This window comes from Podarcis cretensis (genome assembly GCF_951804945.1).
Source record: "Podarcis cretensis genome assembly, chromosome: 12".
NCBI lineage: Eukaryota > Metazoa > Chordata > Lepidosauria > Squamata > Lacertidae > Podarcis > Podarcis cretensis.
This window is the reverse complement of record NC_137181.1, coordinates 35198315-35458504: the sequence shown is the minus strand read 5'-3', so window position 1 is coordinate 35458504 and position 260190 is coordinate 35198315. Positions and strand designations below refer to the sequence as shown.

At 41.3% G+C, this 260190-nt stretch overlaps 3 protein-coding genes and 1 long non-coding RNA gene across 13 annotated transcripts; 1 reads left to right on the top strand and 3 right to left on the bottom strand.

Moving 5' to 3' along the window:
• Window positions 1-19944: 19944 nt before the first annotated feature.
• On the top strand, window positions 19945-78609 carry CDCA7L (cell division cycle associated 7 like). Of its 6 annotated transcripts, XM_079947932.1 has the most exons (12): window positions 19945-20319; window positions 27863-27970; window positions 56087-56553; window positions 65076-65213; window positions 68503-68622; window positions 69900-70283; window positions 71419-71493; window positions 72505-72690; window positions 73460-73591; window positions 76136-76285; window positions 76490-76626; window positions 77902-78609. In XM_079947932.1, exons 4-12 carry the CDS (start codon window positions 65076-65078, stop codon window positions 77930-77932), a joined length of 1353 nt encoding a protein of 450 aa, XP_079804058.1. In that variant the 5' UTR covers window positions 19945-20319; window positions 27863-27970; window positions 56087-56553; the 3' UTR covers window positions 77933-78609. The 6 variants fall into 6 exon arrangements, with proteins under 6 accessions (XP_079804058.1, XP_079804060.1, XP_079804059.1 ...); XM_079947934.1 differs by lacking the exon at window positions 56087-56553 and having other exon boundaries at window positions 27923-27970; XM_079947933.1 differs by lacking the exon at window positions 56087-56553.
• On the bottom strand, window positions 76628-77037 carry LOC307199865. Its single transcript, XR_013832250.1, has 2 exons — window positions 76889-77037; window positions 76628-76839 (listed from the first exon to the last, which is right to left on the bottom strand). It is a non-coding gene; the product is annotated as an uncharacterized lncRNA (long non-coding RNA).
• A 142-nt stretch (window positions 78610-78751) lies between the features above and the next one.
• DNAH11 (dynein axonemal heavy chain 11) lies at window positions 78752-231187 on the bottom strand. Of its 5 annotated transcripts, none has more exons than XM_079947877.1 (82): window positions 230871-231187; window positions 227605-227745; window positions 225013-225209; window positions 224018-224207; window positions 221953-222052; window positions 219903-220114; window positions 217597-217830; window positions 215836-216003; window positions 212006-212122; window positions 209905-210042; window positions 209683-209807; window positions 208549-208744; window positions 207540-207644; window positions 206805-207200; window positions 205883-206215; window positions 205494-205748; window positions 205216-205385; window positions 204497-204719; window positions 202639-202755; window positions 202440-202526; window positions 201446-201604; window positions 199126-199209; window positions 197413-197571; window positions 196274-196396; window positions 194681-194803; window positions 194018-194242; window positions 189298-189389; window positions 187107-187233; window positions 186819-186968; window positions 185191-185424; window positions 183964-184095; window positions 180976-181136; window positions 178919-179075; window positions 177260-177405; window positions 175552-175668; window positions 173950-174088; window positions 171902-171994; window positions 171055-171249; window positions 169248-169325; window positions 168150-168282; window positions 167084-167211; window positions 165687-165835; window positions 164712-164862; window positions 163821-163952; window positions 162408-162581; window positions 160971-161175; window positions 158611-158776; window positions 158190-158292; window positions 155167-155406; window positions 153891-154052; window positions 152408-152601; window positions 151325-151487; window positions 150234-150357; window positions 148599-148741; window positions 146848-147009; window positions 139706-139939; window positions 137452-137598; window positions 133910-134023; window positions 132649-132792; window positions 132064-132246; window positions 130599-130700; window positions 125977-126111; window positions 122083-122256; window positions 121631-121866; window positions 120643-120765; window positions 109230-109434; window positions 107836-108000; window positions 106806-106946; window positions 105134-105304; window positions 102092-102214; window positions 100723-100916; window positions 99322-99470; window positions 97888-98015; window positions 95583-95810; window positions 94393-94584; window positions 86305-86424; window positions 83217-83459; window positions 81667-81849; window positions 81475-81590; window positions 80941-81053; window positions 80061-80201; window positions 78752-79361 (listed from the first exon to the last, which is right to left on the bottom strand). In XM_079947877.1, the coding sequence occupies exons 1-82, from the start codon at window positions 231102-231104 to the stop codon at window positions 79114-79116; spliced, it is 13413 nt and encodes a 4470-aa protein (XP_079804003.1). In that variant the 5' UTR covers window positions 231105-231187; the 3' UTR covers window positions 78752-79113. The 5 variants fall into 5 exon arrangements, with proteins under 5 accessions (XP_079804003.1, XP_079804004.1, XP_079804005.1 ...); XM_079947878.1 differs by having other exon boundaries at window positions 227605-227703; XM_079947879.1 differs by lacking the exon at window positions 227605-227745.
• A 3661-nt stretch (window positions 231188-234848) lies between these two features.
• Window positions 234849-256220, bottom strand: SP4 (Sp4 transcription factor). Its single transcript, XM_079947908.1, has 6 exons — window positions 255678-256220; window positions 254977-255071; window positions 253146-254679; window positions 240804-241035; window positions 240135-240334; window positions 234849-238666 (listed from the first exon to the last, which is right to left on the bottom strand). The coding sequence occupies exons 1-6, from the start codon at window positions 255682-255684 to the stop codon at window positions 238419-238421; spliced, it is 2316 nt and encodes a 771-aa protein (XP_079804034.1). The 5' UTR covers window positions 255685-256220; the 3' UTR covers window positions 234849-238418.
• Window positions 256221-260190: the final 3970 nt, after the last annotated feature.

Here is a 260190-nt window from a genome sequence, read left to right as displayed (position 1 = left end):
CTTGTATGCTATTTTCACTAATAAATACTTTTTATTCAGATTTTTTTTTAAGTTTTAGGGAACCACACCACAAAATTCAGGGAGGTGCATATTTTGACAGAGATGGGTTCGTGTTGGTACTAGAGAAGGTCGTGTTTGTGCAGGGGAGCCCATGCTTCCTCTCTAATAATACTCAGAGAAGTCTAAGTTCCGATATACACTGTCATGAACTGGCAGGACACTGAAGAAGGGGAAGGGGATCCCAGTGAGCGATGTAAGCACAACTGGTGCACACCAGGGCAAGCTGAAGATGGGGAAGGGGAGATTGGGGACTTAGGAAGTACTCAAGGGACATCAGAGGACATCAAAGGGGCAGCTCACAGGAGACAGGGGAAGTGGACACATCACAAGAACCAGAAGGGTCCTCGTCTCCAGGAACAGTGGGAGATGTACTTTAAGAGACTAAGGCAGGCAAGAGAACACAGCCAGCTTACTAGTTGCTCAGGTGAAGATCGTAGGACTTGTTAGTTGTGGGAGGAGTTTTGTGAACACTCAGCTTGATGAAGCTCAGGGCAGGTGAGGATCACATGCTTTGTTAAGATGAGAGACACAGCTACTCAGCTGGAGCAAGCTCAGGTGCATCAAGTAAGATTGGGAGGAACAAAAGAGAAGGAAGGCAGAGACTTTGTGCCTCCCCAACCTTCATTGTTGATGGGCTATGGCTTGGCTGTTTCGGAAATGCCACTGGACAGTGCTTTCAGGGCTCACCCTAGGAGTCCAACCCTGGGTCTTCTTCAGAGACGGTAACCTGGCCTTACAGTTTCACTTTGAACCTTTCTCATTGCATTGGACCTGAACCTGTATTTGATCATTGAACTTTTTGACCCTCTGCTGTTGCCCTTGGGATTGTGTTCACTTTCGGGTCTTACCTCAGAGTACACTGGGGTTCGGGGCTTACACATATACACATAGTACAATAAGTCTGCAAGTTATGCACATTAAACTTGTGCGTATACAGCTTTACACACATGGCAAAAATACAAATAAAAGCAGGTGGGGAGGGGGTGGGGTTTGGGGGGGGGAATGATTTTGGCAATCCCACCCACCATTTAACCCAATGTGTTTTGACTATACATGATTTGGGCTGTGGGTGCAATCCCTGGAACATAACTCCCATGTAAGTTGTGGTTTACTGTAGTTTCCTTCCCTTTTGTTATAACCCTATCAATATAACTTGGGAAATTCTGAATTGAGATGCCTAAGATGAGCTGCTAGGCTTAATCAGTGGTGACCAGCCTAAACTAGTAGTCAAGAAGATCTTCCTGCTGCCCAAACACATGGAAGCTAAAACAAAAGTTTGCCACAAAAGGGATTTCCTCATTAACTAGTATGTTCTTTCCAGGATGCAGACATCCCAGTGATGCTTGCAAAACTGCAGGCATCACTGACATCTAGTGTCTTGAAGGCAGGATACCTGCTGACTGTTTAATCTGTGATTTTGTGATTTCTTAGGATGGGCTGATTCTGTGCCAAACTTGCTTTAATTTGTGCATTAGATTTGTTGGCTCTAAGAGAATGTTTACTGAGCTTTTCTGTTGAACCTTTTTCTAGTTGCTTTTGCTTTCTGTTTTATGACGAGAGTGCACATCGATGCTGTGTAGATGCTAAAAGGAAGAGTACTATGGCATTCTGATATGTCGCTCACAGCAGCAAGTCAGAGTAGTTCAGACTGTAACGGTAGGAGTTCTACCCATACCATTAGCCCAAAGGTCTACCATGCCTACTGGGCAACCTAACACTCAGCTAATAATCAAAATAAGGTTTCGGTGTGTGTTAATGTGAGAACCTGAATTATACCAACTGGCCAGTTAATTACCATTTGATGTTACTGCCTTTTTAGCTATCCTATGAAAGCTCAAGACTCAATTGGTACAGAATTTGGAGTGTAGAAGAATAGGCTTCACAGAAAACAGTAATAAAGATGAATGCAAGAGGTGGCACTATATATGTGGGGGGGGCATTATGATGAATGTTACCAGGCATTTGGGGGCAGCAAGGAAGATGAGGCAGTCCATACTGAGTTTCATGACAATTATTGGATTTTGACCTCTGTGAGCCAGATTCCTCAGCTGCATGGCCAATTTGGGTGGGAAGAGCTGCTACCCCTTCAATTTTCTCCTTTCACACCCACAAGGCAAGATGAACCATATGGTACAATTCTGTGTTGACTTCAAGCAGCAGTGTAAAACAAGATATATTGGGGGAGGAGGGCAGCAAACTGAAGATAATGCTATAGATGTGGTGTATTTGGGCATCAATTGATGTTTCTCCTTTTTGCATGGCACGGCTTTGCCTCTGCATTTTGAGACAATGGCTCTGTTTTCCATGCAGTACAAAGATCGGCTTGCCTGGCATTGCTTATACTCTTTCAAAAGAGCTGGCTTGGCTGGGCTTCCTTTAATCTCCTCAGGATTACAATTGCCTCCTTTTAATGGCTATTATTGCTTTCCCTACCCTGTGTCATAGCTCTGGGTGGTGGGAATTGTACTTTCAATACATACCCTGACAGGATTTAGCTATTTCCTGTTTTATACTTTCCTCTCATTATTGTATTTATAAAACATGGCTCACTTGGAAGACCTGAATTTTATTTGTTTCTTTGTGTATTTATTAATACAGCAACACACTGGGTCTAATTAGAAAATTGTTATCTACAAGATTGAAGGATTTATTAAACACCAGTGCATATTTCCATATCTGTAAATTTATATGGATATCGTTTTGAAATATATAAGATTTCAGGGGTCAAATATGTACCTTGGCTTTGGTTTCTTTGAAATGAAGGTGACTAGAGACTAAGGGCATTTCTGCAATACAATCTTTAAATTACATGTATATACAAGCTGAGCATAAAACTAGTTCACAGCATCAACAATCCTACAGATCCAGCTTACCCTTTAGGTTTCTAGGGGGCTACCAATGCTATAGCTTTAGTTTCTTACAGAGAGCAAGTCAGGCCTATGTGTCTCTTTCAGATCTGGTTTCAAGACTGCCAATATTTTGTTTCACATGCGGTTTGATGACATCACCTCCAGCTAAGACAGAAGGGGAAGGAAAACATGTCCCTTTCCAGAAATATCTCTAGGTGTTTCTGTGGCCAAACATCATGTATACTTGGCCATAGGGCAGTCAGTTATACATTGCCAAACATGGGGACTGTATCAGACACACACACACACGGCAAAAGAGGACAACAGTTTGAATGATATTTGCATATAATGATCTATATGTGTAGGTGAAATTCTAGAGATAATTACTGGTTTAAAGATAAGAAAGAGTAGGAGTAGAAGCCTTGATGTTGCTCAGCAGATCAGAGGACTAAGCAGGGACACAATTCACCACTCTAATGAGATGCATCTTTCTTTCGAAACCAAAAGAAGCTCTCAGATTGAGGACATCAGGGCTGTTCTCTGACAGCCCTTCAAAATAGAAGGCTTTGCTTTTGGAAACATACTTCTTGGACACTTCTCTAGTCACGCAAAGATCTGTTCTCTCAGCAAGAGGGACTGGGCTATATTTAACTACCTCTTTTTACAGCCTTAATAAAAAGTTTTGGTGAGATGCCCCTAAACACCCCAAGACTAAGTATAGGAGCCAACTTCTAGGGGTCGAGGTCCCTTGGCCCCCCAATAAAATATTTGAGGCCCCACCCTAAGGTTGATAGGTCAAATAGTGTATGTGTGCCATGTCATGTGATAGATTATGTGGGACGGGGTTGACCTAGGTCCTCCAATATTTTATTCAAGTTTTTTTTTAAAAAAAAATAATTTTTATTAACCGGCCAATCAAATCAAATTAAATCACATCACATAAATTCCGAATTACAAAGCCGAATTTTAAGTTTTGTTGGGGGGACCCATATTTCAAGATCCGAAGGGGGATTCTGATCATCTTCTTGCTACTGCGTTAATGTCCAAATCAGTCCAAATCAATCCAAACAGAGTTCATAATTCTATCCAGTCTTATCTTGCTGTTTCCACATCACATCTTGTTCATATATTTTCTCTTTTTTCTTTATGATCTCTTCTGATAGTCTCCTTAAGCCGATGAACACCAATAATAATCCTGTGTGAATTTTTCTGTTCTTCCAATCCTCAAATCGAGAGGATCATAGATAACATCGCTCTTTCCATCATAGATAACATCGCTCTTTCCATCATTAATCTCGCAAAACTGTCGCTCTTAAGTCCCACTGAGGAGTTTCACCCACAATATAAAAACAGCTCTATTTCTCTATTTCTCCTCTCAGACTTAAGTCCTCCGACAGAACTTCCCGATATGGCGACGGCATTTTTAACTGCGTCATTCCAAAGCTCTTATACATTCCATGCTCTTCTTAAATCATGCGTTGATTCGAAAGTTTATCTCCACACAGCCTTAAATCCACAGCTTAAGTCCTTAAAACGACATTTCTGACTTGTGAGGGGAGGGGATTCTTGTTTAATCACATGAGGAAAGAAAGGAAACTTTCCCCCCCCTCCCTCATCAGTCATTTGCCATACCGAGTCTTGGCGTATCTTCTCATGATTTCTCTTGTTCCTCTGACTCGTCTTATTTTATCAGAGATCTCTTCTGTTAGCAGTCTTTACTCCCCCTTCTTCCTTGAGATATGTGCATTCCTTCATCCAAATTGTTTCTTTTGAAGTTCTTGCAGCTAGTGGCACGGATCAGGGACGGCGTCCAGGAGCACCAGAATCCCACAGGAGGGCTTTGTGCCTAGTGCCCCCATCCCCACAAATTCGGGGGTGGTATAGGAGACAGCAGGCAAGGCAGTCCCCCCCACCATCCTGGGGGGGTAGGGAGGCTAATTACTCCCATCATAGCCTCCAAATTACCTCATGTGGGTCGGAGAGATGTTATTGTCAGCCATCTTCCGATGCGCCCCCTAGTGGCCCCCCCAATATTTTATTCAAGTTGGTACCCCTGCAGCTAAACATGCTCAGCAGGCACATAATTCTGGCTTACTATTGAGAGGAAGCCAGAAGGAGGCAAATGGAACCAGGCAGCTGCAAGAGAGGAAGAAACACATATTTGCAAAAACGACAAGAGAGAATAATCTCATTGTCTGGATAGATCAGCAGCAGCATTATTTATTAGATTTGTATACTTCCATTCATCCAAATGTCACAGGGTGGTTCGCAACATTAAAATACAAAAGGAGAATACATAATAAAACCAAAGCACAGCAATAACCAGCACCACCCAACATGTTTATAAGGCCATAGAATGTTAATCAACCAAAGGCCTAGTTATAGTGAAACATTTTTGCCTGGCGCCTAAAGAGATGTAATGAAGGTGCCAGGCAAGTTCCAGTTGCTGGGAAGCACAAGTAGGGACAGTGCTGTTGCATGAAGGCCCTGCATGTGGGATTCTCACAGGCATGTCACTGGTCACTGTGAGAACAGGATGCTGGACTTGATGGGCCCTTGCCTAACCCAGCAGGGCTCTCCTTACACATTCTTAGGATTTAATCAGGATGCTGGGGAGACCCTACATTCGTAGGGTGGAATATCTAGCTTTCTTTTCATAGGGTACCACATGAATTTGTACCAGCAAGCTTCTGTTTACAGAACCAGTAAACAACAGTTGTGCAGACAGAGAGCTTTCTGCTGGCGTGTTAAATGACACAAAAGGCATTTTGTCAGTATATTTGTTAACCTACAATATGAAAAATGATGGCATAGCTGTCAAGTGTCCCTTATTTGAAGGGACAGTCCCTTATTCCAGCGCCATGTCCCGCTGATGTCCCTTAAATGTCCCTTAAATGATGTCCCTTAAATTTCAAAGGAAGGAGCTCCTCTCCCTCCCTCCCTGCCGGCCAGGGAGGAGGGAGGCTCCAACTGTGTTGCTTGGCTGTGTTGCTCACCCAATAAGAAGTCTAAGAACGACTGGGGGGGTGGAGCTTGCATGCCTTGTGTGCGGCTAGTTAATGCAAGCTGAGGGGTTTTTTGAATGCTGGACGCCATTTTGTTGCATGTGCTGCTGCAAACTTTGCAGTGCAAAGCCAGGCCGGGGAGCCATCTTAAGTTGAGGCTGCTTAGGCCTTGTGGTGCATGTGATTCAGATTCTATTCAGTTGAACCTCTGGTTACAAAGTTGGTTGGACAGTGTTCTCGAAGCTACCAGCATGAGTTTGACCAGACTGCAGGAGGACAGGAAGACTGGAGTGCCTGGAACAGGTGAGGCTGCAGGTCCCTTATTTTAGCTGCTGGTCCCTTATTTTCAAGGCTGCTGGTCCCTTATTTCCAAATCTGTAAGTTGACAGCTATGAATGATGGCAATCCTTAAATCTGCTTATGACTGTCAGATGTAAGGAACTGTAGTCCCCCGCACTCAAATTACAAAGAGCTATACCTAATATGGGACGTGGGTGGCGCTGTGGGTTAAACCACAGAACCTAGGACTTGCAGATCAGTAGGTCGGTGGTTCGAATCCCTGCGACGGGGTGAGCTCCCGTTGCTCGGTCCCTGCTCCTGCCAACCTAGCAGTTCAAAAGCACGTCAAAGTCCAAGTAGATAAATAGGTACCTCTCCAGCGGGAAGGTAAACGGCGTTTCCATGTGCTGCTCTGGTTCGCCAGAAACAGCTTAGTCATGCTGGCCACATGACCCGGAAGCTGTACACTGGCTCCCTCGGCCAATAAAGCGAGATGAGCACCGCAACCCCAGAGTCGGCCACGAGTGGACCTAATGGTCAGGGGTCCCTTTACCTTTACCCTTTATACCTTATATAGGCTATATTAAACTGCAAAACCCATCTAAGCATCACAGCAAAAAAAGAGAAATGGGCTACAGTGCTGTACGGTCAAGGCCACACTGCTATGGAAAAGGGACTGTGAATGATCCTCTTACAAGGAAAAGTAGATGCAATAACCATGTGTTTGATTTGTTTCCATTTTGTGTTGCAAAGCACAAAGAGGATATTCCAGCTGGTACATTAATATTTACATATCTGCAATAGGAATCCTTGAGCACCATCTAGTGGCTTTTATATCTATCGCTGTTCTATAATAACAATGATTAGATTCAGTGGATGAAAATAGATTTTAATTACTTGAGTGGTTAATGTATTTTAGGCTGTCACCAGATTGAAGAAATCTTAGTCAATTATGTGAGTTTTAATTTCGATCAATTAAATTGAAGGGATATTGCATATGCAAAAAGTTCTGAAGGAAATAAAAGCCTATTTCTTTGTTTTTTAAATGATCTGCACTGAAGAGGCTCCATCCTTCTCTTGTACAGGATGGAATTCTGCATTTTGATAAGTACTTGCATGAAAAAAGGATTTAAAAAAATTAAAAATATGCTGCTAAATTAATTAGCGGAAGATAGGACAGTGGAGGCGGAGAAGAGATGAAAAACCCAACAACAAAGGGAGGAAAAGAGGCTTATCTTAGTGAGCCCCAACATAAGAGCCACCCTGGCATCGCTGTTTCTAGCTAAATGCATCAGCAATATGATAGTGAGAACCTGTGTTTAATTCAAATGCATATTCATTATTAAGATGGGCTATAAATTAAAGCAGCTACATTTAACCACATCCAAACAAATGCTTAACCTGACGGTTGGAGATTTCTAGTTATGCTTTGTATTACTGGTGCAGATTTAATTATTATATTAATAATAAATACATTCAGTTAGTCAATCAGATTTCTATTGTTTGTTGTTGTTGTTTAGTTGTTTAGTCGTGTCTGACTCTTCGTGACCCCATGACCAGAGCACGCCAGGCACTCCTGTCTTCCACTGCCTCCTGCACTTTGGTCAAACTCATGTTCGTAGCTTTGAGAAAAACTGTCCAACCATCTCGTCCTCTGTCGTCCCCTTCTCCTCAATCTTTCCCAACATCAGGGTCTTTTCCAGGGAGTCTTCTCTATTGTTTGAGCCGCTGGTAATTATAACATTCATCACAAAAAAGCAGACAGACAATCCAATCAAAACAGAAATTAAATCGTATCAGTTTCCCAAGCAGATTATCAAGACGTAAGATTATAAAGTTCCCCAAATCATTTTGATTAAAGAAAATCTGCTTGGCAGGGACCACTGTTTTGGATCCAGAAAGTAGTCTATAACTTTTTCATTGCTAACACATATAAGACTATGCTGTGGGTTATAAACTTGTCTTGATCACTTGGCAGCCTTCTAATTTGGAAATCATTTGATAGACCTTATAAGGAATTCTGGACAGGATGAAGAAATCTGTTCCAAGGTGAAATTGTCTTCAGTCTGCTCTGATCCACATATACAATGGCAGTCATGAGCTGGCCTATTAAAGAATTTACCAATCAGGTATTCTTAATCTGAAATCAGATGAGAAACCGGGAGGAAAGTTAATTATTGCAGACTAATAACCTTTTTATGGTAGGGTTTAATTTTAATGTACCAAACTGAGGACTTGGAATTATTCATCTATATTCAGCAGAGAAAGCCGGGCAGAATGTTGTAGTAGCTTGATGTTGACTTAATCAGGTTCCCCTGTACAGTGGTACCTCAGCTTACATACGCTTCAGGTTACACACTCCGCTAACCCAGAAATAGTGCTTCAGGTTAAGAACTTTGCTTCAGGATAACAACAGAAATCGGGCTTCAGCGGCGCGGCGGCAGCAGGAGGCCCCATTAGCTAAAGTGGTGCTTCAGGTTAAGAATAGTTTCAGATTAAGAACAGACCTCCGGAACGAATTAAGTACTTAACCCGAGGTACCACTGTAATGCCATCACAGGATACAAGCATTCAGAAAAGCTCTAGCAACTAACCGTTCAAATATGTGTCAGAGGAGTATAAAAGCACCTGAACATTCTTGCATACACAATTTAAGATGTGTGTGTATAAAAAGAAACATGAAAAGCAGCCTTCTGGAAAATGCTACTTCTGAAACTCTTTATTCTTCCTCTGAAAAAAATGCCTGAGCATGCATAGACTATTGCCGGAAATACCATCTGTTTAGCAACTTAGTTATATCTCTGTCCTCATTGGCTTCCTTGACATTCCACTCAGCACTTCTTTGTCTTCTGGATGACTTAATCTGGTGCCGAAGGGTGAGTTTATAATGACAATGTGTAGGATTTTTACTTGTTGTGAGCACGCCAGCTGTGCTGGTGTAATATATTGATGGCAAGCGCCAAACATTTTGCAGCCTTGTGGAGAGAGGGAGTTGTTATAATGCAACTCATGTACCCAACAATCTTAGCAGGTGTCACTATGGTAGGGGAAGTGTGGCTTCGTTAGATTGCGGTCAATAGCTACAGCTGCAAGATAATGGAGAGGCAAAGCTGAAAAGAGCCACACAAAAAATGCCATGGAACTAAAATCTTATTTTTTTAAAACAGTAAATATTTAAAGTTATGATGAGGCCTTCCTCGTGGTCCTGCAATTATCCAGTGGCTGATATTTTTGCATCCGTCATAAAGGTGTACAGGTGACATACTTCGATGTATGAATAATTCCATGAGCAAGGGATGCAGGTGGCACTGTGGTCTAAACCACTGAGCTTCTGGGGCTTGCCAATCAGAAGGTTGAAAGTTGGAATCCGTGCAACAGGGTGAGCTCCCATGGCTCTGACCCAGCTTCTGCCAACCCAGCAGTTTGAGAGCATACCAGTGCGAGTAGATAAATAGGTACCGCTGTGGCGGGAAGGTAAACAGCGTTTCCGTGCACTCTGGCTTCCGTCACGGTGCTCTGTTGCACCAGAAGTGGTTTAGGCATGTTGGCCACATGACCCAGAAAGCTGTCTGTGGACAAATGTAGCTCCCTTGGCCTGAATCGAGATAAGTGCCGCAACCCCATAGTCGCCTTTAACTGGACTAGGCATCCAGGGGTCATTTATATTACCTTTACCTAATTCTCTGAGCAAAAAAATTTCAGAGAAATTCAGAACTCTGTTATTCTCAAGATTTTAGTTTTATTCTGTGCACTCTGCAGTTGGCACATGGATGGAATTGTAGTCTTGTGAAGCTGGTCTTGATGGCAATAGGCCACAGGGCAGTGGGACCAGGGATGTTATTAGGGGGTGGCCAAGGGGGACTGAACTCTGGGTCTTTTGCACTGGGCTCCTGCCCTTTCCTGCTTTGTTACAGTGGTACCTCGGGTTACAAACACCTCGGGTTACAAACACTTCAGGTTACAGACTCCGCTAACCTGGAAGTAGTACATTGGGTTAAGAACTTTACCTCAGGTGAGAACAAAAATAGCACACCAGCGGTACGGTGGTAGCAGGAGGCCCCATTAGCTAAAGTGGTACCTCAGGTTAAGAACGGTTTCAGGTTAAGAACGGACCTCCGGAACGAATTAAGTACGTAACCAGAGGTACCACCATATTTTATTAACTTTGCTTACAAGGTGGCACAGGCCACTGCAAAGCACTGGTGCTGGTGAGACCCAAGCTATTGCCTAGAGGCAAATGTATGGCACAAGCCAGTGCCCCAAGCCATTTAAAGAAGAGACAACTGCTTAGGTGGGCATGGTCCAGAAAGGTGGCTCATACAGTTCTTTAAATAAAAAAGAGAGTGAATATTTATTACAAGTAATTAGCAGTTTTATAGGTAGGAATTACACCATACTTGTAAAGCACCCAGTTTCCCCCAAAGAATCTTGGGAACTGTAGTTGCCCTCCACAGAGCTACAATTCCCAGCACCCTTAACTATATGAGCTGCTGACATCAGCATGGGCAGCTGACCAGTCAGCAATCACGTACTTGGGTGGCGCTGACTGAGGTGCCTCCTGCCTCAACCACCACTTCCCAATAGTTTATGATAAGCACGGGAATCTTCCTCCACACAACTGCTTTTCAGTAGCAGCCAAAAGTTACTATTAGTAACTTCACATGCTGCCTCTCTCTCAAGCAAACAAAAAAGGCAGACTGCTGGCGGCAACATATCCTGCCAGCATTGAGTAAGTATCCCTTGCTTCCAGCATGGCCCAGCTTCTACTACCATGTCCCATAACTGGAGGCATTTCTGAAAATGGACACACACACACACACACACACACACACAGAAAGAGAGCTTATATGCAGGAATTATGAACCTCTGCAGGGCTGGCTCCTCAGCCACCTACCGAATTTTGCTGAAGCAGTAGTATCTCTGGTGGCAGCCAAAATAATAAAACAGACCTGCATGCAAGTCACATGTAGCAATCGTACTAGGGAAATTTGGGGTAGCGATGGCTACAACTACATCTTGTTTGAAGGCCTCTGTGAAGTTGGGGGGGGGGGAGAGAGAATCTACAGTGTCTGTAGCTTCCACCTTCTACCCCGATAAACTCTATACAGTGGTACCTCGGGTTAAGTACTTAATTCATTCTGGACGTCCGTACTTAACCTGAAACTGTTCTTAACCTGAAGCACCACTTTAGCTAATGGGGCCTCCTGCTGCCGCCGCGCCGCCGGAGCACTATTTCTGGGTTAGCGGGGTCTGTAAACTGAAGCGTATGTAACCTGAAGCATATGTAACCCAAGGTACCACTGTAATACGCATTTCCGGAGCATTTGACCACTCGACTGTCCTTCATTTGCTCTTCCTTGCAGTTGTTTCTCCCTCACTGACAAGTTGCTCGGTTTGGCTATTTCCAGCAGCCTGCTCCCTGTCCGCTCCAGTGAGAACACTCTGGTATTTTCAACAGGGCTCATGGCTCATTTCTTGCATTCTTCCCCTCACTGACAAGTTGCTCAGCTCTCTCAGCCGAACTGAACTGAACTTGTATCCAGCTTTGAGATATGTTGGTGTGTGTGCATGTGTAGGGGAACTAATCATTCGCATACAACTGGGGGTGCTTCTTAAAAGCGGGGTGGTGAATGCTTCCCTCTGTGAGGGAACATTCCCAGATCCGCTGAAAGAGGCGGTCATTAAACCGCTTCTTAAAAAACCATCTTTAGACCCGGCCAGTATGGCCAACTATCGCCCAGTCTCAAATCTTCCTTTCTTGGGCAAGGTGATTGAGCGCGTGGTTGCTGAACAACTCCAGGCACGCCTGGAGGATGCGGACCATTTGGATCCCTTCCAATCGGGATTCAGGCCTCATCATGGGACTGAAACTGCCTTGGTCGCGCTGGTTGATGACCTCCGGCGAGCTAGGGACAAAGGTGAGAGTTGTTTCCTAGTTCTGCTGGATCTCTCAGCGGCCTTTGATACAATCGACCATAACATCCTTCTGGACCGTCTAGAGGGGCTGGGAGCTGGGGGCACTGTTATACAGTGGTTTCGCTCCTTCCTCCTGGGCCGTGTTCAGAAAGTGGTGGTGGGGGATGAGTGTTCAGACCCCTGGGCCCTCACTTGTGGGGTGCCTCAAGGTTCCGTCCTCTCCCCCATGCTTTTTAACATCTATATGAAGCCGCTGGGAGAGATCATCAGGGGGTTTGGACTGGGTGTTCATCAATATGCAGATGATACCCAGCTCTACCTCTCTTTCAAATCAGAACCAGTGAAGGCGGTGAAGGTCCTGTGTGAGTGCCTGGAGGCGGTTGGAGGATGGATGGCGGCTGATGGATTGAGGTTGAATCCTGACAAGACAGAAGTACTGTTTTGGGGGGACAGGGGGCGGGCTGGTGTGGAGGACTCCCTGGTCCTGAATGGGGTAACTGTGCCCCTGAAGGACCAGGTGCGCAGCCTGGGAGTCATTTTGGACTCACAGCTGTCCATGGAGGCGCAGGTCAATTCTGTATCCAGGGCAGCTGTCTACCAACTCCACCTGGTACGCAGGCTGAGACCCTACCTGCCTGCGGACTGTCTCGCCAGAGTGGTGCATGCTCTGGTTATCTCCCGCTTGGACTACTGCAATGCGCTCTACGTGGGGCTACCTTTGAAGGTGACTCGGAAACTACAACTAATCCAGAATGCGGCAGCTAGACTGGTGACTGGGGGCGGCCGCCGAGACCACATAACACCGGTCTTGAAAGACCTACATTGGCTCCCAGTACGTTTCCGAGCACAATTCAAAGTGCTGGTGTTGACCTTTAAAGCCCTAAACGGCCTCGGCCCAGTATACCTGAAGGAGCGTCTCCACCTCCATCGTTCTGCCCGGACGCTGAGGTCCAGTGCCGAGGGCCTTCTGGCGGTTCCCTCATTGCGAGAAGCAAAGCTACAGGGAACCAGGCAGAGGGCCTTCTCGGTCGTGGCGCCTGCCCTGTGGAACGCCCTCCCATCAGATGTCAAAGCAATAAATAACTACCTGACATTCAGAAGACATCTTAAGGCAGCCCTGTTCAGGGAAGTTTTTAATCTGTGATATTTTAGTGTATTTTTGGTTTTTATGGAAGCCGCCCAGAGTGGCTGGGGAGACCCAGCCAGATGGGCGGGGTACAAATAATAAATTATTATTATTATTATTATTAAAACCAGGTTAACTAATACATTTTAATTAATCTTTAAATATTTATGTAGGGTTGCCATATTTCAAAAAGTAAAATTGCTGACACTTGCAAAGAAAAACACCTAAATTGTTGAGCTTTTGGGGGGGAAATTCCCCCACAAAATAGTGATTTTAAGCTTTTGGAACTGTTTCCACTGCTTTTTGTGGGTTTTCTCTGACATTTTGCAAATTTGGCAAAATTCTCTCCTGGCGCCATTTTTACACCCAAAAACCAGGACATGTCTGGATTTTTCCTGACGTATGGCAAGCCTGTCTTTATGTGAATGAATCATTTAAAAACGGGCACTAAAAGGTACAGGTGGTGACCATTTTGCACAGGGCTTCTGTTCCCAAGCCCCTGTGCTTATTGCTGGAGCACATATAAGCACGCCCCACCCCATTCCACCCCCATACTGCCGCTTTCTGGGCCCAAAAGTACCTGCATGTTGGCGTTCGTGCATCAATTGGATGTGCCTAAAATGATTACCCCCTATATGGGCAGTAATACAGATTTGCTCAAAGGAAAAAAAAAGTGTGATTTGAGTGTAACAGTAGCATTTCTAGACTAGACTATATATATATTAGTTTAAAGATGTTTCCCAATATTGAGTTACAATCCACATTAACTACATTCACAAGTGTTGCTTTGGAAAACAAACGTGAGTATTACAGCCAGTAATCTTGGCATCTGAAAGCATCCTCAAGAATTGATTTGCAACAATGACTTGAGATATTGGGGCCTCACCATTTCAGAGATCTTCTCTTTCCTGATCCCTGAACTTATCAGTACAGTGTGCTTTGCTGGTTTGGCTGACCATCACATCCAATATTGTAGTGTGGAGTAGGAAGAAATGCTTACTGATCCTCCTCACAGCAGCTCTTTCTTCTGCAAGTCACAGCCCACCCTCAGAAACTCCTGCTGATCTGCTCGCTTGGCCAGATGCTCTTGCCAAACACCCACCTGGCCCAGCTGTGTCTTTCAACAGCACTTGTCGACTGCCAAGGCAGCTTTTAATCTTTCACTTTTCAATGAGTGCTAAAGTAGTAGTTTTTAATTATTCTTTCTTATTCTAGCTACTTAAAACAGCAGTAAAAGGAAGCAAAGTTATTTGTACAGCTCAGCTGACAAGAGATTGCTGGCTTGATTCTGAAGTGTGTGGCAGCACTATTATGTTGTCAACTGGGTGGACCAGCAAAAACCACCCTCAAGGCATCTAGATTCCAGTAGCTGTGGCTTCTAGGGAGCTGTTTTCATTTTTCTAGGTTGCCACTCCTCTAGGGTTTGAGTATTCGTTGAGGGAGGGAAAAATCTCAGAACCATCAAATCTTTTGATTTAGTAATCGTAAAAGTAGAAAATGTGGAGCCAGAATGTAGCCTTTCATTTTGCCACTTTTTATGCCCTACAAATTGCATTCCTTTCATAATGGATGCCTGCCACTTTGCTGTTATTTAAAAAGTAAATAGCCTTTCTGCAGGAAATATAAATAGGAACTAACTTGACTGTAAAACATACCTCCAGTTGGCGCAGAAAGCATGAAAGAATCTATTGAGCGGAAAAGAAAGCTTCAGCTCAACTATATTGAACCCTCCAGAATGTAAGAGTAGCCGCTTTTGATATTGCAACCCTGGAAAGCTAGAAGTTCTGCCACAATTATGGCATATGCTGTCCCTCATTTTTGGTCACTTGTAAATCCCTGTCCCCGATTTTGTCCCTATTTTGTAGAAGTTGTGTTAAATTTTTGTTAGTATGAGTTGCTAACATTGTCATTCATCAGGGTGTATTGGCTCCCTTCACAGAGCCTTTGGAAGTTTAGCCTGCAATTCCATGCATGCAAAAATCTCATTGAACTTGGTGGGAGTTACTTCTGAGAAAACCTGTATAGGATTGTGCTGCTATATTTTTGAATGAATGCATGTTGCATTTGTGCATATTTTGGTTGGCTCATGCACATGAACACCAAGACATAGAGATTTTTCATTTTTGAAGTTTTTTTTTTTTGGGGGGGGGGAGCTTACCACACTTTCCTTCCTTTCCTTTCCTGCTGCCTCCTCTCCTTCAGGTGCTTTCACCCAGCTGAAGGATCCAGGAACCTGGCCTACTTCTATGAACTTTATTCTACTTTAAGATGAAGATTCGGAGCACAAGCCCCAGAATCCTTGGTGGAAAACTACACTTTGCAGGGCCTTCTCCTACATTTTGATGTGCCTAGCTGGAGTGTATTTTATAATCTAGGTCTTTCAAAGCAAATGTTGCTTACAGATTGTGATTTATTTTGAAGGAAACAAACCATGAACCCAGAAGTAACACTAAAGCAAACCAAGACTCAGCTCCCAGCAGCTCAAGAGGAGGGAGAGGGGAAGGAGCAAAGCACATGCAATTTTAGTCCCATGCCTAAAGATGGCACGAACCCATATACAGTGGTGCCCCGCAAGACGAACGCCTCGCAAGATGGAAAACCCACTAGACGAAAGGGTTTTCCGTTTTGGAGGCGCTTCGCAAAACGAATTTCCCTATGGGCTTGCTTCTCAAGACGAAAATGTCTTGCGAGTTCCTGCGGGGTTTTTCCCTCCCCCCCCCCTTTTCCTAAGCCCTAAGCCGCTTATCAGCTGATCCACTGATAAGCCGCTTATCAGCTGATCCGCTAAAAGCCGCTAAACCGCTAATAGCGCTAATCCGCTAAGCTGTCAATGGGCTTGCTTCGCAAGACGAAAAAACCGCTATATGAAGAGCCTCACGGAACAGATTAATTTCGTCTTGTGAGGCACCACTGTATTGTTAGAGAAAAGCAAATACTTTTCCTTCTTTTGAGTTTGCATTTGATGCACTTGTTACTTTAAACCACATGAGGGCACTCTTTGTCTAGTGATCTAGCCACCTTCTGTTTGTAGCTTCTCTGCCTAAATTAACTTCATCCATAAATGCTGAGCCATTTTGTTTTATTGCTCTTTCTCAACTTGAGACAAACAAAATGTCTGATTTTTTCCACTCTCTCTCTCTCTCATCTCTACTCATCCTACAAATAGTTCATGCATGAATAAGGCCTTTGAACTCCAGAAATTGTAAGTGATTTTCTCACAAGTGCCACCACCCACCCAGCTGCTCCCAGTAAGCTCTTCAGTGCCTCCTGAAATCTGACACTGGCTCTGTCTGACTCTAGCATGAGCTACAAATGTAGTAAAAAAGAGAGCAAGCTGCTGCTACTTTAGTCTACAGGGTAAAGATAATATCTGTGAAAATTCCTTTATGTAAAAACAAAAGCAAAAAACAATAACAAAAAAACAGAACACAGTTCCTTAAAGTAGAAAACAAGCACAGCAGGGAGCAAGTCTGGACTAGAACCTTCTTCCTGATGTACTACTAATTCTTTTTTAGCTTACACGGAGGAATGTTTTAAAAAATGTGATCTCCCATCTGTAGTCTGAAGCAGTACCATCCGCTCTGCTACCTCAGGATTCCATTTTCCCTACATGTAGACAAGCTTTCTAAAAAGAGCCCCTTGCACATACAACTGTAAGGTTTTCTGCATGTTTGGAACCCTTGCTTGTTTGGGCATTTTAGTCACACGGAGCGAGCTCTATGTGCCCTGTGTGCAATTATACACATAGGTTCTCTTTTCAGACCTTATTAAAATGTGTGGAGAAGTTTATGTGCAACACCATTCTCCCCATGCATTCATGTAGCATCTAAAAGGGGGGGGGGGTCTATTTCTCTGTAAAATAGAGGCAGCAGTTTTAAGAAAGGGTGTTAGCAGGGACTAAGCTTGGTCTATAGCAGAAAATATCCTTGCACATTCTGATTTTATTCTAAGTAGTTACTGACTACCCCACTTCCTTGATATTTGCCATTTATTCTTGAAAAGTGCAAGTGTTTTTAGATGTATGAGAAGGGTTATTGTGATCAGAGTTATTCATAACAGTAGCTATGAATTTATCATTTGTATGCATTCTGTATGCCAACTCAAAACGTTGTTGCTGTCAGTCCCTTTCGCCACACACACATGCACACACACTTTAGTATATTAGCAAATATTGCCTCAAACAGGTGCACACTAATTATTTATCTATGTATAGCAGCCCTCCATTTCCCCTCCCCCAGATACACAGCCCAGGCGAACTCGCATCTCCTTTTCATCCTGATAAAGAAAGGGTGTTCTATTCATAGGAAAATAGTTGGGTCGGGCTCTCTGGGGCTTTTTGTTTGTGCTCCACAGGGTGCCTAATAGCGCTGCAGGGGTAGGAATCCAGTCACGCAAGCAACCTACAGTATACACTGCCAACCAAAAAAAGTGTTAATTAAAGGGTGTCAAATTCAAGGAGAGCCAGAAGTGGCTTGGGGAAGGGGTGAGGGGGCACATTTTCCATAGAGAGGAGCATATAGAAGAGGTGTCTTCAGACAATCTCTCCCCCCCCCCTTTCTTTCTTTCATTTTTGTGAATTGTTCCATAACTGGATACCAGGCAGCTTTGCAGTTATGGCAGACATTCAGCTAGTCCTCTTTATTGTTTAAAATCAATAAATATAATTAAACTTACACAGTACACTCCCCACTGTTGTTGACAGTAGTTGTTTTATCTGAATAAAGAATGCTTTCCAGGATTTTGTAGGAAGTGCTGCATATTTATGCAAAAGTTGTCTATTAAATCTCTTGCATAGCATTTGGTACACAAAAGCTTTAGTTTCCACTTTGTATTTCAAAGCACTGTGCAATTTGCTATAAAAGGTATGAAAGCAAATAAAAGTGTCTGAATGTTCACGCCACATAAATCAGACTTGTACATAAACTGTTGTGAGTGAAGGTTCCCCCTTGAAAACAAGTTAAACTCTACACATTTATTATTTCTTGTACTAAAATTGCTGGGGTTAATTTACTTCTCGGTGGAAATGGTAAAATAATAATACAATCATTCATAAGTCAACATTATATTGCCTGCATATAAAATGTTTAATATATATTGTCATGGACAGAAACTGAGGGCTTACAATAACATACTGTAGTTAATTAAACTGCTGGGACAGCATTAATGTGAAAATTGTCACACTCTGAAGTCAGTTACTGTTTTGTCCCACACCTGATCCCCCCCCCCCCCCGTGTAATATAATGCATACATTCGCCTCTGTTTCCTGTCTTTTGACAGTAGATTGGTAAAAGTATTTGGGAATGAAATCAGTATAGACTAACTCCTTAAATTTAAGCTGAATGGCGTGATATTTCAATCATACATTCATCCTTTTAGTCCGAGGTAACAAGATGCTATGACTTACTTAAGTCTCTGCATATGCAAATGAGATTGCTCACCTCATCTGCTAAAAGCGTGTCTCTATTTCATCACAGATGGTTCATGAATGAAAATAATTGAGAAGATGGCATTATTCTATGTTACTCTTCAAGTTAGTAGTACACATGAAAAGGTAGCAGCCCCTCAAAGGTTAGGTACCACCTAAGTGGTACATAGGGTTGATAAGCAGCCATAATAAATGGACACAACTTTTTACTTCTAGGCCAGTTGCCTTTTTGTGTGAAGGAAGCCAGAGACAAAAGTGTGCAGAACAACTGAGGCAGCTCTTATTTGTGCAGCAGGTTAAATTCCTGCTATGCAAAAGTCAGAGGTTTGCACCCGTGCACACCTCCACAGGCCGTAGCTATGGGGTGGCAAGGTGAGCTATTGGGTCCGTCCCCCAGTCGCAAAATTGGCTAAAAATATGTCCATAAATATAAATATTGATTGTTGTCTCATAAGAAATGGTTTTAAATAGAGGGTGAATTGAATGGATGGAAGGAAGGGGGTTGGAGGAGAGGAAGAAAGAAGAGCTAATTTGTCTGTGGTTAGGGGGCGCAATCTGGACGGTTCTGCCAGGGGCGCAAGATCACCTAGCTATGGTTCTGCCTCCATACAGGCAAGCAAGAAGTATTATGAAAGTTCAAGGACATATTCCAGCCCAGCAAAAGCACTCTAAGAGGATCAGGGGTGCCAACTTGAATAAAATATTGGGGGCCCCTGCCCTGCATAATCGATCATATGACGTGGTGTATGCACACCATTTGAATGGCAATGCCCATCAACTTTGGGGGCTCCCGACGCCTGCAAATATTTTATTCATGACCACAAAGGGACCTCAGCACCTTTGTGAACTGAGGAGAATCCTAATGACTGTATAAAGAGGCCTGGAATGAATGGACATGCCTGACTTAAGCCCATTCATTTCAGTGGGTCTCCTCTGAGTTGGACACAACCCTCAGTTATGAGGGAAATGGATTCTCTACACCTGTTGAGATGAATCTTCTGCTTGTTGTATGCTTCAGAGTTGAACTCTTTGTGACAAACTATGGGTGGCTTTAAAAATATATATTTGAGGGATAGAATTATTATATAGTTGTTTATCTATATGCTGCAGGGCTGTGTATTTTTGTATAACTGTTATTTGAGTGATTACAAACTGGCAAATGGTTTGAGGTAATTTAGAATCTTTTGTTTGATAGGCAAGGAATTGGCGGGAACTTCCTTTGGGAATGTTGAGGAGAAACAGGTGATGGCAGTTAGAAGTGACAGGAGAGCACTGACGAATGTTATGAGGGAGGGCAGTGTGGGGAGAGATTGATGGCTGGGCATTTAGAAGGAAATGGTTATTATATTTAAACAAAAGGATGTCACAACTCAAGTGCATATAGAAAGGACTATCATGTCAGTGCAACAAGCCCTGCTGCACTAAATAGTTTGAGATAAAGGGAAAAGATGTACTGGTACTTGAATTAGCTGCTGGAATCCCAAAACCTCAACAGATTTTTGGATGTTTTCTATTCTTATTTGTTTTTCTTATCCGATTTTTAAAAAAGAAATAAGTTTGAATATCACAGCCCAAAATCACCTGACATCTAAACAATAATAAAGAAGATGTGAGGCAGATCTCCCTGTGGAAAAAGTTCTCTTCATGGATTTATCTACAGTAGGTAGTTGTTAAACTTAACAGATCAATAGTTTCAAAAGATGTAAAGAAGAAGAAGTGCTTAATACCACATATAAGAATAATAGGGAATAGGTAAAATAAGGGTTTAAGAAGCTCTGTATTTGGGAAGGTTAAAAGACCTGGTGCACAATCAGTTACCAGATGTCAAGCAGCAGAAATACGCCCCCCCTCCAAGTAACAGTAGGGTAACATCTTTACTTAAATACTGCCATTTTTGGTGTATGTTTTTCCTAGTGGACCAACATACATGTTTAGTGCTCTGCAAAATATGAAAAATAACCAGTTGCCATCTATAAAAATTAAGTGTGGAAATCTGCAAAATATCTACAAAATGAACAACAGTATGATGCCAAGATTGTGTTTGGTTCAAAATAATGATGTGGCTGTTTAAAGGAGCCATAGAAGAAATCTGCCAAGTACTGAACATTGTACCCCATTGATGTACTGTATATAGCAACAGAAAACCCAGATATACTTGCACCAAACACAGACAAGCAATAGTGTATTTACAGAACTAATGAATTGGTTCCACTGCAAAGTGCCCCTAAATAAATTCTCATTTGAACTCATTTTGGGCTAACTTCTGATTAGGTATGTTCTGTAAGACACCTATCACTATATCAAAAGAGAAAGAGGAAAATCTGTTAGAGTAATATTTCATTTCATGGGAGATGTGATGATAATTAGAACTTTAGTATTTGATGAGTGGGTGCATGGAGGAAAGCAGTTCTGAAAACAGGCGAAAACTGAACCTAGGGGAAGCTGCTGCAATTTTGAGCCAAGTTCTAGTAAGGTTTGTTTGCTCCACATTTCTGTGACATCATTTTATTGTTTGCAGCAGCAAATGTTATAATAAATCTCTAGCAAAGAATTGTCAGTACCTCACCAAACTACAACTGCCTGATCCTCTGGGGGAAGACTTGAAGTGATATAATAAAACCAGTATATATTGGTAGTGTATACACATCATTTAATAATGTAGATACATCCACATCATTTGTGGAAATATCTGGAATCTTGGATCTAAACCAGTTCTCAGATCTTAATGGCTGGGCTTGATAGACTCATAAGACTGGAACGGACTGCAGGATTGTAGTCTAACCTGCCCCCGCAAAAGCTGCATCAGGGCACAGATTATGATTTTCTCACACTGCAACAAGCATCCCTGACCAAAAAAGGTTACCAAGTCCACATTATAACCAATGAACACAGACAGCTCTCTCCATACAATAATGTCATGTAAAGCAGTGTTCACATCATAACTTTTGTTCATTTATTGTTTCAAATTTGTTGCTCTTAGAAGTACTTGACCCTGAAGTCATTAAATGGTTTTCTATACTGTAACACATTGAATTTGGCCTGGTAGCTCACAACCAGTGCACTGCCCTGGGAATAGAGGTGATGTGATCTCATTTTGCCTGATCATTCTCAGGAAGGCACTGGATAAAAATTCACCACCTGGAATAGAGTAGTGTAGGTAAAACCAGATCAAAAAATGGGATACCTGAAAGTGTGAAGGTGAACATTTGGACATTTCAGTCCCAAATATAGGACATTCTGTGCCAACTGGTCCCTGTAACATTATTCTAATTTCAGTTATGATTGGTAAATTTTGTGCAAATCAGTCTGATGTTGACAAACATAACTAACAAATATATTGCCACTTTAAAAATCTTCATAAGAAAATATTAAATGCTTCCAAACCATATGAAATACTGTAGAATTATGGCCAGCTTTTAGATTTTTCCATGCGCTTATTTCTCCTGCTTTTTAAAAATGGTGTCACGCTTTGCATATAGTAAATATTTTTGGTTTTAGATTATATTAAACATGCATCTTTGAAAATTTGGTTGAAACAAGTGTTCCCTTTTCTCCTTGCTCATTCCATGATAAGTGCTTTATGTTTGGGGTTTGCTAATGCAACAGTCATTTCTGAGAGCTATCCAAACAGAAACCACATCAATAAGATACTAAACCCTTAATTACAGTAATGTATGTACTGAGGATTCCTCCTCCTTCTCCCCTGCATCCCTATTTTGCTTCCACCCCAAACCTTTCTTCATTCCCTTGGGCACAGACTCCTAACTGCAGCATCTCAAACCCATCACAGCGCGTGCACTTAAAACGGCTGCAGGAAATTTGTTTTACAAGGCTGGTTTTAACTGAACTACCTGCTGTGCACCACATTGCTACTGTTTGGGAAATGAATGATGGGAAAAGCAAGTCTGTGATTTCATTTGTTCAGACCGATTAGTCACACGTTGCATACGGTATCATTTGCTTGTCACTTAATGACTGACCAGCCTGCCTGAATCATTAGTGCTGTAGCGCAATGAAAGGAAGACATAAGCATAATGAGGAACTGAAGGAAAGTGGAGTGCTGTTTTACCTAAAAGAAATGGTGCGCAGAAATCCAGCACAGCTGCAGGTGTTCCAATGACAATGTGGGAAGCAGTTAGCTTCCAATTTAGCAGAAAATTAAGAGCGAAAAAACTGTTATTTGTGAGAGAAGATACTCATGGCAAGCAATCATCCATGCTCTATATCCACAAGATGAGCATTCAGCTGTCTTTGTCGTGACTTAAAACAATTGGTATCTTGGGCAGCATTCAACACCAGATTGGTGCTTATTATCTGCAGTTTATTCTTTCTTGGGATATTTTGTTTTTCTCTCCCCCCCACAACCATTTTATGGTTAATTTGCTTGCATGAATGTAAAACCATTTAAACTGAAAAATCTGGATTGTGGTTTATCATTGTGCTCTGAGCTGTGTGATGCAACATAATTGCCAATTTTCAGATTCATAATTCATTTTGATTCATGCAGCTTCATGCAAACCACACTTTTCAAACTACTAACAAGCTAGATTAGAGCCTGCAGATTCCTTTGGTCAAATAACACACGTTACAGAGCTGCGCTTTGTAAAGGCAAATTATAAATGTTGTTGACAAGACAAGTAACTTCACTTCCCAATCAAAACATCTTGGTTCTGGGAATCTAGGGAATAGATTCTGTATGTATAGTCTTAACAAACACACATAGTCAAGATGATTTGGGGGTATGAGTTCAGTTCCCAACAAATTTTCCTGTGTAATAATGGGCATGTTGCATTTGAAGGACATAGGAATTGCATCCATGACTGAAGTGTCATAAAGATGTGAAGTTTTAGGTCAGTTTCAAAAACTACTGCTGTTGTAGGCATCTGTTATAGAGATTTAACCCAGTTGTAGCTTGTGCACATTCTCTGAAGTGCATAAAAGGGCTCAAAAGGAACCACAAAATAGATTATCCGGGAGAGGAAAGATGTTCATGCTTTTGTAACTGATTTCAACTTCTGAAAATGGTCTTCCAAATAAAATAAGCTTCTTAAGATAGGACTATAGCAATGATTTTAGAGGGTCTTAAAGGGAGGGTTAAAGAAATGGATCTTTCATGTTCAGAGGCTAAACCTGGGGAAGGCATCTGACCAGTGTGGATCTATGAAGTCTCCTTTGCTTAACTCTGCCTAAAGAATTGTGATATTGGTGGCAGAAAGTAGGCGAATGGAGAATGCTTGAATTGGTATAAAACGGTTTTGTGACTTGTGAGACAGATGGCAAGTGATGCCTGTGCTGAGGGAGAGCAATATAACAGACTTAGTTACAGAATGGGTTGTACACATACAAAGAAACATAGGAGCCAACTCCTAGGGGTTGTGGGGGCTTCGGCCCCCACAATAAAACATTTGCAGGGGCCAGGCCCCCACAAAGTTGATGGGCAATGCCATTCAAATGGTGTGTGTGCACTGTGTTATGTGATCGATTATGCGAGGCGGGGCTTACCTGGGCCACCGCAATATTTCATTCAAGTTGGCAACCCTGCAAAGAAAACATTCCCCATGGGCACATTTTTGAATTTTGTGTTATATGCTCTGAAATATTCCATTAACTGTTCCCATTTTAACCTGGTCCTCCTTTCTGTACAGTTGTGAATCCTGCAACCTACTTTCCTAGCATTTTTTAGAACTCTCTTCTGTCCTTAGTAGGGCTGCCATAGGTCTGGAATTTCCTGGACATTACTGGGATTTCAAAGGCGGACTGACGTCCGGGGGGGGGGGGGGGGAGAGGCATTTCCGAAAGGTGGTGTGTTTTGTCCTGGATCTTAGGCAAGTCAATCAAAAAATTGCATTTGTAAAAACAACTTTTGGGGTGTCCTGATTTTTTACTTTTTGAAATTCGGCAACCCTAGTACTTAATATTGCGCATTAGTTTCAGGTTTCCAAAGCACACTTATTGTTTTCTCTGCTCTTTATGAATTCATTTTCTCCCATTGGCTATCTTAGAGCTTTGTGCTTTCCTACTTCTTTATATATATTTTCTGGGACTTCATATACCTCTGCAAATCTTTGAAAAACCTCCAGGTAGATTCGCTAGATGTCTTCAGTCCTCCAAATCCAAATCCAGAGTACAATTTCTGCCTCAATTACATTAATGACTGAATAAACGGCTCAACCTCAGAATTGTCTCCGATCAATGTCCCCAATTTCTCAGAGTCAGTGAAGTCTCCCTCTAGTGGCCATTAACCTGTGGACATTTTTTTTCTAAATGCTGTGCTCTTCTCTGCTTTCCGTTTGGGCTGGAGAGAAAAAATGCTGGATCAGCAATGTTTCATTTCCCCTGGGAGCACCCTCTAGTGGTGATGTGCAGCCATGGTTGAGAAATAAACTTTTTCATTTGTTTCCACCACCGTGATCAATTTTCTTTTAAAACATATTTTAAATGAAGTTTCACTTGAACATTTATTGTTTCTTTATGAATAACATTTGTATGCTGCCCCGTAACAGTGACTTACAGTAAATATAAAAAAAATCATATGAAAATTCATTAAAACACTGCAGAAATATGGGATATAAAAATAAACTGTAGTAAATCTGAAGGCTGGGAGTAAAGCTACAAGAAAACATGAAGAAACAATTGGTTCCAAATAACAAAAATACATTTGTTGGCAAAATCTATAAAGTATCTTGGAATTTGTAAAAAACTGACAATCATGAATAATTATTCAAGAATATGGAACAGAGTTTAGGTTTTGGAGTTCTTTCCCGTTTTCCTAGATAGGAAGGACTGTTGTTGTTTAGTCGTTTAGTTGTGTCCGACTCTTCGTGATCCCATGGAAGGATATTGGAAGTAAAAAATAACATTTATCCCCAAATCTTGTTTCTGTATATAAATATCCCATGACAGGAATGGAGGCTGGTCTTTTGGGTGAAAGGGACACTGCCCCAGCAACTTCAATCTGCCATCAACATCTGTCAGATTCTCCATCTTAGTCTCAGTGCTACACTTTATAGCAGCAGAGAGAAAGATGGGAGCAAAACTCAAGAATTCATTTGGACAGGAAAACCACCTACACATTATTGCTGATTAAGTGGCTAGTTTTACTGCACTGGAAGGACTGGACAAGGCTCCTCTGATAGCTTGTTGGTTGGAGGACCTTTCATCTCTTGCAGCATATGAAAAAATCTATGTTTGCCTGCAAGTGCAAAGAGCATAACTTTTTTGAGATCTGAGACCCCTATTTTGAACTATTTGCGTGGTATACATGCCATATGGGCTCTGCCAAAGCCCTACATCCCCCTTGCCTATCCAACCCACCCTTCACCTTTTCCTTCTTTTTAATACTTGGTTTTGACCACATGTGCCTGATTTTCAAAATGGTATTGTGAATTGACATCCTTTGCTGATATGTTTTCTTTTTCCTTCTTTGTACTGTTATGGAAAAACTTAAAAACCAATAAACTTTGCATTTTAGAAAAATAATACATGAATATTTCACTATACCATTCATGAAGTAACTGGTAAAGGACTTTTGCATTCCACCAACAATATCTGATAAATGATCTTGACCAATCATTGCTTTGCAAAATAATGATAATTACAACATCCTGAACTTGTATAATATCAGCAGTTTTGTTTATTTAGTTCTTCACAGGACATCCATCATGTCTGTCTTTTTTTTTTTCCTTTACATTTTACAGTTTTCTTTTGCTCCCTGTCTGTTCTCACCAGCTGGTCAGAGAAAATATTCAGCTACACCCTATTTCCTTTTGCTTAATAGACACACTGTTCTGTTCTGCCAATTTTGTGTATAATAATTTCTTTTCCCCTGTATTCATTTCCAATACACTGGTCAGCTTTCAGCATCTACTTCATTAACCATAGACTATCAGCAGTTTATGAAGGATATTTTATTAGGTTGGAGCGGGCGGGGGGGGGGGGATCCTGTTCCCTCAATCCATTTTTGTATGGTATTCCTAGATTTGTGTGTTTGGTTTTACTCTCGTAGTTTCAACATTTGTGCTACTTGGTTCTGGGTTTTTATTTAGTCTTTTTAAAATGCATATATGCACTCCAATCTGCCAATTAGAGAGGCATTAGGGCAAAGAAGATGATTACTGCTGCTTGCCTTCTATAACAATTTTAAATGTTAACTATATTTAGAATGAAAGAATTATATGAGAACCAAACACACATTCCAAAGAAGACACATGAGCATCATCAAACTGCATCCCTTCCAGTATGTGTATTTGGGGCAGGGATGGCACGTGTGTGTGTGTGTGTGTGTGTGTGTGTGTGTGTGTGTGTGGAAACAGGAGCAGCAAAGTAGATTTAGATGTGAGAGTTGTGTCCCGCATGTTAAGATCTCTGAAAGAAAACAGTATACGTTAATGATGGGAGTCTAGCAATTGGGGTGTAACAAATTGTGGGGCAAGCTCCTTGTTTGAGAGTGCCTGTACCTGGGAGGGAAAGTGCTGCAAGGATGGCTATTTCAATAGCTTGGAACAGTTTGGTGTGTTCCAATAGATGAGTAAGGCTGTTTCTTTGTTATGTCTGTTTGCCCACAACACATACTGAGTCACAGATACAGCCACAAAGTTTTCAAAATTGTAAAGTTCCTGAATAGAATTGACATGGGCTTGAATGACTTTTTCTTCAGTGTAGTAAATCTGAGAAAAATGTAAGCAGGTTGGGTTTCATCACTGAAACAAGTCCTCACTGATGTAATAAACAAATGCAGGTAGGAAATGTAGCTGGATCACTGGTAGAGCTCTTGTGCAGATTGGTTGTGATGAGTGGCATGGTTTTTCTCTTGTATAGTTTGTCTAAGTGCTATAAGTTCCACATCAACTTCATCTGCAATTGCACTTCTTTATTATTTTGCTAAAAGTTTCCTCACTAGTTTTCCTGTGTTGTTTCATTATCCCCAGTAACTCTTGTATAGGTGATTTCATTTTCATTACATCTAACTTCACAGACTGCAGAGCTTGGGTGTCTGGCTCTAGCAGTGAATAATACAGTATTTGTTTATTATAACAAGACAAACAATAAAAGTTGTTGTCCATGTTGCTTGATCCTGCTGATTGCTTGCATTGGGAGACAATGCTTACGTGATTTTCTGCAAACACACAGATATTTTTGTATATATATTTTTTTAGTCCACTATATTTCACATAGTACAGCTTCTGTTCATTTTCCTCTATAGCATTTGCATGTGGCTTTTTCAGTCACTGTTCAACTGACACCTTTTTCCTGCTCGTGACAGAAAGGAAGTTAGAAGCCTCTTCATGAGAACCACTATGCCATCCAATATGTGAGTACTTCTTGAAACTCAATTGAAGTCTTTGTACCTAGTACAAACTTTGTAATGAATGTGTCCTGCACCTCTCATACTACTGGCTGGGAAAATAAAATGCAATAATGACAATCAAAGGCGCCATAGCACTTAGTGTCTCTTTCCCAAGTAAAGGATTTTTGCAACCCATTTCCCAAGAGCCTTGATGGACACCTTTGGTTTCTTTTCCTGGCTACTACCACCCCCATCTGTCCTTCAAAAAGCAGGGCTGTATAACCACAAGGTTATATAGCCCAAAACCGAGATGGAGGGAAGTCAATCATTGTTATGTCATGAATTGATGTTGGTTTGTTTTGCATTTGTCTTTTCTTGCTGTATGTGCTGTTTTGTGTTTTCTTTTTTCTCTTTTTTTTTTTTGACCGTTTGTATGTTTTTGGTTTATTTACTTTTTATGGTTTTGTTTTAAAAAGAACTCAATAAAAATATTTTTTTTTTTAAAAAAAGAAAAAAGCAGGGCTGTGTCCAGCAGCACTCCCAAGCTCCTCACCAGATCATAAAAAGGCACCAGAACTCCTTTGTTTATAATTGTGTTTTTAGGCCTTCCAAATCTTGTAACATTTGCAGAAGCGGCAGCATTCGATCAGAACAAGTAGCATTCATCTAAGCTGTCTACTGGCCTGGGATGGCTTTCTTGCAGAAAAGTGCAGAGAATCCAAGCCTGGCAGCCACAGTCAATAGGAGTGGTTTCAGAGGTCATTCTAAACCTCTTGTTGACTAGCTGGATATGTGTGTATCGATGCACATGAAAATAAATAAATGCATTTAGAATTAGAGGGGGCTTGTGCTCCCTTGCCCCTCCAGTCCACCACAAACACCACTGGTTACAAGAGTACATGGATCTCTTTGACAACAAGGCCACTGGGAAGGCAACCTCTCTGTTGTGTATGTGGCGCCAATCCAGCTGGGTGCATACATAGGCCTGTCAGATAAGCAGCAGTCGTACTGGTCAACTGTGGGGCAGTAAAGAAACCAGAGGGGATAAAATCCAGGCCTTGCTCCACCTCCCAGATAAAAACAGAAGTACATTTTATCACAGTCTAGTGATGCAAGCGTTAAATGACTAAAATGTGGCAAATATAAAGGAAGCTGCTTATGCATCATGTTAATTTCTGGTTTTCAATGAAACTTCAGAATGTATTGACTTGTAAAATTTTGATGTGACAGTGAAACAAATTGAACCCACCTGCTGGGGGCAACAACCTACTGAGCTGAATGAATGAAAGCCGATCCTTTGTTCTTAATCTCTGAATTCTTTACTTTCTCTCCCCCCCTTGACCTCCCCCCTGCCCCCCCTGCAAACCGTTTGTGATCCATTTGAATTCAAAATCAAAATAACATAAAAGAAAATATACATACACATGGTTTTAACCAGCAGCACATCTATTTAGGATCTCAAGAGTGATGACATCCTTTCCCTCTCCTAGGGCCAAATTCTTCTCTCACTTGGACTGGCAAGGTTGTTTTGGTGTAAAAATGAGGGAAATTTATTGTCCCTGCTGTGGCAAAGAAAAATAAAATGGTCTCAATGAAAGAATGCTAGTGGTGAGTTAGGGGTATCCCCACAGAGTAAATTGTTTGTCAAAATCACACGATTCATTGTATTTGTCTCCAAGTTAGATCCCCCTACTGTGGGTTTATATTCTAGTGAGTCATCCTGGTGGGAGAGTGAACCTCAAAGGAAATGGTTGACTAAGTGGTTATTATATATTTTTAACTGTTCTTCATTAGGCAAAAGTGTGTTGATTTAATCTCCTTATCAACAGCCTCCTTTTATAGCTCCCAACATCCTAAACAGAAAAAAAATTGTCATGAAAGACCCAGTGCTATTGGGGGACAGTGCTCACCAGTAAGGAGCACTTTCACCTCTCTGTTTTTGTGCTACTCATGGCACTTTTATCAACATGTGAGTATTGGCACCTCGGGTTTTTTTTGTAAAAAAAAAAAAAAAAAAGCACTGGAAATACCCAATATTCTCCATGTATTTTTAAAGCCATCGAAGCTAGACTGGTCTGTACTAGATTTGAGCATGGTTTTATTTTGAGACTATTTGGTCAGCTGCTTGAGACACGGGTATAGCGGGAGGGCACTGGGGGGGTGTAGCCCTGGGCGCATGATTTTGAGGCGGGCGTGAACCAGGTGCCCCCCCACAGGCATCTGCATCCTGTCCTGTTTGCCACCGGCAGTCTCTGGGCCTGGCCGCGCTGCTGCATCCCCAGTCCCCTTGTTGAAAGGCTGCCCAGCCAATGTCAGAGGGTTTTGCCCACCAAGGCCGGCGTCGTCTGGCTAGGCTTCTCCCTGCGCAGGTGGGCAGACGGTGCAGCGTGGCCCTACTTTGCTGTGGTAGTGAGGGCTGGGCTGACACAGTGGGCTCTGTGAAACTTCTGCGCCCGGCCCCTGCCCAGCGTGTGTCCCCCCGCAGCGGCAGCAACAAGGGCTGGCTGGTGCTGTGGGTTCTGTTTGCCCTCCACAGCCCACCCACCCCTGCCCGGAGCACACGCCCTGGGCTCTGGCAAACGATGCAACACCACTGTTTTGAGAGCCACTCATAGCTATAAAGTGGGATATAAGTATTCTAAACAAACAATGGTTTGCCTAGTACTAGATATTAAGCCATTAAAGCTCATGGCCCATCCTTTGGCAATGAATTCCATATATTAATCACAATTTGGATGAATAAGTACTTCCTTCTGCCTGTCCCAAATTTCCTACCAAATGTCTTGTTTCATAGGCTGTCCCTTGCTTTTACCATACCCACTCTGTTAACAGAAGAATCCGAAGTTAAATCTATGGAAAACTGTGGAAACTTGAACACTGTGGCACTTTTCCAAAAGGGAAGTCTACTTACGTTCTCGGTGCCCCTGCTACTGAGAGGGTCTTAAAAATGTGAGGATTGAAGTGTCTAGGTGCACCTGTAGAGACACCATCCCTTTATGTCAGACATAACTAGCACTGGAAGCCTGCGCTGTACCAGAAATGTCATTGAATACACTTAAAGGAGAAACCAAAATTGCAGCTGAGTGCAGCTACAATGGATGATTATAATACAGAGCAAACTATTTCTAGCAACAAAGGCCCTGAGCATATTAACTCATTCAGTGAGTTGTATTGTGTATAATTCTTGCTTACACTTGCTGTCATGCGCCGTAGTTAAAATTTACACTCTTTTATTGGACATGAGAAGATATTTTTATTTATACCCTCTTTTGTTAGCCATTTGGCTTCATAATAATTAATCAAGCCACCAAAGCATTATCATAGTGGGGAGTGAGGAGGACTTATTTGCATTATTAAGATATTCTAACAGGGTATCTCAGTGCGTTAACAGCTCAGCTACAATATGGGCCTCTTGTTTTATGACAAGTTACAATTTTCTTGTAATGTTAGCTGAAGTTCATCTCAATAATTATGCTAAATTAAGGAGTCCTGCATATATAGAAATAAACATTAAAATGCATTAAATTGAAGTGAAGAATGTAATTTAATCCCTGTACAACTAAACGAAAGTCAGCACTAAGAGTGCCAGTGAGTCCTTGTTTCACCCTGTTAGGCCTTGATAAGACACACAACCCTCACTTTCTTAGGTGTCCTTTACACACACACACACACACACAGCAATATTGGGTACTGCTTCATCATGGTGAGAACCCTCCATGCAGTAATATATATGTGAATAACATAACCCCATGACATACCCTTCAGCTGCCCTGAATTTGCTGGCACCACCACAGAAACAATTAAGCCACCACAGCTTCTTCCTTTGCCATAGCTGCAATTTTACCCAAGGTCCTTTTAAGAGTAGTTTGGCTCCCATCTTCTGCCCCTGCCCATGGGTACGTTGTGAGGAGGAGAAGACCCGGTGTGGGGGAGCAAACCCTGGTGGTGGAAGGCATGTGTGAGCAAAGGTGGTTTTTGGAGCCTGCAGCACCTGGCAGACAGGAGAAGGGAGAGAGCGCTTTCAAAATAGGAGCCTACCCTGCTGAGATGCTGGAACTGCCTTTGCTCTCTCCCCTTCCCTCATCTCCTCTCCCCTTCATATTCAACCCCCATCCACAATTCCTCCCCATTCTGCTTTTTGCACCACAATGACACATGTTAGCCCTGTCCTTTGCTACACAGCTCCATTTACCCACCATTCAGCACATGCATTGCCCCCTAAGTAAACAGAGCCTAGAAATGTGTGACCAGGCAAGAGAAAGAGGGCAATGGAGAGGAAGGCATATGGGGGCAAGGGAGAAGTCAGGCAGAGGTTTTCCCTGCATATTTTAGTCTTCTCCTTCTTGGAGAACCAATAAGAAATACTACCCCTGGCCCGCAAAAATAAAATAAAATCCCCACCACTCTTAAGCCATCCTTTCTTTCAGCCTGCCCCCTTTAAACACAATTCCTCCCATTTATCATTTCATTCATCCATCCATCATTTTGTAGGTCATTAAAAGGTGGGGGGGGCACCATTTACAATTAACTTTCTTTGGATAAATACCTTCCCATCATGATAACTGTGCCCACTTCTCCCCCACACCTTTTTCCAGCCTATATTTCCTCTTTCTCCTAACCCTGTCACCAATTCTGATTCTCTTTCTTCTTTTCTCCTTTTCCAAAAATGTCCTTATCCTCCGCCCCCCCCCATTTTCAATCTTTTTCTCTTCCTTCCCCTCTCACTTCTTTCTCTTTCCCCTCCCTTTCTCCCCCCTTTCCTTCCTTCCTTCTTCCCTTCCTTTCCCCAGTCCTCCTTCCTTTTCTTCCTTTCTTCTTCATTTTCCCTTCCTTTCATCTTCACTTTCTTTTTCTCTCTCTGACCCCTTTTCCCTTTTCATTCTTCTCTTCCCCTTTTTCTTCTTCTTTCTTTTTCTCTCTCCTTTCCTGATTCTTCCAAATTACAGCAACTATTTCTTGTTAAATTACATTTCATAGGCAGGGCAAAATATATCACTGTATAAAGAGCTAATTGGGAGATCTTATACCTTTCCCATGTTAGATCTCACCTCACACATATACGTCATATACAAATGTGGGAGAAGCTTCCTGAGGTAAAAAAACCCTTCCTGAGGTTGAAGGGTGTTTACAGTACATGTCTTCAGAAATCAACATCCTGTTAGGATGATATTACTTGCATGCATGCGTCCCATTGTGGTCCATGGAACAAGGAATCTGACTGTGCTTGAGTGTCCCCCACACTGCTGCACAAGTGTGTGATAGAAACCTTATATATCTGCATCTTTTGTTTGCTGTGGAAGATGCATGGCAGATACCTGGGCCTGAACTGACCTTTTTGGGAAGGAGGTTTCCAGAATGTAGGCAAATATTGGTCCCATGAGATGAAGTTCAAGGCTTTATTCACAAATTAAAAATTAACAAATCACTGGGACTGAGTAGAATCCCCCAAAGAGTTCTTAAAGAATTCATTGGGGGAATTGTTGCTATCCTAACAAAAATATGCAACTTTTCTTTAAAATCAGCTTCCATACCAGAGGACTGGAAAGTGGCCAATGTACTATTTTTTAAGCAATTGAGGTGGGTGGGTAAGCTCACTGTCTGTTGTGGTGAAAAACATAGTTCAAGATAAAAATATCAAGCATATAGAAGAACCAGTCTTGCTGGAGAAGAATTAGCATAGTTTCTACAAAGGGGAGTCCTGTCTCAACAAACAATTTTTGCACCAGGAATTTTGGGATACACACAAAAAATGGCATAAAACTCTTGTTCTCTTGGCTATTTTTCTATAGCTGGAGTTGGAACAGTTTCGGGATATTTTCAAGGTACTACTAGACCATAAGCCTTAAAATGTTTGAGGTCCTAGATGTCTCAGTCTGTGGAAGGACCCTACAGATGCAGGATTCTTCCTCAGAGCAAGGCATGTAAGAGCTTGTAGGCTTGCCTGTGTTACTGACCTTTTGCCATGACAAAAGTTCAAGGACAGGAGTGGAGGAGGTTGTGTGGGGGGCATCTTATTAGACTTGGGATGGCACTCTTCCCCTTTATTGTTCAGTCACGCAGTTCTGTTGTAAAGCATTGAGATGATCACTTCTAGGCTTTTGTATAGTTTGATCTCTAATGGAGTTTGCTCAGTGAGCGCGGGTAATCCACTGACGTTTCTTAAACCTGGAATGGAGATGTGTGAGAGAAAGAACAGCTTTACAGTTAGTTTGTCAATGTGTTTGTCTCTGGTCAGAGAAACTAGCAAGTCAGCTGGCAAGAAGCAGCAGTAGCCCCTTTGAGGGTTCTGTTGCTTATAGGAAACTGATGCTGGTTTAGGATGATGTCCCTTCCTTAGGATTCATGAAAGGGTGGCGCATTCTGTGGACTGTAGCAGTACTTTCCAAGTACCTGCAGAGCAGGTTGCCATGGAATCATCAACGTCCAATCTTTTGTCCAAAACATGGATGATGCCAGCACTTTTATTTGGCATTCTATTTAGTAGGCATCTGGTCTTAGTATTGCTAAGTGCTCAAATTCACCAAGCCAGACATGTGTCCCCACAACATTCATTTAAGCCAGAAGTACAGAGGGGAGAAAAGAGGGTTTAATAGCAAAAAAATTACTGTTTCACAAAATGGAAATCTTCTGTTCGGATGCTTTAATGTATGAACAGCAGATATGTGATTAAATATTCTAAAATTAGCCAGATTGTGTTTTCTACATCACTACCTTCTACATATTTCTGTCCCCAAACCATAATTTATAACCACAGTGTCAGAAATCATAATTCAGAAGTAGCTTTATCCAGTTCATTTGATCAGTGTTTTTAAGAGGGGCTTCCTCAATTAAGTAGTCACTCTGCTGCAAATTGTCCTGAATTACACCTTTGGATAGTTAGGTCTAGGCAGAAAGTGGTCATATTCATTTTGCTTTTAAACCAGTTCTGTTACTGCTTTAAGACATCTTTTGTCCATTTGCTTACTTTCAATATTTCCATCCTGCTCTCAGTACAAACAGCATAATCAAAAATTAAAATAATATAGCCAACTTAATACATTTGTAAATTAAACTAAATCTGCATTACAAATACAATGTTGATAAAAAATGCAAGGGCATTTTTTAAAAGGGAAGCCTAATGGAAAATGTGTGCCTTAGCTACTTGTCAAAGGGCAAGTGGTAGTGGAGTCTGGCAAACATCCTTTGGCAGAATGTTCCATTGCCTTGGTTCCACTGCAGAAAATAAACTGGATCTTGTGAATGGATTCAGCACTACCAACTAACCCGTTTCATTTATCCAAAGTTGCTTACCTTCTCAGATTGAAGTAGCCCATGAGCATCAAGTACAGACAGATGAGTTTAATAATAGCTATGCTCAAGGCTCCACAAGACTTTCAAATAAACAAAATTAATGCAACCATTTTGAGTGCATTTTGATCTGACCAGTAGTTAGCTTTTTCAGTGATTTTGGCATACTGACTGGCTTTTGCAAATGCTCCAAACTGAACTCACAATATCCAAGAAAGTCTTTTCAAAATGATTTAAGTCAAGTATGCGGAGTCATAGTTAGTGCTGTACAAATATACCTCAATCCATTTGGATATTCATTTGCAATTTCATCTAGTAATTTATGTTCTGCTGCAGTTGGTTTATTTTGCCCAAATCTTCGTTCTGTTTCTTAATTCACTGATGTGGAAATATACTTCTTTTTTATGTAACACATAATAGACACACATATATTAGCTATCAACAGATATCTGCAAATCAATTAACTCCCTTGCGTGTTTCTTTCAAAGTTGATGAAAGTGAATGACTCATCACAAAGCCATCCATGGCTGCAAACCATACTATATCTACTCAGAAGTAAGTTCCACTGAATTCAGTTTGTCATGCTACCAGCCAAGGGGCTAGGACTGCAGCTACTTTCACTACTTGATTTCACAATTCATTATAGAATTGTCATCCTATCCCATTTACCCCAGTCAGGAATTGGGGAAGGATGGTCTGATTATAACTCAAGATTAAAAAAACACCCTTTAGGTGGTCAAAATGCGGAGTCAAATCCAGGTGGTTCTCCCCACATTGACAAAGAAGAGCACTTTAAGAGGACTTTAAATAACTTTTTGAAAAGAAAAATGAGAGATGTAGTCCATTAGTTTTTTAAATTCACAATAAGATGCAGATTAAGGTTAAATTCTAATCAACACCTCTGGGAGTAAGCACCACTGAATTCAGTGGGATTTACTTCTGTGGATATTGATGTGGTTAGGCTTGCAGTCTTAGTGCACATAAGCTGCCTTTGACAGCAAAAAACTTCAGAAAATATAGATGGGAAGAGGCATCCATAAATGAATATATAAATAACATATATTGCAAAGCAATTTATATGGCAAAGCAATCTATGTATGTATACAATAATGTACGGTATGTAGGTTAAAAACAACAGTGTATGTTGTAGAGCAGGCTTCCTCAACCTCGGCCCTCCAGATGTTTTGAGACTACAATTCCCATCATCCCTGACCCACTGGTCCTGCTAGCTAGGGATCATGGGAATTGTAGGCTAAAAACATCTGGAGGGCCGAGGTTGAGGATGCCTGTTGTAGAGAACCAAAGGAAATCATTTTCACAGCAAGATACCATGCTGCAATGGGACTGTTTGAAGGAGGCAGTGGTAAAACCACTCCTTAAGAAACCTTCCCTGGATTTGGAAAACTAACTATCTACTGGCCAGTTGCTAATCTCCCTTTCATGAGCAAGGTTCTGAAACGATCAGATCCAGACACTTTTGGAAGAAACTGATTTTCTGGATCCATTTCAATCAGGGTTTTGGCCCAGTTTTGGCACAGAAACTGCTTTGGTCGCCCTGTATGATGACCTAAGCTGGTGCAACAAGTAAGCTTGTCCGCTAGACAGAGTGGTTCTGTTCACGTGGGAAGCCAGTCATCTTGTAGTGAACAGCATTGCAATGAAGCCAGTCTTATTGTACTCTGCAAACACAACAAACTGAAAGAAAGTCAGGGCAAGGTAACACTGGCTGTGCTATTTTTATTGCTACAATCTGTTCCCTAAGTCGATGCATCATATTATGCCAACATGTTAGAAGTGACCAATACACTGTACTTGGTCATCTTAAATCCCCCTATTTTTCATATCTGGTTAATTCCAATTACTTGGCGTAGGTATGGGGAAATAAGTGACCCTCAAATGTTAGTGGACTCCATCCCCCATCAGCCCAGCCAGCATGGTCAATGGCCAGAAATAATGGAACTAGTAATGCAATAGCTAGAAGGCTCCTGGGGTTTGACATCCCTGGTTTAACATAATGTCCTTTAAGGGTCGCACTGATTTAAGAGCAATTTCATATATCACTTGAACATCATACAATTGCTGATTAGGCAATTAAAAGCAAAACTGACATTAAATAGTTAAACATTAAAAGGAAAAATTCTAAATCATCTGATGAAAAGAATCCAGCTTTATTCATAGTAATGACTCACATTTATTCCAATCAGTTTTGATTCTAATAGTAAACAATTAGTACCACCTACGCTAAATAAAATTTCTAATCGACAGGTAGTAATGACAAAACACATTCTGCAGCCAAAAACTATTTTGGATTAGCCTATGGGGAATTTTTTTTAGAAAGAAAATCCAGAAAGGAAACTTCAGCAGGCCAGCTGGCTAATGCTTGGGATAATAACCCTGCATTTCTTTGAAGAAATAATAAGAGAGAATGATCAACAGCAATAAAACAAAGCTTCCCATGATACGATGTACTATGGATAAATTCATGTGCATTTATAACAGTCATTTCTAGCAAGCAAATGCCAGCAGCATTCAATAGCATATAAATACACATTTTTCAACGACTGTTGTTTCATTCCATTACCTTTCTATTTGTTTCAGTGGAGTTGTTACTTACTAACACCACTTGAAGTAGAATCGGAATTGCGTAAGTTCAGTACAGTCATTTCCCTACCCAAATGTTAAAAAAGCAAAAACTTTTTTTTCTCTTGCTGCACCCCACAGAACCATTTCTCGCTGTTAATCCTTTTTATGCATTTCCAAAGGTTTAAGCATTTCTATGTTAATCTACAACAGATGAGAAGGGAGAACAGCTTCCGTTTGTTTTGGTCTTTGAGGATCACTTCTGATAATTGGCAAACCCAAATATCATGTAAGCATTACTATGGAAGTTCCTGGTAGGAGTTACTATTTAGCCTGGTGGAGAGTTGTGGGGGCCTCAAAATCTTGTGCACCATTTTGTGACATTTTGGTGGGTGTAATAAAGCTGTGCCACTTCCAAAATTACTGCTACTATTTCTATATATTTTGGAATCAGGGTACCTGAAGGATTGCATCCTCGAGTATGAATCTTTATCAGAGCATTATGGTAATTAACACTTCTGTGTGCCCCAAAATTAGTTAACTAAGTCAAGAGGTGTTGAATGCCTACTGATTTTAAATGGCTTTAGTGAATTCTACTTGGTTCTTATGGCTGTTCTATCTTCCAATCCTAAGTTGTTTTGTTGCAGATTTTTCATAATGATGGTCTTTGTGTTTTCATTGGATTAAGATGTTTTAATATTTGTATTGCATTTGTATTTTAACCTCTGGCTTGCAGATTGGATGTGGCTTATATTCTAATACCATTTGACCCACAGTGTTCGTTGGTCTGGGTTGATGTAGACCTGTTTCTCTCTCTCTCTCTCTCTCTGTGTGTGTGTGTGTGTGTGTGTGCGCGCGCACGTGCATACATGCATATGTGAGTGGGTGAATGAAAGAGAGAAAAGTAGGCAAAGTATTTGCAGAGTCATAAAGAAAGGACTGGAGCTTGCACATGGCCTCCAGAAGAGAGTGGTTTGCTATGCCTCGACTCTTGTACATAGGGACAAACGACTTGAAACACTTGGTGCTATATATATTGAATAAATTTGCTGATTTTTCCCTACTTACCAAAACCTACAAAAGTGGCATGGGAATCAATATGGTTTACATAAAAGATGCAGAGTGTAAATTTAAGTTTTTTGAGATGACTTAAGTTTTTTGAGATGACTTCTAGCAAATTCCGGTATGTAGGGGAAAGTCTGAGATTGATATATGTGAAAGGTTGCTTTCTATATGTGGTTCTGCCATCTATCAGTAATTGCCAGGCAAAAGATAACCCACATTTTGTAATTATCTAGTCTCTGTTAGCTGGGAGGAAGGCAATTGAAATGAAACTATATTTAAGTTGACTTCACTGTGTGTAGGATTTTCATCTTGTCGCACACTGCACACTACTAATTTCTGCTCTGTATTTCAAATGGCTGTATATCAAGAAATGAAATATGTAAATAATACTTGGAAGGGAACAAAGCAAATAAGAGAAGTCAAACTTACTTTGTTCCTTAAAAGAAAAAGAGCTTTTAAAATAGAATTTCCTTGTCTTTCTGCCTGTGAATTCACAGGGTAACATTGAAGGTAGACTTTGTTGCCCAGCAGATGGCAATGTTGCTACACAAAAACCATCACAGATTTATAACTGAGAAATTGTACCAAAACTTTACAAGTGTGTGCACTGTAAAAAAGAGAGAGAGAAAGCATGTTTGTTAGCTTAAAAAACAACTCGCTCCTTGATCTCTTGGATTGCACTGCAAATGCTATTGGCCTAGCATTTCTCAAACGATGCATAAAGAAGTAAATATTCATGAAAATAACCAATAAGAATAAGTTTTACCTGCTCTTGCAAGACACCTGGCTATCCAGGATCACTTTCCTTCAAAGAACAATATCTCAACTATATTTGATGAGAGGCCTGACTCTTTTCCTTAGCACCGCTTTGGAGAATTTTATTCTTATTAATTTTACTTGCTGTTCAGATAAGGTTGCTAAGAGCAAAGGAGCTGCTGTATATTTAGTCAGAGCATTAATCCATCTAGCTCAGTGTTTGGAGATAGGCAAGGACTCACCAGAGTATCAGCCTGGAGCCTTCCCAGTCCTACCTTGGACATGCTAGGGCACTGAACCAGGGAACTTTTGCATGGAAGACACATGTTCTAGAAATGAGCCCTTGTCCTTCCCTAAAATAAAAGCCCCCCTTCCATTTTATCTTCTGACCTTGCTCCTCTCTGTCTGACACATGAAGAAACGAGAGGGAAGTCTCCTGTTTTATCTCCGTGCCAGAAAACGTTACCTCAGGCTGCTGTACAGGACCCAGTAAAACTGGTGACTGGCCACCTCACCAAAACAGCCAAAAGGGAATGTGCCAAATACTATATGTGTGCTTTCTTCTGATTGAGAAAGACTGATGTGATTTTAACATGCATGCATGCTAGAGAATATGTTTAAATGTCCTTTCAAAGTTTTAAAAAAGTCTCTTATATGAAATAATTAGTTGTAATAATATTATTATTATTTTATTATTATTTTTTTATTTTAAATAGTCTGGAAACTAAAACACACAAAAAGGAAAAGCAGTAACTTTAGTTGGAAATAAAAACCAAAGCTTAACATCTTAGATTGGTGATGAGAATATTTAACCTAATATCTTTTAGTCTTTCAGACTTTTGATCTCCCACCAGCATTCTGAAATGGTACAGTTTCAGGATGTCTACTATAACATGTCCTAAAATGGTCTGATAGTGTGTTTCGAGAGAGGAGGAGGAGTATAGCATTTTTTCTCACTGCCTCTTAAAAAATAGACTAGTTGAACCCAGGGCATTGCTAGGAACATTAAGGATTCTCTGGGCACTAGGACATGCCATATGGATGTACATGAAACTTGTACATACTAATTTATAAGTACATATTGTTGGGATTCAGAACTTACTGGGTTAAGTTGTTCTGAGTGTGCCTCCCATTCTTCTGACGTTTGGAAGGAGGGAGGAGCTCTACTTGTTGTTCTCTCTGTGTCTCTGAGGGAGACGGACGCCATGAATGCTAGCAGTCCAGGAGAAGCTGAGAAATGCTGAGCTGTAAATATTTGTTGCAATAAAGAACTGATGAACACACAGTGCTTGGTGTGTTTGGATCTGAAGCAGACTGCAACAGTTTTGATCCGCTGTGTTTTTACTCTGCAAGGTGAAACCGGAGAAGAAGAAGGTCTGCGCAGCGGAAGCGTGCCGGACCGCATTATACTGGGGCTAATTGGGGCCATAAAGTAATTAGCCAGCCAGTGCCAATTAAGATCTTATCACAGATCGTTCACAGGTTATGGGAGACCTAATTACCGCTAATAAAACTGTTGCTGAGAGTCTGCCGGTGAGCTTTGAACTCGGCTTGAACAGCTGGAAGACGCTAGACGAAGCGGAGGTCTGCGTTCTGTGTTTTGCCTGATGCTGAGAGGCAGAGAGCTGGGAAAGCAGCTGAAAAATCGGGTGCCGGAGGGCTGACTGGTGATACGTGAGTACAGCTGGGGCCCCGGGGAAGAGGAGAGAATGGCAGACAGCCAGGTCCTTGAGGACGTTCCGCTTGAAAAGCTCACTTTAAGAAGTTGGGCAACCTGGTCCAGAAGAGTAAGGGGTTGGTTTCTGGTTACTGGGCTTTGGGATGTAAGCCAGAAAGAGCCACTTCCCCTGACAGACACTGCAGGCTTTGAGGCTGCGTTGCCTGAAGATAGCCAGCAGAGAATGCAAAGAGAGCTTGCTATGCTAAAGACATGTGTACATGCATCACTTTTGCCCAGTTTGGAGGGCGTAAAGTCAGCAAGGGCTGCCTGGGAGGTGCTGAGAAGTTTGTGTGAAACTTCAGCAGGAGGCCAGGGCCCTGGGCAAGTCATGAAGAGCCCGGAGATGGCTGTAGCCCCAGTCCCTGAGGTGCAAGTCGGGGGGGCTGAGAATTCCAAAGGCAAGTTTCAAAAGTTTTCCACTGTGAGTGCTGAAGTGAAACGCAGTTTCAGCGAGGGCAGGGCTGGCACAGAGTGCTCTTCCGGAAGAAGGGGGGCCAGGCCAGCTGAAAGGAGCCCTGGGCAGTATTTTTCCACTGGTGATCGTCAGCCAAAGGCTGGAAAGCGGCGGAGAGCTAGACGCTTCAAGGTCGGCCACCTGGACAAAGTGAAGATAAGGCCTAAAGAGTCGCGTGGGAACGCAGAGGCCAGGCCGGTCTCCAAGGCAACGGAGGAGGCTACTTCTACGGAAGCTGCCAAGGTCCTGAGCAAGGGGGAGTTGGTTGCCAAGACAACCAGACAGAACTGCTGCAGAAGCCCAAAGAGAGGGGGCAGCGGGACGTTTGTTGCCAGTATGGCTTTGTTTGAGGACAGCTCTGAGAGGGGCACTGACTTTCGCTTTGTCCTCGACTCAGCAGCTAACTGCAACCTGATTCAAGAGACCCCTGCAGTCGAGATGTGGAATTGCAAGGCAATTCCGGCTGGGAAAACTGTTCAGTTTGCAAGTGGGGAAAAGAAAAATGTGAATAACATTGCAAATGTATTGTTTTCTGTTTTGCAGGAGCAGATGGAAGTTTGCATTGTGCCAGGAGTGCAACACTGTATTTTATCTGTGCCTTATTTGTTGAAGAAGGGGTTTAAGGTTTGCTTTGAACACGATTTTTGTACAATCTCCAAAGGAGGGAAGCAACTGGTCAGAGTTGCAAAGGGGCAGAATGATCTCTTCATTCTTAAAACGTCTCTGGAGGGTGAGGGGAAGGTTGAGAAAAGCCCTGCGTGCTACAGTTCCCACTCATGTTTCATGTTCTTGTGCGTGGCATAAGAAGACAGCTCATGCTTGTCTTGAAGAACTACAGGTGCTACCTGAGGTTTCCAAAGGCTGTAGAATTGAGGAATGTGCAAGAGTCCTAGATTGTCAGGCTTGCAGACAGGCAAAGGTAAGAGGGTGCAGTTACCCCAGGGTGGAGAGGGTAACCACAAAACCTTTTGATCTTGTGCACATAGATCTGTTGGGTCCCATGAAGGAACCAAGTTTGGGAGGGGCCAGGTTTCTGCTGACGCTGCAGGATGATTTTTCGCAGAACACCTGGACACATGGTCTCAAATCCAAGGAAGATGCAGCACAGCTGATTAGACGTTGGATTGAGGAGGTGGAACTAAGGTTCTCCACCAAAGTCAGGGAAATTGCTAGTGACAGAGGTTCACAGTTTACTGGGTCTGCTTTGCAGAAGTTCTTTCACAAGAAAGGGATAAGTCACACAGTGACTTCTCCTCAACAGAGGGGGGTGGCAGAGCTCAGAAGTGAGGCTCTGGTTAAGGCTGCACAGGTGATGCTGTCAGATTCTGGGTTACCTCCAAAGTTTTGGATGGAGGCAGTTAAATATGTGAGCTTCACCTGGAATCAGTCCTACAATTCAGTGGTAGGAGACACACCGTTTTTCATGCTTCACGGGAGGAAGCCTCAGGTACACTTCCTCCGTGCGTTCGGATCAACGGCCTTGCTGCCGGTGCCTGAAGCTTTGCGAGGGCCAGGTGAACCCAAGTTCCAGAAAATGATCTTCTGTGGGTATGAGCCAACGGCTCGTGCATGGAGGTTTGCGTACCCGTCAGGTGATCAGAGTAAGCTGCTGATCAGTAAACACGCTGAGTTCTGTAAGCAGGAGGAAAAGTCAAAGACTCCTGCCAGACGCGATATTCTTTCAGAATGTCTTTCTGATTCAGAGCAGGAAGGTTCTGATGAGGAGGAAGGAGAGCCAGGGGCTGAGTCTGCTGATGACGATCAGCTCACTGACCAAAGTCAGGAGCAGGATGGGGCATCTCCACAAGTTGTAAAAAGAGAGCCCAAGAGTGAGCCTAGTTCTCCTGTGAGGGTAATTCCAAGGGTTCGAAGACGTGTTAAGTCAGAGGGGGAATCCCGGGATGCAGAGGACACACCTGCTGACCACAGTGAGTCAGAGGAAGTGCCTGAGTTTGTGCCCAGGCGGTCCAGTCGCACAACGAAGGGGATTCCACCTGAGAGGTATCAGGCCACAGGTGCGTGGGTAAGTTTCGCACAGTGCGAATCTGAGAGTTGTGAGGATGTTCCACAGATGCCTGACAGGAACGCCAGGAGAGGGCGCAAGGCATTGGGGAAGAGATTGATCTCACAGAGGTATGCAAAGGTACATCCACAAATCACCTCAGGAATGGAGGCAAGAGGGGGTGTTGGGATTCAGAACTTACTGGGTTAAGTTGTTCTGAGTGTGCCTCCCATTCTTCTGACGTTTGGAAGGAGGGAGGAGCTCTACTTGTTGTTCTCTCTGTGTCTCTGAGGGAGACGGACGCCATGAATGCTAGCAGTCCAGGAGAAGCTGAGAAATGCTGAGCTGTAAATATTTGTTGCAATAAAGAACTGATGAACACACAGTGCTTGGTGTGTTTGGATCTGAAGCAGACTGCAACAGTTTTGATCCGCTGTGTTTTTACTCTGCAAGGTGAAACCGGAGAAGAAGAAGGTCTGCGCAGCTCGGCTGGGAAGCGTGCCGGACCGCATTATACTGGGGCTAATTGGGGCCATAAAGTAATTAGCCAGCCAGTGCCAATTAAGATCTTATCACAGATCGTTCACACATATGCCTCTGGGCAAATTACCGTAAAATGGCGGGTGACTCGTGTCTCACCAGCATTGCACTTTGCAGTCTACCCGTGTGTCTTGTAAGTACAGTTTTTTAAAAAATGAAAGAAAAGGGAGGGCTGGCACAAAAGACCCAGAGCTTAGACTCCATGATCCTTCTCCTACAATGCCCTTCACTGAACCACCGTCATTGGTGTTCTGCAGTGACCTGTACTGAAAGTTGGAGAGAAAAGGAAGTGTGGTGATTTCATTTCAGATTAGGCCAGACCCAAATACAGTGGGATGACACCCCCCCCCCCACTTTGAGCACTGCCAGTGGCAGAGTGCACGCCTGCTAAGGTGCAGAAATGCCATACTGCTGTGTTCCTATCACTTAAAATACTTAATTTTAGATAGTTAAGCAAACGTTACAAACCTGCATTTCAGTAACACACTTGGCATGTAAGGTTTATGATCCTTATCTTGTTCAGTGCAGCCTGTGAGTCAAGTCATTTATATTTCTATGCCACCAGCAAGGGAATTCATGCTTAAGAGACTTAACAAGCTGAGTGCTGTTCAGTAAGCTCATTGCTCATCACTGATTTGAACCCAGGTCAGAAACCAACATTCTTAACCCTGTGCCTCATTAGGTAGCCAGCTGAGGCTGTCTCCTTAATGCATCAATTGTTTTCCCTTCCAATCCCACCCCCCCACCCCCGTTGTTTCTTAGGTTCTCCCCAATCAGCCAGCAGCACTATAGACTTGGGCACCACTTTGTGGCCTTTTAGGATGCTTCCAGTCTGTCTCTATTTTCTGGTAGGATCAGTTGCATACCAGCAAATTCAAGTTGCACAATTCAAGTTGACTTTGCACCCCTGCACAGCAAACATGCTTCCCCCAATATTAGACTTCCTGTAATAAGGTAAAGGTCAGGAAAATGCACTAGGAAGTGTGGCATAACATTTACTTGATGCAAGGCTCGTCTAATTTTCCTCAAACTGATCAGAATGAATCCTCAATAAATAGCTAGCATCGTCTAATTTCCTTGCAAGCAAACTGGGGTGAACAGTGAAATTCAGTGAACAGATTATTTGGGGTAAGTGACCTTTAAAGTGTAGCTAAAAGGTAGTAGTTGTGTTTTGGTTCATATATTGTTTTAGAAAGTGCAACTTTGATGGATTCAGGATTCTGTGATCTTTTCAGTGTCTATTAATGACCTTCCTTTTATCAGTTGGTTAGACCGTTAGAGTGTGCTGCTGATAACACTAAGGTTGCAGGTTTGATCCCCATATGGGACAGCTGCATATTCCTGCATTGCAAGGCGTTGAACTAGATGATCCTCAGGGTCCCTTCCAACCCTGATTCTGTGATCTAAATGTGTACTGAATTGAATTTCTTCTGCATCCTTAAATATGATTCGCATTATTAGGTGATAACATACACTGATAATGGTAAAAGGCTCTGTACAAGAAGCAGGCAGTGTTTTTCTGCAGGGAGTTAAACAAAGATGCAAATTAGGTCACATCTATGCTTTGCCCATCTCTGAACACCAGTTTTCAACAAGGATAGTTTCAGTATGAGATGGCTAGCTGCTGTACAGCTAACCTTTCAAGAAGATTGTGGTTCTAGGGGGGGGGAAAGAAGAAGAATGTAGTTGTAGTTTGATTTTGGAAAAGGAGCTTATCTAATCCTAAAACAAGAGGAGAGCACTCAAAGACAACAGCTTTTCGAAATGTCTCGTGAACTGAATTTTAGGGTTGAGGATTCAGATAATTTCCTGGCATTGGTTTTTTAACCATTATGTTATTCCTGGGACAGCGTGGCAAGTTTCCATAGCTGTTCTATACCAGTGCTTCTTTCTGGGAAAGTGAGATAAGCCTATTCCTGCCCAGTAAACAATAACCAAACCAGAATTTTCTGCAAAAACTTTATAAATGTAGTTGTTTTCAAGAAAGAATATTAATTACAAACCTAGTAACAAAGGCTGACAAATATTTATTTGGCTTTGGGAAAATATATCTGCCCCAATTGATTTTTGGTTGATTTATTCTCATAAATAGCCCTAGTAACGTTTGCAGTCCATTCTGTGTGCTCTCCACAGATATATTCCCTCTCCAGGGAGCTTTGCTGTAAAATTGCTACCTCATAAAATAGGAACTAAATTTTCTATGAGGTTTCTTATTGTTAGCAATGGCACCCAAATGTACGTTTGATTTCAGCAATGGTGCAAGTTCCTCTTCCACCTTTATTTGGGCCTTTTATTTTGAGTATTAATCTGTAGACAGACTACTGAGTAATATATTGTTTAGTAATAAGAGACCTTTCCTCCCCAGTACGACCTTTTCCTTCATTTTTCCTAACTTAGTTCATACTCACATATTTCACAATTTCAGTGTGCATAGAGAACAGGGAGACACAATTGGTGGATCTTACTGCAACTGGTAGGATTCAAGCAATTGCCTACTCGCAAATGACATATTGTATGAAGTGGGCCTAAGGTATAATCATTGCTTTATGATTTTTTTTTAAAAAATGTTTCTACAGTCAGTATATCTGTTTTTGGCGCTGTTTTGTTCCTCATTTGTTTCTGTTTGTTCCAAATTCTACAAGATTTCATTTGTTCCAAATTCTATAGAAATCTGAGAAAAGCTGTTGTTTTGGCTGCTGTTTAGTTTTGCTAGGAGAGGAAAAAACTGAGAATAAAGGCAAGCTTTGTTCCTTGTAAAATTAAATGACACCCAAACGAGTGTAAAAACAGGGGGAAAAAGAATATACAAGAGATGAGAAACGTTTGAATCTAGTGGGTGGAGAAAGAATCTCGGCAACGAGAGGACAGCTGCAAATTTAAATAATCAAAATAGAGTGAGAAAGATGCTGTGAAAATATAAATATCTACTGCTTAAACTGCCTGCATTTTTAGATGTTCATTCTCAGTTTACATAATTAAGGGGGATAATATTGACAATTTGCAGAAGAGGATAAGCACTCCAAGGCATTAGAAGAGGAGTTAATCATATCCTAAATTTAGAAGATATAACCCTCCCCCCGGAATCTATTTCTTTTGAGGTGCTCCAACTGAAAGAAGAAAATGCAATAGCTTTTCAGGGTCTTCTGATTGATTAATTTCCTTATCTGTGCATTAAATTGTAATAAAAAGACCCAATGATAGTACTTTAGCACTATGGCGTATTCAAAGAACCGGTAAGCGGGTTATGCGGCTTACACGAGGCATCTAGAACAACAAAGAGCCTTGCAGCACCTTAAAGACTAACAAATTTATTATGGCATCAAGTGTCATGGCTTTGAGTTCTCTTTTCAGCTGAAAGTCCATGAAAGCTTATGCTATAATAAATATCTTGATCTTTTAAGATACCTCAGGGTTCTTTTGTTGCTTTTGCTGCCATAGACTAACATGGAATACCTCCTGGAAAATCTGGGTATCTAGGACTCAGGAAACCCTAGATCTGAAGTGGGAAACCTTTGACCCTCCAGGTTTGCTGCTCCCATCAGCTACTGCCAGCATGGATAATTGCCAGGAATGATGGGAGTTCTGCTGTGACAATATCTGGCAGATCCTCACTGTTCCCCATCACCATTAAAGGACAAATAGATTTATTGTGACATAAACTTTCATGGATCAAGGCTTTCTTTTCAGGTGCCTAAAGCGTTCTGTTCAGCTAGCACATATATTTCTATATACATATACATACATGGTTATAAACTGCCCAGTTAAGAAATAACAGTAGCCGCGTTGACTTTATAGTAGGATTCAAACATGCATTTATGTATGTGTTGAACAAAAGAACAAAAATAGCCTTTTCAAATTTCTTCCCTGCATTCTGTAACATAAAATGGCACCCTAATATACAACGGACTGGATCCAGACTAAATTAATTGCACTTAACTCCCATGGAAACCAATGTGAAAAGTTGGTCATGATTAAGTCCCATTGAAATCAATTTGTTTCATAATATTGATGTTCTGCTTCATTGAAAAAACAAACAAACCCACAAAGCAGTGGTCAATAATATTAGACATTAAGGCCTGAAATTATTATTTTTTTAAAAAATCCAAGCACAGCCAGAATAAAAACAAAGCTAAAACATTCAAGGTTTTTTTAAGATGCAGTTGGACACAAAATGTAGAGTTGGAAACTGAAAGTTGAAAAAATACAAGCTTTGGGTGCATGTTTATTAAACACTTAAATGACAGGCAATGACAGGCACTGTATTCAAATTATATAAGACTACAGTGTGCCCACTTTTCATACTTAAAAGAGACTGCCGAAACCCTATCAAATGTTCTCTTCTTTGGACAGAACCTGATTTTCTTCATCTGCAGGCTTACATAGCAAATACCCTTAAAGTACTCCTTTTTTATCAATGCCTGCTATTTACCAAACTAAGTAAGATTCATAAGTGAATAGCATTGATAGTAGACAAGAAATACCAACTCTTCGGAAGAAACCACCACTGATAGAGTATAAGCCAGAAGGAAAGCATGCTTTATGTATGACATTTTTCTCCTTTTTTTAGTGCGTAAGGTGGCTGATGGGGAATCTGCTTTAAAGAACCCTGTAAAGATTTCCATGCAAGGCCTAGCAGAGAAGAACAGCCCTAATCTGCCAATAGCCCACACCTCAGTGATAAGAGTACATAATTTGTATGCAGAAGGTCCTAAGGGCAGTCCATGGCATCTCCAGGAAAAGTTAACTTGGGCAGCAGGAATGAGAAAGAATTTGTGTGAGACTCTGGGATGCTGCTGCTGTTGTGAGTAGAAGGTGCTTGCCCAGATGGATGAAGTGTAGATTCTCACACACTGGCCAGCTTCCATTTTGACTTGAAATGTTCATTTTGGGCTTCTCAGAAGCATGTAAAGGCAAGAAGCCGATGGAGGGAGCCCTGGCTCACATTGGCACCCACCTGAGAGATGCCGGAACTGTGCTCCGGCTGAAAAAAAGGTATTGAGGCTAAGCTAGTGACCGAACCTCTGCAAACCAACAGCAAGATCATGGCAGTTCAAGTGTTGCTGAAAGATGATTCTTTAATCTCTGTTAATTGGAAATAGACCCACTTAAAAACTCAGCACATTTTTAGGTATTGTTGCTGGCTAGTTTAGGAAATAGTAAGTTGCTCCAAGATGCAGTCATCAGAAACCAATCCCAGCGCATATGTACTTAGGAAGGGTTGCCACATCTACCAGATCACAAAGCATTCTGTTATGCTTTGTGGCTACCTGGTGATGGAACATCAGCACCAGAGATCAGTTTGGCAGCCCAAATACAGATAGTTTGGCTGTACAGTGGTACCTCGGGTTACATACGCTTCAGGTTACAGACTCTGCTAATGCAGAAATAGTACCTCGGGTTAAGAACTTTGCTTCAGGATGAGAACAGAAATCGTGCTCCGGCGACGCGGCAGCAGCAGGAGGCCCCATTAGCTAAAGTGGTGCTTCAGGTTAAGAACAATTTCAGGTTAAGAACGGACCTCCAGAACAAATTAAGTACTTAACACGAGGTACCACTGTATAAGGTATGTAGGCTTTGACTTGGATCCATAACACATCACATTTATGGGAATGGGATACTCCTGCTACTGGAAAGTAAGGGCAATTTTCACTGATCCCCTTTCCTCCACCCTCCTGTGCTCTGCAGAACTACTCGAGAGTTAATGGATCCTTCAAAGTAATATGTAAGGTGGTGTGAGGACTGAGTGGGTGGGAATTGGTGAAAATCACCTCCTCACATCCACCAGAGGAAGCCTCTAGATCGAAGGAGTCCTTTCATTTACAGAAGGACAAGCCTAGATCAAAGTCTAGATTTAACCCTGCACTGAACCACCAACAGCAAGTTAATATATTGCATATAAGCAAAGAAAAAATAAGAATGAATCCTCCTTTATTGTTTGAATGGAACTTCTGCAATTCTTCTGTAGTGAAATCCATAAGCTGCTCATGACCACAAATAAGTTCTGTGAATGTTGTTAGCTAAAAAGGAAATCTAAAAAGCACAAGAAGCTCACAAGCTTTCTTGCCTGTATCATGTGGAGTAACATTTTCTTGTGTTTTCTATAAGATTCAGGCTCTTATGCAAATGGCTGACATTAAAACTGTGGATATAAAAAATGTGGGTTTTTTTTTAAAAAAGTAGTACAAATATTGAAAGGCTGAGGAAATAAGAGAGTCGTCGATTAAAACACCTAGACTCTGTGCCTGGACAAGTGTGACCATAAGTAACTTTTAAGGTTTTTTTTTTTTTTGTATGGAGCTATATCTTATGAGATGGTGATTATCCTGCATTGCCAAACAGGTCTCAGCCGTTCTTTTTTACTTACGGAAGGATTTACAGAGCAGGAAAAAGAGGATTACAATTCCTCTCAGCAGCAAGTAATCCTTTTAAGTTAGGTATGTCAGTATTCATTGAGAAGTGTGGGAAAGTGCAGGCTACTTAAAATGCTTGACAGGTCTAGGAGAAATGATGTGGTAGGAACTTGGGATCAGAAATCTTCAGAGTGCTTATTACAATGGACCCCACGACCCCCAAATTAGAAACTGTTAGAAGCACGAATGAAAAATGGAGCTTATGAAATTGATTTTAGTTTACTGCTTATATTTTGAGAATCAACAAACAAAACATCAAGATACAGTATTTATTCAATTAAAACATACTTGCCCCCTTTTGCAAGGTCATTTAACAGATGATGCCCTTATTGTATAATTATATTTTATGCCACTATAAGACTACAATGAAGGGGACTTGTATAAGTGGACAGATGTGGTACGTTTTCATAGCAGCTAATAATGTCTTCATGTACACATTTATTCTGCTCAGAAAGCAGCAGTTCAAAAGTGCTTCAGCCCAATTATAGGGTGTATCATAAGTCTCAAGCAGAATTATGGTTATGAATTTCACTGCATGGTTTATATTCAAAGGGCTGGGCAATCATCAGAAATACTCTCATAAGATGATGAGAAAAGTCAAAGGCTAGTCCAGACCCAATAGTTATAAAATACACCAAATGTGATATATCGGGTTGCAGCTGAAGAGCACCTAGGATCTAGCTATAACATCAAGTCTGAAGACACTGATGAGAGTCTATAGAAAAGGTAATAACACAAAGACGATCAGAGCTTAGAGCAGAAGACTTTGAAGTAAAGGTGAAAAGAGGTTTTTGAAAAGTGGCAGAAATTCAGTAATGCATGGGAAATCCACAGTGGTAAAGTGAGAGGTATTTGAGATACAGTTGGGGAGGTTACAGCCAAATTAATTCCAGTAAAATGAAGAAGTGGACTCCATTGTTAAGTTAAAAGCAGAAAGAACAGCCTAATCGCCAAACATTTTAAAATGAAATACTGGTGAAAAGAATGACTGTATATAAAAAGGATAACTGTATAAAAGTGTAAAGTTTTTAAAAAAAGAGGGAAGAAAGCAGCAAGCTGGATAAAATAGCCCTGGATATTATACAGTTCCAAAGAATATTTGACAGTTCTGAAGGTAGCTGCACATTTGTATTATAATGCAGTGCAATTTTAATTCAATGAAATGTACAGGACATTCTACTGCAGTCATTTCAGATCAGTCCTTCATGGTTTGCATGAACTCCTGGACAGCTTTCCTAAATGGAAATGCTTCATAATGTTGAATGCCAGGACAGGCAAAAACAGAAACCATAAAAAGCATCTTGAGAACACAGAAGTCTCCACTTTCACAAGAAACTTTGGTAGTGTTAATTTCCCCCACTTTATTTCCCCCGTTTCAATAAAGCTCCTCATTCACATCCATAAGTGGCAACTGTATCTTTCTCTGTTGTGGAGATGCAATGCAAACTAACATTTAAATAGGCTGTGATTTGATGTACAGTACTGTGATGAAGCAGTAACATAAGGTATTCTTGTAAGCCAGAGTTTATCTTTTCTGAAGCTGAAACTTTGGGTCCCTCCAGACTGGTGTTTTATTAGAACATCTGCAAGATGTTACTGACCACATTATGGTTGTCTGGAAGGGCTATAGCACAAGAAAATAGTGGGGTGGGGAATAAACCCAAACATTTGTGGTCTGAAATGTTCCAGAGAAGGGAGTTATGGTATATGCACCGATCAGAAATGAAGCGATGTGAGCATCCCAAAACTTTTTCAAGTACAGTACGAACAGTACTGAAAGTGAGATAATATATGACTGCCCTGATAGCATCGTGAGCACAAGTCATCATGGATTTGCAATAAAAAGGAGGTCTGGAGCTGGTCTTTGTTCTAAAGCTAGCACTCAACCCTGTAATATCCAAAAGAAGAGAGTACATTTGAACTTGTGCAGACACCATTTTCCTTGTCCCTGATTAACCACTACCAGTATCTGCACATTTGGAATTTAGGCTAAGAAGGTTAGCATAGAAGCTGGTTTGGTAGCAGCAATGATAGCCCAAGGTGATTAAAGCTATAGGGTGTATATGTTTGAGGGTCTGTATGTTTGACTGGTTAGTTTGTGTCAATCTCTTGAGCTTGGGTGTTTGGCGCTTTTTTGTTGGAAGGGCGGTTGCTGTTAGGTTTTTTGTATATATTTTTTAGATTTTGTTGTTATTTATGTGGAAATTGTTAAGTTTGGTTGCATATTTTTTAATGTTTTATTTCTTGTTTATGGCTACTTTTGTTATGTTGTATTAAGTATTTTTTTCATGTTGTAAGGTAACTTGAGCATGGTTTGAAATGTGGAAAATGAGAGTACCCCTAAACATTTTTTTAAGAAAAAAGCACTGATTCTAACTGAAAAATGAGAACGGTGGGCTGGATAACCTGTGCCGACCATTCCTATACAGTGGTATCTTGGGTTACAAACTCCTTGGGTTACAAACACTTCAGGTTACAGACTCCTGGAAGTAGTACCTCGGGTTAAGAACTTTGCCCCAGGATGAGAACAGAAATTGTGTGGCAGTGGTGCAGTGGCAACGGGAGGCCCCATTAGCTAAAGTGTTACCTCAGGTTAAGAATGGTTTCAGGTTAAGAACAGATCTCTGGAACAAATTAAGTTCGTAAACAGAAGTACCACTGTATATACTAATGACACTGGGACAGGAGATATGCAGCTGTTCTGCTACTTCCCTTATGTTCAGCCTGTGAGGAAGAGAAAACTCAAAATTCAGAAAATCCCTATATGGTATCAAAACCATAGACACATCTCCAGCATCCCAAGAAACACTGCCAGAACCTAACATGTGGGGACTACACTGGCAAAGGTGTCCACATACAAAGGGAGCCAATAGTGTCAAAGGCAGGGGCACATGTCCCAAGCTCATCCCTTGCATCATCAGTGCTGGTGCCTAATATCTGTACAGTCAGGGATTCAGTTCACCTTACGCTCCTCACATCTGTTTTGGTGCACAACAACCAAAGGGAGGAAGAAGGGGCCACACAAGACAACTCGCACATTGCTATCTGCAAAAGAGGCCTTCAGAGAGTACACTCGGTCCCCTGGGACACAGGGAGAAAAGTAGTCAAAGGTAGCAGCCATGACATGCAAACAAGGGCAGCCACAGATGCACAGGGAATCAATTACCAGCTAAAATTAGACAGACACCCAGAGTCATCATGTTTAGTTGCTTGCTGAAGACGTATTTGACTGAGATGTGACCCAGTCACTTATGAAATATTACTTTTACATCTGTAGGAATGGTTTTATTTTTAGAATGCTTATTTTATCCTATTTTAATTCTGTTGTAAGCAGCTTTGATAGCTTCGGGCTGAGAAGTGGTTTATAAATAAAGAAGTAATAAACATGGATCGTGAACTCCCCAGCAGATCACTGTGTATGGTTGGGAAGCAAGAGATGGAAGGAGTGAATATGGCCCTATTTACTTTTGAGCATCTAGCCAGAAACAGTCATGTCAGAGGCAAAAGAGAGGGGGCTCCCAGGAATCAAATCTACACTAGAAACAGAGTACCATAGTTTCCTAAACACTCAGCTACAGCAGTGGGCAGGAATCAGATCCATCATGGAACGTGTCTTCTTCCCCAAGGGCCTTCCCCAAGGCCCACATATAGACATGATGCAAAAGGAAAATGGGATGGTGAGAGAAGAGAAAGCAAACTTTAGCTTTAAAGTTGCAGAATTGTTTTTATAGGTTCTGGCAAAGACAGAGACAGGAAAATGTGGAAGAAGCTGCACTTGTCTTGGCACAGAGACATGCCAGGTTGAACAGACCCCCATCGCTGCTTGAATGAAAGTACAGCTGAAATGAAAGTTGAGCTGAAGGCATAGGAAAGCAACAGAGGAAAGTATATACCAAAGAGAATTGGTATACAGTGGTACCTCAGGTTAAGAACTTAATTTGTTCTGGAGGTCTGTTCTGAACCTGAAACTGTTCTTAACTTGAAGCACCACTTTAGCTAATGGGGCCTCCTGCTGCTGCTGCTGCACTATTTCTGTTCTCATCCTGAAGCAAAGTTCTTAACCCGAGGTAATATTTCTGGGTTAGCGGAGTCTGTAACCTGAAGCACATGTAACCTGAAGCATATGTAACCCGAGGTACCACTGTATTGGTATATTGTTTCACACTGCTCTTTATAGGGAAAGTGCCAGAGAATGAGCTGTCATAATTAGATGTTGGTGTGTATGTTCTCATGGAAGGACACAATTTTGTAAAGTTTAGGTGGGCATTCTATCTTGCTGAGCAGTGTGAAGAGTGTTTTTCAGCTGAAGAGGTTATTAAATCTCAATATTCATTCACTAGGTGAAAGCAGAAATGTATTTGGTTCAGTTTGACCCTTTGGCATTTTCTGTGTAAGGTTGATTGTAATGTGATAACTAAATGAGACCAGGGAATAGTTGGATACTAGAATAAAAGTTCTGCACAGAACAGCATCCTGCATTTTAAGCATGAAACACAAACTCAACCCTACATTTATTTTCAAAAGGACCAGAAAGACTGTAATATAGCCTTTGAATAATGAAATAGTGAGAAGTTGGTGTGATTTTTAAAAATACCCATTTCAGATTAAAAGCTCACTTTGATCACTGTACCTGTTTTGAAGGGGTCTAAAAGAAATCTAAATACATAGCATATGTAATTGACTTGAAGGCCGAGATCTCAGCAAAACTAGAAATGTACAGTTACAAGTTCGAAGATCAGAAATCTGCTTGACTTTCTGATCTTTCTTCAAAGGGGGCCAGCGGATGTGAAATAAATCTAAGTTATGTAGTTTAAGAGATTTGAATAAAACTTTGGTATCCATACATAGGACAAAATTGTAAATATTGTAAGCAGTATCTCAGTGTCACATCCATGCCCGTTCTCAAGAAAGCAATGTCTATTAAATACTTTGCTTTACTCTTATTTTTGTATTCAATATGAACACCCTGCTTGAGAGTACATTTACAGACAAATGTGTTTTTGTAATCACTCACTAATTCATAGGAAGTAGTTTCCCAATGACTTTAACAAATGATTTGGGATAGCCTAAGGCTAATCTAGAATTTAGACTGTTTAAACTCCAGAGGACCAGATCCAGGCTGCATTTGCAGCTTTGAGTCATTATGTAGAGAATTAAAGATTGGTACATCTGTTTTCCGCTCACGTTGAGGATGGGTGAATTGTCCTTGCTCGTTGCAATCCCTCCTTGAGATTCAATTCTGGCCTTTTCCCTATGCAATCGAGTGAAAGTTTTTGATTCCTTTTACAACTTCGTGTATATAAGATCTAACTATGGTTCCCAACAGGTCGTCTGCATCGCTCACAGCTGCGTAATAGCCCGGTTAATCCAAGATGCACATACTTCCCGTTGAGTCCTACATCTTTAAGCAGGAGAAAAGTTTCACCTGGCGAATGACCGCCTGCAACTGCAGCTAGTAATGTTTGGAGCCAGGCCTAGGGGAAAAGGCGGCGACTCTCAGTTTGAACGACTTCCACGCCCCCAAAAGGCGGGGAAAGATGTACTGTATTCCGGTAGGCGCCAATATTGGACTCGGTTCACCCCCCGTGAAGATTTGTAGGGTACTGGAACAACTGCCCCTGTATCTAGACGCACGCGACTCTTTTCTGCAGGGCAAGTTTCGAAAGAACGCGCGCAGCTCGGCCCATTCGCATCTCCCGCCACCGGACTGTTCCATTCCGATCTCGGGGAGAGTCCTTGGTGCCCAGTGCGCACGGAGACCCCAACCACAAGCTCCTCTGCCCAGCAGACCTGGTAAGGAGCTGTTAAAACAGCGCCGAGGGCATAACTTCTTCCAGAGCGTAAGACGGAAAAGAAAGGGAGAGGGGAAGACGGCAAAAAGCCCTACTCGTCTCCCCCTTGAACGACCAAGGGTCGTACAGTCCCGCTCCCGACGTCTGCAGGCGGCTTGTTCGAGCTCTAGCAGCTTCTCGCAAGGGGCGCGTGAGTGAGCGCGGGCTTGTGGGCGCGGGCGCGCGGAGGGCTTGTGGGCGCGCGAGCAGGATGGCCCCGGAGACCCCGAGGAGCAAGGTGAGGCGGAAGCGCCCCGCGGGCGTTCGCAGAGCTTCGGGTTTTCGCGGCGCGCGCTGGGCGCAGGGAGTTTGGCGCCAGTTTCTCAGACTCTCTCGCGCGCTCCTCGCTGGCGAGCAAGAATATATGGGGTTGCCCAGGGGGTGTGGTGGTCTCCTTTTGAGCCCCGTCTCGCTAAACATGGCCCCGACGCCTTGCTTGCAGCGCCAGGCCTTGCAGTCATGGACGTCTCCCGATGGAAGTGCCTGGCTTTTCTCCACAGAGCAGCCACGTGCGTCCTGCGGGACGGACTTTTCTGCAAATGTGGAAATTGGGCGGGGGGCGCGAAGAGAGATAATCTGCTCAACTCGACTACTGCCTTTGGATTCATTGCTTAGCTGCAGCTTTTCTCCTCCTTTTGCGTTATCTCTTGCTGTTTAACCCGGCAGGGTTTGGGGACAGTCGAGTGAAATACCTCGCTGCCTTTGTTTGCATCCTTCCCTAGTTTGTGTGCTTCTCTGTAGTTGCCCGGATTCGAGGAGTCCGGGAAATGAGGTAGTCGCTGATGAGAATGGCCTGCCGCGAAAGTTGCCCCTCGCCCCTACAGGGTTGCCTGGTCACTTCTTTGTACAGTAAGGATAGTCATGGAAGTGAAGGAATCTGAAAAAGGAGCGAAAGAAGGGGGCAAAAAAACTCTTGCATTGTCGCAAACTCAGATGTAAGCTGACTCATAAAACTTTACAGTTAATAAAAGAAACCTTACAAAGTTTTTCTTAAATGTTAAAGCGAGTGTTACTCCCGAAAAGTATTTCTCATCTTTACAAAGATACTATTTCTGTTTTTAAGTAAATACAAAAGCTCCCTAGATTTATTTAAAACGTCAAAGCTTTTTAAAATAGTGTTTCTTTCTAAAAAAAGAAAAGAAAAAAACCACACAGGTGGCAAGCACTATCCCAGAGGAGCCAGTCCACCTACTCAGGAGGAAACTCCTCTAATAGTATCTGCGGTGACACATGCACACCACATGTGTGACGGGAGGTGTTCATGGTGAGTTCTGGGACCTTTCCCCCTGAAAAATAGCACTGAAACAAAAATTTATTTAATTTGTTGATGGCCCTATATCCAAGTAGACATGCATGGTTTTGGATTGCAAGCTCTTAGAGAAGTGTTTTGACAAGTGGGGAACCTGTGGCCTTCCAGAGACTTGCCAGATTACAACTTCTTGGCTTTCAGTGGTGTTGGAAGGTTAAAAACAGACCGCAGCTCCCATCAGCTCTGACAGTTAGCCATGTTTTCTGGGACTGATAGAAGTTGGGAGTCCTACAACCTATGGTTTTTCCTCTTCCTTCCTGTCCCTTTTTCCGTGTGTGTGTGTGTGTGTGTGTGTGTGTGTGTGTGTGTGTGTTTTAGATTGTAAGCCTATGAGTAGGAACTCTCTTGTTTTCATTGTGTGTAAGCTGCCTTGGGAGCCTTTCACTGACTGAACAGCAGGGCACAAATACTCTAAATAAACAATAAACAGCATTTGGAGTACTAGAGCATCCCCACCCCTAGTGGAGAGCATTCACTTTTAATATAGTGGATAGATAAAATTTATCTGCACTGATTGCCATACTGTAATGTGTTCATGAACTACCCTGCAATCCAAGTCTACCTTCAGTGACTTGGTTTTCAAGAAGTATTTGGTATAAATTACTCTGGAATTTTAAATGCAGAAGATCCTACTGTTAAGCATTGGTCAGTCCTTCTACTGCCATTGCTTTAGATTTTATTTGCCGCTGCCCCCCTCTTAGTTTGCTATATACTAGTAGGGTTTGTTTGTGCCTAGTGTGCTAATTTATACCAATGGAAACATTATTTCCATTATTATTGGTTATAACAATGTTTTATGTTTGACCTACTTTGATTTTTTTTTTAAATGATATTTATTAAATTTTCCAATAAAGACATAAAAAAACAACAACAACAATAAAAACAGACACAAGCAAAGACAACAAGTATAACTTTCAAACCTTATTTTCTCAACCTAGTTTCACCGACTTCCTCATACCTCACCGTTCTGTATTCTAATTTCATTATCCCATCAGCAAATCCATACCCTTATTTCCCAAATATTTTTTTACCACTTCCATTCTTTTTCATACTCGTCGTCTCTGAAAACCATGTATTTTAGATCCATGTCAATCTAACATTCATTAATCTTATAATATTTATTAAGATAGTCCTTAAATTTCTTCCAATCTTCTTCCACTGTCTCTTTCTCCTGGTCTCGGATTCTGCCTGTCATTTCTGTGAGTCCCATGTAATCTGTCATTTTCATCTGCCATTCTTCCAGAGTGGGTAGATCTGATGTCTTCCAATACTTTGCAATAAGGATCCTTGCTGCTGTTGTGGCATACAAAAATAAAGTTCTGTCCTTCTTTAACACCACATGGCTGACCATACCCAGGAGAAAGGCCTCTGGTTTCTTCAGGAAAGTCTACTTAAACATCTTTTTCATTTCATTATATATCATTTCCCAGAAAGCCTTAATCCTTGGGCACGTCCACCAGAGGTGGAAGAATGAGCCTTCACTTTCTTTACACTTCCAACATTTATTCTCTGACAAGTGGTAGATTTTTGCAAGCTTGACTGGGGTCATGTACCACCTATAAATCATTTTCATAATATTTTCTTTCAGGGCGTTACACGCCGTGAATTTCATACCGGTGGTCCACAACCTTTCCCAGTCAGCAAACATAATGTTATGACCAATATCTTGCGCCCACTTGATCATAGCTGATTTGACTATTTCATCCTGTGTATTCCATTTCAGCAGCAAGTTATACATTTTTGATAAATTCTTAGTATTGGGTTCTAACAGTTCTGTTTCCAATTTGGATTTCTCCATCTGGAAGCCAGTTTTCTTATCCATCTTATATACCTCTAGAATTTGATAATAGTGAAACCAATCTCGCACTTTATCCTTTAGTTTCTCAAAACTCTGCAGTTTTAAATTACTACCCTCCTGTTCTAGAATTTCCCAATATTTCGGCCATATACAATCCATATTAAGTTTTTTCACAGCTTTTGCCTCCATTGATGAGAGCCACCTTGGAGTTTTATTCTCCAGTAGGTCCTGACCTACTTTGAAAGCATTGCCCTCAGTAAATGGTAGACTGAAACTCGGGAGATCTGCAAGAGCTGCTACCAGTTAATGTAACAGGTACCTGTGCTGGTGGATCAGTGGTCTGAGTCAGCATAATGCTGCATCCTATGCTCTGAGCTGGTTTAATGATACATCAGGGTCTTCTCGTCTTTTTGGTTCATAGCATCCCCGTTTCCCCATTTGACCTGTGAAGCCCTAAGTTAGGGATGGTGAAACTGTGACACTCAAGAGATTTGCTGGTCTGCAGCTCACATCATCCCTGACTATTGGCCATTGTGGCTACTCCCATGTGAACCTCCTTGCAGTTCAAAGTCAGCTGTGAAGCTTCAGGTGAAGGCCAGAATGTCCTTCATGAAAAACACAGCCTTCTCATGAAAGTCCCAGAGCTGTGGAAAGGCCTTCCATGAGCTCCTGTTGCATATTCAACAAGCTTGGTTTGGTTGCTGCTGCTTTTTGTTGATTGCTTTGTCCTTGTTGACTTTGGTTTTTTTATATGAATTGGTTTTTATCTTTGTCTTATTATACTGTATAGGGCTTTAGAGATCTCTTCTGGCCATGAAGTTCTGTATAATTTTGGCATGTAAGTTAAGAGCTTGCTAGTAACTGACTGGTGGAGCTATTCTGAGCAGTCTCAAGGTTGATATTGTAGGGAAAGGCCCCTTGGGTCATTTAGTGACTTGCTTTGTCCAACTAGCTGCACATTTTGAGGATAAAGTCACTTTACTCTGGAGTCACCTTCACTTAGCAGTTGTTGCAGTTCCAACGGAAGTATCCAGTGCCACAGTCTGATGTGTTGTGGGATGTGTTTCAGTATATGAAACCTTGTGATGTAGACAAGGTGCTTGTGGTAACACACCCAACCACATGCCCTCTTGATTTACTAAATCTCACAGATTTAATCAGTAGGTCTAAAGGTAAAGGTAAAGGTACCCCTGCCCGTACGGGCCAGTCTTGACAGACTCTGGGGTTGTGCGCCCATCTCACTTAAGAGGCCAGGGGCCAGCGCTGTCCGGAGACACTTCCGGGTCACGTGGCCAGCGTGACATCGCAGCTCTGGCGAGCCAGAGCCGCACACGGAAACGCCGTTTACCTTCCCGCTGGTAAGCGGTCCCTATTTATCTACTTGCACCCGGAGGTCTTTCGAACTGCTAGGTTGGCAGGCGCTGGGACCGAGCAGCGGGAGCGCACCCCGCCGCAGGGATTCGAACCGCCGACCTTTCGATCGGCAAGTCCTAGGCGCTGAGGCTTTAACCCACAGTGCCACCTGCGTCCCAATAAGTAGGTCTAGGGAGTGATTAATTAGGTCTAGAGTTTTTAATGGTTCATTATGTTCTTGGATGATACAGATTATCTAGTTCCACTCTAATTTGGGTTCAGACTTCACTATGAGACTGAGCTGGTCTTGGTTACCCTGATACCCTCTACTGGGAGCAGGACAAGGGAATTTCAACTTTGCTCCTGCATATTTACCTTTTTTGCAGTGTTAGAAACAGATATGAAAGCTAGGAGCTAAATGGCACCATAAACCTAGGTTATGGACGCAACAACGGAATGTCTAGGCACACTTTTTATAGTAAGAATACAAAGCTGAAAATGAATGAATTACAGCTTAAATATTATGTTCATTTTCCCCATGGTCTAGTCCTTCCCCTGCCCACCGCCCTAATATTCTTAAGAGGGTCTCTTCTCCAGTCTTAAGAGAGTAGCTGGAAGTGGGGAGGCAGAAAAAGGTCCTCTGCTTTCCATCCACTCTGCAGTTTTAATCTGAAATCTTGGGCGCAGTACCGCTTCCAGAGCTCAAAGCTGCTCCTGAAATTCCTGGGAGTTTTAAACACTGCTTTCTTATACTGACCATGGTATTCTTCTGGACCAACTCCATGCACTGAGAATTGGGGCAACTGTGTTACAATGGTTCTGGTCCCAGCTACCAAGTCCAGAAAGTAGCATGAGAAGAGTGCTTTTCACTATCCTGGGAGTTATTCAGTAGGACACTATTTTATCCCCAGTGATATTTAATGAGAAGCTTGACTTCCCCTGAAAGATTTGCAATCTGTTGGAAGCAGTTGTTTGGATGTTTGAGGCAAGGTTCAATCAGCCTAATCTGCTTTAAACAATCCCTAGTTTTCTCTTGACTAGCTGGGGAAGGGTGTGTGTTTTGGTGCTGTGCATTGGAGATGCTTTGAGCACCTCTGGGCGTCCCCTAGCTGCCAGAAGGAACCACAGGTTCAATCCACCCTAGCTATGAATGCAAGTAGCTTGTGGGTCTCAGCCTACCAGTTGTAGGCCTGTGGTGTAGACAAACTGCTAATTTCACAAAATTCTCACCATGTCAGTAGATCCACCCACTTCAAAACATTCACTTTCCTTCAAGGTTGATGTTTCTTTTTTAACAGAGGTAGAAGCTTTTAAAACGAATCAGTTAGTTATTGTGTCAAGGCTGCATAGTGGTTACATGCAAAATTACTTATAAACATTTTAAAGTAAAAAGTTGTGAGTTCTTGGTGGCAAGAAACCAGCTTCTTTGATGCACTGCCACAGTTATTCTGTGGAAAACTCATTGATTGACAAGGTCTATCTTGTATCAATCTTGTATGTTATACAGCTCTCATTTAAATTAAGGCATTGGCGCTCCTGAATGATTTTAATAAGACCATTGAAAATCAATATGAAGGGAAGAGGACTTGGAATGCAAAAGGCTCTTTTGAAGCCTCTGCAGTGTTACTTTATTCAGAGTCCCTCCATACCAATACACAGAGATCAAAAAAGGGACTTTACTCGAAAAGGCCCCCCCCCCTTCGTTAATAATCTGTAATTACACCCCCGTAATGACTCCTCTGGTACAGATGCACAAGAAGAAATTAGTTAGGCATACGATAATCGCAGCAGCGGCTAGCTCAGCTGTACAATAGTTCAGGAACTAATGCACTTGCTCCTGGAAGCCAGTTATTCATAGCAACTGGACTCCACAGCTCCTCATATGCATTTTGCAATACGGCACTAAAATGTTCAGTATTATAGTGCTTCATTTTTAACTCCTCTTTCCCAGTCGCACTGAGAACTTCGTTGACTTGTTTTGGGAAAAGCTGTTACTGGTCCCAGCTTCATTCCCTGACATCTCCAGGTAGGGATGGCAAAGACTCATTGTCTGAAATCCGACCTAAAGTGTGGCCATGGAGTGGGAGGAGGTGGCACTGATGAAGGCCAAGCAGGCCTGGGGCAGAGCCCATGCAGCACCACTGCAGGAACTGCACATCAAGGATGCAGTCCTGCTGGCTGTAGGGGTCTGTTTCACCAGTGTCTTTCCTACAGGGAATGTGTTGGTGAAGCAGCACCCAGCAGGACTGGACTTTCCTCCTCTCTGTAGTGCAGTTAAGAGGACAGGAAAAGGAGGTGCACTGCTTCCTTTCCCTGCTCCCCTCCTGATTTAATAGGTCTTTAAAAACTAATTAAAAGTCCCACCCCCCAAAAAATATCAGGGCTTTAAACAGGTCAGGTGCTTCCATGGTTCAGGTCAGGTGCAGTGCCCAGCCCCCAAACTTACAAATTACACTTCTTGTTGTTGTTTAGTCATTTAGTCGTGTCCGACTCTTCGTGACCCCATAGACCAGAGCACGTCAGGCACTCCTGTCTTCCACTGCCTCCCGCAGTTTGGTCAAACTCATGCTGGTAGTTTCGAAGACACTGTCCAACCATCTCGTCCTCTGTCGTCCCCTTCTCCTTGTGCCCTCCATCTTTTCTTTCCCAGCATCAGGGTCTTTTCCAGGGAGTCTTCTCTTCTCATGAGGTGGCCAAAGTATTGAAGTCTCAGCTTCACGATCTGTCCTTCCAGTGAGCACTCAGGGCTGATTTCCTTACGAATGGAGAGGTTTGATCTTCTTGCAGTCCATGGGACTCTCAAGAGTCTCCTCCAGCACCATAATTCAAAAGCATCAATTCTTCGGCGATCAGCCTTCTTTATGGTCCAGCTCTCACTTCCATACATCACTACTGGGAAAACCATGGCTTTAACTATACGGACCTTTGTTGGCAAGGTGATGTCTCGATTTTTTAAGATGCTGTCTAGGTTTGTCATCGCTTTTCTCCCAAGAAGCAGGCGTCTCTTAATTTCGTGGCTGCTGTCACCATCTGCAGTGATCATGGAGCCCAAGAAAGTAAAATCTCTCACTGCCTCCATTTCTTCCCCTTCTATTTGCCAGGAGGTGATGGGACCAGTGGCCATGATCTTCGTTTTTTTGATGTTGAGCTTCAGACCATATTTTGCACTCTCCTCTTTCACCCTCATTAAAAGGTTAATTCCTCCTCACTTTCTGCCATCAAGGTTGTATCATCTGCATATCTGAGGTTGTTGATATTTCTTCCGGCAATTTTAATTCCGGCTAGGGATTCATCCAGCCCAGCCTTTCGCATGATGAATTCTGCATATAAGTTAAATATGCAGGGAGACAAAATACAGCCTTGTCGTACTCCTTTCCCAATTTTGAACCAATCAGTTGTTCCATATCCAGTTCTAACTGTAGCTTCTTGTCCCACATAGAGATTTCTCAGGAGACAGATGAGGTGATCAGGCACTCCCATTTCTTTAAGAACTTGCCATAGTTTGCTGTGGTCGACACAGTCAAAGGCTTTTGCATAATCAATGAAGCAGAAGTAGATGTCTTTCTGGAACTCTCTAGCTTTCTCCATAATCCAGCGCATGTTTGCAATTTGGTCTCTGGTTCCTCTGCCTTTTCTAAATCCAGCTTGCACTTCTGGGAGTTCTCGGTCCACATACTGTTTGAGCCTGCCTTATAGAATTTTAAGCATAACCTTGCTAGTGTGTGAAATGAGTGCAATTGTGCGGTAGTTGGAGCATTCTTTAGCACTGCCCTTCTTTGGGATTGGGATGTGACAAGGGTGGGTGAGCACCTGGTCCTTACTCCTGAGCAAGTGTGAAGTGATTTGCAACCTAAATCAGCCTTCCTAGCATCCTCTGTGTTTTGACCTGTGTAGTTTCATGTGTACTATGTATGTTTAATTGAACTGAGTGGTGAGTTAATAACATGCCATTCTTGTGAAAGATGCTACTAATAACTACTATAGCTAACTTTATCTTCCATTTCTCTTTACGAACTGAAAACAGATGCTCAAATTGGCTGATATATTTAATACCCCGAGTGATGATGAAGATTTTCTTGGGTTTGGAGCAGATGTTCCCATGGAAACACTGTCACTGGAAGACAGCTGTGAGAGTTTTGATTCACTAGAGTCAAGAAAAAAGGTAGGGAAATCTTGTAAATCTCCTATAAATCTGAAACATTATATTTAACCATGGTGAAAACTAAAATAGATTATCCTTCTTCTGAAATTGCTTTCTAAAAATGCTTTTGGAATGTAGTGCTTTTTACTTTTTGCATAGACTATCTATTGAAGATTAAACACCCTTAAGTGCATTCTTTAGCACTCTCCTGTTGAAATAAATGAGGCAGAAAAGCACTGCTGTTTGTTGCAGAGGTAGGACTTAAATTCAAGTGTCCTAAATCTAAATCTCTTTAATACATTGACTTCACTGTGTTTCAGATAGTAAGGACTTGATTATGTCTCCCATGTTAAACTTGCTTGATTCTGATTACAGCAAGGCTTAGGACATGACTATAGCCTAAATGTATGCATACCACTGCCCTTTGGCTGTTTATGATTAATTTTCAACTTGGTGAAGATAATCCACCCAGATATTTGCTTGAATGTGATTTAGTAATAGTTGCTGCTTTGATCTCTGAGGTCAGTTTAACAAATTGCAGTAGGAATGATAAAAGCAAAGAATGCCTTGACTAACCTTAGGTTTAATGTGTAGATTTATTAAGAGGTAGTCTTTGGCCACCTCATGAGAAGAGAAGACTCCATGGAAAAGACCCTGATGTTGGGAAAGATTGAGGGCACAAGGAGAAGGGGATGGCAGAGGACGAGATGGTTGGACAGTGTTCTTGAAGCTACCAACATGAGTTTGACCAAACTGCGGGAGGCAGTGGAAGACAGGAGTGCCTGGTGTGCTCTGGTCCATGGGGTCATGAAAAGTCGGACACGACTAAACAACAACAATAATTTGGTAGATCAGTGAGCTGCTGTAGATGTAATATATCTTGATTTCAGCAAGATTGTCGTCTAGGTCCCCCACAATATTCTCATTGAAAAGCTGGTAAAATGTGTACTTTACAGTGTTGCTGATAGGTGGAATTGTAGCCTATGTCAAAAGAGTGCTCATCAATGGATCCTCTTATTTCTAAGAGAAGTGAGAAGTAGGATACTGCAGGGTTCTTCAACATTTTTGATATAAATGACTTGGATCAAGGAATAAATACAAAGCTAATGACACTTGCAGATGACACCATACTGGAGGACTCTGCTTCACTAGAAATATTTCTGCAGCTGCAGATTTTCTGCATTGACACGGGGTTGAACTGAATTATCTGTGAGGTCCCTTCCAGGAGATATGTACATCCTGCTCCAAGAACTATGTCAACATTCCTGTTTCAATCTGTCTCAACTATAAATACAATTTCTCATTTGAAGTAACTTTCCTTTTGTGTGTACGCTCCCCCCCACTCTGAAGCAGCTGCACCGCAGCTATCAGCAGAAGAAGTAATTTTACAAAGAGAACCCCTCCAATTATCATAGGAGATGATTTTCGAGTTTAAAGGAACAGTATATAAATGATTCTTTCTCTTGTGTTCCCCTCAAAGTTTTTCTCTTAATCTATTGTAACTGTTTTTCACTTACATTATCTCAATATAAAGAAGTGTATAATTAAATACAGGGAAGTGAGGGCAGCATTGTAAAAGGGAATAAAGATACTTAGTAAAGTGCAGTTGTATGAAAGGTCATTTAGTCTTGCATGGCAGGAGGAAGCGGCAAAGAAAAACAAGGGAACTGCTCTCATAATGCACAGTTGTGACTCTACAAAGATTGATGTTTTCTGCATAGGCATGTGAATCCCCCATTCCCTGCCCTACACTAGCCTTAGAATGAAAGCCTTAGAAAGGTAGAAAGATTGACAGGTGCTTTGAAATATTTTCTTTTACAAACCTCTCCACTTGATTTCATAAAGTTCATTGTGACTCTTCTATGTGCATAATAAAACAAAAGTGAAAACAACTTGCAAGAAGAAAAAACACCTCTATAACTTTTTGATGGGGACGCAGGTGGCGCTGTGGGTTAAAGCCTCAGCGCCTAGGGCTTGCCGATCGAAAGGTCGGCGGTTCGAATCCCTGCGGCGGGGTGCGCTCCCGCTGCTCGGTCCCAGCGCCTGCCAACCTAGCAGTTCGAAAGCACCTCCGGGTGCAAGTAGATAAATAGGGACCGCTTACCAGCGGGAAGCTAAACGGCGTTTCCGTGTGCGACTCTGGCTCGCCAGAGCAGCGATGTCACGCTGGCCACGTGACCCGGAAGTGTCTCCGGACAGCGCTGGCCCCTGGCCTCTTAAGTGAGATGGGCGCACAACCCCAGAGTCTGTCACGACTGGCCCGTATGGGCAGGGGTACCTTTACCTTTTAACTTTTTGATACTAGAGCAATCATGGGAAGTTATTTACTTACACTGCGTCAGTATGGGATGGTGGGGACAGGGAGGGAGGGACAGATCCACACCATACATTTAAAACACTTCCAACAAACATATAAAGCACATGACTTCCCCCAAAGAAACCTGGGATCTGTAGTTTCCACCCTTACAAAGCTGGTTCTTAGCACCCTTAACAAACTACAGTTCTCAGGATTCTTCAGGGGGAGTCACGAGCTTTAAGATGTGCTGCATATGTTTTAAATGTTGTGTGGATCTGGCCAGAGAGAGACAGACATTCAGACTGTGTTAACATATTGGCTTGACTCCTAAGGTACCTTAAGAAAGGAAGGAAACTTCCTCGTCCTTTCCTGCCGTTCTGAGAAAGCTCTGGATGGGCACAATGTGGGATGGTACATGAGGGGCTGAAGGGGTAGGCGCAATTGCCCCAAGTAAGTCTTGGGTCCCTTTCTTCCCCCTTTCTCCTTTCTCCCACACCTTCCCCACATGCCAGTTTGATAACCTTATGCTGCATTAACCGTTTTCATATCTCAGCTGATTTAAATTTTTTTATTAAGAAATTAATGGAAGGTAAGCCTGTTGCCCCCCCCCACACACACATGGGGGTGGCAATGTTCAGGAAGGCATCTTTATAATGGCTACAGAGCTGGGGAAGGGATGGGAAGTTTTTCTTCCTTCAGCTTTCTAAAGTTATCTTAGTATTCAAGCCAATGAGTAGACATTTTAAAGACACATCAGTGGAAGGAGAAAGTTGCATTTTCCAAAGGGAGGGGAGCAGGAAGGAGATGCTCACCTGAATTATCTTGGTTGCTTTATCCAGGGTTGCATTTACCCTCCCATCTCCTTCAGCTGGGTTTTGTTCTTTCCCGGTTCCCATCATCTATGCAGTAAACTGTTAAGCAGTCTACTCTGATTTTGATAGAGAGGATCTTTTGGCTGTTTTCCTTTTTGCTTCATTGTTCAGTGAACAATGTGTTTTGTGTTTGGTGTTGCAGGACATTCATTGTCAGCCCAAGTACCTGACTGAGAAACTGAGAGAGATTTTCAGAGAAGACACCGAGTCAGAAAATGAAGTGTTTGAAGGATTTGAAGTAAATGGAGAGGATGATATGGAGGTACAGGCCACATTTTTCATAATATTTATCTTCATATACCTTGGTCTCTCCTGTGGATTTGCCTCTTGTTTTAATAAATATTGTGGTTTAGGACTGTGACTTGCACTGAGGTTCAGGACTGAGAAGGCTGCAAAAAATTGATTGAAACTTACAGCCTACTAAACAAGATTTTCTCATACCCCTTCTCACATTGAGCTTTGCAGTGTGGGTACTGCTGCAATTTATCTCCTTTCTATACCATAAAGGTAACATCAGAACTGGTAACTAATGCTGCAGCTCCTTCCAATGTCACTGTTGGCCTACTGTCCAGAGGAGATTTCTCCCAAGTAGCACGGTCTGGGTCTTCTGACATTCCTTTTATCATGTGAAACTGATAATGTTTTATCACATTCCTTTTATCATGTGAAACTGAGTTGTTATTGTGCAGTGAAGGGACAGTAAGATTTAAATCCCAGCTTGAACTCTCCCAGAGCTTCCTGACAGTAAGAGCTGTTCGACAGTGGAATTTGCTGCCAAGGAGTGTGGTGGAGTCTCCTTCTTTGGAGGTCTTTAAGCAGAGGCTTGACAACCATATGTCAGGAGTGCTCTGATGGTGTTTCCTGCTTGGCAGGGGGTTGGACTCGATGGCCCTTGTGGTCTCTTCCAACTCTATGATTCTATGATCTTAGGCATACAACTTCTACTTGCTACCTGATCCTATATATACCATATAGTCTGCCTCTGAGCTGTGATCCTCAACCTGGAATTATTTATTGCAAAACAGTGTTGCGCATATCTACTCAGAAGTAATGTCCTTTGCGTTCAGTGAGACTTACTTCCAGGCAAATGTGTATAGGATTACAGCCTAAATTAATTGCAAGCTTAGTTCTGCACACCCAACTAATTTCTGTACATTAAGAGTTATGCATTATTTGTTGGAGGACTTTAGATAAAGTATGGTGCCTGTGAAGTCAGTAGTGTTTCTGCAATTAATTCATTGGCTATTCTAGAGCCTCATTTTTGGTCTATAATTGAGCATCGTCGTGATTTATAACATTCTTGGCCTTGTTTTGTTGCAGCACATACAAGGAGTGATGTGTCCCTATGCTCAAGGCTGTCTTGATTTACATGAAATTAGTCCATTTAAATTAAAAGTCAGATTACTTTTAAAAACATGCATTTTCAGTAAGGCCTGTGTAGAAATAATGAAAATGGTGTTTTTCATTCCTTAGTGGAAATGGAAATCATTGCATGATAGATGCAATTTTATTATAGGTTGTTTCATGCATTGTTTTTAGGCAGTGGAATCAGATCCAGAAAATGATCCATTATCCTTGATGGCGGCAGAACCAGAAGAAGAAGTGGAAGTGGAAGAAGGCAGAGCAAATCCTTCCTCCAGGAGAAGTAGCTTTGGCCTTCGTGTGGCATTGCAGTTTCCTACCAAGAAATCTGCTGAGAAGAGGGCACCTAAAAGACGTTCTTCTAAGTTCTGCTTGATGGACAGTAAACACCCTTGCTCTCTTACACAAATAAAAAATAATAAAACTTGGAAAGTGGCAGATCAGGAAGCATCTTCAGGGTCGGAGGAAGATTCTAAAGAGGAAGATTCTAAAGAGGCATCAAATGAAAGCTCTAGTGCACTGCTTAAAAGAGCCATGAATATAAAAGAAAATAAAGCCATGGTAAGAACTGGGATGCAGGTGACATTGTCGTACACAAACTGTAAAAATATATTTCAACAGTCTTAGTTTGCACTAATAACGAAGAAGACGGAAGGAAATTGCAGGCTGCTACGGACATGACAATTCTTGACCCAAAGTATATGTATGTTTAAAAATTTAATTTGCCTTACCTTACTATATCAGTGCGCAACACAAAACGCATAGCCTGTTATAGTCAAACTGAAAAAGCTTTCTGGAACAAAAATGTGGACAGGCTGCTCACAATATAAGCACCAACACTATGAATGCCTAGCCCTATGCATGCTCAGGTCAGGCCTCTCTAAAAGAAGGCACCAAGTACCTTGAATTGAATCTGAAAGCTACTGTTGATAGCAGCATTTGGTCATGCCACTGAACCAGGGATAGGGAACTGGCACGCCTTCAAAATTTGATGAATAAAGGGTCACAGATTTCCCATCCCTCTGCTAAAGCATGGCTGAGCATTATGAGAATGAGCCTTAAGTTTCTGGGCTCTCCAACTCTTTGCAGGTACTAACATCAGAAGATCAGAATTTTCTATTTGTTTTAGATTAAGCACAGTTTGCAATGTCAGCCAAATTCTAAACTCTGGCTACTCTAAGCCAGAGGTTAGTGAAAACAAGCTGGCTTCATAAACTATGATTTGAAGTTGCTTGTTTCTGCTAACCACAGTTACTCCGTGTTTGGATGTCAGCAAACTAAGTTAATCTAAAACAGAAGAAGAACTTTTGAATGCTTTCTTACAGTGCAGGTGGGGTGCATATTCTGTGGCATACAGCTTTATTCAAAGGAAGCACCACATTACAGTATCTTCTTCTTTCAAGTTAATGACAAAACCCAACCACACTGGATTAATATGTGGAGTCATTGCAATTTTGAAAATGTGCACTTTAATTTTGGTATTTTGAAAACACAGTTTGAAACTGAACAGCTATAAACAGATTTACTTTCTTAAGATGTAGCATTACAGGACTTATAATTTCACATCAAAGAAACCATAATAATTTACACAAAGAAATGGAAAAGCAAGGGGAAAAAATGAAAATCGCAAAGGACAATGCATATATTAAATATTTATCTATACAAAAGAAATTCAGTGTCATTTTTCTCATTTCAGCTTGCTCAGTTATTAGCGGAACTGAATTCTATACCTGACTTATTTCCAGTTAAAACCCCTACCTCAACTCCTTCGGTAAGTATCAGTAAATACTTTTCGGAAACCTGCAATGCACTGCTAAGATTGGCTGTGTGGCTTTCTTTCTGTATTTTCCAATAGGTCCCCCCCCCCCAGTAATACAGTGCTGTTTAAGAACTGCTTCTTAGGAGACATTCTGGACTTAGATTTTCAGGCCAACATTAAAAACAAATATCATGTCTGTCATGAAGTGTGTGCATACAGAAATACCAGCTTTTCCCTGCCTTGCGTATACATATGACTAGGAAATTACTGGGCTCTCACTAGTGTATTTTGTGACTTTTCCCTTCCAGTTACTATACAATTGCATTCTTTCATAACCAGCTTTACATTATATGCATTTATTCTGTTTAGGAGATTCAGAAAAAATAAATGTGTTTTTAAAAAACCTGCAATTTAACTGAAGGGTACGAAGAGCAACTTCGTACAGTTTTGTGCACCTCCGTTTTACACTACAAGAATTGCTACTGTAGCATTAACAGCCATAAGAAAAGGGCAAAGTTAGACATAATGATGAACATTGTGAACGGAACTCCATCTCAGACTTTTATAAAAAGCAACCATGGAGCAGTGGGATTAGCCCTCCCCCTCCTACGACATTATCCTGTTGAATATATCCACTTGGGGGGGGGGGAAACATGCAAATGCTGTTAGGCATTAAATGTGTTTCCAGTTGGGGCAAATAGCAGCTTTGAAAAAGGAGAGCATGGCTGAAATGTTCAGTGGAGAAAGGGGTTAATCCCTCCCCCCAGGATCCCAGATCAGGATGGAGGAGTGCAACTGCTATTTGTAGAAGTGTAAAATTTTAGTTTGGCCCAAATAAGTTCATTTTATATGTGGAGATTGGCACTGTGGTATAAACAAGAGCCTCAAAAGGGTGAATTTGGAAAGGTTAAAGAAGTTGCATCTATTCATTGACACAAACAGGTAAAGGCACTACTGCAGCTACATTCTACAAAATTAAAAAAGACCTATGGTGACTCATTAAAACGCTCTGTTTTTTTCTAGAAACAGAAGAAAACGCCAAGGAGAATGTTTTCAGAAGGCCAGATAGAGCGTCGAACAAACCCAACCAGAAATGCTCGCCCCCCAGAGAAATTTGCCTTGGAAAACTTCACTGCTTCTGCAGTCAGATTTGCAGAGCAGCTTAACAGTTTCAGACAACAAAAGCTCTTAAAGAAAAGACTAAACGGGGTACATACCGGACTAGTTCAATTTTTAGTTGGTGTTGCTCACCTAACCCCAGAGTATTTTTGGTAACAAGGACTGGAACACTAAGGGCAAAGTGATCTGAAAACAAGCCAATATTTTATTGCAGCCAAATAGAATAGGCTGTGGTGTGTGCTTGGTAGCAATTTGTGTTTGGTGCCTAGGAAAGTATCTCTGGTTTGTAAATGGGTCTCAAAAGGTTGGTGATTGGATTAGTTCTTTTGGGGGGGGATTAGTTCATTTGTTTTTATTATAAGCTATAGAAAATAATGGATGCTGTAAATGAAAAACCATTATACATTATAGTAGATCAAATAGAATATTTTTATTCCTCTATGTAGTATGTATTGTATTTTAAAGAAATGCAATATGAATCCTAAAATACTGTTCATGAGGGGAGGGGGATATTCTACATTTTCGTAGCACAGTTTGGAATGGAATATCTATATCTATATGTAATGTGCACAGGATAGGAAAGAAATGAGACTCCTTTCTAGAGTGATAAGGTTAGGAAGTGAGCACAAAGAGTATAGGGAGGTTGTTTTTGTTTTTATTTCAGTTGCGTTCTAAGCAGACAATTTGAGGAGGAGAGGAACTAGAAGCACACTGAGTTGCAGGGGAAACACCTGCATGAATAATGAGAGGGATTGCGCGTGCTCTCTCTCTCTCTGTGTGTGTATGGTTTTTATTGTTCTTAAAATAGTGGAGCATAAAGTCATTGGTTTAGAGACGTTGATGTGGGTTTCTTTCATAGAACAACTTGGGGACACCTAAAAGACGAAGATCATCAAAATACTGTTCAAACCGAACAGTTGAAGATATTACAGACGAAGATTTAGAAAACATTGCAATAACAGTTAAAGATAAAATCTACGATAAAGTCCTGGTAGGTGCATCTCTTCTTCCAGGGTTTGATGAAACTAATTTTTTGAGCACATGTAATGCTTGAGATTAAGCTATTTTGACTTCTTTAGTTTCTTTACATGGCGTTAAAATTTATGTAGTAATTAAATTGCCACAGCACTGTTTGCATTGATTTAGATGTGTCCTTTCCTGCTGACTGCATGTAGAAGACACTTAGTAAACAGTGGGACACTAAACCCACTTTTAGGAGGGTCATGTAGCACCAGACCAATGGCACCAGGCATCTCCTGAGCCTCTACCCTCATTTATTTTTTGCTGTCAGAAAAAGAAATTCTTAGCCTCCAAGCTTTGGGTGGAGGCTGTCATGTGGAAGGATGTTCTAGGAAGTGTTGAATGATTATGAGAGAGCTTATTGCATAAATGGCTGGAGCTGCAAGATATCTTCCCTCCCATTAGTCCCCTAAATGTTAGCTGCACTCTCATCATGTTTTTGTGTGTGGACACTATGACAAAGTGCGGCAGAACAGACAGGGCAGGACATGCATCTGGTATCCTTCAATGGACTTGCCAACCTGGTCAGGGTATTAATAGAAAAACAATTGTCTTTCTATTAGCCTTTTTAAAATTTTTATTTTTAATTTCAAGTAACAGAACATGCCCATACAGGGAAACAAATTAGTTGTTTTACAGAAAAGAAAGAAAAATAGTAGCTGATCCAAACATCAAAGGAATTGTGTTTATGTAGTATGTTGTAGAGGGATGTTTTCAAAGAAGGCAGTTTGTGTGGGTTTTGAGACATTCTGCTTTATCAAAAATAATCATTAAGTACAAGATGTAAGCTACCACCTATTCCTGCTTTACCTTGTTTAAATGAATGCAGTAATGTAAAAGTTTCATCCAGAAATTGTTCTTGTCAGGTATTGCAAACATAAATAGAGCATAATGTTCAACAGGAATAATCAAACAGACCTTTGAGGAAGATAAATCTTACATTAGGGTCTTTTAACTGAAAATCAAGTTTGATAGAAACCCAGATTGCTGACCTCCCTGCATTTTGGAAGCACCTTGTGAGGTGTACCATTCCAACTCCGTTTCGGAGAAAGGATTTTGTATCAATGTTTTTGTTGTTGTGTGTCTTGTTAAAAAATAAGGTCGGGGTTATCTTGCTCTAAAGTAGACCATACCCTTTTAACTGGCGTACCCAGGCCATTTACATTACATTACTGCAATTAAGTATGGCACTGTCAGAGGTGTAGCAAGGTCAGGTGGTATCCAGTGCAGATTTTTTTTGTCACCCCCCCCACACATTAGGGGGCTTAGGGTAGGCTTGGGAGTCGTGGGTGCGTGGCACGCTGAATGTCACCCCCCTCAGCGATGACACATGGGGCGGCCTGCACCCCCCTTCCTACGCCTCTGAGCACTGTAAGGTTAATTTAAAATTATGCAGCCTGTACCAGACAATATATCTATTATGCATCATAGTAATTTCAGTGTTATCATATTCCATCAGCACAAAATAAATACAGTGGTACCGCCGGTTGCAAACTGGATCCGTTCCAGAGGTCTGGCTGTATCCCGAAGTTTTCACAACTGGAGAGACCACTTCTGTGCATGCCGTGAAAACACTTCGGGGTTTGCCGCTTTTGCAACCCGAGGTTTACGTTACCTGAGGTTCCACTGTATGCTTTGAATTCCCAAAAGGGAATAACTTCAACATTCAAACTCCTTCTCAACAGAATAATTCCTGCATATGTTGGCTGAGAGTATAAATAGTCTGTCTTTTCCTTCAAGAGCCAAAGGCTCATGAGCTAGGGAGGATGTAAACATTAACCACCTCCCCATAGAAGCAGAAAATGTTTTACATTATGTCGCTAACAAAATAAGAGAATAATAGCTCAGTTCTTGTCTGTTTTGGTTATAGAGCTCACAGCTCTTGGTAAGACTTGGTTGGTAATTTCAGTGGGACCGCAGACAGAGAAGTCATCTTTGTGCTGGTGGTTTATTCCCTTTTTCCCATTTGTTGACTGTCCTTTTCTGAATTCTGTCTCATCCCCTTCTTTCAGTTGTTTGATTGCAGTCCCAGTTGATTCAATACTTTTGTAGCTTCTGGTTGTGTGGAGACAGCTTTAGTTACTCCTTCATAAGCTTTTAGGAGTTTGAATGGGTAACTCCGTAAGTACTTTATGCCTGTTTCACAGAGTGCTGTGGTGTAAATTTTAAGTTCACATCTGCATTGCAGCATTCCCGAGCAGAGATGTCTACCACTGAATTTTCTATTATTTTTTTGCAGTGTTCTGAGCTTTTGATATAAGTCAGACTTTAAATTATGAAGGAGCTAAAGCGAACTATGATGTTTCTTGGGGACTTAGCATTTTTTTGTTTGGGGTGGAGTGCTCCTCTGTATTCTCTTGATGTGGGGGCAGGGGGTGGGGATCCTAGTTGCACTAGCAGTAATATTGTGAAATTCTATGGAAGCATCATCTGAATTGGTTCAAGAAGTCTACCGTGTTTTATTTCCAAACACTGTTCCTTTATATAATTCTCTTTTTTACTGTGCTCATGCTAGGGAAGCACGTGCCATCAGTGTCGACAGAAGACTATCGATACTAAGACAGTTTGTCGTAACGAAGGCTGTGGGGGTGTGAGGGGACAGTTCTGCGGACCATGCCTACGTAATCGCTATGGAGAAGATGTGAAAGCAGCACTTCTAGACCCAGTAGGTATCTAAACTGTTCAGGTTGAGGGGTATCAATGTATTGTCAAGCTACTTAAATTATGGGAGCTCTCGTAGATGCATTGCTAGCATACGAGTCTTAAAAAACATGATATCCTTGTGTCTCTACCTCCCTTCCTGTTTCTGTGCTAAGCCAGAGCACCTATATTTGTTGACTAAAATAATTAATACCCCTTTCTCTCTAAGGACTGGTTCTGCCCTCCGTGCCGTGGGATCTGTAACTGCAGCTACTGTCGCAAACGTGATGGTCGTTGTGCCACAGGAATGCTCATTCACTTGGCAAAGTTTTACGGTTATGATAATGTAAAAGAATATCTTGAAAGGTAGGAAGCTATTGGAATTTTATATCAGTGGTATGCATCCAGATTTTGTTTGGATTTACACAGGTGATAAAGCTGTAAGAAACTGAAACACAGAAGTACACGAGGAACCACTGAACTTTGGTATTTTGGGAATATGGCAGGTAACAAAGAACTTCCCAGTCAGTAACTGAACTATATGTGTTTCATAGTCTGTTCATTACATCTCAAACAGAACTTATCTACCCCACATGATGAGATGTGATCGCTTGATATGTAGAGACACTCTCATCTCAAAGCATGAGTTCTGCTTTGGAAGCACACATAAGCATGAGTTGCTTGTGGATTTTCCATAAATTCTGACATTAGCCTACTTATCTGAATGTCTATTTGTGTTTGTACCTAATACTAGATAACTCATCTTGAGTAGAGGTACCTTATAGCCGTCCAACTTGGCCTGTGGTTTGTTCAAGTCCCCCATTTTCCTGATTTAGTATTAGAAAATCAAGAAATGGCTATAACCTTTTTTCCCTTTGACAGAAATGAGTGAAAATTTCAGACAAAGTAGCTCTTCCATTATGGAGAAAGCCTGCCCAATTAGAGACAAATAAGTCTAGGGGCTTTTGCGCTGAGCACCTTAAAAATGGTGTGTGTGCTTTTTAAAGGCACTGAGTATATAACTTGTTGTTTTGGGGGAGAATTGGATGAAATCTGCAGACAAGTTGCCCTTCTGAGGGAATGAATCCTTCCAAATTTTAGAAAGATGGCTGAAGTGCTTTTCCTGCAAGGGCAGCCTTTACATTTTTGGAGTGGAGAAAGGAACCCTGCGAGGCACAGGAGAAAGCTGTCACCTCCTCCCTTGCCTGCCTGTGCTGAGAGAGCCCCATGAATGCTCTGTTCATGCAGCTGCCGCCTTGGGACGGGGTGGGCAGGCAGCCTCTTCCTCCTGGGAGAAAGGGGGAGCCTTCCCAGCCGCCCCAATGTAGTTGAGGCACAGGTGGGTGGCTTCATTAAACTGCTCCACTGAGGGGCATGCATGTCAGCAGAGCAGTTTCACAAAGCCCCCGCTAGCTGAAAGTGGGGGGACTTGATCAGCTGAGAAGCAGACTATTGAAGGAAGGCTGCTTCTCAGCTCATCAAGTCCGAGTGGGGGCTTTGTTAAACAGCTCCACTGAGCTGCATGCCTTTCAGTGGTATGGTGGCAGAGTGACTCGGGAGCGGTGGCTGCTTAATCTGCGATATATCACCATCACACTCTGTCCCTCATACAACAGTCCCATTCTGCTTTTTCTTTTCCAGCTTGCAAAAGCAACTTGCTGAAGATGATTGAAAATACCGGATTGCAAACCTTCTCAACTTTTCTTTTCTTTTTGTACTTAATCAGAGTTTTACTACAATGATGTTTATAAAATACAGGACAGAAGTCATTACTTTTAAAAATAGATATTGTACATATGACAAAGATTTCTCAGGAAAATACCTGCTAAAGGAATCTGTGTTGTGCATTATTTGTCACAGTATGCTGCAAAAAACTTTGGAGACTAAAACAGCTTCCATTCATTTCTATGGAGGTTTTTTTGCTGCTTAGAAATAGACTCCAGCTGCCAATGGTTTAATATTCTACATAGCTGCAAAACATGCAAATAGCTGCAGTCCATTACTTTAAAAAAGGGATGAAGCACCTGTATTCCTTCAGTTGTTGGACTACAACTGCCATTATCGCCATTATCGCTGACAATTGAGTCAGGAGTCCAGCAACACAGTAGGGCCACAAGTATTTTAGAAACAGTGCTAGAACAACATATTATTTGCCAGAGGGAGAATATTAAAGTTCCTAGCATCCTACTGTTATTTCAACTGCAGCAAATCTCTTTGGCATATTAGTTAAACTAAACCTACCCCAAAATATTAAACATTAATTCCCATATAAGTAGGTGCTACTTCAAAAGCTTTTAAACTGCTGGGGGCCACCGCTCCAAGTTAGCCTGCACCCATACGCCCTGGCCAGGATATGCATATCCTTCTACACAGTCACATGCATGCAGGTTGTGAGAACTGCAAAAGGATCAACCATGGTGCAGACAGGCAGTACATTGGCTGTTGCAGCAAACTGAATGTGGCAATAAGATGACTACTTTATACACTGGAGTATTTAACCTAAGGTTTATTTTAATATATTTTTATATTGATGTTAAAATGATCAGGACAGCACATTTCTTGAGACACACATCCTTCAAAGATTATTATTATTTTTTTTTTTTGGTACCTCTGTCTACAAATGATGTTTCAGGTGTAAGTTGCACACACCGTTAAATTACTCACCTGCTTTTGAGCTGTCACGTTCTGCATATTAGAGAGCTTTGATATCAAGCAGTGTGTCATTATCCCTAGGGCTGCGTGTGAGAACGCCAAGCAATAACAGAGCAATATACATGATATTTCAACGTGAACAGAGCTCTCCTGCTCGGGCTCTTACACCGTAGCAAAGGCTGGGCTAGAATTTTGTGCCTGCTACACTGCCAGAAGCAAGGCTACTCCGGCAAGCACCCACTTAGCTGGCTTTTCTTTGCTTTTGAGGTTAAAAGTCCAGACATATGTAGGCCCTCTAATTTTCGTTTTATAAACTGGGCATTTATAAATGTTTTTCGTTTCTTGCCTGTCTGCTGGGATGGCTCTTACAAAGATGACTGGCATCGCTGGAGTCAATTCCTTTAGTCGGGCTTCAGCTATGACTCCAGCTTGAATGTCCCATCTAGCTCCTGTAACCAGAGAAACACAGTTTTTTACTTAAATTTTAAAAAGAGTAGTTTAAGAGAATACCATTGAATGTATCTCTGGGGGTTATATCACTAGTGTAGTAAACACAGATGCTAGGCATGTGCTGACTCACAGATTTTTGGAATACTGTAGAGAATATTGGGTGTTTATATCTTCAATAAGGACCTATAGAGTTGCGTGGAAGGTATCTCAGCTAATAAAAAATGCTGCATAATAGTAGTGAATTTAACAATAAAACAGTAGTATGTAATTTTGTTCTGTAGGGGTAGCCAGTGTGGTGCCTCCAGATGTTAGTGGACTACAGTTTCTATCATTCATGACCATTCTGGGTCATTAGTCGTCAGAGGGCACAATAGTGGCTACCTCTGGTATAAGACATCTGGTATTCTGTTGAGACAGTGGGTCAAGCTATTGTGTGGCTTTTTCAGAGAAGATTGCTACCACCTCATTTCATGTAAGCTTTCAAAATTGGAACAGCAGAAAAGAATATAAACTTGATTTCTCACTCTTTTGTACCATTTGGGCTGCACAGCACCCTTGAAGGAAAAAGACAAGCGTTTAGACCTCCAACAGCTTCTGGACTGCAACACTGGTACTTGTCTGACACATTTCATGAGTGGGTGCCTAAATCTACATTTCATTTTTGAGTCAATAATGTTTACTGACTCTAGTAAACTTACCTTCCATAAAAAGGCCAAATATATATGCCCCTTCCCTTGGTGGATGACCATAGTCCTCTCTACTTTTTTTGGTAACATCCGTAGTCAGACACATCTTATCCAGAGACCAGTTGTTCTTCCGTGCCATGCTTTGCATAATGGCTTTCAAGGGGGGGAAAAGGGTTAGGTGGATGTATCATTTTATGGCTAAAAACTATGACTGTGGGTGGTGTGGGGTAATCTTAAACATAGCAAAGAACATATAATTAACCTAACTCTGCTGCAAGAATAAATCTACATTTTCTTAAAAATTTGGGCCTATTGTTTTTTGTGTGTGTGTGTGTCACAGATTTTTGCAGAAGCCCACTGAAATAAAATGATCCTAGACGCACAGTCATTTTGCAGTCTAGTTACATGCTTTCTACAGAAGTGAACTGCTAAACTTTTCTCGATTGTGGAAATAGTATCGTAATTAATAGAACCTAATTTAATATAATTTTAGTGCATTTTTAAAATAATATCTTAAATTATCCTTCCATCCTGGCTCTCATCCAAGTACTGATAAGGCCCCATGCCTGCTTATTATATTCAGCTGCGTTACAGCTTTTGATACTTCTAGATCGTGCTATCTCAAGTATTACTTAAAGCATTGCTGATTCAGTATGTCGCTCAATTGTCAGTGCCTTGACTTACAGCATTTTAGCCCTGATGAGAAAGTTTTACAATGAAGTGCTCTCATTTGTTCCATCTGTAATACACTAGCACTTCATATTCATATTTCTTAAGAGCTAGTTACATTGGAAATTCCACAAAGGTAACCCTCAGTAAGCCATTATATAAAAATTGTAGCCCTACTGCGCAATCTAATTTACTTGACCTTTATAAGTCAATAGGTACATACCAGTCAAAAAAGACTGAGGGTTAAAAAAGCCAGAAAGCCACACCACTGCAGGAAGTACTAGATCTTGTGTCCAGATATCAAGTTCTCGGCATCGCATGAGAAGGTCGTTAAACCTGAAGGAAAAGCAGTAAAGTGATCAAGGCGTCATGAGAAGTGATAATTTAAAAAATAAAATTGTGACTTGCTAGCCTATAATCTATAGCCTTTTGTTGGTGGTTTATTATTCTCTTAAGGGACCGTGCTTTCTTGGCAGACATGAAACTAATGAATGGGGCAACTGTGCCCTCCTTTTGTATCTTTACCCAAGATGTAAGAATGCAGTCTTTCAATAATAATTGGAGGTACACACGTCCCCTGCCTTTAGATGTATCCTGGAAAAAGAGGCCTCCCCCCTCTTAAATCCTGAAACATTCATGATTAACATCAAAATGACACTGCTATGCAGTTATTGGTCAAACATGCTCAGTGTTTAATAGAGCTGGAATCCTTGTTATGTGTAAGACAGGTAAAGTGAATGACTATGATTGAACATACCATTGGGCAAGGCTGTAAGTAGATGGATAAGCCAGTTTGGTCCATGCATCTGGCACCAGGTCATAAAACAGTGATGACTGCACAGCTTCCATGGTAACAGAAAACGTCAGCTCGCCCTAGACATTTGGAGGGAGAAAAATTAAATCCCAAGTTCTTTTAAATACATTTTCATAATAAATATATTTCTCTTACTTTGAGACCGAGGTCTAGTTGTTTAAGTGACTTCCGTATCTCTTGAATGAGAATGTTCATCCTCTCACATTCTTGAAAACAAACAAGAATGTAAGGGCTCCGTATAGTAGACTTTTGCATTATTTCAACCATGTTAAACTCCTCTGGCAACTTCTCCAGAATTTCATCCAGGACATTCTTCACCTTGAAACATAAATACGAAGCAAAATCATCATCAGTTGCCTGGCCACATGAAAGTCCCTCCAGTATGTGCCCTGCAAGCCACTTGGTGTGTATGTTTAATATTTTGCTGCTGCTAATGCCCTGACCCAGCTACCTCTGAATCTTTGCTACATTGGCAGACTTCTTGCACAACACCAGATATAAGCAACTCTGTAGAACAGGTTGTTGATGCTACATGGCTAGAGGCCGAAGTTAAAGGCTATTTATTTGCAAAATTTATATATAACAAAAAAAATTAAAATGGTTTACATAAACCAACATAAATCTTATCTGCTTTAAAACAAATATATGCATTAACGTGCCTGGGTAGGCTTGCCTAAACTAGTAAGCTTTTAGCAGGCACCAAAAACAGCACACCAAAGGTGGCCTGATATTACGAGGGACTTTCAAAAGAGTAAAGGCGGTTGCACTGAGAGATTGATTCGTGGCAAGTACAGAATGAACATTATGTGGCATGCTAAAAGTGCCAGTTCAGCATTTAGAAGGAGAACAAGCTAAAAAAGAGAAACTTGGATTAGAGTGTCCCAATTTCAAATTAAATTGTCTTCAATTTAATTTATAATTCACTCATCACTCATGTCCTCTAATTCTGCAGTGTGGTATTGATAGATGCCACACTAAAGAAGCAGGCCTCTCTACTAGCCAAAATGGAGTCTGCAAATGTACAAGCCCCTTCAATTATGCTAAGTAGGTATTTTTCCTTACTAAAAGCTGTGTTTCTTAGTAGCTTTCTGTTTAGCTATGCATTATTCTGCACTACTGTAGAATCATAACCAGGGCCTTTGAAGGCTTATACACATTATCCTCCCCTCCCATTCCACACAACTGGGTGTTGATGGGCAGCACCCTTTTCACACCCTTTTCACCCTGTTATGCTGTTATGACAGCATAACAGAAGATGAAAAATTACTGTACAAGGGTGGTAATCATCCTGGGGTCTTTGTGAACTGGGACTAAGAACACATGGATTGTTCACTTGCATTTCCTTCACTTGGAGGGGCAAGGCCACACCACCAACATAGGACTAGCACTTCTCACAGGAGAAGCACTCCAACTGAAAAAAAATGTGATCTAAAAACTAATGGCCAATGTACTGTCAGTGCTGAGTTTTCCTGTGTTGAAACCTGTTTTGTTTTTTAATTAAGTCTGGCTGGAACCTGGGGAAGGAGGGAATCGCAGAGATTGTTGTACATTCTTTATGACCATAATGGCAAAACGTTTCTGCCCAAAGGTAAGAGTCATTCAAGCTTCCTCCTACATAGCAAGCCATGTATTGAGGTCGAAATAAGCTTATGGAACTAAGATTTTGCAGTGCACCATAATCTCACCTTTTCTTCTACTGACTGTCCTGATACCTCTCCAGCAAGTAGATTTCTGGGTTGCATTTCCAAGAGTGTTTTGAAAAGGTTTTCTGACAGAACTGTCAAGAAATCTATCTCAGCATTCGGGTGAAGACCATACAGTACAGGGTTTTCGAGTGGAAGCATTTCATCTATATACTTGTGGTATCCTGAGTAATCCAAATTGGGAGGAGCAAGGAAACCTGGAGCCAATGCAAAGTCGCCTTCAAGCTGTAGTTGATGGGAGGGAGGGGAAATAAATGATGTTGAGTATTCATTTTGCATATTTCAGACAATCTGGTCTTTAAAAACTCAAGATGTCTTTAAGCAGAGTCAATTCATGGGACACACCTTTGATGACAGCAGCAGACTAAGAAACAGATTAAACACAGGGCTGGATTCAACTCAATAGTTGTGCTAGTGGGAGTTACTGCAATGAACAATGGAGCTTTCCCTTGTCCTCCCCATGTGCCCCCCACAATTGGCTCTGAGGGATTGTGAAAATCCCCAGAACAGCAGGGGCGGTGGCAGAGAAGAGGGGAAGAGATATGCTTGTTCTGATGGAATGACATTACTTAGCATGATTCTGAATTCCACCCCTAATTTCCCCACCCCCTTCTCCACGCCACAGGAATTTCTGGTCCAAGTTTTTCAGTGCTTATGCAAAACTACCACCTATGCAAAAGAGGAAAGAATAAGAAAACTTGGGGTAATTTTTAGATTGGCTCAGGGGAAAAACCTAGGGGGGGGGGGAGACCAACTCAGATAGCCCAAAGATGACTCGATATCCATGGGATGTTTATGTGGGGGGAGATGAATAGATTGGCTTGAAATAAGTGCGTGCATGAAGGCAGGTATGCCCAGCGGGGCCTGTCACAGCCACAGGTAGGCCCAGCCACGGGAACGTCCGGTGGGCAAGCTGCAGCCTGCACCCCTCTGCACCTTCTTTTTGGGGCCCCTCAGCCCCTCTCAGATGGTGCCCCTGACCAGGCTCTAATTCTGTTGGCACAGAGGATCCCAAGTTTGCTGAGGGCGAGATTGGGCTCAAGCTGTTGAAAACAAACGTTCTAAGCAAAACCTAGAAGTCTACAAACCCTATTCTGCCATAGATGCATGGCAACTCCACCTGTTATGGCTGTGAAAAAATGTGTATATTTGATGTGTTATACGTGAATTTTTTACACAGCTATGTACGGTAGATGCTTTCAGGAAACCTGGCTGTCAGGTTTCTCAAAGACATCCTCACGTTACGTGCTTGCTGACGAGAAACCCCAATATTTCCCCACTGTAATCAAAATGCACCTGTCTGCATGGCCTTGTGCATGTACCGCTTCCGCAGTCTTATCCCTAACAGGAGTGTAGTAATTACCAATCTGCAGCAGAACTGTAGGGTGCGGGCATATAAAGGGAAAAACAAAAAAGTCAACCCAACATTTCTGGGTTGTTTTTTTTTTTTTGGGGGGGGTTGTTTTTTAAAAAAACTTACAGTAGGAATTCCTTCAGTTTTGAACCTGCATTTTTTAAATATTTTGAAAGAAGAATGTTTTCTTTATCGTCAATTCACACTTTGTGTAAACATTTTATATCTGCTATAATTAGGGCTATTTTATTACTGAAGGGTACAATCCTATGGATCCTGAGAAGGCACCCATCCTCACTTTGGACATGGGCAGCTTAGGATAAGGCAGTTCAATCACTTCCACCACCCAGCGGCTTTGGGTTTAAATATTTAAGGCTGCAATCCTGCCTTTCTATCTAGCCATCAATCAGCAGTGTTTTATTTGGTTAAATATATGCCTAGTCCCATTTAAGTGCTTCACAAAATGCATGATCTATTGACTACCTTAATGATTAAATGCAACTTTAACCTGTTAACAAATGCAAATAAATACAGACACATGCCAGATCCCAGTTAGGCATAAAACTAAGACAAATGTGGTATATCCATTGGCCATTGCTTACGTTTACCTTGCCTGTCAACGAAGGAATTTTTGTTTCTTTTGGTGTGCTTTGCAGGAGACCATTGTCCAATTGAACCGAAATGAATTATCTTGTTTCTGAATATGTAAGTAGACCTGCACCTAGGGTTAGTTAACTAAGAGCACCTAATTCCCACCATTTCTTTCAGGTTCTGTACCTGTATTTGACACATATTTGAATGAAAGTTCAGGCTTTTGAAGGTTAATGGACTGCCTGGCCTAGAAATAGTAATTCTTATCCATGGGCTAGATGCAGAGGAGGTACCAGCGGAATAAGCTTCCCACATGCCCCCTTGACCTTAACTGTCATTTAGAGAAATCAGCTTCCATGGAGGTCAGAAGTACAGTAGTGTTTATCCTTCCCATCTCCATGGTAACTCACTCCTGGGTCTTCCAATTGTGCTAAACTGAATGTGGCTTTGTGACACATGAAAACCTAGTCATTACAGAGTGAATAGATGCAAGCAAACTCACTTCACTTCAAACCACTGCACACACTTCCAACTGCAGAATCAATGGGGGGAAATGGAATGTCCTTAGGGCTATCTGTGTTGCATAGCAGAAATGATCTTTTGATGCTCTACTTGCCATCCCCTACTGCCTCTAGATAAATGGTTAACTTTTGGAAAAGACAGAACAGCTAGGTTGCTATTCCATCTGGGCATTCTTAAACCCCAGTGAAACTGATTGCGTTATGTAGAAATGATTCTGGCCTAGATTACACTTTTGTGCCGCAACCCTGAGTACACTTACCTAGAAATAAATTCCATCAAAACCATCTGTATTTACTTCTAAGCACACTTAAGATTGTGATGTGCCTTTTAAGACCAGGATGTATTGCTAGCCAATGTCGCTAATGCAAGTGGAAGAGAATCTTCGTTGGAAGGGACCTCAAATGGTCTGACAAGCTGCCAGTGCGGGAAATCTACTGCTACAGAATCCCTGGAAGGTGTCTCTGCTTAAAAAATCTCTTTAACAAAAGTGCCCACACCTCCTGAGGCAGTCTGTTCCATTGTTGAACTGGTCATGCTGTAAGGAAGTTCTTCCTAACATTTAGTCTACAAACTTTTCCTCGTCTCCTCCAATCTATACATTACCAGAGAAGGGTTCATAAATTCTTCCAAATACGTGCGGCAGAGTCTGCGGTCCCAGTCATCAGTGATGTGTCCACCGTACATAATTTCACCAAAGAGATAACGCAAATCTTCCCAGGGAACCTATGGAATACAATGGAATGTGTAATTAAAGAACCAGTTACCTTTCTAAGGAGGACACAGCAAAGTCACTTGGCATAGCTCTGGCATAATAAAACATGGATTTCATCAGCACAAAGTGCATCGTATTATCCCAAGAGTGGTGTGTGTGTGTGTGTGTGTGTGTGTGTGTGTGGTTACAAGCACGTAATCATAATGGGACCACTGACACATTCTGCTGCCGTTGGTTGGTGTGTGTGCATAAATGAAATAAACACAGGTAGAACAAAAACAAAAATGGTAAAGAGTGGAGCCCAGTGGCTGCAAAACTCAATAAAAATTAAAACTTTTCAAGGCACCTGATTCTATCCTCTTTGCTTTCAGTTAAGAAAATTGCTTCCTTTTCCAGTGCTAATTAAGGCAGCAAAGCTACAATGATTGTGTCGCATCAACTACTGCTGCAGGGAATTATAACTTGCTCATCATAAAAGTGCACAGAATTGTCACTGGCTGTACCTTTTTTTCATTTTGCAGCCACTGCTTAGAGTTTTGCTCTCCACTCTTTCCATGTGTAACACAATTCAGCTAAGAAAGTGGACTCTAATCCGCAGAAGCTTATACAGCAATAAATTCTGTCAAGTCTTTAAGGTGCTACAAGATTTCGTTGTTTTCCTGTTTCAGAAGCTGTGTGGCAGCAGCGGATTCCTTTGAGAAGAGTGACCATGCTTGAGTAGTATGCTAAACCATGGTATAGCAATATGTGCACAAACAGGAGAGAACTGTGAGCTTGTGCTCTCCTTCCTCCCTCACAGCCAGGAGGCAGATTTTGGGAGATTTTTAATTATTTCCCTTCAAGTCAGCTCGTCTGTTGCATTGTCAGCACCAGGGATTGCAGTTTATTCTCAACTCTGGTTTAGTTCAACAAGCGACCTTCTATTGGCTTGTTTTGAAATTGATCAGTTAGTGATCAACCAAGATTCCTGGTATGGACAACAAAACAAGTCCAATTTAAGGGAGCGTAGCTTGGGTGGCTGGAGATTCTGAAGTTCTCCTTGAGGGAGGAGGCATGGCAGGGGAGAAGCTAGATTGTTTGCTACATGTCTTTCTTGCTAAACCATGTCCATGCACACCTCAACTTGCTAAACAGAACGGATAATCCCTCACGATTAGCCATTTTGCCTGGATTGATGGAAGCAGAGATCCAAAACTACTGGAAGGCACACAATTGGGGAAGGTGGGTGGTGTGGGTGATGTGTGGGCATGGCCACTTTGTGAGATGTGAAAGCACAACTCAGTAAAACTAAAATATTTTATTATGTGACCCTTCATGTAATGAACATCCTCTCAGGGGAAAATAGAGTGACAAACGTCTTACTTTGATTCGAGATGGAGGGTCAGATTTCAGCAAGAACAGAAGAAATATTCCTTCTGTCACCAGATACTCACTTGAGAGTTCTTTGTAGGGCTCATAATGCAAGTCCACTAGCTTGCGATTAAAGACAAGGATGTGTGTTACTCAAAAAGTCAATGCTACGTTTTAAAAAAGAGCAAGTTTCCTCCCTAGCCTTGGTTTACAAAATAGTTACAGTTTATGATGAAGCCTTTCTGGACAGGGACCTTTACATACTCTGGGGCAGTATTTTGCCTTCCAAGAGTTCAAGGAAAAACTTAATTTTAGGTCTTACGGTTTACATTATGTGGCAAAGCAGAGTAAGGAAATTCCGTATTTTTGCCCTATAGGACGCACTTTTCCCCCTCCAAAAATGAAGGGGAAATGTGTGTGCGTCCTATGGGGCGAATGCAGGCTCCCTGGCTTCAGCGATAGCAACGCGAAGCATCCGAAGCCTGCGCTCCAGAGGCTTCGCGTTGCTTTCGCTGAAGCCAGGAGAGTCTGGTCTTTGAGGCTGGCGGTGGGGGAAAGCAGCGCTTCCCCCTATTGCCAGCCCCAGAGGATCGGGGGGCAGTGGGAAGGCGCGCGACGCCTTCCCGCTACTCTCCGACCTGGTTTTGAGGCTGGCGGTGGGGGAAAGCAGCACTTCCCCCCACCGCCAGCCCCACAAGCTGGGTCGAAAAGCCCGCGCGCTCTTTAAAGGCTGTGCGGCTCCTGCGGGCTTTTCTATGAGGTGGGGGAATTCCCCCACCTCATAGAAAAGCCCGCAGGAGCCGCGCAGGCTTTAAAGAGCGCGCCGCTCTTGGGGGCTTTTCCCCAAGGAGGGAAAAGGGACAGACTGGCTGAGTCCGTCTCTTCTCCCTCCTGTGGGCTTTTGCGGGAGATGGGGGAATTCCCCCACCTCCCGCAAAAGCATGCAGAAGCCGTGCGCTCTTTAAAGGCTACTGCTGCCTTTTCTACGAGGTGGGCGAATTCCCCCACCTCGTAGAAAAGCCTGCAGGATGCCGCGCACCCTTTAAAGAGTGCGCCGCTCTGAAACCAGAGGCCTTCCTTTTGGGCATTGTTGGCCAGAGGGTGTTAAAGAAGGACCAAACATTATTTATGTATGCAACAGCAGCAGCAAGGATACTTGTCGCCAAACATTGGAAAGCTCAAGATTTGCCCACGTTGGAAGAATGGCAGATGCAACTGATGGACTACATGGAGTTAGCAGAAATGACCGGCAGAATCCGAGACCTGGGAGAAGAAGCGGTGGAAGAGGATTGGAAGAAATTTAAGGACTATCTTCAAAAACATTGTAAATTATATGAGTGTTAAGAAGGATGAGAGATTTGAAAACAACAGGGCACCATAAAGTTAGCTGAAAAGATTATGAGAATGAGTGAATTTCATGAGAAAGATAAATTTTGAATGAATATCATGTTAAAACTAGGTATTTAGGATTTTGATAAAAATACTCAAAGTTAGGGATAAAATATTGGAATTGTGTACAATAAGAATGAAAATAAGGTGATAAGTTGCTGGCTAAAGTTTTATTAACTTGGAATGTAGGAGCGAAAGACGTGAGGAAGTCCAAAAGGAAAAAATGAAGAAAAGATGGTTATTACAAGATGTAAAATTTTATGTTTGTTTTATTCTTTGTCTGTTCTCTGTTTATTCTGTCTTTTTTTCTTTATTGTATTAACAAAACTCTTAATAAAAAATCTATAAAAAAATAAATAAATAAAGAGTGCGCCACTCTTGGGGGCTTTTCCCCGAGGAGGGACAAGGGACTGACTGGCCGTTTCTGTCCCTTCTCCCTCCTGGTCGAAAAGCCCGCAGGAGTCGCGCGTGGCTCCTGTAGGCTTATGTGGGAGGTGGGGGAATTCCGCCACCTCCCGCAAAAGCAGGGAGAAGGTCTTGGAGTAGCGCACAGGCTGCGTGCAGCCTGTCCACTGCTCCCAGAGCTGCGGGGGGGGGGGATCATATTTTTTCCCTTGATTTCCCCCCCTGAAAACTAGGTGCGCCCTATGGGCCGGTGCGCCCTATAGAGCGAAAAATACGGTAGCTTCAGCTACTGCAGAGTGCTTGATGCAAATTTGTCTCAATAAATGAGTATCAAAATTCATTAACAGACAGTATTAGACTATCAAAAGAAATTAATTCAAAATATATAATTCTGTTTGGACATAAAATACAAAATGCACATTAAATTTCAAGTTACAGGTAGGTAGCCATGTTGGTCTGCCGTAGTCGAAACAAATAAAAAAAAATCCTTCTAGTAGCACCTTAGATACCAACTAATATCTGAAAAAGTGCACACACAAAAGCTTATACCAATAACAAACTTAGTTGGTCTCTAAGGTGCTACTGGAAGGAATTTTTTTGTTATTAAATTTGAAGACTAACATGAGAATTTGTTTTTCTTATTATGCTTTGTAAAATAAATTTCAGAAGTTAACATGGATGCTTTCCAGCTATTTAATAATTGTGATTCAGTAAAACTGATTCATTTTTGTTTTGCCTATGTTCTCAGTGGTATTATTTATAACCTATGCAGGCCCTGACAAATTGTGGGTGGTATGACTACTCTCAGAGGCATATGAGTTTTCTGTTAGACAATACTATATTTCAATATGTTATTAGAAATCTTGGAGGGGAAGGATGAAAAAGGCCCCAAACAGTGACAAAAATGTCAAAGCATCACTGCTCAATGCTTAAAAAATTACATTTCTAAAATAATTAAATTCATATTCTGTGTTGAGATAATTTCAAAACTGTTTGAATTCTGGATTTTAAAAGTTCCTCAGTGAACAAACAAAAATCAGTTTCTATAGAAGTCTCTTTAACAAATTACTTCAAAACCTTTATCTCAAGCTATATGTTTTTAAGGGACGCGGGTGGCACTGTGGGTTAAACCACAGAGCCTAGGACTTGCTGATCAAAAGGTCGGCGGTTCGAATCCCCGCGCCGGGGTGAGCTCCCGTCGTTCGGTCCCAGCTCCTGCCCACCTAGCAGTTCGAAAGCACCCCTAAGTGCAAGTAGATAAATAGGGACCGCTTTCTAGCGGGAAAGTAAACGGCGTTTCCGTGTGCAGCCCTGGTGCTGGCTCGCCAGATGCAGCTTCGTCACGCTGGCCACGTGACCCGGAAGTGTCTTCGGACAGTGCCGGCTCCCGGCCTCTTGGGCGAGATGAGTGCGCAACCCTAGAGTCGGTCACGACTGGCCCAGACGGGCAGGGGTACCTTTACCTTTACCTTTTATATGTTTTTAAAGGTGAAATGCATCAGGAATTTGTGTGTTTTGTTTAAAACAATATATTAATGTGCTATTGGAGGGCTGATACATTTAGCCTACATTATCAAAATAAGCTTGCCTCTATTTATCAAGGACACATTATTCAAGAACAAACAATTATTCATTGCTGCTATGTCGCATATTGAAGTGAACTCAGGTTAGCAAAGTAATTCGCAGGGGCTAATAGTAGCCACTTCAATTTTATTTTAAACATTAAAATGTATTGCTGATGCTCTCTATCATTTTAAATGGCTGGAGACTTGAAGGTCATGAACAGTTGGCCACTCATCCTATTTCTTCTTTTGTCCTTCAAGCTTTTCCATAACACTTTATGCCATTTTACACTAGATCTTGCACACTAAATCCTACTATACCATTACCACCTAATCCAGACAATCTACCCCCCCCCCAAATAATCCCTCCTCATGCAGTTGCTTGCTTTAGTTGGAAAGACTCTGGTGCTGGAGTTTATTCTGGACCAGCGGAAGACTACTGGATTAGGTAGATTGCTTTAGTACAGAGCAAAGTTCTCCAGCTTTTCAGAAATCAATAATAAAAGACTGAAGAAGTGCAGTCAGCCATCCCGTCTCATGGCCTTTGTAAAAGTGGGCAGCAAATGCTCCAAGGGGGCAAAACTACACAGAAGGAAATGTGTAAAGTGAAATTGATCATGTAATTAGAGAAACAAGTTTAATAGAGAAGATTTGTACCAGCCACATTAGGGCTGCACAAACTTATGCATTAGAAGTAGGATGCACTATATTTAGGAGGCTCCAGTAGCATGTTTTGTAACCCTACTCTGCAATACAGTAACTGCCTAAAATGCATATATTAAAAAAAAGTAAAAGGCAGTAAAGTGGCACATGAGAAGTACAATGCAGTAAAGGAGAAAAGTACTAAGGGGAAGTGGTTTGGAACAGACACAAGGTCAATCGTAATGAGAAATGAAACCTAGTCTAGTATATATTGCTTAAACAACATTGCAAACTAAGGCAGTAGTCCTATAGCAACTTACCTGGGAATAAGTCCCAGTGAATTTCTGCATAGATAGGACTGTGCTTGTAAAACCAGTTTTGCAGTCATTAACTGTAATGTTGGTGGGCTCATTCCAATGATTTGGAAGCAAAATACAACCACAGACAGACAAACTGAAGTTTTCCAAATATAGGAGGGATCTAAGGAAGCCAGATGCAAAAAAAAAAAGGGGGAGGGAGCGGGGCTTCTGCACCTTTAATAGTTATGGAGAAGAGGGAAGTGCATGTTGCTTGTCAAGACAAGGTACACCTGCTGAAACTCCCTCTTCTATAGAGTTATTAAAGGAACAGGAGCCCTGTTTACATGTGGCTACCCTAGAGGGATGAGTGCTCACTGGAAGGACAGATCCTGAAGCTGGGGCTCCAATACTTTGGCCACCTCATGAGAAGAGAAGACTCCCTGGAAAAGACCCTGATGTTGGGAAAGATGGAGGGCACAAGGAGAAGGGGACGACAGAGGATGAGATGGTTGGACAGTGTTCTCGAAGCTACCAGCATGAGTTTGACCAAACTGCAGGAGGCAGTGGAAGACAGGAGTGCCTGGCGTGCTCTGGTCCATGGGGTCACGAAGAATCGGACACGGCTAAATGACTAAACAACAACAACCCTAGAGGGAACCCAGAGATACAAAGCAGTAGACGGCATGGGGAGATGCTGCTGCTCACTTGACCTCCGGTCAGTTGCCTTGCTGCTACTTACTAGCAGACAGAGAAGGGGGGTGAAGCAGCAGGGAGGTCAGTGCAGTGCAAAGGTGCTGATGGAGACAATCTGACATGCCTCTTGGTGAACGTGCACTGCATCAACTTTCTTGTCCTCTGCCTTCTAGTAAGCAGCAGCTACATGACTAATCAGAGGTCAAGTAAACAGCAATGCCCCATCTCATTGTCAGTTACTGAGTATATGTCTTACTAAGTAAGAATATGTAAGGGGAAGGGGAAAAGGTAAATGAGGACTGTAAAAATAATGGATAATTTTTATAGTCCTCATTTACCTTTTCCCCTTCCCCTTCCCCTTCCCCTATGCTTTGTGTTCTCTTCCCATGCTGGACTTGTGGAAGGGCTTTGGGTGGATCATTTTGTTTAGCTATCCTTCAGAGGGCAGGCCAGGCCCAAATATAGCTGCTGGCTCAGTAAGTTCAGAGGATTTGAGACTAAAGGTAGAACAGTTTGGATGAGTGAGACCCCTGACCAGGCCTGGCTGCCTTGGTCAGAGTGAGAGAGAGCCTTCATGACCACAACAGCTTAGGAACCAATTATGGATATTCTCCCGCTTGCCTCCTGGTTCATAGGGAAGGTCCGAAAAATTGCAATGGTTTGCATCAAGTCCCATGTGCATCACTATAGAATAAAACACTTATTGAAATGGTGACACCGAATATCATTTTCACGAAATAACCGATTCACAGTAGATACCCAGTTTTTTTAATTATCTAATCTGGAAAAGCTAGAAATTGCAGTGTTCCGAATCATACTGCAATTGCAAGTAAGCAAGTTACACAAAACTAATTCCCAGGCTAGAGTGAGAATACTGGATAGCTTAATTACTAACCGAATTGCATGTGCCTAAGTGGAAGTACCAACCTACTAAGTCTTTGCTAGACTTAGAAAGTACTAACCTACCTTTGCTACATATGTGAATAATTGGTTTAATGAATGGTAACACCTGAATGGTTTTGCATCTTCCAATTGGCAACCAATCTCAAAACAGAGTAAATCATTCATCTAGCTTTAAACTTGAACTCAAGGGGAACATTCCCGAGAAAGTCACAACAAGGTGGCCTCCTTAATACATAATAACGACACATGAAGGAAATACACCATTATTTATATATGTGACGTGCTGTAAATTGCTTCCATCATCAGAATTAATTGTAGTGATTATTAATGCAATGTTATGAACTGTCAGGACTGCTGTATGTAATTACAGTTGTGCAAAATGCTTCATTACCTGCCTAATGAATTTGGCATATATGCACATGTAAAGCACTGTTTTCGTTAACATAATGAAGGGTATATTTATTTATTTATTTATTTATTTATTTACTCACTAACTCACTTACTTACTTAAGTAAACCCACCAAGTGTGCAACTGGTTCCACCCATGTTATGAAATTTAAGCATCCCCTGTGGAAAACCTTTGATCTGCCCAATTTGTATACCCAACAGCAGATACACATTTCAACTATTTCACTAAAGAAATATATTTCAACTTCCCTTGTTCACTTCCAAAACTAAGGAACAAAAAATATCACCACCATCTTGGCCAGAAGACACTTGGTCTCCAAGTTGTTACCTTAGAGTTTGCTTCCAGGTAGTTGTAGAGGACATTGACACAAATGGTGAGATCTCCTACGTTAAAAGGGTATCTTCGATTCCATCCTTGAGGTCCAAACTTGAGTCTCCCAGCAACACAGGTGTGAAAGTAGCAGAGGGAAAAGAACATACTTTTGAACTCTTGTTCTCGGGTACACAATTCAAGTGTATCCTGTTAAAACAAAGGAGTATGGAAAAACAACAGTATTTCTATCACATCACCACAAGCTTTAGAGACGACAACTGTAGTTTTCTTACTAGAATTAATAACACCTAAACAGCAACAATAAGAATCTATTAATATTTTCATCTTAGCAAAAGGTAAAACTGAAAGTGAGTAAGTTTACAGGACCAGCAAAAAAGGACTACACCTCCTAAGAAGGGCACTCCATTCTTGCTGCCATCCCTCTTACTGCCTGTTCCTCCTCACAGCTCCTTGTCCCCATTCCTCCTCCTATCAACCCTCATTATTTTTTTTCTGATTTATGGTTTGTGGCAACAGCACTGGTCACTTCTCTGTTGCCACTTCCTCCCTGCCTTGTCACAAGAAAAAGCAAACGGGGTCCTTTCCCAGAGCAAGGCATTTGTGACAAGATGGCCGACAAGGACACCTGCAACGCCACAGACAGAAATCTTGTTTAAAATTCAAACGTGTTTCTTACACTTCTACAACCAAGCAGTATATAAATTATGTCAAATAAATAACTTTCTAAACCCTACAGCCCAATGTGGTAGGCAGTGCAAGTGCTCCCCCCTCACTCAGAATGCCTCATTCTGAAGAAGAAATAAAGCACTGCGGGACGCGGGTGGCGCTGTGGTAAAACCTCAGTACCTAGGACTTGCTGATCGTATGGTCGGCGGTTCGAATCCCCGCGGCGGGGTGAGCTCCCATTGTTCGGTCCCAGCTCCTGCCCACCTAGCAGTTTGAAAGCACCCTTAAGTGCAAGTAGATAAATAGGTACCGCTTTATAGCGGGAAGGTAATGGCGTTTCCGTGCGCTGCGCTGGCTCGCCAGAGCAGCTTCGTCACGCTGGCCACGTGACCCGGAAGTGTCTCCGGACAGCGCTGGCTCCCGGCCTCTTAAGCGAGATGAGCACGCAACCCGAGTCGGTCACGACTGGCCCGTACGGGCAGGGGTACCTTTACCTTTACCAGTGAACATTTTCTCACCTGGTCAAAATTATAGAGAGCAGCATGAAGATTTGCCAGCATACCAGTAGGGGGCTCGTTAATAATTTTAATACTGTTCTCTAATATTCCTTGAGGTATGACGTGTTCTTCAGGACTTGGAGCTGGTTCTGCACTTATAAAGACACGGTAGTCGGGGTGACTTTCTTTGCTGTGTTCCTCCAGTAGCTTCTCTAATGTCCCCAGCCATTTGACTACGAGGTGTATGTTCTGTTTGAGAGCATGCAACACTTCAATTATAAGAGCAAGTTTATTATTTTAAATGTAGCTTTAATTATCTCAGTTGCATAACAAGAACAAAACAGCCAATACTCCAAATATGATTTACCGTATTTTTCACCTTATAGGATGCACTTTTCCCCCTCCAAAAATGAAGGGGAAATGTGTGTGCGTCCTATGGGGCAAATGCAGGCTTTCGCTGAAGCCTGAAGAGCGAGAGGGGTCAGTGCGCACTGACCCCTCTCCCTCTCCAGGCTTCAGGAAGCTATCCGCAAGCCTTGGGAGCCCGTGGGAGTTCCCCCCGGGCTCCTCCGGCTTGCACAGAGCTGCCTGCACCCCGAAGCCCGGGTGCGCTGAGCAGTCGCGCCCGGGCTTTGGGTAGCTGTGCGCAAGCCGCGGGAGGGCTCCCCCGGCTTGCGCAGAGCTGCCTCTTATCCCAAAGCCCCAGCGCGCTGAGCAGTCGCGCCAGGGCTTCGGGTAGATCTGCGCAAGGTGCGGGAGCCCGGCACTGGGCTCCCGCGGCTTGCAGAGAGTTGCCTGCACGCTGAAGCCTGCGCGCGCTGAGCTCAGCGCGCCCAGGCTTGGCGCAGCTCTCCGCAAGGCGCGGGAGCCTGGCACTGGGCTCCTGCGGCTTGCGGAGAGTTGCCTGTTCTGGGGGCTGGGGTCCCACCCTAGCCCCGTGCCTGGGGGGGAAATAAATGTTCCCCCTTTATTTCCCCCCCAAAAAACTAGGTGCGCCTTATGGGACGGTGCGTCCTATAGGGCGAAAAATACGGTAATTCTAAGTTTCAAGTGCAGAGAGGAGTAAAAGATAGAGACTTTATTTAAATATGTTACATTAGGAAGGACTTCATTATTTCTAGGTGCTATTAGGCCTTGATTTGCTAAGCACTAGCATATATAAATCATGTCAACTATAACCACCCATGCACTTAAGCCTGCTAACTCTCTCCAGAGCTCAGATAATGTTCAGTAGGATTTAAGAATGCTGGGACGATTAACAAAAGTGACAAATCAGAAGCTGAAAAAAGTACTAATGTCTGACTGCTAAGTATCATGGTCCCAAAGTCTAGCAATGACCTGGACATAGAGGCACAGAGCTTCTCCATAGCTGGATATTTTTCTTTCGACATCTTCCCCAAAATTGTGTGGACATGTGTGAATCTTATGCACACATGCTTGCATGGAAGAAAATGCATGCCACCTACCTTTAGTAGGGGTAGGGGACAAATACAATTCTGTTTATATTTAAAGGTTAACTTACAAAATTCACATTTTTCACAACAATATGTGAACCAAAACGTAGCCATCATTTGAACTTTGCAGTTATCTGAACTTTGCAATGCAATTCTTGAGCCAAACAATATGTACAAAAATGCATATACAATGGTAAAGCATGCATATAAATGCATACATTAATGAAAATAATATTAAAAGTGCATTACATCGGGGAAAATTGCTTCACATAAATGTGTATATGAGACAGAGTGGCACATAAAAAATGCGTATAGAAGGCTTAATTTGCAGAAAAATGCTGTTTTGCAAAGTCAGATGTAGAAATGTATAGGACTGAAATTAAGATTGGATAAAAGAGGAATAATGAAATTGACATGTTCACCAAGCCTTATTTTTTTGTTAACTTTCCTCTTGCAAGTTTATTTGTCACTGCATAATGGATACTGAGGGACAGAGGAAAATTCTTCATCTTGCAAAACTAACCTCACAGATATTTTTGATGAAAGATGATCTCCCATTCCTGTGGCGGCCATTTTGGAAGAGCCAAAATAAACAAGCAGTAATAAAGCAGTTGGTGCCATTTGTGTGCTTAACTTCAGAAAGTTAAGTAACAAATCCCACAAACCATTCTACAAAACTCTTTGGTCCGCTATCATGATCGGTGAAAAGAAATAATGCTAGGTGAAGTTGTCTTCTCTCAGAATTCCTCAGAAGGTTGTTTCTTGTTGATGATTTTTTGTTACAGGCAGACATTTCACAGGTTAAGTATGTGCAGAGTAAGCCCCACGACAGAACACATAAGGAACGTCAAATCATGCCATTTCACACTTACTTGCAGAATAACCCAGTGCCCATGCCTGGCAGCTTTCTTTAATGCCTCCTCCGCAACAACCTCTTGCCCTTGCCCCAAAGAAATATTATGAAATTTCCCAGAATCAATTGTGAAGTCAAGTTTTTTGCCTGCAAGTGGAGCAACGGAGGTGGGGAGGCGAGCAAAAGTGGAAAGGAGGAAGGGAATGGAGGGAAAGGGGAGGGGGGAAAGATAATGCCCCATTAATTTCACCAATCACTGGGACAATACACATTAGTTCGTCACTCAACACAATTTCAACAAGCAAAATTGCGAGCTCTCAACAGCAGCCTTATGGCTGGTATTAGGGGAAAAACCCTGCAGAAATCTGCTCCCTTGGTTTTAAGATAACGAACCTTTTGACATTTTGATAGATGCTAGGTATTGTTACAGAGCTTTATAAACTCTTACAGGGGGTGCAAGCCATTTCCCTTATAAAAAAAGGCAGCAACATGTGGTAGCTATCACATCAGTTTTTTAACTGATTGGTTCAGTGGGTAAATGTGCAAGCCTCTCACCTTGTGAGGCCTGAGTTTAAATTGAGCACAGTCAGGTCACAGCTGTATTAACCTGGTATTCTCAGCAGAGTCAGTGGGGAATAGTAATCCTAAGTACAAAGCGACAGTTTCTTACACAATTGAATATAGTTTGTATAATGACCATTATTTAGTCACAGGGGGCACAAGATTACATGAGCATGGAGAAAATTGCCCTCTGGCCCTCATCTACTCAAAAGGTAAGAAACAGCACAAAAGAGCCTGCATTATGCCAAGCAGAGGAATGTTCAATCTAAAAATTTCTTCACGCTGCAGCGTTAATAGCCTCACACTTTTATCCACCCTTCCAGAGTGAATGGAGGGCTAGGGCAAGAGAGGGGGAAATCTTTAAAACTTAACTCTTGTTGAGGAAAACAATTCCAAATTTAAATCTGCTTTATTCCTTGATAATGACTATTTGTGGGCTTTTTTGTGTTAGCTTAACATGCATTAATTAAAGACCGACTCCCGCTCTGTCTAACTCAAAGCACAAACCCCTGTTGTTACCAATCATAAACTATGCATTAAGAAAAGCTCTGCGGACTTTGCAAATCAGCAACATTAACAACTATTGGAGAAAGTTCCTGTTACCCACAGCCATGTCAGAATTCCTACCAGAATGCCTCTGAATGTAGCATGTCAAAATGAGGGCCCTTTCCATCATCAAACATGCATTCTCTTTTCCAACACTCCCTAATAACACACTTTGCTAGGGCTCAGTGAGGTTTGTCCATGTAGCATTAAACCATGGTTCATAGCATTCCACATGAACATGACAAATTCTGTTCGCATTTTGTGTTTTGCAAGATTTGGAATGTTGCCAATTCACTTGCCCATGTTTTAAAAACCAGCCCAACAATACCTATTCAATAAAACATACCAAGTGCCTCCACATCTTTAAGAGGATCGACTCCAGGAGAAAGAATGAAAAATATTGGAGTGGCTGGACTGCTTTCTTCATAAGATTTTGCCAAGTCTATTCTTGTGCCATCCACATATTTTGAGCCGAGCTTTTCCTCTACAAAGTTTCTACAAAAATATATAATGTATATATAATGAACATATGTTAACATATAGAGAAAGCTTCCTTATCCTGGTGCCATACACATGTTTTGGACATGTGGTCATTGGCCACCCTGGATGGGTCTGAAGAGATTTGTAGTCCCAAATATCTGGAGTTCACCAGGTTGGGGAAGCCTGATTCAGAGCATTAAGAGTCTAGCATACAGTCTGCACATGTTGATGGGAAAGAGGTGGTTGAGGCATACATCCTTAGTGTCTCAGCTGTTTTTCTAGGTCCCAAGTCTCACACTCTCTATTTTCCTAAACATCCTTTCAAATATAGTGGTGCCTCGCAAGACAAAATTAATTCATTCCGCGAGTTGCTTCGTCTTGCGATTTTTTCGTCTTGTGGAGCGCGGATTCCCTGGGTATTAACGGCTTTAAGAAAAAGGAAGCAAACCCGCAAGACGTTTTCGTCTTGCGAAGCAGGCCCACAGGGAAATTCGTCTTGCAAAGCACCTCGAAAAACGGAAAACCCTTTCGTCTAGCGAGTTTTTCATCTTGCGAGGCTATCGTCTTGCGGGGCACCACTGTATATTCTATTCCACCAACGTGTAGAAAACCCAAGAAGCTGAGGTAAGTTCTGTTGTATGGCTTGAAGGGAAAACATCCCAACTAACGAACTGTTGTTTCTAAATTAACCAGGAGCCACAATCCTAAGGTCTAATTCACATATATGAGTGATGTTTCGTATTGGTATTTTAAATCCAGAGTGCACTGAGGACTCTCCATGTAACAGTCACTTCATATGTATCACTTGCCTTGTTCAACTAGTGTATGTATTTCACTACATCACCGTAAAGAACGAGAAAGAGAGACTGCAATGGGGTGGTAAAATTGACAGTTCTGTGAGACAAGTGGCTAGATACTTATTTAATTAATTTTAAAATCCTGCTCTTCAGCCAAAAAGGCTCCCAGAACAGCTTACAAATCAATCAATAAATAGCAGCAACAAAATAAGACAGTCCCCACCCACAGGCTTACAAAAGGAAAAGTGTTTGGGAAGGAGGAGAATTATATGAATGGATTACCTCATGACGTGCATATAGATTTAGAATGGCCACTGTACAGCCATATGCTGATGTGTTTGATGCTATTTTTTTAGTTATTTCTGTAAGTGCTATCTGACAGATCATGCAACTTGTACACATAAATAAATGGAATACATAAATAAATGTGATAAATATAAAAGGAGTTCACAAAGTTAAACATGCAGTACCTCAGAGCATATGTCATCCGATCTGGGCGTAATGCTCGTAGCATGATAAGCTTCTGAAAAGAAGTTTTGCTTTTCCATTCCTGAGGGAACTTTTCCTTTTCTGGGCATTCTGAATCTACCCATTTTTTCCATCTCTTGGCAGAACCTTCTATGTCTCTATCTAATCCTCGAAATTCATCCATTAAGGCAATGGCCTGAAACAGAACAATGGCAAGCCTGATTTATTGACACGTCAATTGTTCGCACTAAGAGAGAAATAAGTGGCAATTATTGAGATGTTGTTTACCCTCTCCCACCACACATATTACACTCTCTTGCAATATACCAAAGTGTGTAGGATTTCACCAAACCTTAGCAATTTCACCATGGACCACTAAACCTTAGTGTGGGCATTGCCAGTGTGGCACATCTATGGGTACACAAACAGCTAGCAAAGCTTTCTTTGGTGGCCACAAGCAGTCCCAAGCTACTTTAGTCCAAAACCTGCCCCATAAAGGTTTTTTCCTTCCCCTCAGAGCAGCTCCTCCTCTCTCATATATGGTCTCCCTTGTTTGAACATGCCCTCCCTTCCCATCTGAGTAGACACCCTTACTTCTCTTCTGAAAATTCATGGAGGACAAAACTATCAGTGGCTACTAGCCATGAGGGGCATGTTCTACATTCACTGCCAGAGACATCTGTCTCTGCATACCAGTCGCTGGGAATCGCAGATGGGCAGAATGTTGTTGTGCTCATGTCCTGCTTGCAGGCTTCTCACAATGATCTGATTGGCCACTGTGAGAACAGAATCAAGCATCTGATTGGCCACTGGCTTGACCCAACAGGCTGTTCTCATGCTCTTAACACATGACAGCCTGTGAAGAAGAGATCTGGGAGTGAGCAAGCAGGTGGGGTGCTTCATATTATGAATAACCCTGAGATCTACTGATGAAGGGTGGCATACAAATATTAATTAATTAATTAATTAATTAATTATACTGAGAAAGGTAGAGAAGCCCCTAAAGAAAAGTGGCAATGCAATCAGGCAGGTAGCCATGCAGTCCTCTGCTTCTAGATCTTTCTCGGTACTGAGATGGAAGCAGAAAAGTGTGGTGTGTGTGTGTGTGTAGAGGGGGGAGTGTAATTCCTTGCTCACATCCTGCATGCTGGAGTGGGTTGCAGATGGCAAGGCCCTCAAGCCTGCTTCTTCATGTGGGAGCAGGAGAGAAACAGAAGCCATTCCTATATAAAACAGAGTATTTTGTGCAATGTAGAGAAGTAAGCGCATTAAAAAGTGTAAAAGGTGCTCACAACTAAGCATAAAGCTGTTTGGGTATATGCAGGCATCTGCTTGGTTCCTTATAGGCAGCTGGTTGGTCGTGAAACTTACCCTAATGGCACTCCATGACTGAGTAGTTAAAAAGTCCACAGGACTTTTGTAGGTGTGTTCAATTGTAAATCGTAGCAGGAAATTCAGTTCGGTGAGTTCTATTTCTTTACTTCTCAACAAAATCTAGGAAGTGAATAAAATTGGGAAATACCGTGAGAGTCACTACGAAGAAAGGTGTTACTCTATAATGATCTGCACTGCCATAATTCTATTTTATACATAAGTAGCACAAAGTATTGAGTATTTCTGCCTTCATGACCGCTCTGGTTAGACATACATTTTTTGCACTTGGTCTGATGATGATGATGTTGATGTTAATAGTAGTAGTAAAAATAATAATTTTCCAGCCCACCCATCTGTACTCAGCTACTCTGGGCTGCTCCCCACAAAATTACAGGAAAAGAAGAAGGGAGTGTCAGACCCATATATTCCCTTTGCGACACTCCAAAATGTGAAATCAGCACTACTAAAAAAGAAGAAAATGGACTCATACACATTTCTCAAATGAACAGTTCTTAGGCAATCATCCTTTCAAATATGTATGTGTGGAACTTTAGGCCTGGGGGCAAAAATGGAGCATCTCAGGGCTCCTTATCTGGCTTTCATGACTCTTCCTACTCGTCCACATCTCCTTAGGCCTCACTCCTGACTGGCCCTGGTTCACACCTTCCTTGAGCATTTTTGCCTGGCTGGAATGTGTCCTTGAACACGGGTCCTGCCAACCACTGACGTAGATGGGGTCCCTGGGATTGAACAAAGCCTTTGGGCTCAAAAATGGTTTCCCTGCTTCTAGAGCAGCAGCGAATTTATATTTTTTCCCTGCCCAAAGGCTGCGTTACATTATGGGCATCCTTCTTGGGGCTGCATGCCAGAGGCCAAGTGGGGGCCACAGCACAAAGTGGGCAGGGCTATAGACATGACTTCAGGCTACCTTCTACCACACACGCAAAATGAAGTTTCGACACACACAACCAGTTACATCTCTCAATATGCAATTCAGGAAGGAAAGAGGCATTATCAACTAATCCAGAATCCGGCAGTTAGACTGGTGACTGGGAGAGGCCACCGAGACCATATAACACCGGTCTTGAAAGTCCTACACTGGCTCCAAGTACGTTTCCAAGCACAATTCAAAGTGTTGGTGCTGACCTTTAAAGCCCTAAACAGCCTCGGTCCTGTATACAGTGGTGCCCCGCAAGACGAACGCCTCGCAAGACGGAAAACCCACTAGACGAAAGGGTTTTCCGTTTTGGAGGCGCTTCGCAAAACGAATTTCCCTATGGGCTTGCTTCGTAAGACGAAAATGTCTTGCGAGTTCCTGTGGGGTTTTCCCCCCTTTTCCTAAGCCCTAAGCCGCTTATCAGCTGATCCGCTGATAAGGCGCTTATCAGTTGATCCGCTAAAAGCCGCTAAACCGCTAATAGCGCTAATCCGCTGTCAATGGGCTTGCTTCGCAAGACGAAAAAACCGCTATACGAAGAGCCTCGGATTAATTTCGTCTTGCGAGGCACCACTGTACCTGAAGGAGCGTCTCCACCTCCGTCATTCAGCCCGGACACTGAGGTCCAGCACCGAGGGCCTTCTGGCGGTTCCCTCGCTGCGAGAAGCCAAGTTACAGGGAACCAGGCAGAGGGCCTTCTTGGTAGTGGCACCCACCCTGTGGAATGCCCTCCCACCAGATGTCAAAGAGAAAAATAACTACCAAACTTTCAGAAGACATCTGAAGGCAGCCCTGTTTAGGGAAGCTTTTAATGTTTAATAGGTTATTGTATTTTAGTGTTCTGTTGGAAACCGCCCAGAGTGGCTGGGGAAACCCAGCCAGATGGGCGGGGTATGTATGTATGTATGTGTGTGTGTGTGTGTGTGTGTGTGTGTGTGTATATATATATATATATATATATATATATATATATATATAAATATTATTATTATTATTATTATTATTATTATTATTATTATTATTATTATTATCATCATCATCATCATAACAACAAGGACACATTCCAGTGAGGCAAATCACTTCAGGCAAGTGCAGAGCAGGGTTTGTGTGAGAGTAGTCTGGGGAAGAGTCTAGTGAGGTGGATAGTGAGACTGGGAAGGGCACACTATGGAGTCTAGACAGCCATTCATTCACTGGTCAGCTTGCTGCTTTTAATGCCAGGAGTCATAGGTGCCAATTCCCTGGGGCCCTTGGTGCCTGAGCATCTAAAAAATTCAATGAAGGGGCCAGGCACCCACAAATTTCAGTGTTAGGGCCATGCACGCTGTATAGCACCCACGACACCGGGCACCCATGGTCGCAGGGCCAAGTTGGCTCTCCTGCCAAGGAGTATAGATGGGGCCTAACATGGCCATGGCAGAGATCTGCTGGTGTTCCTCATCCCCTCTCAACCATAGCAGCTAATCAATTTACAGCTTGGAAAGTGAAAGTATGCAATCTGCTTTGGAACAGTATACAAAAAAATGTGCACACCTGAATAAGACAACCTACTTTCTGAAGAAAAAAAAAGGAGGTTTTTAATATTTTGAAAATCCTTTGGCAGAGCAGACTACAGGAAACTATGGAAACACTCCTTAGAAATGCTCAATACTTTATTTGGTAAATCGCCAACAAATATTTGTTCCTTTAAATGCTGAAAAGGTTTGCTATTCCCCCTGCAGGGGCATGATGAGTTGGAGTAACAAATAATGACCTTAAATATCTGTTGCTGAACAAAATTTCTCTTCCCAAAGGAGAAATTCCTGGTAGACATTCTCTCCCATACAAATAATTTCTAAGCCTTAAATATTTGCCTCGTCTAGCTTTGACTTATAATTAAACTGAATGAAGTAACAAAATTCTTTTCAACTACATTTAAAGCAGGGACTTTGAGGGATTGGTGATCAGGACTTTGGAAGTTAAGTCTCTACATAACTGAGCATGCCCGATTGTGCCATATCCCCTGAGTCTTTCATGCTAATTCTTCTCTGTTCTTATGTTGTACCAACATGTGTATCTCTAGTCTGAATTGATGCAAGCAATTAAAGTTGGCTTTTTCTCACCTGAAATGTTGTCTGGCCCAGAAAAATTAGCTTGTCCCTTTCAAAAAGTCCCTGGCCTACGTAAAGAAAGGTGAAATACGTAATAGCTTCTGTTAGCTTGGAGATGCGTCCTTGGATATCATCCGATGCTTCTGCTCGCTCAATTGCTTTACGAAAGACAGTGTTGAAAGCCTAAAGGAACGCAGAATTAATTTCTCACATCAGAATTTCCTTTTCTTGAGGAACATTTTTGAAACCTGGATTTGGCTTCTATAATTCAAAAGCACAGTAATTCAGAATGCTTTAAAAACAAGGTCAACAACATAATTACCATTTCTTAAAGACAGACGCTGCTAATTCAGGCATAGGCAAACTCGGCCCTCCAGCTGTTTTGGGACTACAACTCCCATCATCCCTAGCTAACAGGACAAGTGGTCAGGGATGATGGGAGTTGTAGTCCCCAAACATCTGGAGGGCCGAGTTTGCCTATGCCTGTGCTAATTGCTCAAAACTAGCTGCTGTAATCTCTGGATTGGTCTGCAGTTGTCGGAATGCAGTGGTATTTACTTTTGAAACCAATAAAGGTAGATCCAGTGTAGCACAAATATACATCTGCTTGTGCAAGAGGGCTTCTCCTTCCTTCCTTCCATCTCCCTTTGAATGCCTCTGGAGCAAAGGAGCCTCTGGAGCAAATTTCTGGGACACACAAATTTTGGGGGCAGAGAAACCAGGGGCCACATTCTACAAACAGCTTTACACTGTGCAAGACAGCAGTGTCAGTATTGTAATGTCTCATTCTCACATTGCATAATATTGTGGGTTGCCTTTAATTACTTAATTGATGTATGAGTATGGGAACTATTTAAATGTCTCCTCCCTCTCTCTGCTCCTCTGCTGAAGATGGATGTGACAGTTGTCTTTCTGTTTTGTTATTTGCTTTATAAATAAAACCTTTGATGTTACTATTCCAACCACAATTGCTTCTGCTGCACAGGATTGAGTTTAATATCTGCATAAGGGCATTCAATGCTCACAAGCAGGTGCCATTGGAGGCCACCATAAGAATGTAAACCTCAGGTGCACAGAGATTATTCATTACATTTCCTGTTTCTGTAGACCGGGATGAGGAATAGGATCTGGCCCACTTCAACGTTCTTTCCTTTCTTCCTTGCCAAAGTGGGGATTTGCAGCCACTGTTGATCAGCTTAATCAAGAAACTTGGGCCCTGCCTATCTGATCCAGAGGGACATGCCACTCTGGAGTTGTTAAATGCCCTCGGGAAGCCTCAGGAGACCTACACACACACACACACACACACACACACACACACACTTGCGGTCAGCAGCTCTGACTGATATTGTGATAACCTCTTCTAAAATGAATCCTGCTGATATATCTCCCTTTGAAGCTGGAGATCAACAATAATTTTTAAGAAGGTGGTATGGCGGAGCCATTTTTGTACAGCGTACATGACTCTTTCTTTTTTCCTTCCCCTAACTCTTATGATCAAACAGTTACTGCAAGCTTTTAACGTACTGCAAAACTCAGAAAGCGTGCTTGGTCACATAAATTGGGGTACAAATATAAATGAATGTACCTAAGCACTCCCACATTTCTGAAAAATAGTGCAAATCTCATGAGGTTTACTACACTGTGTTTATTTTTTAGTATCAGAATAAGGATGAGAACAAACCTTCAATGAAAACTGATAGATGGGATTGATTTTGCTCAGATCATGAATGGCAAAATAAAGAAGGGATGCTCTTGCAGCTGTTGGCCTGTAATGTTCTCTGGCTTCGTTAATGTTAACTTCATTTTCTTTGGCTTCTGCTACCTGTAGAACAACATGTTTGAAAGTAAATCAAGAAAACTATCATTGTTATATGAATAGGGCTGTGCTGTTAATCTAGCATCTACTTCAACAGATTTTAATCTATCTTCAAACTGAGGACAGAGGAGGGATTAGCTACACCAAATATAAGATGGAAAGACACGGGGCTCCATCCTAGAAGAATCTTCAAACATCTGAAGAAATCATATCCAAAATAATGAACACGTGTGGTGAGCCACTTATGGTGAATTGGAGCTTCATGAGTTGTAACTCAATCCCTGAAATGGTTTCCATGGTGGCAGAAGGTAGTCTTCTTACGTTTTTATCCTTTCATTAGTGTTCATATGCTGTAGGCCCTATCAGTGCCTTCAGTAACACATCAGCAAGTTCTCCAGATGTCATTGCTATTCCCATCACCCCCAGACAGCATGGTCAATGGTTAGGAATGACGTGAGTTGTAGTCCAACAACAAGGGAAGGGCTAGAGTTTAGCCACCCATTTTTTAAAAGGAAAGAAAAGTGGGAAAAGGTAAGCAACTCTCATCCAACCACCACGGTAAGCCCCTCTCCATTCCAAGTGGGACAAATTGCCTTCCATTATTTTGCATTTACTCAATGCTCCATCATCAAAATGAGTGAACCTTGAAACATGGAGAAAGGAGTTCTATCATCTATCTATCTATCTATCTATCTATCTATCTATCTATCCCTACCCCACCAACTCCAAACTATTCTGAGCTGCCTCAACAGATGCCAAAATGACTGGAAAGGAGTAAGCCTCGCCCCTTCTGTCTTCACTTGTGATTTGAACAATGCTCTCTCCATGAGGCACTGTATGGGCATAACATGTTGCTTTGAAATAGACAAGTATCAAACAGTAAAACTGCAAGTGCCTTAATCTCTATCTCTGCAGCAGTCGACTTTGTGGTCTCAAGTTTCTCCACGAGTTCAGTGTCTCCCAAGAAACTGCCCTCAGCAGCGGAAAGGCGAAACAGCAGATCGTCCTCCAAGTGCTTCAGCTGAATCTTGAAATCATTCTGTTGTTTTGTCAAAAGAGACTGGCAAACACAATGGAAAAAGATTTAGTTGTAAATGTGGATAACTGATAGCAAGAAGAAGTTTTTAGAACCTATTCTCACAGTGCATTGTATGTGCCTATGAGTGCTTCTAGCCATCTTTGGGTGTGAAACAGACTATCACAGTGTAAGTGTACTACCTAGTCTATATATTTATTCACCTGAAGCCATATCCAGGGAGACTTGTGTGCAACAGGCAAGGTATGTTGTTATCCCCTGCTTATTAAAGTTTAATGGAATTTAAGCATGGTCTACATATTATTTTTTGCATGCAAGATCCACTTAAAATTTTGGTATGATGGCTTATCCTGCTAACATTCATCTATAGCACTGACCTACGCTCCTAACGGCATGTGGCAGCATCAGTTTATGATATTTTTTTTAAAGTCCTCATGAAGATGAATCAATATACAGTCGTACCTTGGTTTTCAAACGACTTAGGAGTCAGAACGTTTTGGCTCCCAAATGATTGAAAATCTGAAGTGATTGTTCTGGTTTTCAAACGTTCTTTGGAACCTGAATGTCTGACATGATTTCTGTGGCTTCTGATTGGCTGCAGGAGCTTCCTGCAGCCAATCGGAAGTCGTGCCTTGGTTCCAAACATTTTGGAAGTCGAACGGACTTCCGGAATGGATTCCGTTCGACTTCCAAGGTACTGTACAGTTTTGAATGAAATTCCTTCCAATGCATTCATTTTTGCAAAACAATTTTCCTTAATATAAATGAATTCCTGTATGTGACTTTCACTAATATATGCATTCTATGCACAGTTTACCCCAGTACAGGCATTTTTGTACACATTACCTGGCTTGAGAATAGCATTGCAAAATTCGGAAAAGTGTGAATCTGGCAGGATGGCTCTGTTTTGGATCACACATTGTTTCAAGAAGTGTGTGTTAGACAGGCTTAACTTTAAATGAGAAATGAATTGAATTTCTACCAAATCCCTACAAAAAGGGTGTAAGATTAGTTGGCTGGGTGATGGAAATGCATTCTCTGCCCTGAACGTACACATTTAGTCTAATCTAAAGACAACTGGAAAGCGTTATTTTCCACTTAGTGATGCCGTCACAAAGCTAACTCTGATTTACTGTGTGATGCCATAATACCATCATATTCACTAGTAAGCAGTACAAATGACAAGAGATACACAGATTTTGTAGAGGGCGCTGAAAGTGCTAGGGAACTGAGTAATTCACACATGGGTTTACCTTCACAGTCTCCAAATCAGGTCTTTCAATACTAACAGCCTCAGCTAACAGCTGGTCCTCCAAACCATCCTTTGTAACTGTGAAATTAATTAGAGTGGTCTGAGCCTGCAGCTCTGGCTTGTAGTGAGGATTAGCCAGCTTAGTGTGAAGGATGAGACGGAAATCCTTGTTGAATTCACATTCTCGATCTTCAATCTTAATATACCTGATATCAATTAAAATGAAAACTGTTACAAAGCACAGCACTGATTAATGCAGCTTATCAGCATCTTATGATAAACATAGAAACTATTTCACATGAGACAGAGTTGTATGATGGTGCATTCCACTTATATGCCTCTGACTACTACACCTACTTGAGAAAGGGATTATCCAGTTCCCATTATTGACACCAACACTAATACTTTTCACTTCTGATGATAGTAAGAATGCACCTGATATGAGCAGCCTGTTGAGGATATTATATAAGGATGCCAGATTAACCCAAAATTTATAGAATGAAGGCAAGGTCCATCAGTTACTCCTATTGGTATCAATGGTTCCACTTGCTCATGTCCCACGTCTCTGTTTTCTGAATTAGTCTGAGAAAGGCTGAAAAGTATTATATTTGCTTATTTATATGAACACAGAAATTATGAAGCAGTTGCTTCCAGTTTTTCCATTCATCTTTACAATTTTCTAAGTTGTAATAAACATCTGTCTAATTTTTTGTTTGGGTTACAAACGATTTGTAAGGATGCAATAAATATAGCCTGAGCAATTCTGCAAGAGGATACTTATGAACAGTTTTGGACATCTGTATTTCAAAACTAATTATATGAAATGCAGGATGTATTCTGTGTATTCTTCCCCTCCTGAGGAACATGCTTGTAGCGAGGAATGTGCTGACATCCATGTTTGCCAGTCATGTACTTCTTACTGCTTCCCCTTATATAGCTTTCCCTATTTCAAACTTGACCCCTTAAAGTGAAACTAGTTCAGTTTTCTAACACACGTGAATAATTTCACTTCTCTTTTTATCCCCCTTTATTGTCCCCCTTTCCCTGGTGGATCATGTCCTGTTCTCTAACCTACATGGGGAGTAGGAGAACTAAAAATATCAATGAACTAAGAATGTCAAATGGGCTAAAAACAGGAGTATGGCCATTGGGGACACTGACAACATTGTCAAGGGCAGACAGAGCCAGGAGGAGGTTGAGCCCAGGGGTAGCACAGAATGGGGAGAGGACAAACCTGAGGAGGGGCCCAGTGGGCTATGGGGCCCACTGCTAAGGGGCAGAGCATCAGAGACTGGTGACAGGGAGGGGAAGAGGCAAGTATTGATTCTCACCTATTCCTTCACCTCATCTTCCCAGTTCCTTCCGGGGAGGAAGAGGTACATGAGAGTGAGACAATCTCTGCACTCAGAGCGGGGAAGGGGAGAGGTGTAGAGCACCAGGCAGGGCAATTCTGAGATGCCACCCTCATCCCCTCGATCAAGAGGAAGTAAGAAATGCAGGCAGCAGAGGGAACGACAGCCTTGCCTCTTCGTAACTGGCAGTGACACTCACCTTTGGGATGCCTGGTGAGCAACGCTGCTCTGCCTGTGGCACCCTGTTGATTGCTACTGCCCCTAGGAGAAAAAAATCGTGCCAACTTCCATTCTGAAGGATGTCCGCACCCAATTATAGACAGCCCAAAACAACTATCCACACGCACAGACAGATCTCTTTTTGGTATGGTACTATTTTATCAAGCTAAATAAAAGAACAAGTTTCCACTGCCATTTCAATGTGTAGGAAAAGGTTGGGTGCACCGTATATGCTGAATATTTGACTAAGCTGACTGCAGGTCCATAATGCAGGGGGACAACGGAAGACCGAGCTCAGAAATTAGCAACAGAACAAAGAGGGCAATTTTGTAACTCACTGTTCTTGTTTGTTTATCAAGAATCTTACCTGGGGAACAATACTTTGCTACCGCAACGCTAAAATGGCTTGTTGTAAAATGAGTTCTGGAGCCTTGCACTGAGATTCTACTTTATAGGTGCTCATTGCACAGAAGTAATAAATCATCCCCAATTTCTGTGGTTATTAGCTATGAAAGGCAAGCACTGCACAATGACTCAGTGAGTTTTATCACTGCAGCTACGTTGGGTTTTTTGTTAATTGCAGGTGTGGGGGAAATAAATGTTTGTGCTATTGCTCTTATGGGTCAGCTATGACATTAGCCAAAAGTAGGAGAAGAGACCACAGAATCAGTATGTCAGATTCAGCAAGACATTTATGTCTAGGATAGTATAGGACAGGCGTCAGCAAACATTTTCAGTAGGGGGCCAGTCCACTGTCCCTCAGACCTTGTGGGGGGGTCCGACTATATTTTTTGGGGGGAAATGAATGAATTCCTATGCCCCACAAATAACCCAGAGATGCATTTTAAATAAAAGCACACATTCTAATGTAAAAACACGCTGATTCCCGGACCGTCTGCGGGCTGGATTTAGAAGGCGATTGGGCCGGATCTGGCCCCCGGGCCTTAGTTTGCCTATCCATGGTATAGGAGATAGTGGTGTAGCAAGCATGGGCTCAGGTTTTAGAACCTTGAATAGGTGATGTGAGTAAAATTCTTAGACAAATATGGTGGGACTTCACCTCCATGTTGCAGAGGAGAATCTAAAGTTTATGTAGAGACCTCTAGATGAAAATGAAAAAGCAGAGAGATAGAGACCCAGATTTATATTGTGACCTTGGGTCAAGTCATTTATGCATATAAATGTTCTCCTGCAGGAAAAGGAAATGCAAAACTAAAATAAATGTACAAACCATGCTGTTTACTTTTCTATCACATTTTCAATGAAAGCATAGGAAGGTATGTTGCTTCTCCATATGTCATGCTATGAAATTCCATCTTTGTCCCCTCAACTAAATCCCCAGTCCACACATTGGTCACTTTCAGGTTGACTACTACAACATTTAGAACAATATGCAAACATAATAATTTCAAATCATATGTACTAATAGAAAAGTTGTTCTATGAATCTGGTTTTTTAAAATAGCCAAACTGGCCCCATTTTTGCAAAAGGTGGAGGTATCAGTAGCCTCAAGGGAACCCCGAAATCAGCTGTAGTACAAAACACTTTAGAGAGAAATTAGGCCAGGACTTTGGATGACAAAAACAGCTCAAATGAACATGCTTAGTGGGCCTAAAATACTGATGGGGAGGAGAAGGAGAACAAAAACCCACAAGCAAACAAACTACTACATTTGAGAACAGCTTAGGTGAACTTTTAAGGTGACGAAAAGTGGCAGGCAGATTCCTGGGAAAGAAAGCAAATGTGAGCAGTATCCTCATGCTTTAAGGGGGGAAAGTGTTTTATCAAAAAACATCTAAAAAGCCCTGCTTCAAAACCTGCTGTTTGAAGTTAAAAGCTTCCACATCCAACTGGCGAACTCTAGCAGCTAATGCAGAGAGTGAATCTGAACATATCAGGTGCAGAGTTGTTACTTAGCAATCACAGCAGGCCAACTGTTCAAGTTGTTCAAACTACTGGAGAAGAGAAAAAATTCTGAAAGTTGCACAGCTAGCCTGAAGTTCGAGGCAAAAAAAGAGGAGCCTTTCCTATGTATCAGAAAAGTGAGTTAATAATCTTGCTGCTGCACGAAGACACACAGAACTGTCTGATTTAAGATAGAAGGAAACTGTTTAATATTATCTGTTAAATATTATCAAATGCATACCATGAGGGGATGTATATAATGCTATGAATCATAGAATCATAGAATCATAGAGTTGGAAGAGACCATAAGGGCCATCGAGTCCAACCCCCTGCCAAGCAGGAAACACCATCAGAGCACTCCTGACATATGGTTGTCAAGCCTCTGCTTAAAGACCTCCAAAGAAGGAGACTCCACCACACTCCTTGGCAGCAAATTCCACTGTCGAGCAGCTCTTACTGTCAGGAAGTTCTTCCTAATGTTTAGGTGGAATCTTCTTTCTTGTAGTTTGGATCCATTGCTCCGTGTCCGCTTCTCTGGAGCGGCAGAAAACAACCTTTCTCCCTCCTCTATGTGACATCCTTTTATATATTTGAACATGGCTATCATATCACCCCTTAGCCTCCTCTTCTCCAGGCTAAACATGCCCAGCTCCCTTAGCCGTTCCTCATAAGGCATCATTTCCAGGCCTTTGACCATTTTGGTTGCCCTCCTCTGGACACGTTCCAGTTTGTCAGTGTCCTTCTTGAACTGTGGTGCCCAGAACTGGACACAGTACTCCAGGTGAGGTCTGACCAGAGCAGAATACAGTGGCACTATTACTTCCCTTGATCTAGATGCAATACTCCTATTGATGCAGCCCAGAATTGCATTGGCTTTTTTAGCTGCCGCGTCACACTGTTGGCTCATGTCAAGTTTGTGGTCAACCAAGACTCCTAGATCCTTTTCACATGTACTGCTCTCAAGCCAGGTGTCACCCATCTTGTATTTGTGCCTCTCATTTTTTTTGCCCAAGTGCAATACTTTACATTTCTCCCTGTTAAAATTCATCTTGTTTGTTTGGGCCCAGTTCTCTAATCTGTCAAGGTCGTTTTGAAGTGTGATCCTGTCCTCTGGGGTGTTAGCCACCCCTCCCAGTTTGGTGTCATCTGCAAATTTGATCAGGATGCCCTTGAGTCCATCATCCAAGTCGTTGATAAAGATGTTGAATAAGACCGGGCCCAAGACAGAACCCTATGGCACCCCACTAGTCACTCTTCTCCAGGATGAAGAGGAACCATTGATGAGCACCCTTTGGGTTCGGTCAGTCAGCCAGTTACAAATCCACTGAGTGGTAGCATAGTCAAGTCCGCATTTTACCAGCTTCTTTACAAGAATATCATGGGGCACCTTGTCAAATGCCTTGCTGAAATCAAGGTAGGCTACATCCACTGCGTTCCCTTCATCTACCAGGGTTGTAATTCTGTCAAAAAACGAGATCAGGTTAGTCTGACATGACTTGTTTTTCAGAAATCCATGCTGACTATTGGTGATCACAGTATTCCTTTCTAGGTGCTCACAGACTGTTTGCTTAATAATCTGCTCCAGAATCTTCCCTGGTATTGATGTCAGACTGACTGGGCGGTAATTATTTGGGTCCTCTCTTTCCCCCTTTTTGAAAATAGGGACAACATTTGCCCTCCTCCAGTCTGCCGGGACTTCGCCTGTTCTCCAGGAATTCTCAAAGATGACTGCCAGTGGTTCTGAGATCACATCTGCCAGTTCTTTTAATACTCTTGGATGCAGTTCATCTGGCCCTGGAGACTTGAATATATCTAAACTAGCCAAGTATTCTTGTACTATCTCCTTAGTTATTCTGGGCTGTGTTTCCTCTGCTGAATCATTTGCTCCAAATTCTTCAGGTTGGGCATTGTTTTCTTTATCGGAGAAGACTGAGGCAAAGAAGGCTGAGCTGCAGTGTCCCTGAGGTTCATAGCCTCCCCCCCCTTTTCCTTGGCCTGTGCAGCTGAGGCTCATTTTTAAAAAAATGATTTAGCATTATGTTTGAACCAAGTCCTTGATGCTATCAGTAGCGTAAGGTCTTGAAGTATAGTTTATGTTTCAGAAGGCCTGATTTAGCACAGAACACAGATCTGTTTTTCAGGCCTTCTCTTCGGCTCATAACTGTGTTGGCATAACTAGAGAGTTGCATTAGAGGGAATTACCTCTGGTGACAGGAATAACTGTGAAAACTCAATTATAATTATGGTAATAATAAAACTATTTGGTTGTTAAAAGACCGTTGAATGCAGAGAGACTGCCTTTCTGATCTACAGATACCAGTACACAAAGATATATATAACTTTGCTGTCAATCAAAAATATGAGAAAAGCAGTAGAAGTTCCTTTCAGGTATCCTAAACAATCTGGGGAACAAGATGCAAAAAATAAAATAAAAAATCATTTATAGGTAGATGCTCTATTCAAGGGGCTAACTTAGAGAGATAATCTTCTCTAAATACTTTACCAGCTACACTCTGCCCATAAACTGGATTTTCCCACCTAAAAGGTGGGAACACCTGGCTGCTTCATGGGAGAATCCCTTAGCAGGAGATAGATGATAGATATTGGATAACTATATATAGCAAAACATAGAATCCAACAAATAATAATTGCCCTCTTCTTAGCCCTGGTAGGCTTACCTAGTGGTGGTGAAAAAAGGATTTTTGGCTCAGGTGAGTGGTGGGCTTCGCTGGAGGGATTATAACAACTGTATTGATATCTCCTTACACTATGGATGGCTATTATCCATGCACAATATTTGTGAGCCACATCTTATGCGTATATCTCTCTCTAGACCAGTGCTTAAAGCTACGACTAGTACACAGAACAATAGCTGTGCCATCTCTAAGACACCACATTGCAGGGCTGCATCTTCTTTAATGTAGCAAGTTTTCAGCTCAAGAATAATCTCAATAAAACGGAGCCAGGTTAAAATTTTATGAAGTGGCTTCATAGAGCAGAAGGTTTGCTAATATGCAAAGCTAGTAAATTTGCTTTGGAAGGAGCACAAGTTGATAAATCTTCCCAGTGATGCTTTCTGTCGATTGCTATTGTAAGATATATTTTACTTAAAATTAGGATTGTCTGAAGCTCAGTGGATCTAATTATTTGTAATTACCCAGTTGTTGTCAGTATGTGGTCATTTTATGACAGCAGTAGCAAGTGTGTGGGTCAGGTTCAACTGTATATCTTTTCAAACACAGAATTAATGTACTATTGATAAAACCATTACTAGAACCAAATTAAAGTCTGAGCTGATGTATTGGTCCACAGGGTGCTGTCAGACATGAAAGGAGTAATTAGTATTCATTACTTCATACTCTACAACATTCCAATTATTAATGAACTTCAACTGTTGGTCTGCACCATATCTATCATCTGCCTCTTTTCAGTCTTTCTTTATTAGGAAGGGGGGGGGGAGGGACAAACACTGACACAATTCCTAAAATTAAGAAAGCATAAAATGTTGAAAACTTTGCTAAACTTTGCTGCAAAAACTGGTGCTTGAGACCTGTACAACATGTGATCAACTATTTAATGGATTATGTTTTTAAAATGAAAGGAAGGACTCAGACCAATTAAATCAATCACCGCTTATTCAATTCTATGGGGAGAACCATGCATTACACCAACAGAGAGAATTGTGGCACCTCCAGAAATGAATATATTTATTGCAGTATTCACTTTTGCTAGTGAAGTGTATCCTCATTTGGAAGATCCCCTCGTCTCTCATTCATACACACACACACCAATTTAATTCATCTACAGATGTAGCCAAAGCCCCACAATTCACCCAACCACCAACAGTGAGGCATCAGGAGACCTTGGGGTAAGCCCAAGATTTGTCTAAGTAAAAAAAGTACCGTATTTTTTTGTGTATAACACACCCCCATGTATAAGGCGACCCCCTATTTTTGGGGACCGCAACAAAAAAAGGGGGGAATTGCCCAAAGTTATTGAGCATTTTTTGGGGGGGGAGATTGCCCACAGTCATTGAGCTTCTTGGGGGGGGGCACAGCCTGCCTGCCCACCACTGCAAATTGCATGCATCGCCACAGCCAACAATCGTCTGCACACTCGCCGCCAACTGCCGTAAATCAACTGACCAGTTGCCTCAACAACCAATCACATGCCCAATCACTGCTGCCAATCTCCTGCTGGCTTCTGCCACCAATCGCCCAACCACCCTCTGCTATCCGTGTATAAGAAAACACACAATTTTGGCCAATTATTTCTAAGGAAAACAATCATCTTATAAATGGGAAAATATGGTATTTGAAATCAAATGGGGGGGGGGAATATTTGACTGTAGCTGTGATTGGGCACAAGTTTGTCCAAATCCTTCAACAACAACAAAACAAAATGTAAAAAAAAATCCTCTATACACTTGTATTAATTTATCATTTACAATTAACAATACACCTAAGTGTCTGATGACAATTAAGTTCACAAAAGTTCAAATAATGTAGTTCACATAAACTCAAAGAATGTCCCTATCCCCATCTCCATACATGCAATTTTAAGTGTTGTCATGTTGCAGTTTCCTTAAGTCACAGACAGGTGGCTCTGTGAACTACAGCAATATGACCATCTTCTGACAGCTGCCAGGCCATCACAGAGCAGCAGCACCAGCAGGTGGCCCAACAAATGGTCCAGGAGAGCTGCAGGGGAACTGTCACAACAGATCGGGGCTCTGCTGCCCCTGCACAAATTATGCCATTTCAGCCTTCTCCTCCAAGCATGATGGCTGCTGAAGAGCTGTCCTAGGCTGTTGTGACTCTACCTCCGCAGCCTACCGCCTCCTTCCTCCTCATGAGAGAAGGTCTAAAGCAGTGTTTCCCAAACTTGGCTCTCCAACTGTTGTTTGACTACAACTCCCATCATCCCTAGCTAGCAAGACCAGTGGTCAGGGATGATGGGAAGTGTAGACCAAAAGCAGCTGGAGACCCAAGTTTGGGAAACACTGGTCTAAAGGGGGTGGGGGGTGTTGGGATGCATCCGGGGAGATGGGGGAATTTGGCTGGCCCCCAGCTGGCTCCAGCCACCGGCCAGCAGCCGGGCGAAATCTGGTTATCGGAACAGCATCTATCAGCGACTCAAGCCTCAGAAGCCTTCAGAGACTGAGCACGCTCTAATCAGCAGAGTGAATAAATCTTCACAATGGAAGTGGTGGACAGAGGCATATGTAAGCATATTTACAGGCCTTTATACAGCATCAGGAACAAAGGAAGAACATGTCTGCTTCCCTTCGTGTCCAAGCAAAACAGCAGTATAGCAATAGCTATATACAACAGATGTTCCCAGCAGACTGTGCTGGAAGTAAACATGTGACATACAATAACTCCACATGCCTGTTCTAAAGGTGGAATGGAACTATATCCTAACAGGGGGTTCCTTCATGGCTTCCCTTGGCTGCTACAACCTTTTGCCTTCTTACACAAGAAGCTCTCAAGAGAATGGTGTGTTTGTCTGTGGTTTGCCTGGGCCACCAACCCTTCCTTCCTCTCCTTGCGGGAGAAGGTCTAAAGAAAGTGGAGTGTTCCTTCATGGCTCACATGGACCACCTCCCTCTTCCTCACAGGAGAAAGTCTAAGAGGAGGAGGCAGCTTGGTGAGGTTTAAGAAGTGTGGGGAGAAATGTAGCTGTCCCTCCTTAGTACCTTTAATATCTTTCCCCACAGGTAAGTGGCACCTGGTTTGGAGGGTTTACCACTCCCTCCCTCATGCAGGAGCTTTGGGATCCATAGCTACTGCTGAAGTGGAAAGGAGAAAGTCTAAAGGGTTGACGTGGCAGGGGGAAGGGGAGACAGGATGGAGGTGGAGGGAAGAGTGAGAGGAGGTTGCAAGCTGGGCAAGCAGCGACAAGTCCCCCAAGATATGCACCCACACATGTTGTATATGTAGGCCTATTGTCAAGAATATATTGTGAGAACCCAAAACATTTAATTTCCTGGTGGCATATTTCCCTTTCTTTAAGACAACTTTTCTCAACTACAGTGGTACCTCAGGTTAAGTACTTAATTCGTTCCGGAGGTCTGTTCTTAACCTGAAACTGTTCTTAACCTGAAGCACCTCTTTAGCTAGCAGCACAATTTCTGTTCTTATCCTGAAGCAAAGTTCTTAACCTGAAGCACTATTTCTGGGTTAGCGGAGTCTGTAACCTGAAGCGTATGTAACCTAAGGTACCACTGTAAATGGGAGACTACTTAAATGGGCACAATTAGGAATGACAGAGTCAGACCATTGGTCCACCAAGTTCAATATTGTCTACAATGACTGGCAGCACCTCTCTAGGGTTTCAGACAGGTGTTTCTCCTAGTCAATGCCAGGTACAGGTAATAATCAATGCCAGGTATAGCTGGTAACAACAACAGCAGCAACAACAACTTTATTATTTGTACCCCGCCCATCTGACTGAGGTTGCTACTCTGGGCAGCTTCCAACAAAATCTAAAAACACAATGAAGCAACAAACGTTTAAAACTTCTCTATACAGGTAGGAACGACCCATGTCTACAAAAAAATTGGCTTCCAGGTGGAAAAATCAAAATTGGAAACAGAGCTGTTAGATCCCAAAAGTAAGAATTTGTCAAGAATGTATAACTTGCTGTTGAAATGGAACACTCAGGATGAAACGGTGAAATCAGTTATGATTAAATGGGCACAAGATGTTGGACATAATATTATGATGGCTGACTGGGAACAGTTATGGACCACAGGTATGAAATTTACGGCATGTAATGCCTTAAGAGAGAATATAATGAAAATGATATACAGGTGGTACATGACACCAGTCCAGCTTGCAAAAATTTACCATTTGCCGGATAATAAATGTTGGAAATGTAAAGAGACTGAAGGTACATTCTTTCACCTTTGGTGGACATGCCCAAGGATTAAGACTTTCTGGGAAATGATCTACAATGAAATGAAAAAGGTATTTAAATATACTTTTCTGAAGAAACCAGAGGCCTTTCTCCTGGGCATGGTCGGCCAATTGGTGCCAAAGAAGGATAGAACTTTCTTCATGTATGCTACAACAGCAGCAAGAATACTTATTGCAAAGTACTGGAAGACACAAGATCTACCCACCCGGGAAGAATGGCAGATGAAGGTGATGGACTACATGGAACTGGCGGAAATGACTGGCAGAATCCGAGACCAGGGAGAAGAGTAGGTGGAAGAAGATTGGAAGAAATTTAAAGTTTATTTACAGAAACATTGTAAAATTAAGGAATGTTAGAAGGAGGCTGGAATGAAGTTATGTGGCTTTAGCAGAAATATTACAAAGGACTAAGTAAAAATAGACTGTTAATGGATGAAAGGAGGAAAGGTAAAGTTACATTATATTAAGATAAATTATAGGATAAAAATTGGGAAGGATGGAAAGGATTTGTTGAAATAGCTAACTGAACTAGAATACAAAAAAGGGAGGTGTGAGGAGGTCAAGGAAACAAGCAAATGAAAGATAAGTTATGGGAAGGTTTGTTGTGGTTTTCTTTAATTGTTTCTACTTTTCTGTTTTTTTACAAGTTTGTGTTTAACTTGGTGTGTTTTCTTTTTCTTTTTGTAACCTTTAAAACCTTAATAAATATTATTAAAAAAAAGAAGAACGAATGACCCATGTCTAAAACTCTGGCGAGACACTGCTAGACAGAGTTAGATAACATCGAGTTAGGTGGACCAGTGGTCAGACTCTGTTGTTCCTAACGAGGGGCAGTAAGTGCATCAATAAATTACATTGTTTCTATTAGGATTCTGATGTTTGCATAAAGATTTAGATTCTCCCAAGAGCCACATCCAAATTTCCAGTATCAATACACCTGTTTCACAATGCACTGCCTAAAGGAACAATACATAAAAAGGCACAGGAGCATCATCTACCTCTTCCAGAAGGTACTTACTTCCCTTTTTTAACCGTGTTCCTTCCAAGCAGGGGATCAAGTACAGGGTCTACTGCTTCATCCAAATTTTCAATCAAGACAACATCCCCACAAGCCAAAGCTCTTTCAATAGTTTTCAGGAACCTTTATGTAACAACATAAAATAGGATTAGAAGATGATGCTACGGGTGGATTACTAACGTCTGTAGAAAGTGAAGAAATTTGGGAAGCTGGGAAGTGAAGAAATCTGATGTGGTAGAGCAGGGGGAACGGTAGTGCAGCAGAAGTACCCATGTAAGTAAATCTGGGTTATATGACACTACTGCTTTCTGAATTTCTCTCTCTGTATGGGACTGTTAGTTGTCAGTGGTGGCACATACCTCTCTATTCCCCTTCCCAGCAGGCATCTTAAATGGATCAAGGGGGAGGGAAAGCACTGAGAGACTCCCCCCCCCCCCCACACACAATATAAGAGTGCTCTACTCTACAGCATAAGATAGGTCAGCAAACTTTCCCCAAAGCTTCCCATCCTACAAAAACCTTACAGTAGGCTAGCAATGACCCGGCTCCTTGCTTTCACTCCCTGCTCAATCTTTGGATTCATACAAAAGTGAAAGTGTCCAGGCTACCTGTTTTTGTTTTGCCCTAGATACACCTGAGGAAGCTTGAACAATTGTATGCTTGGTGGAGGGAGGATCCCATTGGCCAAATCAGAGACCTGTTCCGTAGCACTGGAAAACAGCTACCAGAGAGCATTACCCGATGCCTGCGTTCAAGTTTAACAGCTTGATACATTACAGTGAAGCACTTGAGATACTTTCAGTGAACTAGGAGGGCTCCCTGCAGTGGCAGATTTGATAAGCACAGAGTTAAACAGAAGTGAGAGGAGATCTATTATGAAACAGCAATGCAAACTTTAGACTATATAGGTTAAAACCCACCTTCGCTGGAAAAGAAATGTATCATGTTGTCATTTATGCATAGGAGTACTTTTTCAATGCACACATACCCCTTCTGTCCTAGATGTATGATTTTAAGGTCAGCTCCATATTTATTCTTTATCCATTTTATTCCTTGAAGTTGAGGGTCTATGAGAAGTGGCCAGCGCTCGCAGTTTGTAAGAATAGAGGCATTTTCGGTTGACATTCTGTCACTGGGCAGACCTTCATTATTCCATGCTGCAATTGTTGCATCATCCGTCAACATGGCAATCACGTCTAAGTCTTCACTGACTGGAATGCGAATCTTTGAAGCAAAGAGAAATATAACTTTATAATAAAGTTAACAAAAGAGCTAACAAGATGATATTGTGAATAAGGGCAGATACAATCTAGTTGGCAATGGCACATTGGGTAAATAAATTGCATTCAGTTGGAGAAAAGCAGAACTGCATTTTCGTAAAAAAAACAGAATCCAGAGACACAAGAGTTCCATACCAAGTTTTGCATTGCAAACACTCACTTCTTGAGATTTCAGAAATGGAAGCCACATGCGTTCCATCAGCTCTTGGCGATAGGGTTTGGTAAAGGATCCAATGTAAGAAACAAAAGCTGCCGTTAACAAAACATCCCCACATACTGTTATTTCTTGTGCTTCAAAGGTTTTAATAGATTGGGTCCAGCGAACGTTTTCAGACTGAAAGACAAAATTATAAAGTAGCATGGGGAAATCACACAAGTGGGTTTTTTTGTTCGGTTTTTTTTTTTGGTCTTAGATTAGAGTTTCTGCCAAAATGTGAAGATCAATACAGTAGATTTAGGCAGGTTGAGTGCATTTGAGACAAACACAAACAGTCCACCAATCAACGGAGCATTAGTAATATGCTCTATGGCAAAGACCAGGACAAAGGTATGCCCAGCAACATGTGATGAATCAATGATATACTGAGACAGCCCCATGGCTGTCAAGGAGGTTCCAAGCCAGACCATATGGGGCCATCATGGGCGGCCAACCCATTAACAGCTTTTAGCATATATTAAGCAGAGATATGTGCAAAAACTCGATCTGTCTAATCATTCCGTACCCATGGCAAAACTTAGGTGCCCATCAAACCTCTTGCTGGGAAGAAACCCCCAAGTTATAACAACATTTGTGATTTGGCAGAGGGCCTTCGGCTGGTGCCTACCTCCAAGCTTTGGCTGGTTCCTACATTGTGTATCTTGTGGCACCAACTGAAGGTCTCCTCTTCCACCAATTGGTTGTGCGAGTGCTTGCAATGTAGATGTCATGCACATGGTAACATGGCCATAATGTAACATTTAATATATGCAGTGGTGATCATGGTTTAAAAATTCTATATTATTCCTTTTTTGTGATTTGCCCTGACACCACTTGTGATGAGGGACAGGATACAAATCCTCTAATCAATAAACAAACAGCTACACATTCACAGGCTCTCAGAGAATGAAGCTGAAATTTCAAAACACAGCTATTAAACTGAACTTCAATATGCAGAAAGTATGCCCAGCAAAGGAGATTACAACAGTTTCTGCTGTTTAAACTAGCAGCTATTACAATCCACAATTCTATATTATTTCAGTATAAAACATTCTTGATATCTGGTATCTTTTACAGAACCTATTAGTTCCTTTCTTAAATCACTAGCTGAAGTGAACCAAACAAACCCATTAACTTGCAGGAGGGAATTTTGATTTATCCATTCTCTTTCCCTCATTGTCACTGGCTGGTAAGTCATAAACAATAAAGTGCACCTACCTCATTCTACAAACTAGCTTTGAAATCTGAAGATTTACTAAACATAGAATGATTGTCTATTTAAATCTTCAGTAATTTTACTGTACCACCCCAGCATCATAAATCACAAGTGACATTGGCTAACAAGGGTTTAAGAGTTGGAACATGTAGTGTAATAAATTTCCAGACAGTTAAAAATCACTATAATTTTATTCTAATGCATTATAGATTGCCTGTAATATCATCCTGGCCGGGGTGACCCATTTCTAATTTTGAACAGCTGTTCAGCTCGGGAGTTAGTTAATGATTAAATATAAATTGCCTGATTTATTAGTCTGAATGGTTGAGCTTCCAGGTCAATGGCATATAGACAAAATCATCAGTCTTGATGCTTTTCAGAAGTTAACTGTCTCCTGTTTAAGTCAAAAAGAATTTATTCTCTGAGGAAAAGTGTTGATGCTCTCAATTAATTGTTATATTTTCTTTTTCTTTCTTAGCTTACACAAGTACTTTTAAAGTGGAGAGGATTGTCACTGTTTGGTAGTAACAGAAACTTGGAGAATTCTAACACAGTAGCAACTAAATATATAAGCAAGGCATTGCAGGACCCAAGGATATGCAATTCTTTTTAAAAAAAACTTTTACCTACTTATAATGTTGATGCAATGCAATTTCCCCTTCAAAACTACTCTAGAGTAAATGGAATGCAAGCTGCAGGGCACTTCAGCTATAAATACTATTATTTTTAGCAGTGCAGTCCTATGCAGGTTTAATCATAAGTAAGACCACAGATTCCAGTGAGACTTACTCCTGTGCATTCTACTGGTTTCCAACAGCTCAACCCTATACATTAGATATGGGGACCTTTGGCCTACCTGGTGTTGATGAACCACAACTCCTGTCATCCCTGGCCACTGGTCATGCTTGTTAGGAGTAAGGCAAGTTGTAGCTCATCAAGATCTGGACGTCCAAACACTTCCCACTCTTGCTATGCAGTCTTACCTTGGTTGCCAAACATGATGCGTTCTGAGAGTCCAATCAACTCCCAGAACCGTTCAAAAACCAAGGCATGGCTTCCGATTGGTTGCAGTAACGACCCACAAACCACTTTTGAAGTTCCTTGTGCGTGTTCTCTGTGTATGCCTGTCTGTTTTCCCATGCACACAAATGGGTTCCTTGGATCCCACTGATTTCACTGGCTTAGTGCCATCACGTTAAAATTATTAAATAAATAATTAAATAATTAAAACAACTATGTGCAAACTAACCATTAAATCATTATCTGTTTTGATATGAAGATGCTTTTCTGCAGATGGAAATAATTAGAAAACTAAATTCCTTATAGGGGGTGTGCTTTTTTTGTTAATTAAGTGTATATTCTGTACTGATTAGAATAAGATTAATGCCTTTTATGAACATAAGAAACAATGCACTGACTGTAGCCCACTTATCCAAAGGTTAAGTGCATTGTGGGTGGATACAAAATGACTCCGTCTTGACCTGAAGATTATTCAGTCTCAGTGCTCATTAACCAAAGGCTGACCATGCTGTCAGAAAGTGTTCACTTTTCTGCACAGATCTAGCGACTTAGTTACAGAGATCTTTCTCTGGGGATATACAACCCACAGAGCAAACATATCACATATGATGCAAAAACAGCAGCATAATGTCTAGGGCTGGATAGCCAATTAGGCTAAATACACTGCAGGGGAAGGCACCTGCAACAATATCTTCCCACCCACCAAAAAATAAATTTCTACAGTATAATTATTCCAGAGTTCTGAAGTGTGCGTACTCATAGAGCTCCTTAAAGGAATAAATAAACAATTGTCTTAGCATCTCATTGGGACATATGGAAATGAACTTCTTAAGCATGTCTGGTGGTGGAGCACATGGTGATTACGATGAATTCCTAGTTTAAAAAAATGATGTTAATTTCTAGCCCAGGCAATCTCTAATCTAACCAACCTAGCTATTGGAGCCTGAACAGACCTAGACTTTTTAGGAACCGTCTAGGAGCCATCATCTATGAAGTTCCATCTATTGCTCAATAAAAATTAAAATAATTCTCTACATCTTCTATTCGAGAGAGAAAGAATGCTATATAAGCTGCTTTTCCCAATAATTTTCCAATAAGTAGCAAACTTTCTCCTAGAGTTCAGATCAAAGAGTCTCACTGCTGCATGTAACTGGAAGGTGAAATCTTTGGTGCACACTTTAGTCATGGATAATAAGGAGCAATGAGGATGATTACTTAAGTAGAAAGATAGATTCTTCTTATGCTCAATGGAAATGTGTTATTATTTCACAGAGTTCAGTCCTGGTAATGAAAACTGGTTCTGGAGCTAAGCGCCAATAAACTCTGCCTCAAATTAATCCTTTCGTGTGCACACATTAACCTACACCACTCCAATAGGTAGGGAAGGAGAGCAAGCAAGAAGCTCCATGCTGGGGCAGTTTGCACAATATCCATGTCGCCATACTGGTTAGTGTTTTTCCTCTTCCTGATAGTTTAAAGCGGCTCTCATTTCAGCAACTTAGAGGCATCTAAAACCTGACACTCCAGAAATAGTTCGTTTCCCCAAGACCCTTCTCTTGAATACAGGTTCGCCTGCTTTGATCAGAACTCCTGAGAATGATATTAATGAATATCCTACTTGCCTCAAGTCCTTTAACAAGTCTGTTAGCCAGCTCTATAGTCTTATTGGTTCGGCTGACATCTTCTTGACATCTGACTTTTTCTGCTGTTGCTTTTTCAAAGGATGCTGTGAGTTTGCACAGATTGAGATCCAGTTCCTAAAGAGAGAGATAGTTTTCATTCATTCCTTCATCACTCATCCTTCACATACTCCTGTTGGTGAATAATAAAAATACAGTGGTACCTCGGGTTAAGAACTTAATTCATTCTGGTGGTCTGTTCTTTACCTAAAACTGTTCTTAACCTGAAGCACCACTTTAGCTAATGGGGCCTCCTGCTGCCGCTGCACCACCGCTGCACAATTTCTGTTCTCATCCTGAAGCAAAGTTCTTAACCCAAGGTAATATTTCTAGGTTAGCGGAGTCTCTAACCTGAAGCGTATGGAACCTGAAGCGTATGTAACCTGAGGTACCACTGTAATGGTAATACTTTCATACAGTAACCATCTGAAGCCTCACCAAAATGGCAGGCCACAAGTGTCAAATATTTTATGCTATTTGCCTCACTACTATTTCCTTCATCTTCTCTCACTCATGTCCCTTGGACATCTCATGTCGCATTTATAATTCATGCAAGAATCTCAGTTGCCCATATCATGCCCCTTAGCTGCCATCGTCTCAGCTGCTGATGTCACAACCTTTGATGTTAAGAAAGCTTTAGTCGACATAGTCGCTTTGGCAATAGAGAAACAGCTGGATCCAAACTCTTTGAGCAATTTATGCAAATATATGAGGACTTTCAAAAGACATCCTGCTCGTGCAGATCAGCTGAAATGGACAGAACTCCTGAGCTGCTTATCAGATAAAATCCATCTGAAACTGTCAATGATGTTAAGTGGCTTTTGCCAACATGTCTATTAGGGCCTGATAGAAAGTGCAATCCAGAACAGCTGGAGGGCACCAGACGGTCGAAGGCTGATGTAAAGACTTCAATGCCAGTATTTTATCTTGGTATTCTGTGTGCCACTATAACCTCATTTTGCAATCATATAAAATGTATCTATAATCTCAAAGCCATTGTAATGTATTTTATAGCCATGGACAGGGAGACCACTCAAAGCTAATTCAGGAACCACAGGGGTGGGGGAAACCCAAGAGTGATAAAATTGGTAGTGTTAAAATTGTAGAGAAGTGAAATAGCCGCAATGCCTGGTTAACCAAATACACAAGTGTGACTAGAATTCATGTGGGTAATGAGGTAGCTGATCCAATTTTGTTTATGGAGGCATTTATGGTAATGATTTGAAGGTTGACCCATTCTGCATGGCAAAATGCCACCAGCTCTTCCGAGAGCTTTTAAATGGAGACTTGAGCAATGTGGAACATTAACTGTGATCCTATGATGTTTAATGGACTATGAACAAGTCTTGAATGTAGCAAGTAGCAAGAAGGCTAATGTGGACACCTGCCCCCCCCCCCAAAGCATATTTCTAGTGCCAAGAACTGAATAAAAGACCAACAGGCTCTTTTTTGAGAGGGTGGGGAGTGAGTCTGTTTCTATTAAGATGGATCTTATATTTCTCATGGAAGGGAATAACCAGCAAAGTTTGTTTGCTGTTCATTAGATGGGAGTTACAGGCTAACTCCTCCCCATATTTTTCTAGTTGCCTTTGATTGTTTTTTCCCTGCCTTCCGGCCCGCAAAACTTGTGAATCATCATGCCAAATTCAGCTCATCAGCTGTGTAGGACAATTCACCAACAGCTTAATAAACATCTTGTTCTTTTGTGCCTGCCTCTGTCTTCAAAGTAAGGTGGGATTGTCTTGTATTAAGCAGGTCCTAATAGGTGGTGGGCAATGCATGGCTCTGTGGGTTGCAAGTTGTGAGTCTTGGAACTGTTCTTTATGATTCAAGTGCCAGGTTGGATGATGAAGGGATAGGTTTTTTTTTTTTTTTTAAGAATGCAGCCTGTACCTGGGTATGCCAGAATGCAATTCAGGAAGATGAAAATGTAAATGATTACATGCTGGGGCCATTTAACGCTTCTGAGCTTTTCCTTTCCTACAGTCAATTGACAGTGGGAAAGGGCTAAGTGCAAATGGACTGCCAAAATTTTATGTGCTTGGGAGATGAAACTGGTGGAGCCATTTCACCAACAGTTCTCCACAAGGTGATGGAATGCTCCAACAGGAAGAAAAAAAAGTATCTCCTGAGAAATATTTTGCTCAGTATTAATTGAACCAACACCACCAAGAAGGAAAGGAGGACTGGAAGGAGCAGAGCCAGAACCTATTGCTTTCTTCAACAATATTAAAACCGAATCCACAACTGAGTCCAAAATTCTTCACGACAAAAAAATGTATATTATATGGTAGGGCTTGAGATTCTCCAGCAGTCTGGGGTGTCTGTGAAACAGAAGATTCTCACATAATTTATCAGAAAACACTTTTCTGTGAAACTGGTCCAGTCCCATCAGTTCACCAACGTTCCACATAGTAGTGTACGGTACTAATATCTAGCAATGTTGTTATCCATAGTCAAGTGTCCTCTAAGATTTACTTACAGGTACCATTCAACAAAAGGTACTTTCCAGTGTTAATGAAAACCTTCCTACCAGATTTAACCTTCATTCTCTCTTCTAAGTATGGCTGGAGATTAGGAATTAATTATGCCTTAACTGCCCTTTGAAAACTCTCATTTAATTGTCATTTTTGTTCCTGGGAGGCTTTAATAAAAGATTTACACCCTCGGAGGGGGGCGGGACTTTTCATTTTAAACACAGAAGAAATTAATTAAAGGCACAGTAGCTCTAAAATTGTTGAGGACTTTTCTTTAGGAGCATTCCAGCATGGGAGTCTGAGTTAGAATGCTGGCACACTTAGGCACACACTTCTGAATCACTGGTTGCTAATCCAGTGATTAATGTTATATATGGTAAAACAAAACTAAAAACTAAAACTTAAGATTTGTGAGAAGGTATATAGCAGTTTTACAGTCAGCTTCAAAATGAAGCCAGTTTGGGAAATCCACACAAACCTTTCTAGATTATTACAGACCAGACTGAAGAGTGAATTTCAAAGCAACTGAAAGCTTTGGTTACAACTTAATTTTGTTTGGTGTCATTTCATTGGTTTTTGAGTTTGAGAAATATGTTTGGGAAAATTGAGGCTACAATCCTGAACACCATTAAAAGGGGATTATGCCCCAATGAACACAGTGAGGTTTACTTCTGCATAAAACATGGATGTAAGAGCATTCCGAGGGGGTTGTGTTGCCCACCCTACAGTCTGCTCAGAGACCTCTTACATCCATAGGTGAATTGCACTCTAAAATATGTTTTAACAACATTTATTGCCTCTAAATGTGAATAGACAGTCTTTGGATACCAGTGTGCAATGTGGTATTAAATGCAGGGGCTCTCCTCAGTCATTGCGAGGTTACACAGGCCACAGCTTAAACGTTTCTGCACCACATAGATAGAAGCAAAGTTTACATATCAGAGACGTAGAAAGAGTTGTGTAGATTGAAATAAACCTTTTGAATCATGTAAAATCTTTTCATGGAAAGATTTAAAAATAATAATATCCGTTTCAACAACATTAATTTTGCTGTTGCATACAGCTGACAAGGATTTAATTTGTCATTTTGAAATATATTTTAGAAGGCATTAAAAATGAAGGGTTGTTAGCACAGTGCCATCCAAATTGATGATGTGTTATTGATTACCAAGTAATAGCTGCAACATTTATTAATCATTACAGAAAATTACTAGGTAAAAAGAATACTTCTGTATGAAAAATTAGAACCATGCTTTCCCAATAGAAAAGCACTGGTTTATGGGACAGGATTCCATTGGAAATCCATAAGATGGGGACGACTACCTGTGACTCTATTTTTCAAAGGCGTTAGGTTTGCTGAACGATAGAAAGAATAGTAGGCCAATAAATGGCAAACAGACATAATGCTGAGGGATGCATTGAGAACTGAAGGCCAATGAGCAAATGGATCAAGTATTGATAAAGGATGCTACTTGATAGAAAAGTTACCACCATACAAATGTACAAGGAGCAGCATCTAATCTCATTATAAGCACTGGCAGAGAACTCAAATTAAGGAGTGAGGAATAGGCTACATAGCTGAATTTGAAAGTAGCTGAGATCTTTAATTATATTTTGAAAGGGTGGGTAATCAAAATAGCACACAATTTATCTTGCAAGTAATAGGAGGTCATATCCCCCATGGCTAGAATTTGCTTTGAATTAATCTAGAAGAGGACTAGTTTTGTATCTTGCACATTTGCAAAAAGTGATCAATGACAATTATATTTATTTAAATAAATGTATATTATGTTAATGTGGCTGAATGGGTTTGGGGGAAATTCTCTAATTTCATGTTAAAAGATTCAGCGCCCACCCCAAACAAAAAAAGAAGATATATTCAATTGGTTTATGGGGGGGAATGCAATAACGCCCAATATAACTATATCATATATTAGACACCAAAACAATAGCTTCATAACCTGGCAGGGCTAGAAAGCAATAAAACACCTTATCTTTACAGACAGCCTCTGTGCATTGCCACAAAGAATGCTAGCTTGTTAGATTTGCTACAAAGTAGTGCAAAATTAGGACTGGAGTAAGGCCTACCCCAAGTTTTTTCCTGATGGCTTCCAGCTTTTCAGTAGCTGCTGCAAGTTCAGCATTTGCTTGGGCCAATGCTTGGCGTTTTGGCTCCACATCACAGTATACCTGGGAATTCCAATATTAGAAATTCTTAAAACTATGATAACACAAAAAAGTTTTAACAAGAAGTGATGAAACGGTCATGTTTTTATCGCAACCTTCAGTTGTTTCCACAGTTTATTAGGCAATATTTCAGCCGGAATCGATCGCACCCTCCCTTCTTTTCAAGTTTTCAAGACGCACTTGCAAGTCATAGGAAGAAACATCACACAATAGATAAATTGGATGCATTAGATATACATTTAATTAAAAGTAACGTCCTGGAATATGATAGATAATCAAACACTTGTATTTCAGTAACCATTTGCTATCAGATTGCTCTGTGTTTGTTATTTGGTGCATCACAATCTTAGCCTCCAATATGAATGGAAGTCTTTTCCTTCCTTTGCTGAAAGGTTCGATGTCTCCAAGGGAGGCTGGTTTATTAGGACAGAGCATTGGCCCACCAACTTCAACCTGCCCCCCCCCCTTGCCTGACTTCTTATTTACACCCTGCCCAGGAGAATGGCACTGCCCGTTCATTTCCTCCTCCTCAATCTCTGTTTTGCCTTTGTAAAACTAATCAGGGAGCCGGGGGGGGGGGCAGAATGAGTTTGTTTTGCCTGTCATTGGCTGCAATTCTTCATATCATTAGCTCTAGCTCCACCTACTGTTGATCTCCTTCTACCCTACCCATCCCATCTACTCACCATTGGTTTTCTCTCATTACATTGCAAGGTGCTTTATGAACCCAACACCCTATCCTTGTGAGGTTTAAAAAGCAGTACTTGATGGTGTACATGAAAGGATGGTGACATGATGTTTTGTGTTTTTTAAATACTGGGTTGTATCCAGACTGTATCAGCCATTCTTTAGCCTCACTAAAACCAAGTTAAGGACATGCTAATCATGCCTGATTTAAGTCCCATTGCTTTCACTGTACCCACACACATATCACAAGGTTGGATTCTCTATGTTGTGCCACAGTCTGAAAACTTGGCTTTGCGATGCTGTTCTTAACATTCTAATAGAGTGCAAAATACTATTTAGCATTTCCATTGTGCATTTAGAGTGTTCAAAGTGTTTCACATACATTATTTCACTAATGATGGTAACACCCCGATAAGGCATTTTCCAGCGCTTTTGAGGCTGAGAGATGGGGACTTGCGTAAGACGGCCTGGTAAGTTCATGGTGAAGAGAAAGTTTGAACTGAACTTGCTCACATATCTTAGCAGCTAGATCATAACTTAAGAGGGACATCCATTTAATATGTTCTAATAAAAATAAGTTACACAAAGTTTTTACCTTCATCTTGCTAATGAGCGGCCACCAGATACCTAAGCTATTCCCCCAATTTCTTTCTCCAATTGCAACAAACACATTCAGTACCTCATAGAATTTCACTATGTTGATAACCCAAGCACAGAGGCCAGCTGCTGCAAATGACTTAGTGCGAACCAGGTTTGGGTTGAATTCCGTGTCTTTCAAGTAATGTTCTTTGACCACTTTTAGACAATTCCCTGGGATGTGCTCCTTGTCATAGTTAATTAAAGCTTGCAAGAATTCATCAACCTGGAAGGCAGTTAATGCACTTAACTTATTATTGTTGAATAACACTTCAAGCCTGCAAGTTGATTTCAAAATACAAAAGGTTAAAACCCAAACAAGCGTAGTGACCCCCGTTTTTAAAATAGCAAATAAGTATTGATTTAAAAAGTAAGTCATTTCATGCATATGCACTTGCAAATGATAAGTAGAATCCTAGAAGCATAGAATTGTAGTCTGAAGGGACCACAAGGATCATCTAGTGAACTCATTACGCAGGAATATTTTGCCCAACGTGGGGCTAAAATCCACAACCCTGAGGAAGTTTACTCCTGTGTCTCAATATATACATGAACATTATTATTTAAATTCAGAGTCATATCATCAGGTTGCAATGCAATTTACAGATGGTGATAATGTTGCAAGAACCTTTCCCATGAAGAGTCTAGCTGCATTCCAGGTTCGGTCTTTTGGTACTTTCCCTTTATTCGCCAGTAGGACCATTACAGCAGCTGTAACGTTGGTCACTGCAATTGGTGGGTTAGGGAAGGCTTTCAGTTCAGAAAGGTTCACCTGAAGAACAGCAACAAAGATGGTGTTGAAAGAAAGCCAAAAGCATTGTGACAACTTGAAGAGATTGGCAAGGGTTAGGATTGCTCTGCCTAAGTATGCTTGTGGAAAGCTGCATGGACATACGTGTGTGGGTGGCAAGGCTCAACCTGAGGCATTCCAGGGGTCAGCCAGGGGTGTCCTTGGATCGGTTGACAGTCAATGTAACTACTGAGGAAAGCTACAGAGGGGATAAAAGACACAAGCTCCACCTTCACCTTGCACCCTAGCTGGCAGAGTTTTGGAGATGGCAGATTGCCCACCAGTTAACTCCTGTCCCAATCCCACTTATGATTGTTCCGTAACTTGGCTATCTGTGATCCCCTTCCTCTACTAGAGCTGAAGATGTCTATAAGTAGAGAACAAATGACAACTGTAAGAATATAACAGGTGCTATTGTATCAGAGCAAAAGATCATACAGTACAACACTCTGCACCCAATATATAGTCACAACTGGGATGTCACTGTTTCCATGGTTGCATAAGAGATACTGTCTAAGTTCTAATGGGGGAAATATTAATTGGTTTGGATATTTTTGTGCTATTAATTATACTGTTCTGTGTTTAACTACGATAAGCGTATCACATTTTATCACATAGTGGAGCTAGAAGGTTGTTTGTTTCACGCAAGTAGATGCAATTCCAAATGGAATCTGATGCAAAAACTGATCGCTAGAATGGGTTCATGAAGTCTTTCAACTTTCATTAAAACTATCAAATTGATACATGTCATTGTCACAAAAGGCACATTCCAAAACGCAGAAGTGTTGAAAAGATTACCCAGGGCAAATTAATGTGCTTGGAGCTCTGGTAAAATGCAACATATCCAAACTGAAGGAACGCTGTTTGGATGCCATGAAATAATTTAATATAGCTTGGCATTCATTACATGAAAAATGGAATATTCTGGAAAGACCGACAAAGAGAAAAAGACTTAAGTCTGCTCCATGAGAGCATGAAAACTACGCTAGTAATCATCCCAAACTACATTCTTGGAAAAGTGAGCAGGCTGTATTTGGGGTAGCGAATTTGCAGTCAACATGTCACATGGCAGACAACCATACCATAGTTTGCTATTTACCTTATTAAGCGTATTTAAAGCTGCAGTAGCAGCCACCAGGGCAGGTTCTGCTTTCACCAGGTCATCCTCACACTCTTTCTGTTTCCGAGATACTTCTGCTTGGATGGCAACAACCTATTTGAACACACAATCTTAAGTTTTGATTAAGGCAGCAATCATGGAATTAATTACTTCAAAGTAGGCTTCAATTAAATCAATTGAGACTTAATTCTGAGCAAACACAGTTAGGAATAGAATGTAGGGAAGGCAGTGAGTACCTGACATTGCACTATTGCTAAAGCCATTATTAAAACTTATGTATTTATCATGTTCTGTACATGATGAACCACTATTATTTCAACAGGTTTTAAAAAAAGGGAATACCAGTGTTAATTATTGCAATATGTAGCATTAAAATGTTTCTGGATCTCTGTAGTTGAAAGATATATCTATTGCCCAATGCCCTCTTAATTTGAATAAATTATATTGTTTAATCTTTGTAGACCAATTTAAGCCTTTTGAGGCAGTTACAATTAATAATAATAATAATAATAATAATAATAATAATAATAATGTTATCATTTATACCCTGTCCATCTGGCTGGTTTCCCAAGCCACTCTGGGTAGCTTACAGCATATAAAAATTTGTAAAAACATAAGACATTAAAAATTGCCCCAAACAGGACTGCCTTCAGATGTCTTCTAAAAGTCAGATAGTTGTTTATTTCCTTGACATCTGATGGGAGGGTGTTCTACAGGGTGGGTGCCACTACCGACAAGGTTTTAAATTTATTATAATCAGTGATATGTTGATCATTCATTTTGAAAGTGTTTTTGGCAAGCAGTTAAGGAAATATATGATGAGATTATTTTGAGGGTCACAAAAAGTAAGTCTTATTCTTTAAATTGTTGACAGAAAGTTATCTCCTGCTAATCACACTATGTGCTGAAGCTTATTGCTTCAAAAAGTGTGTTTTGAAACACGTCAACAGCACCCCCCAATCCTAACACCATCAGAACATTACCGAATACAGTGGTGCCCCGCAAGACGAACGCCTCGCAAGACTGAAAACCCGCTAGACGAAAGGGTTTTCCGTTTTGGAGGCGCTTCGCAAAACGAATTTCCCTATGGGCTTGCTTCGCAAGACGAAAATGTCTTGTGAGTTCCTGCGGGTTTTTTCCCCCTTTCCCCCCCCATTTTCCTAAGCCGCTAAGCCGCTTATCAGCTGATCCACTGATAAGCCGCTTAACAGCTGATCGCTAAAAGCCGCTAAACCGCTAATAGCGCTAATCCGCTAAGCTGTCAATGGGCTTGCTTCGCAAGACGAAAAAACCGCTATATGAAGAGCCTCACGGAACGGATTAATTTCGTCTTGCGAGGCACCACTGTAACAGCAATCAGAGGCTCAGTAAGTGAGGGATCCCTAGTACAGTGGTACCTCGGGTTACATACGCTTCAGGTTACATACACTTCAGGTTACTGTACAGACTCCGCTAACCCAGAAATAGTACCTCAGGTTAAGAACTTTGGTTGTTCAGGATGAGAACAGAAATCGTGCTCCGGCGGTGCAGCAGCAGCAGGAGGCCCCATTAGCTAAAGTGGTGCTTCAGGTTAAGAACAGTTTCAGGTTAATTACGGACCTCCAGAACGAAGTACTTAACCCGAGGTACCACTGTACAAAATACTGCGTTCAGGTTGTTGGTGAGTGCCAGGCACTTTGGTTCTATCCTGTCAGTTTTACACAACCTGCACTGACTGCAAGTTTGTATTCTGAGGTCAATTCAAGGCGCAAGTGTTGACCTTTAAAGCAGGAGTAGCTAATCTACAACTGGTGGGTCAAATCTGACCTTCCAAGTCACAAATTGTGGACCACCTGCTTGGTCTGTACAGTGATCCCTAGATAGCAGATATGCTCTCTAAAGAGTAGCCAGAGAGGATATTTGATCTTAGTGCTAAATTCCACAGCACTGTGATAAAAGATAAAGCCCCCTGCCTGCTCTTTTGAGAGGAATAGGCAGCATTTCCCCCACACCCCATCCCTGGAATGGGTGGAAACTCTGCCTTTTACATTTTGCAGATGCTAGAGCTGGGGTGTGGAGGGCTTTAAATGCTGGATTTGTGGGTGCAGGAGCTGCAGGTGTGCTTGGGAGAGTATGTATGAGTTGGGCTCTGAACATCATAAGAACAGGGTCAGTCCAAAGACCTAGAATGGTGTCCAGAGGCATACTGTGGTCACTGATGGTGTTCATCTCTACATCTTGTGGGAATTTAACTAAGTACCATGTGAAGAAGCATTTCCTTTTGTCTAAACCCAGTGATGGCCAAACTTGGCCCTCCAGCTGCTTGGGGACTACAACTCCCATCATCCCTAGCGAACAGGACCAGCAGTCAGGGATGATGGGAATTGTAGTCCCAAAACAGCTGGAGGGCCAAGTTTGGCCATCACTGGGTTAAACACTAACTTGAATCTTTCAACACTCAGCTTCATTGGATGACCCCATGTGCTAGTATCATGAGATCCTACTCATGCAGTAAGGCTTCACGGCAGCTCCCAGCCGCTGCCAAGCTATTCCTGATGGCTGGGGGATACATCAGCAGGGTGTGGGATGTGGTACAGGGCCTGTAGCAGGAGAGTTCAAAGGAAATACGGGGAATGAGTGGAATGCCTTTTGGCTCATATTTCCTAAGTTGTTCTGGTTTACAAGTCATTAGGTTGGGAAATAGCAAGATGTGAAACTTTCTTTTTTTAATCATACTTTCTGTATGTATCTAGTCTTACATAACAGAACTGAAAAAGTACAGTGGTACCTCGGGTTACATACGCTTCAGGTTACAGACTCCGCTAACTCAGAAATAGTGCTTCAGGTTAAGTACTTTGCTTCAGGATAAGGACAGAAATTGTGCTCCGGCGGCACAGCAGCAGCAGCGGGAGGCCCCATTAGCTAAAGTGGTGCTTCAGGTTAAGAGCAGTTTCAGGTTAAGAACGGACCTCCGGAACGAATTAAGTACTTAACCCAAGGTACCACTGTATATTGGTTAATGAAGCCAAATGTAAGTAATGTTAATATGAAACATGAGTTCAGTATGCAGAAGGACACGGAATCTGGACAGCTAATGCTGAACCCTAGAAAGTACATCACAGAATGAAAATTTGGAAGTGAAAGTACAGGTCAGTGAAATGGACTTCAAGAACAATTGAGCTGTTCAATTGAACTAAAAAAAAAAGCCTTTAAAAACCTGAAGTGCTCAGAGATGACTCTCTGACCTTTACTGTATTACATACAGGCCTGATTCCCGAGATCCCCATCTATTATATGCTTGAATGAGTTCAGTGCTTATTGTTCTTTCATATCATTAAAAGAGCTAAAAGGTTGGAAAAATGCATAATGTAAAGAAAGGTCAAGTGGTAATCATGGTGTGAAATGTTGAAACATGTGTAAGTATAATAATTCTTTAGATTTTATGCTCCCTGGAGAGGTAGGTGTTCAAAATTGTTCACCTACAAAGGTTTATTATGTACTAAATATAGCTCAACAACACTAAATTGTGGAATTGCACTGACCTTTTGCTCCTCTGCATCAGCGATGGCCTTTTCCTTGCTCACTTTCTCAGTCTGAAGCCCTATCTTGGTAATCAAAGCTTCAGCATCTTGATTTCTCAGTTGCAGCTCTGCCTCTTGAGAGGCAAGTCTCTGTTTTAAGTCCTCCACCTAAGGAACAGCAAAGGTATTAGTTTGGAACAGGTGTCTCTGGAAACTGTGTTTAGTAGAGACAGCTTTCTGAAAAGGTGGGTTCTCAACAGCTGGATATCAATGAGAGCATTTTTGTGACTATTAACTGCAACAAGACCCCAAGTAATGATTTGATCTGCCTTAATTGCTTAATAAGTGAACACTGTGGGGCACACATTTTTCTTCCCTTCCCTTTATCTGTTAAAGAAATGCATACTTGCCTATCTTCAAGCAGTTAAAAGAAAGCACACAGAGCTCCCAGTTTTAAAAGACAGAATGCACATCTAAACCAGGTTTACTATTATATTATTGGTATGTTTCATACACTCATAATCACCCGACTGAGACTGTGTATTAATTGAAGTATTGATTGCTAGTATTACACTCTAATAAAAAGGGAAAGTTACCTGTACAAAGCTGAGTAATTTACCATTTTCCATGGAGAACAGGTCTAATAAAGAACATGAGTTATCATGGCCCAATGGGAAAATTTATGGAAGATCAATTGGAAATTCACAAACTGTTACACGATTAGAGAGAACTTTCAAAAAATGCAACATCGATGGTATCTAACACCATGGAAACTTTCAAAAATGTATAAAAAAGTGTCAAGTAATTGTTGGAGATGCGGAGACTCAGGAACATTCTACCATATGTGGTGGACATGTAGAAAAATACAGGTATTCTGGGAGAGTATACATGCAGAACTGCAAAAAATGCTAAAGATCTCTTTCAATAAAAAGCCAGAGGCCTACCTCCTGGGAATAACAGATTTGGATATTCCACAAAAGAGGAAGGGTATCTTTTTATATGCGATGGCGGCAGCAAGAGTTTTGATCGCAGCAAAATGGAAGAGTAATGAAATCCCCTCTATACAAGATTGGATCCAAAAGCTGACAGAATATGCCGAATTAGATGGTTTATCAGAAAAAATAAAGAATAAATCAAAACAGGAATTTGTTTCTAAATGGGAGGTTTTCAAAGAATATCTGAAAAATAAATATAGTAGTTTAAATTCTGTTGCAGCATTCGAGGAACTTCAGTAATAGTTGTTAGGTAGATAGAAGAAATTAGATTTATTGAGAGTAAGTTTAATTATGAAAAAAATGTGTATTGGCAATAAGTAATATGAATTTGAAATATGGAATAGACGGGAAGTTGGGTCTTTAGTGTTAAGACCAATAGATGTTTTATTGTTTGCCAAGAAAATTATGTGTCTATGGTTATTTTTGTAATTTGTGTGTAATTTGGTATTTGTGTCTTTTGTGGTTTTTTTCTTGTTGTATAAATAAATATTTTTTTAAAAAAAGAACATGAGTTATGATAACTAAATAAAAACCCCATGTTCAGAGGCGATGTATCACTGGATATCAGTTTCTTAGGGAACAAACTATAGGAGAAAGCTCTTGCCCTCAAGACCTGGTTTATGGGTTTCCCAGAAGCATCAGCCTGGCCTCTTCAGGAAGCGGAGAAGATGATGGAGTAGAATATTAAATGGGCCCTTGCTCAGATATCCAACTGGAGTGATACTTGGAATGAGACCTACTTTCATGATAAACCATGGATGTATTAGCTGCCTCTGGGACAAACTTGGATCTCTGAAGTGAAGGGTGGTCAGTCATGCTGCCTGGGGCTACTTTAGCTGTACAGTGGTACTTTGGTACTCAAACAACTTGGCTCCCGAATAAATTGGCTCCTGAACGCCACAAACCCAGAAGTAAGTGTTCCAGTTTGCAAACGTTTTTTGGAAGCCAAATGTCTGACACGGCTTCTGCGGCTTGTGATTGAGTGCAGAAAGCTCCTGCAGCCAATCGAAGCTGCGCCTTGGTTTTCTAATGGTTTCAGGAGTCGAACGGACTTCTGGAACGGATCAAGTTTGAGAACCAGGGCACCACTGTATATGAATAATTATATAGATCTACACCAGGCTCTTGGACTTACATAATGTTGTTCCTCTTAATTTCATTTACTGTCCATGAGGCACCCTGGAGCAATTTACTATATAAAGCAATTTGCAATTATATAAGCTAGGAGCTGCTATGAATTGTGATTAATTACTGCTACTGTTTATTACTACTATTACTACCTGAGAAGCTGTTGTTTTCAGCTTCTGAATGCCATTCACAAGGTGTTCCTTGTGCTGGGACATTTTCTGGATTTTCTTCTCCAGGAGGTTCTTATAAAGCATGATTTGTTCCAGGAAGCTTTTGGGAGTTGTATAGTTGTATCTCCTCTCATTCAGCCGAAACTTTGCACTCATCTCATTTACACTGGTGTGGGCATAGGCCATGAAACGGCAAATAGAGTCATGAAACTGTGGCTGAAAACATAAAAGGGCATGAAAGGGCATTTAAATTTCAAGTGTTAAAAATTCAGCTAACGAAATATATAGCCAACTGTAGCAGAAACTACTGATTCTAAGACAAGTATGCACAAACATATTAATTTTAACATTTAAAATAACCTAGACATTTATAAAACATTATTTTTCATTATATGTATATTGTGTATTTCTGTACAGTATGTCTTGACATGTGAGATACACACCCATACACACCACTTAAAATGCTGCACTATCAATGTAAGCCATTTCCATTTCGTCCTCAGTGACTTCTACCATACTTAACTTTCTAATTTGTGGAATCACATCTCCCTCATTTTAATGATTATTTATTGCATTCAATACAAGATGTACCCAGTTCAATTAATCAGGGGAAACTTAAAAATCAATTAATATGAATTAAATGAGCTACTGCAACTCTTAGAAAAGTCACACATAATTTACCAAAGAATTGTCAATAATACTTAGGAGAGCTTTAGGAAAATTACTCATGAGCGGTTGTTGATACAGCTAAACGTTTCGAGCCAGCATAATTAATATTACAAACAGGTTCATTTAGACAACTTGTAATTTATCTCCGAAACAAAACTTATTTTTAAACACTGCTTGGTTTTAAAAGAGCTGCTTTTAAACTACAGTAATGAGAGTGCAATTTAAACACACGGAATCAGTATACAAGTTGGGTGCAAAGTGACCAAACTCCTGTTTCCCCAAAGAAATGTTTTGTCTATGTTCAAATAACCTTTTGATGAGACCAGAATCCGCCTTAGAGCTTAAGAGGCTAAATTACTCAGCCCATCATTTTCTCTCTTCTGCAGGCACCCTCTCACTCTCTCTCTGCCACAGGGACTTTCTTACAGAAGGACTGGCTACTTCCCAACCATGATCCTTATGAGAGACCTTTAAGCAGCAGTTCCGAAAAGCCTTTGGTAACAACAGTTTCATTTTAAAACCAGCCTGGGTAGTAGCTGGTGGTTCCGGTAGAGCTGGAAGTGGCTTGAGACAACTTGTCCCAGTGGGGCAAAATAACTATTGTTGTCAAGCTTAACAAAATGGCACAGCATGGGAGGCATGCTGGGCCAGAGAGCAGCTGGTTGTAATTCACACTGTTTTTCAGAAAACCCTAATCGTTCTGAGCAGACCTCTTTGATGATTGGTCTTCCCTGCATTTTCAATTTGTCACTTTCTCTTATGATAAGGTCAGCAGTGACAGCACTTCCTGACATTAACAGCTGTGGCTTCTAAAAGGGTCATTGTGGAACTACTAATTGCAGTAATTTCATTAGCATAAATTATTTATTCTGCCGTTCATTTATCTCCAAGGTTTTGGTGGTGTTTTGTTCAATACTACACCTTATTCCTCCCCCCCCCCCCCCGCTGTATCAGCTCCATCAGGCAGCAAGGCAAACAATATGATTAATGCTAATTTGACCCTTTAAAAAAAAAGAATTATGCAAATTGCCCCTTTTTATTTAACTCTGAAGGATTAAACAGCAGTAAACCAATAACCAACACAAATTTCCTCTAAATAAAATGTTTTAAAATGTTCCCAGGGACAACTAGGAAATCCTTTAAGGTCTGTTTTTCAAACATATACACATGTACATGCTCACATACACACAGACAAGCCCTGATCTAGCAAGCAATTAGAAATAAATTTCCATGCATTCATATCCCTTTAAAACATTTTACCATACACATAAAAGGATGAAGTATGGAGCAGGAAAGCCCTGTGGCCAGCACCTGTTGCCATGTCTGCAGTATGCTTTAGAACCAGGATGCATTGCTACACAGGTGGTTGCTGCCATCTGATAATTAGCTGCTTAGGTTAGTTTTGAGGTACTGATTCCTGGTGTCCTTCTTCTTCCCTGGCCAGTGATTGGATTAACTGAATTTATTTTGTTCCACGTTTCCGTCATACAAGAATACGGTATGTAAACTTGTTGTTTAATTTGTATGTTACTTAGTTTGTATATGGATTATGTTACATCATGTTTGTTTAATTTAGAGTATGCACAGCGGACGAAGCCCGGTTGGGCGAAACAAGGTATTATCCTGGAATCCTTGTCATGCCATACCTTCAAGTATCCAATCTGATCCAATATCTACATGTGCCATATCTTCAAGTTTTCCATCTAATCTGATATCTACATACAAGGAACGTTAGAATCCTCAAAGCAGCGATATGTGGAACATCATAAGCATACCATATTGTAGTTATTGCCAATATGCCAATTTAGGAACCGAATTGACTTTATCTCCTGACCATCCATGGGACTTTAATTTCTCTTGATATGCTCTCTTTGCATGATGTGTTGGTCTATGGAATTACACTTTGTGAGATATTATATGTTGAATTGTGTTTGAAATAGAAAATACGTTGTCAAAAACAGCAGCGATCACCGGCAGAGAAGATCACCAGAGGCAGTAGTCGTATGAATGCAGCTCATTGTTATGAACTGAGGCCAAATGGTTTTCCTTTGGACTTTTATCACAGGGAGGAGTTCCACGCAGGCAGGCATCACCAATCTACATGTGGCGTTCCTCCCAGTTCTGATGTAAATTTGCATGTCAACTCACATGGGAGATCTATGTGTAGATTTTTCATGTAGGCAGCAACACTGTCCAAGAACTCCATTCGAAATGCAAACTTGGCTGCGACGTCTCATTTTGATTGATTATTTCATCCTCCCAAACTTCCAGCCTGCCTTGATTTTTTATTTTTTCTTAACAGTGTCTCATTCAATGCAATTACTATAGCTTTGTAAATCATGGGGTTGGGTCAATTAGAAGTTGACTCTAGGTTCTACTAATGAATTTAATTATAGATCTTGAATTTGTTGTCGCAAGTTTACTGGATAATGCAGCTCATGCACACTAATGACCATTATATGTGGTCAACTGTCCTTTAAACAAATGGAAATAAAAGGTTTCCCCTAGATATCTAAAATCAGTGTGGAGTAAATTGTAAAATAAGAGAGAAAGCCACTCTACATCCATCAATCTTCAGCTGACTGAATACACTAGAGAAAGGGAGCAGGAATTTTATTTTTCCCCCAAGGAGTTTACGTATCATTTTTTAAATTTGCTATCTAATAACCCTCATGCATAGTATCTTTTGATTCTGATTACAGCACTCTTTCATCTCATCCCTCTTTTTAAAGGAAATTTACTTCCTCAAATCAAGGCACCGAGTACAGCTTTACACCTCCCCATTATTTCTCCCACTACCTGTTACGCCTGTCACTATGTTGAGAATAATGCTCCTGTTCCTTCTTTTAGCCTTTGAGCGCTGTTGTTGATTGGAGGCTAAAACAAATGGGCAAAACCCAGACTCCATGTGCACTTGGGTTAGTGGTGCTGTGCTGAGCCAAGCATGAATCAATTGCTTACTCTTCTATCCTCAGCTATGGAATACCCCCCTTCCCAAAGGCACCTTCTTTCAATCAATATTTTCGTGAGCAGGTGAAGACTTTTCTTCTTCTTCCAGGCTTTTAAAAAATCTGTGTTTTTAGTGTTCTGAACCATTGTTTATGTGCCATATATTTCTAGTTGCCTGCTTTTATTCTTCCCTTTGCTGTATTTTATGCTACTAAATTTTAAGTTGTATGTTACCATTTTATTTGTGAGATGCCCAAAGAAGTGTGCCATAGAGTGGCCTCATTATTATTATTATTATTATTATTATTATTATTATTTACTATATTTCCTATATATAATAGGTACATTATTAAAACAGGATGCAACACTGCCTGCAGGTTAATTGAAGAGCTGCTACATTTCACAAAACCCTTAGAACTGCAAAATCAGTTTTGCGCAAGCTCTGAAGAGGCAGCTTCTCTCTCTCTCTCTCTCTCTCTCTCTCTTTCTCTCTCCCCCTCCACTAAAATACTTAAGACAAGAACAATTTAAGAGTTGGAAAAACATGGCTTCCCTTTAGCAAAACCGTATCTTGGGGTTCTGCTGTACATCTCAATTCCTTCTACAGGAATTATCTTTGTAGGCCCCAATTAACATTTTTGTTGTTGCTGCTGCTGCCATATTCTTCCAGGACCTCTCTCATTCAGTTAATGCCATGCAGGCAGTTTCTCACAAAAGTGACTGCACTCAAAACATCTGTCTAGTTCCACCGAGCCACTCAAGCTACTAGCACATCCCTTGCCCTGAACCACAAAGCAGGTAATTTGTTCTGTCAGCACAAGCACTGAAACAAATAGAATTATGTCGTGACAATAAGATATAAAAACAATGCTGGCTGCCAATTTGTGCTTGCAGAGGGGGCAGGATTTGCAATAAGGTATGGAGATGGGTCTGCAAAATATAGGAAGAGTGTGAATTTTGTGGGGGGGGGACGACTTAGTGAGGGATTTAAACTCTGATGGGAAGATTTTTAAAAATGATGGAACATAGATTAATTTTAATTTCCATCTAGATGTCCATAGCCTATTGTATCATAAAGCTTAATAATTTAAGAGCAATTCCTAATTAAAATCTAAACTGAGGTGACCCTCCACGTTGGCTAAAGTATAATATCCACTGTTTTTAAAGTATGTATTTCCCCCTTTAATCAGTGAGGAGTGGTTCATAATTTTATTCTCATTCTTACACTCAGAAAGGCAATAGATTCTAGCAACAAATTTATCCAATACATCGACACAATAGTGTTTTGTTCAGTAAGGGTACCTGAACATCTCTCTTGAGTTAGGAACCCAACTAGGCTGCATCACCAATATGTATGTCGCTGGATCATTAACATCAGTGGATGTAAAATGGTATGTGCAGAATAACATCTGTAGGAAGTGTCATGACTTTCCTCTTAACTGCTACAGTTGCACTAGCCCTCATCCAATATTATAAGTTTGCTAGTGTACACCATTACATGTGCAGGGTTTACTATGTACAGTATTTACCTTTGATTTCTAGCATTAATAATTGCAGTAACTAACTTCTGCTAGGTTTATCAAGGCAATCTTCAGCGACGACCTTGACCAGTATTCATTGTAGGTAGCTCTTAACATATTCAGTTTCTTTCCTAAAATTTGTTTTATTTTGAAGCATTGCTAAGAGGGAGAGGTAAGTCTGGCATATTTTCTTTTTTAAAGGAATATGTAAACATATATATGTTGATAAGCATCCAGAGTTTCACATACTGGGGGAAAACCCACCACATAGAATAAAAGTAAAGCTTTGGGAAGCCCAGAAACTAAATGTACTCAGAAACTGAATGCATCACAAGAAATGACAGCTCTAAATTTCTGAAAAACTGCACTAATATTCTACACTGCCCTGAACAGAAAATAAAGACAAGTCTCTCCATGGCCAGTAGATGTCATTGGTCACTCTTTGTAATATCAGAAAAGCTGTTTCACAGCTCAATACTGGCAGCAGAAGAGGTAAAGGAATTAAAACTAAATTTCATACCCCAGCCCTCTTTTTGACTGTTTTCCAATCATTTGGTATTATTGCATTTAGATGAAATGGAAGTTGTTGGTTTGTTTGTTTTTTTAAAGTATCATTTCTCACAAGAAGGGGCATTACCCTGACCACTGAAATGGGTTTCTTGATGAAGTTAAGTAAATACATTTACCGAGCACCGATCAGTTTACGCATTTCCAGAAGCATAGCATGGATTTATAATTGCTGTTAAGACCAGACCTTTAATGGCTGCCTTTGTAACATTGCAACAGTGTCTTTCTGCCACAAAATTCTCTTCTCTAGGACAGGAAAGCAATGAACTACTGAGAACTGATGCATGCAGCCCTCTTGAAATTCTATACTTCTCATCGTTACAAATTCCTTACATAACTTGTTAGCATCACAGCAAACAGATACTGAACACTGACTGCTATATCAAACTAAAACACTGGAATAATGGCCATAACAAAATATTTATGGAAGAAAATTCTGATTCATTTCTAGAGTGCTGTTTTTTCAAGTTTTTTAACTATACAGTAGAAATGCCTTCTATAGCAGGAACTGAATCTTCTTTTACATCAGTCTCTGTCATCAGCACCAATATTGATGTCAGGTCATTAATATTTGGCTTTCCTCAATGGTTAATCACCTTGATGCAAATCTTAACCTTTCTTGAACTTCCCATTCCTGGTCAAAGTTGATCCAGGGGGAAGTCAAATGATGAACATAACAAAACACCTTGTAGAGCTGGAGGACAATGTTTTATGAGCATTTCTCCATCTGGCTCTTTATCACCCTCAAGAGAAAGCTGGTGTGTGGGGGGAACTAAAGAGGAAAATGAAGCTGAATAATTGATAAGCTTTCATTATAACATACAGTATTCAGTTCTGACTTTGATTTTTTTTTTTTGATTTGCAAAAATCTGCAAGAAAAGAGAAGACAAAATGTTGTCAACTTAGATGCCCTTTTAAAGAGAGACCTGAGTTCTCATATTTTTATGGACAGCTTTCTACCTTTGGAGAACCTTAGAAAGTGGAAAAAAAGGTCAGAATTAAATCACTGCAGGGTTGCAATGTTCAATTCCTTCTATTTTCAGGTATTCAAGTGCATTTGTTTAATTGCACACAAAAAAACCCCAAACACGCCCCCCCCAAAAAAACTTAAGCAAAGCCCCTGAATTGGTAGAGTTCCATTTCAGTGAGATCGCTAATAGTTCATGTACAGATGTTGGGATCATTGTACATTTTGCCTTAAAAAAACAAATTCTTCCTATTTCAAACTGTCAAAATTGCACTGAAGAAACTGGCTGCACAGTATTAGGTAACCGCCATGAACTCTGCAACCTTAAATGAAGACAAATATGAGAAGAAACAAAAAGGATTCCGCCCCCCCCCCCAGCTTGTCCATGATTGATCTTCCAGAGAGCTGTGCTGCTGCTTTTGCATATGACTGGCAAGTTTGAAACTCTCTACCTTAATCCCAGGCGCCTCCTCAATGAACCTCCTGCTGACGGACTGCAGGGCCTCCTGCGGCCACTCATGAAACCAGTCAATAGCTGTGCAGTTAACTATGGCTGGGAACTTCCGAGCTCTAACTCTCAGTGTGGAACCGACGGGAGAGAAACACAGAATGATCTGTGCAGATGAGGAGGGAAAGAAAGAAAGAAAGAATGAAGTATATTACATGGCGATCAAAGAGAGAGGAACTCAGTCAACTGTGGTGGCAGCGAGCCACTGCAATCAGACTCACAAATGAAAATGCAATCTACCTAGCAGCTAATGAATTTAGGCAAATTAGGACTTTACGCCCAAAAAACAATGTTTTATTCACTTGCACTGTGCTTGATGCTTCACCAAAAATCTTCCCAATTGTGGGTTACCTCCCCACCTAGGTCCAGTATCAGTTAATGAACTTCATATGTATTAATCAACAAAGCAAAATCCTAACAATCATATTCAGTCAACAGAGCAATCAATTTGACATAACACCACTTCTTGGGTTTCTGATCCTGTGCAGGGTCAGTGTGATCCGAGATATTTAAATAAACAAATATATTCCTATTTGGGTGAGTTTTTGGTTTTGATGCAATATATCACTGTCATCCTCGAGATTTTCCTAATAGGAACCACTTTTTTCTAATAATTTTTTATAATAAGAACTAGATAAATGCCCATATATTTCCAAATAATCCGGTAAAATTATGCTTTGCTGTGCCTCACATCCTAGACACTTTGAAGAAAGTCCAACAGATTTAAATAGAATTTAGCACCCAGTAACTGAAGTCCTAAGTCACAACAGACGTTCTCCCCTTCCATCAGTACATGTTGTCTTCCAGATGTTTTAACTAATATCTTCTGCAACACACAGTCTCTACTTTAAAGTCTGAATAGATACTTCCTATAGCTGACTCTGGAAGTACTAATTTTGCACAGTGGGACACCTGCAAAGCAGTAGCAAGGCAATGCACATTCTGAAAGCAGTTTCTAAAAAGCTGTTAAAAATAATGAAGTCATGAGTGAAATTAGAGGATCGAAGACAATGGAAGGAAGGAGTTTAGAAGAGATATATGTTACTATGTACACCCCTCCTCCAAAAAGCAGTAGCTAGAGCCAAACATTTTGAGAGCCAAAATTTCCTCCATATAAAACATAAAAACCAAACAGTCTTCTTGAAGCAATGTGTGATATGGAACAGTCGTCCAAAGTAAGGCATAGACCAATTTCAATTGGAAAAAAAGTTTTACTGTCATGTTAGTGTCTTTATTTTGCTGCATACTGCCAACATTATCCTCACCCCAAGAGCTCTTAAAAATGCAGCCAGGAAACAGTTCTATAATATATAGCAGGTGGAGAATGCTATCTTTACTATCATAGAGTACTGTGCACACATCAATAATTTCTGGCCACCAGAGTTCAAGGAAGTGGTGGACAAACTAGAAAACAATATGGCAACGTATACCTATAAATCATAGCTTATGGAAGATATCAAAGACATTGGGAATATTTATCCCTAGATGGGCCCAGGCAAAATGTGACACAGAAAACTTAAATCTTGAAAACACGGGTTCTGAATTTGCTAGACACTAAACATAGAGGAAAGGAAGATGGCTTTGTACGGTGTTGTAATATCTATGGCGTTCATATACCTAGTATTTAGCTGTTCATCACTAGTTAAAAATAAGTTCAGTATTCTTATTTATAACCCCAGATCCATTGTTACTTACTTTTAGCTGCAGTCGTACTCTATCTAAGAAGAATCTCCAGCAGTTTTCTCTACTGTCAATAACACCAAGTCCCCGTATCTCACTCCTAATTCCCGCAATTATATCATCCATATCTTCATCACTGAATAGATCTGGAACTTCTCCTACAATGAAATAAAAAACAGGGGTGAAGAAGTACCCACAATTACAAAAAGAAAACAAACAAATTACAAGTTTCAATATGTTTTGCCCTTTTGGCTCTAAACCTAGAAACACTTTTTAAATTTGGCTGACTCTGGTAACAAGTGTCTGAGAAATGGCATTAGATATGGGTTAACCCAGTTTTGCTTTAAACTATTGTTATATCTGTATTGAGTTTTCTACTAGTTTGTCCACCTTGTGATCTTTAAGATAAAAGGTAAAGGTACCCCTGTCCGTACGGGCCAGTCGTGTCCGACTCTAGGGTTGCGTGCTCATCTCGCTCTAGAGGCCGTGAGCCGGCGCCGTCCAAAGACACTTCCGGGTCACGTGGCCAGCGTGACGAAGCTACAGCTGGCGAGCCAGCACCAGCGCAGCACACAGAAACACCGTTTACCTTCCCGCTATAAAGCGGTAACTATTTATCTACTTGCACTTAAGAGTGCTTTCGAACTGCTAGGTGGGCAGGTGCTGGGACCTAACGACGGGAGCTCACCCCGCCACGGGGATTCAAACCGCCGACCATACGATCAGCAAGTCCTAGGCACTGAGGTTTTACCTACAGCGCACCCGCGTCCCACTGATCTTTAAGATAAGGCAGTTCAAAAATTTAAAAAATGCAGTCACAAATCTTGTATATTTAATAAAAATTCCCTTGCTACAAACATAAACAGCTCCATTCTAGACCATTTTGTTTTGGAAAATGTGCCTTGCAAAACTACAGGTTAGGACAGGCATCCCCAACCTGCGGCCCTCCAGATGTTTTGGCCTACAATTCCCATGATCCCTAGCTAACAGGACCAGTGGTCAGGGATGATGGGAATTGTAGTCCAAAACATCTGGAGGGCCAAAGGTTTGGGATGCCTGGGTTAGGACATCATCATGCCTCCCAAATATGGTTTCTGTAATGTCTCTAATATTACTATAAAAATTGCCTCTCTTAACCGGAAGAATATGTTGATGGTATTATTTAATAATAATAATAATAATAATAATAATAATAATAATAATAATAATAATATACCACCTTATACCTGAAGGTCTCAGGGTGGTTCACAGAAAATGCTTAACCTAACTAAAATGCTCTCATTTAAATCACTACGATTTTACCACTATTGATCAAAGCACATGTAAAAACTACCCTGTCCCACTTTCTGGCATGATGGAGTCAATCCATTCAATCAGTGTAAGTGAATCAATATAAAAGAAACACCTACAAATGGAACTTGCACCTATACATTCCATGACCTTGATATTAGCTTCTGAAGAGCAACATTGTTTTTAAGCAAAGTAGGCACAATACCCAACTTAGCTGGGTTAATACACTTTTTCCCAAAGGACATCCTAGCCATACCAGAAAGCATCTCAAAGACAAATAATCTCCTTTTTAAAGTTCATTGAAACGGCAGATAATTTGTCATTGGGAGGATCTTTCAAGAAATGTGTAGGTCTAATCACCTGATGCCAACAAGTCATTAATCAGCACAAGAAAGCGTTCATCTGGAACTTGAGCATCTGTCAGCAAAAACACAGTGGGAATGTTCTTGGCTCCCGTCTTTATATACAGATTGGCAAGATCTACCTGTAAGGAAAGTAGGCAATCATTCATGTTACAATAAAATGTTGAAACAAAACTGGGTGGCACGGTAACCAATGTGAAAATACATGCCACTTGAGAGCTATTCGCTGCTGTTTAGCATCTTTGCTTCATTTTCGTGGCATATCCTTTTCCAGAGGATTTTTAAAACAAACAAACCCAGATGTGTTTTAAGATACCAGGTGAAGAGAACTGTGGTTTGATAAGTTTGCAAGGAAAAAAGGAAACAAGCAGTAATCAATGAAAGAAAATCTTTCCCCTAGTATTCAGAAAATTGTTATTAATGTTCTGCCAAACAAATCAGCATCAAGAACACTTCAATCGTATTAATAATGCCTGTTTCATGGGTTGGAAGTAATTCACTGCATACTCATTTTATTTTCAGGAGAAATATCAAAATGAATTCACAAAGGAGGGGAAATGCAGAGCTAGGTACACAATTCAGGTTATTTGAGCAACTGCTTAGGGTCACAAGACATCTTTGCAACGGTGCCTATTAAATATTCTCCAGGTTATCAGGCAGACCTTATTAACATAATCAGATCCCATGCAGTTCAGCAAGTTACCCAGCCACATAGGTGGGGTTCATCGCATGGGTCTCTCTCATGGAATTTGTATCCCTGTCAAGGCGGGAGTCGGCCAGCAATAACTCACAAAGTGCCAATGAAGTTAACTCTTTATTTAAAGAAACAAAACAGCTCAGGCCAAGATATCATAGCAACTCTTCCCAGGAGGTCTTGCCCAAATAAAGATCCCTGCCTTCCCACCGCCTACAAAATTTGTGGTGCGGACAAACTAAGTAGTAACTTTTCCTAGCCCCTGGATGATACCTTCTCACTAGCACCACAAGCCACACATTAAGAATGCTTTACTTCAACCCCTCAGATTCTAAATAGCCTGCTTTCAAGCCTAGCAATTCTGAGGGCAATTATGTAATAATTGTTGTTTTTACCCTGAGGTCTTGAATTGTGTAGTCTTTCTTCAGTGTAATCTGAAACACTTCAAGAGATCCAATATAGGCAGCCAGTCTTGATAAGCTTTGTTTTCCACTGCCACCCACTCCAATCAAAAGTGCATAGCCACGAGAGGACTGCAAGATTCGGCTAATGCGACATCTGATGATGGAAAAGGAGCAACATGACTAATGGCCACAGAAGAGTTATTTTATCTTTAATTTTTAAAATATTTCTAAAGCACGCTTCATCTGATGCATTGGGGGGGGTGTATAATAAATGTAGAAATTAATTTAAAATACATTGGCACACCTCAAAACATACAGTCGAACAATTTATAGACTCAGAAGCAACAAAAGACTATAAAACTAAAAGCAGGTTGAGGCAATATAACCCTTAGAATGCCACACACACACACACACAGAGAGAGAGAGAGAGAGAGAGAGAGAGGCACCTCAGGTTACAAACACTTCAGGTTACATACGCTTCAGGTTACAGACTCCGCTAACCCAGTAGTAGTACCTCGGGTTAAGAACTTTACCTCAGGATGAGAACAGAAATTGTGCGGCGGCAGTGCGGCAGCAGCGGGAGGCCCCATTAGCTAAAGTGGTACCTCAGGTTAAGAACGGACCTCCGGAACGAATTAAATTCTTAACCAGAGGTACTACTGTACAGAGAGAGAGAGAGAGAGAACCTGCTGCCAAGGAGATTGTAATTGTGGAAACAGCTGTACCTTTATGGAGAGGGAATTTTGAAGCTATGGCACCACTGCAGAAAATAATTCTATTAACTGCATACTACACCAACCGTCCTACATGAAAGTGGTGCAGGAGCAGCATTTTGTGGCTTTCTCCTTGATATTCTACATACAAAAATGGATAATTCCAAGCTAGAATTTACAAGTTGTATGTGATAATTTTGTTCTGTTTTAACCTACTTTCTAGCAAATTTATTTAAAATTATAGTTTGTAGTGTTAATGTTTTTATGTAAACCATGTACAATTTTTTTTTTATAATATGTAGCAGTAATAAAAATAAACGAACTATGCTGAATTCAGGCCATAGACAAGACATTTACTTACACATGTTGTATAGCATCCTCAAATAAGACTAAGTTCATAGATGCATTCAGTTCATTGTAGTTCTCTAGAGCCTCCACAAGGATATTTCTTAGCCCTTCCCAATCCTTGACAGGCATATAGTTAGGCTCTGCTACACCATTTGCAAAATGACAGTAAATAAGTGGTTGCTGGAGAAGAATGTGATCGTCCAGATCCTATTAAGTTGGCAACATAACATCAAAAGGAGAGACTGAAACACAGGGATACACACAACTTGGAAATGCTTTGCTATGCACCCTACCTTAAATGTGCAGAGAATGCCCTACATACTGCCAAGATCAGAGGTTGTAACTCAGCATTATAAATAAATGTTAAGAAGCTGTTAAGATGTATTGGAAACAATATGGAACCCTGCAGGGCCTGAAAAGCCAATGGCCAAGGGGTTGAACAAAAGTCATGAGATAAATTCAATCATCTCTGATAAATGGATTCAATGCTCAATAACATAGAATCAGGATTCAAGATAACCTAAACAAGATTGGAGAACTGGGCCAAAACTAACAAAATGAATTTCCACAGAAACAAATGTAAGGTTCTGCACTTAGGCAGGAAGAATCAGATGCACATGTATAGGATGGGGGGTGTCTGGCGTGACGAAAGTACATGTGAAAAGGATCTGGGGACCTTAGTAGACCACAAGCTTAACATGAATCAAGAGTGGGATGCAGCAGCAAACAGGTAACACAGTTCTAAGCTGCATCAACAAAAGTATTGTGTCCAGATCAAGGGAAGTAATAGTACCACTTTATTTTCCATTCTAAGTCTTCTTTGCTAAGTGCTCATCAAGTTTCTTTTACTAAATCTTCCTCAGCTTGCTAGTGTTCATCATTTGTTTCTATCACCATGTACTCTCTCTCATCCAGAGAGTTAAATGCAGGCTATATGCAATTAAGTTATTTTCCCCCATTCAGAATTGCTACTAAGAATATGCTGTTTTGTGTTATTGTTTTAAGGGCAAGATATAAAAAAAGTTGAAAATATGGGTTGCTGTAAAGCTAGAAACATTAGTGGCAAAAAAGCAAAATTAGACATGTTTTAAATAAGTTACTTTTTAGTTACTAAAGCTATTATTTATAAAAATAATAATTTATTGCATTTCTATTTTTTTCTAATTAAAGGGAGTGCCATTGAAGTTTAGCTGCAGCCGCACAGTTTGCACTATCAGTCTTGGTCGGTTATCTTATTACAGCATGGATCTGGGTTCTTAAATGAACCCCTATCAAACAAACACCTACTTCCCCCCATACTAAATTCTCTTCATCAATCTGACATATATATATTTTCTTCCTATGCTTTGTTATTAGAAAGAAAAGCAAAACAGCTTATTATTTGGGCCATACTAGTTTTCTTGGGAGATTGACTTTGACCCTAAATAGTGTTCAGATTGGCAAACTTGTCATCAGTGCTGCAGTATTAGGCAACCATTACCAGTCCAGAGCTTTACCTCAAAGAATCTGTGTGCAGTGTCTAGCAGCTTTTTATGAAATGAACTGCAGTCTTTTGCTTCCACCAGTTTATCTCCATAAACACGTGAAGATTCATGAAGCCACAAACGTACAAGATCATTTGGATGCTTTAGACACTCCTGTTTAGCAAATAAAATTCCCTACAAAACCCCCCAGAAAGAATATGTTTATAATACTGGTAAAAGACAATTACTGCAAGACACCAATTCTGATAGCTGCATATTTCTACATTACTTTTGTCTTAGCTGATGCAAACTCTTTTTGTTTAGGGTTGCCATACATCCGGAATTTCACGGACATACCCAGAACACTGTTTTCGGAAGCAGTGTCTGGGCGGAAATCAGCAAAATGTCAGAGAAAATCTGGATGCACAGCAATGTGTGTTGGTAGTGCCATTTTTGCCATCCATTTTTTTGTGATTTTGCCCAAAAAGCTCATCCACTTTGGGCAAAAAACATTAAAAAGCTCATCCACTTGCCCCCCCTCCCAAAAAATTGGGGGGGGGGAGAGAGAAATATGGCAACCCTATATTTGCTTAAAATGCCCAATCACATAAAAAGAGGCAGGTGGTATGCAGGTGAAGATATCTTTCCTCGTCTCACTGCCCCCCGCGCACCTATGCACTTTTCAAATCACCAAGCTTACTTATCAGACTCTAGCAGAGATGAGGGAAGGAACACAGCTTAAGAGATGGCTTTTCTGGGGTGAGTCATAAAAGCAAGGAGGGTTCAGTTCCTTTCACCTGAGCACCCTTTTTGCTCTTCAAAATGAGTTCCTCGCCTGTGCACATCCCTGCATACACAATCAGGCTATCTCTAGGTATTTTAACAAACAAAACACAGACCTGGCACTGTCATGTATAGTTTGAGCCTCAACAGCAAGGCCAACTTAATTACAGACTCTCTTATGCACTTCAGCATTTGATACACATTCCAAAATGGATAAATTCTAACCTGTAATTCTGAGAAGTAAAAAAGAGTTTTCATGCAAATAGACTGCCTGTGCAGATAGAATTTTTTTTTTTTTTTTTAAAAAAAGCAACGATGAAACACCAAAACCCCATAAACTGGAATTGTAACTTTATTAACTAGCTTGAATTATTGCATGCAAATGACAATTTAACACCATACACATGCATGTGTATATGTTAGGCCCAGAAAGTCCAAACTTGAGAGAGAAGCACACATCACATTTATGTCTGTATCAGTATCAGCATCTTTATCTAAAACACACACAGAGAGAGACACAACAAACCTGGAAAATGTTGGAGAGGTCTCGAAGGTTGAAAATATAATGAAATTTAACAGCTGTGGGGAGAAAGTTCTGAACCATTGTCTGGTGGAGCCATATTGCTGCTTGGATGGTGGCAGCTGCATGTTTCAACACTGATGGATTAAAGCCATGCTGCTGAAAGTGGAAATCAAGGATCTTGCTATAGATGGTGTTTAGAGCATCAGTAGATGGGAAGTTCATTGCAAACACTGCAAAGTGTCTCTAAAACATGAAGAAAATGCTTGCTTTAGTTACTTATCAATGATAAATTATGTACGTATTTGTGAATAACTGATGACGTGAATAAATGTAGGACAGAACTTCGGTTAGCAAAGGGTATAACCATTAATTTGGCACAAGTATCCTCGTGCTATTTATTTTTCAGATCAAAAGCTTTTGTCAAGGAGTAAGTTTTAAGTGCTGTTTTTCTCCACACAAGCATCCAGGTATACGGGAGGAAAGAATTTACAGCCTAGCCTTCACTAAATGAGAATCCTTGAAAGACCACAAAAGACTTTTTGTCTCTGGTTGCAAAGCTTGTTTGTCCAATCACTTCCTACAAAATATTGCTCTAGTCCCTTAATCTCTGTAAGTAATGCAAGGAACTAGAAATAGCTTATCTTTCAACAGGAACAGCTTGCACTGGACTCTCCATGACTTCCCTACACAGCGTTTCAAGTCCTCCACTTCTTCCTGGATTGGGAATTTTGTGCACACAGGTGCACAGCCTGGAACCACTCCTCCATTAGAGCTCCCTAGTTTACGAGTCTGGTACTATAGGAATCCAACCAGATTGAAACAAAAAAGGCACAGTGCAACTAATTTTTACAGCTACCCTAGAAAGCTCTCTGTAAATAGGAGAAAGCCATCACGAAAATGCTATAGGATAGCTATGTGATACAACCAGGACCCATGCTCTTTCTAGGATTCAATATGCCTGATATGCAGATTGGGAGCAGACAGTAGTTATTAACAGAGAGTTTGGGATACACTGAAAGAAAATCAACTTTTATTAGCATCCCAAAGAACTTGCCCTGTAGTGCTTGGCTACAGTTTCTAGGCATTGTTTATGTCACAATTAAGTGGTGATGAAGCAGATTCAAATCAATTCAAATTTTATTAAACGGTCACAGACCAGATTAACTCGTACAGCTAGTTAGCAAAAGATAACACTGGAAAAACAAAGGACAATTTCAATACAGATTAGGCCATAACAGCAATTTAAAATTAGACAGCATAAATAAAATTAAGTATTTGCCTTCGCCTGCATATTGACATTGGAAAGCTCTTGTTTCCTGCGCCTAATAGCGGCTACACAGAATTTGGCAACATTGATCGTAATTTCAGGGACCTTATCTTCTACCAAGGCTCTCATACATAGGAGTTCTGGTTCATTTTTAAGCTTTTGTAGAACTGGGGCAATAAAGGTCAGGCGTAGGTCCTCGTAATAACTACAGTGCAGCAATACATGCAGACTTGTTTCCACTTTCGATGAGCCACATGGGCAAACACGTGACTTATATGGTTTGCCCTCATATCAGTGCTGCTGGCTGGGGATTTAAATGCCAGAATTGGCCATTCAGACGAGGCGTTATATGCCCATTTCCATGACGTACCTCCCATTTCTGAAGAAGCCCATTTTATTCCCCCTAGGCTCTCAAAAGACAAGGGCTGCAACTATGCAGGCCTATGTCTTCTACGTTTTTCCAACAATCTGGATCTGACTGTATTAAATGGTCGTGTCGACAGAGAACCCAGTGGGGAATTTACATTTATATCCAACATGGGAGCCTCCACTATCGATTACGTCCTGGTGTCATCTAACCTCTTGAGCAGAGCACGGGAATACAAAGTGGTGGAGAGGGTTGACAGCGACCATCTACCACTCTGTTTAATACTGGATATAAGAAAAGATTTATTTTGCTCTGATAAACTTGTAGCCCCATGTTTCGAAAACATGGAGCTAAGATACTCGCGTATTAAATGGTCCAGCAAATTGAGTGATGAAATATCGGAAAGACTTCACTCAGATACTTTTCTTGCTAGAAAGGAGAACCTCGTTAATTCCCCAACTCCTGAGGCTAGATTAGACATGTTCCGGGAACTGATTTCATCCCTACAACCTTATCTGACCAACAAAAAACCGCCACGGCAATCTCTACACTCTAATAAATCCAAACCTTGGTTTGACCAAGAATGCATGGCTATGAAACGCCTCCTGCTGGATAAGTACAGGAACTATAGATCAGCGAACCTACCTTCGCTACCATTAGACTGGTTTGAGTTAAAACGCAGTTATAAAGCTTTGATTAACAAGAAAAAGCTCCAGGCACAAAGGAAGGAATGGCAGTGCCTAGTGGAGGCCTCCCAAAAGAAAGATTCTGCCACGTTTTGGAAAACAAGTGCAAAAAGCTGGAGAGACTCCCCGATTGAAATCGAATACTCTATACCCGCTGGAGCATGGGAGGCCTATTTCCACTCATTATATTCATCAAATCAACTGGCCCCAGTTCTGCTTCCTGCTTCAAGCGAATTTGGCAAGGAATGGCCCCCTGTAACCACAGAAGAAATTACTGGCCTTATTCAATCTCTTAAATCAGGGAAAGCCCCGGGTGCTGACAATATCCCACCAGAAATTCTTAAGGCAAATGTTGAATGGTGGGCCCCTGTGCTAGCCGCCTTGTTCACTAGTATAAATCAAGCGGCTATTATCCCCGAGGACTGGGGTTTAGCCATCATCATGAAGCAGATTTGTTCCTGATATGTGCTTCAAATATACTCCAGCCCAAGGAAATGTGGCAGGTTCACATGAATAGCATGTCCTCTGTCACAGATCTCAGCAAAACATTGTGTTGCATGATAAGTCAACTCTACTCCAAACCACAATCTGTATTTTGTGAATGCAGTACAAAGATCTTGTCTAAATAATCTGTCAAGGCTTCAGTAACGAGAATCTCTAAGCATACACTTTGTTGCGTTTTCTATGAAGCAATTTGCAACCTTACCTGAAGTCGCGGGTTGATGGTGAAGCTGCCAACCGTTGGATTCATACAGGCAACATACTGACAATTATGAATTTCTTTTACAGTTAATGCCTGTCTATCATACCTGAGGCAGAAAAAATATTTAAACATCTAGAATTAATTTATCAATTATTATAGATGACACCACAATGATGATGACACAGAACTCATTTACACAGGTATCAGATAGGTTGACCATTCAGCTTACATTAAAATGTAAACAAAGATATAAAGGACAAATCTGAGCAAGCAGTAGGACAATTAACAATTATCCAGATATGGAAAATCTAAAATTTATCTTATCAGTTGATTCAAACTTGCACTAACAGTTTTTATCAGCAGAATTACTTGTTCGTTCAAAAATTACACAAGTTTGACTTAACATCAAAATGGAGTCACTTACCAATGTCCATAATCTATATGTTGTCGAATCAGTGTGTGAGGCTGAACTGTTCCATAAGCATCCACTTCTGGCATGTTCATATCATCAATAAAGTAAACCAGTTTCTTGTTTCCTACTGGACCAAATTTACGACCCGCTTTTTTCTCCAATGGTTTTTCAAGAATCTCTGAAATGGATTATGCTACATGACTACTGGGTGAAATACTGCAGAGGCTAGTAACTAGGCAACATACAAATAAGAGACAGAAATGTATAAAAGGTATACAGTGCAGGGACTCAAATTCAGCTCCAAATCAAAGCAGAAGCCGCGTTTGTTACAGCAGTGCATTTAACTTTTTCCACTCTATTGGTGATGTGAAAAGGATCCTTCTCACTTTGTAGTGCAGAGTATCATGGGCATAGTAAGCCCATAAGGGGACTCCAAATGCAGTTACAAATATGCAGTGGCCATAAATTATGCTACTCGTTATGCTGGCGTTTCTGGAAAAGACAGAGCTCACCAAATCTGGACCATTTGTTGGGAACGGTATTAACCTATGGTGTTAGGCACAAGTGATTCTTCAAACCACACTGGCTAAGTTCAGGCTCAATACTGATAAGAGTTTAAGGAATGGAAGCAGGCTGCACGATCGTGCATATGCACTTTTATGACTATTGCCCTCCCATCCCCTGCCTGCCTTTGTTATAGGGTCATATGTGCCCACTGGCAACCTGGATTAAATTCCCTCCTAAACAAGGCATTCTACAGTAACAAATGTAATTACTAGCCTTTGTTATTTTCTTGCTGTGAAGCAGCATTCATTATTAGTTACTTATACAGTAACTGGTTTTTAATCACTTTAAAGCATGATTCACTAACTTCCCAGCACTAACATGGGAAGCTTTGCTGTAGTCCGATCTACATTCATATTTTTTAGGGTCCTAGGCAGGCATTCCAGAGTACCAGGTATTGGGTGGTTTCTATCTTGGAATGAACTAGATTTTAAGAAAAAATAATCTTCTGCATATTAACATTTAATCCTGCCTGTTAGCTTTGAAATACAAGCAGACGCTAATGAAAGAACTGTGAAATATATTTGTTAACTATTTCCTGAGAAAACCGCACCAAGTACTTTATTAACTATTTCTCTTAAAGACTGTTAAACTTTAATGCCTTTCTCCTTCCCCTTTTTCTCTCTCTTACACAAATGCCAAAAATATAGCAGAAAATGATATTTGAATGCAAACACAAAAGCAAGTTAGGGGGGGGAAATGCAACCTTTGTGTGGAGTATTTCATAAGCTCTGTTAACAGTTATCATTGTTCCAATACGAATACTGGGTACACAATGTTTTAATACATATTGCGCTGCAATAATCTTATTAAAACAGCAGGCAAACCAGCAGAGTAATACTGAACTTTCTGGCATGTTTTAATGCCTTAAAGGCTTGAATTATAGTTCTCAAAAATGGCATTAACTAGTTGGTGTTGCTTGCTGCTGTAATGCTTTTTAGTTGTGATATGAGGTATAAGATATTTGAGAAGCACTCTAAATTTATCCATGAAATGTGTGGGAGTGTAAAATACACCATACCCGTGTCAATAAAATGCAATCTTCACTTTCTGTCTTTGAAATAAAAACTTTGCATTCATCACTAAGAGGATCTGTTGCGGAGGGAGGGGGAAGGCATGCAATTGCATATATGTTTTCAGTTTCAGGAACCCTTCATTAAAAGTCGTGAACAAGTTGAATATTATCCAAAAGAATCCAACCTGTCCAAAGAAAGTGTGGGTATATTTTAGCCGTACAGCGTCCAGTGTTGGAAAGGAATCGGTGGTAGTAGTGCCATTCCCTACTCCCAGTGTCCCTGGCAACCATATATTTAACAATTAAATACCTTTAGGTACCAGGCAAAAAATGTTTCACTATAACCAGGCCTTTGGGCTGATTAACATTCTATGGCCTTTCAAATGTGTTTGTGGGAAGGGGAGTTACTGGTTCGTTTGTGTTCTCGTTTCACTATGTATTTTGTGTTCTCACATTGTATTTTCATGTTGTGAGCCGCTCTCTTATCTTAGCATGAAGGGCAGTTTACAAAATTAATAAATAGTAACAATAATAATGACAACCAGAACAGGCACTTGCTGGTGGCAAATGAAGGAGACACAGGAAGCCAGCATATGCCCACTGCTGTGTCTCCCCACTGTTTGGGGGCTGAATCAGGGACCAAAATGAGCTTAATTTGATTGTTCTGAGTAATCCGTTTTTATTAATTCATGTTATAATACACCTTTTCTTTTAATTTTGATTATTTATAAACAACCAACTCCCTCATTGTAACCAGACTTCAACATGCAACATTGTCTGCTTGGGAACTTACTTTGTAGTGCTGCTGATGTGGTGTAATAGTTGAAGGGGACTTTGGACACCAGGAAATCTTCTGAGAGGCCAGCAAGGCATTGCTCAATAAATACTGTTTTCCCCACTCCGGCATTTCCAACAAGCATAACAGGCTTGCCTTTCTCCAAGAGCAAATCTGTAAAGTATCTGAGACACGTGGTCTCAGATGTGTGAACAAGGACTGCCTGAGGCATCAAAAGGACTTACGTTAATATGCTTTGTATTAACATGCCACTGAAACAGTATTTTCTTAAAAATAAAAATAAATAGTTTCATTCATTTTAGGTGCTTCAATTTTCATTTCTCTGCAACGGAAGGGTGAAAATCAAAGTGACTGCTAGGAGCATGTATGCTTAAAGGTAAAGGTAAAGGGACCCCTGACCATTAGGTCCAGTCGTGACCGACTCTGGGATTGCGGCGCTCATCTCGCTTTATTGGCCGAGGGAGCCGGCGTACAGCTTCCGGGTCATGTGGCCAGAATGACTAAGCCACTTCTGGCGAACCAGAGCAGCGCACGGAAACGCTGTTTACCCTCCCGCCGGAGTGGTACCTATTTATCTACTTGCACTTAGATGTGCTTTCGAACTGCTAGGTTGGCAGGAGCAGGGACTGAACAACGGGAACTCACCCTGTCATGGGGATTTGAGCCGCTGACCTACTGGTCAGCAAGTCCTAGGCTCTGTGGCTTAACCCACAGCACCACCCGCGTCCCTTATGTATGCTTAGATGTGAACATAGAGCATTTTCACATGCATGGCCTGATTTCAAATTGGTGGCTGGAGGCAACTCCCACCGTGCCCCACAGCCAGCCTGGGGGTTTCCCAATGGCTGGCCACCTAAATAGGCGTGTCAGAGCAGGATGCAATGGGCCGCAATCACTGCCCACCCCTAACCGGGTAACCATTATGCCTTAAATTCCCTCTTGATAAAATGTTAACTTATTTCATTGTATAGTAAGTAAAGAAATAAAGTTAATCTTTGTAAAAGAGCCCCCACCACAGACCATTACGTTTCTTCTCATTATCAGATACAGACACACACACTAAAACTAACATTACAGTGGTACCTAGGGTTACATACGCTTCAGGTTACATATGCTTCAGATTACAGACTCCGCTAACCCAGAAATAGTACCTCAAGTTAAGAACTTTGCTTCAGGATGCAAACAGAACTCGGGCTCCGGCGGCGCGGTGGCAGCAGGAGGCCCAATTAGCTAAAGTGGTGCTTCAGGTTAATAACAGTTTCAGGTTAAGAACAGACCTCGGGAACGAATTAAGTATTTAACCCGAGGTAACACTGTACATGCAAAAATAGACTCCCCAACAGCTTCATTTTCCAATGAGCGGGAAACAATGAAAACACCAGAGGAGAAAATGAAAAGCTGCATGCACTCATTTTATATTAAACATGTGCTTACCTGCAATGGTGTATCAGGATCCATGTCAAAACTGGTAATTTTATCACTCCAAGGCAGGAATTTCTTGGTTTTGGGGTCAATGTAATAATCAAAGATGGTTCCATGTGATGGAAACTTCACAGCTTTCATCTCTTTCAGCCACCAGCGGCTAAACTCAGCTTGATAATTAGAAAGCTGGAAAATTTTAAATAGGTTCTTAGTTTTGGGGTGTGTGTGTGTAAATTGTTCAATGTACATAGCAAGTTTGATGGTTAAATACAGGCTTATAAAATTATTCAAATTACATGAAACTATGAGCTTCTTTATTGCCCCAATGATCGTAACCATTTCCACTGGGGAGAATGAAAAACTTAGCTGGCATCTTCTTGTGAAAGACCAAACCAGATACTGAAAATTCTATGTCAAATAAATTAATTGCTTCTGCACATCGTTTTAGTGGCCATGAACATTTCCCTTACAGATTAAAGAAGATGTGCTAAACATCCCAAACTGAACACCGTGACAGAAACTAGAGTGCACAGAAATGCTGCTACCTTCCCGCCACAGTGGTACCTATTTATTTACTTGCACTGGCATGCTTTTGAACTGCTAGGTTGGCAGGAGCTGGGACAGAGCAATGGGAGCTCACTCCGTTGCAGGGATTCGAACAGCCAACCTTCTGATCGGCAAGCCCAAGAGGCTCAGTGGTTTAGACCACAGCACCACCCGCGTCCCACTAACCATATATCATAAAGACACCACAGTCTGTGCTGTGTCATGTTTCCTCTTGGAACCCTGGGTAAGTGACTCGAACCCCTGGAATCTTGCACCACTTTGAGATTGGGTTGGTGTGCAACAATATGTTGATACTGCTCAAAGTGTGTTGGAAGCAAGAAATTCCTTCCTCAGTGGCAATCTTAATCAGTTCCCCTCCAAAAATTTACCATTGCCGTTTTCTCCTTGCATTTTAGGATTTAGAACCCCAATTCTTCCTTTCAGCAATTATGGGAGGTTAGTGATTCATGACCTTAGTTCTTGGGCTTTGAGCCCCAACACAGATACCATCTCCAACACTTGAGACTGCCATCTGATTCTCTCCACTGAGACACAGTCAAACAAGTGAATTTTCACTATGGTTTCATTGCACATGTCACAGAACAGTCATGTCCAACAGGTTGATTGCGATCTACCGGTCAATCGTGGGGAGTCCCTGATCAATTGTATGTCCCCCCCCCCAAAAAAGTGCCCAACTTTGGTGAATTCTTCCCCCCCAAAAAGCTCAACAACTTTGGTCAATCCAATGGGTAGATCACTGCCAGTTTTTTAATAGTGGGAGTAGATCGCAGCTTCTTGGGAGTTGGACATGCCTGTCATAGAGGAAGAGAAGAGTTTGCTTATCCAAGTACAGCTCAAATCAAACTGCTTCCTGCCTACCTGATCTTGAAAGACGGCACCACCAAATGCCCACACACAGGCGAAGGCAAAATATGTCTCATACAGTTCTCTCGGACCATCAAGGGGCACATTTTCTGGAGTCAGTAAACAGTCAAGGAGAGAACAAAGTGTCTATATAACGAAAGAGAGCAAAAACAAAACATTAAAAATATTTTGCAGGTTACAAGTACTTAGGAATTTGACTTATATCAAGCCAGAACATTGGGCTATCTAGTTGTACAGGGATTGGTAGTGTCTCTCCAATGTTTCAAGCACGGGTGTTTCCTGGACATTCCCAAGACAGTTTGCATACAAAACATAAAATCGTAGAATTGCAGTGTCAATAGGGACCCCAACCAACCTCCTGTAATGCAGGAAAATGCAGGTGGCCCCTTATGGGGGTCAAACCCATGACCTCGGCATTATCAGCACCACACTCTAACCAACTGAGCTAACTGCTGCTGTTTTGTAGCACTGAGCTACCCACTCCCCAATTATATAAATAAACCTGAATGTAACTCTAATGAAGATCATACTGAAGACTTTTTTCAGACATCTGGAAAACACAGCATCATGTGGGTGAAGCTGTCTGTGGTAATCTGCTTCCATACAACTGTACATACAGAGTGCTCATTTATTGTCTTTCTGTCTGTATCAACTCCAATCCACTGCAGAACTGTAAGGCTGAAGGGGCCACAAGGATCATCTAATACTACCCCTATGCAGGAATCCTTTGCCACACATGGAGCTTGAAGCTGGCTTGTAGCATATTTGTGTTATTCGTTGCCTTTTTATATGTTTTTATAGTACACCTTGTTGCAGAAAGATGGGTTGGTTACATAAATGAAGACAATGATGATAATAATAGTATCTGCACAAGTAAAAGCATACCTGAACCATGCTATTCTCAGGGATGGGTGTGATCGTCTTAAAGTTAGTTTTGAGCTGATCTAAGCATAGAGGAACATATTTATCAAAGAGGATTGTCAAATTGGCTTTTTCAGATTGGTGACTCCTTGTCTCTATCCAGCTTGCAACGTATCTGAAAAAGAAAACACAATGGTTTCTGCATAGACTTGCTGGATCAGTGCAGGGACTTACAATTACTTTCCCGTTAGTGCTGAGAAAATTCAGGAATAGTTGCCTAACTGGCTTAAGAGAGCCACAATTGGCACAACTTTTTGCCAAGCAATACTGTCTGGGATGGCAGCAGCACAAAAGGCACTAGGATCTGGGCTCTGAAGTGCTGGGAGCCAAGTGAAAGCGAGTTGCCCTCTGGGACACCAGTTGGCTATTCCTACATTAGAGTATTATTACTGTGAAAACTAATAAAAACATCAAATTGCTAGTGTGCAGTAATACTGGAAAGTGACTAGAGGAAAATCCCAGGCTTTATTTTCTTATTTATTACAATATTTGTAACCTACAAACTACTAAAAACTAACTAAATCAGAAATTTGTGCCATCGGACCAAAAAGTTGCAGAGCCAAAAAACCCCAAACTTATTTCTTAGCTATACTCCAACATTCGTGTTTACAACAATTTCTATTTTAGAGTTTTGGAAGACTTTGTTAGCCTCATGGAAACCTTGAAGTCGCTTTCAACAACTGAGAAATATAAAAAGGGAAATATAAATCAAGCCTGAGCCATCATATGCCAGCTGTTTTTCCATAAAATTCAGTTAAAGTTGACAGCAGAATGTCATAGAATCATACTCATAGAATTGTAGAGTTGGAAGGGACCAAGAGGGTCATCTAGTCCAACCCCCTGCAATGCTGGAATCTTCTGCCAAACATAGGGCTTGAACCCACAACCCTGAGAGTAAGAGTCTCATGCTTTACTAACTGAACCATAGGAGGTACTTACGGATTCCAGCCAAGGTCCTGCGGGTTTATGTACAAAATACCTGCCCTAGATACTGTGGCAGGAGTGGCTGTTTTTAAATGGTGTATCTCAAACAGCAGTCTCATGGATGGTGTCAAAGAAACCCGTTCATTGCTAGCAAGAGTCAGCACCTAGACATTAGCAGCACAGAATCAAGTTATCCTGACAGCTGTATCCACGGCTTGCATACTGATAATAAATCAGAGAATTGCTATCGTAAAAAGATCTGTTAATATTTAAATGCTATGTTAAAATTAAAATAGACTTTGGCCTTCATAAGGGTAATTCTGCATTCTGAAATACGCATGGCCACAATTTATATATAAGGAAGGCCACCAATTCCCAGGGGGTGAGGAAAACACAAGATAACAGTTCAAATTAATTTCAAGGCAAATGAATTTCAAAAACTACTTGCACATAACTTACAATTGGTTTACTTAGGAGAGATGCACTTGTGTGTAGAAAGAGAGCTGTGGTTTACTGCTGTGAAAAATATTCTTAGATGTAAAGTAACAACTCATCTCTCCATACAAGTTGAGCTACACAAAGGACTCGATAAGAAGTTATAGAAGGCCATGGTTTCCCACTTCATGGAACAAATTATAGCAACCTGTTGATTTACATACTCTCTCTTTCCTGTCCTTCGCCATATGCCAGGAGAAGTTTAGAAGCACTCACTTCAACTTTTAAACATACGGCAATTTCCTATTACATCTGAACTCAGTTTTGTGAGTTCAAGCAAATCACCAATTCCTAAGTCAACAAAAGAGGATCAGAAACCCAGGTTTGAACTTGGCATGTTGAATTAACTAGAGTATAAGCAACTGCAATCACCAAGGGTTGGATTTACTTAGGAACTGTTTTGTTTTCAACAAGAAACACATATTTTCAGCCTCTGCCCTAGCACGCATGAGAACATTCATTTGAGACTGGGGTTTGCCATGCTGTGTTAAACATGGTGGGAAACGTATGAATGGGCCTTAATTTTAATGAATGGTACTAGAATGCAAGAAAGTACCGGTAATGCAGCCTGGTTTTGAAGACACAGGGTTCACCCACACTTCCACTTGCCCTGTGCTTAGAAAGGCTTGCCCTGTGCTTTCCAAGAATGGGTCTGAATGGTTTTGTCCTGGGAAACTTGATTGCCAGTTGGTCTGATTCAGCAGTAAACCACGGGTTTTCCCAGGGGAAAGTGGCAGGCCAAATGGGGTTGTGGATGAACCCTGACTATGGGGAAAGATGCCATGTAAAACATGGGGTGAACATTCTACCTATCAGAAACATGGAGGTATAGCAAGGGGAAAAAATGAGGAAACAATGAAGAGGTAAAATGCAGAGTTGTCCAATGGGAAAAGAGAACGTGTTTGCTTTTTGCTCACCTTATTATCATCCATAACAGTATTGAGCGACTCAATCCACATAGGATCGATGTCCCCATCTAAGACAATCCACTTGGGCCAATTATGGGTCATATTAGCTTGCTCTCTCAAAAGAGATGAGAAGAGTCCTGAAAAACGGGAGGCAAATATGTTTTGGGCAAAGGAACTTTTAAATGATGAAAAATAAAAAAATAAAAATCCAACTGGGGTCCAAAGAACCCTGGGCACAAAGTCTTCCAAGTACGTCCTGGAGTTTCCCCAATTTTTTGTTCTGGCTACAGAAAGCATATATTATACTTGGAGGACAGGATTCAAAAGCAGGAACCCTCTGGGTCCAGGCAACATAATCTATACGGCAGGGGATAAAATTATACATCCTGACATCAGAATCAAGTTCAGCAGTCCTACCTGTATACCACAGTGCTGACAGCAGAACTGTGTGACACAGTCCTGGAATACTTTAGCAGCTGAGAGAGGACATGGAGTATATGATGACGAAGGTAAGATTGTGCAGGCAAATAGCTTGATAAAGCCTCTCCTCATCCAAAAGGGGAGGTGTTGTGGGTGGGACGCGATTTCTGCGTCATGCAGGGGGCGTTACGCTCCCTGCCCCACTCACCTGGCTGGCACACCACGCCCACAGGTAAGTGCCCAACCGGGCGGCTTGGAGGGGGCGTGGTTTGCAGTTTAACTTACTGCTGTGCCAGCCATTCCACCTCATTTTCCGCCTTCCCATCGCACCTCAGACTGCAAGTGTGGAAGAATACTTCTCCATAACTGCCTGCATGTAGAAAAGTAGTGAGGAGGGTAAGCAGAATCTTTTTAACATGCTACATTTTGTATGCAAAGAAAGGGTTTAAAAACAAAAAAGTTGGGATTATTCAAGCATGATCATTCCTACCCTTCACCTGCAGTATAAAACGGTGTGGCCCCAGGAAGCCTACACCACATGATTTCTCTGTATGAATATCCTAGCAAAATAAACATCAGTTGAGGGATATTTTGCAGGAAAACATGAAGAATGTGCGGTGAATGTTACAGTAATTAAAATATATCCTCTACTTGCCATCTTTCCATTCTCGAGTAGCATGATGTATGAAACCAAAGAGCTCATCAGTAGTCACAGCTTTGGGGTTCAAGTCATTCCAAACAGGCTTCCGCTTCATGTTCATATAAGTCCTGTTCAGCGTTTTCAGAACCTGATGAACAGCCAGGAGAAGACTCTCTTGTTAGGATCCAGGTTTCAATTTTGGGGGAAAGTGTTAGGTTCTTATATAAATATTGACACTGCTTTTCCAGTTTTCCATAACATCTTCGGGGCAGATCCAGATTAACTAGTTCCCACTTAAATCAAAGAGACAAGCTGAGTCATGATTACCCCCCCCCTAATTTTAATGCATCCTAAATTCCACTGCCTTAGTCTGAACTCAACCCTCAGTTTACAACGTTTGGATTTATGGAGCCCTGTTTTCTGAGTCTGGGGACAACCACCTTGAGCTCCCTGCAGGAAAGGTAGGGTATAAAAATTCAGCAGTAAATTAAAAACTGTAAGACCTTTTGATGAGAAATGACCATGGGATGAAAAAGATGTGGGAGCAATGGCTCTAGAAACCTACATTAAACTTACCTAAATACTACTGCACTTTCTTAAGGCTTTGAGACTGAGCAGGAATAATAGGAAACTAACAAACAGAGGAAGTATTGTTCCCGAGAGAGAATAATTATGGGGGGAGGTCCCAGAATCATAGTATTCCAGACTGCTCCTGCTGAGCCTCTGCTTCCACTATAAAAGGAAGCCACTCCAAATCATTACCGCCCCCTAAACACACCCACGCTTGAACTTTTATTTTTCCACTGGATTTTGTCTTTCCCATCTGGGTGGCCAGCTGAAAGAGGAAGGGAGGAATCCTTTCCTAATTAAGTGGTTGATGTATGTGAACTAATCCCTGGGTAGTTTGAGTCTCAGGAAGGGCGGGGGCAAAGTTACATCTCTGTCATGATTAGCCTGACCATAACAATGCTCAGCTTTTCACTTTAAAATCAGAGTTGAGGGGGATGGCTGAAGAGAAGCATGCAGTGTTATGCCAGCTGGCGTAGAGCTGCTTTTTTTTCCCATTTGTAAAATCTGCCATAAAAAAATGACTGTTAAAGCACCATGCTGTACCTTGCTTTTTCCAGTGCCTGCATTTCCGACTACAAAGACAGAGTGACGCACTGCCAGAAGCTCCTCAAGCTGAACAATCTGTCAAACAGAATTAATACACAGCCAGTGGTTTTGTTTCCTTGTCCTCCCATTACCACCGACACCAATTACCTCCCACAAAGCAGCTTCCCACCCTCTCCTGTAGTCAGGAATTTTTTTTCCTCCAAATAACTTCAAACAGGATAACCTGAAGATGGCACATTAGTCTCTCAAGGCCCTACACCCAGACTTGAATTAATGAATGAGCCTCAAGAAATGAAAACAAATCTCCCCATCCTTTTTTGTTTGCTAAGCCACACAACCATATCCTGGTAAAATGAAGAAAACACTAATGTCAAATGTCACTGACTGCTTGATGTCAAGTAACTACAGGACGGGTGGCAAATGTAGGCGAAACTCCTCTTTCTAGGCATATTTTTAAAGTGCACAAGTCCCTTTTCAGGGACTGAAGAGAAGAAAAACAACAACTAAAGGGGCAGCAAGACTCACAAAATGAATTCAAATTAGCTGGCCAACAAAACTATGAGAGAGGTAAAGGTAAAGGTAAAGGGACCCCTGACCATTAGGTCCAGTCGTGACCGACTCTGGGGTTGCGACGCTCATCTCACTTTATTGGCCGAGGGAGCCGGCGTACAGCTTCCAGGTCATGTGGCCAGCATGACTAAGCCGCTTCTTGTGAACCAGAGCAGCGCACTGAAACGCCATTTACCTTCCTGCCGGAGCTGTACCTATTTATCTACTTGCACTTTGACGTGCTTTCGAACTGCTAGGATGGCAGGAGCAGGGACCGAGCAACGGGAGCTCACCCTGTCACGGGGATTCGAACTGCCGACCTTCTGATCAGCAAGCCCTAGGCTCTGTGGTTTAACCCACAGCGCCACCCGCACATGCAAAACTGTGGGTTGGGCTGATCCAAGTAGACTCTTTCATTGGAGCATAAGGCTGGCAGCACAGGTCTCTGCTTCTTCTCACCAAACATCCCACTGTGGACAGCTTCAATCTTAGTCTGAATTCCCTCATTCACAAATGAGAAACAACAGTGGCCTTAGATCTCCAAAATGAGTCCACAAATGAGAAACAACAGTGGCCTTAGATCTCCAAGTTTGACTTCTAAATAATATCATGACTGCTGTTTCTAATGGCCCGTCTGCGAACACGAGAGTTGGAGCCACATGAGATGGGCTGTGATGGGTTTTTCTGCTTCTGTGATTCACAGTGAGCCTCATACTAACAGTCACCCATCTTCTCTAAAGGCAAGCAAGTGCAGCTGCTCCGTTTAAAATCTTGGGAGGCACAATTTCAATGCAGATATGAAAAAAAAGTTCCACACAGAACTCTCCTACACTACAAAGATTAATCTATCTTTCTCTTCTATTTTGATTGAGTAAAGGAACATCGCAAAACAAATGACAACGCCAGCGCCTCAAATTCAGTACTATGTGAAGAATGAAAACCTACTATTAATAACCACTGGTCACTGACAAAAATTTGAGCAAGTTAAGGACATTTGGCAGTGACGGAAGGAAGCATTTTCATGACTAGGCAGGACCAGTAGCTCCTACATATTATTTCAGAAACCCAAATCTTTACTTATAACATTGGCCTGCAAGTGTACAGGAGTATTACCGAAATACCACCACTTTCAGGACACAATAGGAATGCTATCATTGTACACAAGCATAACCTTCACATTCAACACAACCTGTCTGTAATTATTTTTTGATTGAAATTCTTAAGGGGTGTAATTAGAGGCAATGGATTATTTTACTTTGAGAATAAAGCTCTCCTCAGGCTGCAAGCGAAGCTCCAGGGTAGACTGTTTAACCATCTGTTCAAATTGCAAGTCCCTTTTCCTTGGAACATCCAGAGCCGGAAACAGGTCACTGATTAAGCCCATGAAAATGGGGATATCATCTGTCACTATCTTGGGCAAGTTGAAGTCCCTTAAGGCCCGCATAAGTACCTGGAAAAGGACAGTCAACCACACGTTATCACACCTGCAAGAGCTTTCAATCAACAGAAAATACGTTTTTGTAGTAACAGAGGTGAAGAAGCATTCGTTCCTCTGAGTAAAGAACAAATATGGACATCCATTAAAAGCAGTGGTGAAGAACCCTCAGCCCACAGCCTAATGCCCTCTGGACCATTACTGGGCCAGTCTTCCTCTGCACACCACCCCTCTGCGCATCACTTTTCATTTTCAGTTTTGTGTGTGCTCCAGGATGGAGGCAATCTGGGGGGGGGGGGGATGAAGGTGGGAGGAGGGTGGGAATGGGAACGAGAGAAGCAATGGAAGGAAAAAGGAAACTATGTTAATGTGGGTGGTGAAAGGAAAGAGACAAAATAGACGGCGGAATCACAGAGATTGGGGGAGATGGGATAGCAGAGACAGACAGACAGAGGAAGCGTGCTATGCAACATTGCAACCCACTTTGGGCTCCATTTCTGCCCACAGCTAGCATGACAAATTACCCCTAAGGAAATGTGGCCTTTAGCAGAAAATAATGTTTCTTACTCCTGCTCTAAAGAGGTAATTTTGTAATTAGAATCAAACTGTGGGAAAAGCTATTCCAACATTATGTTTATGAAGCACCAATCTGTGCTACTATGCATACCTGATCTTCAGGTCTAGCCTTGTCTCCTCGCTTCAGTGAGCCGGCAACTACCAAAACAGACTTAACAGCACGAAGGCCCCAGTCATAATGATCCTGTGGTGAAGATATAAGGGGGGAAAGGTTAACTGCTCACCTGTGAAACATGGCTAAATAAATAAATTCTCAAAATCTGGGAACCAAAGTTGCTCTGATAAGCTTTTCTTTTTGATGATATTATGAGTGTTGCCTATGGTGGAGTGAGAAAAAAATTCTAAAAATGTGAATATTCAGTCAAAGTCTCCAAATCCATATACAGGCATCCCACCCATTTACGTGTGTTCATGTCATGTGCAACTGTGCATGCGTGATGCATCAGAAACCCAGAAGTGGGGGGAGAGACCTGAAGAGCCTCAACAAAGTCGCACTGTGCCTCCGGTTCGTGAGGACACCCTCCCTGGAGCATTACTCTTTGGAAGCAATCCTGTTCTCCCTGGGAAGATGGCTGGGGGGTGTCACAGAATGCCACCACAGTCCATCTAAAGTGGATCCTATTCTTGCTCTGCCATGGATTCTGTTCCCCACCACTGCCACTCCCACTATAGGACTGCTTTGTTGGGCACAGTTGTGCTTGACTAGGGAACTGTTGTCTTGGTAGGGTAAATCTGTACGCATTATTACAGTCGTACCTTGGAAGTCAAACGGAATCCATTCCGGAAGTCTGTTCGACTTCCAAAATGTTCGGAAACCAAGGCGTGGCTTCTGATTGGCTGCAGGAAGCTCTTGCAGCCAATCAGAAGCCATGGAAACCCAGTCAGAAGTTTGGCTTCCAAAAATAGTTCGCAAACCGGAATAGTCACTTCCGAGTTTGTGGCATTTGGGAGCCAAAGTGTTTGACTCGCAAGATGTCAGGATCCAAGGTACGACTGTATTATGTATTTCATCCTGTTTGTATCAATTTTATTGATCTGTAACCATAATATTAATTCATTAGTAAGATTGTTACAGGTTAGGATTAGGGCTCCTCAAATAATTGCTGTTTCTTTGCCTGAACCTTTTTATTAGCTCCTTCTCTTTTGAGTTGCTCCTTGCTTTCAGAACCCATCTTGTTTTTTTCTTTCACCTGTGTCTATATCCTGCTTTTCACTCTTCCCAGTGAATATTCTTCCCAGAATATTCTAGTGTTACCAACCTCACCTTTTACCCCTGATGTTGTGCTTTTAGGTTCCCAGAGAACTCATGGCTACTAATCTCAAATCACACCAGCAACAATGTGTTGTTGGAGCAGACCCCTTGGGCTCATGGGCCTCTGATAGACCATTGTCCTCAATGCTTTGAGGATTCACTGTGGTAAGCAATGGGCAGAGGCCATACATAACCTGGCTCGCAACATGTGCCAATCTCAAAGAGACTCATGTTTTTGTAGCAATCCAGCAAATGAAAAAGAGATTACTTGTAATATACTTGGAATCAAGTTTCACTGAAAATCAATGAAGATTACTTCCAAATAAACAATTTAAGAGATTAGAATGTAAAAAAAATATTTAATAGGATTATATAGGCAAGTCTTTCCTTTGGAACATTAGAATGCTTACAGACTAGAAGAATGCTTACAGACTAGAAGATTGATTACAGTAATCAGAACCAAGCAAACATTACATTGTCCAAAACAAAACACCAACACAGCAACCATTTCAATTGTTTCCAATAATGCTGAAATAAATGAATAAAGCCAAACTAAATCAATATTCAACAGACATGACAAAGTTGTACATATGAAAAGGTAAGCAATTCCCTTTTCATTTAATTCCATCTGTTCTGCTTCATCTGTTGAAGGCTACAGGGCTTTACTGGGAGAACATAAATAATTTTATGGGGCCCCCAATGCATGTAGATGTGATATATTGCAGATAATGTGTGCTTTTTCAGATACTGTGAACAGCTCGAGGAATTTTTTTGCTTTCAAAAGCATCCTAAAAGCATCCTACATTTTATTTTGCAAGTTTATATTGTAGCACAATACCATTTGATTAGCATGGGAGAAATCTCAAGGTCCAAAAGAGCTCCCTTACCTGTTTAGAGAGAAGTTCTCTACAGAGAGTATACAAGGTAATAAACTTCCTGGCTAACAAGCGTGCATCAACAAACCCCTCAGCAACCAGCATAATTTCACAAATTAGTTCAATGTCAGGGACAACCATTGCACAGGGTCTAAAAAAAGTGTAAGAACCAAAGACAGGGATTAGTATTTAAACATTGTGAGAATAACAAATGCCCATCTCACCTAAATTCAAGACAGTGATGTCTACAAACATTTTAGCAGAGCTCAAGAGAGTCACAATTATGTGTGTCACTCATTGCTAACAAGCACTTTCAAAGCAAAAAAAATACGGCTAATTACTCGTTGGCAATTATTAGCATTTCCTACCAGTGCTATTTCAAAGGAATCAGCTGACGGGGTAGGCTTTGCAAGTCCCCTATAGACAAATCACGAAAATCTAAGATGCTGTTACAGGGAATCTACAAGATGGCCCTTTATGTTGGTAAAAAGCAAGACTAGACAAACCATCAGTTAGTTTCAACTTGATTTTTTCCAGAATGGAATTCTGGCAAAATGATACCGTTCCCAATAGTTCTAATTAGAGTGTGTGTAAAATAATAGTTTATTAGTTTCGTGATGTGAGACCAAATAGCTAATTAAAATACTGCATTAAGCACATAACACAGATGGTTTTGGAACAGTAGGTTATCCAGTGGCGGGGGGACACCTCGGATCTGGGGGCCAAATGTGACCCGCCAAGCCTACCTGGACCTTGGGGCTCTTCCCAAGCCATGCTCTTGCTTGGCTGAAATGTGTCTTTGAACTGGGACAATAACTCTTGCTTGTAGCGTGTTTATAGAAACCTCCGAATTTTGCATGGCTGGAATGTGACTTCCTTTGTAAAGTTGGCCACATCTGTTGCTTTGACCATTTTTGCTTCTAGCCCAGCCCACCAATGGCATGCAAGCCCCTGGAGGGCTTCCTGCCTACAAGGAAATGTGTCCCTCAAGCTAAAAGTGGTTCCCCACCTTGATCCAGTGAAAGGTCATTGAAAGTAAGTCAGTATCAGGCATGGAAGAGACATATTAAGGCAGTTACAATGTATAGGACTGTCTGAACTGTGGATCTCATAGGCCATTTTTTAAAGATCTGAAACAAGAAACCAAAAGTCTGTCCACGGAATGGAAAGCTGGGAACTTATAAAGTTTTTTTCTTGTTTAGGGTAAAAGAGACATTCAGGAAGGAATGTGCTAAGTCCCCCTGCTGCCCAGGAGGGCAAGGAACTTGTGACTAGCTCTTTGTCCTGCATCATAATAAATGAGTTGTGGGCCTTTTTTTTTTTTTTTTAGTAATAGGGAGATACTGTTCAGTGCTTTAAGAGAATTCAGTTAGTATTAGGTTTTCATCACAACTCATTTATTTTTGTATTGCAACTAGATTTTTCACAGAACAACTTCTTCAACTGCACACTTAGCAAAGATACGGAAAGAATTTGTCTCCCTTGGTTAAGCTATCAATACTGCAACTTTGGAAAACTCTTTCACACAATCATCGTGCAACAAGCCAAGTGCAAATCAAACAACTGACATTAGGTGGCATAAGTACTCAGAATGTGAATCCGCAGCATACTTGCCTGAAAAGAGCTTTGAGATTTTCAGGTAATTCTGTTCGGCCTGCATAACCTGGGTTCATAGTAATAAATATTCCAACCGATGCTTTCAGTGATATGTTTTCTCCAAGGAATAAAAATCTGCATCAATTGCACAATATAAGGAAAGAAGTGGCTGAAATTGGTTGGGATTTAAGCAATTCTCTTTGACTCCATTTCCCTCTCAAACACACACACACACACACACACACACACACACACACAGAGTGTGGCAGGGACCCAAATTCACACAGCTGGTTCTGAATACCCAAGATGATTTGGGCCTTGTGTTTCGCTGCTCACTTACCCCACTCTGGTATTGCATAGCAGAACTTATTTTGAAACTGAGGTGACTTTCAAAACATTCCAAATGAAAATAAAATGTGCTAATGCTATGGTATGGGATGAACGCTGTTTCATACTGGACAGGGTAGGCCTAAACCTTTCAGAATGCCTAAAGTCGTTTGATTTCACTTCTTTTCAGCATTCCATACAACAGTATCAAACAATAACTAAACAATGGGTTGAGTCCAGACCTTTAGGTCACATGTTCACCCCAGTGAAATCCATGAAATTTAAGTTAGTTGTAACAAGCAGAGCAAACCTATGCCTAGCTGGGGAGCAGGTAGGTGAAACAGAGCGACAGAGATGTCGCATAGACCTGCCAGGGCAGATGGTAGGGAAGTAAATTCATACCCCCATTCTTTTCTGGTGCCAGCTCCATGCTGGCAAAGCAGAAAGGTTCAGATCAGACTCCTCTCCAGGAGCTAGACCTGTATAGGATCTGGCAGATCCATAATTGACCCTGCTCCACTTCTCCCACACACACCCAGGCTCCCGGATTTGAATTACAGTATTTGACAATGGTATTTTCTGCAGAAGAGGTCTCTGCAGTGGAGGTTGGCATAGGTTAACGGACAAGGATGTCTGCTGAATCATAGCCCCTTCCATCAGCGCAGATCATGAGTAGATCTGCAGCCTAGCTTGTGTGACTAGCTCACTTTGGATCTATCCCAACATGAAGTGCTAACGGTTAAAAATGCTAAATAGGTCTATATATTTCCCACTGAATAGCTAAGCAAAACAGACTGAATTAATAAACAACCCAAAATTCATAAAAATGAAATTCATAACTAACAAATACACCGCATCATATGCCAGTCAGATTTTTGGATCCGATTTCCAACTAATATCACATGATGTGCAATCATTGCACTTGCTGCTCCACGACTTTAACTGCATTTCAACTGTGAAAAAATGCTTCATAATTGTTGTTACGGAGGTATGAAATATTTCTATTTTACACAGTGGAAACCAAGGCCAAGAAATAGTGCCTTGTCCCAGGACACATAATCTGTATATGGCACATGCGAGACTAAACCTCCCAGGTGCAAGTTCAATTTCTCCGAATCCATTTTTTATTACCAAATATAATAAATAAATCAGAAGAATTAGGCTTAGCAGGCTGTCACAACTGATACATAGGATTAAAAAAAACCCCAATAAAACAGCAACAAATTATCCTCATTCTAGATAGATAGAAATATAGTCTGACAGACACAAATGCAAATGCCTTTTCAAAGAGGATGTGTAAGTTCGCACCAGTGGGTGGTTTCTTCATACGCTGCATCATCTTCAAATTACATTGAATACATTAAACAATTTTGAAAGATGTATCTATTAATATACTCACTGCTTTTTCTTATTTCTTATGGCATCATGGATAGTCTTTACTTGCACAGCCACAACGGAAAGAACTTCTACTGAAATTCGGTTGAATTCGTCAAAGCAGCCCCAAGCACCTGTCTGGGCCAAACCTTTATAGATGTTTCCAATGGACTATAATAAATAAATGTATAAAATTCAGATTTCTTTATGAAAATGTAAAGTTTTTTTTTCCTTATATGTAAAGCAACAGTTAATCATTTGTTGCATTTATAAGCTGCCCATGTAAATGAGTGATATACAACTAATTAATCACAAAACCCTGTATTATTGCACTTCCATCTAATTTATCTATACTGGTTGCCTGGTTATTCTGTCTAGTGCATTCAAGAAATCACAGCATTATGCAGAAGATGGCATTGAACTGTGCATATAGGAACTGGCTTTGTTCTACAGGAAGAAGCAAATAGTTTGCAATTTGGGACGTAATTCAGGGGACACATGTTCCAATGGTGTGCCTTGATTTTCCTGAACACAAATGAATTCACCCCCTTTTTACTGAGTTGTTAAAAGGAATCACAGCAATATCCATGTAAAAGAGAGGAGAATAAAAGGCAACCTTGATGCACCTATTCTCTCCCTGCCCCCAATTTGTGGGTTTCATTCCTATGGAGATAAGCTGCAGTTGGGGACAATGCTGCAATGGGATGTCAGGGGCAAGAAGAAGTTTGAGGAGAGGGGTGATGTGCAGGCAGAGGGCAGGAGGTTGATCCAGAGGATCAAGGGTCAGAAGTTTGTGGGGTTCTGTGCCACCCATGAGGCAGGTGCCGGGCATGGTGGAAGAGTCAAGGGGAAGAGACCAGGCAGCCAGAGACGGGGGAAAGGAGGCAGAAAGAGAATTGCAGGGCATCTCAGAGGTGGAAGAGACTGTGTTAGTCCGAGAGAAAGCCATGCCTTTGGAATCTCCCATATCTGTCTGTCTCCATGCACAAGGAGGGGCTTAAAACTCAGAAGGAATCATAGGGCACTTGTCCATACTGCGTCAGATAAGTGAGTTTAAATAAGCTGAAAAGGGTGTGGTAATGCTGTTGCTCCAACTATCCGGGTCGGAGCCTAGGACTGTAGAGGTAGATTGCCTAGCCAGCTAGTTAGCAGGGGCGGCCTGTATAACCCTTGCCCCTTAGGAGCTGATGTACGGTAACTAAGGGCTTTGGCAACATAGAAATAAACTTCCAAACAATTCTCATAGGACTGCGTGCTCTCAGGACATGGAAACAAAATCTGCTCTGCACATTTTGATATTTGGTGTCGCAGCTTTGCGTGGACAAGTGGAGTCTTCGTAGGTAAGATTCACCTTTAGTTGTGTGGGCAGGCCAGTCCCTCCCCTAACCTGGCTGATCCCCTGGCAACGCCTCCCCAGGCGGGATTGGGCAATTGGCTGAGGTAGGCAAAGACCTCCAGGTATCCAGCCTGGGGAGAGCGAAGCCAGCCCATACTACTGGAAGCCACACTGGGATCTGGGGAGCTGCGTGCGACCATGTAAAAGGCGCCCCCCATTTGATGTGACGAGCGGTCATTCCATCAACAGTGGCTACAAAAAGGGATGCAAAAGTCTCTGTGCGCATAACAACACACTTATCATGACAGTCTTCCCTCATACAGCATCCCCTCAATATGGGCACAGCACCTTGTAATCCATCTGTTCAGAACAGTTGAAGACATAGACCATCATCCCAAGCGCATGGCCCAAATCCTTAGTTGTCTCCGTTTTGCCTGTCCCAGCTGGACCTGCAGGAGCTCCACTCATTGTTAGATTAAGGGACTGCGTAAGAGTGATGTAACACCTTTAACAAGCAAAAGCACAGTTACTATTAACACGCCAACAGCCTATTACTTTAGTGGCTGACATTCCAAATCCACAAAAATGCAGGGACATTATAGTTGATAAACTTGCAGTAAGGGTATCATTATTATAAACTGTTGTTGTTGTTGAATATTTATATCCTCCTATTCTATCATCAAGTACCTAGAGGGGCTGCCTCTTGTTTAAGTGCTCTGTTGTTTAACAATAACACAATTTTAATTTTTGTATTATTATTATTATTGTTGTTGTTGTTGTTAAATTTGTATACCACCCTTCATTTGTAGATTTCAGGGCACTTTACAAAATAAAAATACAATATAAAAAACACAAAATATTTAATAAAAATAAGAACAAAAACAAACCAAGAATTTCCCCTCCCCTCATGTTTAGCTTCAATTATTTAATTATGTTTCCTTCTTCATACTGCTTTATACAATGTTGCTTAATTTAAGCTTTTATATTAGGTTAGCTTGCTTTTATTGTTTTACACAATGTTGTATGGATTGATTTTTTGAGCTTCCTGATATTATGATTATGTATGACTGTGTCTAATATGTTTTGAATGGTTATGCTTACTGTTCATTTGCTATGTTGTGAGCTACTTCTTGTGTAAAAGTGGCTTACAAATAAGCAGATGCCAGATGATAAAACATTTCATTTTATTCGTTACATTTTGCCCATCATTTTCATGATCCTAGAGCAGGTAACAATGTTAAAAGCTAAAACGAAATTAAAGCAATTTACAGTAAAACACAACAGAAAGTAGCCTGCAAAAAAATTGCATCAAGATACAGGAAATACTTATTCGGCAATAGCACCATAATAGGTACACAGAATCTGGCGAAATATATCCCATCAGTCCCTACTAAAAGCCTGGGAAAATAAAAATGTGTTTAATTAGTGTTGAAAGAGGGCCAAAGACAATGCCAATATATTTCAAAACCCTCCATTACACATCTATATATTGGGTAATCTTCCTTTACACATCATTTGTAAGAAGGGACTCAAAGAGCAGATAGGAAGCAGACCCCCACATGCGCAAAGGAGCAATCGCATGTGAACAGCCGCTCACATTTAGGTGTGCCATGTGATCAGAACCCCCAATCATGTAGAAGTCCCAATTGCATTGAACAGCCACCCCTCTGCAGATGCTGAGATGACAAGGCCAGCTACAACAGCTAGTTCCTCATCCTCGGCTACTTCCCACTCCAGCTCAGAATCAGAGCGCTATGTTGCTGGCAAACACCAGGTATTTGATTTTTATTTGTGCAGTCTACTCCCAATGTAAGCCTTAAAGTCATGCAAATTCAATAAAATCCTTTTTCACTCCAAGGGATACAACTTTTACCTAGACTCTAAAGAATGTGGGTGCGCAAGAACACATGTCCTTGCCTGCGTGTTCTCTGCCTCTTTCTGTCTGGTGTGGGGAGGGTACCTGTGAGAAGCAACCAGAGAGGCCAGTGCCCATGGCACTCTCTCAAAATTCCAAACATGCCCATGCACTCTGAAAGGCTGGCAACCTTGTGACTATGGAGCTATAATACAAGAAAGCTGTGATTTCCTGCCAAAAGGGGAAAATCCCACTGGGGGTAAAAAGAAAACTCTAGGAGGTCTTGTCCAACCATTCTTAGGTGTAAGAACCATTCTTAGGTCCTTCTCATAGAACACAACACATAACTGTTCAGATTATATGGGGGATACCTTTTATTCCCAACGCAATTATTTTACTTTACAATGTGACTGTTTTTGTCAAAATGTCACATTTGCAATGTCAAGGATTCCTCACAGGGGAGAATGACAGCTCATTTCATGTTTAGCATTCACATTCTACAAGACGGATCAAGTCGAGGTAGCCCACTATTAGCCAAAGCAGATTTTACCTGTCAGTTAAAGGTGTAATAACCAGCCGGGGGGTATTTCCCAAATACTCATAGTAGTACTGGAACTGAGCATCACATATGTTGGCAAAGCAGTGTTTTTGGGCCCAATCCCATCTATGGCGCAGTTGTGACAGCCAAGCAAAAGCTTGGGAACTGGTGACCTAAAAAAACAAAAACAAATAACCACATCTCCATTGCACAAATACTATGCCGAGGGTGTTAAGAGATGAAAGAAACCAGACATGCCAAAATGTCAAAACTGTCATCACTCATTTTCACGCCTCATCCCCAGTCTTTCTCAAGCAACATCCCTCATACTGGCAATTATAAGGGATTATATGCACTCTTGGGCATTTCCGCACCATACAGAGGCAAGCGTAATGTAAGATCTGTTTAATGGAGGCTTTTGTTGCAGCAGACATTACAACTTCTTCTGCCAAGATCTCTTTCACCTTTTACAAGAAACCAACTCTGGGGATTTGATATGACTCAATTTTGTATTTCATATTTCCTTAATAATATCCCCTGGGCTCCATGAAACAATCATATATTTGATGTCTCATTTGTTTCTCACCTGCCCTTTTAATCTCCTACTATACACAGTACTGTCTCTAAAATATCAGTGGAAACAGAGCCCTTTGTGTCACAGGCAGGTGATGTAGGGCTGGTGCCTGCCTTTGGCACACAAATATTTTTTTTCTCAATTGCAGATAATAAAGTCTACTTATGGTTCCACTATCCCCTTTCTCTCAATCTCCAGTGGAGGGAAGCTGAAACCATATAACCAGGTGGAGCCCACAAGCTATGCAAGTGCTTACCCATAGACTTACCACAAAACAGAACGTCAGTGGTTTGTCTGAACAGACCTTTAAAAAGTTTTGCTCATGGCCCATCCCCTGACATCCTCGTGTCAAGCACATAAGAGCTCTATGCACACATATATACATGGTTCCAACCTATGCACTTAGGCTTCCCCACTTGAGATATCCATGTTCAACATAGGGTTACTAGGGTGGTGCTAGCTGCGCGGGAGGCACTGTGGGTAAAAGCCTCAGCGCCTAGGGCTTGCCGATCGAAAGGTCGGCGGTTCGAATCCCCACGGCGGGGTGCGCGCCCGTTGCTCAGTCCCAGCGCCTGCCAACCTAGCAGTTCGAAAGCACCCCCGGGTGCAAGTAGATAAATAGGGACCGCTTACTGGCGGGAAGGTAAACGGCGTTTCCGTGTGCTGCTCTGGCTCACCAGATGCAGCTTTGTCACGCTGGCCACATGACCCGGAAGTGTCTCCGGACAGCGCTGGCCCCCGGCCTCTTGAGTGAGATGGGCGCACAACCCTAGAGTCTGTCAAGACTGGCCCGTACCTTTACCTTTACCTAGCTGCCACAGTCTCATTTCCTACTCATGTATGGATCACAACCCACGAGCAAAACTTCTGAAAGCAGTTCCTTTCCTCATCAAATAGCTTCAAAGACACCCAGCTGTTCTGCACCAACAAACTGGTGCCAAGGAGCTGTGACAAAGCAGGAGCTCAAAACTCCAGTTTTACTGGTTCCTGTTCCTACATTGTTCTCTGCTGCCTGCTCCAAGGCCTCCATGGCTTCAGAGATGATAAACAAGTGGTTCTGAGCCCTCCTCCCCGGGGGAGATATATGAGACCTGAAGAAGTGTCATTTCAGGGAAATAAATGATCCTGAGGCATTCTCCTCACACCAGACAAGGCCTGAGTAGACTGAATGTCCTATGTCAGAGAACCTCACTGATACACATCTTCTTTGTGGGAGTAACTACATAACCACCGTTCCCATCATCCCAATCTGATTTTATAAGAAAAAAGAACTCAGGAAGAGGTGTTTGTTGTTTTGTCCTAGCAGCAATTTCCTGGATGTATTTTAACAGGGGGACAGCTATGCCCTGTATTCCTCTTCTAAATTCAGTGTTGAGTTAATGCCCTTGTCTACATACCCTCACCTTCAGCAACAAATGCACATGAGAATCTCTGCAAATTAACCTGCACAACCCATTATTTGTTGTTGAGTTATGGAATATGCAGGGAACATGGCCCATATGAGAATGATTGCCAAATGGTGCAGTGCAGTGAGCATTCAATTTTTAAAAGTGCCGCCCCCCCAAAAAAGTGCCCAAAATGCTGCTCTCCCAATTTTTTTATATATATACCATTTTTCCTGTTTGTATTATTTATAATTGTTTTATTGCTTCTACTTTTTTTTTTGCTATTCTAGTTTTACTTTGGTTTGTAAACCATCCAGATAACTATGCAATATGAGTGGTACATAAATTTATTCAATGAATAAATAGTTAAATATTGGCTTATTCAAAAAAAGGCTACGATCAAACCATGATTCATGAACTTGCCTTGATAACAAACCATAGTATTCCTGTCATTCAAATGTAAAAAGGAACTCTGGTTCAAAATAAGTGGATGCTGCCAACCTCCTCCTTCCAGCTATATTGCAGCTAGAGGAGATGAGCAGATGAGCCCAAAGCTCACGACTTGGCATTGCTCATAGTAATTATAGGCTAATGCACATAGCATTAAGCTATAGTTTGTGTTGCAGCCTTAGTCACAGAAGACTAAGTGAGGTTAACGTCAGTAAACATATTTCGGATCACCCTGCATGCATGACAGTTAATAACCTGATCCTCTGGGAAGCATTTACTCATTTATTTCATAAAATCGCAGAGCTGGAAGGGACCCCAAGAGTCATCTAGTCCAATCCCCCACAATGCAGAAATCTCAACATGCAGTCCCTCATCAAAAACTGGACCCAGTTTAGCTTTGCAAATGTGCTAGCAGTTTTATTGCTGCACCACTAGGATGAGTTTTACTTCAAAAAAAGTATATTTGGGACACATTTAGGACTGCAGTAGAGAAAATGAAAAATGAAACAAACAAACAAACATGTAAAATAAAGTAGTATGAACCAGTCCTTGGACCCTGGTATGGAAGACAAGATGGAGATTTAACTTTACCTTCTGAGCAACAAGCTTTGCTACCACATCTCTTGCATGAACATCTATTGTGCAAATAGTCATGATCTTCTGTCTGTCACTTGATGTCAGCTCTCCCAACAATAGAGAGATAAGAGCATTTAGCTGAGTGATCTTGAAAAAGGCACAAGGAAAGAAATGTTATTGAATGGAACTCCACTAGCCTTAAGCACCTCTTGTTGGTTTATTGTATGCAATTAGTTAATTCAACTGCTGTAGCAATTTTGCTGTATAGCAAAGAGGTATGAGCCCCTCATATGCAAAACATGTATATGCAGTACATGCAGTAGCTTAGACAATGCTAGTAACTGGTACTGCAATCAAACAAATGCTTTTATTCCCTTCGTTTATATTCATTCTTGCTGTAATACAAGCCTGTGAAAACTACACATTGGCTATTAAGCATAATAAAATTTGTTAGTCTGTAAGGTGCCCAAAACTTTTTGTGGTGTGTTTGCAAAGACACAGAAACAATCTTATCTATGAACAGGCAAAGTAAATGCTTCTTTTATGACAGATAAAAGTGAGTAGCCAATAAATACAGCTTGACAGGGCATTGTTTAACGCTCTAGCTAAATCACTCCTACAGACATATTTCATTTGTCTTAACACCCGTTAACACAATAGGCAAGAACTGAGTCATAAGGTTTTTGCAGGACTGTGCCACTTCCAGCTTGCATAGAAAGGGGAACTGAATTTTGCAATATTACTCCATGAAGAAAGCTTTGTGCACTACCAAGCCAAGGAAAACAGCAAAAACTGGCCTTTCCTTGACATGTCACTTTCCTATATGAAGGAAGACTCTGTGCTTTGTGGAAGCATTCAAACAAGCAACATCCTACACGTGCACCTGCAACCTAAAGCAGGTTTACCAACTTGGTGTTGCAAGCAGTGGCGGAGGAAGGGGGCAGCGGTCTACCCCGGGTGCTATCCTGGGGGGGGGGGGCGACAAACCTGCCCTGCCCCCGATGCCACAGCGCGCGGAGAATCGCCCTCCCTGCAGCTTGCCCTGCTGCCGGTATGTAGCGGCGCTGCATGTGCACAGTACGGAGTGGTGTCGCGCATGCGCCGCCAGGCGGTTTTACCTGCCCCTCGACACACCACACCGGGTGCCGGAGTGCCTTCCTTCGCCCCTAGTTGCAAGCTTTGTAAACTAGCTCTGTTTTACATATGGCTTGACTGTTACATAAATAAGGAATCTATCAATACTTGTTTCTTATGATAATCCTTCAAGGCTGTTTCAAACCCTTCTTCCAGCCTGTCAAATGCTATTCCCACATCAGTGGTCCACCAGATTTGAGAGCCAGTGAGTGCTACTTGTGCAGGATAGTCAAAGATCCACTGGTCTCTGGGCTTTTCCTCATAGACAGCTACAGCTTCTGTGATGTGATGACGCACTGTTTCACACATGACTTCTTCAAGGCGTTTTAACCAGGTTTCCACCTTTTGGGAAAAAAAACCAGTGCAGACATTAGGTTTGGGGGCAGACTAATTTAGGTGGACTCGTCCCTTGGAAGTCGTGCCAAACTTGCCCCACTGATTACAATGAAACCCAAATTAGCCTGTAGTCAACGTACTGGGCCAATTCAGAATTAACACAGTTTGAATTGTGGGAATGTCTGGTGTCCATATATTCCCTCTCCCCACCTCTCCTTCCCTCATGTGCTCCAATTCTCTCTGCCACTTCCAAATGTATGTAAACCAAGCAAGTAACAACCAATTGAAGTTTGTCACTAAATCAGAAGGAAAGGAAAGGAATCTGAATGCCCATGTGGAGGGTAAATGGGAGAGCATGTGAGGTCTCACTCACAAAGCAGCAAACCATGGTTTGCCCCTGCATTTAAAGCAACCCATGGTATACGGTATCCTAGATGAACATTACAAAACAGACGACTTGCACACAGTTTTTCCATTCCATCCCAACAGCCACCTGAGCGCAGCAATATTTCTGTTGGACATTGCTTATAATTCTGCTGAGACATTATGTCTCACTATGAAGAGATGCAAGAGGCCAGCGAAAAAATTGCTTATGGGTGCTCTCTCCAGCACTGTGGTGCCTGTTCAACTCCTTGGTATTCCGGAGAGCTGCAGATGTTGAAGCAAGGCAGAAAATGAATGGACAAGCCAAGACTTACTGTGAAGCCAGCTGCACATGTTACAGCTCATAATCATGCTTCTTATGTTGCAGTGCCGACAGTGAACAAGACTGGTGTTGTTACAACCACTGCATTCTCAAATACTAGTCCAGTGGCCCTCTCCAGGGTAGTCCTGGGTTTATTAAGCAGACATACTTGCACAAATAGAACAATCACAATAGCGAGACGTTGAATTTCTCCTTCGGATTAGTTGGCTTATTATTATTATTTTAAAGCATCCTACCTGTCTTAAAAAAGAAGTGATCTACCCACGTGTGTATGATTTGGGAGGGGGAGAGTTGTTTTGAAAAGTTTGTTGCAAAGATGCATAATTACATTGTTAAACATTTCAATACCCAACAGACTTATTGTTTTCCCTTGTAACTTCATGTTTTTTAAAACCAGGTGGTAGATAAGAGGGTTGTTGTTGTTGTTTTAAAAAAAGCAAAAGAGTTTATGGAGGCAAAATTTCATTATGTATATATATTCATGCCTCATCAGAAATATGTTTCAGGTACTCTTATAGCACCACCTTATGAAAGTCTACTCAAAAGTAAGTCCTATTGAATTCTGTACAATATTGCAGCTTCCAATCACCCTTCTCTGGCAAAGCAGTATGAATGTTTCCACCCCAATTTACTTTCACATTTCCTCTAATTTTAGCAGATAGGTATAGTTTTGCCATCAAAAAAACCAACATACCTGGCCACCACACTTGAATTCAGCAGTGAATGGGACATATTCCTTTTCTTTGCTGTACATTCCTAGGGCAATATTGCTGGACTGCTCTTTGTCGTCTTGAAATTTAAGATCAGCAGTGTTGTCAAAAAGTTTAATAAGATGACAAGTCACCTGCATTCAAACAGCAGCATACAATTAAGGAACTCAGTCACCCCAGCTTTGCTCAGATTTTAATCACCTTCTCTTTCACTTTCTGCTATCGCATTTCTTTGCAGATAAGGTTTTAAACACGATTACAAGAAACTTCACCTGTTTTGGCTGTGCTCCTTTTGAGAGAATGTCAAGCAGATCAGCAGATGAAACGAAATAGAACCGAGGAAAAGCTAAGCGCTTGGTTTCCAAGTATTCAGCGAGAGCTTTTTCACAAAGAGAAAGCCTGAAAATGAAAAGGGGAACATTTCGGATATTCACATTTAATTATCTATGGCACTTTTTGCATCAAAACATGTATGTATGTATGTAAGCTAGTTTTCAAGGACAGTAGCATTCCTTTTTAGGCTTATCTACTCAGAAGTCCCATGGAGTTCAATGGGACTTATTTTTCAGTTAAGTATGTACAGCACTGCAGCCAGTGGCAGGTGGGGTAGTGGAGCCTTGCCTCCCTCTGGCGGAGTCAGTTCTGCATCCTGGGAGGGGATGGGTGGCAACGAGGTTTAAATATGCTGGCAAGAGCACCCAACAGTTTCTGATGGTGCATGTGCTCCATGCCCTTCATCATTGCCCTTCCTCTCCCAGCACCACTACTGACTGCAACCTTAAATCGCTTGCCTTCAGCATAGCAATATGAATGTTCGTCAGCGTTCAGCTGTGCCACAAGAAAAAATACATAATACAACTGCAGTTGAAAACAGCCCATACTTTTATTTATTTATTTATTTATTTAAACAATTTGTACACCACTTAACAACAAGATTCTCTAAGCAGTTTACATTACAGAAAAATAAAGATTTGTTAAAACCATAAAATCAAACTACACTAAAATGCCTGCTTGAATAAAGAAGACTTCAGCAGATGCCAGAAGTTTAGTAGGGAAGGAACCTATCTGACTTCAGGAAATTCCATAATGGGGGACCATTAACAGTGACTCCTCCAAATATCAAACAGGAATTAAAGGGATCCTGGACCCAAATTGGCTTCATGCAGATGTTAAACCACAGTGGGAACAAGTTTGTACCTTGAGTACACCATAGCACACAGACCATGGAGCTGAAACTGTCTCCCAGTGCTACTCTTTGGACACAACCCCCTAGGTAGGAGCAAAAGCACTGTAAAACAATGCCCCAACACCAATCCCAAAAAACTGGCCCGGGACAATACCATGGTATCAAAAGTTGCAAAGAGATTAAGAAGCAGAAGCAGAGTCACACTCCCCCTGTCCTGCTGTCAATCCTTAAGGGCAACAGAGACCAATTCAGCCTCCAAACTGCACCCCAAACACAGATTGAAATGGATCCTGGTAATTTGTATCTTTTGTAACTTGTATCTTTCAGGAATACCTGTAACTGCTTGGCTACCACCTTACCGAAAAAGGAGTGTTTTGAACCAGGCAGCATTTATATATTGCCTTCTTGTATGTTATTTTCATATGTGTGTGTGTGTGTGTATACACACACGTGTGCATACTTTACACTGCTATATGCTTTTCGTACTAATTTCTTGGCTGGATAACTGCACTGCAAAATTCAGAAAAGTGTGAAGTTTTGAAAGACAGTTGTTTAGCTTCATATATTATTTCAGAAAGTGCTACTTAGATAGGTTCACCTTTAAATGCAAGCTGAACAGAATTTTCTCCCCTATCACTTGCTTTGATGAGTACACATAGCTCCTGCTGGCTTCTCCATTTACTTCAGTAGATTGGGCAGTTCTGTATACATCTGTTAACATGAACAAACCTGCCATATCCAACTAGAGTCTAGAATTGCTCTTACTGTTAATTAATGGAATGCTGTTTGTTCAGCCTTTGTGGTGTTCCTAATTAGGAATGCTGAATTCAAATGCCCAAATAACATAATTAGGGTCATTAAAATGCACAGACATTTAAACAAGTTTGAAAAACTGGTCTTATCAAACACCAGCATATAATACTGTATTTACATGAATCTAATGCACCGTCGAATCTAATGCAAACCTCAATTTTCAAAACCTTAAAACAAAAAAAAAACTATTTGCTGGGGAATTAATACAACTGTAGTTTTCCATTCACAATTAAAGGTCAGCAGTTAGCTAGTATTATTTTTCTTTCAGATTATTGTTCCATTACTGTTTGTAGCACACTGCTTAATATTGTTAAGCATTATAAATGCATGCTTATTTTTTAAAAAAATAATCTAAAACAGGATGAATTCCAAAGCAAACTATACAGACCATCTCTTGAGCAATCCTTTGTTGCTGATTACTGTATACTGGAATATATTAGAGAAAACAATTAGCTCAGTTTTACCTGCGTTGCAAATCCTCAAGCTTTTCGTATAAATTGGGCTTGGTTGTTGCTTCCAATACATTTTTTGTATTTGCTGAGTCATTCATTAATTCCTGGGTATAGGTGCAGAAATAATCATTTCAATATTTAATGCTCACAAGCCTTTCCTTATAATTTTTGTTAAGACAAAAAATGGTTCATTCACATTTTCACAAGCAGTTATCCTAGGTGTGCCATATTTTGAAGGGCAAAAAAAGGGACACATTTGCCAACTTCTACTTTTAACAATGGATCACTATGACGACTCTCATTTTAAATACCCCTACTATATGTATAAATACCCTTACTATATGTAGGCCCCTTCATGGATCACTGCCTTGCCATGGCAAAGGGGCTTGAATAACTCAGAGAAGCTATGAGCTATGCCGAGCAGGGCCACCCAAGATGGACAGGTCATAGTGGAGAGTTTTGACCAAACGTGATCCACTTGGAGTAGGAACCGGCAAGCCACTCCAGTATCCCTGCCAAGAAAACTCCATGGACAAAGGCAACAGGCATATAAAAGTTATGACACCGGAAGATGAGCCCCTCAGGTCGGAAGGCGTCCAACATGCTACTGAGGAAGAGCAGAGGACAAGTACAAGTAGATTCAGAGCTGATGAAGCCGAAAGGACGCTCAGTTGCGGATATGCCTAGAAGCGAAACGAAAGTCCAATGCTGTAAAGAAAAATATTGCATAGGAACCTGGAATGTAAGAACCATGAACCTGGGTAAGTTGGATGTGGTCAAAAATGAGATGGCAAGAATAAATATTGACATCCTGGGCATCAGTGAGCTAAAATGGACGGGAATGGGCGAATCCAGTTCGGATGACCATCATATCTACTACTGTGGGCAAGAATCCCGTAAAAGAAATGGAGTGGCCCTCATAGTCAACAAAAGAGTGGCAAAAGCTGTACTGGGATGCAATCTCAAAAATGATAGAATGATCTCAATACGAATCCAAGGCAGACCTTTTAACATCACAGTAATCCAAGTTTATGCACCAACTACTGGTGCTGAAGAAACTGAAATTGACCAATTCTATGAAGACTTACAACACCTTATAGAAATGACACCAAAGAAGGATGTTCTTCTCATTATAGGGGATTGGAATGCTAAAGTAGGGAGTCGAGAGATAAAAGGAACAACTGGCAAGTTTGGCCTTGGAGTTCAAAACGAAGCAGGGCAAAGGCTAATAGAGTTCTGCCAAGAGAACAAGCTGGTCATCACAAACACGCTTTTCCAACAACACGAGACTCTACACATGGACATCACCAGATGGGCAGCATCGAAATCAGATTGATTATATTCTCTGCAGCCAAAGATGGAGAAGCTCTATACAGTCAGCAAAAACAAGACCTGGAGCTGACTGTGGCTCAGATCATCAGCTTCTTATAGCAAAATTCAAGCTTAAACTGAAGAAAGTAGGAAAAACCACTGGGCCGGTAAGATACAATCTAAGTCAAATCCCTTATGAATACACAGTGGAAGTGAGGTACAGGTTTAAGGATTTAGATTTGGTGGATAGGGTGCCTGAGGAACTATGGATGGAGGCTCGTAACATTATACAGGAGGCAGCAACTAAAACCATCCCAATGAAAAGGAAATGCAAGAAAGCAAAGTGGCTGTCCAACGAGGCCTTACAAATAGCGGGGGAGAGAAGGCAAGCAAAATGCGAGGGAGATAGTGAAAGATACAGGAAATTGAATGCAGATTTCCAAAAAATAGCAAGGAGAGACAAGAAGGCCTTCTTAAACGAGCAATGCAAAGAAATAGAGGAAAACAATAGAATGGGAAAAACCAGAGATCTGTTCAAGAAAATTGGAGATATGAAAGGAGCATTTTGTACAAAGATTACCATAATAAAAGACAAAAGTGGAAAGGACCTAACAGAAGCAGAAGACATCAAGAAGAGGTGGCAAGAATACACAGAGGAATTATAGCAGAAAGATATGGATGTCTCGTACACCCCAGGTAGTGTGGTTGCTCACCTTGAGCCAGACATCCTGGAGAGTGAAGTCAAATGGGCCTTAGAAAGCACTGCTAATAACAAGGCCCCTGGAAGTGATGATATTCCAGCTGAACTATTTAAAATTTTAAACGATGATGCTGTTAAGGTGCTACACTCAATATGCCAGCAAATTTGGAAAACTCAGCAGTGGCCAGAGAATTTGGAAAAGATCAGTCTACATCCCAATCCCAAAGAAGGGCAGTGCCAAAGATTGCTCCAACTACCGCACAATTGCACTCATTTCACACGCTAGCAAGGTTATGCTTAAAATTCTACAAGGCAGGCTTAAGCAGTATGTGGACCGAGAACTCCCAGAAGTGCAAGCTGGATTTCGAAGGGGCAGAGGAACAAGAGACCTAATTGCAAACATGCGCTGGATTATGGAGAAAGCTAGAGAGTTCCAGAAAGACATCTACTTCTGCTTCATTGACTATGCAAAAGCCTTTGACTGTGCTGACCACAGCAAACTATGGCAAGTTCTTAAAGAAATGGGAGTGCCTAATCACCTCATCTGTCTCCTGAGAAATCTCTATGTGGGACAAGAAGCTACAGTTAGAACTGGATATGGAACAACTGACTGGTTCAAAATTGGGAAAGGAGTACGGCAAGGCTGTATATTGTTTCCCTGCTTATTTAACTTATATGCAGAATTCATCATGCGAAAGGCTGGGCTGGATGAATCCCAAGACGGAATTAAGATTACCAGAAGAAATATCAGCAACTTCAGATATGCAGATGACACAACCTTGATGGCAGAAAGTGAGGAGGAATTAAAGAACCTTTTAATGAGGGTGAAAGAGGAGAGTGCAAAATATGGTCTGAAGCTCAACATAAAAAAAAGAAGATAATGGCCACAGGGCCCATCACCTCCTGGCAAATAGAAGGGGGAAAAATGGAGGCAGTGAGAGATTTTACTTTCTTGGGCTCCATAATCACTGCAGATGGTGACAGCAGTCACGAAATTAAAAGATGCCTGCTCCTTGGGAGAAAGTCGATGGCAAACCTAGACAGCATCTTAAAAAGCAGAAACATCACCTTACCAACAAAGGTCCGTATAGTTAAAGCCATGGTTTTCCCAGTAGTGATGTATGGAAGTGAGAGCTGGACCATAAAGAAGGCTGACCGCCGAAGAATTGATGCTTTTGAATTATGGTGCTGGAGGAGACTCTTGAGAGTCCCATGGACTGCAAGAAGATCAAATGCATCCATTCTGAAGGAAATCAGCCCTGAGTGCTCACTGGAAGGACAGATCCTGAAGCTGAGGCTCCAATACTTTGGCCACCTCATGAGAAGAGAAGACTCCCTGGAAAAGACCCTGATGTTGGGAAAGATTGAGGGCACAAGGAGAAGGGGACGACAGAGGACGAGATGGTTGGACAGTGTTCTCGAAGCTACAAACATGAGTCTGACCAAACTGTGGGAGGCAGTGGAAGACAGGAGTGCCTGGCGTGCTCTGGTCCATGGGGTCACGAGGAGTCGGACACGACTAAACGACAACACTATATGTAGGAAGGGTTGTGGGTGGCGCTGTGGGTTAAACCACAGAGCCTAGGACTTGCCGATCAGAAGGTTGGCGGTTCGAATCCCCGCAATGGGGTGAGCTCCCGTTGCTCGGTCCCTGCTCCTGCCAACCTAGCAGTTCGAAAGCACATCAAAGTGCAAGTAGATAAATAGGTACTGCTCTGGCGGGAAGGTAAACGGCGTTTCCGTGCACTGCTCTGGTTCGCCAGAAGCGGCTTAGTCATGCTGGCCACATGACCCAGAAGCTCTACACCGGCTCCCTCGGCCAATAAAGCGAGATGAGTGCTGCAACCCCAGATTCGGTCACGACTGGAGCTAATGGCCAGGGGTCCCTTTACCTTTACTTTACTTTATGTAGGCAATTGAAGCTGAGATATATATATATAGGATTATTATACAAACAGGGACCGGGAGAGAAAGAGGCAGAGGGTGAGAGGAGATGGCAGGCGGTGTGTGCTGGTCCCTGGGCAGGGCTGAGCTGTACCGGCAAAGGAGGCTCAAGTGGAGGAGGCACCGCTAGGAGGAGGAGGCAGCCTGGCAGGAATGGAGAAACGAAAATTTTGGCCAATTTAAAAAAAATCCCCAGACAGAAATTATACCCCTGAAAAAGAGGTCGTGTCTTGGAAAAAGAGGATGTATGGCAACCCTAAATCTGCAGATGAAAGTCATGCTCAAGAAAGCTGTTTCTTCTTATACTTTAGGTCACCCAAAAGGCTCCCCTAAACTGGGGGGGGGGGTGAAGACCCTACTGGAAGGGATGGTCTGTGGCATGGTTGACTGAGAAGGAGCAGAGAGATTGCAGGAAACTGGGCAGAGGCACCAGCTGAGAGTGGAGGGATCCAGCCAACATACATTTATCTTAGCTTGTAATATATTATTTAGAGCAGTCAAGTGACAGTGTGAGAGATCGCTGCCTCCAAACATTCCACCTCCTTCCACACACCAACACCAGTAACTGGGTAATTCTGATCCAAGAATGCATAAACGTCACAGGAGTACCACATATGTGAAGAGCGCTATAGAAAGATTTCATATATATTACACATCCAATCCTGGGAGCTGGATATTGAGATTTCATTGACATATAAGATTGTAAGTCAATGTTTTTGCTAAAAAGAAAAGGGGACAATGGAATGGTTGATTTGAATCATGATATTCATCATTAACCTTGAAATCTGCATCAATGCCATCAAATCGCTTCGAATCTTCAGGAAGCTGGTCTCTGATATCATCTGAGCCAATGAAAATGCTTTCAAGATGAGACCATGTACGTTGAACTTCCATCCAAATGAAAATGACGGCGTCTGCCACATTCAGCTTTTTTTGCCAGCCTAAGACTTGCTCAATGAAATACTCAACATATTTACTTTGTAGAATTATTTGCAGCTGAACCTTGGAAAAAAAAGAAGAAGAGTGGGAATAAAATTAAAGGATAAATAAAATTACTTAACAGGCATAGGAGTCATAGCTACAAAAGTTTTGCAAAAAAAATCTTGTGCAAGCTATTATTACAGTAAATCACAGCAAACGACATTTTCAAACCTTGCAAATGGACAGCATATTATTAAATGATTCCATACTATCTAGGAAAAAAAGAGAGAGACCAAGGACCTGTAATTTTGCTAACTCCTACACAGACAGGAATTTTTGTTAAAACCGTATACAGTCAAGGACACATATAATTTCACAGACTTAACATCTGGGACAGCTAAGATTCACTGTAAATACAGATTCTGGAAACAGTGCCTTAGGTTTAGTCCAATTATAAAAACACATTAGTAATTCAGCAACAAGCACATTTACTATTTACATTAGCAAATAACATCTTACTTGGTTATTGTCTAAAGTCTCAAAAAGCTGTTCATCAGTTTTCAACAACGGAATACTGGTCCTGTAATGCTCTTCATATGAAAACTCCATGGCAGCCCATATTTGACTGATTTCTATGAGAATCTGGTTAACACATTAGAACATGCGTTTGAAATATATTTAAATGAAGTGTTATTACCCAATCAATAGCCTACATAGTTCTCCTATGCTGCCCAAATCCATCTAAAGTGATACCATTTTCTTATTGGCTCTGGTGAGATTTCATGTACTCCTTAGGTTGGGGTGGGGAAACCTGTGGCCTCCAGATGGACTACAACTCTCATCATCCTCGAGCATTGGTCGTGTTGGCTGTTGCTCATGGAGCTTGTAGTCTAACAACATCAGAAAGGTCACAGGTTTCCCACCTCGCCTCAGGTCATGGACATATTCCTTGAAATCCTTACATAAATCCACAAGTTTTTGGTCAAATATAGCCAGAAGAGAAAAGTAGGGATGGCGAATTTTTTCACATTCTGCACATTTGGTTCACCCTGCCTGCATTCCCCTCCTCCTGAATTCACTTGAACTAGGATACCATCTAAAATTAATTCTGGATTTGGAAAATGTACAGTGTGTTTAAGCTTTCATTCATTTTCATAATTCTAGCTTTGTACATTATCAGGGCAAATGTGCATTGATAAAATGCCGAAAAACATTGAAACGAGCAGTCTCAGTATGACTGTAGACATGACTGCACTGTGACTCTTTCGGGGATTCAGTTTTATTGGGGTTCAGTGTGTACTTGTGCACAATGATAAAACACTACAAATGAGCAATTTCTATCCAATCACATCTAGAATCTTTGTGAATGATGTTCTATTTAGTTGTGCTCCTGCATATTGTTCAAGACTTGATGTTATCTGATTAAGATTGTTTTTCTGCAATGTTTTATCAGTAAAAATGAGCATGCAAAAATAATGATCATAAATATACAAGCACTTTTTTTTATACAGGTAATAGAGGACCCCTGAACAGTTAAGTCCAGTCAAATTAGACTATGGGGTGTGGTGCTAATCTCTGCTTTCAGGCCGAGGGAGCTGCCATTTGTCCAAAGACAGCTTTGTGTGTCATGTGGCCAGCATGATGCTTCTGATGCAATGAGACACCGGGACAGAAGCTAGAGCACATAGAAGCGCCATTTATCTTCCCACCACAGCGGTACCTATTTAACTACTCACACTGGTATGCTTTCAAACTGCTAGGTTGGCAGAAGCTGGGACAGAGCAATGGGAGCTCACCCTGTCACATGGATTCAAACTGCCAACCTTACGATCAGCAAGCTTAAGAGGCTCAGTCGTTTAAACCACAGAGTCATCTGCTGTGTTTTACAGTGTTTTATCATTGCCTACATGCACATTCTTTGGAGGGAAAAGACAAAAATAAGTTTAAAGGTACTGAAAAAGTAAATAAACTCTGACTGTGCCTTACTCTGTACAAAAAGTTGGGGAAGGGGGAAAGCCAACAATGGTGGATCAGTTCTACTTTGAAAACAAGAATAAGTAATTCAAAATTCCAAAATCCAAAAAGTAATTTGGAGGAGAAAAGCAGACTAACCTTTTCAGTCCCAAGTTCTTTCACTGCTTTGTCAACAATGTTCCGGACATCATCTTCCACCTTATGTAGCTTCAATGACAGCAGGTCTGCTAATGTTGTATCTTCGGTTATTGAAAAATGAAGCTGCAAAATATAGCAAAGTAGCAACAGTCTTTCAACACATGCTTCAGTTTTGCCTGTTTATCTTTTAATGAGTGAATTACCCAAACAACTTATGAAGTTCACATCTCTACATGGGCAAGGTGTGAGAGTCCAAATGTATCATTTCCCCCCCAGTCAAATGGTATATAAATTTTATGTAATAAATAAAATACAATTATATGTTATAGGGGAGGGGGACAGATAAAGAACAAGCTTTTTGATTTGAGAAAGGAGAAGTCAGACTATGACTACAGTAGGGGATGACCTACATAACTATCAGCCATACTCAAGAGTAGACCTACTGAAATCAACTCTGATTAAGGGTTGGGAATCACCCTTAATTTGTGAGAGCAATATTGCGACAGAATTTGGAAAGAATACATTCATGCAATAAGTACCCATGGAGGTAAAACATGGAAAGCGATTATTTTTTGACCTTCAGCCGTCTCCTGTTCTGTTCTTATCACTCACAGAGCTTGTGAAGGAGAAAGACCTGGTGGATTGTGTTCCATTTTGGAGTATGAATTACTAACATTCAAAAAGAAAAGGGAGTCTCCTGACTAAAGTCTTGAAGCTGCTATAAAAAGTCCGTGAGCTGGTTGCATTGGAGTTTTATGAACTGTTTCTGAGAATCATAAGCGCAGACATAGAAATCATGGGAATCACCACTGTGCTGCCTACCTGGCTGAAGTGATGCTGCATGCACCAGGTTGGGGCAAGGGAGTGCAATGCGGGTCAAGGGCAGGTGAAGCACCAGGTTGTCAGTGTCTAAGTGCATGCAGAACTGTGCCTGTCACTACTGGCAACCCACTGCTACCCCAACCCTGTGCTGCCCTGGCCCCATCCCAGTGGGCAGTTGTGCCACCACAGTCTGTAAGGCAATGAAAAGCATGCCACCTCCCATGCCACAACTGAGTGGTGGGAGGATGAGTGAAGCAATAGTTATGACACAAGAGCCAAGAGATCTTTACAAAGGAATTTTAAAAAACGATACTTACACCTATTGCATCCATCAGCTGATACCAGTGTCTGTCTCTCATTGCTGGATTCTGCAACTCACTTACAATCCTCAGTGATGTCAACAGGTTCTTTATGGTTAATTCCAGATTCATATACACATTCCAGGAGCGGACTTCTTTATCCAACGACCACATCTCCTAAGGAAAAGCATCGCAACAATGTTATGACAATGTTGCATCACAACACTGGGTGACACAGCACTTGGAATCATTACAGTGGTGCCTCGCAAGACGAAATTAATCCGTTCCGTGAGGCTCTTCGTATAGCAGTTTTTTCGTCTTGCGAAGCAAGCCCATTGACAGCTTAGCGGATTAGTGCTATTAGCGGTTTAGCGGCTTTTAGTGGATCAGCTGATAAGCGGCTTATCAGCAGATCAGCTGATAAGCGGCTTAGGGCTTAGGAAAAGGGGGGGAAAGGGGGGGAAAAACCCGCAGGAACTCGCAAGACATTTTCGTCTTGCGAAGCAAGCCCATAGGGAAATTCGTTTTGTGAAGCGCCTCCAAAATGGAAAACCCTTTCGTCTAGCGGGTTTTCCGTCTTGCGAGGCGTTCGTCTTGCGGGGCACCACTGTATTTAGTATCACTGGTAAAACATTAAAAGCAGCAAAAAAGTGTTGTGGCACCATAAAGACTTAGCAGATTTATTTATGACGTATGCTTTTATTGCTATTGTTGTAATCATGTTGCCGGAATTGGGTTTTTACTTTTAAACACCACCTAGAGAGAAATGATGCAAATTCTATCTGCTTCTAGCATCTTGCTTTATGCTAGTTCCCTATGTAGAATCATAGAATCATAGAGTTGGAAGAGACCACAAGGGCCATCGAGTCCAACCCCCTGCCAAGCAGGAAACACCATCAGAGCACTCCTGACATATGGTTGTCAAGCCTCTGCTTAAAGACCTCCAAAGGAGGAAACTCCACCACACTCCTTGGCAGCAAATTCCACTGTCGAACAGCTCTTACTGTCAGGAAGTTCTTCCTAATGTTTAGGTGGAATCTTCTTCCTTGTAGTTTAGAACCATTGCTCTGTGTCCGCTTCTCTGGAGCAGCAGAAAACAACCTTTCTCCCTCCTCTATGTGACATCCTTTTATATATTTGAACATGGCTATCATATCACCCCTTAACCTCCTCTTCTCCAGGCTAAACATGCCCAGCTCCCTTAGTCGTTCCTCATAAGACATCGTTTCCAGGCCTTTGACCATTTTGGTTGCCCTCCTCTGAACACGTTCCAGTTTGTCAGTGTCCTTCTTGAACTGTGGTGCCCAGAACTGGACACAGTACTCCAGGTGAGGTCTGACCAGAGCAGAATATTACTTCCCTTGATCTAGATGCTATACTCCTATTGATGCAGCCCAGAATTGCATTGGCTTTTTTAGCTGCCGCGTCACACTGTTGGCTCATGTCAAGTTTGTGGTCAACCAAGACTCCTAGATCCTTTTCACATGTACTGCTCTCAAGCTAGGTGTCACCCATCTTGATCTAACTTGATATGTTGTATCAGGAAAAATAAAAGTGACAGCATCGTTTTATACTTTCCATGCATCAGAGACCTAAGCTTGAATTGAAAAAGAGTGTGAAGGTTGAAAGAATTGATACTTTGGGAAAACAACAAACACTGCATGGGCAAGGGGGAAAGGAAGCTAAAGAAGCCAAAGAAATGGGGGAAATATGAGAAGCTATGGGACTTGCTTTGGCAAATCTTCTGAGTTCTGTGTCCATCTGCTCCATGCTGATTTCTTTCCAATGGCTTTTTGTCCAATCATTAATGCTGCTCTGAAACAGGAGAAACAGAGAGAAATGTCAATGACATTTGGTAGAGACAAGTTTCTGCAAGGAAACAAACAAGGAAAAAAAATGATAGTTGAGGTAGGGCAGATTACAGGTTGCTGTTTTTGTTAAGTGTTTTAAGGTCACACCATATACCGCCATAAACACAGAAACTAGCAAAACAAGCCAGAGGAATGGGAGCAGGGTCTTGAATTAGGGTAACTAGTGGCACTGCTCAAGTGCTTTACCCCTGTTGTTACCAAGAGAGCTTGCAGGTAGAAGGAACTGCTGGTTTGATCCCTCCGGCATTGCAGCACCATCACTGTAGATGATCAGGAGTTGATGCAACCACCAATCCAGGAGGAATTCAGGTACACAAGTTACCTAACTTAGCCCTACAACAGCACTAGAGAACCTCTGGCCTGCCAGCCTAATTTGGCCCACAACACTGCTCCCATACCCCAAGCCACACTTGCCCTATATGATGTCGGTTGTGGGGCAGATAAAAGATGCAGCTGCAAATTCTGGCCTGTTTTCCCAGACCGTACTGCCTATCCTTGCTTAATGCTACTTGAATCTGTTTTGTGAATAGGCAGAGGCAAAGTAGGCGCTTCGCTGGCCATTCCCTGAGTTGGAAAGGCTCATAGGACTGCTACAAGAAATTGAGCCTTTAGTGTTACTGGCCCAGTCTTGTGGAAAACACAGTCAATGTGAGCTTCAGCGGGCACCTTCTGTTTCAACTTTTAAATGCCTGCTGAAAACTTCTCTCTTCCACCAGGGCTTATGCAGGCAATTAAGAATGCATCTTTCCACAATAGTTTGCTGATTTCAACATTTCCATATGGCTTATATTGTATGGTTGTATGTACAACAGTTGTAAACCACTGGTTTTTTTTCATGGCAAGCGGTATATAAGTTTTTTTTTTATAAATAATAAACCTTCAATGTGGCAGCTATTATTTATTTATTGTCTTCCTCATATACATATCATGGTAATATACAAAACGACTAAAAGTTTGTTTAAAGCAACCCCCAAAATCAATAGAATGGGATTGTTTTCAGAGAAGTGTTCCCTCATGTGCATTCTAAGGTATAAAAAGTGCACCAACTTCCCTATTGTCCTTTGAGATTCATTCACACTGGTACAAGTTTTGCGCCGAGTTTACATTTGCTGGACTATTTTAAGGCACTGCATGTTTGAATGACTTCTAACTAAGAAATAAAGACAAAAACCCATCAAGGAAAGGGTTAGTCTAAAAATCTCCTTTGGATTTTTTTTTATTGAATTAAATGTTATTTCTCCCTCCAATATTATTTTAAAAAAAATCTTAAAGATTTTTTAGTTTACAAAAATACGTGCATTGTTCTGCTGCAGAAAACAGTGACCAATTACGTAATATAGAAATGCAAGTATGCACTAAAATATATTAAAATCCAAAACTGAGCAAAACTAAATGTATGCAACATTAGGGAAATATGTCACAAATCGATAAGTTGCGTGGAACCTCCCTAACAATTGACACCAAGCAGGTACCTTCATTGTGCTCTTTTTAGTCCCTGCTTAAAACATTTTTGTTTACAGAAGCCTATCCAGACACAGATGTCAATAACTGTTAATTTTAAATTTCTTTAAGCATTTGTTTTTAACTACTTTTGTTTATAACGTTAATATTTCTTAGTAGTTTTAGTGCAATGAGGTGGTATATAAATTCTGCTAAGTAAGTATGTGGCAAGGCATAGCAATTCATGTACTAGCCACCAAAATGTCAGGCCGGTGCTCCCTCATTCTCTTTCTGATTTGTTGCGGGGGATTCTCTCTCTCATTCCCTCATCTCTTTCATTTTGATTCCATAGGTTTGAGTCCACAGCTGAACTCTTGTAGCCTTGCAATATAATATAATAAAATAAATAGTAGTAGTAGTTGTTCTAGTAGTAGTAATACATTATTTATACCACTCCCATCTGGCTGGGTTTCCCCAGCCACTCTGGGCGGCTCCCAACAGAATATTAAAAATAGAATCAAACATTAGAAACTTCCCTAAACAGGGCTGCCTTCTAAAAGTCAAATAAAAATAAATAGTGCTGATTCTTTTTTTAAGGTCTTAGAATTACTTTGAGGGAAGAACATTTTTTTAATCTTCAAGAGCCATGACAACACTGCCACTCTTTCAAATGTTTTCAGTTCCACGCAACCGCCAGTGGCGCAATGCTCTTTTGAAACAAACAAACAAAAAACGCTTACTGTGACATAAATGTTAATATCCCACACTCCCTTCAGCAACTTTATTTCCTTCCGACATTGTTTCACTTGTTTGTAATCGGGAATGACCACTTCAAAAAGACTGGCAGATTCCTGGATGTGTAACATTTCTTCTTCCAGTGCTTCCAGTTCCTGATTTGCCTTAGAGATATAACACACAAGTTAAGTTTGGTTAAAATCCAATCAGGATAACAGACAAATGGACCTACACATGTGGATTTTACAGGACTTTTTGTAGGAATAGCACATGTTTCATTTTCATTTTCGATATTCCAAAAGACAGACAAGGACCAATTTATGGACCAATTCTTCAGCTAGCATAAATCACACTCACTTCAGTAGCACTGATTTCTATCACCTGAACCTCTCCTTCTCATGATTTGTACATTTACATCCATACAATGGCACATACAAACACCAAAGATTTGAGCATACATGCATTATATTCAATAGCAGGTAGGCTTGTAGCAGTACTATTTTTTAAAAAATGCCTATTTTTATTTTATTATGTTGATCACTTAAATATAAATTGGTTACAAACTCTTTGTTCCACAGACAGGAAGCACAAACCCACCCAACTCAGCTTTGCCCAAGCCCTTCTGAGGCATCAATTCATAGCATGCTCTCTTCATCCACCTAGACATAGAAAACTTTTGTTCTTTTTAATAGTTCAGGACTGCAGCTATTGTCTGTGAACTGCATACAAATATCAAGTGGAGGAAAACAACATTTCATTCGACACAAATGTTACTGAGCTATTTTTCAAAATCTGTGAGCATTTTTAAAATGTGCATGTGCTGTTTTCTAAAATGTTAAGGCTGCTCTAAAAGAAAACAAGTGCACACGTTAAATACAGCACTTAAATGTCAAGCTTCGCTCACACAAAAACATGTCAAATACAAATTGTACAATAAGACCTCCGTTTTATAATGAACGATTACCAGCATAACATGCGCCTCTGAGATTTCTCCATTACCTTATCAAGAAGAGCATATGGGCTTTGGGCATCAAAGCGAAAGGGAGCATACACTCTAAATCTCTCTCTGAATCCTATCTGCTTCCCCTGATGAAAGAAACGCAGGCAATAAATTTTGTGAACAATCTTGTCCTCATAAAAACACCATGTGTACACACACACACAAATTCTAAAACACACACACATCCTTTTAGCTTACATCAAAAGCAGCACATTTCTTTCTGAAAAGGGTAACCTCAGAAGTCAGGAGAGGGGCCACTTCATGCTTTATAGACACTGCGAGTTTTTTGGTGGCATTCCATCTTTCAGGCAGTTCCTGAAGAACAAAGACAAATTGATGTCGTGAGAGTTTCTGGATACTTCATACTGCAGGACAGTTTTGTCAGGCACATTCTGCAAACTGTAAGAGCTGTTCTTTCATGAGTCACTCTGGAAGAGCTAGGATACTTCCCCACAACTATTTAGTAGTAGTTTGGATTCGATATCCCACTTTATCACTACCCTAAGGAGTCTCAAAGTGGCTAACATTCTCCTTTCCCTTCCTCCCCCACAACAAACACTCTGTGAGGTGAGTGGGGCTGAGAGACTTCAGAGAAGTGTGACTAGCCCAAGGTCACCCAGCAGTTGCATGTGGAGGAGCGGGGAAGCAAACCCGGTTCACCAGATTACGAGTCCACCACTCTTAACCACTACACCACACTGGCTCTCTATTTAGGATGGTGGGTATATATATATATATAACTGCCTGGCTCAAATTCAACTGCAATTAATGCTACTCTCAACATTTCAAGACAAGTGAAAACCAGTTCGTGACACTTTTCAATGCATAACTGGCAAAGATGGGTGGTTTTTGCCAAAAATGTACACTTATCTCTGTAGCCGTAGGAAAAGGGAAAGACCCAAACACTATATTCTTTAGAAGTCTCGTAAGTCACTGATGTAAAATCCTGGAACTGTTGATTGAGAAAACAGAAATCCAGAGTCACTGTGTTCCCAAAATAACTAGTTATATAGCTCTTTAACTCTTGACCAGTATATTTTATTCTTTTCATATATTTCAGTGATCAATTCCAACTTTCTTCCAGATACATGTCACCTGTTTCTGCATCTGAACCAGCTCTTTTTAGGTCGCCAAGTTGTCTGAACCAGAATTTAGCTACAAAAAAACCAAAAGCTCCTACCCTTGTAGTTGGAATCAGATACAGTGGTGCCCCGCAAGACGAACGCCTCGCAAGACGGAAAACCCGCTAGACGAAAGGGTTTTCTGTTTTGGAGGTGCTTCGCAAAACGAATTTCCTTATGGGCTTGCTTCGCAAGACGAAAATGTCTTGTGAGTTCCTGCGGGGGTTTTTCCCTCCCCCCCCTTTTCCTAAGCCCTAAGCCGCTTATCAGCTGATGTGCTGATAAGCCGCTTATCAGCTGATCCGCTAAAAGCCGCTAAACCGCTAATAGCGCTAATCCGCTAATCTGTCAATGGGCTTGCTTCGCAAGATGAAAAAACCGCTATACGAAGAGCCTCATGGAACGGATTAATTTCGTCTTGCAAGGCACCACTGTACAGGGTGAGTCCTTTAAAAGAGGCCCTGTGGATACAGAGTACACATGTTCCACGGTGCCTGTTTTAAAAGACTCACCCTGCATAATTTAGTACACAGTAGCCTAATTTAAGTTCAACGGCTTCAGTTTTGTTTTTCATTCTTGTCACCACACTTATTTACACAATGCAAAAAAATGCAAAAACTTGGGAGGAAGAATAGACAGTGTCTGTCGTGAAGTTCTCCATACCAAGCCCTACCGAAATGAACGAGAAACAAAAGAGCTGTTGTGCAGTTTCCATTCATTTTAGTAACCTTTAGTGTACAGGAAAAAATCATGTGTATGTGTGTGTACACACATGTATAACACACCCTTGAGCTCTTAATACTGGAGGGAGCAATGTGGAGTGAAGAGAAAGTTTCATTATAATTATTTCTTTTCTGGAAAAGAGATGGTTGTTCAGTGATGATCTTCACAGACAGATAGAATTATGGAATATTACATTCCTGAATGTACAGTACCTCTACTTGAACATAAACGTGATCTGGCATCTTCTGTCCATAGCTTTCCAAAAGCATAATTGTATCTTTTAAAGGCTCAAAAAGCTCATCAGTAGCTGCCTGTCGATTTCTCACAGCCAGGAGGTGAACCATAACATCTATGAGTCCATCATAATCTCCTTCCTTTAGCTCTTTTTGGAGCCCAACATCAGTCATTTTAATGAATTCTTCTAGGTCAGCAAGGCTGTGGGGAAAAAAGAGGATTTTCAATACTAGAATCTTTTTCTGATATGTGTACACAGTGAATGAGCACTGAGAACGATAACCATTGGACTGCTGCTGTTTAGACTATGATTTCAAATTTACTTGGAAACAGCTAGGTTTACGCTGTCCTTACTGAAAAGCAATGGAGAGTGACAGAGGAATAGGTCTCTTTTGCTTCTTTTATCCTTCTCAGTATCTGCTCCTAGGCTGGGCTAGGAAAAATTCCTGCAGAATTACTGCCAGCCAGTGTACACGGTACTGAGTTAAATGGACTACTGTTCTAACTCAACATAAGGCAGCTTCCTCTGTTCCTATCACGGGAAAAGTGGGTTTGGGGTGAGTGCTGTTCCTCTGACCTCATTTCTACTGCTCCCCTGGGAATTTTCAAAGATCTCAACTTGTCACTTTTGAATAAAAGAGAAGAACAGATCAATAAATCAGAACTATTATTTTACCCCAAAAAATACAATTCATACCTGTCAATGACAAATCTTAAAAGGTATTCCTTGAACATCCAGCTCCACTTCTTAATAATATTTAGCAAACTAATTTTGAAAGGTTTCATGTCCAATTTAAGCCAGCCTTCAAATATCCTGAAGTCTTCAAATTTTCTCATTTGAATGTAAAGGTTCTCATAGATGTCAATCTACAACAGATAAGTACGTATTAAAAGGATAAAAGATTTAATTTTTTTAAAAAAAAGCTGAAAGGGACTCTGAATATATAAATACATGCAGGTATTCCACTTCCTTGCCTGCTCTTTGAATTGCTCAGTTATTGGACATTGATCAGGGATGCCAATGTCAGCACGGGTTTCTGTTTCTTCGGGATTCAACACGCGACTGTAGAACAGAAATTGTTTCATAAATTCTGATCGGTCATCCACCCATAGATACGCGTAAGTTTCAAGAGAGTTTTTGAAGTCCACAGTTTTGGTTATAACATCTGCCACTCTCTCCATAACTCTTTGCCTGGTCTCAGACAGCTCTGGGATGCTGTCCATGTCATTCTAAAGCCAAAAAAACAAAGGGGAGGGGAGTTATTTCAATGACTGTACTACTGTTCCTCTATATGTGAACAACACATATATTGTTTTAATCAGTGCGTTGTATCTTTCTTCTAATTTGGGGAAAAAAGAATTACCTGGTAATGTTGTATTCCCAAATGTTTTGCCACTCTCTTCACTTGGGCAGATATTTTGAAAACGTTGCTTAAAAGTTCATCTATTAAATCATAAAAGCCATCAGCAGCTTCCTTGTCCAGTGAAGGTTTGAATTCAATTTCTGGGACACTTAGGATCATTTGAAGCTGGAATAACGGAGCTGGCTTCAATGTTTTCTCTGTGTTTTCCAAGAAGAAATTTAAATTGTGCATTATGGCATTAAAAAGGCCATCAATTATGATGTCGTCAATGAACTCCAGGTAAATTTTCCAGTAATCTGAATCCAGGTCTGCTTTAAAGAGCATGGAGTTTTCCTAAAAAACACACATCCCAAAACAGGCACTTTCAATTCTACTGTTGAGACAAATTTCAATTATTTTTTTTTTAAAAAAACGTAACTAGGTAACTATCAGATCCACGTGGGGAATTAAAGCTACTTATATGTGTAGAAAATTAGCACCAAAATGTGTTTATAAATGAATTTGATAATAGTGTGCATGTTAAAGGATCTGAAATATTAAAACACCATTTTATTACTATCAGTTAACATCTGTACTTGAATATATATTTTGCAGTGAGTTGAAAAGATGTGTGTGCATGTTGCATATACAGTGGTACCTCAGGTTAAGTACTTAATTTGTTCTGGAGGTCCGTTCTTAACCTGAAACTGTTCTTAACCTGAAGTACCACTTTAGCTAATGGAGCCTCCTGCTGCTGCTGCACCACTGGAGCACGATTTCTGTTCTCATCCTGAAGCAAAGTACTTAACCTGAGGTACTATTTCTGGGTTAGCAGTGTCTGTAACCTGAAGCGTATGTAACCTGAAGTGTATGTAACCCGAGGTACCACTGTATCAAATTTCATACTCGTCTCATTATCATGGTGACTTGTTCTAGATATTACCTCTGTAAGCCTGTGAATCCTGCAGCCATCCTCTTGGAATAGCATGAATCTCTTAGTAAGTCTATCTTCTTTGTCTTCCAAGTTCAACAAAGCATCTTTTCTATTGTCCTTTCTAGAAAAGAGGGGATGCTCCATCCAATGCTTCATAATTTCCTGAATGGCCTTAATATTGTCCTTTGACCTTTGAAGTCTCTGCTCTAAATCATGAACCATAGCCTTCACAAACTCAATGTACTCCCAGCAGTTCTCTTCCTGCCATGTGAATATTTCTTCTGCTTCCATTAGCTGATCATCAATGGTCCTCAGTTCACTTTCGATGAGAGGGTATTCTACTTCCAAAACAGTCTGTTTAACCTTGTTATACCACTGGACCACGAGTTCAAGGTTCCCTATATACTGTTTGTGTAGAAAACAACAACAGAATGTTCAAATCTCTACCATGAAAACACTATGACCCCAACCTAACAATTAGCTCAAATCCAAATGTCCCCAAATCATGGGTCACTTAGACATGTGGGTCAACCACCTGACTAACTAGATCCATAGAATGGAGGCTCCAGCTAGACTTCCATAACCAGAATGCCTTTGCTGAGAAGGCCCTCTGGAGTGCTTAAAGTTGAATTGTCCAGGCTTTTCAGTTTACATTCAATTGTGAGGAAGAAAATGTCATCTGTACTAAGGAGAATCTGCAGAATACACACTCAGGCCAAACTGAAGATTCTTAAAAACACACACCTTAGCAAATGTCTCCCTTTTCTTGTATAACTCCAGTGCTGAATGTGGAATATCGAATCGATCCAAAAACAAGAAATATTTCACATCTCTTAAAATAGCCACCAGCTGTAAAGAACAATACACAATATAATCTTTCACAAGGTAGTTAAGGTTCGACACTTTCTAAGATTCTAGTTTCACAGAAGGAAGCACTTCTGGGGGGGGGGGGAATCCTTGATTACAATGTAACCAAGTACAGTGGTACCTTGGTTCCCAAACGGGTTAGTTGACGAACAAATTGGCTCCCATACACCGCAAACCTGGAAGTAAGTGTTCTGGTTTTCGAACGTTTTTCGGAAGCCGAACGTCCGTTTTGGCTGTTGGCATTGTTTCCAGGGCCCATCAGCCAACCAGAAGCCGCGTCTTGGTTTTCGAACGTTTTGGAAGTTGAACGGACTTCCAGAACAGATTGAGTTTGAGAACCAAGGTACCACTGTAGATGATGAATGGGGAACTTCAAGCCCACCAAATGCTGCTGAACTACAATTCCATTGGAACTTGTAGGCATTGCCAGTCACCATGGATGAAGAGAGTGGTAGTTCAGTAACATCTGGAGGACCAAAGTTTCCCATACTTGAAGTAAATCCTGCTGTTAAGTCATGTGCGGAAGCCCCATGGAGCAATGGGTTAGTGCATCTGCCTGTTATCTAGGAGGTTAGTGGTTCGAGCCCATCCAGGGATGAATCAGAATTGTAGAGGGACCCCAAGGCTCATCAATTAAATCAAAAACAATCAACTCAACATTATACGTAGGATCCATGTACTTTTTTCTTAATAACAACAAATTCAATTATTACGGACTCAGGCTGCAATCACAGGCACACTTACCTGGGAGTTCAATGGAGCTTATTTCTTGAGTCAATGTGCCCGGTTATTCACATGCATTCTTACTGAGATTTTCCCATTGTTTATTGTGTTAAGATACTTAGTAGATTCATTTACAGAGACAACAAAAGTGCTTGCACTGTACCTTAGGATCAAAATTCACACTAAGGAGACCATCTTTATCACTGCGCTTAATTAGGGGTTGATCTAAATTGAACTGGCAAACTTCATCCACCTTGGATTTCCAGTTACAATAGATCTGATCTTCATTCTGGTCAAGCAAGGTCAGCATCTCTATGTATTTCTGATAGATTAAAGCACCCTCTGTGCTTTCTAAGATTCTAAAAAAAGAAGACATTGTTTTATACTAGAAAGATGCCCACAAGTGGTGGAAATATGAATGGATGTGTGGCCACATCCATGGAATGAGGCCGTGTGAGGGTCTTGTGCAACAATCATATTCCCTCAAAATATCAGACCTCTGAGGGAAATGATGAGACGATGTACTGTCAAATGTGGGATAACACTTGCTTCGACACATCATCAAACCTCCCCCGCAAACAACTCAGAATGAATAGCCAACATCACCTAATCTCCCTAAAACAAGTTAGGATAACTGCTCAATAAAGCAGGTCATCTGGAAGCACCCTGAGGTATGCTAGCACATTCTGCTGACTGAAACAAAGCAAACCTGCAGTTGAAAACTGGCAATAGGACAGCACCCTCCAGCATGTGAGCTTAGTGGATTACGCTTTGTGGCACACACAAAGGTGTGTACCTTCAAACATCTCATCACTTCTCCCTCATTTCTTTTCCTAGTGCCTGCTTGCTGTCCAAACAATGCACCAATATGCACCAACAACGTGCATCTTGTGAACAAAGCAACACATGTACACAAGTGATAGCTGGTGGGGACAGCCTCCCTCGGCCTGTTTGCTAGGTCAAGGGCTTCTCTCAACAGTTCTGTCTATGATGTGTTGGGAAAAGGCAACTAGTGAGACAGACGGCCAAGGCCAGAAACAAGCTGGGAATGGCTGCCCCATATAGAAAATAGTCTCTTCCCCCTGCTTTTCCTTTTTTGTTATAAAGTGTACAAATATGGACTAAGGTTGCCAGCATATATGGAGTGAGACACATACAGGATTGTGCTGTAAATTTATGTGATCATGTATTCATTCTAGGAAACTATTTGATATGGAAGCAGGAAACTTGAAAGCAATCAAGCGATAGTCTGACTATTTTTCATGAACAATTTCCAATCCCAAAGAGATATACTTACGGATATGAAACAAATGATAATTTTGACCAGAATGACTGTATGCGAGCTTTAATTTCTTGGGACCATTTAAGGTTACCTGATGTAAATGGCATGTTTTTATTTATTATTTCATTCCCCGCTTCCACCTGTGGTGGTAAAAAAAAAAGCCCCAGATAAGTTATTCTGAATAAAGCGATTGAGGAAATTGAACATGGAACATTTTGCACTTAGGGTGTCATGTACCTGCTTAATGTGCTCATCATAGAAGTGTTTGCAATTATCCAACTCTTCATCAAACATCTGTAGTAAAATTTTGTAATTTTTGCTAAAAATGTCTGCAATAACAGGCTTATCCAGAAAATATCCCAAAATCACTAGAAGCTATATAAATAAAAGACAGTGTCAGATTTCCCAGTTACACAAATCCAATTTTCTCAATGCAGAAAGAGGCATTATAATAAACCAAAATAGAATATTCTACAAGAATTAAAGAAAATTTGGAGCAAAATCTGCATGTCACAAAAGTGCTAAAGGTCTGGTTATTGCTTTAATTGCTTTTTCCTATTTAACCAGAGATAATAAGTTGGTCAGAAAAAAACAATAAGCATACATACCTATTATGAGCAATGGAAGAAAAGGGAATATATGCAGTTTGGTTAATTTGTACAGATTCAGAATTGTGTTGATGTTTCTGGAAATATGGGTTAGTTTGGTACTTAAAAATAAATAAATGGAGACTTTATACAGAATTTAATTCTATTTCCAGATAACCAAGCACAGAAATTTAGAAGTGTCAGAATTGAAATTTTGGTCTGACACGTTTCTGGCATAACAAACTATAGTTTATTATCTAGAAAATTCTACTCCAGCTGGCCCAATGTGAATATTAACTGACTGCATCTGCTACTAAAAAGTACTGTACAAAATACCTTAGTTTCCCGTGTATTAGATGCCTCCATGTATAAGATGCCCCCTATTTTTTGGGACTCGGATTTAAGATAATGGGGGGAGATGGCACAGAGTTGTCGAGCTTGTGGGGGGGGGGTTAACCAGGGTTGTTGACCTTTTTTAGGGGGAATTGCCGAAAATCGCCCACCCATACGCATCGCAAAATCCGCCTCCTGTCTGTCCCCTCACAGGGAGAAGCTGCCAATCGCCTGCCCAATTGCTGCAGCATCAACCAATCAACACCAGCCATTGACGCAGCAACAAATAACATGCCCAATAGCCACTGACAGCCATGGCAGCTGCCAATCAAACGTCCACCCTATGCACTACCCATGTATAAGACAACCCCCACTTTTTAGCAAAATTTTAAAAGAAAATAAACTTGTCTTATACACGAAAAAGTTCGGTAATTACAATTATACATAAGTTATTCCAAGTGAAAGCATGTTTTAGTGACAAAGGGAAGCAGATATTATATATCTATATCTATATCATCTATATCTATATCTATATACACATACACACACACACACCATCTTATGTTGCATTTAAATACAGGCAGTAGCTCTATATTCTGACCACTCCACACCAAATTTCTGCCTTAACGTTAACATTAAATATGCTGTTTGCAAATACTATTCTTCTTATAGCCATAGACTAAATAAGCTAAACATAGTGCATGCTTGCCTTTAAAAAATTCTGACATATAAAATCAATACCAGAAAAGGTTACTTTTCTTTTGAAGAGTACAAAGTGTCTGGCAGTGCCTGATGACCAAATTATGCAAGATGCCAAGCATCAAACGGGAGCTACTAAATTATCTCAGTTCTCAGTTCAACTCGTGTGAGTTGAATTTATTATTGTTGATGTATTGCCTGAATCTCAAGAGCAGGTGTGAATACTTAAATTTGGGTTCCTCAAACAGCTGCCTCCTACACCCCTGCAATGGTAATGGTAATTAAAAAGCTGTTTCATAAGGTTCAAAAGCGAAAGGTAAAAAAGTCCCAATGTACATTACACAAGATTCTCCTAAAGCAACTATTTCAATTCTAGTCAGTATTAAGCAAATCTACTGACATATTCACAAATAGGCTTTATGACAATTCATGGGCCGAAATGCATACAAAGTTATACATATTGAGGCTCTAATCCTAATACCATTTACCTGTGAGTTAGTCCCAGTGAATTCAGCAGGGCTTACTTCTTAGTAGACCTATAAAAGATTGCACTGCCCACCCTGTATTAAAATACTGGTAGTTTTTCCACTGAATTTTTACACCCTTCATAGTAACTTGCACATTCCACCCACAAACTGATATTGCAATTACTGTAATGGTTCTAAATAGTGGCAACAGATTGAAGCAACATTTTCATTGTTAAGCCCTTCATAACTGACCTTAAGTGCTGATTCCAAACCTGAACAATCAAGGAATCCCACACAAAAAATTGATCCAAGGCGTCTTTCAAACTCCAGAGTCTTGTGTTTAAAATCCACATAGTCTTCTTCAAATTCCTGTGGAATACAAATTTACAACCAGTTAGATTTTAAAGGAAATCTTTTTTAAAATGTCTTGTAAGATGTAGGACATAAGCGACGAAACTGGGCCTGCTTATGGAGACCACTCAAGCCAAAAATGAAGTGAATAACTATGAAATGTGCAGTGAAGTATATTTGTTTTACCACTGTACTGATTTAAAATCATTGTCTGAAGTTCCTTGAAGTAAATTATCCTATCATACTGCCAAACCCTAGCCCAACCAGCAAGTCTTAGTATCCCCCAACAAACATGGATAGGATGACAGCTGTAGTGAATTCCAGATAAAGGCAGGATAAAGTTCTTTATTAGGTCCATTTGCAGAAGTGATAGTACAATCAACACTCCAAAGAGCACAAATGAAAAGCTCAAAATCTTAAATACTTCATAAAGTCCCAATGGGACTTTATGGGATTTAACATTTGCTAGACGGTGTCCAAGCAGATTAATCTGGATTGGTGCCAACTAACAACAGTCCCCACCTGTCTTATCTCAAGTTAGTATTCTAGCAAGTTTTAACAAGCCTTGCAGTTCCCTTTTTCTGTTACTTTATCGTGCTGTACCAACCAACAATACCTGCTGTTCAAATATGCTACCGTTTACGTCAATAGAGTAAGCAATGACTCAAACTCTTAGATGCCATTTAGCGCAGTTTTATTTATTGTCTATAGACTTTGCTACATAAACAGTAACTTTAAAAAACCTCAGTATTCTATATGCTTTTTGTAAAGCAGCAGCAGCAACTAAGTGCTTTTGATCACAACAGTAATTTCTGTGTGATTATAGAATGTAATGCAATGAAATATTTCACTGCAATATTGTTAACTATTGTTTGGTTTGGTCTCCAAGTGATTGAGCCTGCAATCTGGCTCAAAGGCTGTTCATGTCTCATTTACTTCAGTTAGAGCTATTTGCCTAACTCTAAGCACAAGTGGGGACGCAGGTGGCGCTGTGGGTTAAAGCCTCAGCGCCTAGGGCTTGCCGATCGAAAGGTCGGCGGTTCGAATCCCCGCGGCGGGGTGCGCTCCCGCTGCTCGGTCCCAGCGCCTGCCAACCTAGCAGTTCGAAAGCACCTCCGGGTGCAAGTAGATAAATAGGGACCGCTTACCAGCGGGAAGGTAAACGGCGTTTCCGTGTGCGGCTCTGGCTCTGGCTCTGGCTCTGGCCAGAGCAGCGATGTCACGCTGGCCACGTGACCCGGAAGTGTCTCCGGACAGCGCTGGCCCCTGGCCTCTTAAGTGAGATGGGCGCACCAACCCCAGAGTCTGTCAAGACTGGCCCGTACGGGCAGGGGTACCTTTACCTTTAAGCACAAGTGCACCCAAATAGCTGCACCTGAAACACTCCACACATGAGAGAAGAGCATGGAGCACAGATCACAACTCTTTGTTGAAAACTGAGTTATCTAGGACAACATACAAAATCAAAAATGTAGGTTGGAATTGCTATTTCCTCAAACATATCCTGGTTCACACATCCCATCAAACCACAGTGCATGCTGCTGAAATTGGGGGCAACTCCTGTGACACTGCTGGGAATAAGCCATAGTCTGGCTTTTTGTGTTGTCAGGAAGCTAGCCTGGCTATTCCAGGAATTTGAATCCTTACTTAGATTAGAAGGTTACTGGCATGCAGCCTACTCCACTTCCCACCCCCACCTTGCCAAACTCGTAACACTATGTACATAGGATCAAGCTATTTAGGTTTGATTCTCTGCCTGAAACCTGTAGCTAATTTGCCATGGATTTAATTGCTGAGAGAACCACCACAATATCAGATGACCTAAGCAATCATCTTCAAAAAAAATTCATACGGCTCCCTCCTCAAACAGCATCGCTTCAAAATGCAGGTGTGATAAATCTGAATGCTTTTCTCCTGCCCCAAACCCAACTTGAAACAACAACATTTCCCTAGACAAGGAAATAAATATTCTAATTTCACTTTTTCCTAGTTTATTCATTCCAAAACCCAAAGACAAACAGTTCTTGATAATGTGAATGAAAACAAATGTATAGTGATGACAAGAAAAGAATAACTGGTTAGTTCTTAGCTTTACTTTTTCATTTCGTCAATATCGAAGCTGCACAGATAAAGGTTTCTTTTATCTGCAGTCCCTTCACACTTGAGCAACTATTAAGCTAAAAAGTAAACCAGATCCAAACCAGAATTGTTTGAAAACTTTCTGTACTGCACATCAGTTCTGAGTAGCATAAAACATGTGAATGTGTTTGATGTTTTCCAAGGAACCATATATTAATTTTAAACAGCATTCAGTGAAATAAAATTGACAGGTATTGCTCAAGTACAATACAAAACCTATTTCAAACATTCATTAATAGAAGGCAGAGTAAAAATTTCAAAATATGAAATATGGATAAGGAGCTTAAACTTGGTACCCTATTGTCAAAACTGACATTCGAATTACCAAGAACACACACTTGAGGAAGAAAGCAGCGTAAAGTTACTGAAAACTTTTATGGAATCATAGGACTGTAGAGTTGGAAAGGACCATGAGGGTCATTTAGTCCAACCCCCTGCAAAACAGGAATCTTTTGCCCAATAGGGAGCTTGAACATATAACCCTGAGATTAAGAGCATCAAGCTTAATTGAATACATGCCTCAAGTCTGAACAATTTATTCTCACTGTGAACATTCTTAGATCAGGCTTTAAATTGGTTAATTTCTTCTCTACGTTGTGCTTCCCTTCCAGACACTAGGTTTGCACGTCACAGTAAGAAAGAGGCGGGAAACCTTTCTCCCAAGAGCCTTTGCAGTGGTACCTCAGGTTAAGTACTTAATTCGTTCCGGAGGTCCGTACTTAACCTGAAACTGTTCTTAACCTGAAGCACCACTTTAGCTAATGGGGCCTCCTGCTGCTGCCGCGCCGCCGGAGCACGATTTCTGTTCTCATCCTGAAGCAAAGTGCTTAACCTGAAGCACTATTTCTGGGTTAGCAGAGTCTGTAACCTGAAGCGTATGTAACCTGAAGTGTATGTAACCCGAGGTACTACTGTATTTCCTTCTGTGGGTCATATACCCATGATAGATAGTTCCAGAGGCAAAAGTGGTCAGAGAAACAAATGCAAAATTTACCTCTCCATCCAGGCAAGCAAGAAGCATCAGAATTCAAGGACACATTCCAGCCAGGCCAAGACAGATAGTGCAAATAAGGGCTGTTAAGGGGAGCACCATGGCTCAGGGCCTGAGGAGAGTCTCAAGGGCCAGAGAGCCATGAGGGGCTACATTTGGCTCACAGCACTGAGGTTCCCCATCCTTGTGGCAAGCTATATAACATGGATTATAATAAATGTGCAAATTGCACCAAGTTTGCTCAACGGAGCTAGGAGCAAACAAAACGCGATCCTTGGCTTAGCATTTTGGTGGGATTGTGGTCAGTTTTGCTCCAAACCTCAATGATTGGTGAGACAGAAACAAACCTAGACCTATCATGGCTTATTTTGGTGAAAGAAACAATGATTACAACAACTGGATGTAACTCTAAGTCAGGGATCATGGGATGTCACCTCTGAATGCTAGTAGAGAGGAGCAAACCAGGTACGATTCACTCGTGCAAGATAAGGAATGGCTTATGAGCTTACCATGATGCGCATGCGTTTCCACTGTATAGTCTTACAATTTCTTTAGGATTAAAAACAACACCCAAACGCAAATATGAAAAATGCTATATTACCACATTGTTGTAATCTAAGGGATCATATGTCTGCTCTTTAAAAATGTTGCAAGACTTCATGAATTCTTCATTCAACTTGCAGATTTGGTCATTCAATATTTTCCCCTTGATTCCACCAAACTCCAGTTTCTCCAGCTTCTCGAACTCAAGCGTAGTAACAAAAATATCCTAAAACAATAAACGTTATAATTAACCACAATTCCTGCCACAGTGGAAAATTAATTTTGTGTGTTTGTGTGTTGCTCTACAACCTTGCATTCCACATTTAACTTAGAATGAAAAGCATGTTGCATATATATATATATATATATATATATATATATATACACACACACACACACACACACACATATATACATATGCGCGCGCACACACACACACACACACACACACACACACACACACATATATACACACACACTTACTGTATATATACTGTTATATATGTTTGCTACTACCAACTGAAGTGGGGGGGAAAAGGATCCCCATAGCCAGAAACCAGAGGTTTCTTTCACAAAGATGTTTATCCACAAAGAAACTCTTGGAGAATGTTTGGCAGAGGTGATTTATTGGGGGGGAGGGGTTGGACTTCCTGGTTGTGTGTTTTCCTCCTCCCCTTCTGCGTTAGAATATGGGGGTCTTTCTATCAATATAGCAGTGGCATCCCTACTCCTTTCCCCATGTAAATGGCGCATAGGATTGCTCTGTGAACCTGTTTAAATATGAAGCATCAATAAGTTTGCAGAGAGAGAGAGAGAGAATGCACTGAAGGGAGGGAGGAAAAGCATTGAGGAAGGGCTTTGTAACTCTAAATGCATCAGGGTTTGGGGTTTTTAAGAACAAAAGTGACCTTCTACGTCACCTTTGGTACCCATTTCGTGTCTTTCTTTGCCATTGGCTTAGTGCATCTCCCTGGGCCACATAAATTATGAACATTACATTCATCATATCTATGTTCACGCTGCAATTATATTCCTGTCTAATCAGAAGTAAGTCTCATTGACTTTAGTTGGACTTACTCTCTGGTAAACATGGGGTGAGAACCTTCTTTGCCCAGACAGTCATATTCTCAATATTCCAGGGGTTGTATGCTGGTGGGGGGAGGCAGGCAAGGGGGAACCAAAGTGGCTGGGGCAAAATTGGGTGGAGGAACAGATGTGATTGTACAACATCTTACATTCCAGGCACGCAAAGGTCAGTTTTCTACACGTACACACCTTTAAATCCTCCACCTGGGCAAGCCAACGACAGCATAAATGTTTAAGGATACATTCCAGCCATCTGAAAGCAGCTCAGGAGAGTCCAAGAGTAGGACTGGTAAGAAGTGTGTCATGGGAACTATCCTGAGTGCCAGACAGACCTTGGCCCCCATGCCTGAGGTTCTTCACCCCTTGTGTGCAGGGCTGCTGCCTCAGTTTAATAAGCCTAGATCTTATATACACCTAACCAGAGCAAGCCCTATTTAATTCAGTGAGATACATTTCTAAGTATACATAAATAGGGCAAACAACAGAACAGTATTACTGCAAAGAGCACACTGGTTTTCTGCCATTAGTTTAATGTGAAGTTCCAATTGAAAAAGCTTTCAGGGAAGACTGAATCTATCCTAAACTAAAAGCTAATCATTAATGTCTCTATATATGGCATTACCAACGTGTGTAAAGGAACGTCTTCACTTAAAAGAAGCAGCAGTAGATTTTCCTATGTAGTTTACTCATAACTGTACTATTGGTAGATATGATAGTAGTTGGTAAGAAATACCTCTATTTTTTCCAAGCGGTTTAGAAACATATTGAACCTAAGAAAGACCATATTTGGCTGAAAATCCCATGGTTTAACCTCTTCACTATTAGCGAAATAGGTTGCAATTTTTTCCCTTTGGCTAAAAAAGTTATCCTTAAAACTTCTTAAAGTACGAAGAGCCTCTTGCACTTGTTCCAAAGTTTCTTCCGTTTCTCTTTTCATAATATCTTCTGGTGAAAGGTATGATATAGCCTACAGAGAGGAAGTAATAATATTTTTAAAATGTACCACCAATAAACGAAAACTAAGAGCTACTGGCAGGAAGGTAGTGCCATTGTAGTATTTTAAAAGACAGTATGTTTACAGCAACACACAACTATATAAATGAAGGTGAAGTCTGTTGACATCACTTAGCAAAAAAAGTCAAACATATTCTGTACATTTTCAAAACCTTCATGTCTACTCCAAGTAGTAGATATGTGCTTCTTACATACATAAGCTCAACTGTGAACATCTTTTCACTGCGAGTGTATTGCATTGCAAGTAAAATTTCATTGGAGGTTAATCACACAACCATCAGGTTGATATTATAATTGGCTTGCTACAGTTTATCACAGTATGTGCCATGACTAGCTTACAGCATAACCAACAACCAGCTTTTTTTGGGAGGGGAGACACTGCTCTAACTAGTGAACTACCCACGGTCGTGACAGATAGAGTGGGGTCTATGAAGACAGTCAAGTACAGCGAGGGGGGAAAAGTATTTGATCCCTTTGCAAAAGATGACTTAGTACTTGGTGGCAAAACCCTTGTTGGCAATTACAGAAGTCAGATATTTATTGTAGGTGACCACCAGGTTTGCACACATCTCAGGAGGTATTTTGTCCCACTCCTCTTTGCAGATCCTCTCCAAGACAGTAAGATTTCGAGGCTGATGTGTAGCTACTCGAACCTTCAGCTCCCTCCACAGATTTTTGATGGGTTTAAGGTCTGGAGACTGGCTAGGCCACTCCAGGACCTTAATGTGCTTCTTCTTGAGCCACTCCTTTATTGCCTTGGCCGTGTGTTTTGGGACATTGTCATGCTGGAATACCCCATCCTCGACCCATTTTCAATGCCCTGGGCTGGGGGAAGGAGGTGCTCACCCAAGTTTTGACCATACATGGTCCTGTCCATTGTCCCTTTGATGCAGTGAAGGTGTCCTGTCCCCTTAGCAGAAAAACACCCCCAAAGCATAATATGTTCCCCTCCATGTTTGATGGTGGGGATGGTGTTCTTGGGGTCATAGGCAGCATTCCTCCTCCTCCAAACACGGCGAGGGGTTTTTCCTGTTGTTATTCTGTCTCTCACAGCTACAATAAACCTTTCATTAAAATTATGGACTGGTCATTTCTTTGTCAGAGGGCAAACAGGCAAATTTAGCAGGGGATCAAATACTTCCCCCCTCACTGTATATTGCACATATGCAATGCATCTCAATGGGCTTTCTTGACAGACAGACATTCTCTTTTCTGTTCTGATGGCGTCTCTGCCAGCAAAGGCCAGGCTGCCCACAATCTGGAGTTTAAGTTCTGCAACCACCCTATCTATATAGTCCCTATGCTTGCTGCTTTACCCAAGAGAGGTAGAAGCTAGGGTACTGGCACGGAAAAAGCAGAAAAACTGAAACAGTCGATGCACCAAGAGATTTTGTTTACAGATCAGAGTTAAGAGTTCTGTTAAGTTATTGGAATTGCCTCTTTTACAATTAGGGCAGTTTATCGATGTCAGACTATGAAGTAACCTAGCAGTAAACCGGTTCACTAATAAATCCCCTGTGGTGTTGAACTTAGCAGATATTGCCATTACAGTTTTGCTATCTGATAAGCAATTTCCATTAACAATATATTAAAAATGGATGTTGTACACAGCTGACAACATGAAAAACAGTTTGTAAAAAGCTATGCGATCTTTAAAGAATGCCGCTTCTTTGTCAGACAAACAGCGTATTGTATTTTTAATAGAGAGCACATAAAATAGCAGAATTTATGACTATAATTATTTGTGTGTTATATAGCTTTAGTTGTAAAAACAGTATCTTGGGACTTTGGAAAATTCATGATAAATACTTTGGGAGATGGGAGCTAAAAAATAACTAACACCAGATAAATTTATACTCTCTTGTCTAAACAATTCTCCTGTATTGATTGACTCTTATTGACTAAGGCTGAAATGCTATGCACATTTCCCTGGGAGAAAGACACACTGAAATCTATAAAACTACTCCTGAGTAGGCATTTATGCTTTTCATGCTTATCTAGTTTTCTATTCACACCTTGTACTACCTGGCTAATGAGAAGATTGCAGAATTCCTGCAGCAGAGATATGATTCTTGCTGGCATATTATAAAACTTGGAGTGACTCCAGATCAGACAGATGGTGTGGAACAAAGGGGGAATTAAAATATGTATCTTTGGAAATTCTGTATCTTGAAGATGCTGAATATGTCTTTGCAGAGGTCGCAGGTAAAGCTCAATATCCTGGGCTTCAATGAGTGCTGAGAAAAAGAAAAGAATCAAGTATAGTAACTGGCGGTGAGTCGGAGATAAAAACACTTTGAGAGTTTCTACAAAAAGGGCATAAAAAGCAATCCCTGTGCCTACAATAAAGCCTGCTGAATCTCCCAACAGTGGGGCAGCATGGTGTTTAGGATAAATTTGAATGCTTTACTCCAATTCACACATTTTTTTTTTCTCTGTGACATTCCTCTTTGCAAAGTAGAAAAGCAAGCATCACCATTCCCATCCACCATTCAGCTGACCTCACATATGAAGAAGCAGCATTCCCCATGAACTCTTGAACAATTTCTCCTGCTCCAGAGGCCAGGGCCTGAAGCAATGGGTTCAAGTTACAAGAAAAGAGATTCCAACTCAACCTCAGGAAGAACCTTTCTGGCAGTAAGAGCTGTTCAACAGTGGAACGGACTCCCTCAGAATGTGGTGGGCTCTCCTTCATTGGAGGTTTTTAAGGAGAGGTTGAGTGGCCATTTGTCATGGTTGCTTTAGCTGAGATTCCTAATAGGGCATCAGTATGGAACACCTATTTCATATATGAAGTCATTTTTATAGTGGAAGAAAGGGGGATACACTCACTGCTCAACCACAAAGTGCGTAAGCTAGGCATAAGCACTCCTAGTCACTAGAGACTCCAGTGACAGGTTTCTGAAGAAGAAGAAGAAGAAGAAGAAGAAGAAGAAGAAGAAGAAGAAGAAGAAGAATAGTAGTTTGGATTTGATATCCCGCTTTATCACTACCCAAAGGAGTCTTAAAGCGGCTAACATTCTCCTTTCCCTTCCTCCCCCACAACAAACACTCTGTGAGGTGAGTGAAGCTGAGAGACTTCAGAGAAGTGTGACTAGCCCAAGGTCACCCAACAGCTGCATGTGGAGGAGTGGAGACGCGAACCCGGTTCCCCAGATTACGAGTCTACTGCTCTTAACCACTACACCACACTGGCTCTAGCGGGGAGCTAGGGGGAGTGCAACCTCTCCCAGAACAGGCTGTGTACCTAATTATTGAACACATGAACCAACCAATCACAGAATACTAGAATGCCAAACTAGTTATCACAGACTACCAAGTTTCCTTTCAGCTACTCTCAGTTTAGGAAGGAAGTGATAATCTATTCCGATCTAGGGGATTTAAAAAAAACGCCCCATCAAAAAATGAAAGTGAAGCACTGCTTTCCTGTGTCACCTTTAACGGCCAACACTTTCCAAAATCTGTGAAGAAATTCTAGCTGCTTTAATGAATTTTGGCCAACATGCAAGAGAATGATTTCTCCTGGTGGCTGTTTACACACAAGATTAACTTTCAAATACAAAATTTGATACTTTCCTCCAAAGTGTAAAAGAAAGAATATTCGCCCGCCTAGTAAGGACCATGCAAGGTTAATCACTTGCTGAACTCTTTGTACATTTGGAATAAAGTGCCCTATAAAAATAACAAGCATTATGAGATTTCATTGACATTTCATTTGATCAATATGCAAACAAAATAGTAAAACATGACCAACTGGGTAATAGACAAACTTTAACTGTTTTATGTTAGAAGTAAAACTACCTAGTAACAGTTTTACCACATGGAACAGTCTCTAAATAATGTTTACAAAACACTCTGTGTTAATCTAATTGTTTAAACATTTTATCTTGCTTTATATGGAAGTAAAAATATCCAAACTTTATACATATAAATTATGAGGATATCTAAGGCTGTCCCAAAGCGCAGGCAGGGAATTAATGCTTGCAGCAATACATCAAGAAGTATTATGGATTATTCCATAACACGAAAGCATAAACGTATACAGAATGTACACATTTCATTCAGAGAAATTTACCATTTTCTACTTCCTTGTAAATGTCTTGAAAAGTGGGATAATAGCTGCTCATCTTCACTTTTAAGATCCTAATCATTTTCTGAACGATGGGACTCTTAAGCTGGAATTAGAACAGAACAATGAATCTCCAGCAACTATCCAGTATGTTTTAAGAATCCGTTTTATCACAAAATGCAGTTGGCAGTGTTCAAATAAACAAACTTTGGACAGACCAAGCAGCAGGGTTTCACAAATCATTGGATATATATTTGAAAATTAATTTCCAATCCTAACAAATCATACCCTTGAAGGTGATGGCCAGAAAATTATTTAAAATGTTGAGTCTTGGGGCTGAAAGTTTATTGCACCAAATCTCAACTACCACAGCCCCTTTTTAACATAATGATCAAGTACATGGTTCTACTTGCTATATCCCCTCCTGGACAAAGTTATATCTACCACAGGTATCCACTCCCAGGTAAGAATCAAAACTAATTTCTGCTATATACTGCATGTGGAGCAGTCTTTGAAGCAATTTCAGTTGGTTCAAAATATGTTTCAAGTGGAACTGGTCCCTTAGAACATGGGTCACTAGTATTTATTCATTTTTTAAACTTTGCTATGGCTTAGTTAACACCAAGGTATCTGACAGACCATCTGCATCTTTATGAACCCGGCCATTCTTTAAAGCCCATCAGCAGTCTTGCTCTAGGGGCCTCCCCTGCCTCCCCCTTCTCAGTGGTGCACCCCCCCCCCAAGTGTGGAATATTATCCCTGGGAAACCTGACTAGTTGTAGGTATTTGGTGAATATAATATTCTCTTGTAGTTTAGTGCAGGGGTATGGAAAATGAAGGGACATGGGTGGTGCTGTGGGTTAAACCACAGAGCCTAGGACTTGCCGATCAGAAGGTTGGCAGTTCGAATCCCCGCAACGGGGTGAGCTCCTGTTGTTCGGTCCCTGCTCCTGCCAACCTAGCAGTTCAAAAGCATGTCAAAGTGCAAGTAAATAAATAGGTACCGCTCCGGCGGGAAGGTAAACGGCATTTCCGTGCGCTGCTCTGGTTTGCCAGGAGCGGCTTAGTCATGCTGGCCACATGACCTGGAAGCTGTATACCAGCTCCCTCGGCCAATAAAGCAAGATGAGCACTGCAACCCCAGAGTCGGCCACAACTGGACCTAATGGTCAGGGGTCCCTTTACCTTTTTTATGGAATATGAAGCCCTGCAGATGTTGCTAGAATCCAACTCCCATCAGCCCCAGCCTGAACAACGCTCAAAGATAATGGAAGTTGTAGTCACAATTTATTTATCCTTTATTCACTTTGTAAGTCACTTTTATCTTGCCCAGGGCAACCCAAAGCGACTTACAACCAAACCAACAGACATACAACCAAACCAACAGACAATGAACCCCACATGGGTACATTAAAACCAAGAGGAAAGAGAAATACATTTTTTTTTGAAAAAAAATCCCACCCACTTCTAAAGGCCACAGATATTTAAAGGCCAAAAGCCTCCTCATAGAGGCCTGCGGCCTGGCGCCTGAAGATGACTGTCAGGCAAGCCACCCTGGGGAGAGCATTCCACAACAGGGAGCCACCACAGAAAAGGCCCATTCTCATGTTGTCACCCTCCAGACCTCTTGTGGAGGGGTCACATTGAAGAAGGCTATCAGATGATGACTGCAGGGTCTGGGTCGGTTCATATGGGGAGAGGCAGTCCTTGAGGTATTGCAGTCTGAACTGTGTAAGACTTTATAAGTCAAAACCAGCACTTTGAATTGGGTCCAGAAACTAAGTGCAGTGAGGCCAAGATTGTCATTATATGCTCAAACCGTCTTGCCCCTGTGAGCAACCTGGCCACTGAATTCTGCACCAGCTGACATTTCCAAACCATCTTCAGAGGCAGCCCTACATATAACATGTTGCAGTAATCTAACCTAGAGATTACCAGAGCACAGACAACAAACTTCAGCTTGCTTGGCAGTATCTACAAGTTAAAAACTACTATCCAAATTTTCAGCTCTAACTCACGTTATATACAAATATAAAAGTACAACAATGATCATGAATTGCTAATTGCTTACCTGGTCATATATGCACAAGAGATTATCCTTTCTTTCTTCCCAAAACTTTAGCTCAACCTGAGGATCTGAGTGAAAGCCATGAAGAAGAGTTTCAGCTGAATTCCTTCCCACAGTGTCTTGTATTTGATGTGACCACTTGATAACCATTGATTCTATTGCATGCAGTACTGATCTTGTGAAAGAGTCTTGCCTGCAAGATAGGAAAATGGCAGGATTCCCACATTCTTAAATTCAGTGACATTTTACAGTGCATGTTAACTACTCTATATTCCTGCCTGACTTTGTGCTTAGATCAGTTTATATTGCTTAGCATTGTAAACCCCTCCATCACATTTTTTGGTTTGTGTCATTTTCTGCCTGTCTTTCATCTTGGAACAGTCTCTCTTTTACATTGGGAAGTGCTGTTTTACACTAAAAACTGTTCTACTCCATTTCCAGCATATTTCACCCCTATGCTAAATGAATAGTGTCCAACCAGGCAAATTTGTTCAGATTTGGCAAACCAAATTGTAAGCCATATTGTTTTTGTGACCATCCAGTTTCAAACTCTTATTTTGCAATTTTAAAAAGGTATCACCGTTAATGGTTTAATAAAATCTGCCTTTAAAAAACAACAACTTATTTTTCTGTGAAATAAAATCTAACGTCGATTATCGCTATACCATATTAATGTTGGCGTAAAATAGGCTTTAGTAATTTGTGCTTTTCTAAAAAAAATAAAAATAAAAATAATACAGTAATCAATACATCCATTATTTCACTCATTGCAATTACATTCCAAAGACATTGCTTTGTTTGGTATTGTACATCTCACACTTACAGGTGACTCCCACCACTCACGTTTTATTGGCACTTTTTAAGGATTCAACCAAAATGTTTTACCTTCTGCTTGAACAAACATGAAGCAAAATGTATTTCTTTTTGATGTAAACACACACACACACACACACACACAGAGAGAGAGAGAGAGAGAGAGAGAGAGAGTGTCTCCTTACTTATTTTCAGTACATATCTCATGCAACTCAGTCTCTCTTGCAACTGTTGGAATGGGAAGGAGAGTTCTTCCTGACATAGCTCCAGTCATAACATATGCCTTATTTTTCATGATTTCTACATGCCGTTCCATGTCCAGGGAAACAACATGTGGCCACGATTCATTATTTTTCTTATTGGAAAGAATGGGCAGTACAACCTGAAAGAAGTGAGAAAACAGTGGTGGGATAGAGGAAAAACACAACATATAAACTATGGCTGCCATACATCTGTATGTTCCCTGGGTTTCAAAGGCGGAATTGACGTCCGGGGGGAATTTCCGAAATGCGCCCCTTTGTCCTGGGTATTAGGCAAGTCAATCATGTTTCTTTTGGCATTTTAGTTTTTAAAAAGCTCAACAACTTTGGAGGTGTCCTGGTTTTTACTTTTTGAAATATGCCAAGCCTAATATAAATGCATTGCAGAGAGGGGTGGTGGGAAGCTTCAAACCTAGCCAACACTTTCAGTTTCTTAGTGACATGCCTCAACATGTTTTCTTTTTCAGGCCCATCCTGCTACATTTTGGATTATACTGGGCATGGCTTTATAAAAACAATGGCAAAAAAATTGTACATTAGGTCATGGAAGAACACTTGAATGTCAAGTAAATCAAACCTAATTAGTAGGAAAATTATCTTTGATGGTAAAGGGGAATATGCACAAGTGTTGAATAGCTGGAAACTAATAGATGGTGTTGAGTAATTTATTATATTTAAAAAAGGAATTAGGGATAGAGATACAAATTGCTCCAGTTTTACTCTTTGTAGTATGTTCTAGGAAGTGTCAGGTTTTTGCATGAGGATAATGAGGAAAACGAAGATCCTTGATTGATTGTGAAATGGCTAGCATTTCTGTCTCTTATCTTCACACTTTTGAGTCTTTTTTAAATAAAGAATTTTTTTAATAAAAAACCCCAACATGGCATGAATACTTTGGACAGGTATCTAGTAAGAAATAATCAAAAGCATGTTGAGCAATGCAAGATCTTTACATTAAATATTTGACTAGGCATTTCTGCTGTTGTGAAATTCTCAGCTGATCTCTGTGCAATAAATTAGTTAAGTAAACAGCCACAGTGGCACTATAAATATGATTTGTAACCACTACATTCACATACACTTGCTTGTTGCTACACATCTCCCATAGTGATAATGTTTGCTAAATGCAAACTTGCTGGTTAAACTTAATGCTTGCTAAATCCCATTTCACCCTTTTATTTCCAGTCTGTAGTCCAATCTGCTTGCAATAAAGGAATAACATGGAGACTATTTATTTATTTAGAGCTTTTATATACCACTCTTCATAATGTATATCCCAGGGCAGTTCAGAACATAAAAATTATAAACAATATAATAAAACAAAACACCAAGAGCACTTAAAGCCTACAGGCTGAGCTGCACAGTAAAACTCTCAGCTTCTAAAAAGTATTTAAGAATTAGTTGAAAAGCCATGGGCATTAGAAAAGTTCTTGCCTGCCACAAATAAAACTACAGAGGGGACACCAGGTATAAGTTTCCATAACTGGGGTTAAAGGATCCCTTTTCATTTGCTATCACCAATTTTGTATATGATAGAGGGAACTTTTAAGAGTAATCAATAGTGCAAAAGCACTATTTACTTATTTAACAAGTAAATTTGCTCTCAAATAGCCATTCTCATTAACATCTACCCCAGCCTGCCATTTTAAGTGGAAAGCATGCAAGGACAATGCTCTCTACAACATATTATGAGAAAACTAAGTCTTCATTAATGACATTTTGACTTCCCCCAGAATAAACCCTGAAGCAGAAATCCTAATCAATGACCTGGTTCCTGTGTCGTCAACAAGGCATGGTTTTAAACTATGGTTTAATGTGAATGTGCAGCACATTGGGGCAGAGTGCTGAAAAGTTGTCACATCACTCCTTCCCCCTTCTGCTGCGGACAAAACAAACCAGAGGCTGGCTTGTTGCATCTTCCCGGCATGGGCTCATTCATGGTTTTCTTTAAGCAAACTACTAGCAGTAAGCCAAGAACAAACCTTGGTTACTGCTCTAGGATTGTTTGGGGGAAACAAACAATGAAATCAAGTTCAGATGATAACATTGTACAGAAGCGCAGCAGGGTGGGGGAAGAGCTGCAAGGTATTTTATACACCATGCCAACAACATGCTCTTTCACATTAAACCATAGTTCGTTTTAAACAATGGTCAGTGTGATGTGTAAAATTCTGTTTGCTTTTGTGAGCTACCGGGTGTTACTGTCTGCATACTCTTCCTTATATTTTACTTTACAAGGAAAAAAAGGAGGGTTGAATATTCAGGTAAAAGACACCTGGTTTTGTTTGTTTTTTACCTGAAGGACCATCCCCCCAGCTCTACGGGCCTGTGCTACCCCTTCTTCATAAAACCGATTAACCAACATCCTTGTCAAACTGATTTGATCTAAATCAGATGTTACAAAGGATTTCCCACCCTTTTGTAAGTTTGGGGGAGGATTGAAATCCATCTATTTGGTGTAGTGTGGTTAAAGACTGAGAAGTTAAAATTACGAAGAAAAACATAAGCTAGAAGTACCTCTTCTAAGAAAATCATTACATGCTCCATAGATGCTCCAGACAATTCTGCAAATTTGAGGGCTTCATTGCAGTTTTCTGCTCCAACGCAGTCTGTGTTCTTCATAATACAAACGGTTTTTTGTTTCATGCCGCTGGGTATCTAAACCAGAAAGATACGTTACAATTCTCAAGTGAATAAATTGTGACCATATGTACTCATTCATTTGATAATTTATATAATGTTGTGGGGGTTTTTTTGGGAGGGGGTAAGGGTAGGCTGTATGCCAGAGTCCCTTCTCATTCCTGGATGCCACAAGAATCCAATTGCTGGAATAGCCAGACAAGTTTCTTGGTAATGGGTCATTAAAGTAACAAAGAAAGTGGTTCTGTGCCAGACTACAAAAGAGCGGGGGGGGGGGGCTTCAGCTCACTGGTAGGTAGAAAGACAAAGGCCTTCCATAAACAACTTTGGAAACTATGGGGCACAAGTTTTCCAGGACAGCTGAAATGTATCCCAAACTAAAAAAAAGCCCTTTGATGACTGGAATGATGTGCAAACTTGCACGATGTACAGAAGATTCAATAAGTGAATTAGTGGTTGTATATCCTGCTGTGGTGCTTATATGCTTCTGGATTGGAGCTTCCACTGTGTGTGTGTATGTGTGTTTTATTTGTGTGTGTGTGTATAGGGCTGCTGGATTCCCTGTCTCCCTAGTCACAGCCTTGCTGCTCTACTGAAAGAGAATCTATGTATGAAAACTTATTTTTGGTCATTTATTTCCCCACAATGCAGCATTATGGAAGCAATTTATACCAAAGTATACAAACACTAATAACCTTGATGTTAGAGTAATAAATTTGAAAAATAAAGTAAACTTTTAGGATTGCCATATTTTGAAGAGCAAAAAAGAAAACATTTGCCGACTTTTACTTTTAACTATGCATCTCTATGACGACTTGTTTTACATACCCATGAAAAAGACGACGTGTCCTGCAAAAAGAGGACATATGGCAACCAACCCTAATTAGTAAACTCCTTTTTAATCTGGATACCTTATTTAATTAGGGTTGATCCAGATTTATTACATATTGCTGAGAGTATGAAGCATACTTCAAAATTATTAGCTACTGTAGTGGGTTGCTTTGATTTTTGTTCTATTTGTGCAATGCAATGGTTTTAAAATAATTGTCTTATAATGAAATTCAGAACTTTTAACTCTAGTTGCAACATATTGATACGAGTTGTATCTCGTTTTGTTTGGCCTTCCCCAGCTAAATTTATAAAGTAAGTGTGTTGTTATGAAGATCAAATCTGAAGTAAAAAATAAACCAAGAACAAAAGAGAATTCCAGATAATCAAACCATGAACCTTCTCATCACAGACACAGCAGTAGGAAAGAAGTACAGTGGTACCTTGGGTTAAGTACTTAATTCGTTCCAGAGGTCTGTTCTTAACCTGAAACTGTTCTTAACCTGAAGCACCACTTTAGCTAATGGGGCCTCCCGCTGCTGCTGCACCGCTGGAGCACGATTTCTGTTGTCATCCTGAAGCAAAGTACTTAACCTGAGGTACTATTTCTGGGTTAGTGCAGTCTGTAACCTGAAGCATATGTAACCTGAAGCATATGTAACCCGAGGTACCACTGTATTAGACTTCACTTCCCCTCCCCTATGAACTGGTATCATAACTCAGCAGTTACATCACCATCCAAGTTGCAATCATACCTCATGTAAAGTCAAGGTGAGATAATTTAGCATAACCAACCCAAGTTAACAGCTTGTGATAAATAAGTTGTGAAAAGAAGCTTTTGAAAGCTGTGAATCACATGGAAGCAATTACCAATACAAATCTTTCTGAAATTCAGTTTCTCAGCAAATTAACAAGTGTTACATACAATACACAATAGCATTTTTACTACAGCAGAGAATGTCTCTCAAATAAGTAAACATGCTCTTCAGCAAACAGGCAGAAAATGCACCTACATTGTTTATACACTTACTGGCATTTGTTTGAGTTTGTAACCTGTAACATTGCTCAGGCTTTTGGTGAGTTACAATACAGAAACAACACAATAAAACTATAGTTTGCAACAGATAAATTAGACTTGCATGTTAATAAATAAAAAACCAGCTCAGGCACAAAAGTCTTACAACATTTTCCAAAAACAGCTTAGACTTGGGCTTTAGCAGGTCTCAAAGGAAAGGTGTTCTATATTTTGGGGCAACCAGACAGGATTACAGCACTGAACATGAGGTTCTATCAATGAATTACCTGTGCACTTTTTATAACCAAATGGAAATATATTGACAGACCAGTGGTACATAGCTCTAGTCTAGGGATTACTGTTAAATAATGCAAAGTCATTCTGAAGTAAGAACTATGAATTAGAAACTTCTCAGGAACAGTCCCCACAACTAAACAAAACAATTTTCTTCATTATGTATGGATGCTGTAAAGAAAACAAACAGGTTGCAGGTGGTTACAGCCCACAGGTAGGCCCACAATAGCCAGCAATATTTTTTGTCATTGGAGGTTGGGTGGGATAGAATCATAAAATCACAGAAGCATACATTTGGAAGGGACCTAGTCCAGTATCCTGCAATGCACGAATCTTTTTTGCCCAACATAGGGCTCAAACCCACAGCCCTGAGATTAAGAGTCTCATGCTCTACTGACTGAGCTGAGCAGCCCCCCCCCCTTATGAAAATGACAACAGTCCACTGTGGACTATGGTCAGTTCAACCCAATTCACAAAAAAGTGACTGTGTACATGGGTACAATCACATAGAGAACTTGTGTATAAGCAATCTGAAGTTATAGTCCTATAGCGCAAGTATATCAACATAAAAAATAAAAATCTTATGAGATGTGTACATAGTGGAACATCAGGTCTGTGTACAGACATACCTGACGACCACCTTTTCCCAACACCTGATGAGTTTTGGAGTTAACATCTTCTAGAATGGCTCCATGGGAGCCAAGGCCCCTTCAGCTCCCCCAATAAAATATTGGAGGGGTCGACACCCCTGAAAGTTGATGGGAAATGCCATTCAGATGGTGTGTGTGCCCCACGACATGTGATCTATTATATGGGGTGGGGCTTAGCTGTCCCCCCCCAATATTTTCTTCCCGTTGGCACCCCAGGGGGGCCTCGAGATTTGGAAGTCACCCATACCAAACACATCCACATGGCTGGGTGTTGACGGAGCCCACAGGAGGCAAGGGAGAAACCAGTCCACTTGGCGCACTGCAAACCCCACCCAAACACCTCGGCCATTATTTACCTTCGTCCCAGCTGCCAGCCCTCCTGCTAGAGGGAGGCAGAAAGCCAGCAAAGTGAGGCGGCTGTTCTCCAGAAAGTCCTCCAGGAGCTTCTGGTTGTCTTCCTCCGCCAGGAACTGGCTCCATTTGTCGTCTTTCAGCTTCAGCAAGTGCGCCACGCGGCGCCCCACGAACTGGGCCCTCGCGTCCTCCGCGAAACTTTTCTCCTGCGCCGTCTCGTCCTCGTCCTCTTCCATCTCCAGTCCGGCGTCCACAGAGGAGGAGGCGGCGGTGGCGCTGCAGCTGCAGCAGCTGGGGCACTTCGTTGGCAATGCGCGCCCTTCCCAACTTTTCGACGCGAAGCTGGACGCCCTTTCCTCGCCTTCCCCGCGCAGTTCTGGAGCGCCCGCTAATTAGCGCGCGGGCAGCTCACCTGCTGCTGCTGCTGCTGCTGCTGCTCCTCGCGCCCATTGCCGGCCCCGGAGTTGCTCCCCACGCCCCCGCCAGCGTCCGGTTCAAGTCGCTGCTCCGTCTGCTCCAATCAGCGGCGGCGTCCCGTTGCCCAGGGGACGAGCGAAAAAAGTCACGGCCGGGCCACCCACAAGCCGCTCCTCAAGGGAAACAAATCACGGCCCTGGCCAATTAGGGCCACGGCTTGCCAGGAAGGAACCATCAGCCGCTGCGACGCCGGGGGTGGGAAGGGTGGAGGGGGGGGGCAACGGAGAAGCTAAGGGCTGGCGAAGGTTTTTAAATGCGTCACACGGATGTTTAGCGACACACCTCCAGGGGGTCAGTGCCCCCGCTCGCGGAAGACGGGCAGGTCCTCCCCACGAGCAAATGGACTGGCTCGCTCCAAGGCAGCAAAACTAGCCACTCGATAAAATGCATGCATTTTATAGGGTTTCCAAACGGTGTTTTCATTTGGGCAAGGGCGGGTGCAGCTATCAAAGTGCTTCTGGGCAGATGTTCGCAGAAGCCCAACTTGCAGCCAATGGCTTCAGTTTCTCATAGTTTTGAAATGGCGAAGTAGGCAAGCTGCAGATTCACGGAGAATATTAGGGAAGTGCGCCAAAAACTGGCCAGTGGTTGGTTTGTTTCCTTCCCTGTTACCGTTTTTTTCAGACCGCTAGTGACTAGGAAGAATATTAAACCAGAACTTTTGTTTTCAAGAGCTGAAGAAAAATGTGCGAGCCTCTTGGGCTTGCCGATCAGAAGGTCGGTGGTTCAAATCGGCTTGACTGGGTGAGCTCCCCTTGCTCTATTCCAGCTCCTGCCAACCTAGCAGTTCAAAGCACACCAGTGCAAGTAGATAAATAGGTACCACTGTGGCGGGAAGGTAAACTGCATGTCTGTGCGCTCTGGCTCCCATTATGGTGTCCCATTGCGTCAGAAGCGGTTTAGTCATGCTGGTCATGCTGACCCAGAAAGCTGCCTGTGGACAAACGCTGGCTCTCTCGTCCTGAAAGCGAGATGAGCACCACAGCCCCTCCTTTGACTGGACTTAACCATCCAGGGGTCCTTTGCCTTTTTACCTTTATCAGTAATATTATTACAAAACTCTTCAGGAGCTAGATGTGCTGTGATTCTTGTGTGACATTGTGTCATGGACTGGTTGGGCACAGAGGAATAGTGGGAGGTACCAGCTGGGGAAACACCAAGGGGAGAAGGCTCAGAGCCTAGGGAGTGATGTTGTGACCATGACCAGTGGCCACAGGAAGAAGACTGGAAGGTGTCAGATCAGGCATAGGCAAACTCGTCCCTCCAGATGTTTTGAGCCTACAGTTCCCATCATCCCTGACCACTGGTCCTGTTAGCTAGGGATGATGGGAGTTATAGTCCCAAAACATCTGGAGGGCTGTTTGCCTATGCTTGTGACAGATGCTGAGGAGGTAACAGGGCTAAGAGAGGAAGGAGAGTCTGTGGCAGAGAGAAGTCCAGAAGCAGAGATGGAAGCAGAAGAGGGTGGCCAAGAGGCTAGTGAAGAGTCATGAGTGTCTCCTCCTACTGCAACAAAATCTTCACTCCACTTGTCTCCCAGAATGGGAAGAGGCATGAAAAGGGCAGAGGAGAGGTGGTAGCATGCAGACACAGTCTTCGATTGCTTGGGGGAAAAACCTGGAGAGGAATGAACTTAGGCAGTTGTGGGGAGGCAGGGATCTTCAGTCTCAGCAACTGCTTCATGGAGGGCAAGACCTATTGGAGATGGGTTGCTGCGCTCATTAGGCCTGACACTCCTTTGCAGATTGTGTGTTTGCTAATTGTTAACTCTAACTCGCACAGTGTGATTTACTGCTGGCTCCTGACACACTAGCAAGTTAGTCGTACCTTCATCTCCCTCTAGGAAGGCTTGCCCATATTTGTCCACTAAGCAGATTGTCAGTGATAAACGGCTTCTGAAACTGAGTGAAGCTTCAAAAGCAGCTTGTGATGTGGAATAGGAGTGAAGTGGATTGTCTGCTGTTTAAAGACAGTCATTTAATTGAGTTATTAGAAGCAGCCTTCATAGATTTTTGAATCCCAGTATTTATTGTTGCTGGTTTTCTTTGAAAAAGAAAACGGGGGCTGTCTTAACAGCCTGGATCCTACATATGTTGCTGTTTTGATTCACTGGGTCAAAAGTGACCCAAAGTGACTTACATTAAAACACATTAGAACAAATGCAACCAATAAAAGCCTGAAAATGGTTCTATAAAATAAGAGACGGGTGTTAACAGATTTTACAATACCAAAAGAGGCCACAGGTTCCTGAAACCCTTTGAATTAAAAGCCAAAAGCCTGCATAAACAGGACAGTATTTGCCTGGCACCTAAAAATAAAGGTGGCAGTGGGAATGTCTTCCTAGGGAGAGAATTCCACAGAAGCACCACTGAAAAGGCCTATTCTCATACAGCCACCCTCTTTGTTGCCTGTGGATGGGTCACATGAAGAAGAGCCTCAGCCGCATATGGCTTTATAGGTCCAAACCGGCACTTTGAATTAAGCCTGGAAACTAATTGGTAGCCAGTGCAGTTGTGCCACATTCTGCACCAGCTACAGTTTCTGAATTGTCTTAAAGGGCCGCACTTCAGTAGTCCAACCTAGAGGTTATCAGGGCAAAGACAAGTTAGTTGCCTCTGTCCAGAAAGGGACACAGTTGGAACCACAGTCAAAGCTGCTGGAAGGCACTTGGTGCTACTGTGGCCACTTGAGCCTCAAGCCAACAGTAATGGATCTAGAAGTACCCTAAAACTATGACATACCTGCTCCTTCAGAGGGAGTGTAATTCCATCCAGAGCACGTCACATCACATCCACTCCCTAACAGTACTGAGGTTCTAAGTGAAGTGTGAGCAAACTTTGCTCTCCCGATGTTGCTAAACTACAACTCTCATCACCCCTGGTTATTGGCCAAGTAGGCTGGGGCTAATGGGAGTTGTAGTTCAGAAATATATGGGGGGCACACCTGCTCTCACACTTTGATGGTGCTTGATTAGGAATGTGTCTCCCTGCTGCTGAACTACATATTACAGTGGTGCCTCGCAAGACGAAAAGAATCCGTTCCGCGAGTCTCTTCGTCTAGCGGTTTTTTCGTCTTGCGAAGAAAGCCCATTGACGGCTTAGCGGCTTAACGCTATTAGCGGTTTAGCGGCTTTTAGCGGCTTAGCGGATAAGCGGCTTAGAAAAAGGGGGGGGAAGGGAAAAAACCCCGCAGGAACTTGCAAGACATTTTTGTCTTGCGACGCAAGCCCATAGGAAATTCGTTTTGCGAAGCACCTCCAAAACGGAAAACTCTTTCCACTGTACTTTTATAGCACAATCCTATGCATGTTTATTAGGATATGTGTCCCCCTTTGTTCAATGCTGCTTACACACTATCTTATTACAATCTTGATGTTTTAAAGGTTGTTTATGTATACACCACCTTGAATACTGAGTCTATGAGTGGAAATAGGACTCAAATATTTTAAATTAGTACACACAATACAAATATTATAAATAAATACAAGTTTTTTTAAATAAACATACATTCAAACTCAAGAGAATTTTAATAGGTTACTTGCAAAGTATTATTGCAGGCAACAACGTCTACACAATTTTAGTTTCAAATCCACAAAAACACACAAAATGTATACAAATTAGCATAGTAAAAATTAATGCCTTAGAGGCTTTGCTGGCAGAATTAATTTGCAGATTCTAGAATGGGTGTTTCTTGTCTTCCCCACCCCCTTTCCCCCTCTTTTTCTTACAAAAAAATTTACAAGTGAAATATTACTACAAAACTTTTTATAAGGTTTTCTGCAAAACATTTACAATTTTACCACCAACTATTTTTTTTCTGTTTCAAAATCTTTATGTAGATTTAACACCCTATGCTGCACATCAATTTTTGCGGGATGACAATTTAGTGACATGCATAAAAAAATCACAAGGCATTAGAAATGGGAGACTTAAATACAAATATTGTTGCAATAAAACAGTTATAAAATTGAAAAATAGGACCCAAACATCATGCTTACCTAAGTTTAACAAATAAACCTTTTCTTCTAAATAACACACTTTTATTACTTCTCTCATGAAACAGTGTGATAAATAATGACTTAACACCAATTTCTAATGTAATCAGGAAACACATACACAACCCTATCCCAAGAAAGCATTTTGAAAATAAAAGAAAAAACCTATCCCAACACTGGAGTTCTACCATGATAGTTACACTTTGCACTGATAAGTACAATAAAACAAAACCTTGTAATGGTGGCAAAGGGAATGAACAGTGAAGTGGCATTAAATAAGCTACTACTGCACATCTGTGCCCTATTACATACAAGTTACATCCCACTGAGTCAAATAAAGGACATTGAAATTTACGATCCTTCTAAGACTGAAAAGTGGACTCAGAATGGTATGCAGAACAGATTATTAAAACCTTTCCAATTCCAGGAATAGTAAGTGCACCTGCTAACACAGATTAATCTATATTAAGATTCTGTGATGCCAACCAGATTTTGATACACTTGTAATAGGGATTTGCTGCAGATTAAAAAATAATTTCCATTTCCTATCTGCATACATAAAATATGCAAAAAAGAATATTTACCAGCTGTGCAGAGCACTCATACCTTCTGTTTACAAAATAAAATACTAAGTTAAACATGATTCTTTAAGAACATTTTACTTGCTTTACTTCTATAGCACTGATTGTGAAGCCTAACGATAAAATATGTGTTTGATGCTGCAGCTGATCTGCTAAAATAATAATAATTAGCATTGCTTAATGGTCATCTGTATTAAATGTATCATCAAATTGAGTCTGAGGTTTAAAAGCCAGATAAAATCAGCTGAAAATATTTTAAATAAAATATACAAAATAATATATAAAAACCCAACTAAAATGGAAATACTTGTTAAATGCCTACAAAAGGTTTAAGAAACTTTCACTTATAACCACAGTGTAGAAATGTGTAAAATTGTTTTCTTTACTATGTATGTAAGTGGAAAGTATAAAAGACTTTCAGCTTCTATTTCACTACACTGGGCATCCCTAAGTGTACACAGTACAAAACGGTAGATCTTTGTCTTTAAAAATGCATGCAATGCCACAAAACTGATAGTTTATATAAGGTTAAAAACATAAATCATAATTTTTAAAGGATACACATTAATTTCTTGCACTGTACTTGCAAGTTCCATCATCAAAATATTTTGGTGTAAAAACATAAAAACCAGAAAGTCATGTGATCTTTACCAAACGGTGGATTTGCAAAATATAATATATATGTCTATGGGAAATGTTTTAAATTCCAAAATACGTTTGGCCATATTTCTGTTGTATACTCAAATTTGCACAGATGCCCCAATCTAGAAAAGCAGAGCTACACACAAAAACAGTAATTTGCATGTGTAGCCGATATGGATGCAGCTGTTTATCTGGAAGTGCATCCCTATCCCTGCATTGTGAGCCTCATCTGGAATATGCATCTTTGTCCAGGGCGACGAGTTGTTAACTAGTAGTCAGTGACTACAGCTGAATCCGTGACAAAAAACAAACGGGTGCTTTTTGAACTGTAATGGCTTAAAATGCATACTGAGGAAGTAATAGCTTACCTCTACCAATATACAGCAGTCATATTTTTAAAATATGTTTTCTTTCTGAAGAATTAAACTTATTGATCCAACAAAAATATTTAAATAATTTTATTTGCTAGCCTATCTACATGGGGGGGGGGATGTAAGATTTTGATGGGCTAAAAAAAAAATGAAAGAAAAAGAAACAACAACAAAACCAAAGCAAAACAACACTTGCAACTACCTCTATGCTTCCAAAGGGACTTATGGCTTGAGCCTCTCAAATAGCAACCCCCAATGCCATATAGCAAGCTGCTTTTGATACCAAGGAGATTTTCAAAAGGAATTTCTGATAAGGCACAAGGGCCTGCAGTTCAAATAACCTTACTGAGTGTGCCTTTGGACAAGCCAAAAGTAGCTTTTTGGATCCTGGACAGTAGTTTTTGAAATGAAAGAAACAGAACAGGTTAATTTAGATTCATATTTTTGGTTGAAAGTATTCATCCATTTCTTTGGCTGTTATGTCAAAGTCTAAAAAACTCAGTATGATAACCACAGTATTTGCTACTGACGAAAGGTTGACATTGGTGCATGAGGTCTACTACAATATCCTATATCCCACCATTTCCAAGTATTCTAATAAAATTTAAATATTTAAATCACACTTTTTATAAATGAAGTTAACCAAGGCTTAGCAATGGATCACCCATGTCTTGAAATGGGATGTGTTAAAAGTATAGGACTTATCACATAGGTTCCTATATTTAACTTTTACATAGAAATTAATTAAAACTTATGTCAATATATTTCTAAGATTTAATATTTGCTACAGTATACACTGGCTCTATAGATCTCTTTATCTCTCCTAGAGAATAATTTGTGTTTACTGATTGTCATTATACACACTACTATAATGTAGTGGCCAAAATTATCTGAGGTGCACCTCAGAACCATGTAACACGCTGCCATCTGAATTATTTTTTAAAAATGACCAAAGATGGCCAGGTTTACTATATGTTTCACAAACCAAAAAGAAACAAAAAGTTTTCATCTTTACTAGATTATTATGCGTTTTTGTTGTGCCGTTTGAACAAAGAAAGTTCCTGTGAAAATTCCAGAGACATTCATGTGAAAACAACCCTAACCAACAGACATCCTGTTGTATATTTGTACTGTTTGTTGTTACAACAAACATTTACATATAATGTGAAAAGAGAAGGAAAATCCAATTAAAATCATTTTCGTGATATAGCTACATAAATTAGTACAGTGTGGAAGCAACCTTTTCTTCATCTGCTGTATCCATAATTTATCTATGACAATTGGCCCTGTATTTATTTTTGATTTTTTTTTAATCTTGTTATACAAAGTACACTTCCTGTGCTAGTCCTCCAACTTGGAATACTTACAGAAATCAAGACTGACTACATGATTTCCTGTTCTGTAATACACTTTTACCAGCCCACTTTCGTATCTTGAAAGGTATGTAAACTTAAGTGCAACTCTAGGCATTTGAATAATGTTCCCTCAGAATTCTTCCATGTTTGTTGAAACAGTAGGGGTTGCTGGGTTTGAATCTTGAGAAATGGCTGCAACTGTGACAATCCTTGGAGATCCGAGCACCTCAGTAACTGAAGGGTCCAATTCACCTGAGGTAACAATAGCGAGGGCTGTTCCCCCACCTTTCTTGTTCTGGTGTGTTTTGACATGCTTGGAGAGATGGTCACTTCGCATAAATCTTTTAGAACACTCTGGGCACTCAAATCTCTTCTCACCTATTGGGGATAAAAACAAAACGAGTTGTTCAGTAATTAATTTTTCTATTATGGGACAATTATCTGGCTACAATCAGCAGGATAGCTACAGTAATTTCAACTTGTTATGTTGTCTTAATTTTGTCTTTCTAAAAGTATTATTTTGAAGACCAGAAGCATGAATTTATGGGGCCACACAGCGAAACAACTGGTGTACATGCATGTGTACCCATACATGAATTTAATGTGCTAGTACTATCTGCAGCAATTGCTACTTTTATGAGTTTCCTGGAAGATTTAGGATGTTTTTCTTTCATCATGTGGAAATCAATTAAAAACCTTTACACGTGACTTTTCTCACACTAAAAATGTGTACTGATATATGCAAGCATTGTGAACAGATTCAAGTAACCCTTTTTTACATGATGATTCCATTGGTCTACAAAGATATGAATGTGAAAATAAGCACTTAAGAAAACTTCAAGAGACCACCAGAGTGCCTAACATGGTAAATGTTGTCCATATCAATTACAGAGGACCCTCGGGTTACCTTACCTTTGGGTAAAGTAACTTTTGCGTTACGAACGCAGCAAACCCAGAAGTGGGTTTGCCGCTTGCACAGAAGTGCTCTGCAGCGCCGCGTGCGTGCGCAGAAAAATTCCTCCAGTTACAGAATTTTTGGGATACGGCTGGGCCTCCAGACCCCTTTCATAACGGGAGGTACCACTGTACTGTCAATTGAGCTTCCTGGGTCCAGGGTATGGTCGACACATCCTTGCAGGAGACAGTGGTCCCAGCTGTCTCAGGGAGTAGTAAACGGCAGATATTATCTCACCCATTATCTAACCAACTGATCACTGTGCTCTGTAGGAGAAAGTCTCCTGTAGGTGTAATCTCACTGGACACAAGCTGGTGGGAGAGAACTGTTAACAGCCTCCAGGCAACAGTGTCACTGTCGCTTACCAGGGAGGATGAGACAGCAGTGAGGCTGGAGCCATGTGAATTCATCTGCAGAATCAATCTGCCTCTCCCAGCAGTATGACCATGCTGCCTCAATCTTGCTGATGCCTTGCCCCTCCTGTTCGTCCTAATAAGTGGCATTGAGGTTCAAAAAATGGCAGCCAAAATGATCAAGGGGATGAAGTGTTTCAGAGTCTGGGACTTTGGCAGCCTTTGAGACTTTTTAGTTTAGAGGACTGGTGTGTAAGAAGTGACTAGGTAGAAGTTTATAAAATTCCATGTGGCACAGAAAAGTGGATAGAGAAAAGCTTTTCTACCTCTGAATGTTAGAAGATTCAGGACAGATAAATTTTGGAAGATGAAGGAAAGATAAAAGAAAGCATTCTTAACTATGCAAGGTTCCGATTAGGAGAAACACTTTTAAGTTCTATAGTCATTTTAAAATGAGAACGCATATACCTATAGCACAATGAGTATATTATAAAATATAAAATACACTTTAAAACATTTGTACAAACTATTCACTGACCTGTATGGGTTCGCCTATGTCTCTGCAGTTCATCACTCCTTGTAAATCTTTTCCCACAGAAGATCCAATTGCATACAAATGGCCTTTCTCCAGTATGCCAGCGAAGGTGTGCCCGGAGATGAGATGTTTTCCCATAAACCTTTCCGCAACCTTCAATATGGCAGATATGTTGCTTCTTTTTTCCTGGTTCGTTACTGCTTCTACCAAGCACAAAACACTAATGGTTAACCAAAGTACAATTTTGTAAAACACATTAAGAAAAACAATTTGATCTAACTACTCCTGAAAAACCCCATCAGATTGCAACAGCCCAGTCACAAACACCTGCTTTCGGGGGAAGATGACTTGAGACGGTCATGGCAGGTCAATTGCAAACATTATTGAATGAAACAAATTATCCTGGCCCGTTTCAACAGGAACAGTCGAGTAGACTGGCTAAGATGTATAAAGCAGAATCAGATTTGTGTTGGAAATGGAGGGAACTTTTTTCATATGTTGTGGGCATGTAAAAAGGTTAAAGATCATTGGGAAATGATTTTTTAATGAGATGGAAAAAATGTTTAAAACAACAGCCTACTCAGTGTTCAAAGCAGGAACAGAAATGCAAGAGCAAAAGGATCACCGTTGGCCCTGAGATGCTTGGCACTTTACAGCTATTATGGGAATTACCTTCCTTCTCCTTCTCTGCAGTTAGGGCATGAACAAGCAACTCTTCTTAACCTTTTGCCAGGTTGCACGTCTTGATCAGAAGCTTGCTGGGCTTCATGCAACTGCACCTGAATTATCTGATCGGGACTAACAGCACCAATGGCTGCATTTGTGATGCCTCCTACTGCTACAGTGACAGGAGTTGGTGTAGCTTGCTGTACTTTTACGCCTCCATCCTGTCCTTGTTGTTGACCTGCAAAATAAGAATACACGTGACTTCTTTAATTAATCACAGTAAAATCACAACATGGTTTCAATATCATATTCATTCCAATGTAAGATGGAGAAAAGTCACTTAAATTTATTTATATGCATAATACTTTAGGGCTGGAAGAACTGTCTCTCCCAAAAGGTAATAAACCCAGCACCTTTTTAATATAAAAGGAAACAGTTGGGCTTGCAAATTATGTCATACTAATTGCAAACGCTAAGGGAGAACTCATGATTACAAAATTGCTGAATTCCTTGTCCAGGGTGGCACTTTGCCAGAATGGCTGTAGCTAGTTACCAATTTGGGCAGTGAATCCATTGTTGGAAGTCACTACTGTAAAAGTTGGTACTAGTACAGTACAGCAGTGTTAGAAACAGAGATATGAAAGCTAGGAGCGAAATGGCACCTTAAACCTAGGTTATGGGCACAACAATGGAATATCTAGGCATGCTTTTTTATAACAAGAATACAAAGCTGAAAATGAATGAACTGCAGCTAAAATATTATGTTCATTTTTCACGTGGTCTTCTAGTCCTTCCCCTGCCCACCCCCACCCCCAATATTATTAAGAGGGTCTCTTCTCCAATCTTCAGACAGTAGCTGGAAGTGGGGAGGCAGAAAAAAGTCCTCCTTTCCTTCCACTCTGCAGTTTTAATCTGAAATCTTTAAGCGCAGTACTGCGCCCAGAGCTCAGAAACTGCTCACGCTAATTAAATTCCCTGTCGCAAAATGTGCCTAGAACAATGGTAGTTTCGAATACTGTAGTACAGTATAAAAATAAATGAAATTGTGGGCATAAAACCTGTTGAATTTGCCTATACCTGCTGCTCTTCAACTGGTCTCTGTAAATTTAATAATGTTAAGTCACCTTAAAAGTTGTAGATAATACAAGATACACAGTTTTAATAACATAGTAATTTAATAATAATATGGGATTCCTCATTTCCAAGGCCAGCCATCAGAACTTTCTGGAAGATTCAAGATCTCTTGGAGTGCACCAAATTTTCTCCCTTCCAGAAAAGCTTTTTTGGGCTGACATTTTCATCAAGGCACCACCAGTTCATACCACATAAGCAAACAATGTGCCCCACTTTACAATTGCTTACATTGAATTGCATTTGCCATTTTTATGCCTGTTCCCCTCCTTTACATAGTTCATTTGGGAGTGTTTCACAATCCCTTTTGTTCTTACCATCCTGAACAATTTGGTGTCATTAGCAAACTTGGCTAGCTCACTGCTCATCCCTCCAGGACATTTATGAACAGAAATACAATCTGCAGTATGGAAACGAGTGGGATCAGCTTCAAATTTCAATGTTGAATACAAGGCTCATGTGCTGCAGCAGTTTTAGAGTTTAGTGAATACTTCCAATAAAGGAAGTCATTTGATTGGCTTGTGAACATCTAAAAGTTCATTTCTGGGCACAATTAAAAGTGCTGGTTATGACTACCAAAGCCTCGCATGGCTTGAGGATAGGATCATATGAAGGACTATCTTCTCCAACACTGATTGGTTGAATTTATATCCCACTCTTTCTCCCAAAGGAACTCAGGGCTCCTAAACAAATCGGCTCCCGAACGATCAAAACCCAGAAGTTAGTGTTCCGGTTTTCTAACTATTTTCGGAAGCCGAACATCCAGTGCAGCTTACAATTTACTGCAGGATGCTCCTGAAGCCAATTGGAGGCCACATACTGGTTTTTGAATGCACTCCTGTAACGCATTCTGTTCAAAAACCAAGGTACGACTACTGCTAAAGTCACTGCTCTCCAAAATAACTCATTTTCCTTTGATCTTCCTAATGGAACTGTGTTTTAATTTCACAAGCAAGACGCAAGTAAAACCCATTACAGTGGTACCTCGGGTTAAGTATTTAATTCATTCCGGAGGTCCGTACGTAACCGGAAACTGTTCTTAACCTGAAGCACCACTTTAGCTAATGGGGCCTCCTGCTGCTGCTGCTGCGCCGCCGGAGCACAATTTCTGTTCTCATCCTGAAGCAAAGTTCTTAACCTGAAGCACTATTTCTGGGTTAGCGGAGTCTGTAACCTGAAGCGTATGTAACCTGAGGTACCACTGTACTAAAATGTATTCATAAATGATCTGGATAAACAGGTGGGAAATAGTACAGCCAACTATGCAGGTATCATCATTATTGTTATTTATTGAATTCATATACAGTGGTACCTCTAGTTACGAACTTAATTCGTTCTGGAGGTCTGTTCTTAACCTGAAACTGTTCTTAACTAGAGGCGTGCTTTCGCTAATGGGGCGTCTTGCTGCCGCTACGCTGCCAGCACACGATTTCCATTCTCATCCTGGGGCAAAGTTCTCAACTCGAGGTAACTCTTCAAGGTTAGCCGAGTTTGTAACCTGAACCATTTGTAACCTGAGGTGTTTGTAACTCAAGGTACCACTGTACCACCCTATACCTGGAGGTCTCAGGTAAAACTAAAGCATTCAAGATGATTAAATCCAGAGCAGGCTGCAACAGAACTCCAGAAGAATCTCTCCAAACTTGGTGACTGACACGGGAAAATCAACATTAATGGATATTTTGAAGAAAAGGGTCACTAAGGTTGGTTGTAGTCAATACAGAATATGCCTGCACAACATGCTTCACTGAATATGGCCCATGAGCCACGTATTGTGAATTAACAGGTGCTTGTCAGCTCCCCCTAATTTTTCAGACTCAAGACTGGCAACATATGGGGAGGGGGGACTTTTATCAGCACAACTGGTGGGCTGGTTCAGTTTAGTCAATCACACGTAGGTTTGGTAGAGAATTATGTTGAAAAGACAGCAAAACAGAATAGACCTAAAGTGAGGGCACTGTTCCAAAAGCCTGTATTACCTCTTGCTGTGAAAGGAAAGGTACAATTATTTTTATTCTGAAAAAAGGCTCATTTTTTGTTTGAAGAAAGGAAGACTCATCATTCTAGTTTCTTTTTTTATATTTCTAGTGAGCAAGACTGACTGAGAAGTATTTTTCTTAGAAGACAAGGCAGGGGAGTCCTCAAATAATTTATGAAACAGTCCTTGGTTTAAAATGGATCATCTAGAGATTACTTCACTCTCAGGTGAGTATTTATGATCCTTTAAGACCATGACATGCTCAAAGAAATATGTCCTGGGCACAAAGCTTACTATGGGATTACATGAAAGATATATGGTTTGATGGTGAAGATCAATTTAGAAAGCTGGAGCAAATTTTGCAACTGCAAGCCAGGCTGGAACCAGAAGGCTTCAATTTGGGCTGAACAGACAAGAGAGAATCCTTTCACCCTCATTTTAAAAAGTTGTGAAAAACCTGTTTTCTCAATCTGCCTGATCCCTGATCACTTGAAATTAATTACTATTTTAGTGGAATTTATGTTGAAGGAAAGATGTTTAAGAGAACAAGATTACTCTTGTACCTGGGTCAATCCTTTCCTCAAAACAAACCATATAGATGGATGCTAACTTCTACTGTGAATAAGTCACACAGGGCTGACAGACCTAACTAAGAAGCTTTGAAAGCTGAACACACTCAGTATCAGATTGAATACACAGCATTGTCTATTCAGAAATCATGGTCAACTGATGTTGGACATGGTAGAAGGCTTTTCTATTGGACTGGATTTAGATGGCTAGAGCTATGTCACTAAGCATGTGCTTTGAAGCATATATTTTTAATTCAAACAACTGATTTATTTCTAAACTGATGTTGCCTACCCTGAGTTCTTATAAAAACACAAGTTTAAATACAGTAGTACTAAATCTTCTATTCACTTTACTTTGAAAATTTATTACCCAATATATAAGATACTTCCCTAACTCAGTTGTCTATCTATTTTGGTCTCTTTTTTTAAAAAAAACAAACACAACACCATAGTATATCTGGCCCTTCCTTTTGAAATTGAAACCCACACCACTTTCAAGATGATCAGCAATCAAATAGCACATTACAACACGCCAGCAGAATGACATATATACATATACATTTACCATACAAATAACATTATTTACAAAAAGGTGAACAGAAAAGCAGAAAACCCAATTTTTACACACCCACCCACCCACCATTTACCCAGGCTTATTTCAGGCCTTTATATCTCTGAACCTAACTGACACATTTTTCACCCTGTGAATAACACCTGCAAAAACTCCAGAGCAAATGCAGAGGTCCATGTTTTTCTCTAAGTGGCAATATGGTTCTAAACAACTTGAATGACCAATAAAATGTATTGAATTAGTCTGCAGACCATATCAAAATCGAAAAGAAAACACATTTAAACTCCACATGAAAGGTTAAATCTCTAAAAGCTTATATGAAATATGTATTTGCTTTTACTAAAAAGTTAACATTAAAAAATAAATTTAAAAATAGGGGAGATATAAGTCAGAATGATACATTTAATTATTAAAATCACCACCACAATTGCCTAAAATAGCTTCAAAATGCTTTTCCGAGACTGAAGGCCTTTACTGCAAAAAAGGAAAAAAGTACCACCTTCCAAGTCATATATTGATTAGTTCTTTGAAATAGAAAATTTAGGTTTCTATCACTCTCCAGTATTTCATTTTCTTTAGAAAGGGCTTCAACTAGTTCGTTCTTTCTTTAATAGGATTTATATACTGTACAGCTTAATCATCTAACCCTCTGAACAGTTTACATAAAATAGACATTAAAATTTGCAATAAAATCAGATGTTAAAAAGTTAACCTTATAATTTTCAATAAATAAATAAAAGGAGTTTTAAAAATTACATTATAAAATAAAATTACATATTAAGAAGCACGTCAAATTTACCTAACTTGATAGCATAGGCTTGCTTAAACAAAACAGTTTTTAGCAGGCGCCTGACTAATGTCCATGACAATAGGTGCTACCACGCTGAAGGACTGATGCCTTGGAAATATGGAAAGAACATTATGTGGCACTTGCAAATCAAAGGAATTGAGTGGGCATATATAATGTAAGATGATCCTTCAGCCCTGTCAGATGAGCAGGGTACAAATAAAATAAAATAAAAGTCATAGTAAATATTCTTATTATTGTTATTATCATTATTAAGGTACACTAGCACCAAGCTTACATTACATTAAGCTAACATGAAAGAATATGGGTGATGGGTGCTGCCCACAGATGCACACTCTGCCACCAAATCTCTGATTGGTTCCATCTGTTCAGAACAGGATTGACTAAAAACTTTCCAGTGTTCCATTTTCATGGGAAATGACAGGTAATGTTCATATTGATGCTGACATTTTGCACATGAAATACAATACTTGGAGAATAAAGAGAAGCCAGGTCAATTTTTGCTCTTGCATTCGATACTCTTGAGGATGTTTCTGTTTTCATTTCCAAGTGAATTCAGTGCCTGCACTGATAATTCATACTGAAACCAGAAACCACCTAGAGCTAGTGCCATCTGTTCCACAAGGCAGATCTTGAGATTCCCCTAAGATAGGCATGAACTGTAGGAGCAACTGATTCTGTGAAGACATTCATTCTGTACAGAAGAAAGTGGCACTGACTGGCCCAACTACCAGCCTACTTTGAAATCTCATCTGCACAGGTGCCTAGACACATTCACCCTTATGGGTGTGGCCTCTATTTATAAAATTACTCTACTCCCTGCCCACTCCTGGTAACCTTGCTTGCCTAGCTGAAAACACGCTGCAACAAAGCCCAGCTTGCTAGGACGGAGACAAGGAAGATTTGGGCAGCTGTGGCTCTTTCCAAAGACTGGGCCCCTCAGTATTCAGTGTGGCAGGCCACCCCTTTCCAGACAACCCTGAAAAGATGATACTAAAGGTGATGGCAGCACCTCCTTTTTGAGTTTGTTGATCTGGTGCTTTTTCAAAGCTAGGGTCTTATGTAACAGTGGGGTGTTTATTACCTGTTTCTGAGGACAGTAGCAGAGAGAGAAGGAAGTTGTGATGCTTCACAGTGAGCACCTGCTGTTGGGGGATCTTGCCCGCCCCCCATAGGAGACAGGAGGGGAACAAGTATTATATGGCAAGTCTTTTTTTCCCCTCCAGGCTCTGGTTATTATAACACTGAGCGGATAAGTAGTTTGTCTACTGACTAGTTAACTACAGTGGGAGAGAGAAGTGGTTTCTGGCCCAGGGTGAAAGCCTGTTGGTGTAACTTGACCGCAGCCCCACACCCTAAGTAAGACAGGAGGGTTATACACACTTGGTGTGAGATAAGAGGTGCCTTGATTGCTGATTTTTCTGTTTCTTTGCCACAGGGTTAACTGGCATTCCTAACGCATATACAGTGTGATGTATGGTGTATTTTGCTTTTGCTTTTTTATATTGTTTTGATGGTAGATTTATTATACTTTTAGTGTTTATTTTGTATATGTTGTTCATCACTTTGCAGCCTTTGGGTCAAAAAGTGGTATATATTAACTGTAATTATCTCCAGGTAAAGATGTGATCAGAACCCTATGTAAGTTGCCTTCTGTACAGACAACCTGGAACACATGAGGAAATGTGTGAAAGTGGGGCCAGGCCACAGTTCCAACCTTCTAATGCATGTCACTCATACATTTTTTGGTTAGCATTGAGTGTTAGTGCAGCCCTTTACTCTGTCAGTATTAAGGGACTGTAATGCATTACAAGACTTGGTGAAAAGTGTATCCCCTAAAGTCAAAATGTATACCAGATATAGCACCAAGGTAAGCACCTTTCTCTAAGTAAAGTGTAATTAAACTGGTAATTGAACTGTTCAGCTCATCTGGCATTTCAGTGTTCTAACACTGCACCAGTACTGTTGAGACAATTTATTATCCTACTGCTGAGACTCAAGAGAGCATGTCTCATCTGTAAAAGCTGCTCCCATGCTACAGTTGAAGATTTATAACCTGACAATACCAAGTCTACCCATCCCTTGACTCAGCCTGGTTGGATACAAACTATTTGGAATTCTTTTACAGAGGCTCAAAGCTCTGAAATGAAAAGCCTTTTTGATGAAACATTGGGAAAAGAATAAAATCTAATTGGCCAAGGAGTACTTGGAGCCGTAACGTTTTTCCAACTGCAAGCTAAAATGTCTGATTTAAAGAATTTGAGCTGTGACCCGAAGTATAAATACAATATTGAAAACCAGCAGCAGCAAGTCCAGTTCTAGAGTACAACCCAACTGTGCACATATCTTCAGTGAAAGTAACAGGGCTTTTTCAATGAGCTAGGTAACTGCTTGGATAATAAATAGTAGCAAGGGATTGCCTTTAAACCCTGTGTTATTAAACACAGTAGACAGTCTGTTTTAGAAGTGGCTCAGTGATATGAGCTTTATTTATGAGCTCAATGTTTCCCAAAGATTGTAAGTTTAACCTGTAGTAGCTGAACTTTAGTGCTAGCTGTATCTTCGACTCAGGAGGGCAAACTTCTGCTATTTCTGCTATGGTCTGCCACAGCTACTATTTTTGGAAGGGAAAAAAAGAAGGGGAGAAATTTGAAGTCAAGCATTTGTGCCGTACAAAGCTAATGAAATTTTAGTGAGGATAATGGCATGGCAAATAAACTATGGCTTACTGACACCACATAAAAAAGCAGTCTTGCACAGAATAATTTCCAACTTTGTTTTTCACTGTAACACCACACTGAGCTAAGCCAAGGTTTGACAGCATGTCATCTGAACTGGAACTCATGGTTAAGCTAACCATGAGCTGTAACCAAGGTGTGGTGACAACTCGTGGTGAGGAGAGAGCAAAACCACTCATTCCAGTATGGATGACATACTAAGCTAAACCTTGGTTTACTGCAGCAGTAAAAAAAGACCAGGGAGGAGCTGTGGCAACATGCTCCTCTCCAGGAGCCCATACAGTCTTGGTAAACCATAGTTTGACTTACAATATAATGCGAACCAGCTCAGGGTCAGTGGAGCTCACATGAAATAATTAGGTTCTATAGTCTGGGGCTCTAAATTGAGACAGATAAGATTTTTAATGGCTTATTTTTTAAAAGTTATATTTTTAGTGCTTTTCACTATTCCAAGGCCCCTTGTTTTCCATGTTTCTTACAGAAGAATAGCTATATGGTAACTCTTCTTCTCAGTACCTAGGCAGCAAGATAATCATCCAACTCAGACAACAGTATAGGTTATAGAAGGAAAGCAACCAGACAAAAAGAAAGTATCTATACAAACATTAACACATAACAGTGAAACAGTCCTGTCTTAATCTATATAGAAAGAACAAGCTACTTAACAAACTTAAAGTTTAAATTAGATCAACAATAGTAGTAGAGCTACTATGTACTCTGTTTATGAATAATCATAAGTAAGCTGATGCCCAGTTATATCAATCAGTGAAAATGAACTTTTCAGGGCTGAGATACTAAGCACAAAGTAGAAAACCTTGTTAAACATACACATATAGACCTAGTGATATTTGTAATAAAAGGTGGTGATTAAAACTTTGATATTTGCCTGCATCAGTGATTGCTTAAATTTTCTGAAGTTCCACACTTAAAGCACAGGAAATGTATATGGGGAAAGGGGAATTAAAATTGGGTAAACAGATAATAGCTAAACAAAGGTCATTTTCTGAAACAGAACGCCTGCGCTAAACATGGGAATTAACTACATCTTTCAGCTAATTCTCTTTTAGTTTCAAATAATTTCCAGTTGAAGATTCGCACTTCATAAGGAGATGATTCTGGATCACTTTCACCAACTAATTTAGGTGGCTTGACTCACCATTGAATTAACCATAATTATTCCTCCTATTAGAATATGTAATATCACATTGCAATTTGAACAGAGGACTTAAACACAAAATAAAGAAAAGTTTAAGTGAGTAGAAAGTGGGAAAGCCCATGAGGGGTCACCTTGTCTTGAGTGTCATCTACACATACAAATAATGAGGTAGCAGAATTACAAGGAGTAAAAGGTGACTGTCGCTTCGGATTCTGTTGGATGATACCAGGTTTTTATTCAGCCTTTTTGCTGTTGTGCTAGTTTTCTATTTGTATAGAGGTTTGGGGTGTTTTTTTTTTTGGTAAAGCTAGCATGGTAATTTTAACGAAAGTTATCCACTTGCACAATCCTTCCTAACACCTCATTCTGTCAATGTGTAGCCAGGACTTGAAACTATCTAGTGCTTGTCCTGTAGGAATGAATTTGAAAGATGGGACTATGTATTATGGCCACCAGCCATGTGTGTTGGCTGGCGGCCATAATATATAAGGAATTCATAAAGTTGCTCACTCCTCACCATTAATTAATATAATGTACACTACTGAAGAGCGATAAATGGAGTCCTTAAGAGATTAGTATCTACTGCCACCTTGCTACTTCCTATGTTATCTAGGCAACATGGAAATGCTGTAACACAATAATGGTCATTATGTCCAAAAAAGAGGCCGCTTACTAGAGGTCTTCTATGTTCAAGAGACACTTTCAAACCGACTCTAAAAACAGGATGCTGGACTAAATGGGCCGCTGAACTCATCCTGCAGGCTCTTCTTACCATATGTTTATTCTACAGATGGCCGTCTCTTACTAAACCAATAACACTGGTCCCACTATGGTTTAAAAATGAAGTATGTGAGAGACCAAGGTTGCTACTTCTGACTAAATCTACATGGTTTTAGCAAGGGAGTAAAGGGGGGGGGGAGAAGTAGTGGAAAGTTATTGCTGACACTAAAGGAACTGGCAGCCATCACCAATATGTGTACTGAAAGAGGCCTGGTACGCTGAAGCTACACACCAGGAGTCCCAACATGGCACACCAGGATGCAATTTACAGCTTATGTCTACAAATGAACTTATATGGAACCAAGTTTGTAATGTTTTATTGAAGTTCTGTGGGGAGGAAACAGCTGTTTATACAGTCTCTGTACAACTTGTCTACAATTCTCACTTCATACACCAAGACAGTTACTTTTCACTTACTGTTATGGTGCACAGTTATGCCAAAGCAAAAGCCCTGGAAACAGCAGAGCCAGGTTTGTGATTGTAAATAAAATATTAAGTATTATATAATGCACACCATACATATTCAGCAAGGCGTCAAATCCATACAACCAATAAATTAAGGTGAGAGAAAGAGATCAGTTTTCAAAGATTCTCCAGCTTGTGGGGCAAACTAGACATGACAGAAGCAGGATATGGGTTGTTGCCACATTCCTATAAAACAGGGATGAGGTTATTCAATGATGCTGTTGAAAAGCATAGGAAAGGAAAGGGGATCCTTTAAAAGAAATGTATCCCCAAAACTTTTCCTCCCAATTACATTCCTGCCCATCAGAAGACAAACATCTCGGGAGGAGGTTCAGTGAGAAATAAAAGTAAACAATTCAGTGTACACTACCACTTATTCGTCTTCCCTTTATAAAATTCAGGACATGACAACTACATCCTGTCAGAACGCAACATATACTTAAGTCTCCAGGACATATATCAGAATTGAGCCCAACCTCCAGATGAAAACTCAAGTTATATGGAAAATGCTAGAACATAGATTGGGATGACTGATACACAATGGTAAGCCATGGCATGAGCTTTGGGCTTACGCACTACCTCCTTCCCTTGCCTCTCCCTCATGGCACTTAGAAACTTCCAAATTGTAACCTGACTAATTATGCCAACATGACCAGCTATATTTGCCAATAAACCACAAATGGTTTTTTTGTTTTTGTTTTTGCTGCATGCAAGGGAAGGGAAAGGCAAGGATGGAACAAGCTTTATCTCTGAATATCCTTAAAGTGAAACAAGTTTTGCGGTTTATTTCAGGTATCACACACTTGAGGAGAAATGCTACTTTTAAGCAATTCTTTAAGCATTCCTTTATTCAAGGGGGGTGGGGATAACTGGTTTCGAGAAATACCTTTTGTGATTTACATGGCATGTAAATGCCAACCCTCCATACATGTTATACCTACTTGTTTTCCAAGTTGGAAATGGGGCCAAACCATTATTCAATACGTTAAGTGTTCCATTTCTACAAACAATACCTTACTTTACAGTGGTGCCTCAGGTTAAGTACTTAATTCATTCTGGAGGTCCGTTCTTAATCTGAAACTGTTCTTAACCTGAAGCACCACTTTAGTTAATGGGGCCTCCTGCTGCCGCTGCGCCGCCGGAACCCGATTTCTGTTCTTATCCTGAAGCACTATTTCTGGGTTAGCAGCATGTGTAACCTGAAGCGTATGTAACCTGAAGCGTATGTAACCCGAGGTACCACTGTAATTCATTTCATTCACTAGTAGAATTATTATTTGCCATAGCAATTTTCTTGCACTAGGAACAATTAACTAATTCTACGAAGTTTCAGACACTACAATCCTACATACAAGTTGTATCATATGCAATTCCAACTGATTTTGACAGGGCATTAACTTGCACACGTGTTTCTACATCTTACAACATAATTTATATTTCTGTTTTGCTGGTTTAAAAAAAGATCTGCAACTTTTCCTCGGAGAATCAAATAAGCAGTCAGTTTGCATAGTGAATTCCAGGCTCCTGAACAGAATCAGAACAACATTAGATGAACATACACATTGTACATATTAATTCAGGTAATAATACATTCAATTATTCTTTAGTTGCAGGATATAGCCACATTCCAACATAGGCATTGTAATCAAGACTTTTAAGTAGTGATTTATGACTTAAACCATGTACACATTTATTCACCCATTCACAAGAGACAGCTAAAATAATGAGAATAATCAGAGCTGCCAACCACAACTGTTGGTGAAAGACAAAAGTTGAGCCGAAGCCAATGTAACTTTTAGTACTGCAATCTGTAAGCTGTTTCTTACACTGTATAGCTGAAACTCAAGTTGCCACTTGTGTTATCCACACACATACTAGGACTTCTTACGCTGGGACACTGGGGCTTCCCCATTTCCAACCCAGGCTCTTGCATCACCCAAAAACACATTCTTGATGGTCCAGGGACCCTCTGTTCCAGCAGTCAATTTAGTGCAAGCAAAAAGGAATCAGTATTTTATAGGCATTGTTAATGTTGAGCATATATAATCTACTATTTTGCTATTGAGACTTAAAAGCAGAAATGCCCATATCATAGTTAAATATTATCATTACACCAATACCATCACTAAAGGATATTCTTAACAGCACTTACCAGCAACACTTGTAATGGTGACTGGAACTCCTTGCACTTGAACACCTGCAGCACCCAAGTTGGCTACACTTACTGTTTGAAGATTAGGCACTGAAGCAATCTGGGCAGCATTTAGCGTTATTGGTGTACCAGCAACAGCTACTGGTGCAATTTGAGCTATAGTACCACCACTTGAAGATACAGGGGTAATGGTTAGTTGCTGGGGCAATCCAGCATTTTGTACTTGTAGATTTGAAAGGCTTTGAAGATTTTGGACCTGTACTGTGTGCCAGCTGATCTGTCCTGATGGGGTTAAAGTTGGTGCTCTTATGAGAACTTGAGTTGGACTCACTGCTTGTAACTGAACATTTTGCAAAGGCTGCTGCTGAATTGTCTGAATAGTTTGTCCCGACTGGAGCTGAAAAGACTGTGGAGAAATAGCCTGAATGATCTGCTGCTGTGGCTGCTGGATCTGTATCTGCTGCAGAATAGGCTGACCTACTATTTGCACCTGCTGCAGTGAGTTTGTTTGATCCTGCACATTTTGCAATCCATTAGACTGACTAGAGTTCTGAGTCTCTGTTTCTGATGTGGCTGTTTGAGGTTCTTCAGTACTAGACTCAGAACTTGTTGCTGTGTTTGCATACCGGCCTGTTTCTGCTGTACTTACTAAAGTTTCACTGCTTGTAAGCGAAGTGGAGGCAGTAGTTGTGCAAGTGGAAGAAGGAGAATCTGGCATAGTACTAACAGCAGTGGTTGTGACAGGTGTGGACAGTAGCTGATTTCCATTGGAAACTCCACTATCACTGGACTGTGTAACCTGTCCAGTACTACCACTCGCAGCAACATTTATTACAGGTAATGCTAGAGTCACTCCCCCAATGTTTATAGGCAATGAAGTTACAACTTGTGCCTGAGTGCCGGCAATAGGCAGCTGCAATGGAATAGAAACACCAGGCCTAATCTGGACTGGCACTGTTTGATTTGCCAAGTTCTGAGCAATAATATTCCCAGAAGCTGTCCTATTTGTAGCTGTAAGAATAGCTTGATTATTTCCTGCAGGGATGAGCTGGATTTGACCCTGTAAATCTTGCAGAGTTGTAGTAGTAGCAGGATTGATCTGAATTTGTTGACCTTCTGTCGTTTGAATCTGTGGAATCACTTGGTACTGAACAGTACCTCCTGGATTCTGTACTTGTATAACTTGAAACTGTCCTGGAGTTGCCGCAGAAGAATTGCTTGTCTTCGTCTTTGAAGGGGATGCATTTCCGTTGTTACTACTGGAGGGACTTGCTGCACTAGAAGCAACAGAAGGTGCCTGTTGGATGTTGTTCTCTTTTGAAGTAGGAGGAGGAGCAGCAGCCGCAACAAGCTGCCAAGCATTTCCAGCAAGCTGAGTCGTTACTAATTCTAACTGTTGTGGCTGATTTTGAAGTTGCACCAAACCTTGGCTTGGATCTATAATAAGCTGCTGTCCAGTTGCTTGATTCTCACCAGGAGTCCCTATTTTGCTGCAAGTTGCTGCCAGCAGAGCCAGAGGAGAAGGCTGAGAATCCTAACAGAGACATAGTGTATTAGGAGATAAATAGTACTTGCAAACTAAAAAGCATTATCCTGAGTATTAAAGAATGCTAGAAAACATGACAACTGAACAAATGGTGACGAATAGCTTATCCAGCCAAAGATTTCATACCCCCCCCCCAATATCTGGAGTAAATCCAAGAAAACTTGCCCCTTCCCCAAACATGTCTAGGCCATAAAGACTTGTACGCATCCTATAAGCCACAAGGCAGTATCCCTTGAAATGAACTGAAAGTAATTAAGCCTTGCTTCGCTTCCCTCTATGTTTTACCTGAGAGGCTCCAGTTTTGCTTTTCTTATTGTTGTTGTTTTCAGCCTCAGGAGATTTCTCTCCCTCCGAGGGCATAGCTTCCTCCTTCTTTTGGTCTACCAAAAGACAAAACAAACACACAACCTATTAGACATAGCTGTTCACTTTGAATCTGCAACCAAGAGCAAATCTGTCAGGACATTCTCGCCAGCCCTCCATTCTTAACTCAGTCCATATTATTATTATTGCAGAAAAGGGAGTCCTAAAAAATAAAAATAAAATAAAACGTGGTTTGGGAAACCCGGCCCACGGGGGGCTGGCGTGCGAACACCCAGAAAAAAAGGGGAGGCTTGATTGGTTTCTTGCTCTCGGAGACTGTAAGGCGGGCCGGGTGGGGAGGTGGGGGTGGTGGCGGAAAACCACCCACAGCCCTCCTCCTCCTCCTGCCCCTAAAGCATCTACAGCTACTGAGTGGCCCAGGATGCTTTAGGGGCAGGAGGAGGGAGGCGCAAGGGAGGGGAAAATGGGAGGAAACAGAAACGAAGGAGGGATGGATGTGCACGGGGAGGGAGGGCCGGGAAGGAAAGGGGGGATGGAAGAAGGAGGGGCAGAGGGAGGGATAGACCGGGGGAGACAGAGGGACCCAGAGGGGACGGGGAAGCGGGAAGGCGCGCGGGGGCGGCGGCGGCGGGGGAGGGAAGGGGCGGAGGGGGGCTACGTACCGCTCATCCCGCATTAACGCCCGCTGAGGCGCGGCTCGAGGAGGAGGAGGGGAGGGACGGAGGGCGGGGTGCTGGGGGTGTAGCGGCGGCGAGAAGGCCGGTCGCTGCCGGAGCTGGGAGGAGCAGGCCGGCCTATTTTTCCACGAATGGCCGCCGCTGGGCTGTGGCGTAGGTGCCCGTCTCTCCTCCCGCCGTCGCCGCCTGGCCTCAGCGCCAGCGCCTGATTGACAACTGGGAGCTGGAAGAGGGAGGGGGCGAGAGGAGAGAGAGGGCGCCGGGGGTGGAGGAGGAGGAGGAGGAGGGGCGGGGCCCGGCGAGGCCTAGGCTGACACCCACTGAGGAAGGAACCCAAAGCAGGCTTAAGCCTCTGAGAGAGCAGGGCGGCCGGCCTGGCGGAAAGGGAGGCGGGGAAAGGGGAGGAGCCAGGGCGGCGCGAGAGCCGCACGAGCCAGGCCCTCGCCTTGAAACAGGCCGGCCGGCCTATACAGAAGAGCTCGCGGCGGCGCGAGGAGGGGGCGGGTGGGCGTGGCTAGAGGGCGTATTGGGCGAGGGGGAGAAGCGGGGCTATTAACCGCTGTTGTGAGGTGGCGGGGGGATTTCTTGGTGGGGGGGTGGGATTTGCGCGCGCGAAAGGGGAAAGGGAGGCGGGATCAAGGGCGGGGCGAAGCCGAAAGGCTTCTGTTCTCCATCCGCCCCTCTGCTAGCCGCTGCCGGCGCTCCCGGCCGCCGAAGCCGTTGATTGACAAGTCCAGGAGAGCCAGGCGACGAATGAAAAGGGGAGGCTAGAGCCAGCTCGCGCGCCTGTAACTGACAGCGCGGGAAGGATGCGCTGCCGCAGACGCGCCCGCCCGCTGCCGGCGCCCATCCTTCGGAAGGAAGGCCTCGCTCCTTAAACTGGCAGCCTTATTAGTCCTTCTTTTAGCTAACCTCGACCGTTTATTTATTTATTTATTGCCTTTGCTGGGGCGCGGGGAGACAGCCCCCCCGCGCAGGATACGAATTCAGAGGAGTTTTTGGCGGGGGATAGGCGGGGCTTGAACCCTGGCTTGTGATTGGTTGTAGTGCTGCGCGCTGCATATGGGGAAGTGTAGTGCTCGAGAGAGCCCGCGCGTGCGCAATGCTAGACAGGTGCTTTGCTGTAAATTGAATCTAGATTGGATTGAGGCTCCTTAATCTCTTGCTGTGAGCTGTCATTTCTCTGCTACACGTTGCGAGCGTGGGAGTTAACCTTGCTGTTGTTTTCTGAACTTTAGAAGGAAAGAAGAGTGCAGAATGAAGGTCATTTTGGCAGTTTTTTCTTTAGAAGCAGTCGGAAGCATCTGCAGCAGAAGTGGGATACCTGTGGCCCTCCAGAAGTTGTAATACAGCTCCCGTCATCCTTTCTGGCTGAGGCTAATAAAAAGTTGGAGTCTTAACACCATCTGGAGAGCTGCAAGTTCCTCATCCCTGCTCTACAGGTTGAATTTCTGAACAACCAAAATCTAGAATATTCTTTCAGTTTGTTTATGGCAGGTGTGGCAAGGTCCAGACCCAGAAGACAGAAATATAAAGAAATTCAAATAAGAATTCCAACGAGGGTGTAGCAGGCACTCTGGTTTACATTTCTTCAGGTTCATATACAGACTCTGGAACTGTTTTAGTTCAGGAGATGCCATGGTTCAGAAGGAAAGTACCCATTATGTGGTAGTTCCATGACTGGATCTCCTGGTGCTTTTTCAAGCATGCAGCTGTTTGTAGGAGGGGTTTTGCCACACACACAAACACAGCATAGTAGCAGGGAGAAGGAATTGAATAACAAATTTCAGGTCCCCTATCTGCAGGTTTATGAGAATGATAGTCTGTAATTTCCTTGCATCTTGGGGGTCTTCTTAGGCAGTAGCCTATGTAACAACCTTCACTATCTTTGGGCTTCCAGGAGATTCAAGCCTCTGAGGTGAGATCTGGAGAACTTGTGGCTGCAAGCTCACTGTCCTGCTTTCACTGCCACATTTACCGCTTTGAGGGCTGTTGGAAAATGCCAACCCAGCACTATCCACTGATCTCATCTAGATGATCTGGTTAGCACCGTTTTATGCCCACCATCTTCCTGAGCTCTGCAGTGTGCTTAATTAGTCATAGAATCATAGAACTGTAGAGTTGAAAGGGACACGAGAAGTCGCGCAGTCCAACCCGCTGCAGTGCAGGAATCACAGCCAAGGCATCTGTTACTATTAGATATTAGTCACTTGTTTCACAGATGTCTCCAAGCAACTTAAAGACATATTTAAAAACATAACCATAAGTACATTATAAAATTAACACATTCATTTAAAAAGGCATACAAAACATAAAGATATACAAAACGCCACCCTCCCCCCATAACAACCCCATGAAGCTTTGGCAGCATACTAACAGCACAAACCATCCTAAACCTGGTGCTGAAAAGTTAGCGAAGGCACCAGGCACACCTCACTGGGGAAAGATAGGGAGCAACAACTAAAAATACTCTCTCCCTTATATTCTTCCGAGGTTTCCTCAGAGATGAGATTGGGAGAATGCCATCAGATGAGGATCTCAGGATATGGTTAGATTTATATTGGAAGAGGTGTTTTAGAAGATCCTGAGCCATAAAGAGCTGTAAAGGTCAAAATCATAATTTTGAATTGGGCCCAGAATCATACAACCATATGATTCTAGCTGTAACAGAATTGGTGTTATGATATTGGTCTTCGCCTCAAACCTCTTAATAACTGGGCAGCTGCATTATGCACTAATTGAAGCTTCTGGACCATTTTCCCATATAAAGCTCATTGCGATAGGGCTATCTTGAGGTTGCCAGAGCATAGTTTGCTGCAACCAAATTATTCCTATCCAGATATGGTCATATTTGGGCCACCAGCATAAGCTGTTGGAAGGCACTGGGCTTCAAGTAAGAGCAATGGATCCAGACAAACCCATAAACTATGAGCCTGTTCCTTCTGAGACAGGCCTCACACTGAGACAGGAACCACCCACTAACAGTATCTCAGTTTTGTTCAGATTAAGCTTAAATTTTTCACCCTTTACCCAGTCCATTATTGCAACCAGGCACCGATTCAGTACATCTACTGCTTCACCTACAGAAAAGAAGAAATAACAGCTGTGTGTTATCAGCGCAGGTGGCACTGTGGTCTAAACCACTGAGCCTCTTGGGCTTGCTGTTTGAGAGGTTGGCAGATCGAATCCGTGAGCACCCTTTGCTCTGTCCCAGCTCCTGCCAACCTAGCAGTTCGAAAGCACACCAGTGCAAGTAGATAAATAGGTACCGCTACGGTGGGAAGGTAAACGGCGTTTCCATGCGCTCTGGCACTCGTCACGGTGTTCCATTGTGTCAGAAGCGGTTTAATCTTGCTGGCAACATGACCTGGAAAGTTGTCTGTGGGCAAACACCAGCTCCCTCAGCCTGAAAGCGAGATGAGCGCCGCACCCCTTAGTCGCCTTTGACTGGACTTAACTGTCTAGGGGTCCTTTACCTTTACCTATCAGCATACTGGTGACAACACACTCCACTCAGCAATTGCATGCAGATATTGAACAACATGGGGGACAAAAGAGATCTTCTGGCTCCAGTGAAGGCCTCTTCTGGAATGGTCTTACTACTGCCTCCTTCAGGTGGCCTTGGAGTACTACTTGAAGTGAAATGTAATTTGCACAAAGCATGTCCTAAGCCAGGGATGGCCAAACTTGGCCCTCCAGCTGTTTTGGGATTACAACTCCCACAATCCCTAGCTAACAGGACCAGTGGTCAGGGATGATGAGAATTGTAGTCCCATCACTGTCCTAAGCCATTAGAAGAAACTAGCAAAGAAGATAAGTAGTTTTTTTACTTTAATAGGAAATACCTTTCTGCCCAGGTATTTCTGCCCACCTTTAAAAGTGTGTGTAGATTCAATGTGAAGAGAAGGGGGCAGGTTCATGTCTACTATCCCTTCATGACAACTTAAATCATGACCAAAATTCATTTGATTAAAATCACACTTGGAGAGGAGGTTGCTTCCTGTTACTCTATACAGCAAAGTAGGCCAGGAGCATAGGCAGCTACTGCTGAATGTTCCAACATTCCTTAACGTAAAACCTTTTCTGAAGAATGATTGCTGCAGTTGCCACTTTTTCCTGGCAGGTGTCCTTTCCCATCAACGATTAGGAAATAGGCAGACTTCAACAGGTGATACTTTTCTCAGCATGGAGGTGCAGTTTGCAGGATTTTCTCCTGCCAAGCAGCTGTTAAAGGCACAAGCATTTTGCCGAGACAAACCCATGGAGGATAAGATCCATGGCTACTAGTCATAATGGCTATATTTCTTCCGGTATCTTAGCCAGTATGCTGTCTTATAGGCAGAACAGCACTATTATGTTCATCTGCATGTCCATTGTGAGAACAATGCTGGACGTGGTAGGGCTGAGATAGGGCTCTTTCTTTGTCCTTAACTGGGGGAAAGTGGGCACTTTATAGTGGGGTACTGCAAACTCTCAGATAAAGTATTTTGTAGCAAAA

Coding starts and splice junctions, on each gene's coding strand:
- DNAH11 (XM_079947877.1), bottom strand. CDS start 231,104: ATGGAAGAGGACGAGGACGAGACGGCGCAGGAGAAAAGTTTCGCGGAG. Junction 164,863..165,686: donor CAGGACCTTGGCTGGAATCC/GTAAGTACCTCC, acceptor TTTCTTTTTCAG/ATACGTTGCAAGCTGGATAG. Junction 106,947..107,835: donor CTGCAGAGATAGAGATTAAG/GCACTTGCAGTT, acceptor GTTGTTCTACAG/GTAGCAGAAGCCAAAGAAAA.
- CDCA7L (XM_079947931.1), top strand. CDS start 56,803: ATGGCCCCGGAGACCCCGAGGAGCAAG. Junction 72,691..73,459: donor TAAAGAAAAGACTAAACGGG/GTACATACCGGA, acceptor TTTCTTTCATAG/AACAACTTGGGGACACCTAA. Junction 76,286..76,489: donor AAGCAGCACTTCTAGACCCA/GTAGGTATCTAA, acceptor TTTCTCTCTAAG/GACTGGTTCTGCCCTCCGTG.
- SP4 (XM_079947908.1), bottom strand. Junction 254,680..254,976: donor GCAAAACTGGAGCCTCTCAG/GTAAAACATAGA, acceptor TGTCTCTGTTAG/GATTCTCAGCCTTCTCCTCT. Junction 241,036..253,145: donor CACCATTACAAGTGTTGCTG/GTAAGTGCTGTT, acceptor CTTATTTTGCAG/GTCAACAACAAGGACAGGAT.